The sequence below is a fragment of the Solanum verrucosum genome, unplaced genomic scaffold (genome assembly GCF_900185275.1).
Source record: "Solanum verrucosum unplaced genomic scaffold, falcon-dt-bn FXZP01000137.1, whole genome shotgun sequence".
NCBI lineage: Eukaryota > Viridiplantae > Streptophyta > Magnoliopsida > Solanales > Solanaceae > Solanum > Solanum verrucosum.
Genome location: NW_026020405.1, coordinates 824,031 through 1,110,513, shown reverse-complemented (window position 1 = coordinate 1,110,513; position 286,483 = coordinate 824,031). Strand labels below are relative to the sequence as shown.

Here is a 286,483-nt window from a genome sequence, read left to right as displayed (position 1 = left end):
ACTACTAATTTTGAAGTTAAGGAAATACATCAGATTAACAATATTGTGTACACGACATTTGCTACAAAATTTTGAAAAGATTACAGTGCTAAAATTCTGTTGAAAAGTGAGGAAAGTTGCTATACAAGTAGGTCATAATGGTTCCTCCCACTATAAAGGAGCCTCACAGCCTTCCTGGCCTTTCTGTTTTTCGAACCTTTACGGAACTCAGCTCCATATTCTGCAATTGGAATGAAACCAGAGCCCCTTCCTCCATGCTGCAGTTTCATCGCCAAAATTCATAAGAAAACATTCAATCAAACATTATTGACGAACAAACAAGAGAGAGGTTTAGAAGTACTTTTTAAGAGCTTAGATAGTACTTACCAGCTAAGAAAACAAAGGTTTGATAACTTTCAACCATTATGCAATTGTAGTCTTACGGTCTAGGCCTTGATCGATCAACTAGGTAGCATGTCTTCAAGGTGAAAATGACATTTTCAACCTCTTTTCCACATTATGTCAGGACTTACTGCAAACGCAGTACCTATATATATGATTTTACAAGTCGGAAGCAAACACCATAGATAAAATGTAACCAATCCCTACCAACAACAGCACATGAGTGCAAACTAGAGATGAACCTAGATCCTGGACCACTAACTCATGACTGGATAAAGTGGCAATGTACACACCAAAATGAACTGAAGATATCTCATATCTTCAGTCACTTTTTTCTATTCAAACTAAAAAGAACTTTTACTTTGTTTGTGTTTCTTTCAAGCATTCGTCATCCATTAAATGTTATTCAAGATGATATCTTCCACTTTGTTTCTCTCTGCTTCATGCTGTTCAAGAGTTAATAATTTCTCTTTTAAAGGAGCGGAAGCTAAGGGTAGTTCGGCTTATTAGCCTGGGAAGATCGAATGCCTTCATATTCAATCTTAATAAATGTATACTGACATATCTCACTCACTTATTGCCAACAGAAGCTTCCAAAGTTGAATTGGTAAAATTTCATTGGCTTTTGCTGCCTTGTTAATTTCTTTCAGAGAATTAGTAGATTAATTGAAGGAGAAACTGCAATGCTAGTCTAGTGTGCAAAAGAAGATGATGGGGCGGATGGGTAACCGTTAGCTTGTTTTGAGAGTCCTAATGCAATAATTCAGTATACTGAGCGGAATGAGATTTCGCAGAGCCTACTTTAGTTGATGGCAAGGAGAAGAGGTATAATTGGACAACAATACCCAAAATACTTTAGCCGATGTTGTTAATGTGTTCATTGATAGGCTAGATAAGCTTTGATTTCCGAGTAAGAAGTCCTTGTTATGACTACTTCAGAAGTAAATCTTTTGAAGCAAAGGGAAGTACCTCCTGTTCTGGTATGTATACCATAATTGGCTGGCAACACAACTTCGATAATACCTGATGAAGAAAGAAAGATGATCTATCAGCATAAGTGAGGAAATGTAGCTAAATGTAAGTGTCCCACTTGTGATGTGTGACACAGAGTATTATCGATGCACTTCCTATAGAAATACTACCAGAAACCATCTTTTCTCCCTCATTAACTAGAAAGAAATTAGTTTGGACATGCCAAGCAGTATACAATTGAAGAAATGAAAAGAATGAGTAGACCAAAACAACTAATAGTCCTGAAAGAATGATTGAGAATCTCATAAAACTTCCCTATGTAACAACTAAACATGGATTACTGATGGTTACATGGCAATAGAGGATAAAGATAAAAAACAATTGAATATTCAAGATTAGAAGAATTAAGGTTTAAAATTTGCTTACCAATAGCTCTGACTCTCCTCCCCAGAAATCAGACCGTCCGATACGTTGGCAATATCTAATAAAATGAATCAAAGTACTGAGAAAGTATTCATATCTGACTAGTAATATTATCATAAAGTACCTAAAATTGAGAGACGAAGTTTCAAGTTCTTCAATGCTTATAAAGCCTCACCGTCTCAAAGACTCCTCAACTGTAATGGCAACCAAGGCCTCCTCATATTTAAGACGTTCTTTCTCATCATCACAAATAGCCTCCTTTACAGCCATCCTTAATTCATCTTTTACACAAGGGAAAGCAGATTTTTCATCAACTTCAGGGAAATAATCACACAAAATGAGACAAAAGAGCACTGATAACTTGCCCCAGTGTATCAGGAGAATTTTTTTTGAGATCACATAATATGTGGAAGCCATAGTTTCCTAGTGAAAAAGAAATCATAAATGAAATGGAAGTTCATAAATTTGACTAGTTAGAGAAATACTATGAGGTTTAACCTTGTTGGTATAATTAATGAGTAGTACAGAAATGATCGATGAAAACCTTGTGGACAATATTACCTGCATCATCTCTTTCATCTCGAGGGTGAAGTTTCACGCCTTTGTTGAAAGCCATCCCTTTTACCTGATTTAAAAATAACACCAATTCCTCAGAGAAACAAATTATTGCTTCAAAGTTCCAATGCACTAAAACATTTTAGGTACAAATAGCATGAAGTACAAAATGGAAATAGAGCACACATTTATCCAATTTTTTCTTCATGGTGCTTCTAGTTACAGTTTTTTACCATAAGTGAAAAGAATTTAGAGCACGTTCCATAATCTGATGATAAAGAGATAAATAGATTCTCAGAGTTCCCTCATGATTGATGTGATTCTTAATTTTCAAGTCATCCTATAAAGTGATATTGAGTTCAGATATTTATGGTTTTCATATGGAAATCTTCTATTCTTTATGAGTTAAGCTGACAACACAAGTCCTTATCTCTCTCACTTTCAGGAACAAAGACCCCATGGAAGGTTAAGATTGCATAGGTTTTTATTTTAAAAGTATGAACGCGGATGACATACTGTACCAAAAAAGATTATACCTCTTGACTACTACAAAGTAAATAGCGAGAACCAATAATATATGTAACATATTACTTTAAAAAAAAGTGAGCCATATCTGTATGCTTTAGCATTTTTATTGGTCAATGGCACTCTGGCGGAAGCTGTTCAGGGTCATTGACAACTCCTTATTCCTGCATGCCAGCACCGCTGAAGAAATCAAATCAGGTTTTCTGGGGGTTTTGCTAGAAGAATGAAGCCAAGAATTTGTGGCATTCTTCCTGATTAGCACTATTATGAATATTGTTCCAAAAACCAGGAAAAAGATGGTTAGTTTGCTTCTTTATGGTCTACGAAAAATGGTCCTTTAAGGTGTGGCACACAAAAACCTTCTGCAGAGTAAGAAGGCACTGTCAGTAAAATGTGTTGTTAGTTTGCTTCAGTTAGTTTTATATTCTTACTCTTGTTAGTGTTTCATCTTTCCTCGAATTTGCATCCCTCTCCCTTTCAATCAATAAAGTAAAGTGTTCTCTCTAAGACCATTGCAATTAGGCTAAAAAGACATCATAAACTTAAAGCAATAAAGTTATGCAGTCAACAGTACATGAAACTAGTTTTCGGACAGGGAAGAAAATGCTTCATACCATAGCACGAAACATGCAGCGCCCATCACCTGTTATTTTCTGTACTGAATAACGTTCTACTTTCTTTAAGGCTGGCGAAGCTCCACCTCTACAATAAAAAATTAGAGAAGTAACATAAACAATTGTGAGATCAAACTAAGCACTTAATTCTAACAAATTTAGAATTTAATTGGCACTGAATTTAGGTAATCTTCAAGCCCTTCAACTGTTTATTGTTAAAGGTTAAGATACATAGATCTTTCATTTGCTCTGAGTACCCGTGCCTAACAAGTGGGACATGAGTCCGGATACTTGATGGGGATTCTTCAAGATACACTAAAAGTTAGCAAAAACTGCAGATACCCATACTGGATACTTATACAGACACCTATTTAATAAAGTGTATTGGTATGACAGTCCATGTAACATAGGTTGAAGCCATTTATGTCACAAGGTATAGGCCACAACCAATTATATACAGCATGATTAAGCTTTAATCTTATTGATAATCCTAGTGTTCAAGCCAACTTGAATGAACCTCAACTAATTTCATGAGGTATATGCTACCCCCCCGCAAGGCTTGTGGCACACAAAACCGAAGCTAAGATTTCAACTTTATGGGTTATGAATTATACAATGACGATTTCAAGTGATGATAATTGGATTGTAAATTCAATATTTGTATATATTTAATAAATTTATTAACACAAATACACTGTTTGAGCAAAATCCATCGGGTTTCACTAGCTCTGCTCCTGGAACACTTGCTACCTCCTGGCTAACAGATGATAAAGAAATAACCTAATGTTTTTGCCTCCATTGAAATTTAAACCTAAGACGATTCTCAACTCACTTCACTAACCACTTAGCCACACAAGTGCAGTTAAAGATTGAGCTTTCTAAACAATACAAAACAAAAAAAATACCAACAAAATTCAAGCTAGCAAATAACAAAAAAAAAGAGGAGTAATTTACAGTGAAGGTCCTATTCTGGCAAAAAATTGATGACCGGTGGCGCCAGCAGAAAGGGCAAATGGTTTTCCTCTTTGATAAGGTCTATAACTGGAAGCAGAAACTGAAGCAACTAGAGAAGTAACCAGCTCAAACTGGGCGAATCCATGTCTCAGCTCATCAAGCACCATTTCTATACCAAAAAAGTTGAAAAAAAAATCATTATCAATCAATCAAATTACACCTCAATTTCAAATTAATGGTTTACTTTAGGCCCAATTTTGTAAGTGTAGTAGCTCAGTACCATTAGAGAGCATGGCCGCCATGAAAGCAGTTCAGTGCTTACTCCAAAAACGGCCGTCTAACTTCTAGGCTAATGATTTATCCTCTCTCTGTAATTAAATTTAAAAAAAAAAAAGGAAAAGGAAAAGTAAAATAAGTGTTTGGTCAAATTTTATAAAATCAGTTTATTTGTTTATTCTAAAAAGGTACTTAAAAAATAACCTCAAATATGTAATCAAAACTTTGAAAAAAAGTTTATTTATGTTATCCGTAAAAAAATGGCTAATCTATGTCATTTTTGTTTGAGAAAATGTTCATCCATGTTATTATTTGTAAACTAAAAATATTTTTGATTTTGTAAAACCATTTTGTACTCGTGATCAATTATGATTCAACCACGTCATTAATTAAATTATATTTTAAAATGGAAAAAGTTCAAATATGTCATCGAACTTTGAGAAAAGACTCATTTATGCTATCTAGTTACAATTTTAACTCATCTATGTCATTTTAGTTAACAAATAATGACATGAATGAGTCTTTTCTCAAACGAAAATAACATAAATGAACAAACTTTTAACATATGACATAAATAAATATTTTCTCAAAGTTTAATGGTATATTTGAGCCCCTCGAAAGAAAACATGTCTCCATCATTCATTAAAAAGATGTTTAATTGCTTTAATCATAAAATATTTGTCTAAATTATATTTTTTATTCCTCTCTTAATGTCTCCGTCAATTACCACTTCATTATTGGAGCAGGGTAAATTTGGAGAAAAGTAATTGATAATTTTATTTTTAAAATGTCAAATATTTCAGAAAAAAATTTAATTTGTGTAATATCAAATATGAATGATCAGAAATGATAACTTCAATTAAAAGATTATGGGTGTGTTGAGACTCATAAGAGTATTGAATTTTTAATTTTTTTAATATTTGGTTGGTTAATCCACTCAATATCTTCTATCCTCATTTTTGGACTACCCCACCCTCCCGAGTCCAACCTACTCTCACATCTCACTTTCCACCTTTATAGTATTTTGTTAAATTATGTATAAATTTTCCTGCTTACTTTTCGATTACTAAAAATAAATAAATAATTTACTCATTTTCTAATTTTTTTTAATGGCTTCATGCCGGAGATATCTATAAGTTCATGCTTCTTTATTTCATAAAATTTTGTATGCCTTTCAAACAGTATATACAAATAAAGAAACAATAAAACCTACCCAACAGGGACCTAAACTTAACAAACATATTTGACTACTAGCAAATTAAAATTGTCATTAAAGGTATGTTAATTTGATCATTTTCAAATTCTTTTTATAATTTGTTGCTATTTTTTACTTCCACTTTCATATTACATGTCATAAGTGTTTTGCAAAAGAGCATTAATTAAGTAGGGTGAAAAAGTTAGAAAATAGAAAAAATTTCATCGTCCCTATAACTAAAGAGTTTATTTATACAAATTGCAACAACAAAAAAATAAATATATGACAATTGTCTCAATTATGATAAACCATCGATGATTAAAAATTACTTGACAAAATGTTCGCATTAATGGTTAAAGTACTTCTTAATTAACTTGTTTAAAAGATTGTTGCATAATTATATCAATATGCAAGCTTGTTTAAATTGTTACTCAAAAGGTTGCACATATCTAAATTGATCAAATACATGTGATTCTCAATATTATAAGCTTTAATTATCTCGGGGGAGTAAAGTATTAAAAAATCAATCAGTTCAATTCAAATAGGAGAAAAATTAGGGATAAATATAATTTGTTGTTAGTACGTGTATATGAATTTGACACCTTTATCATGGCATAAATATATGATTAAAACGTTTAAAAGAATATATAACTTACTATATTGTTTGCACTTTACTGCCATCATGAAGTAATTATTCCTCCCTCGATCTCAATTTATGTGACACATTTCAGATTTTGAAATTCAAACAAGTATATCTTTGATAGTAAATTTTTCATATATCTTCTAAATATTTTGGATTATCAATTATTGTGACTTATAATACTTTTTACGTAGTTTACAAATATATAAATTTCATTTAAACAAATTTGAAGATTTCATGCGCGAATTCTTGGTCAAACTTAAACTGTTTGACTCTAAAAAAACAAAACGTGTCACATAAATTGGGACAAAGAGAATACTTAATTAGTGTAATTATATTTCTGACTTGTTGACTAAACATATTAATTCTGAGTGTGTTTGGTAGGAGGGAAAATGTTTTTTAAGAAAATAAGTTGGTTTCTTGTTGAGAATCTTAGTAGCTTACTTAGTTCATCACCTGAACTTTCATATTTATTTGTTGGTGAATGTTTGATGTCCCACCTTGTTATTTCCGTCGTACCTCCTATGTAATATTTATATAAAAAAAAAGAGTTTCTTACTTATTTTTTTTATGTTGACATGCAAGCAAAAAATATTATCTCAAAAGCAACAAACAACAACACATACTCACTATGATTTCACAAGTAGGATATGAGGAGGTATGATGTACGCAAATCTATCCCTACCTTTCGGAAAGATAGATTGATACCAATAGACCCTCAACTTAAAATAATTTTTTTAAAGCAGGTTTGCAAAAAAAACATGACGGCAAGAGACGAAGCAAGACAACAACATATAATAATTATATACATCAAAGAATATAAGAGAATACACGACTATTATTACTGAGAAGCTAAGTGAGGAGGCTATCCCTCTCCCACATAAGATGCAATAATACTCGACTATCTACTTCTAACCTTTTTATCCTAATTCCCAATCTTTATATTTTAAGGGGTCGTTTGATGTGAGTGATAAAAATAAATAGTCATGGGATAACAAAATAGTGATGAAATATCTTGTTTGGTAGCCATGTTTGGGATAACTTATCCCATCATTTATATCATAGTAATGAGTTAAGTTATTTCATATACATGGTGTGATAAGTTATCCCAAGATAACTAATCTTTACATAACTTATTCTCAACCAAACGATCCCTACTTATCTATAGTCATGTCCTCAGTAACCAATATTTTATTTTTTTGAATGAATTTTTTTTTGGATATTATACAAGTGCATAAAAATACAAACCTTTATGACACAACAGAGAAGCCTTTGAGTTCAACACATTTAACGGCCAAACCGAGTAAAGCTGTCATACAAGCACACTGGTAGGTTTTTATTTATTTATTCTCCACTCTACCCATTTTACCCTTTCCCTTTTTCTTTTTTCTCATTTTTAGTCCTCCCGCATAAGAAGTATCGAAAGCTCAAAATCAAAACACTCATAATAAACAGCTTCTTTTACATAGCTTTTATCTATTCTCATTTTTTTGTTGAATAAACCCAAGGCCTCTTTTCGATCTTCTCGATGCTCTTTTCTCCTTAAAAAATACTACTAAATCTTCTCTTCTCATCGATTCCTCAGATCTCTTCTGCTTGAATCTGGAGCTCTCATTCTCGGTTTGTTTTTTTTTTTTCTCGGATTTGATCGTTAATTTTTGGTTTAATTTGATTGATTTTCAGCTCTAAACCCGTGATTTCGTTTAATTAATTTACTAATTTTGTTAGCGTTGTGTTTTATTTCGTAATGTTCATGCAATTAATTGTTATTTTTTGGTTTGTTTGTGTTTGTGAATCTTATGTGAGCTTAGCGTAGTCGGTTTCAGTGTAAAATTAGACTAATTGTGATGAATCGTTGTGTTAATGGATATAAATAGTATTGGATGGAATGTGTGTGAATGGAGTAAGGATGGAGGTAGAGGATTTGTGAAGTGGATCCTTGATTAGTTTTAGATTGAGGTATAGTTGATTGATTTTAGCTGAAGACTTGTGATTTTATGTAATTAATTCGCTAATCTTGTTAGTGCGTCTACTTCGGAATGTTCATGCATTGAAATTTCCTTAATTTCCTTTATCACTCACGCGAGCTTAGGGTAGCTGGTGCTCCGGTGTAAAAAAAGGTGAAATTATGGTTATTTCTTATATTCAATTAATATCATGTTGTTATTTTGACAGTATTGGATGAGATGTGTTTGAATAGAGCAGGATGAATATAGAGGATTCATTAAGTGGATCCTCGACTAGTTTTAGATTGAGGTATAGTTGATTGATCGGTTGACTGTTTGATTGATTGGTTGGTTGATTCTTGTGTTGATGTTAGTGAACTTTCTGTTATGGAACTGTACTGGTTACCTTGAAAATGCTAATCCTTGATGTATCTGTTAATTTGGTGTTTATTTGTGTTTGTTAATAATTAGTTTTTTTTTTCCTGCAATCTCTTAGCTTCTATGGGGTAACAATTTGTGATTGATTTAATAACTGTATAGAGTTTACTGTTGAAGGGTGCATAAAAATTAAATCTTTGATTAGTCTCTAGACTATGTGCTCGGACTCTTCAAAAATATCGATGGGTGTGTCTCAGATCCTTCAAAATTAGTGCATTTTTGGAGAATCCAAGCATCATAGTCTCTGAATATGCTTCTCTTCATAGCTAGGTGATAGGTCTAACTATGTTAAATGAAGCTTTTGTTTGCTAGTTTCGTGTATGCTTTATAGTATCTAATTGAAATGTGGACATTGATTTGAAGCTAGTTGATTTCACCATGTCATTGATGGATTTAAAAATCTGTGAATTTTCCCCTCTTTAAATGAGATTGATTAGGTTAACCTATTTGCAGTAACTGGAGAATGGCTTCAACTTCACATCCTCCCGTGCCATTCAGTGGAAGTTTGGCTTCTAAAACTTCAGCTTCAGACCTTCTTCGTAGCACAAGAAATGGTGTTTGTGGTGTGCCATTGAAAGCCTTAGGGAGAGCACGATTGGGTTCTAAGAAGAGAGATTTTACAATCTCTGCAAAGGTTAGAAAGGTAAAGAAGCACGAGTACCCCTGGCCAGAGGATCCTGACCTTAATGTCAAGGGTGGAGTCCTCAGTCACTTATCACCTTTCAAGCCATTGAAAGAAAGACAAAAGCCGGTGACACTGGATTTTGAGAAACCTCTTATGGATCTGCAGAAAAAAATCATTGATGTAGGTTTTGTGACCTAATGCCATGATTCTTGTCTTGAGATTATTTCGTATATCAAAATAGAAAATGAGCATTTTTGTCAATTGTTACTGTTTCTCGAATGCAGGTTCAAAAGATGGCAAATGAAACTGGGTTGGATTTCAGTGATCAAATTATCTCACTTGAGAACAAATACCAACAGGTTTGGATGACTATAATGACCTTCCACTTATTAAAGAACAAATAATTGGTTTTTGGTTGCTTAGTGTACTTCTTTAATTAAGAAAATATTACTAGTGTTAAGTGTGTTCTAGGGGTTTCTGCAATCTTCTTGTTGGACTTCTTTTTCAGATTCTTTTGAATTTCAGTATTGATACCACAAGAAAGTATTAGTAATCTCATTCTCACATTAAGAAAATTTGGGCCTGTGCTATTTTGTGAAAAATATTACACATGAATAAAAGTATTTTAATAAATCATTATCACAGAAAAAGAAATAGCAACATTTGGACAGCCCCTTGCTCCTTTTTTTTAAATGAGAAATTTTTGTTGCATTACTGCTCAGAAAAGTGTCTTAATCCATGTACATATTACCATTTATGGAGAAACTAATGTTGATCCTTTAATGAATTCCTTTCCAAGTGCATCATCATAATATAATGCTTTGTAAAGGACGCATATTTTTCTAACGCATGCTAGGGGGACTTAAGAAGAAAACAAGAGCAATCTGGGAAGGTCACAGGGAAATAATAAGATCCGATCTCTAATAAAGAATTTTAATTTCAAGTTTTTGTGATAAAACTGCCTACTGTTTGATTTTGTTGTTGGAAGCTGGGATAAAGGGTAGAAAATATTCCTGTTTGGGGCTCTTGCCTTTTTGTTCTTTTTGATCTTTGTACAAAGCTATGAATTTGGACCGTTTTATAGCAGTAATCTCGAAGGTCAAATTATCTTAGCTAACAATATTAATGTTGCTGATAATGATGACATTTTACTGTCCTTTTCAGGCTCTAAAAGATCTATACACACATCTGACTCCTATACAAAGAGTGAATATTGCAAGGCATCCTAACAGGCCAACTTTCCTTGATCATATCTTTAATATTACTGAGAAGGTCAAGTAAATTCATTGTCTTTATTTCTTACCAATAAACATAAAAACTGCACTCTCTGTCTGTTCTCCTTTCCATAGGTAATATACTGTTGGAAATTTCTAACAATTTAAAATCGTAATTCCCAAACTTGCAGTTTGTGGAGCTTCATGGTGACCGAGCTGGGTATGACGATCCTGCCATTGTCACTGGACTTGGCACAATAAATGGTAGAAGCTATATGTTCATGGGTCATCAAAAAGGACGAAACACAAAGGAGAACATACAACGTAACTTTGGGATGCCTACTCCCCATGGGTATGTGTGGTTCCATTATGTTTAAGCTTGGAATATTTTTGTATGGAGTTAGATCCACCCCGTTTAAGTATGTGAGCCTACAATAGTAAGAAAAAAATACTTGTTAAACAGTTATAGGAAGGCTCTGCGGATGATGTACTATGCTGATCATCACGGATTCCCGATCATCACTTTCATTGACACACCAGGGGCATATGCTGATCTCAAATCAGAGGAACTAGGCCAAGTATGTACACAACTGTGCTGTAGCATGCTTTTTCCTCATCGATTAGTGCTAACTGAATAGTTTATATTGCTTGCATGCAGGGAGAAGCCATAGCTCATAACTTGAGGACTATGTTTGGTTTGAAAGTACCAATTATTTCTATTGTTATGGGAGAAGGGGGTTCTGGTGGAGCTCTGGCTATTGGTTGTGCTAATAAATTGTTGATGCTTGAAAATGCCGTCTTCTATGTTGCCAGGTGCCTCTAAAACTGTTGATTTTTACTAGGAACAAATTAGTGTTATATGATGTGTATACTGCTTGTAGACTAAATACGTGGTGAATGGCCATCATCCTGTCCTTTATAATCATAAACTCTCAAGAAACTATCCTATCAGTTTTATAGTTTCAGCTTCTCAGCTGCCCAAGCCCTGGTGGACAATATTACCCAGTATCTGTGTTGGTGTGAGGTAGGTGGGAAGTAGCAGGTACCCAGAGGAATAGTCGAGGTGTGCACAAGTTGGCTCAGACACCATCGTTGTGAAGCTAGTATCTATAAAACACCAGATAACCAATACTTAAAAGTTAAAAAACATAATCTCTGTTGGTTTCTGGTAATGCTGAACCATTGAATCTGTATTCCTCATGTTCTTAATTTTGGTGGACGACACAACCCTATTTCAAATCAATAAGCTCCGTGGAAAAACTAACCTGGGAGGGCAATCTTCTTTCTGGCAATATGACTATTAAAAAGGCAATATAGTTGGTGAATATCTTGTTGTCTATGTTGCTCAGACTCTTTAAAAATGTCAAGGGGTGTGTGTCGGATTCACTAAAAGTAGTGTATTTTTGGAGAATCCGACACGGGTGCGGCATCGAAAGTGAAGAGTCCGCGCAACTTAGCTTGTTGTAATCCACCCTTGATTCTTAAATCAGATTGTTTTGGTACTTTAAATTTGTTATTTTTGATTTACCTGGTCAGATCCACTTTTCTGTATACAGTTCTTGACTGTCATAGTAAATAGTAATGTATGCTTACCAATTTCAAATCTCACTTCACAGCCCAGAAGCATGTGCAGCAATTTTATGGAAGACCGCAAAAGCTTCTCCCAAGGTTGCTATAGTTAAACATTAGAAGTGTTAATCAAGAAAAGCTGTGAAAAATATTGCTGACTATATGCTTCATTTCATTTCAGGCAGCTGAGAAACTCAAGATAACTGCTCAAGAGCTGTCCAGACTTCAAATTGCCGATGGTTCCATCCCTGTAATATTACTTCATTGCTGTATCTGCCTATTTGATCATTCTCATTCTTCTTCATTATTTATGTATTTTTCCATTTAATTATCAAATTTAAAAGTCAAAGAGAAAAAGTCATCTGCGAGTTGCTTTCAATTTCTAACCCTTGCAATCTCCTGGGAAAGTCATAATCCTTTTTTTTTCTTTTGAATTACCATATTGCTTATTATTTACCTTGGAATCCCATTCCCTGACAGTAGGTAATTTTGGGCAAATATGTGTCATCTGGGACAGAGAGTGATTCACTTTTGTCTATGGTAAATAATGCTTTATCTCGTGTTGCAGGAGCCTCTTGGTGGTGCACATGCTGATCCGTATTGGACTTCACAGCAGATAAAAATTGCAATTGAAGAATCAATGGATGTAAGTATATCAAAATCTCTATTTCCTGAACTTGTACTTCAGCTAAGTTGCTAAAAACACAATCCATCCTTGTAGGAACTTACGAAAATGGACACCCAAGAGTTGTTAAGGCACAGGATGCTTAAGTTCCGAAAACTTGGTGGCTTCCAGGAGGGAGTTCCCATTGACCCAAAAAGGAAGGTCAACATGAAAAAGAAAGAAGAACCTCTTCTTCCACCTGGAATTCCGGATGTGGAGTTAATGGATGAGGTTGAAAAATTGAAGCAAGAGATCCAGAAAGCAAAGGAATCAACTGGGAAGATTCCAGACACAGGCCTGAATGAGATGATAGAAAAATTAAGAAGAGAAATTGATTTTGAATTTTCTGAGGCTGCTAAAGCTTTAGGTTTGGAGGAAAAACTTGTCATGGCACGAGAAGAATTTGCAAAAACAAGGAACTCAAACGACCAGTCAATGCATCCTGTTCTGAAGGAAAAGCTTGACCAGATTAAGGACGAATTCAACAGAAACATTTCTGCTGCTCCAAATCATGCTAGCCTAACGAATAAGCTTGAGATGTTGCAAGAAATGTCTAAAGCCCAGAAACTCTCAGAGAAAAATAGCAAGGTAAACAAATTGAAGGAGGAGATCAATAAGAGGTTAAAAGAAGTCATGAACCGCCCAGATTTGAAGGAGAAGATGGACGCATTGAAGGCTGAAATCAAGAGTACTGGTGTATCGAGAGTTATGGATCTAGACCAGGGGATAAAAGAGAAACTTGTGCAACTGAAGGATGAAATGGATATGGAATTTTCTGGTGTTTTCGAATCTCTAGGCTTGAACGTCAACCCAGCATCATTGCCTGATGCCAAGAGAAGAATTGATGAATTTAACAATGAAATTACAACGGTTATGGAAGACCTCGTGAACTCCACCGATTTGAAAAACAAGATTGAGTTGTTAAAGATGGAGGCAGCGAAGGCTGGAAAGACAGCAGATGCTGAGTCAAAGGCAAAAATTCAGGCCTTAGAACAGCAAATAAAGCAAAGTCTTGCACAGGCTATGAGTTTTCCAGAGTTAAAGGAGAAACACGAGAAGCTGAAGGAAGAGGTTGTGGAAATCGTTGAATCCCTTGAAGGATCCAATGGAAGTTTGCTAGCAGATAACGGTGGTGCCAATTCAGGAGTAGGAGTTAATGTAGATGCAAACCGTAGCTTTGCCTGATGTGAGTTAGTACAATTTCTCCTCATTTCTTGATTTGTTTCAGTATTTCTACATGATTGGATAACCCTTAAGACTCTTTGCAGTTCAACCATGATGCAGGTTAGCTACTAGCTTTTGCAAATGATAAATCTGTGAAACTACTCCAGCATGCAGACGATGGAGCCTTTTTCTTCGCGGTGCACTCAATTTGCAATTCCTTTCTCAGACTAGGCTCTGCTACAATTTTTCTGGGTTTTGTTTTGTGTTTCTTTAGAATAATTAACATTTGTTTTAAGAGTTTTAAGTTAGAGTGAACTGTTACTTTAATGAACATTGTTTAGCAGCGAAATACTGTATAAATTATGTGTCTGAAGAGAAGGTTTAGAACATGCTGCAACATACCTACTGCTTGAGTTCTCATAAATGTTATCTTTGATACACTACATTTCTTTTTTCCAAATATTTTAACATATCAAAGGAGAAAAACATTGACTATGTGCAAAATACTATCCTGGAGTTCAAAATATGTACATGTTAAACTCCTATAACAATGTTTTTTCTATGGTTCATCTACTTCAGTGTACTTTTCGTAGTACACAAAATGCAAAAGTTTGTATGAATTTTATAAGGTTTACTTAGGCGTCGATTAATATCGAATGAATGTGAAGAGATTAGTCTTTTTCCTAAACATTGGTTATGTTTAATGTGTGGGAAACTAAAACCCACTAGTATAATTTGTCCCATTATTCATCTGTTAATTTTTTTATTTTTTTTTAAGTAGAGCCAAAATCACCAATTGTTCAATTCATCACATCCATGCTTGAAGCAATGAAGTATCTGGGAAATAAGCTCAAGGAAGTGGTTTTCCCTTTACTACAAAGTACGGGTCACGGGGATAGAAGAACCACTCATGATCGAAGCAACATAGGAGTGCACATGTTCGCAACTAGATTCTTCTCTTACTAAAAAGAGAAGCGCCTAAGATTCTGAAGCAAAGGCGGTGGTCCTGAGCCTCTATATGACTATATAACCTCAGTGTGGTTGCATGTCACGTTGGTGTAGGCACATCATAGCATCATGATAGCGTTAGCTATGCTAGACTCAAAGTAGCATAGCTCTAGTACCAAGCCCCTATACTCAAAGTAGCATAGCTCTAGTAGCAAGCCCCTATACTCAAAGTAGTATAGCTCTAGTAGCAAGCCCCTATACTCAAAGTAGCAAGCCCCTATACAATAGCTATACTCAAGTGAGACTCAAATCGACTTTCTACATCAAGCTAACTTTGTGCAAGCAGCCGCACTAATACCGAGGGTTTAGAATGCAAGCGTTATCCGAAATAATTAGACTTAACAAAGATTTAGAACTCTAACTCTAATTAAAGGGAAATCACATATAGTCCATAAATAATAAGTAACCACCATTAATAGAAACCATTACATTGCATAATCAAAATCAAAACTCAATACAAAAATGGTATAACAGCTTTTCTTTTCCTAGGATAATCTTCTCCAAATTTCTGCAAATACCATTCATGATTAAACCTAGCTCTAGGAGCTAAATTAGCAAAAGTATACAGAAAAAACCCAAACCCGGCCCAAGACCCAGTCATCAAAGCCCAGCCCAACCACTCCACTATCTCCCCCAAATAATTTGGACAGCTCACATATTCAAAAAGCCCACCTTTCGGTATCTTATATCCACCTCCTTCACTCTTCAGGCCCACTAACACCTCATCGGCCCAAACATTCACCGCCATCCCACCGGCAAAAACCACCATCCCGCCGGCAAATCGGACCCAAAACCACTCATCAGAATCATACTCAGCATAGTGAGAAACCCATCTAGCTTGTACATAAGCATTCAACAGATTAAACACAAAAGCCAAAAACGCAATACTCACGGGAAAACCACTCGCCGGCGACCCACCCTTTGAGTTGAAGTAGAGTTTTAAAGGGTAAAATATTGTCCGATTTGTGTAGTGGAAAAGGTAAGGAGAAATGAGGATATATGATAATGGATTGTTGTGATTTTTGCCGAAGGGGAAGAGGATAAGTGTGAGCCATAAAGTAGGGCTTTCCATTAGAAACCAAGCTAAAGGTGGTGAAATGGTGGGTCCCCAACCGGAGCGGCGGTGTTTTCCATAAGGGGCGGTGAGGAATTGACAGGCGAGGAAGGTGGGTGGTCCGATGAGGAAGAGAGAGAGGAGGCTGTAGTGATACAGATCTTGATCTGAGAACATTGTGAATGTCATCTGCGAATTTCGAATTTGGATTTATTTGTCATTTCTTAGTTCAAAATAGTGCTTTATAGAGATGGTAACTAAGGTTTTGTATTCATCCGTTTTAATTTGTTTGTCCATAATTTAAGAAAATAATGAATATTTACCTGAAATTGTAAAAAGTAATGAATTTTTGAATCTTTATGATATTAAATTAAAGACATGAGATATGCCAAATATTTTTACCAAATTAGACATGTAATTTTTTGATATAGGTAACTACTTGTTCAATTTTTTCATAAATTAAGTGTATAATTATACAGATCCAAAGTTAGAAGGCAAAGATATGATTGAGACCAAATTAAATGGTACATTTATGTATTATGCCTTTGTTTTATAACCAAAACAGAAATTTAATAATTCATATTTCACTTACAAAGTTTACTCAACTAATTTGAACATTTTTTTATTATTAGTCCCACTAATAGTATGTTTTAGAGCAACACTAACCGCGGCTAATATCTATGTTTTAGTGACAACTCTAGTCGCTGCGAATACATATAATAGTCGCCACTAATAGAATGTTTTAGTGCCAACAAAAGTCGCCGCCAATACTAATAAAAGTCGCCACTAATAGTATGCTTAGTGGCAACACTAGCCGCCTCCAATACCTATAATAGTTGCCACTAGTATGTTTTAGGGCAACAAAAGTCGCCGCGAATACATATAATATACGCCACTAATAGTTGTTTTAGTGGCAACAAAAGTCATCGCCAATAAATAATATAGTCGCCACTAATAATATCTTTTAGTGCAAAAGTCGCCGCCAATACCTAAAGTAGTCGCCACTAATAGTATCTTTTAGTGACAACAATAGTCGCCGCGAATACATATAATATTCGTCACTAATAGTATGTTTTAGTGGCAACAAAGTCGCCGCGAATACATATAACAGTCGCCACTAATAGTTAGTTTTAGTGGCAACAAAAGTCGCCGCCAATACATAATATAGTCGCCACTAATAATATCTTTTAGTGGCAACAAAAGTCGCCGCCAATACCTAAAGTAGTCGCCACTAATAGTATCTTTTTGTGACAACTCTAGTCGCCGCGAATACATATAATATTTGCCACTAATAGTTGTTTTAGTGGCAACAGAAGTCGCCGCCAATACCTATAATAGTCGCCACTAATAGTATGTTTTAGTAGCAACAAAAGTCGCCGCGAATACATATAACAGTCGCCACTAATAATATCTTATAGTGACAACACTAGTCGCCGCCAATACCTAAAAGTCGCCACTAATAATATATTTTAGTGACATCTCTACTCGCCGCCAATATCTATAAATGTCGCCACTAATAATATGTTTTAGTGACATCTCTAGTCGCCGCGAATACATATAATAGTCGCCACTTATAGTATATTTTAGTGACAACACTAGTCGCCGCCAATATATATAGAAGTCGCCACTAATTGTGTGTTTTTAGTGGCAACCTTAGTTGCCGCCAATACCTATAATAGTTGCCACTAATAATATGTTTTAGTGGCAACACTAGTTGCCGCGAATACCTATAATAGTTGCCACTTATTAGTACGTTTTAATGGCAACATTAGTCGCCATTAAATGTTGAATCAATCAATAATACGATATTTATTTTAATTATTTTATTGAACCTTTCAATTACCACTTAGGAGTGGATGTTGTCCTAGCAATTTTAAAATACATTTTCTTATTGGGAATGACATACTTTAGGTATTTTGAGAAGTCTAATGTAAATAATCTCTCAATCTCACAAAGATAACAATAAAATCTACGTACATTCTACTTTATATCCTATTCGTTACCTTACACTGAATATGTTGTTTGCATACTTTTGGTAGCATCCAACATGCTTGTTTAGGAATCATGTTCCATAGAACTATCTATCTATAATGTATTATGTTTTCCATACATAACAAGTACTCCACAGTGGAAAACAACAACTCAAACAGAAACATTAGTCTATAAGCAAAAAATCATACTAAAAAGTAAAAAGGCTATCTTTATATGATACAAAATTTCCTATGTTCTTCATGTTGATGCTAACTTTCTTCATCACCCTCGTGTTCATGTCATACACATATAAATTCGAGTTCTTGTGCTTAAGAATCAACACTTCACCATTTCTAACTCCAGCAACTGGAACAAGTTTCCCAATATCTGGCATTGATATCTCGTATTTACTTGACGATTTCACATTCTTTGGACATAATCCATCAACTAGAACAAGTCTCCCAATATCTGGCATTGATGTCTCGTATTTACTCGATGATTTCACATTATTTGGAGATATATACTTTATCGACTTTGCCATGATACTATGTTTCTTGTACCAACATTCCTCTTCCAAATTCCAGACATCCATTCTTGTATCGGAATCATAATAGACAATAGAAAGAAATCCACCCAACTCCACCAATTCATATCTGGCCCTTTGAATCAATTCTTCAGGTAAATTAGTTCTACTGAGTTTCGCCTCGTTTACTTGCATTGAAATGATATACTCACTTGAATCAACATACCAATGCAGAATACGCCCGTTGATTGACACTGGATTCTTCCAACGAAAATTGAGTGGATTAAATGGCCTCTCAGATACATCATCTGCATCTGCCCACGGACCAGGAATTCGTTTCCAATGTGATTCATCATTAGCACCATTCAAATTGAATATTTCGAAACCATAGGAATCTGTAACAACGTGCACCACTTTAAACTGCTTCGTCCACGAGTCAAATCCAATTGTGGAACTACAACCATAATCTTTATGATGGCAACCTGAAGGGCATTTTGGAATAGTAATGCAAATCTTTGTCGTTGGATTTATTACTTGTAGCTCCTTATCGTCCCCGGGGTTGTTTATCAGTAGAAATCCATCACAACTAGATCGAACCTGACCTAATTGATTGATTCCAAGATCACACGATTCACATTCAAGATCTTTTCCAATCTCTAACAGCTTTGTTTTCATATGCCTTGCTGATGATGCTGCCTGTATCAGTAGAAACTCTGTTTTTGATTCCGCGAAATTTAGCTCAGCGAAGGATCTCTGTGAGAACATTTCTTTCCATGATTTGCAAACAGGCATGAAATTCTTGTAAATGTATCGCGCTGGAATCCTTATTAGGAATTGAAATACAATACTTTCTGGAAAAATTGACATATTACTACATGTTTGATTGTTCTTTACTTGTTTCATTCCTCTGCTTTTCTCTTCGACTTTCTTGTTATCTCTCTTTAATCTCAGCATATGTCGCGCGAATTCAATGTCATCAATTTCATCCCCCATTGTAGCTCACGTACAACATCGAGCTCTTTATATGTTTCTGAAGAAAAATCAAACATTGTAATCATCAAAACCATACAACAACAACAACAACAAGTGAAATACCCCTACCTCGTGGAGGTAAGAAGATTGTTTCTTGAGGAAACTTGACTCGAGTATAACATAAAGGAAAAACAACAACTGAGAAACACAACATCTAATAAGGAAACAGCAACAACCACAAAATAATGTGATAATCTAAACACAATCAATAACAAGTGATGGTGGAATCAAAACTATGACACTAAAAGAAAATGGCTAAACCCTCGAACCCATGTCTACTAACCTTCAACCTTATTACTGATAGTACCCTCCTATCTAAGGTCATGTCTTCAATAATCTGGATGTGCCACATATCCGATCTAATCACCTCTCCCCAATATGATACACATTATGAAACTATGTGTAAATTAAACAACTATCCAAACAAGATGTCATAATAATGTAACGTTTCATAAAATATCAAGCTATACCTCTTACAATTTCTTATTTATTATTATAGGGATCGAAATAACATATCACAATATTTTATTCTATCCCTTCCACCTTCCAGAATGGGATGAATATTATACTGTTGAATTATTATATCAAAAAATCACTTTTGTAAAATAATAATAATTAAGAAGTAGGGTTTCTGAGATAATAACTATAAGGGAAATCAACCGGATGGATTACCAGGTTATTTAATTTATGCATCAACGCTATAACTATAAGACTTAAACATTGATAAAAATTAGATCATAAAAGTTTTAATCGCACAGAAAACAAAACTCTTACTAATACATAAATAATTACTTAGCAAATAATAAAAAGGTGCATAAAATTGTAATATAAGAAAACGTACAATTTGATGTGGTCTGGTGTTGTTGTTAAAGAAAGAAAACCTGAGAACTTTAATTTTTTCGAGAATAATGTGATAAACCTATTTGATTTGGTATTTATAGAAAGTTTTTTTCTCTGAAAATAAAAAGACCTTCCTTGACCTTGTGTGATTAAGTAGTCCACTAACATATTTAAATTTGGTATATAATTAGATATTGTTTTAATTTAAATATAACATATTTTAATGTTATTAGGTAATTTTATATTTTTATATCATTAAATACCTCATAGTAACATTAAAGGATCATATGATATTTTTAACAATTTTGCAACCATTTAACATACGAACATATATACCAACTATGTAACCATAACCATTTTTCTCTCTTTCTCTCTTCAATTCCGTCCTTTTTTCATTCTCTTATTTTTTTGGAAAAAAGATTTCTCTCTCTCTTCAATTCCGTCCTTTTCTCTCTCTCTTATTTTTTGAAAAAATATTTCTCTCCTCCTCTCTTTCTCTTTAATTCCGTTTCAATTCTTTTGGACAAATCTCTTTTTACTTTTCTCTTCGACTTGATATATTTTAGTTAAAAAAAATTTAATATTGGTGTCTATTTTTTTTAATCATAACGAATAACTTACCCCAAAATGTAATCAAATTTCATACATATTTTAAACTATTACACTTAAAACATTGTTTTATCGTTTTATATTTAAAAGTTGAGTATATTAAGTGGTGTCCAATGTGGGTTAAGTTTGCTGTACAATTGTTTAATTTTTAACCACAATGAATAACTTACCCTAAAAAAATAATCAAATTTCACACCAATTAAAAATCACACGTTGTAAAATTGATTTTGTTATATGTTCCAACTATAAACTATCTTACACCATAATTCCATCAACTATCTACCAATTATTATCATCAAATTAATGAAAAACCAGACCAATATATATGAAAAGATCATTAATGTTGATAAAAATTTCATTCGTAAAAAAATTAAATTACAAAGTATTGTATCTATGGCGTTGTTTTACAAAGCAACACCAACATATCAAAAAATTATACCAAAATACATACAAATTAAAAAAGATACCAAACAAAAGTTTTAACAGTCATATCCGAAATAAATAGTTAAGCCTTTTTATATCACCAAAAGAAAATTCATATACAAAATGGTGCATATTATGGTTAAACTATGGTGTCAAGTTCAATATGATTAATAAAATAAGGTCATCAAGATATACATCATAACCTTACCAAAAAAACACCAAATATCTTATATTATCAATTTTACTAGATGACGGTATACATTATGATTAAACTTTGGTGTAAAGTGCACTATGATACAAAATACATAATTTAAACCAAGATATACACCATAGTTTAATCAAGAATTTACCAATAATTTTGTACAACCAAATTAATTAAAATTTGTGTACATTATTATTTAGCATTGATTTTCAGATCAATATTATCCATAAATGGTGGTAAATATATAAAATTTGATTTGTAATGGATTGTAACATTTGTTTTGATTATATATCAAAACCTACAATTAAAATACCATAATATATAAAGGATACTAAATGCTCCGTTTTAACAACTTCAGCAATAAAAAAATAAATCTACAATTCAAATCCGTACAAGAAAGATCAAATAATTTACAATTAAATATCGTAGGAACAACAATATCATAGAAATTATCAGTACTTCTGATCATATCCTCGCAAATTTTTGTTGGGCCCGTGGCCATTTTATTAATTGATAAGCAAAATAGGTCAGGCCAAACGGCCCCAATAAGAAATAAAAGGCAAGAAAATATCTAATCCAGCCCAGAAAGTAAACCTATAAACTTCCGCCTCATTCTCACTTTCCTTTTATCCTTGTCGTCCATATGCTCCCGTCCGGCGGTCGTTAGATCCTCCAACTTCGCCGTCTTCTCCTATGGGTTTGGTTCCTTCTTGCTCCACCCTTCCTCCACTTTCTGCAGCTAACACAAGAGCATTCACTACTAAAAGGTAACTCTTCTTCCTTCATTTCTTTTGCCTTATTTTCCATTTATTGATATTTAATCTGTGGTTGCTTTTGTTTGTGAAGTACTGTGAAGTCCATCAGTGTGTGGAAATCTTGGAGGTAGCTATCCGGAGTGTGCAATATGAACACAGGTTCCTCCTCTTCTTCTTTAGAATTGCACTTTCCCCCCTTTAGATCTGACCCTGCTTTCTTTTCTTTCCCTCCTTTGAACTGTTCGAGTTGAATTTGTGCTTCAAGCACACTTTTACTTTGGTTTTGAGCTGACCTCCATGCTTTCTTGTTAGAGATGATGTTTTACCCCTGCCTGTTTGGTGAAAGTTTTTGCGTGCTAATGTAGATTAGTAAGAGTTTGTTAATGTAGCTGTAATGACCCCCCCCCCCCCCCCCCCCCCCCCCCATGTGGGTGTTCTCTGTTGCACCCCTTCCCTTCCAGATTAAGAACCTGATTCTGATTTGTCATGTGGTTTTATCTATTTTGTTTTTATCCTAATGGATGGCATCTTTGCTTTGTCAATATCAATGATGCGCTTTCCTACTGTTGGTAATTCCATAAACTCTCTAAATTCCTTTTTGTATGTGCTAATGATAGCTAGATTAGCTAAATAATCCGTCATTTGATTGCCCTCCTTGAAAATATATTGAATTGTAACATATTGTTGTTGTACTTATCTGATTATTTATCCATGATTTCTGTAATTTCCCATGGTGCTCTCCGTGTCTGTTGTATAATGTTCTTTAGAGTGAGTGAATCAGTTTTAATAACCATGTTTTGTAAACTATTCATTGCACTAAACCTTAAGGCCTCTTGTATTGCTCTTGCCTCCGCTTCTATATTCGTAGCAATACCAATTCCGTCTGCTTGTGCATAAATGAGGACTCCAGTTTTGTTTCTTATGCATAAACCATACGCACTCTCCCCTGGATTTCCTTTACTCGCACCATCTGTATTACACTTCAATTGATCTTCCTCCGGTAGCTTCCATTGTACAATCTGGTAGTAAATCCCTGGCTTATAAGCTCCTATTATTTTCACCATTTCAGGCCAAGATTTCCCAGTTGTTTTGAACTCTAAATTGTTAACCATCACCATTAATTGAATGCTCTTTCCACTTGTTGTACCAACTCTTCAAATGTGGATTGGCTTCCATGCTTGATATGGTTCCTTTTCATCAACAAATTCCACATAATAAGAGTTGGCATAGCTCTAAAAATATGTTTGAGTTTTGTAGGAGCTTCCACATCTAAAGATTTGCATCAAATTTCTGCCTTTTGTGTCCAAACCTGCTCATGAAGAAAAATACTTCCAAAGCTTTCGGGAAATGTTAGATGTTAGAAAAAGATTTGACATTGTTTCCATTTGTTGTGTCTCATAACACCAACACTGGAGACAATGTTCATTCTCATTCTCCTTAAATTGTCATCTGTGGCAATCCTCCCTTTCCACGCCCTTCATAAAAAAAAAGGAATCTTAAAAGGCAAGCTTTTCATCCAAATCATATCATATGTTTCCTCCTTATCCTTTTTCTTTCTCATTAAATCCCAAGCTGATTTAACTGAAAAAGAACCCTTTGAGTTTCCCATCCACCAAGGTTTATCCTGATCTCTTGTATTCATTATCAGAGAGATAGAACTCACAATGTGATCAGTCATTTCTTCTGAAATATACTGTTGGAGTTTCCTCCTATCCCACTGATCTTCTATAATTAGATTTTTCACCTCCAACTCCTCATCCCCCCTTTTATTTTCTTCCACATAGTACCAAGCCCCTTGTTTTTGTCCAATCATCTTTCTCTATACATGAGATGCCCCATATCTTTGAGACATTATTGGATGCCATTTTTTTACAATATTTGTTCCACATAAATTCACTCCACAAAGAATTAGTGGATGTTTTTAATATCCATCATAATTTATCAAATAGAGCATCTGATATGTCATGCATCGATCTAAAACCCTCTAATTTTGGTAAGCACATTATTTCCCAGGCAATCTAGTGTTTCCCTTTTACTCCTATGTGACCCAAAAAAAACTTTGCCATAATCTTATGAATCTGATTTATTACTCCCTTAGGAGGATTCATAGTAGACATAAGATAAATAAGCATTGATTGTAAAATATGAGCTATTAAAACATACATTCCCCCATAAGTCAAAAGTCGATTATTCAATCCCATCACTCTTTTGGCAACTTTCTTTATTAGGTCTTCAAAATATGACTTCTTTTTCCTCCCATAAAAATTGGGCATCCAAGATACGTAAAAAGAAAGACACCTTGTGAGACTCCAGTAGTTCTTTTAATCCTCTGACAAATAGAAGAAGAAACCTTTTCATGCAGATATACATAGCTTTTGTTCAGGTTTATGAACTGCCCTGGCACATATTCAAATCTCCGTAGAATTTTCATCATTTTTTTCATTGACCTCTTATGCCATGAACAAAAAAGGATTGTATCATCCGCATAAGACAAATGATTAATCTCTCTACTCCATTTAGGCATCCAAATCTCTTGAATTCTGAATCCTCATTTAGCCTGTTGAGACTTCTGGCTAATACATACCTCTGCCGCTATGGTGAATAAAGTGGGGGAGAGGGGATTACCTTGCTTCAATCCCAAGAAGATTGATAAAACCAAAAGACTGGCCATTAATTAACACAGAGTACCAGTTATTAGATATTAATCTCCACACCATATAAATAATCCTCTCATCAAACCAAAATCTTCTCATAACTTGAATAAAAAATATCCCTGACACCCTATCACACGCTTCAATCATGTCCAACTTCACCACAACATTATGGTATTCATTCCTCTTGTTTATGTCTCTAATTATCTCTTGCCCTTGTAAAACAATTTCAACAATACTTCTTCCTTCCATAAACCCCGACTGATTTAGGCAGAACGCGGATTATTCTTTCATGCAGTACCTTTGACAAATCTTATTAGCAAAGGAGTTTAAGCTGATAGGTCATAAATCTGAAAATTTACTGACTTTCTCCGGAATTAGAACTACATTCGTGTGAGAAATATATTGGTATTTCACCACCACAGAAAATAACCATCTCCATCAGCCATATATCTTTCTTTATAATCTCCCAACATGTTTGAATTTTTTTTTCCTGAAAATCCATTACGCCCACAGGTGTTCACTTTATTCAAGCTGAACACTGCTTTCTTAACTCCTTCCTCTGTAGGCGCTCTTGTCATTTTGATATTCTATTTTGTGGTTATACTTCTTTCGAGCATTGCTTGATCTTTATATCATTGACCCTCTTTAAATTGTTCTATAACATTAACTGCTTTCTCTCCTATGTTTTGAGTGGAACGTATTGTATCTCCCGCTCTGTCTGAATTTTGTTAATCATCGGTTTCCTCATGCCTTTCACATACGAATGAAAAAACTTCGTATTTCTATCTCCTTCTTTGAATCAACTTTAGTTAAATCCTCTTTATTTGCCATTGAAGGGTTCATTAGCAATATCCTCCAAAATGGCTATCTTCACAAAAATATTCCCATATATTTCTTTACTCCACTGCATCTCTCATACACTGTTGTTATGATAATATCAAACTTCAAGAAGTCTTTTGCTCCAACTTTCATCTTTTTTCATCATTTTTTATCAATACTTGATTGCTTGACTTCTTTAGCTCCAAGTTCTGAAATTCACCAATTTAAGTTAGTTTAGGTTATTAAATTATACTAAAGACACTTAAAACTCAAGAAAAAAGGTAATTGATATGTTGGTAATTTGTCAACTTACCACTTATACGAGGCTTATGACGTTGAGGAAAAAAAAAAAAGGCTCTCGCATCAAGTTTCTCTAGAAGCTCCTCATTAGAAGATGGGGGGTTGTTCAAGCAGCTCTTTTCTAACTTCAAGAAGTCTTTTGTTGCATTCCTCCTCAAAACAGAAGCACGAGCCAGGGAAACCATTTTCATTTTTCATAGCACACAAAGAATAAGAAGAGCACTACAATTTTGAAACCAGGTTTTAAGTCTCAAAAACCCAAAAGAAATCACCAGAGAGTAAAGGGAAAAATGGAAGTGCAGAAAGACCTAAAAAGTAACGTCAGATACTAGTTTCTAAAGATAAAGTAAGAGAGAAAGAGAAAAAGATGGGTTAAATGAAAAATGAATTGTATACATCACATGCAACACATATCTGTCAATGAGTGAGTAAGACTATTTGACAGATGTGCGCTGCCTATGGTGTATGTGCTCCATTTTTCATATAACCCCTTCTTTTCTCTCCATCTCTCTTGTTCTTTGTAAACTACTATCTGGTGTTACCTTTTAGGTCTTTTTACATTTCCATTTTTTCCTTTGCTTTCTAATGATTTCTTTTGGGTTTTTGAGACTTAAAACCTAGTTTCAAAATTGCGGTGCTCTTCTTGTTCTTTGTTTGCTGTGAAAAAAGGAAATGGTTTACCTGACACATGCTTCTATTTCTGGGTAGGAATGCAACAAACGACTTCTTGAAGTTGGCAAATAGCTGCTTCAGCATCCCCCATCTTCTAAAGAGGAGCTTTTGGAGAAACTTGATGTGAGAGCCTTTTCTTTTTCTTTCCTCAATGTCATAAGCTTTGTATAAGACGTAAGTTGACAAACTTTCCAACATATGAATTACCTTTTTTATTGAGTTTTAAGTGTATTTGAGTATAATTTATTAACCTAAACTAACTTAAATTGGTGAATTTCAGGACTTGGAGCTAAAGAAGTCAAGCAATCAAGTATTTGATCAAGAATGATGAAAAAAAGATGGAAGTTGGAGCAAAAGAATAATAAAAGTAAAAATTGAGAAGTCATAAAAATCGTGCCCAAGTTTCGTTTTTGTGGAGTTGTTTATGAGGGTAGAAGAGCTTTAATTTGGCTGTCTGAAAAGGGAACAAGTCTGTCTCACTCCACGAATGAAAATGGGGAGACGAAAATTGGAATGTCTCCACGAAATTGGCAACGGAAGGTCATCTTTGTCCAGATTTTGAGAGTTCTATAAATATGAATTAGGTCATTTTTCTTGGGGAGCTGTTGATTTGAGTAGTCTAGGAGGAGTATCTTTAGTTAACTTTGCAAGGATTAAGAGATTTCCACCATATAGTTTGCATCTTCTTATTTGTTTAATCTTGAACTATGTTTATTATTATATTTCATTTTGTATTTTCTTCTTCTATTATGAGTAGCTAAACCTATTAGTTGGGGTTGTAGACTTTTATGATATTTATGTGATTGAATACTAGGTTATCTTGCTTATTATTATTTGGGTTGTGATTATCTACTTGTTTACAGTCTTATTTGTGAGGTTGCAAACACTAGATTTAGGCTTTTAGCCCTATATATTCATTTCTTGCTCGGAAGGGTGAAACTTGAATTGGATCTAGCATTGATTTTCAAATCAATAATATCCATAAATGGTGGTTAATATATACAATTTGATTTATAATGGATTGTACGTTTGTTTTGATTATATATGAAACCTATAATTAAAATATCATAATCTATAAAGGATACCTACCATAATTTATAATGGTGGTAAATATTTCGTTTTAACAACTTCAGCAATAAAAAAATGAATCTACAATTCAAATCCGTACAAGAAAGATCAAATAATTTACAATTAACTATCGTAGGAACAACAATATCGTAGCAATTATCAATACTTCTGATCATATTCTTGCAATTTTTTTTAATCAAATTTTTGTTGGCCTCGTGGCCATTTTATTTTTTGACAAGCAAAATAGGTCTGGCCAAACGGACCAAATAAGAAATTAAAGGCAAGAAAATATCTAATACATCTTATAAAGTAACCCTATAAACTTCCGCCTCATTCTCTCACTTTCCTTGTTTGTCCTTGTCGTCCATATGCTCCCTTCCGGCAGTGTCAAAACCTCTAGATTCGTCGTCTTCTCCTATGGGTTTGGTTCCTTCTTGCTCCACTCTTCCTCCACTTTCTGCAGCTCACACAAGTGCCTTCACTACTGAAATGTAACTCTTCTTCCTTCCTTTCTTTTGCCTTATTTTCCATTTATTTATATTTGATCTGTGGTAGCCTTTGTTTGTGAAGTACTGTGAAGTCCACCGGTGTGTGGAAATCTTGGGGGTAGCTATCTGGGGTGTGAAATATGAACATAGGTTCCTCCTCTCCTTCTTTAGGATTGCACTTTCCCCCCTTTAGATCTGACCCTGCTTTATTTTCTTTCCCTCATTTGAATTGTTCCAGTTGAAGTTGTGCTTCAAACGCTTTTCTACTTTGGTTCGAGCTGAACTCCATGCTTTCTTGTTAGAGATGATGTTGTACCCCTGCCTGTTTGGTGAAACTTTTTGCGTGCTAATGCAGATTAGCAAATGCTTTGATAATGCAGCTGTAATGACCCCATATGTAGGCATTCTCTTATGTAATTATTTTTGGTGCACCCCTTCCCTTCCATATTAAGAACCTGATTCTGACTTGTCATGTGGTTTTATCTTTTTTGTTTTTATCCTGATGGATGGCATATGTGCTTTGTCAATATTAATGATGCACTTTCCTGTTGTTGGTAACTCCGCAAACTTTCTGAATTCCTTTTTCTGTGCTAATGATCGCTATATTAGCTAAATAATCCGCCATTTGATTGCCATCCCTGAATATATATTGAACTGTAACATTTTGTTGTTGTACTTCTCTGATTATTTCATCCATGATTTTTGCAATTTCCCATGGTACTCTCCATATTTGTTGAATAATGTTCTTTAGAGTGAGTGAATCAGTTTTAATAACCATGTTGTGTAAACTATTCATTACACTAAACCTTAAGGCATCTTGTATTGCTCTTGTCTCCGCTTCTATATTCATAGCAATACCAATTCCGTCTGCTTGAGCATAGATGAGGTCTCCAGTTTTATTTCTTATGCAGAAACCATACACACTCTCCCCTAGATTTTCTTTACTCACACTATTTGTATTACACTTCAATTGATCTTTCTTCGGTAGCTTCCATTTTACAATCTGGTAGTAAATCCTTGGCTTATAAGCTCCTATTATTTTCACCATTTCAGGCCAAGATTTCCCAGTTATTTTGAACTTTGAATTGTTAACTATCACCAACAATTAAATGCTCTTTTCCACTTGTTGTACCAACTCTTCAAAGATGGACTGACCTCCATGCTTGATATGGTTCCTTTTCTTCAACAAATTCCACATAATGAGAGATGGCATAACTCTAAAAGAATGTTTGAGTTTTGTAGGAGCTTCCACATACCACTAGCTCTTGATCATCTGCATCAAATTTCTGCCTTCGACACCTGCTCATGAAGCAAAATATTTCCAAAGCTTTTGGGCAATGTTAGATGTTAGAAAAAGATTTGACATTGTTTCCATTTGTTGTGTCTCATAACGCCAACACTGGAGACAATGTTCATTCTCATTCTCCTTAAATTGTCATTTGTGGCAATACTCCCTTTCCACGCCTCCATAAAAAGAAAGTAATCTTAAAAGGCAAGCTTTTCATCCAAATCATATCATATGTTTCCTCCTTCTCCTTTTTCTTTCTCATTAAATCCCAAGTTGATTTAACTGAAAAAGAACCCTTTGAGTTTTCCATTCCACCAAGGTTTATCCTGATCTGATGTATTCATTACCGGAGAGAAAGAACTCACAATGTGATCAGTCATTTCTTCACAGAAATATATTGTAGGAGTTTCCTCCTATCCTGCTGATCTTCTATAATAAGATTTTTCACCTCCAGCTCCTTCTCCCCCTTTTATTTTCTTCCACATAGTACTAAGCCCCTTGTTTCGTCCAATCATCTTTCTCCATACATGAGATGCCCCATGTTTTTGTGCTATTATTGGATGCCATTTTTTTACAATATTTGTTCCACATAAATTCACTTCATAAAAAAATTAGTGGATGTTTTTAATATCCATCATAATTTAGCAAATAGAGCATCTGATATGTCATGCATCGATCTAAAACCCGCTCCTCCCTCTGATTTTGGTAAGCATATTGTTTCGAGGCAATCTAGTTTTTCCCTTTTAGTACTCCTCCTATGTGACCCCAAAAAAACTTTGCCATAATCTTATGAATCTGATTTATTACTCCCTTAGGAGGATTCATAACAGACATAAGATAAATAGGCATTGATTGTAAAACATGAGCTATTAAAATATACATTCCCTCATAAGTCAAAAGTCGATTTTGCCATCCCATCACTCTTTTGGCAATACTAGTTTTTCAAAATATGACTTCTTTTTCCTTCCGTAAAAGTTGGGAATCTAGTAGTTCTTTTAAAATACGTAAAAAGAAAGACATCTTGTGAGACTCCAGTAGTTCTTTTAATCCTCTGACAAACAGAATAAGGAACCTTTTCATGCAGATATACATAACTTTTGTTCAGGTTTCTGAGCTCCCCTGACACATTCAAATCTCCGCAGAATCTTCATCATTTTTTTCATTGATCTCTTATGCCATGAACACCTCATAAGACAAATGATTAATCGCTCTACTCCATTTAGACATCCCAAATCTCTTGAATTCTGAATCCTCATTTACCCTGTTGAGACTTCTGGATAATACATACCTCCGTTGCTATGATAAACAAAGTGAGGGAGTGGGGATCACCTTGCTCCAGTCCCAAGAAGATTGAAAAAACCAAAAGACTGGCCATTAATTAACACAGAGTAACTGTTATTAGATATTAATCTCCACACCATATAAATAATCCTCAAACCAAAATCTTCTCATAACTTGAATAAAAAATATCCCGACACCTTATCATACGCTTTAGTCATGTCTAACTTCACCACAACATTATGGTATTCATTCCTCTTGTTTATGTCTCTAATTATCTCTTGCCCTTGTAAAACATTTTCAACAATACTTCTTCCTTTCATAAACCCCGACTGATTCTTAGAGATAATATCAGGCAGAACCCTAATTATTATTTCATGCAGTACCTTTGACAAATCTTATTAGCAAAAGAACTCAAGCTGATAGGTCATAAATTTGAAAATTTACTGACCTTCTCCGGAATTAGAACTACATTCGTGTGAGAAATATATTGATATTTCACCACCGCAGAAAATAGCCATCACCATCAGCCATATATCTTTCTTTATAATCTCCCAACATGTTTGAAAAAATTCTTCTGAAAATCCATTAGGCCCACATGCATTCTCTTTATTCACGATGAACACTGCTTCCTTAACTTCTTCCTCTGTATGCTCTCTTGTCATTTCGATATTCTATTTTGTAGTTATACTTTTTTCGAGCATTGCTTGATCCTCATATCATTGACCCTCTTTAAATTGTTCACTAACATTAACTGCTTCTTCACCTATGTTTTGAGTGGTACGTATCGTATCCCCCGCTCTGTCTGAATTTCGTTAATCATCGGTTTCCTTATGCCTTTCACATACGAATGAAAAAACTTTGTATTTCTATCTCCTTCTTTGAATCATTGCATCCTATTCTTTTGTTTCTTGTAATCCTTTTCTAGTTGATGATAATGTCTTAGAGAATCTTCAGCTTTAGCTAAATCCTCTTTATTTGCCAATCGAAGGGTTCATTAGCATTATCCTCCAAAGTGGCTATCTTCACAAAAATATTCTCATATATTTCTTTACTCCACTGCATCTCGCATACACTGTTGTTTGCTCCAAGTTCCATCTTTTTTCATTATTCTTGATCAAATACTTGATTGCTTGACTTCTTTATCTCCAAGTCCTAAAATTCACCAATTTAAGTTAGTTTAGGTTATTAAATTATACTAAAGACACTTAAAAGTCAAGAAAAAAGGTAATTCATATGTTGCTAATTTGTCAACTTACCACTTATATGAGGCTTATGACATTGAGGAAAGAAAAAGAAAAGGCTCTCACATCAATTTTCTTTAGAAGCTCCTCGTTAGACGATGGGGTTGTTCAAGCAGCTCTTTCCCAAATTCGAGAAGTCTTTTGTTGCATTCCTCCTCAAAACAGAAGCACGAGCCAGGGAACCCACTTTCTTTTTTCATAGCGCACAAAGAACAAGAAGAGCACGACAATTTTGAAACAAGGTTTTAAGTCTCAAAAACCCACAAGAAATCTCCAGAGAGTAAAGGGAAAAATGGAAGTGCAGAAAGACCTAAAAGGTAACGTCAGATACTAGTTTCTAAAGAAAAAGTATGAGAGAAAGAGAAAAAGATGGGTTAGATGAAAAATGAAGTGTATACATCACAGGTAACACATATCTGTCAATGAGTGAGTAGGGCTATTTGACAGATGCGCAGTGTCTATGGTGTATGCGCTCCATTTTTCATATAGCCCCTCCTTTTCTCTTTGTCTCTCTTACTTGTTCTTTGTAAATTACTATCTGGCGTTACCTTTTAGGTCTTTACACTTCCATTTTTTCCTTTGCTCTCTAGTGATTTCTTTTGGGTTTTTGAGACTTAAAACCTGGTTTCAAAATTGTGGTGCTCTTCTTGTTCTTTGTCTGCTGTGAAAAAAGGAAATAGTTTCCCTGACACGTGCTTCTGTTTTTGAGTAGAAATGAAACAAAAGACTTCTTGAAGTTGGCTAATAGGTGCTTCATCATCCCCCATCTTCTAAAGAGGAGTTTCTGGAGAAACTTGATGTGAGAGCCTTTTCCTTTTCTTTCCTCAATGTCATAAGCCTTGTATAAGACGTAAGTTGACAAAATTACCAACATATGAATTACCTTTTTTTCTTGAGTTTTAAGTGTCTTTGAGTATAATTTAATAAACTAACTTAAATTGGTGAGTTTCAGAACTTGGAGCTAAAGAAGTCAAGCAATCAAGTATTTGATCAAGAATAATGAAAAAAAGATGGAAGTTTGTAGCAAAAGAATAATAAATGTAAAGATTGAGAAGTCACAAAAATCGTGCCCAAGTTTAGATTTCGTGGAGCCTTTTATGAAGGTAGAAGAGCTTGCATTTGGTTAAGTTTGAAAAAGGAACAAGTTTGTCTCACTCCACGAAATGAAAATGGGGAGACGAAAATTGGAATGTCTCCACGAAATTGGCAGCGGAAGGTCTTCTTTGTCCAGATTTTGAGAGTTATATAAATATGAATTAGGTCATTTTTCTTGGGGAGCTGTTGATTTGAGAAGTCTAGGCGGAGTATTTCTAGTTAACTTTGCAAGGATTTAGAGATTTTCACCGTAGAGTTTGCATCTTCTTATTTGTTTAATCTTGAACTATGTTTATTATTATATTTCATATTGTATTTTCTACTTCTAGTATGAGTAGCTAAACCTATTAGTTGGGGTTGTAGACTCTTATGACTTTTATGTGATTGAATACTAGGTTATCTTGTTTATTATTATTTGGGTTGTGATTATCTACTTGTTTACAGTCTTATTTGTGAGGTTGCAAACACTAGATTTAGGCATTTAGCCCTATATATTCATTTCTTGCTCTGAAGGGTGAAACTTGAATTGGATTTAACATTGATTTTCAAAATCAATATTATCCATAAATGGTGGTAAATATATACAATTTGATTTATAATGGATTGTAACGTTTGTTTTGATTATATATGAAACCTACAATTAAAATACCATAATATATAAATGATACCATAATTTATAATGGTGATAAATATTTCGTTTTAACAACTTCAGCCATAGAAAAATAAATCTACAATTCAAATCCGTACAAGAATGATCAAATAATTTACAATTAACTATCGTAGAAACAACAATATCATAGCAATTATCAATACTTCTAATCATATTCTCGCAATTTTTTTTAATCAAATTTTTGTTGGCCTCGTGGCCATTTTATTTTTTGACAAGCAAAATAGGTCTGGCCAAACGTCCCAAATAAGAAATTAAAGGCAAGAAAATATCTAATCCAACCCTATAAACTTCCACCTCATTCTCTCACTTTCCTTTTTTGTCCTTGTCGTCCATATGCTCCCTTGCGGCAGTCGTCGAAACCTCTAGCTTCGTCATCTTTTCCTATGGGTTTGGTTCCTTTTTGCTCCACCCTTCCTCCACTTTCTACAGCTCACACGAGAGCATTTACTACTGAAAGGTAACTCTTCTTCCTTCCTTTCTTTCGCCTTATTTTCCATTTCTTGATATTTTATCTGTGGTAGCCTTTGTTTGTGAAGTACTGTGAAGTCCACCGATGTGTGGATATCTTTGAGGTAGCTATCTGGGGTGTGAAATATGAACATATGTTCCTCCTCTCCTTTTTTAGGATTGCACTTTCCCCCCTTTAGATCTGACCCTGCTTTTTTTTCTTTCCCTCATTTGAACTGTTCCAATTGAATTTGTGCTTCAAGCGTTCTTCTACTTTGGTTCGAGCTGAACTCCATGCTTTCTTATTAGAGATGATGTTGTACCCCTACCTGTTTGGTGAAACTTTTTGCGTGCTAATGTAGATTAGCAAAAGCTTTGTTAATGCAGTTGTAATGACCCCCTATGTAGGCATTCTCTTATGTAATTATTTCTGTTGCACCCCTTCCCATCCAGATTAAGAACCTGATTCTGACTTGTCATGTGGTTTTATCTTTTTTGTTTTTATCTTGATGGACTTGTCAATATTAATGATGCTCTTTCCTGTTGTTGGTAATTCCGCAAACTCTCTGAATTCCTATATTAGCTAAATAATCCGCCATTTGATTGCCCTCCCTGAAAATATATTGAACTGTAACATTTTGTTATTGTACTTCTCTGATTATTCATCCATGATTTCTATAATTTCCCATGGTACTATCCATGTCTGTTGAATAATGTTCTTTAGAGTGAGTGAATTAGTTTTAATAACCATGTTGTGTAAACTATTTATTGCACTAAACCTTAAGGCCTCTTGTATTGCTCTTGCTTCCGCTTCTATATTCGTAGCAATACCAATTCCTTCTGCTTGTGCATGGATGAGGTCTTCAGTTTTGTTTTTTATGCAGAAACCATACGCACTCTCCCTTGGATTTTCTTTACTCGCACCATCTATATTACACTTCAATTGATCTTCCTCCGGTAGCTTCCATTGTACAATCTGGTAGTAAATCCTTGGCTTATAAGCTCCTTCACCATTTCAGGCCAAAGATTTCCTAGTTGTTTTGAACTCTAAATTGTTAACCATCACCATCAATTGAATGCTCATTTCCACTTGTTGTACCAACTCTTCAAATGTGGACTGGCCTCCATGATTGATATGGTTCCTTTTCATCAACAAATTCCACATAATAAGAGCTGGCATAGCTCTAAAAATATGTTTGAGTTTTGTAGGAGCTTTCACATACCACTAGCTCTTGATCATTTACATCAAATTTCTGCCTTTTGTGTCCAAACCTGCTCATGAAGCAAAATACTTACAAAGCTTTTGGGCAATGTTAGTAGTTAGAAAAATATGTGACATTGTTTCCATTTGTTGTGTCTCACAACACCAACATCTGGACACAATCTTAATTCTCATTCTCCTTAAATTGTCTATGTGGCAATCATCCCTTTCCACGCCCTCCATAAAAAGAAATTAATCTTAAAAGACAAGCTTTTCATTCAAATCATATCATATGTTTCCTCCTTGTCCTTTTTATTTCTCATTAAATCTCAAGCCGATTTAACTGAAAAAGAACCCTTTGAGTTGCCCATCCACCAAGGCTTATCCTGATCTCCTGTATTCATTACTAGAGAGATAGAGCTCACAATGTGATCAGTCATTTCTTCAGAAGTATATTGTAGGAGTTTCTTTACATCAAGTTTCTCTAGAAGCTCCTCGTTATAAGATGGGGGGCTGCTGAAGCAGCTATTTCCTAACTTCAAGAAGTCTTTTGTTGCATTCCTCCTCAAAACAGAAGCACGAGCCAGGGAAACCATTTTCTTTTTTCACAACACACAAAGAACAAGAAGAGCACCACAATTTTGAAACTAGGTTTTAAGTCTCAAAAACCCAAAAGAAATCACCAGAGAGTAAAGGGGCAAAGGGAAATGCAGAAAAACCTAAAAGGTAACGTCAGTTACTAGTTTCTAAAGAGCAAGTAAGAGAGACAGAGAAAAGGACGGGTAAGATGAAAAATGGAGCGCATACATCACAGGCAGCGCATATCTGTCAATGAGTGAGTAGGACTTTTTGTTCCCAAGTATTTAATTCACGCAATTAAGACAACCTCGGTGGTACTCACACATTGAAATTGTTCTTTAACAACACAAAAGTCCTATTCACTCATTGACAGATGTGCGCTGCTTGTGGTGTATGCGCTTCATTTTTCATATAACCCCTGTTTTTCTCTCTGTCTATCTTACTTGTTCTTTGTAAACTACTATCTGGTATTACCTTTTAGGTATTTCTACACTTCTATTTTTTTCCTTTGCTCTCTGGTGTATTCTTTTGGGGTTTTGAGACTTAAAACCTAGTTTCACAATTATTGTGCTCTTCTTGTTCTTTGTCTACTATGAAAAAAGGAAATGGTTTCCTTGTCACGTGCTTCTGCATAGGAATGCAACAAAAGACTTCTTGAAGTTGGGAAATAGCTGCTTCAGCAGCCCCCATCTTCTAAAGAGGAGTTTCTGGAGAAACTTGATGTGAGAGCCTTTTCATTTTCTTTCGTCAATGTCATAAGCCTTGTATAAGTGGTAAGTTGACAAATTAGCAACATATGAATTACCTTTTTTCTTGAGTTTTAGGTGTCTTTGAGTATAATTTAATAACCTAAACTAACTTAAATTGGTGAATTTCAGGACTTGGAGCTAAAGAAGTCAAGCAATCAAGTATTTGATGAAGAATGATGAAAAAAATATGGAAGTTGGAGAAAAAGAATAAGAAAAGTAAAGATTGAGAAGTCACAAAAATTGTGCCTAAGTTTAATTTTTGTGGAGCTATTTATGAGGGTAGAAGAGCTTGAATTTGGCTAAGTCTGAAAAAGGAACAAGTTTGTCTCACTCCACGAAATGAAAATGGGGAGATGAAAATTGGAATGTCTCCACGATTTTGCTCCACGAAATTGGCAGTGGAAGGGCATCTTTGTCCAGATTTTGAGAGTTATATAAATAGGAATTAGGTCATTTTTCTTGGGGAGCTATTGATTTGAGAAGTCTAAGCAGAGTGGAGTATCTCTAGTTAACTTTTCATGGATTAAGAGATTTTCACCATAGATTTTGCATCTTCTTATTTGTTTAATCTTGAACTATGTTTATTATTATATTTCATATTGTATTTTCTTCTTCTAGTATGAGTAGCTAAACCTATTAGTTGGGGTTGTAGACTCTTAGGGGCCGTTTGGTAGGAAGTATTAGAAGAAATATCCAAGTATTATGTGTGGTATTATTTAGTACTATGCTTGGTAGAAATTTTGGGTTTGTATAATCAATCCATGGATTAGTTATACACCCTACATCGTATTATAGGGTGTATAACTAATACCTTCCATTTGGTGGTATTAGTTCTAATACCATGGGACTAATCTAGGTAAAGACAAAAATACCCCCTCAAATCCTTTTAATCATTTTGTTTATTTTCTTGATTTTATGTTTTATATTTATACTAATAAATTTATTTAAATAAATTAGCTTACAAATTTTATTATTTAGATATAATTTTTTGTTTCTAAAATATGAGTTATTTAATCTATTTATTATTAATATAAAATATTATAATCCGACTAATATGCTAATGTTGATGTATGAATTTAAGAACAATTCATAAGTCAAATATTGCCTCTTAACGGAAGTCCATTAAACACAAGTAGTCTAAAACAAGAGCATATATACATATATATATATATATATATATAAACATCTTGAGTATAAAAATAGTTTAATTTATTTTGCTATATTTTTTTTAAAAAAAATTATTTTATGATAAAGAGTTTTTTTTAAAAAAAAATTATTGATAGAAAACAAAGTTCAATAAATTTTCTCTATAAATTATTATAGTTGTGTAACCTTTTGAGATATTAACTCCAATTTATTAAGATAACAATTATTTACTCCCAAATAATTTAAGTGAGAAAATAGTGAACATGACAATAAGATTTTTATTCTCCTAGCTAGTTAAAATGCTATAAAAAAATAATATTGTCCGTCAATTATCTACCGTGACCCAATTACATGGAATAGAAAATCCCATAATAACTCAAGGGTATAATTTTTTTTTGTAGAGTTTTAAACCACACACAAAACTAGGTAAGAAACAATGAACCAAACACTTGATAAAAATAATCCCTGCATTACTAATCCATACATTACCAATCTCTGCATTATTGATCTTTGTATCAAACGACCCCTTATGGCTTTTTTGTGATTGAATACCAGTTTATCTTGCTTATTATTACTTGGGTTGTGACTATCTACTTGGTTACATTCTTATTTGTGAGGTTGCAAACACTAGATTTATATATTCATTTCTTGCTCGAAAGGGTGAAAATTGGATTGGGTTTTTAACAAGTAGCAAGAAATCAAGTATATTAAGGAATTAATTGTGCTGGTTAACAAAGTTGAAGTAGGAATAGGGAGATTTCTACTTGGGTCTATCAATTGGGTCTTAATATTTTCCTTTGAGTTTGGAAGAACTTTTGGGTTTAGCTTGGTAGAGTTGGAAAATTCTTGTAAGTAATTATCACTTGGATCGTTTTCATTAATCCTATGCATTTGAGCAAGATACTTGTGTTCATGAACTAGTTATGCCATATTGAGGCTACAACCCCGGTCACTCTCTTAATTGAAAAAAAGCAAAATATTGGTATTGCACTCTTGTTGTTGATTAAATCCTAGCTTAGAAAACAATGTAGTTTTATATTTAATTATTCAATCACTCTTTTATTTGAAGATAAGCTTAGGAAAGTTATAAATTCTCACACTCTTGACATCTTGACATGCGCGTACTCCTTGTGGGATCGACTCCAACCTTTGTTGGGTTTATAATTGATAATTGAAATAAACCAACACAGTGCAATTCATGTATTAAGTCACATTCCATAACTCTTTCATGTGTAGGAAGTAAATGTAAAAATCCTTAAACATGTAAGTTGTCAATGGGGATTTTAGCCCCTTCTCTGGAGCCGTATGAGGCAGAAGTGTCACGTACAAGAGAAAGAAGTGACTACTTACTTACTAGAACTTCGACCAAGCATCACCGATCAATTCCACTTTGAGGCGACCCTAGAAAATGTTGTTACAAAGCAAACTAATCAAAACATCCATCTAGCAATACTCATGTTTCAAACAGATCTAAATAGACTACTTCTGCTTTAGGTGATGCCCGCAAAAAATGTGATACCTCGTTTAATATCTTTAATCTTGTGTCAAGAGATCCATGTTCTAGAAACCATCGATCAATTAGCATTCTCACCAATACAGGAGACTTGGCTAATAGAAGCTTGATAAGTTGCATCTCAGACATTGTTCCTCCAAAGCATTTTACCTTAACTTCCCTTAGGTGATTAAATGTCACGTCTGAAAAACGTTGAAGTTCAAGACATTCCAAAATACGATCATCCTCTTCATCTTCAGAGTACAACTAAGAAAGATAAGAAGAAGTCAACTCTCATATTATTGAGGGTTAAAAAATTATGGAAAGAGTCAAAACACTAAGAACCTGAATTTCGAGATACTCCAAGTATGGGAAGCTTTTTATCAAGCAAAAGGCGTATGAAAGCTTATATGATTCAATCAACATAATATAAGGCAGATTAAATCGCTTGACACTGTTAAGATCAAAAGGAAGTCTTGTTGGTACTTCATATCCTTCTTCAGCATAGAACTACGAAAAAATTACCAAAATTCAAGTTTAAGTCACCATAAAAGAAATTCCATCTGCTGAATTGCATAATAATGAAGTCATGGAACAACATTTACCGAAGAATGATGTATTGAGCAATTATGAAGACTTAGATGCCTCAACTGCGAACATGTGAAAACTGAAGAAGGTAATTTGTATGGGTTATCGAATGAAAGGTGAAGAACAAGATGTTGAATGTCATTTCAAGAGAGGAAATATATGAAGTTGTCAATCTCAGGAGAATTTTCCAAATTAACAATGTCGAGGGTAAACTTAGTAATGGGTCCTTCACGAAGAGTCAAAAATTGGCAAATAATCTTTTTAAATTTAACGGTAGGGTATAGTAAATCATTCTTTGTTATCCAATGAGATTTATCAAGCGTCAACTCTGTACGTCTACACCAGTTATACCTCCATTTCTTCGATAAGATGCTTGTCCTAACAGCATCTTTACAAGGCAAACGCATCAGAATGACATCAATTACGTGATCCGGAAGGTTGCTGAGGACGTCTGGGAGTAAACTTCGATAACACTTACTTTCATTAGGAGACATCATATACCAATAATCACCAAGAACCTGTAGAAATATACAATAATACGATGTAAGAAATCTCCAAATTATCATATTAACATAATAATGAAAGGAACACATACAATCATAATTACCAAGAACCTATTGTAAAAATAAATAATACTAATATACAATAACAACATATTTAGTATAATTCGACAACGTGGGGTTTGGGATGTACGCAGTCCGCAGAGATCTTATCTCTACCTTGGAGATAAAGAAATTATTTTTGATAAACCCTCAGCTCAAGAAAGAAAAAAATAGTCCAAAATAGTATAGGGAAAGAAATAACGAAAATAAAAAAGTACTATAGACAAACTGACGAATCATCTTATCTTAAATATAAATCGTTAGTCGTAAGCATATAAGAAATCACAAAATTATTTGGACAAAGCAGCTATTGACATGGTCAGATCAACATAAGAAAACTCTCTAGACAACAGTTTGGGTATTTCGTGCAGATTCTTCAAAATAAACAAAATATTAGAAGAAGAAAAAACTCATACTTGATCAAATTTGCTCTATAATATTCATTACTTGCATTCTTATAGTCTCAATAGAAACCAGAAATCGCACAAATTAGGTGTCTTTGGTTGATCAAAATATTTTCTTTTGAAAACAAGTTTGTTAAAAATAAAGAAAATAATCTTTCTAACAGATTAGGAAACAAGTTTCATAAGTAGCATTTCAAGCTCATTGTTTTTGCAACACCTTTAAATTCTCCTAAGCCCTACACCCCAAGCCCTTATTCCCTACTCCATGCCACCCATATAATGCTCTACATATAATTTCTTTTGTTTACTTATCAAACACTAGAAAATAAGTAAAACACAATACTTATGACCTTCGGGTGATGGTGCTGTAGAGGATCGTTCTCAATTTCGATCATGGTGACAGGCTCTTCAAACTTTTTAAGGGGTTGGGCCATGAAAATTGTGAATATTTAAAAGAAATATTATATTTATCAAAGTGAAAAATTGATATTTTAAAACTAAAATTGTATTTGATGATGCTTACAAATTGGAGGAGTTGTTTTAATTTTTTTTGAGTAATTTAAAATGAACAAGTGAAAATAATTTTTCAAATTTCAAAAATTCAACTTACTCTAGAATTTTACGACAAAGTGTTTTCCAAAGTTCAACTCCGAAAAATATTAGAAAATTTCATGTCTAGCTAAAAACACCCCTAAAAATAAGTAAAAATGCCATTTACATATTTTCCCCAATGAATTCTGTAATTTTAACTCATAAAAATAAGCTTAAGAAGCTTTTTCACCATACTTTGAACATCAAATTAAAAAGAGAGATAGTTTTGAAGCTTACCAAGTATGTTGTCCCAAAATATTTGAACTCTTTTGGAGAGAAAAGAGAGAAGTGAAGAACATCCTAGAGTATAGTTACTAATTAAGTAAACAAAATATGGATATTTTATTTAAATATTTGTTATTTAATTTAGGTAAAAAATTCACATTATTAAAATTTATTTAATTTAACTATAAAATGTGACCAATAGAAGTGAACGGTTATACTATGGCGTGAAGAAAGCGACAGGAAGTATTTCACATATTTTAATGATAACTTGACGGAGCAGGCGATAACTTTTCCACCTTATTTTAATTATAATTATATATAATTAGTCTAGACAATACCAATCCTTCTTTAAAATCATTATTTATAGAATTAGTACATTTTTTTTTTATAATTATGGTGTTTGTGTTATTTTGTGTTATGCACACTTGACTAATCTTACGAATTCTATTATTTTTAGAAACAATAAGTACTAGATAACTTTGTCGCATTTGATATTGTGTTACTTTTCAATAAGTATAATAGAGTATCAAATATTCTCTATTCATCAAGATTAGGATAGATAGAAAGAAATTACCTAATCTCTTTTTTTTTGTCTTTGCTCCCACTTTTGTTTAGATGGTTATTAGGTATTGTTTCATAATATATCATATTGTACCATAATATATTATTTTAATAAATACAAAATTCAGATAAGATAAAACAATTTGAATGATAAATCAACAAGAAAAATAGGGTACAAGTAAGATAATATAAAAAAAAGTAGGATCAGTAATGACGGATTACACCAAATCGGTCGATAACATTTAACATTTAAATAACGATAAAAACAGACATTCAACAACCATCCAATCAAGGTGTAAAGCAGAAAATCTAAAACAGCAAATCAAAGTTACTCAAATGTAATATGCATAAGTGTAAACAAGGTACCAACTACAAACACTAAAAAATAAAGATAAATATAACAACTACGCCTTAATCCCAACCAAACTAGAATTGGCTATCCATGTCGTTCCTTTTAAGCTCATCGATCTCCAAATTAAATCGCAACACTAGGAGACTCTCTTCATCGAAAAGAGGCTTTCCTTGTGCGTTACAAAAGATTCTGAGTTCCTCATGTTATAAACGTTGAACATCTTCATCACCCTACTCTTTGTGTCATATAAATATTGCTTTGAGTTCTTCTGATGTTTAAGAATCAACACTTCACCGTTCCTCACGCCACCAACAGCAACAAGTTTACCAATTTCTGGCATTGATCTCTCATTTGGTCGCGCTGATTTAGATGGACATACATAATGTGTCAATTCTGCCACGATCGTATGTTTCTTGGACCAAATTTGTCCGTGGAAATCTTCCAAAACCCAAACATCCATTGTTGTCTCGGAATCACAGGTGATATAAGAAAGAAATCAATCCAATTGGATCAACGCGTAATTGTTAGTTTTATAAACTAAATCATCGCGTTCTGGAAGATATGTAATGCTGAATTTCCCCTCTTTTACATCCATTGAAACGAAATACTCACTTGAATTAACATACCAATGCAGAATCCTTCCGTTTATCGATACTAGATTCTTCCAGCAAAATTTAACATCAAATGGCTGATTATTTACACCTTCCCACAGATCAGAATCAACTCGTTCCCATTTCCAATTTTCTTCATCATTGCTAAGATTGAATATTTCGAAACCAAAGTAGTACTTAACAATGTGCACTACTTTATACTGCTCTGTCGAAGAGTCAAATACAAGTGCTGCACTACAAGTTCCATGTTGGCAACGCGAAGGGCATCCAGGGATAGTGATGCAGAACTTTGTCGCGGGATTTATGACTCGTAGCTTCCCAAAGTAGAAATCATCGGGCTCACTCATCAATACAAATCCATCACAGCTAGAATGAATCTTGCGTATTTTATTTAGTCCAAGATCACGCGATTCACATTCAAGATCTTTTCCAATCTCAATCAATTTCGTTTTCATATGCCTTACATATCCTGACTGTATCAGTAACTCTGATTTCGATTCATTGAAATTTTGCTCGATGAAAGAAGTTCTGGAGAAGATTTCTCTCCATGTTTTGCAAACAGGCATGGCATTCTTATGAATGTATCGTGGCAGGATCTTCACTAGGATGTTAAATATGATCTTTTCTTCAAAATTAGAAAGAGGAATAATGTTATGATTCTTCTCAACTACTTGTTTTTGCTTCATTCCTCTGTTTCTGTTTTCTTCATACTTGTTTACCTGTAAGCTCAGCATCTGTCGTGCGAATTCAATGTCATCAATTCCCTCCCCCATTCTTATAGCGCGTACACAAATGCAGTACTGCTAAAACTGCAGATAAACAAGGGATTAGAAAACTGCTATAGCAATTCGCGAGACTGAATGTAAGAGTTAATGATCAAAAATACGTCTAAACTATTGTTTTTTTTTTTCGAATCTCACACCTCAACTATTCTTTCTTCTCTTTACAAGCCTAAACTATTAACTCTCTTTGTATTAAAAGAGACCTCAATGCTCAGTTGGCCAAATATTTATTACTGTAAACCAACTCAGCATCAGTGTGTTCTTTAATACAAAGAGAGTGCTAGTTGAAGTATAAAACTTGCGAAAAAAATGATAATTTTAAGAATGTAATTCGATACGGAAGTTTAGTTTGCTATATGCGATACGAAGCATTTCTAATGAAAAATCTCTATGAAACTGAAAGTATTGTATAACTAGCAAAGTATATCCAGTGACGGAGCTAACAATTTTACGAAAATATGAAACAAGTAGATACAGGTAGAATAAGGGGTGTCAACATTATATAACTAAAATTTTGACCTAACTAAATTTAAATAGTATAATTTTCTAATCCACATCATCATAGAAAAAACCAGCAACTAACACAAGAAAGTCAAATTGTATGACCTAGAGATAATGGCTGTAATTAAAAAAATCACAACTACTAACTCTAACTAAAACATTAAGCATATTAATAAATATTGGAATTGAGAACATACATTTTTTTTTATTTGCTTTTTGGCCTGTGGGAGACTTAAGAGCAATTTGATTCCGTCGAGAAAAGAGTTGTGATGAAGAATGGAGATTTTATGAGTCTGTTATAAAAAAAATTCTAGCGCTAAACCTAAGTTCCCAAGGCGTTTGGCCTATAGCTAGAGTTTGACCAAGTTTTCAAATATTTTTGGCAAATAATATTTGGGCCAAGTTTTTGGTGAAATTACACCATGTATTTAGGCCCAAGTTTTTCCAATAATATTTGACTATTTTAAAAAATATGATTTATATCTATAAGTTTTAAAACTATTAAAAATACCCATAAATTTGTATTATCTATTTATAGTGAATATGTTCAGTTAAAAAATAACCTTATAACATAATTGATAACAATCAACAACCACAAAATAATAATATATGCAAGAGCAATACATTAATTGCATATTCAAATATATCATTGATTCAGTTATAATTATAATCAATTAGAACAAATTCTTCTTTTTTTCTCAATTTTATCACTCAAATTAGAACTCAAACTTTCCAGAGGAGGCAGTAACAAATATCAGTTGGACTTAATAAATAATGGGTATTTTTTATAAAATATAAAAGTTTGGGGTAATTTTTAAATTTTTTTAAATTTCCAAGTATTAGAACTTGGCTCAAATACTAGTTTTTTCTAGTATTTGGGAATTTGGGATACTTGGCAAATATATTTGTCAAGTTATATGACCAAACACCACTTCCCAAGTTTTTCCCAAGTATTCTTGGAGCCAAACGGGTTAGTATTTCTTTTCTTGAAAAATAAAGATTTCTTCACCTATAAATAGAACTTAATTGAACACACATAGAATTCAATAATTTTTCTTGAAAAATAATGATACCAATATATAGTATAAAACTCCTAATTAGTGGTTATATATGTAATTATTTAAAAGTATAAGTAGCTATAATTAGTATATATGATAGTGATGTATGTCTAATAAAATAATTTTTCCTTATCATTTAGATTCATTCCATTAAGTTTTACAAATTTGTAATATAGTCTTAACATTCATGCTCATCAAACTAATCCGTGTTATTCCACAAAACTTTTCATGCCTTTGAGCTTCTAATTTTCAAATATTATTTTTTCACTTTGAAAATAAGAACCTACTTTTTTAAAATTTTAAAATGAAACATGGTCATACGTCCCTAATTAAGTGCAAACAAACGAGGCAAAATATGCTCTTTTTTAAGGTTCACTTGAAAAAGAGAGTTGAAATACTCCTTTTAAAACCAAATGCAAGAGAGAACTTCTCAACAATCCTCAATGGCAGATGAAACATGCTCAACTGTGGTAAGAGAAGATCAAACAGCAAGAATCAAATAAGCCACTCAAATGTAATATATGCATAAATGTAGACACTCTAGACAAGTTACCAACTACTAACATAAAAAATAATATTAACAACTACGCCTTAATCCCAAGCAAGACAGAATCATTCCTTTTAACCACATCTCCATATTAAATCATGACACTAACTACGCGATCCTCTTCATGATACGAAAGAGGCCATCTTTGTGTGGTACAAAAGATTCTAATTTCCTCATGTTACTGCTAAAAGGCTTCATCACCTTACTCTTCGTGTCATATATAAATACACTAGAGTTCTTCTTATGCTCTAGAATCAATACTTCACCATTCCTTGCACCAGCAACAGCAACAAGGTTCCAAAATCTTGGCATTCTTCGCTCATCCTGTCTTGATGATTTGTATGGACATATATAATTTGTCAACTCTGCCACAATTGTATGTTTCTTGAACCAAACTTTCCTTCGAAAATCTTCCAAAATCCAAACATTCATTGTTTTCTCCGAATCACAGTTGATAAAAGAAAGAAATCCATCCAACTCCACCAATGCATAATTGTTCGTTTTATTAATCTCTTTAACACGTTCTGGAAGATAAGTTCGACTGAATTTTTCCTCTTTTACTTGCATTGTAATGAAATACTCAGCTGAATCAACATACCAATGCAGAATCCTTCCATTAATCGACACTGGATTCTTCCAGTGAAACTTAACTGGATTAAATGGTCGATCATTTAAATCTTCCCACGGACTAGAAACTCGTTCCCATTGCAGTTCATCATCAGCACTGCTCACATTAAATATTTCAAATCCATAAGAATCTGTAACAACATGCACTACTTTGTACTGTTTTGTCGAAGAGTCAAATGCAAGTGCTGCACTACAAGCTTTATGTTTACAATGTGAAGGGCATCGCGGGATAGTGAGGCAGAACTTTGTTGCTGGATTTATGATTTGTAGCATCCCATTGTTCCCTGGTTCACGCATCAACAGAAATCCATCACAGCTAGAATGAATCTTGCATAATTTACTTAGTCCAACTTCACGCGATTCACATTCAAATTCTTCTCCAATCTCTATCAACTTTGTTTTCATACGCCATCCTAATCCTGACTGTATCACTAATTCTGTTTTCGATTCCATGAAATTTTGCTCAATGAAGAAACTCTCTGAGACAATTTCTTTCCATGATTTGCAGACGCGCATGACATACTTATGAATGTCTTTTGGCGGAATCTTCACCAGGATGTTAAATAAGATACCATCTGGAATATTTGAAAGAGTACTAATCTTATGACTCTTGTTAACTACTTGTTTCATTCCTCGGCTTTTATTTTCTTCATACTTGTTTTCTTTTACTCTCAACATCTGTCGAGCAAATTCAATGTCATCAATTTCAATATCCCCCATTCTTGCAGCACGCGTACGTACACCAGAAAAAGAGTGATCTCTATATAGGTTTCAGAAGGAAATCAAACTTTAAAAAGTTAGAAACAAGGGATCAGAAAACTCAGTTTCATGACTCTTGCAAATAATTTGATATGGTGAGTTTAACGAGAGGTAGAGGTAGGCCGAACAAGTATTGGGGAGAGGTGATTTAGATAGAACATGACACATCTTCAGCTTACCGAACACATGATCCTAGATAGGAGGATATGGAATTTCTGTACATTCAGTGTACTCTACGGACAGAGGAATACATAGAATTGAACATTATACAATAAGAAATTGAAAGATTCGTTAAAATTGTTAAAAGAACCGCGGTATCCAGGTAAAAAAAACTGTCAAAAGATTACATAGTGAGACATAGAACAAGCTCTTCCAGAGAAACTAAAGCTTTATTAGTGAATGAACATCTTACACTCTTAGATATCGTTTGATACGAGGGATAAAGAATAACTAGTCCAGGATTAATTTTAGAATAAGTTTATCTCATGTTTGATTGGAATAAAATCGCACCATAACTTACCCCATGATTTTAGTGCTATTTTTCTAGATAACTAATCCTGGATAATTGATTTTCGATAACTTGTTCCCAATCAAACGAGTCAACTAGCAGGTATATCCATAAAACATGATTCAACTATCACATTGAATGATCATGAGTTCATGACGACCAACATAACAATAATAAACTTTAGGAATCACACATACTTTAGAATTATGTCAATTCAACCAAGGTTATAACCTCCTAATTCCTAATCATTATTTTCAAATCACTATAATTAGCTGCGAACTAGCTAACGAAAATTTGTCATTAATTTGTTGCTAAGTAAAATTAGCCACAAATTTTGCTGGTTAGCTACAAAATTTATCCGTAGCTATATCCATTTTTTTGGTATTGAATATCAACAACATTCAAATTAAACATCATGATATGACCTAAGATTAATTCAATGGCTATAATTAAAAAAATCAAAGCTACTAACTTTTACTAAAACATAAATTAGAACTTAAATAAATATTGGAATTTAGAGAACATACAATTTGATTTGCTTTATGTCCTGTGGAGACTTTTTAGGGCAATTTGGTTCGTTATTAATTTTGCCTTTGCGGCCGACTATCTATTTATAGCATGGCATATATTTTTATCACTTAATCATATACAATTATTAATTAATGTATATTTTCAATTTATTAAATTGTTTAACCTTGATTCCTACATTAAATTGGTTTAGTGTGATCAAACTCCTCTATAAACTAACAATAATTAAACTTCCCATTTTATCTTTTGGATTATCCATTTTACCCCTATTATATCTAATACCTCTTTATATTATATAGAATTTATTTTTTAACTTAGGTATTAATAACTTTTTCTTTAATTCATTAACATTATAAGTAGAATAATATTTTTATAAATTGTCACAAAATTTAATATTATTTTTAGGGGAAAAGGTCAAAAATGCCCTTAAACAATGTGAAAGGAACAAAAATGTCCTCCATTTATAGTTTGGCTCAAAAATGATTTTGCCGTTAATACTTTGGTTCAAAAATGTCCTTGCAGTCAATACTTTGATCCATTAATGCCCATATAGTTACTAAATGGGTCAAAAATGTCCTTTTCTGAATAAATATATTATTTTTTTCTTTTTAAACACATCTTAAGTTTTTTTAGGGTCTTGAAGAGGTATATTGTTTTGACTTAGATAAATTATGGAAAAAATATAGTAGGGATAAGGGTAAAAAATGAAATTTTTTTTTATCGTTTCTTGATATGTTAAAAGTGACAAGTAAATGTGAAAATCTATTTTTTGGATAGTGAACAAGTTCACATAGTCACCCATCATTAATTTTCATTTAAATAACGATAAAAAAAATTACTAAATAAAATAAGAAAAATCCGTGTTTCTTAATTTTTTTCAAATTGAAGTAAGAAAGGCATTTATTAATAAAATAAAAAATAATTGAATTCACAATCGAATAATTTTAAATATTCAATAAATTTCATACTACATACTCCCATAACGTGAACTCATATGTTTACAGCTCGATCCAACACAAATGAAATTAAATTCATGCCACTTGCTGACATTATTATTTTTCAGTACCTTTCAAAGAGGGTCATCAATATTTTGTAGTACTATATTTATTGAGTGGTTGGCATCAGATACACCTATCATTAATTATAATATTTTGAAATTCAAATGCATTTATTATTATTTATTATATTAGGAAATATCTTTAATGTGTATACTCCATATCTAATTTATTAAATGTATTTTACTACATTTGCTAAAACAATTGAAACTAATGACATGTGAAGAAAAAGTCTGTAGTTGAAAATATAGACCTTTCCTCTCATGTAGTCCAATTATATTGAACCAACTTGGTAATTATCGATTAACTGAAAATTAACTTGTGAATTTAGTTATTCAATCAGTATGTTTATATATTGATAATAGGGAATAGGGAAAAAATCTTAAATATACCATCAAATTTTGAGAAAAGGCTTATCAAAGTCATTGGTTAAAAGTTCGGCTCATATATGTCATTTCCGTTTGAGAAAAAAATTCATTCATGTCATTATTTGTTAGCTGAAAACAAGTTCGGTTTTGCAGAATCATTTTTACATGTGGTCAATTATGATTCATACGAAATAAACGAGCCAAACTTTTAACGAATGAAATATATGAGTCTTTTCTCAAAGTTTGATGACATATTTGAGTTTTTTTTCTTTTTAAAAAAATATGACATGACATGACCGAATCATAATTGGTCACATGTAAAAATGGTTTTGCAAAATCAAAATTATAACCCGTTAACAAATAATGACATGAATAAATCTTTTCTTTAACAGAAATGATACGGATGATCCAAACTTTTAACAGATGACATAAATACACTTTTTCTCAAAATTAATGGCATATTTGAATTTTTTCCCTAGATAATATATAAACTCGAATCTAATAAACCGACAATCCACCCTAATTGAAAATAGACATTTCCTCTCATATAGTCCAAGTATGTTGAACCAACTTGGTAATTATCGATTAACTAATTAATCGAACACCAATGATTATTATCTCATCATATTTACAAATCGATAATAGATAATATATAAGGATCAACTCAAACCAAAATATTGACCTTTCCACTCATGTAGTCCAAATAATGGGACCACTTGGTAAGTAAATTTTTTTGGATTACTTGAGAAGACTTGCCATATAGTATTATTTTTAGATAGATACTAAAGAAGAGTTGGACATACCTTCCTACATTTATTAATTTTCTCATTTTGTGGCTCTCAACAATAGAACAAATTAGCATATTTTCTCTCGATCAAGAAAATATTACCAATGTTGTTAAATTTTGTCATACTAGTGTCTCTCTTCTTTGCACCAACTTCTTGTGAAGTTGATGGATTCATTTACAATGGATTCAAATCAAGTAATCTTAGCTTAGATGGCATTGCTAATATTACATCCAATGGTCTTTTGTCGTTAACAGATTCCAAAACACAAGATCAAGGCCATGCTTTCTATCCAAATCCAATTTATTTCAAGAATTCACCTAATGGTAATGCATTTTCATTCTCTACAACATTTGTGTTCGCGATAAGGTCTGATTATAGACCATTGGATGGTCATGGACTAGTTTTTGTTATCGCGCCACAGAGAGGAATTCAGAAGGCTTTGGCAAACCACTATCTTGGCCTTTTTAACTCAAGTAATAATGGGGATAAATCAAACCATGTTGTTGGAGTTGAGTTTGATACGATATATAGCGCGGATTTTGGTGATATGAATGACAATCATGTTGGAATTGATATAAATGGATTGAGGTCTGTAGCAAATCACACAGCAGGTTATTTTGATGATACTGGTTTGTTTAACAACTTTACTCTGGTTAGTGGCAAGGCAATGCAAGTTTGGGTGGATTATGATGGCAGAACTAAGCTAATCAATGTGACAGTAGCTCCATTACATATGGAAAAACCAGTTAGTCCACTTTTGGCTTTGAAATATGATCTTTCGCCGATTCTTAATCAGATTATGTATGTTGGTTTTTCATCATCAACTGGTTCAGTCCCAACACATCATTATATCTTGGGATGGAGCTTTAAGGCAAATGGGAAAGCTCAAGAACTTTCTCAACTTCCTAGTCTTCCTCGTGTTGGGAGCAAAGGGACTTCAAGATTTGTAACGATTGGTTTACCGGTGATCTCTTTGGTGTCAATTGTTGTAGCAACCTTAGTGGTGGTTTACTATGTAAGAAGGAAGAAGTATGAAGAAGTTCTTGAAGATTGGGAACGTGAGTATAGACCTCAAAGGTTCAATTATAAAGATTTGTACACTGCTACTAAAGGATTCAGAGAAAAGGAGCTGTTGGGAGCTGGAGGATTTGGTAAAGTTTATAAAGGAGTGATGCCTGTAACCAAACTTGAGATAGCTGTAAAGAAGATATCTCATGAATCAAGACAAGGGATGAAGGAATTTGTTTCGGAGATTGTAAGTATAGGCCGTATACAACATAGGAATGTAGTACCACTTTTGGGCTATTGTAGGCGAAAAGGGGAATTACTTTTGGTTTATGAATTCATGTCTAATGGAAGTCTAGACAAGTATTTATACGACCAACCAAGACTCACCCTCGATTGGAACCAAAGATTCAGAGTTATTCGAGGTGTAGCATCAGGACTATTTTTCCTACATGAAGAATGTGACCATGTAGTGGTTCATAGGGATATTAAGGCTAGTAATGTCTTGTTGGATGGTGAACTAAATGGCAGGCTAGGAGACTTTGGACTCGCGAGGCTATATGGTCATGGGACTGATCCTCAATCAACTCGTGTCGTTGGTACTCTTGGTTATCTTGCACCAGAGCATACTAGAACTGGCAGGGCAACACCTAGTAGTGATGTATTTTCCTTTGGGGCTTTTTTACTTGAAGTTGCCTGTGGTAGGAGGCCGATAGAGCCAAGACAAGCCGGCGATGATCTGATTTTAGTCGATTGGGTGTTTTCGTGCTGGAATAGAAGTAATATTCTCGAGGCTGTTGATCCAAACTTAGGCAATGATTTTGTTCCAGGGCAAGTGGAGTTGGTCTTAAGTCTAGGCTTGTTCTGCTCTCATTCAGAGCCCTCATTTAGGCCAACAATGCGACAAAACGTGTTGTTCTTGGATGGTGTTGTGGCCTTGCCAGAGTTATCAGCCCTCGGTGTTTCATCTGCTGGTCTAACATTTGACCATCGCGGAGGTTTTGATGATTTTATCAAGTCGTATCCAGCTTCTTCTGTTAATGCACATTCCCCTGCTTCATCTGTAGCAGAATCACTCCTTTCTGATCCCCGATGATTCATGATGAGTTGGACATATCTTCTTTGGTGGAATATTGATATACTGATCCTGGTAAATATAACATGATTTTAGTGATTATGTACTTTTGATAAATTATCGTTAATTCATACACCTGAAATATATTGTGACATGTCTTTAAGATATCTGCTCTGGTATCCTGATCTTATTGTTTACTTCCAATGCTAAATAAATACTAATCTGAGATTCAGCAATGGCTGTTCAGTGTGCTGCTGAATTAGTCTACACACGAAGCACGATTGAGCAGTTTCATGAACATTGAACAGTGAAGTAGTTCAGGCATGATACTACAGTGTAGAATGTAACCCTATACAGAGAAGATAATACTCTCTTTTCTCTTCATTGTCAAATTCTACACTAAATATGCATTGAGGACACGACAAGTCTATGCAATTGGTATCAAATGTATCGTCTCACCGACCTACTAAACTTCTATTCCAGAAAATGATTGCTAACTCTCGTTTATAGTTTTGCTTCAAATAAAAAAAAAACATGACTAATGGAAGCAAAATTAGTAAGCACTATTGAATGAAAGTTAAAAACAGTTCACTTAACAGTAGAACAAAGAGACTTGATTTACATTTAGGTAACAACTAGGAATTGAGGCATTGCCATGACTAATAATAACTTTTAACGGGTCAACGATTAAATCGATAAGGAAAATAAGTAAATGATAACAACTATACTCACTAAAAATGAAAGTCAAGAAGTTCAACAAGGCCTCTAAAAAAAACTAAAGATAGAAAAATAAAGATTTATTAATTAAAAAAAGAGTGTTGAAAGATGAAAGGAACCTCAAGACATTTAATTAATAAATATTCAAAAGTTTGACATAAATGTATTGGAAGATCATAAAACAACTTCACATTGAATAGACTCCGATTCCAATAAATGTTGGTAGATGCATGTACTCAAGCAAATTTTCTTTTATTTAGCTCATGATTCAATTACTACATTTTAAGTAATATTTATAGTGAATTTTCTACAAATTATCTCAAATTATTTTTTGTGTCCATTTTTACTTGTCATTATTCTAAAAATAAAAGACAGTGAAAATGCTCTGAAATCAAACAAAAATGTCCCCGGTTACTACTTTGATTTAAAAATGTCCCCACTATTACTTTTGAGCTAGAAATGTCTTATTCCTAATAAATTATGTTGTTTATTTTCTTTCTAAACACATTTTTTTCTAATAAAAATATTATAATCCATCATTAATTTTCATAATATAAGATCACAGTAATACATCATTAATTTTCATTTAAATAATGATAAAAAATTCTAATAAAATAGAAAATACTTTTCTAATTGAAGAGGCATAAGCATTTGCCTATATAATCTTTGATTTTAAAGTTAAATATAACTACAATAATATCATAAAATACAAAAAAATATTACATAAATTGCTTCAAATCACTTAAAATAAATTTCTTCAAATAATTATTTAGTCATTTGTGACTCTCTTTTTTTTTTTTATTACATTATGTGCCGCAAATTTTGAAAAAGTAAAAAGCGTAGGCTTCCGGGCATGTTAACATTTTGTTGTAACGTATGCAACTCATTAGTGAAAAGTAGTTAAAATAAACTGATTTTTATAAAATATAAGAATGTTATGTCTTTGTGGAATTACACCTATAATCAGAGGTTTCGAGTTCGAACTCTGGGTATGATCGAATGGGACATTGGGTGGGAAACCAAAAGAAATTTCACTGTGGAATTCAACTTGATTACGACCCAAGAACCACCATTTCAATAGTGCACTAAGGACCATTTTATTTAATAATTAAAAAGAAGGAATTACGACCATTTTACTGTACTTATCAAGGTCCAATCTATTTACGAAGTCAACTATTCAAATACACCCACCATTCTAATTTAGGCTGGAACCTTTCACGACTAATCTTTGAAGTTAAATTTGATTAGATGAACCTAATGTTTAAAATTTAAAATTTAGATACTCAAAAATTACATGAAAAGTACCATAAGTTGTAATATGATGGACAAGAGAGAGTTGATCGGATGGTAAGCACTCCTCACTTCCAATTTTAAGGTTGTTAGTTCGAGTCCCCAAGAAAGCATAATGTGAGAGCTCTTGAGGAGGGGTTAAAACAAATAGAGATGAGAGATAATAGGAAAATTAACCTTTTAAAAAAAAAAGTTGTAATATGATGAAAAAATCTATTATAAAATGTCATTCAAAGTTTTGAATCTCGAAAAAAGGAAAAGTGTATCATGGGGATAGAAGGAGTATTGCTTTAATTGTACTCTAGATTAGGGGTTGATCCAGAATTTAAAGTTTATGCATTTCTACAACGATCTTAAGTTAATACAATTAGATTTACTATCAAATATTTATGAATTTTTTAATACATATACAAAATTTGAGCAAATATTACTAAATTCTCGTGACTTCATATATCACAGGGTATATTTGCCACGGAGCAAGGTGGGGTGGCCACTACAGCCTACGTACATCTAATCCTCTCTTCAGAGCTCATTTGTGAAATGACACTGAGTATGTTATTGAAATTCAACTATGTAAATCTTATTCAACCAAACATGAGAACACTACTGCAATTGAAATTAAATTCTAGCCACTTGCCATTTGAATAAAAAGTCTGCAGTTGAAAATATAGACCTTTCTTCTTATGTAATCAAAATTTGAGTACAAGTGTGAGATGGACCAACTTGGTATATGGATGACTTTTTTTGTATTCCTTGAGACGACTTGGAAAATATTAAGCAACATTTTTGGACTGCTACAGAAAAAATGGATAAAAAAGATCATTTTTTTGTCATATCAAGAAATGTATAAACAGTTGAACAAATTAGCTTTATTTGGTCACAAATCACAATATTATCTCTCAATCAAGAAAATATTGGCAATGTTGTTCAATCTTGTCATACTAGTGTCTCTTTTCTTAGTTGGTATTGCACCAGCTTCTTGTGAAGTTGATGCATTCATTTACAATGGATTCCAATCAAAGAATCTTAGCTTGGATGGCATAGCAGAGTTTACGCCCAATGGCCTTTTGCTGTTAACAGATTCTGAAACTCAGGATCAGGGCCATGCTTTCTATCCGAATCCAATTCATTTCAAGAATTCAACTAATGGTACTGTAGTATCATTCTCCACAACATTTGTGTTTGCCATAAGGTCTGATTATGGAATTTTGAGTGGTCATGGACTGGTTTTTGTTATCGCGCCACAGAGAAGAATTCAAGGAGCTTTGGCATACCACTATCTTGGCCTTTTTAACTCAACTAATAATGGGGATAGATCAAACCATGTTGTTGGAGTTGAGCTCGATACAATCTACAGCGAAGAATTTGGTGATATCAATGCCAATCATGTTGGAATTGATATAAATGGATTAAGGTCTGTAGCAGTTGAAACAGCAGGTTATTTTGATAATACTGGCTTGTTTCATAATTTGACTTTGATAAGTGGTCAGCCAATGCAAGTTTGGGTGGATTATGATGGCAGCACTATGCAAATTAATGTAACAGTAGCTCCATTACATGTGGAAAAACCAGTTAATCCACTTTTGTCTTTGAAAACTGATCTTTCGCCGATTCTTGATCAGACCATGTATGTTGGTTTTTCATCATCAATTGGTTCAGTCCCAACACATCATTATATCTTGGGATGGAGCTTCAAGATAAATGGGAAAGCTCAAGAACTCTCTCAACTTCCTAATCTTCCTCGTCTTGGACGCAAAGGGACATCAAGATTTGTAAAGATTGGTTTGCCATTAATCTCTTTGGTTTTACTTGTTGTAGCAACCTCAATGGTGGTTTATTATGTACGAAGGAAGAAGTATGAAGAACTTCTTGAAGATTGGGAACGCGAGTACAGACCACAGAGGTTCATGTACAAAGATTTGTACACTGCCACTAAAGGATTCAGAGAAAAGGAGCTGTTGGGAGGGGGAGGATTCGGAAAAGTTTACAAAGGAGTGATGCCTATCACCAATCTTGAGATAGCTGTAAAGAAGATATCTCATGAATCAAGACAAGGGATGAAGGAATTTGTTTCGGAGATTGTGATCATAGGTCGTCTACAACACCGGAATGTAGTACCACTTTTGGGTTATTGTAGGCGGAAAGGAGAGTTACTTTTGGTTTATGAATACATGTCTGGTGGAAGTCTAGACAAGTATTTATACAACAAACCAAGATTCACCCTTGATTGGAGCCAAAGATTCAGAGTTATTAGAGGTGTAGCATCAGGACTATTTTTCCTACACGAAGAATGTGACCATGTAGTGGTTCATAGGGACATTAAGGCCAGTAATGTGTTGTTGGATGGTGAACTAAATGGTAGGCTAGGAGACTTTGGACTTGCGAGGCTATATAGTCATGGTACCGATCCTCAGTCTACTCGTGTCGTTGGTACTCTTGGTTACCTTGCACCAGAGCATACTAGAACTGGCAGGGCAACGCCTAGTAGTGATGTATTTTCTTTTGGTGCTTTTCTGCTTGAAGTTGCCTGTGGTAGGAGGCCAATAGAGCCAAGACAAGACGATGATGATCTGATTTTAGTCGATTGGGTGTTCTCTTGCTGGAATAGGGGTAATATTCTTGAGGCTGTTGATCCAAACATAGGGATTGATTTTGTTCCAGGGAAAGTGGAGTTGGTCTTAAAGCTAGGCTTGATCTGCTCTCATTCAGAGCCCTCGTATAGGCCAACCATGCGACAAATCTTGTTGTTCTTAGATGGTGTTGTGGCCTTACCAGAGTTATCATCACTCGGTATTTCATCAGCTGGCCTAACGTTTGACCATCATGGAGGTTTTGATGATTTTGTCACGTCCTATTCATCTTCAATTAATGCACATTCCCGCTCTCCATCTGTAACAGACTCCTTTCTCTCTGGTGGCCGATGATTCTTACATTAAATATGTTAGTAACTTTAACTTGTAAGTTGTAATCATGATTAGCACCTTATCTTAGTTTTAATTGAATCTCTATACTACTGCACCTCAAATAAGATGGAAATGCACTTTCTTTTTAATTCAAGCTTAGTTTTCTTATCAAATTTTGACTTCAACTTAGTAGCATACATGTAGTCAACTAATAATTGACATGCACTCACACAAGAATTTGCTTGTATGTTACTTCCATTGCTTCCAGTAGAGCTACCATTTGATTTATCAGTTACCTTGCTTGGAAGTTTAGGCAACTCGACGACAAGGATTGTCTAGTAATTTGCTTATCACAATTCCAGATTCATGAATTGACATGATCTGCTAATTGAAGTCCACAAAGTTGGCTTGTTTAATGATCCTAGAAATTGACTCAGGAGTTTTATTCAATTTCTCCTTGAGATCTATGTTTTCAGTGTTTACTAAACAAATTAAAGCCTCTCCCCAAACTCTATTTGAGTGGTTCAAACAACTTTTTCATTTTCGAAAAAGTTAGGTACTGAAAGTAAAGAATAGAGATGTTTACGTGGAAACCTCCTTGCTCAAGGGAGGAAAACCATGACCTGTCACACAAGATTTCTCAAAGCTCCACTAACTTCAAGCAACTCGTAAATACAGACTCGACTACTTACGATGAATTAAACTCTTAATCCTACACACCTTGTAACCCTCTAGTACAAGACACAAAGCAACAACTCTATTGCCCACTTTATCAACTAACTCTAGCTAATATAGACTTAAATAGTACATCCCGGCTAACTCTAGCCACAAATTCAAATCACAATAATAAAAGGAGACGCGATCTACAAACCTTTATGTCGTAGGAGTAGATCTACAATATGACAGCCCACAACACTGAACTCAAAGAACAACTGAAGAAACTACAACACTTGAACAGGTCCCTTTGCTGTGTATGAGAAAAGTTCTTCAAAACCTAGGAGTGTGCCATTGGTTAAGGACGTCTCCCACTGCAGCGCCTCTGCTGCAGTGCCCACCAACCACTGCAGGAACTGCAGCTTTACAGGTGTACATAGTTGACTTGTCCTGTGGGACGAAAAATCTTTGGACCAGGTCCCTTGTATGATAGTTTGTTAAATCATCAAAACTCAAAATACAACATAGCGTCAGGACTATTTTTCCTACACGAAGAATGTGACCATGTAGTGATTCATAGGGACATTAATGTCACGGACTTAGAGTCTGTGGCGGGACGTGACATTAAGGCCAGTAATGTCTTGTTGGATGGTGAACTAAACGGTAGGCTAGGAGACTTTGGACTCGCGAGGCTATATGGTCATGGGATCGATCCTGACCGTGAATTGGACAACCATATGTTGGCATTGACATCAATGGACGCCTAAAATCTGCAATACCAAAGCCAGCAATGGGAAATCCTTCAATAAGTTAGCTACTTGTGCACATTCGAAACTGAAGACATAAATGTTGGTTGAGAGTTGAGACCAAGTTAAATAAAATATTTATATATTATGCTAATTTTAAAAAATGTTTAACTATTAGTTGCAGCAAGTAATATGAAATTGAATGTTAAGATAATTGAACTAAAAAATGCCTCTCTATTAAATACCTTGTTCTTTTTAGCTCTTATTTTCTATTTTTCTTCATGTTTGTTGGTTAGTAAAGGTTAGTTACCTTATTAGAATTGATAATGTGAGTATAGCCCCCTTGCTTGTACTTATCTATATCTAGGGATGGCAATGGGGAGGGGCGGATGCGGGGCGGGGTGGGTTTAAGCCTATGTGGGGCGTGGCGGGTTTAAGGTTGCGTGGGGCGGGTTGAAGTGGGTTTTTAAAAATTGATGTGGGGCTGAGCGGGTTGCGGGTATATGTGATTTTATATGGGTTCAAACTTAATTTTAACTTTTTACATGTTATAAGAGTAATAGATCATTATTTATAAAGATAATTTCATTAAAGCTACTAAAATATTCAAGATAATAAATGAAAATGGTTCAATAAAAATAATACAATTTCTTACATGTTTCCCAATTGACCTCTAAAAAAAATAATTTTAAGTCACTATCCTATTAAATTAATACAACTTAATGAAAAAATGAATTTATTTTTATGAATTTTATTTTTAGTATCAAACACAACTAGAAAAAGAAAATATTAAAACAATTATGTGAGGCGGGGTGGGGCGGGTTGAAAATGATAAGACTTGTTATGCGGGGCGGATTAAAAATTTTGCGGGTTAAGCTCAACATGTACTGCCCCCGCCCTACACCGCCCCATTGCCATCCCTATCTATATCCATATCTTTTTATTTTTAATAAAAGACCGCTAAACAGAGCGACACCCTATCTAGTGGTAAATTTGCTAAAAAAAAACTCTCTATTCATATATTCTTTGCTACGTGGTCATTGACTTGACTTACTATTACCACCACCAGACTAAAATCTAACTTAAATGTCTTCATTGGTGTGAAAATAGTCACATATTCTTTCCACACAACTAACGAAAAAAAATGTTCCCTTGCCATTTAGTGTGGAAATGGAGAAAAATACATGCCCACAAAATTTGACTTCTTCAATTTTGTCACTTATCACAACCAAGAAATTTAAGTTTAGGACCATAGTGAAGAAAAAAAAATATGAATTTGTCTTTAAGGGTATTCATAATTATTCCAATTGTCACATCTTCTTATGAATTCTTGAAAAAAAATTAGCCATGTTTTTCAAGATTGTGTCCTTGATTGTGTCTTCTCTTTTTGTTGTTACAAATTCTGAAAACTTTGGATTCATTTACAATGGGTTCAATAGAGCAAATTTGAGTCTTGATGGCATTGCACAATTGACATCAAATGGCTTATTAGAGTTAACAAATACTTCTAGGCTACAAAAGGGGCATGCTTTTTATTCTACACCAATTAATTTCAAGAACTTGCAAAATGGTTCAAATTTCTCTTTTTCTACCACTTTTGTCTTTGCTATTGTGCCTTCTGTTTTGCCTGGTCATGGTATGGCTTTTGTAATTGCACCTGTTGGTGGTCTAGTAGATGCACTTCCAAGCCCATTTTTAGGCCTGTTCAATGATAACACTACTGGGAGAGTCAGTAACCATGTTTTCGCGGTCGAGTTTGATACTTTACAGAACAGAGAATTCAATGATATTGATGGTAACCATGTTGGAATTGATATCAATGGATTGAAATCCGTTGAATCGAAGACAGCAGGTTATTATTATGGTGTTAAATTCAATAACATGACTCTTGCTAGTGGTCAGCCAATGCAGGGTTGGGTGGACTATAATGGTATGGCTAAGCAAATAAATGTAACTCTGGCTCCAATGAATGTAGCAAAACCAAATGCACCACTTTTGTCATTGTTGTATGATCTTTCACCAATCTTGAATGAAACCATGTATATCGGCTTCTCTGGATCGACTGGCTCGGTTGTTTCAACACAATATGTTCTAGGATGGAGCTTTGAAATGAATGGAATAGCTCAAGGTCTTGATCTTGCTAGACTTCCTAAGCTTCCTCGAGTTGGACCGAAGAAACAATCTAAACTTTTGCTGATTGCTTTGCCAATGATATCGGCAGTTGTTGTAGTAATAGCCTTTTCTGTGTTGATTTACTATGTCGGAAGGAAGAGGAGGTTTGCGGAATTGCTTGAAGATTGGGAGCTTGAATATGGACCTCATCGGTTCAAGTACAAAGATCTTTATATCGCGACAAAGGGATTTGCTAACAAAGAGTTGTTAGGTTGTGGCGGTTTTGGCAGAGTTTACAAAGGAGTATTACCAACTTCTTCAATTGAGGTAGCAGTCAAGAAGGTGTCTCATGACTCAAAACAAGGATTGAGGGAATTTGTAGCAGAAATTGTTAGTATTGGTTGTCTACGCCACAGGAATTTAGTGCCACTTTTGGGTTATTGCAGGCGTAAAGGAGAGTTGCTTTTGGTTTACGAATACATGCCTAATGGAAGTCTTGATAAGTTCCTATATGACAAACCAATATGTGCTCTCAGTTGGAACCAAAGATTTCGAGTCATCAAAGGCGTAGCATCAGCACTAGTCTATCTACATGAAGAATGGGAACAAGTTGTAATACACAGAGATGTGAAGGCTAGTAATGTGTTGTTAGACAGTGAATTGAACGCAAAGTTGGGAGATTTTGGACTAGCAAGATTGTATGATCACGGGAGCGATCCTCTCACTACACATGTAGTTGGAACTGTAGGTTACCTTGCCCCTGAGCAAACAAGAACAGGCAAAGCCACAACCATTAGTGATGTATATGCTTTTGGTGCATTTTTGCTTGAAGTGGCTTGTGGGAGAAGGCCAATAGATCCACGAGTATCGGATGAGGACATTGTGTTGGTTGATTACGTGTTTTCTTGTTGGAGTAGAGGTGATATTCTTCAATCCATTGATCAAAATTTGGGGAATGAATATGTTAAAGAGGAAGTTGAATTGGTACTAAAACTCGGACTTGTTTGCTCTCAGACAGAACCAACAACGAGGCCAAGTATGAGGCAAGTTTTAATTTACTTGGAAGATATCGTGCCTCCACCATTGCCAGAGTTGTCATTGTTACAAAGTTCTGCCCATTATTTTTCATTTCCAGGTTTTGATCATCACTTGTCTATGTCTTCATCATTTTCTCCAGAGAAAGTACTTTCATATCCCTCCACCGATTCGAACTCTCTTCCATTCACTGGTCCATGATTAGAACTCTTTCTGTATTGCCTTGATGAATTGTGATTCCAATCCCAACAGCAACAACAACTGTACTTCAATTCCAAACAAGTTCATGTTAGCTATGTGAATTCTTACTGTCTATATCGTTTCAATTAAGCATGTAATATTTGTTACGATACAAATAATGGACTAATGTACACTTAGAATGATCCGATTTCTTTTGATCTATAATGCTGTCGACATGTATTGCTACTCCCTCTGTTTCAGTTTATGTTGCTTGATTCGGAATATAAAGGTCAAACTAACTAATGTTTGGTGTGAATTCAGACACTGATTCTTCATCTTTTTTTAAAAAAAATTACTCCTATTTAGAAACCACATAAAAAGTATATTGTTACAATGCAAATAATGAACTAATGTACACTTAGAATGATAGTTCTTTGATCTATAATATTGTTATCTTTTTTCCCTTCATTTTTTTTCTTAAAAGAAAATTTTCAGTTAACTATAAGACGTGGAGTAAGATGGGATATTTTTTTTTACCAACAACGGTTATGGTGTAGTGGTAAGTATTCCTTCATCCTTAACCAACATGTCTCGGGTTCGAGTCCCCTGCGTTTTACCCCTAACGTGAGACTTCTCAGAGTTTCGGAGTCCCAAGTCATGGATGGGAAGTGAGTTATTCTAACTTCTTCATTAAGCCCAACAATGACTTTTTGGGATATCATTTTCTTCACTGGCATCATATGATGTTATTATCAATTAAGTGGACCACAATTATAGGTAAGAGAAGTTAAATGCAGAGGACAGACTTCAATATACATCTTCTGACTTCTGGTATGGTATAACATAATACTTCCTTCGTTTCAAAAAGAATGACCTACTTTCTTTTTTAGTCGATTTGAAAAAGAACTTTTTTTTCTTGGACCGACCTAAATGCGTAGGTCCTGGACTGAATCTTTCCTCTGTAGCGATCAGGTAGACCGTGATCATGAATGAGGAATCGTAGATATAAATATCAAATTTCGCAAACCATCTTGTTATTTCATCAGTTTTTGTGTAATGTATCTTTACACTTCTAGAGCAAGCCTAGTACCATCAACAAAATTTGAAAGAATGAAGGTTACTCTAATAAAAATCAATAAAATGGAAAAAAAAAATTAACAAAATAAAGTTTCTGCATTAGCAAAAAAGATAAAAGATGTTAAGAGAGTATAATTTGAAAGATCAACATTTAGGAAGATCAGCTGGTGGAGGAGGTAACTTCTGCTTAGGACCTTTTCCATCATTTACCATCCAGACCATTTTCAAGCCCCAACTTGTGTGTACTTCAAGATGACAATGCATGAACCATACTCCTAAAAAATTCAAAAATATTATGTCAACAAGCTACCAACAAAAAGAAAATAGATATTTCAATTCAAACATTAACTTAATTAATGAGTTTATGTTTTGTACGCTGACAATGAAACTTTTTTTTGGCATAATACATAACAAACACTCAAACTTGGCCTCAGTTTATATATAAGTAATACAACGTAACTTTGTGAGTGCACATCTAGATACCTCAACTAAATACTCCAACTCGTCCTCACTGTGTCTTGTGGACTGATGTAGTAGCACATAAATTTTGGAGGTGTCTAGATGATGATTTTGTAAACGTTGGAGTATTCAACTAACACATTGGAGACGAGTTGAGGTGTCTAGATGTGCATGTTCAAAGTTTGAGTGTTTGCTCTTTATTTTTACATGTAACTTCGTATGAAGCCTCATATAGTACTAATAATCGCGTAAAATTGCTTGATACTATCAATGTATATAACTTAAAATCTAATGTAATACCTGGATTGTCTGCAAGGAAGCGAATGGCGACCCAACCTCCAGACGGAACACCAACAGTGTTTCTTTCAGCAGGATCAACAAAGTTGAAATTAGCAGGATCCTTGCTAGAATTATAATTTCCAAATCCTTGTCCAACCACAAAGAAATTGAAACCATGAAGGTGAAGTGGATGACTTTCGGCGCTTATAATACTTGTATCTTGCATAACTAATTCCACACTAGTATTAAAAGGCAACACCACAACTTTTGTACCTGAGGTAACAAAAGTATTGTTTGGTGGATTTCCTGTGTAATTGAATTTAAACGGCGGATTGACTGGAAAATCTGTTGTATAAACTCCTTTAGATTGGTTAAAATAGTGTGATTGAAGTAGAGCTACATTTGGCTGAACAAACGATACATTGTTAACAGAAGCTGCCAATTTAGTGTTATTTGGTCCTTGACATGTTTGATTCTTAGGACACGGATTCAATCCTAATCCAACAGTGAAGAAAAACTGTTTATCAACTTTTTTAGGTACATTGGCTGGAAACTTCGCATTGGCTAAGCTTCTGATTTTCTTGACAAAACTTGTAGCAAAAGTTGTGTCATTGAATATAGGGAGTTTTGGTTTCAACAGAGGAAATTTGTTGCTCTTTTTAGTATTGTTAGAGTGTTGATGATATTCTAATATTCCAGTGGTGGTGGAATTGTCAAAGGAAGCAGGACCAGTCGCGTAAGGCCGAGCTGACATGAGGAAGGTGGCATTAGGATGAAAATGTTTGGTTTTCAAGAGGATATTTGTGGTTTGTCCTGGTGTTATAAGAATTATGTTTGTGTTGAATGGTTTCACATAAACAGCATCAACTTCTACAACAGTAAGGTTATGATTTGCTATACTGAAAAAAAGTTCATCATTTAGTGCAGCATTGACTACTCTTAGTAGATATGTTTTCCCTGGTTTCACCTTCAATTTGAATGTATCTGCAACACATATGAAAGTAATTAAGTTGCTATTTTTACATAAAAATATGTGACAAGGCCTTGTTTTGTTGAATTTTGCAAGAGTGTTGACGATGTTAAAGATATTTATACAATCAGATCATTTATAAGGTAATCACAAGCAAGTCTCTATGATATGCACAAGAACTCATCCCTCAATATAAAGAAGTTTAGAAGGCAAGAATCATAAGCATTTAGGCACTCTAATGCAAAAAATACTTGTGGTAAGTAGACAAAGACTTAGTTGATACAAACCTATGAATAGGGAAACGTTAATCGATATAATAAGATAAAATTAATTAGACTATCAGTATATAAAACTTAAATTATTTTTGAAATATTTACCTTTAGCAGAACAATTGTAGAGAAGTCCAGGTAGACCATTGATGGTATAAGCATCAGAAATATTTGGAGGTCCTCCTGTTTGAAGGGCTTGATTAATTATTTTCTCTGTATCTGCCTTCCACCATTCACCTAAAATCCAAATACATTATGAGAATCACGAAAAAAAATTGACTTTCTGAGATAATAACTATTAATTAAATGACCATCTGAGAAATCAGTGTTGCGATGAGTGTCATATACCAAAAAGAATTGGGACTTCCTTGAAGGGTTGTGGAAAAGGATAAGCAACACCTTTCTTTGGAAGAATAACAATAGGTCCATAGAGTGTTACTCTTAGCCATGAAATGTGAGCATGCCAAAATAAAGTTCCTCTTTGACCAGTAATAGTGAAATTGTACACATAACTTTGCCCTCTCTGAATTGGGCATTGTGTAATATAAGCTGGTCCATCTGCCCATCCACTTCTTAGTTGTCTCACTCCATGCCTAGAGACATGTAATACACAAATATTTAGCTTTTGATAAATGAGTTTAACTTTTATGAATTGACAGTGCGATAGAAATATTTAGACTAGGCACATTAGAGTCGTACACAAGCTATACATACTATTTGGTGTTGAGTTTAACTTCTACACGTCGATAATGTAAAGGAATTTTATATTTCATATCACTTAAATGATAAGTACAATAATCAAAACCTTGTAATGAGATAAGTAAACATTCTTTGCATTGTTAGTGGAGTTGATTTCTCATATTGTCACATCATAGCAAAAGAAACATTTAGTGGTAAGAAAAAAAATATTTAGTGGCAATATTTATTATTGCAAAAATATATAGTGGCAATTGAATTAATGTTATTGCAATTCAGCATTTACACTACCTCAAAATGATTTTTAACGGTAATAGACTAATTACCGTTAAATATGTATTTTTGACAGTGATTTAGCACTCTTTGTAAAATCCCCACCTGGTTATAGTGTCACTCAACTAATAATTATTATCTTAGAAATCATTTTCTTTCATTGAAAAAACTGGAATCAAGAAGAAAGGTGATTTAATAGAGTCAGCAAGATCCGGGTGACCAGAGTGATCAACTTAAGGGAAGTTTCGCAGGTTTGTGAAGAAATGAGTTATTGTCTCTCGGCTCGGGTATTCCGTACGTTCACTTTTTCAGAAAGGCATAATTCTTTCCCAGCCGGCTGGAAAGTTATGACATTTATAAAGAAAGTGATTTGGAATAACAACAGCCAAAACGACTTCCTTTTGAAACAATAACTATATATCAATTAGTTTAGTGTATACAATCCTTTGATAATTGCTTAGTAAACTCATTTTGTAGAAATGAAAATAGTATTAAGAAATGAATTAGCTTCCAAATTGTAAAACAAAATGTTACATACCAATGAATGGTGACATTGTGTTGAACATTGTTAACAACCTTAATAACAAGTCTGTCTCCTTCTCTTGCAATAATTCTTGGCCCTGGAAACTTCCCATTCACTGTCACAATGTTCTTTGTTTGACACAATCTTGTCACATTTTGCATTTGAATCTGCATTAATCAAATTGAAAAAAAATAAAATTAAAATGAAACAAAATTGCTAATGCACTATGAAATAATTAAATATGACATATATACATTAAACTTGTAGTGCCTTGTAATCCCTTCATGCTTTGCAAGTGTTAGTGTATCAACTAAAACCAAGAAAAATACAGCCAACAAAAAGAGATTATTATAAGTCTTTAGAAAAGAAAATCCCATGTGTGTTAAATTGTTTTTTTTTTGTTGGTTTGTTTTTTGTTGAGAGATATTGGTGGGAAATTAATTGAAATCTTAGTTGTTTTTGGATGGTAATTAATGAATAAAATGGAAGATTTATATATATTGTGAGTGTTTGGTCAAATAGGTGGTAAAAATTAAAATAGGGGATTATTGACCAGCTATAGGGTGTTGGCTCAACCATACTTTTGAGTGATGTTAAAGTCTGATGATTATTTTGCTATATTATTTTATTCATACCACATAAAGTTTTTTTTAAATGAAATCTCCAAATAACTATATGCATGTATTTATGCTTAATTCCTTTTTTATTGTGTTTTTTATCCTCACTTTTTTGTGATAGTTATTCGTAAATATTTATTCATATCGAGTGTTTATATCAATTCAAGATATTTTATAGCAGGGTTCTCCCCTCCTTTTGTTAAGAAGAAATATGTTATCGCAATTCCAAATAATTTGATACGATTATATGAATATTCATTTCATTGTGAAAGAAATATGTATTAGATTTTTTATAAAGAAAGATGAAGAATATGGTAGATCCCAATGTACGTATAATTTTACATATAGTAGATATATCTTTAGAAGCACAAAAAGAAGAAGAAAAGGAAAGGAATAGAGACGGAATCGGAATTTGAAAAAAAAAATTAATCAAAAGGATCAATGGTATTTCCATTTATCATTCAAGTGTAACTCGAACCCTCAACTAACCTAATCATTCGAGCAAGCCTCACTAGTTGGATTTGAATTTATATGATCATGCTCGAACTCTTTTTTTTACCACAATTCATTAAATATATTGGGTACAACATCAGTTACTTATACTTATTTATTGAATTTTTTTATAGAGTTCAAAAGTCAAAATTTTTGAGTTCAGATGAACCTGTAACTAAGCGCATACACCCGTCCGGTGGAGTCACGTGCACTTAAAGAGGATTCGATTGAACCACTTTTTATTCATAGAAAAGTTATATTGCATTAAATAGGGTAAAATAATTATTTTATACATACATAAACAAATTAATCTTCCTAATTAACATAAGAAAAATATAGATTCAAAATCTTAGGTGTAACGTCTTCTAAAATATAGATTCAAAATACATATAAAAAAAATTGGTTAGCAAATTCTCAGTGGCGGAATCACATATACTTAAGGGGTGTCAACCGACATTCCTTCCTTGGAAAATTACACTGTGTAGCTAGATAAAATTATTGTTATATATATATATATATATATATATTAGCACTTCTTAATTTCTACGCGATTTTACTTCTTTATATTTTAACACTTTTTAATCAAAATTTTAGCTCCGCCTCTATATAAACTCATGGCAACATAAAGTGAAGAAAATAAATTGTTTTGTGAACCAGAAAATTGGCAAATTATAAGTTGCTAATAAGTTGCACTCATTCTCCAACCGTTAATAAACATAGGGTACTTTAACATCATATTCTGTTAGTTGCGGTCGGTTGTTCATTTTTTTTCAATTGTTGTGTACCTAATAACAACATTGATGTTTATTGATATGTTATTAATTACTATTACTTTGTTTTTAATTATATACAAAATTAAAATTAGATTAGAATTAACACATTAATGTGGCAATAACTTCCCTATATTGATATTATTTTAACTCAAAGTTTTATGCAATTAACTACTCAATGAGAAAATTATATTCGAAAATTTTCAACTAACGATGTCACGATCCAAAATCAAGGTATGTAGCTAGAACGGGAGAGAAACTAATTCCGGAGCAAGAAGGGGGAGGTAAATTGTAAGTTTTTTGTTATTTTAGTCGACTAACAATGAGGTGGTCTAAATGGATGGCTAAGTTAGTTTGGAGGGTGGTCATCTACACAGATGACTCGAGATCGATCCCCCTTCAATGCCTTTTGAGTCGAGCCTATCTCATAAGGCTTAATTACCTATTGTGCTTTAATTCCCTTATGTGGTTGTAGGCTATTACACTCAGGAAGAGCAAAAACTTGCAATGTAGAGATACAAAGGAAAGTGAGATTTAGTAATATACATGGAGTGTTTTAAGTATTAAAAAATGGATGAATTTTGCGATTTTGCTATAAAATAGTCATTGTGCTACACTTGGTAATATCGCTATATCAAAAATGATTTTTAGTGACAATTAATTAACAACAATAGCTTAATTATCACTAAATATATTTTTTAGATGCACTTACTAGTGACAGCTACATTTTTCATATTGTTTGTAAATGTCGGTAAATAACACCTATATCTACATTGGATCTAATGAACTTTTAGCATGGATAACACACGACATAAAAGTTTGCATATTTATTGTATGTTGTTTGTATATGTCTTGTAAATCTTATGTATGTTATGCATATTTCAACTGTATATATTAACATATAGTAGTATATATATACAATAATATAGAAAAAAGATAATATTGGAAGATGAAAAGATAAGAAGAAAGAGAAAAGGTAAAATCAATGGTTCAAAATTACAAATAAATTCTACCATCCTAAGTTCATAATCTATTTTCATGTGCTTTAAAGGAAATAAATGCCAATTACTTTGTATGAAATTCTTTTAAAATGATTCAAAAGGAAGGTAATAATTCTCATTATTGATTCCAAATTTCTCAGTATTTAGAATTACAAATATATTCTCTCTCTCATGTAATCAAATAATAAAAATAAAATGAAGAAACATTAAAGGTCAAGGAAAAAAAATGAGGTACAAAAATTGCATGAAATTAAATTCTCAACACTTGGGGAGGTCCATTGGTGGAGGAGGCAACTTTTGATTTGGAAGTTTTCCATCTTGAACCAACCATGCCATTTTCAATCCCCAACTTGTGTGAACTTCCAAGTGACAATGCATAAACCATACTCCTATTAACAAACAACATCATACATTATTAGCATATATATTCTACACTTTCTCCATTCTAATTTATGTGATGATGTTTGACTAAGTACAAAATTTAAGTCATAGATATGTATGCTATTATAAATCACTTTCATTAAGGGTATAGGTATCTCAAAGTTATATTGTTACCAAATATAAAAAATATGTCATTCTTTTCAGAACTGATTAAAATGACTTGATAATACTAGACTTTTCGAAAGCAAATTCTTAGATTGTTACCTGGATTATCTGCTAGAAATCGAATAGCAACCCAACCACCAGAAGGGACACCCACAGTGTTCCTCTCAATAGGATCAACAAGGTTGAAATTTGATGGATCCTTATTAGGGTCATAATTCCCAAACCCTTGTCCAACAACAAAGAAGTTGAATCCATGAAGATGAAGAGGATGACTTTCAAGACCAAGAATACTTGTATCTTGCATTACTAGCTCCACACTTGTGTTAAATGGTAAAACCATAAGTTTTGTGTCATTATTAACAAGAGTGTTATTTGGAGGGTTTCCTGTGTAATTAAACCAATGTAAAGGACTATAAGGAAAATCAGGTTTATATACACCTTTAGATTGTCCAAAAAAATGAGATTGGAGAAGTGCATTTGTAGTAGGTAATATGAATGACACATTGTTGATTGAAGCTGAGAATTTTGTACCATTAGGCCCTTGACATGTTTTATTTTGATCACAAGGACTTGTTCCAAGACCTATTGTGAAAAACAAATGTTTATCGACGTTTAGAGGTACATTAGCAGGAAATTGAGGAGTCGCGAGACTCCTCAATTTACTTGTAAAATTGGTGACAAAAATCGTATCGTTGAGAGATGGTAATGATGGTTTAAAGATTGGTAGATTTTTCAAATGGTGTTTTGATTTTGATTCATATTCTAAAATTCCAGCAACAGTAGAGTTGTCAAATGTGCCAGAACCTGTTACATATGGCCTAGCTAACATGTAAAATTTGGCATTAGGAAAATGAGGTTTAGTTTTGAGAAGAACATTATGTGTTTGTCCTGGTGTAATAATAATTGTATTTGTCTCAAAGGGTTTAACATAAACACCATCAGCATCGATAACTTGGAGAGTATGATTCGCGATACTGAAGAAAAGCTCATCGTTAAGTGCAGCATTGATCAATCGAAGAAGGTAAGTTTTTCCAGGCTTCACCTTCAATTTAAAAGTATCTGTAAAAAAAAAATGTATAATTATTATTTCAAAAGTCGAACAATCTATAGTAAATTGAAATAAATTGAGCCATCATTATACACGTGTACTCTATTTTGTGTCATTCATTTTAGAACAGACGAAAAAATATTACCTTTTGTCGAGCAATTATACAAAGGGCCAGGAAGTCCATTAATAGTATAAGCATCAGAAACATTAGGACCTCCACCTGTTTGTAAAGCTTGAGAAATTATCGCCTCAGTGTCACCATTGAACCATTCCCCTATATGACATTAGTATTAATAAATTTTGATAACATTAGACAAATTAATTAATAATAATTATAATATTATGACTTAAAATTAATTATAATTACCAAAGATGATGGGAACTTCTTTGTAAGGTTTGGTAAATGGATAAGGATTATTTTTCTTAGGAAGAATAATAATAGGACCATAGAGAGTTGATCTCAACCATGAAATATGTGCATGCCACCAAAAAGTTCCTCTTTGACCAATTATAGTGAAATTATACACATATGTTTGGCCAAATTGAATTGGACATTGTGTTACATATGCTGGTCCATCTGCCCATCCACTACGAATTTGTTGAATTCCATGCCTATTATAAGAACAAAAATATCGTTCTTATAGAATTTTATCGATTACTCGTTGAATCGTGTGAGAAAATAATTAAATTTTTTTATGTATACATACCAGTGGATAGAGATGTTATTTTGAACATTATTGATCACTTCGATTTCAAGACGATCACCTTCCCTTGCAACGATACGTGGTCCTGGGAATTTTCCATTTACTGTAACCATACTTTTGGTGTGGCATAGTCTTGTCACATTTTGCAATTTGATCTGATTAAATCCAAAATATGAAATAATTAACTTATGTACACTAACAATGTAAATTAAAAGAATTCTTACACAATGACAAGAAATAGTACTTTACATAATAAATTAATTAATGAGATTCGTAACCTAGAAAATAAGGATATTGGTATAACTTAATTACTAGTAACAACATGTTAAAATATACAAATAGTGTAACTTTTGTAGTAATGTCATTATGTATAAGTTAAATCCCATTATATAAAAATGAATGAAACTATAATAATTAATAATATGCTTACTTCAAACTTGTAATGCCTGGTTGCAGCTGAAACATTATGGAGGAGACATAATGCAATTATAGAGACAAGAAATAATATTCCAATAGCACCCATTTTGCACCCCAAAAAAAATGAAATCTTTTTCTTTAGAAATTTAATCTTCTTGTTGTTTTTGTACTAGAGCATGGAGGTTTCATATGTATATATATTGTTTGATAGGATGTTTGGTTGATTTGGTGAAATTAAAAAATAAATAAAGGATAATGTTGAAGAGAAAAGTGAATAGCTTGATTGTAAGGTATCTTTGGTTAGACCAAATGTTGTTGTAGAACAAACTTTAGAGTGGTGTCAAAGAATACACATTATTTGTATATTTGCATAGTATTAATTGTAGTATATTTGGCATATACTCTCAAAGTTGTGATAGACCTGTAAGTACTCATTCATCCTTAATTAGAGATATTAAATTTGAACCCTGCATATCAAGTCAGTTTTAGTAGGATATGCTTTATCCTACGCAAATTCCATATAATCGGATCCCAAAACAAATATTGGACACTGAGTGAAAAACTTTAAAAATACTCCCTTTGTCTCAATTTATGTGACATATTTCATTTTTCGATAATTAAATAGCTTAAGTTTGATCAAGAATTTGCTTATGAAATCTTCAAATTTTTAAAATGAAATTTAAATATTTGTAAACTATGTAAAAAGTACTATAAGTTATAATTGACAATTCAAAATATTTAAAAGATATATGAATAATTTACGATAAAGATAAATTTATTTAAATCTCAAAATTCAAAATATGTCACAAAAATTGAGACAGAGGAGTACAGTATATTTGACATGCAAAATATTTCACTATCTCTATAGAGCTTTTCCTTCTTAATGACTCATGAAGTTAGATTAATTAAGGCTTCATAGACAGCTAACTAATTAGATATAGAAAATATTTTGACACTCTTCCCTACAAGAATGATGATAGTCTTGAGGAAGTTTTTTTATCATTATCAACCCTTGAAACTTAGTTAATAGAAGCGGAATCAGAATTCAAAGCTTATAAGTTTGAAATTCATATTTTATTTAAATTATTTATTGGATTCTAAACTAAATATTTTAGATATATTTAATAAATTTCATAAGACTAATTTATTAAATATGATGCTTGTTAAGTGCTCATAAGCATTAAACTGTAATTAACTTAATGGTGAACTTGTTGATTAGACTAATATAATTTCTTCTTTGAGAGGGGAGATATTAGTATGTTTGACATAATATTTTTATTTTTATTATTTTATTTTCACTTTCTAATGGATTTTTAGTTAAGGCTAGCTTACACAGCTAGGGATGATTTTGACCTTACACCATCCATAATGTATTTTCGTTATTGATACATTTCTTCACTTGAATGTATGGAAAATTGCAGTAATAACAAACTTTTACATTGTTAACGTAAAATTTTTTTACACTATCAGATCATTTTTATTTATTATAGTAAATAAAACATATTTATTATGTCTCAACTTATATACGATATAGTTCGAATTTTGAGTGTTAAACAAAAAAAAATTTACTGTGATTTATTCATATGCCTTTTAATTATTTAAAATTGTTAATCTTTGTGACTTATAATATTTGTTATGTAGTTCTAGATATGTAGATTATATTTCAAAATCCTTAAAGATTGTGTGTCTGAATGCACGATCATAATAACTTGATTGTGTTAAAAAAATATTTATAATGCATAAACTAAAGTATAAAGTACAGAAATCACATATATGTGGCGGCTAATTGCATCCAATCTCGGAAGTTTCCTCAATTCTAAAATCCCAAATTTTTCATTATATTGCTCTCGGATATATTCCTTGGTTGTCCAATAAATTGCAAATGATACATTACTTAATGGGAGGGATGTATCCGAGAGGGGATGGACATATCCAAGAGGGGGTGGACGTATCTGAGAGGGGATAGAGATGTATCCGAAAGGAAATTTTTGTGATTTTTTTAAATAATAGAAAATTTTAGAGATTATAATTTCTTAAATTGTGTATTTATGTAATTTTTCCTAAATTTAAACTCATCCTATTTTATACAACTCTTATAACAGAAAATATAACATAGGAGATCTTTGTATAGAATACTCATTTTCTTTCAATCAAATTATAACTAGTCATATAAAATCATTTTCTAGAAATAATTATAAGATAAAGAATTCACGAGTGAATATCCACAAAGCCAAATCTCCCTTTATTAGTACGTTGCTATATTTTATTTGTAACAACGTTTAACTATACTAATATTGAAAAATAATAATTAACACCATATGATTTTAGGGAGTACAATACGAGATAATAAATACAATTAATTCCTTTCAACCATTAAACTGCGGGACCAGATGGTTTAACCGAGGGTCGTTTTGGTTGGGAATAAGTTATTCCGAAATAATTAATGTTGGAATAAGTTATTTCGGAATAAGTTATTTCGCCATGTATATTGAATATAACTTATTCCATCGTTATGCCAAAAATGATGGAATAAATAATCCAAGAACTACCTAATACCTCCAACCAAACGTGAGATAAAATAATCTTTACATTTTATCTTGAAATTATTACACCTTATTATATATATGTATATATATATGAATTTTGTTTTTTTAACTGATATAATCAATTTTTTTTGTTATTTATGCAAATGCAGAAATTCACATGATGATCTCTTCGATACCAAACAATCCCTTATTTATTCTTATTATAGAGTTATTGGACTCTTTGAACACATTTTTAAATTTTTAAAAAATATGAGTTACATTTATAACAAATTAAAGTTACTTAAAAAATATATGACAACAATTAGTGGATTAAGAAGCTTCTTTTTAAGGGACAATTTCATAATAAATAACAATATTAGTGATACTTGTTACAAATTGTAGCGATGTTATTAACTTTATAAAACATAACAACACTAATTTTGTAATACCTATAAAATCCTACTTTGTATTTTTATTGTAGGTTATATGTATGTCATGTATACACTTGAAATATACCTGATATACACACAAACTTGCAGTTATATGCACAATTGAGAAGTGGGAGCTAGAGATTGTGTGAAATAAAGTGACAAAAATAGTGCCTAAAATTTGAGTATATGTGCATATTGAATATTTGCTATAAACTAAAAAAAATTGTCTAATCAAGTAGAGACATATTTTGACCTTTTTATTGTTCAAATGCATACTTAAAATTATTGAACGGGTATATATGAATCAATTTTAATTGTTTATGAATGAAATTGAATCTTTTGTTTGTTTTTGTGACTTTGTTGTGGTCTTGTGGAAAATGTATTAGAAATTAGTTAAAATTGAAATTAATATACTTCACGACTTAGAAAATTTTAGATCGTAACACTGACTAGCCAAATTTATAATTCTAATAAGTAAAAAGGAAAAGGGCAAATTATATTAAGCATTTATAATATATATATATATATATATATATATATATATATATATATATATATATATATATATAGAGAGAGAGAGAGAGAGAGAGAGAGAGAGAGAGAGAGAGTATGTTGGTATAAAAAAAAAAATCTCCAATTTTCTCATATTTGATTAGTCAAGAGTGTAACATCCCAGGCCCCATCCTTTGAAATGTCTAAATTAATCATACCTTCGTGGCAAGATGAAAATTGATTAATAAATTAAAAATAATGTGAATTAATGTGTCTAAATTAATCAGTAATGGAACTAAAGGACAAGTAAACTTAAAACTAACATTGGCTTTTTTTTCACTTTTTTTTTTTTGGTTGTTGTTTATGCATGCATTGACAACATGATCATGGTGTCTTTTATGTCTTTAGAGAGTTACTTAATTGCTTTTGTTACGTAACTATTGTTGACCAATACCCACACTAGCTTGTAAAAGCATTTTTCACTAACATCCAATGTTTTTGCTTTGTTGATAAGGTTGATGAGATGTGTTTTTGGATTCCTTATAAGTAATCGTAAAATTTCCTTGTTTACATCGACAGTATAATATGGTAATGTAATTAGTCTTAAATATTAGTTAAATGGATTCTCAATGAATGAAACATGACAATTAATATGAGACAGAGAGAGTGCTTTGTTAGATTTAGAGCATGTATGATTAAAAGTAGTTGATAAGGACATTTAGATGTTGAAATTGATTCTATAATACATGTAATCTGTATTTGGATAAAAGTTGTTGAAACTCATAATAAATGCTTAGTGAGTTAGTGTTTTTGGTTCAAAAAAATGTTGATAAGCATTATATCTCTTCCTCTAAAATGTTGAGATGTTTTTAAAGTTAAAAAATAAATAAAGTTAAAATAATCTTATATTAAAAAAGGATGAATGACGGAAATAAAATATAAAAATAATTAAAAGCTATGCTTGACGAAGATTACAAAAGATATTAGGGATAAAATTATAAAAAGTTTGATTAAATCAAAAGTGCTTATAAAACTTTAAGGGAAAATTACGCGGTAAAACAAACTTATACTACTTAATTACTCATCATAGCTATAGTTTGCTATAATTACCACTCACGACTAACATTATACATTAATTACGCGGGCTGACGTCGAGTTTGTATAATTAGTCATGTTTGTATATGTATAATTCTCCAGAATATACAAATACATATGTATAATATACAATTATCTAACCTATATACATATCAAATTCACCTCTCTCCTCTCTCTCCCAATCTCGCTCGCCTCTCTCCTCCCTCTCCCAATCTCGCTCGCCTCTCTCCTCCCTCTCCCAATCTCGCTCGCCTCTCTCCTCCCTCTCCCAATCTCGCTTGCTATATATACAATTGCATATGTATAATATACAATTATCTAACATATATACATATACAATTCACCTCTCTCCCACTCTCTGCCCTCTCTTTCTCGCCTCTCTCCTCCCTCTCACAATCTCGCTCGCCTCTCTCCTCCCTCTCCTATTCTCTCTTGCCATGTATACAAATATATATGTATAATATACAATTATCTAACCTATATACATATACAATTCATCTTTCTCCACTCTTTGCCCCCTCTCTCTCGCCTCTCTCCTCTCTCTCCCAGTCTTGCTCGCTTCTCTCCTCCATATAACATGTAGCTACGAATTGTAATTATCAAACTATAGCTATGGAGAGTAATTAGACTATTTTTGAGAGTCTATATGTGAAAGTTCAAAGGAGAATTTTCTCAAATAGTCATTATAATTAAACTTAATTAGGCTACTTAGTTATAGTTTGCATATTTACGGGTTGTAGCTATAGATTAAGATGCTATGAGTGACCTCGTTTGTATAATCCCCGTGTACGTTTATATAATTTGCCTACAATTGTATAATTCATGTGTATTTGTATAACTGAGCTTTTTTCATTCGTATTTTGTATAGACTGGTTAGTATCAATTGATTTTTTTTTGTATAAACTCGAAACAACGAATTTATACAAACACAAACATCTAAACTTTAAACAATTATACAAATTGCATCATACAAAAGTTCGTTCGTACTTGTATAAACTAGTTAGTATCATTGATTTGTATTTATTTTTGTATTAACTCAAAATAACGATTTTATATAAACACAAACTTCTGAACTTTAAGCAGTTATACAAATTATATTATACAAATTACATTATACAAAAGTTATAAAAATTATATTATACAAATTTCGAAAACTACACATTTACAAACCTATACACATATACATACATTTACATATACACGCCACACTCTCCTCTCTCTTCTCCTTTCCCAACCCTCACACCCGCTCCTCTCCCCTTTCTTATTCCCAAAACGCAAAAGTCAAGACCAAGAACCCTTGGCTCTTCATCTAAACGACACCATTCCTATCACCCATGTCAGTCCATCTCTCCATATTTGAAAGATTACATTGAATTTAGACTTTTGGGATATGTTTTCCTCTTACTTCTCCTCCATTTTTTTCTAATCAATCTCTCAACTCCCGCTCAAACAGCTAAATTAGAATTCAAATCTTTATTTTCAGCTATAAATGCATGATATTGATAGTCATTTAGAGGCAGAGAATTGAAATTTGAAGGTTGGAGAATATGTTGCCTATATGTATATTAAATGTTGCAATAGTGAAATATTTTGTCATTCTAAGCTTGTTCAAAGCCTTGCTCATAATTTGGGTTGATTAAAAGAGTAAGTTTGTGAGACCATATCTGGATAAGTGATAAATCAATGTATTAGATTAAATTTTCATTTTCTTCTGCTTCATGTGAACTTATGTGAGATTATTTGTGATTATTTATTGTTTGTTTTTTATTAACTTTAATTTTAGAATGGTTAATTAATTTAGTCGAGTTTTCTAAAAGATAAAACTATTTTCTTCGTATTATTTTGTTTTAATGAATTCCATTTTATCAACTCTTGTATTCTTTTTTTACTTAATCAAATATCTTTAGTTAAAATTTCCACTTATCTTTAATTAATTTAAAACAATATTTTGCTTTATTGATTAAATTGGTTTAAGTTATGATCTTTAAAATGATTTAAATAAATTATTACATAGTATGTTTTTAAAGTTTTAATCTTAATCTATTTTTTAAAAGTTTTAATCTTAATCTTTTCTTTTTAAATTTTTTAATCACTTTCAATTTATTTCAAATGTTTAAGCTACGTTTCTTTTTTTTTTCTTCTAAAAACTCAAAAACTAATCTTTACTAAATTATTTTTAAAAAAATTAGTCAAATATTTTAATTCAAATCGTCGAATAATGGCATGTTAACGATTACTTTGAGTGCTAATATCTTCTTAAATTACAAATAAGAATCTTCAACCCATTTTCTCTAGATTTTTAAAGGTTTATGTGTTCAGACCTTTGCAACATAACGTCAAGTATGATTCAAAAAATCAAAATTCTTTAGATATAGCTATAAACTCATACACATAATAATTTAAATACGATTCAAAAAATCAAAATACTTTAAATACGTTTTTGACCTCCGACCCCATCACCTTTATACAAAGCTCCCTAAATAGCCATTACCTAGAAAGCCCATCCCACCCCACCCCTATAGCTAAAATCCCTTATATATATAATAATAACTAGAAAATAGAAAAAGAAAGAAAAGAAGATCAATTTACGTACACTTTTTTTTTTCTCGCTCTCTGAGAGAGCTTTCAATTGTTCGCAATCGGTAAATCCTTTGTCTTCGTCATGGGTTGAACCATGAATCAATCTCTCTGATCTCTCTCTAACAGCATCGCCACTTCCTTCTCTCTCTAGGATTTTGAGGTTTGATTTCATAAAATTTCTAGTTAGTTAATTGTAGGGGTTTTTCCAGTTTTCTGTACGGTGAAGCGTGAAGTTTTCTTCTGGTTTTCAAGTTGAGTTCCTCTAATTCGTTGGCTTCTGCAATTGCTTTTCCATTAGGTATGAATTCTTCTTCTTCTTCTTCTTCTTATTAAAAGTTTTAATTTTTATTTTGATATGCAATTCGAATTCATTTTTCTTCTTCTTCATTTTGGATGACATTAGTTTAAAAGGATTAATTTAGAGTTTTGGAGCTAGTAATTATAGTTTTTAGGGTTTAATTGTTATGTCCCTTGATGCTGGATGCATAGAATTAGTGGGAAATTGATTTTGACTTTTTTTTTTTCCTTTCGGAAGTCATAGTTTTTTGAAGTGACTGTGACTGATGCTTGGTGATGGTGTTTCTTTTTACAATTTTAGTTTTTGCACTCATTGAGACTGAGCTTTGTGATGATATATTGTTTTTTTTTTTGCTTCATTGGTATGATTTCTTTGGGGAGAATGTCCTGTTTGTCGTTTGCGGTTCAAGTGTCTTAATTGTCGGGGTTCAAATTGGGCTTTTATGTGGGTTTCGAAATGGAATTGGTTTGTTACACTTGTTGGTTTCCATTGATGTCAGTGTACAGGAGTGTTCTTTGACAACCTAATGTCATAGTTCACATGTCATTTATTACTTGAAGTATGGTGTTTTATGTTTGGTGGTCAGTTTTGTTGTTGGCAGCTTTCTCCTTGGGGAGTTGGTACTATAAGCGAAATGTGCATAGTTAAGCTGGAATTGTTAAACATGGAGAATCCGTTAAGAAACTATGTTCTTGTCTCAATTTTGTTTGGCAGTATCTGGCTGGGTACAGATTTTGGCTAAAAGTGCCTTCCATACCAAAATCTTTGTTTTTCTTATCTAGCGGGACCTACAACACGTCATGTCCTTGGTGAAATAGGAATGTAAAAATTAATTAGATGCTAAATATGTTAGATGCCATCTTCTTGAGATAGAGACTATAAGAGGAGTTCCAATCAAAATTGTGACAGAGGGAGTATTAAATATTGGTGTGCAGATTTAAATATTTAACCAATTAGATTTAATTTGTGGTGATTTGGTCGTTGTTCTTTGATAATTTTCATGCTATAGGAGGTTATTCCTTCTATGCCATAATGCAACTGTCCTTGCAGTAACATGGTTATCATACCTCATACCGTTGATCCTTTGAATGTAATGTGATACTCTTCCCTGTCGTTCGTTCCTGAGCACATGGGAGTTAGCTCTACACATTAGGAGTCGTTTGGTAGTTGGTTAAAGTTATGTTGGTATTAAGTTACCTTTTCAAAAAAAAAAAAGAAGAAGTTATGTTGGTATTAGTAATACATGGACTAATTATGAGGGAATCTATGTATCATTTTATGCAAAGATTAGTTATGCAGGGCTTATTTATTCATGTATTGCTTATTCCATCTTCTATCCTGCATAAAACAATACACAGATTCCCTCATAACTTATACATGTATTAGTTATATGAATCTCTAAATTGCAAACCTAAAACTGGATTAATTTTATACATGAATAGCTTACCTCCTAGGCAAGTACTAGACGTGGTATTACCTATGCAGAATTTAATACCTATATAATTCATTTCCAAATCAGCTACCAAGTACCAAACTGACCCCTAAGGTTGTCCACTGGCACTTATGTAGGATGTTCAACTAACCTAGGTTGTCAACAACTGTTTCCACATGCTTTGCCATTGATACAGTCTGAATTTGCCTGTAATCGTACTCTTTTTCCACATTGTTCAACTCCTTTGCCCTAGGGTCCAAACTCCAAAGAATCCTTTGGCCCAACAGGTTCTTTGATGCCCTGCATGACCTGTGACGTCTTTTCAAATCTTGCTTTCTGCTCGACCAATATCAGAAAAAATGATACTTGTACCCATCTCTTTCTATGGATACTTCACTCGGACAATTCCAACCATCTCCCCCAATTTTGATTCTCGCTCACTTGAGATGGTTGTTGGGTTCAGTTTCTTCCTCAGTAGCTACTTATCCACCTCATATATTTCCAATTTCAATGAAAACCTTTTGCGACCAGAAGTGTAATGGGATCCTGCTGCTCGCATCAATCTTCTGGGAAGCTGGTAGACAACCTGTCGTGGGGCTCCACCAGAGCAGGCTAATATTTCTTGTCCTCCATCTCTACTCCTTCCACAGAATTTGTTATGCCATGTACCTGTTTGGGAACTCAAACAAGAACATATTCCCGTCCTTATCATAAATGTTGGCCCCAAAGGCAGTTGTCCAAGAGATGGAAGTTCATTTCTTTATTCCGATGATGTGATTTTCTGACTCCTCGTGAAATTTTCTGATGCCACACTTGTTAAGTAAGCCCTTTTTTCCTTTCCTCTTTGTATGCCTATGCAATACAGATACAACAACATACCCGGTGTCATGTAATCCCACAACCGGTCTGAGGAACCTATCTAATACAGATGTCTCCACTATTTGTAGAGACTAGACTCCCTGAGAGTGTTTGATTCATTTACTCTCGCACGAAGCTTTAGCAAAAGGGTAACCTTTGATGCTGTGTGGCTCTGTAATATTCAGTTGGTTGTGGCATTTAATGAACCTTTCAATCTTAAAAGGCTATTTCATTCCACCCCCATTTAATATGATCTCAGGAATTATTATTACAGACTTACCTTTCCCCTGAAGCGGAAGGATGCTCATGTACCTACCATATACATTAAACTTCCTAGTGCAGAGAAATTCTGATAGTTTGTGCTTGGTTTTCCATCTTATGATTGAATTTGTCTTCTCTTTCGACGCCTCTTTGAGAATGTTGCAGATCCAAGACACGTGCTAAGAGTCGATTGTCTCATCATGTTACTCCTTCTTTCTACCGATTCATACTAGTTCTCCTTGCTATCTGACCACCTGGTAATATCAAAGGATTTGAATCCGGCATTGAAGTATATCCTATTGTCTTCCATACTGGAATAACTCTGGGCCGAAAAGAAAGAAAGAAAGAAAGAGAGAAAGAAAAAGGAGATTTTGTCAGAGATGACAGGTTGTGACATCTGAAAGAAGAAGAAAGAGAAAGAAGATTTTGACAGCAATCACGGTAAACTGAGCTACCGAGCTGTTCAAATTCCGGAAAGAGGCTGTTCTACAATCCTGGGAAGTAGGATAGAGAATACCTCAGTAGACGTGCCTGGGAGCATTTTTTTTCCCATGCAAGTCTGCACTATTCTGCCTATTTTGTGACTGTTCTCCAGTCTCCACTTAGTGCCTGTAGGGTTGATTCATCCGGTCCAGTTTTTCCAATGAACTTATATTTAGGATCACAAGTTCGCTTTGCCTATGAACTTCTATATTTTGGATCATAAGTGAACAAAAATTCTTTTAGAAGTACTTCCTCAATCACTCACTTTTTTTTTCTTTTGATTGGTAGAAGACTTTAGTGTCTTCACTTATCCTATTTTGTTCCCTTAGGTTCAGTTGACCCCTTTCTTCAAATGCCAAACTTTTCTTTTGTGGAACAGTCATAAATTTGCAGTCCTTCATATAATTGTATCTTGTCATTCAACAAACTCTTCATTCTTTCCCTTTGATCATATGATCAATATACTTTCTAGTTCAGATGACAAATATATTCAGCTTTCTAGTATTTCAGGTTCCCTTTTTCCTTCTTTTTTTTTTACGTGCCTATGCATCAATGTCTAAAGCAAACAAAGTTAGCTTGTAATTGTGAACTCTAGACGGGAGCATAAAAGTAAACCCATAATCATGTATAATGTACATAATGTCTCAAAGGGTTAAATTCATGTACCCTTCCCGCATGTTCGAGGTTCGCTCATTTCCTCAACTTCTAAAATTACACTTACACTAACTCTGTCTTGGATGGTTTCTGCTAAAGTAGAGATAGTTACCCGTTATTTGCCTTGTTGCTTCATGACTATGGTCATTCATAAACAATTATTCTCTCTCTCCTTCAAAATTGACGATTTTGTGTATTGGTGACGCCAAATGTAACTCAAATGATGACACTCTGGAGAGCACTATGAGTGTTTTGGGTTGATATGTTTCTTTGCTCTCTAGTAATTGGCCCTAAAAAGGGTTGTAATCTATCATTCGAGGTAACTATTGTTCTGTTTCATATCATCTAATCTCCTGCGTTGTTTCCTCTTGTGTTAGGTTTTAGATTTCTTTAATATCCAAATTTATGATGTTTGTTTGGCTCATTAAGTTTTAACATTTGGATGATGCATTGAGATTTGAATAAATTCAGACTTTTCAGTTCTCATAAAAGATTATTCGCTTATTTTTTATCTGAACAATTCGATATCCCCTCTTGTTTGTTGCATGAGCAGAACTATAAATTGCTTACAGGCACCTTGACATATGCTTTGTGTTGAGACTTGAATCACCAGCATGGATCTGAATGCCTTGCCACAGCCAGAGGATGACGACGAGATTTTTGGACAACAATTAGAAGATGATGAACCACAAGAACCTATTTTACATAGTGATGAGCGTGCAGATTATGTCACGAGTGCTGTAGAGATTTCACGTCGCGTATGTTTCTGCTTATACTGCTCGCTGTATCAACTATTGAACTGTACTACTACTTGAACTTGCTCCTTTATTGGATATTTCTTTTTGGCTCCTTGTTTGATACATGTCTCTTTTATCTTGGTTGTTTCTTTGCTGCTTGTCTTCGGCAGAGCAATAACCAATAGAAAGCTTTGTAAATAAAATAAAATTTCATTAAATCAAAATCCAGAGGATGTAATTGATTTTAAAAAAAAAAAAGTATCCTGAGAGTTATTAAGCAAAACGGTTTCTCCAAGAACACAGATGAACTTATTTTACTTTCCTCCTGTAATTGCTCCCCCCCCTCCCCCTTTTTTTTCTTTTTTTTTGTTTCTCCCCGTTTTAGCCCGCAGGCAGTTTGGGCTCATCAAATGGAAGGGGAAGAGTGGTTGTTGAACAGTGGGAAATTCAGCATTGTTGTTGGTAATCTGGTTATCTCCAAATTTGAACTATCTTTACTATCTTTGGTTCCACACTTTGTACCTCCTTTTACCAATCTCGTCTCGGTCAAATGGGGGAGAAAGTAAAGAAATAGAACTTGCTTCTTTGTTCTTTCTTTGATAGTGGAAAGGGATAGGAACATGGGAGTAAGTGCCCATAGATAGGGTTATGTTCTTGTGAATCTTATTATTGTGGAGACTTCATTTTCTTTTTTAAATTTATATTTTTCTAGTTTTCTATCTCTTACCTGTCAAAAAATTATTTTCTAGTTTGCATGCCCTCTTTCTAAATGCTGTTTGTTTTAGGAGCGGGAGGAAAGGATTCAAAAACTTAAAAGACAACATCCAGATGATAGACCAGCATATCCATCTCAACCACGAATGCGGGATGAGATCTTTCAGACAAAGAGACAGAAACCTAGCAGCAGACTTCCTCCAGGTTTTTTTTTTTTGTGTACACACACACTCACTCTCTCTCTCTCTATTGTGTGTCACTTATCCCTTTGCCGTGCGCGCGTGTGTGTGTATGATTTGTTGAAGTAGCAATAGGTTCCTGCTTCCCTCCATGTAGTCCATCTTTCTTTTTGCTCTTGTCTTCTAAGTCCATCTTTCTTTTTGCTCTTGTCATCTAAGTGTAACTCTAGGTTGCACATAATTTTACTGTGCCTTCTTTGACTATTATCTTATCACAGGTTCTTAATTCTCCCCTTTACCCCCCTTCCTTGCTGCTCATGGTTCCATGACATCATTTATCTTTTGGATTGCATATGCAGGTTGGTTGGATTGTCCTGCATTTGGACAGGAGATAGGTTGTCTTATTCCTTCAAAGGTTCCATTGGATGAAACTTTCAACGATTGTGTTCTTCCTGGCAAAAGATACTCGTTTAGGCAAGTCCTCCACCAACAGAGAGTTTTAGGAAGAAAAGTGAGTGTGTTAACCTGAATTTGGGTCCTTATTCATTCCCTTAACGTGGATTTTATCTTCAAAATATTTGATTCCTTACAGCAATGATGATCTGCTCCCTCTGTATATACCTTTACAACACTTTCTTGTTAATTTTGTCCTCTTAATTCATTTGGGTTACTTTCACAATCATTAGATGCCTTGTTTATTCTGACCTCTTAATTCATTTGGGTTGCCTTGACAACACAGGATCTTCTAAACTACAACTGACTCATTGCATGTTAATTTCAGCTTGGTATGGTGATTGATCTCACCAATACAAGTCGATACTATTCATTGTCAGATTGGAGGAAAGAAGGCATCAAGCATGTAAAGGTTGGTACATGGTAATAAAGTCATGGAGGAGAATAGGTGATGGGGCCGTATTTTTTCTCTTTGAGTTATTGTTGTTGTCCTGATTTTTACTCTTTCATCTGTATCAGATTCAATGCAGAGGCCGCGGTTCTGCACCTGATAATGAGTCTGTAAATTTATTTGTCTCTGAGGTAATTTTATATATGTTGGTTGCATGTTTAGTTGAATTCTGTACCTGAGAATGAGCTTGCATTACTTACCATGTAAAAGTACTACAAGTTTGTTTTCTTACCTTTATACATACATGATTAGAGCTTCGCTGTTACAGATTTATTATCATATATGTTACACTTGGTGCAATTATTAATGTGTGTTGTTTGCCAATCAAGTGGAAAACAAAATTGATCACTAATTTGTTTGTAATCTTCTAGGAATAAAAAGGAGAAAAAGCTATTTTGAGAATGATAGGGTAGATGTTTTGTAAATATTTATATTATATTATGAATATGCTCTATTCTTATCAAAAGAAAGAATGTAATCCATTCCTTCAAGTGAAGCCTTGGTGTAACAGTAAAAGCTGTCATCGTGTTGTTAGATTGTCATATGTTCAAGCTGTGAAAATAGTTTTTTGTGGAAATGCAATATAATGTTGTGTACCGTAGATCGAATATGGTCTCCTTGTTGGGTTTTTGTTATCTTTTTAGCTGATATCTCCTCCTATTTTGTAACTATGCATCTCCTTGATGCCTTTGTGATTTATAAAACACTTCATCAAAAAAATATGGTCCCCTCTCTGGACCTTGGGCAGTGGAAACTTATGCACTAGGGCTCTACACTCTTATTAACAGGAAAAGGGAACATTGTTGGATCCTGCATTTCCTTTTTGAATTGTCCCAATTGACACAACAGTAAAAGTTGTGGTCCGTCCTTCCCTGGACCCCATACATTATGGGAGCTTAGTGCACTAGGACTATCCTATCTTATTAATAGGAATAGGAACATCATTGTATCCTGCATCTCCTCCTTGGGTCATCCCAATTCACATAAATATCACGTATCCAACCCCCACCCCAAATCAACCCCGTAGAGAAGATGTTTCAATTGGACCAAGAATCACCTGATTTTTTGAAAGGAAAACAAAGCATTATGAACTTGAAAATCCATTTTAATGTTTTTCTTTTTCCCATGAGAAAAGTTGCTGGGAATACTGTATTTGCAATGGAAACTGTATTTTGTCAGAATTTGTCTCAGATTAAAAAGTACTGTACTTCCTCAGAGTATTCGAAAGGTGTTCTGTTAACTTCTAGTTAGGTTTTCTTAGAGATAGGACTCAGCATTGATGAGAAGCGTGTTGTCATATGAGTTTTATTCTGTTCAAGTCTTTAAGCAAATAAAGGCTAACTTTATCACATCCTCGCTGAATGTTATATCCTATTGAAAGGAACTTGATACTAATATTTATGGCTTCTATGAGGTTTCACAATTTCTTGCCCGTCAGAAACATGCAAAGAAGTATATTCTTGTCCATTGCACACATGGGCATAATCGCACTGGGTTTATGATTATTCATTATCTTATGCGTACGCTGCCAATATCTGTCAGTCAGGTCAGTAATTTTGTGATGCTACATCCTTCTTGCTTCAAACTTAACCACATATCCCTGAGTATGAATAATGAGAGTACTTTTATGCAGGCAATTAAAATTTTTTCTGATGCTCGTCCTCCTGGGATCTATAAGCCAGACTATATCGATGCCCTATATGCCTTCTATCATGAGAAAAAACCTGAAATGGTTGTCTGTCCACCAACACCTGAGTGGAAAAAATCTTCTGAGCTTGATTTGAATGGTGATGCTATGCCAGATGACGATGACGATGGAGGTCCTGCAGCTCCTTTGACTGTATGTATTTGTGCAAGAGAACTTTCCTCTTTGATATTGTTGAACTTTATTAGTGGTTGAAGTGTTTGGTTTTTCCTTCTCTGATGAAAGTGTAAGCCTTCAGTTGTTTTTCCTTCTCTGATCGAAATGCAAGCCCTCAGTTTCCACTTGTGCGGTGTTGAATTTGCTTGAATGTGAACACTAAGCCATTCTAGTGGCTCTCGACATTAGAATGAGAAACCAATCACTTTCTGTCTTTCTGATACTTCTATGGTGAGAATTAGTGGAACTTGATTTTGAGTGCAACATTAAGCTTGATTATGGAAATTACCTATATATGACATTCCCAAGTCATTTTTCCAATGGAGATTGTAAATGAGGAACTCTTGAGTAACGACCTTGCAATACTTGGGATGCAAGGATTGCCACAGGTTTTTAAAGGCATGATTCCTAATCAGAGATTACTTGAATTAGGAAGGGCTGGTCATTAATGCCTCATGCCTGTCTAGGCTAGATATATTGAACCAACTTACGCGAGTCTCCTTTCGTCAGCCATGAGACGTTTCCATGTATGGTCTTAATATTCACTTTCGTTTTGGTTCGATGAAATTTGTACCATAAAATGTTGATAGTTTATTCTCAGAGTGAGGGCTTCTTTTCCTTAGACTCCGCCTTAACTATGCTTCAATCCCAAACTAGTTTCAGTCAGGATATGAATCCTCTATATAATTTGCTTTATTATACTCGATTTTATTTCAATTCTGGAATGATAATTAAGAAAATGATCTCTCGTTCTCCTTTATCTGTCCATTCCCACCCAGCAGCCCGTTATGGAGTTAGCGGATTAAGGGTGAAATAAGTAGACAAAATTTAATGCTGAAGAATTTTGGGTCATATCTTCCATTTTTTTAATGTCCGGCCTGGGTGGCTTAATGTGATGATAAAGGTTTCCTAGGATTGTTCTTTCTTGATTGAAAGAATTTCTCCTATAAATGCTGGGAACTCTGTACTTTGCATATTTCTTTCTTATTTGCATTTGAGTGTTTTTACCTCCATCGACAGCCTATTTTATTGCCTCTGGTCCCCCACCAATTTAGACACACCCAAGAAGAATCTAGTTTTTCTTAAAAGCTTGACAAAGGTCGCTAAGCAGTGGTAGAAGAGATCTAACTTTTGCTTAGACTTAGAGCAAGCATAATATGTTCTAACTTGAAAAAGAGTCTGGCATGAAATTTTTTAAAAATACACATGCTAATGGTGTCATATTCGCTGACCTTCTAGAAAGATCAACAAGGTTCACTCCACCAATTAAAGAAAGACACACCCAAGAAAAAATCTAGTTTTTTCTTAAAAGTTCGACAGAAGTGGCTAAACAGTGCTAGAAGAGATCTAACTTTTCTTTAGACTTAGAGCAAGCATAATATAGAAAGATAAACGAAGTTCGTCCTCCTTTTTCTCTAATATTTTGCTGGGGAAAAGCATTTTGGTGTTTTTTTATATTCTATCATCACTCCTTCACTGCTTTTCAAGGTTTTGATGATTGGGCTTTTTATCAAAATGGTTATTGAATAATTAATTTGTAGGACTGTATCTACATAGGAAAGTGAGTGTATGCAGACATTCAACTATACATTTTTGATGTTCGATTTCCTTTTACTATTTGAAAGTTTATATTCCAGAAAAACAAACTTAACTGAGAGAGCCAGAGGGTTGAGTGAGAAAGGTGGGCATGGTGGTGTAGAGAGGCAAGAAGGGCAGTGAATCCGTGGAGAGGGTGTGTGTGTAAAACAAAGACGGGAGGCAATGCAGATGGAGGGAGAGGGAATGTGGGTTCGTGAGGATTGTACTGAAGTGAAAGGAGGGGTAGTGTTTGTGAAATCATGTTATTCTTTAAGAAGAATGACTAGTTATTGCTTGATGTGGCTAATCTACTACTCCATGCCAGTATACCTGTTGTTTCTTTCCATTTGCCATTTGGTCTGTAATATGATCCTTCGTTAAATGAGAAGTCTCTGTTCCCATCATTCAAACTAATAAAAACTTATATTACTTCAAATTTTTTTGACATCTTACCAACCAACTGTTCCACTTTTCACATTTCTAACAATTGTCTAGAACACTGTCCTAGAAACTCAATTTAGTAATCTATTCAAATGGTGCAGGTTCTACTGTACAAATTCAGCATGATAACATAATTAAGGTGACAGATGCTTGTGATTACATCTTTATACCAACATGTTATGGTTTTGGTCTCTATACTTTTGCAGTGTACTAAGTTTTCTCAAACTTTTTGACATCTTCCCAACCAACTGTTCCACTTTTCACATTCCTAACAATTGTCTAGAACACTGTCCTAGAAAACTCAATTTAGTAATCTATTCAAATGGTGCAGGTTCTACTGTGTAAATTCAGCATGATAACATAATCAAGGTTACAGATGCCTATGATTACATCTTTATACCAACATGTTATGGTTTTGGTCTCTATACTTTTGCAGTGTACTAAGGTTTATTTATTCGACAGAGCTTTTATAATTTCCTCATAACTCATTTTCTCCCTTTTCAGGACAATCTTGAAGCACAAGTAGTAACCTCAAATGATGACATTTTGGGAGATGCAATCCCACAAGATCAGCAAAATTATTTACGACAGTTCTGTTATCAAGCACTGAAAATGACCCAAGGGGTAGGAATTTTGCAGTTGGTTCTGTTGGTGTCTTTATAATTGTTGCATTAAATGGAAATTTCTTGTATTGTTTGTGTGCGTTACTTTTTATTCTCTGATCTTGCTGTGGACTCACTTTCTATTGTGCAGTTGTGGATTATGTAGACTACTTACTGCAAAATATAGATGTGTCTGCTGTTTGAATTCTAACTCATAATACCTTTTGGTGTATTTGCCTTTCAGGGTAGAGGCCCACAATTTCCTGGCTCACATCCAGTCTCTCTTGACAGGTTTGGTTCCAGTCCTTCTTCGGAGAACTTTAACTTCATTATATTTTTTTGGTCTAGTCAGGTGTAACCTTAGGTCTAGCTTTTCACGCTTAACCATGCATACAAGAGGCCTCTTTTCACCTAAATTAACTTTAAAAGAGGGAAACATGTTGATTTTTTTCCAAATCAACATGTTTCCTGCAAAAATACTTTATTATATTTTTTCGGTCTTACCTAAATCAGATTAGAAACTGTGTAAAGTTAATTATCAGAAAGGGGAAAAGGTTCCGCATAAGCTGATACATGACATTTATCTCCATTTCCTTGATATGTGGAGATGACAGTAGAAACTGTTGCTGTGTGACAGTAGAACTGGGATACTGTGTAGATTTGTGAGACTTGTAAATATGGCTCCTGCACAGCCTTTGTGCTGAAATTTATGTACTGCTACCATTTTCAAAAGGCTGGTGCTGTGTGATGTAATGTGTTAATTGTCCTTAACACACGGATGATGGTTGTTATGTTTCGAACTTCTTTCATCATGTGGATGTGATGCAGTAGTGATACATTTCTGTCCAGTGTGTGATTTCAAACTTTACATCTGTTTGAACAGACATTTCGTTTAGGTGTCCCTAATTAGTTGAGGACTTCCAGTTGGCTTATCAATCTGAGAACTGCATATCTGAGTGTGAATTCCGATATTTGCTTTGTGTGATATTGCTGTTAAATATAAGTGTGAAGACATCAAAGCCTGGAATATCTATGTGGCTGAAAAATGAGTTATCCTCGACACCAGTGAGTTGGATTAATTAAAAGCAGGAAACATGTTGATTTGGAAAAAAAATTAATCTTGTTTGACTTGTTTGAATTGTGTTACTTATTTATTTAAAATGCTAAAATATATATCAAATACAACAAACAACAAAATAGTCCACTACCATGATTCAATAAATTAACAATAATATGCTTAATGGATGAATTGAAGCTTGTTAGTGAATATGGGTCCAGTCACTCCAGTGATCTTTTTTCTTAGAGATGGTGAAGTTTGTTACAGTGGCATGGAACATGTTAAATCACTTGTAAAGTGATTATCATGATTATTTCTTTATCCTCTTCAGGTGTCTAGTTCCTGCTTTCTTCAGTTTAAGCCTTGAGGTGTTGAATGTGATTAACAAATAACAGCCTACTTGGTATAGAATAAAATTTGGTGGCGATTTTTGTTTTATTTGCATAAAGTGCTTCTTTCGATAGTATTCTTTTCTTGCTATGAGACAAATAGTTGAGTGTTGTTCAGTTTCAAAATAAATAAATAAAAATCCAGTTTCGAAAAATAGTTGAGTGTTGTTTCAGTACTTATTAAGTGCCTAAATAGGCTATTATAGTTGGATTTTGGCTGGTTTATCTGAGTGATTTTTGCTTATGATGGAAAATGGACTCTGCCATTTCCCAGGATTTTTGCTGATCATGGATGCATTTCTGTTGTTCTAATTGCAGTTGGATTCATCATATTTTTCATAGAATTTTGGATGACAGGTTCAGCGCTAATTATACTTTTTCATAGGGAGATGTAGTCTTCTTCATGCTTGAACTCTTACAATATTATTTGGTGCTGAGGATGAAATCCCTTATTTTGCTTTCTCCTCCTCCTGGGAACTGCTCAAACGTTTCTTTTCTACCTCTTGATTTCTTACTGTTGCCATTTATTCTGCTTCTTATAATCAGCCATTAGGAGTCTTTGCCTAAACTCCATTAGTGTGTTTGTCTCCCAACCATGAATGTCCCTAGGCCATCATTTGTTACTGCAGAAGTCATGCACTTCCTCCCAATTTTTTTTACTTGTATTTCTGCAAATGTTGCAACTAAGGTTTTCTTTGAAGTCTCCTCACAATAGCTTATATTCTCTGAACCCACATTTAACAGTTGTGTTTTAGTTAGATCTGATCCTGTAAATAAAGTAACTACTTATCAGAAGAGGAGTTTTGGTGGTTCATGAACTTCCAAGTCTTTGGGATGTTCAAACTTCAAATGATCAGACTGAAATACTTTTTGATTCTTGTGACCTGCCAAATAGGCAGAAAGGCACATCTTTTTATTCTTGTGGATGTTTGTGGCTCATCGAAGGGCCTCCCTCCACAGGGACCGGAGAGAGGGGGGGGGGGGGTTGAGTGCTTGTGTGTGTTTATATGTGCCTTAGCTAGTCGACCTTCACGGAAGGTTCTGAATCTTCAGAGACCATTTTCTTCTATCTTTTCAGTTCACATTCTTTACATGGTGACCAACACTGAACCGAACTAGTTCCTGAAGCCTCTGGGCAACTTGTGTTGTGCAGCAGTGTGCCTATTTTGTCTTGTGCAGCAAACATGGTTAGAACTTTGAAGGTTACACATTGCAGAATGAGTATTTTTCTAGCTATATTATGCTTGCAGTGCATGAAATAAGTTTGTTTTGTTTTTTTTGTTCTGCTAATATTGTTTTATTCTGCACGATAACTTGTCCATCAACTGTTCTGAGTAGTTAATGTATTTTTTTAGATATCTTGTACAAATTTAACTCATGGATGATAACCTTATTGTATCTTCATACTTGAACCTCATATGGACTCGGACATGGATATTAATATATTCTCTGACAAACCAATTGTTTATTTATTAAACTGGCTAGTTGCCTTACAAACCATGGTAGGATCCCAGACAAAGCATGGAAGGTGAAAACCCATAAATTAAGATTCATCCAAGGTAATTGTTGTCATGATGCGCAGGGAAAACTTGCAGTTATTAAGGCAGCGTTACTACTATGCCACTTGGAAGGCTGATGGGACACGGTATATGATGCTGATCATGATGGATGGTTGTTTCTTAATTGATAGACATTTCAACTTCCGGAGGGTTCAGATGAGATTTCCTTGCAGACACACTAATGAAGTATGCTAATATCCAGTTTGCTATTAGGATGTTCTGATCTTTTCTTTTCCCTTTTATGTCTCACTGTTGGAAATTATCTGTACATATGATTTATCATATGAAATTCTCATATCTTCTCCCAGGGTTTAGCCGAAAAGACCCACCACTTCACTTTACTTGATGGAGAGATGGTAATTGATACTTTGCCTGACACACAGAAGCAGGAAAGGAGATACCTAATTTATGATATGATGGCTTTGAACCAGGTGTCTGTCATTGAGGTTGGATTCTTCGATACGAAACCACTTCACTTTTCTTCTTGAAAAATTTATGTTAGTTATACGCTTGGGGGTCTTTTGGTTCTCTTCGAATATTATCTGTACATTGTTGTTGCTCATTCTTTGTTCTATAATTTCAGCGACCCTTTTATGAACGGTGGAGAATGATCGACAAAGAAGTGATTGGTCCAAGGAATCATGAACGTCAACATATATACCAGAGTAGAAACCCTTACTATAGATATGAGTTGGAGCCTTTCAGGGTATGTTTCGTCAAAATGGAATATATTGTCATAAGATAACTTATAGTTAATTTCTAGTATTATTTGTTCTACCTAAAGTGGCTGCTGATCTCTCAATGTTTATCAGGTGAGGAGGAAGGATTTTTTTCTGCTCTCTACTGTCACAAAACTTCTCAAAGAATTTATCCCAAAGCTTTCACATGAAGCTGATGGTCTTATTTTTCAGGTGCTAAAGAGTACCTATACTGAATTGCTTCTTGTTCTAGTGTTGTATTGGACTTTCTCCTGAGGAGTTAATTTCTTACATCACTTAAGATGTTTCCAAATTATATGGCATGTATGTTTTGATTGCTATGTTGGAAAACTCACTGTGGAAGTGGTTTCGAACCTTTATCTATGTTTACTGTTATGTTGCAGAGAAGTAGAGTTAGTAGCTCATCCTCTTGCATGTTATTGCAAATGACATGTTTATGGCTAACAGTGACGGAGATGCATAATCATACAGATGAATTTAGGTTCTGGATACTGAGCCACTGTTTTCTTTCTGTGTTAGGGTTGGGATGATCCTTATGTTCCTCGCACGCATGAGGGTCTCTTGAAGTGGAAATACCCTGAAATGAACTCGGTCGACTTTCTGTTTGAGGTTGTATTCTGCTCTCCTAGTGAATAGAGTTGTTGCTGTTTCCTCCTTATACTTTTGGTTTCTTGTTGTTTTTATGCTCCTGCACCTTACCTGTCAATATCATTTATTTCCATGCTATAAGTGTGTTGAGATAGTTAAGTTAATAAAATGAACCGCTTTAGTTTTTAGGCGAAATGATCACACACTTAACATAATATTAAATCAGGTAGTGGTCCTTAGTTCTAGTCTCGCTGTCACCCATTATCAAAAAGAGTTTCCACATGCTTGGTTCATGAAAAAGAATCAGACCCGCACATTAGGGGATGTATTGAGACAATTTAAGTTATCAAAAGTGTTGTTTTCTCTAATAGCTTAAGGTTTTAGATTGATGCTCTCATCCTTCAACAAGGCAGAATAGCCTTGTGAAGTGGATCATGTTTCATGCTCTCCTATTGGAATTAAGTGTGATTTTCTCTGATCATATGGCAGGTGGTCGATGATCGTGAATTTCTTTATCTACATGAACGAGGGAAGAAGAAACTAATGGAGGGGAGTAGAGTTGTTTTCCCAGGTCAGAAATTCGAATTGGATGCAGTGTTATTATTTGATGGAGTTATTAAACTTCACTCGAGAATGATCTAAAAAGTTAAGGATGCTATTTCACACTCCTCTTGAAACTGTCAAGATTCCTTTCCGGGTGTTTGTGAGGTGCTAAGTAGTAGTCCCTCCGTTCCTTTTTACTTGGCCCATGTTGACTTAGCACCTTGGGGTCTATTTTACTAAATTAACATTTTTAATTATGCTTTGAAAATCTAAGTGTGACTAGTAGTACTTTACGTAGTTACTTAATGATAAGGGTAGTCTTTGAAGAAAAATAATAAATCTCTTGATTTGCGACAAGTAAAAAGGAAAATCTATTTTTACCAGGGACAAGTAAAAAGGAACTGACTACTGAGGGAGTAGTAAGAGTATGGATAAAAATTCTAGAGGTACTTCTTGCTGTGACTAAAAACTTAAGGCAGTGTTGCTATTTCACAACTGATACTCTCTTGTAAGTTCAAGATGCATATTCTTCTTTGCCAAAAAAGAAAAAAAAAAGGATACATATTCTTGCTTTTATTTTTTGCTCTGTTAACGCTTAGTAAATTGAATTTGGATTTTCCACAACTTGAAATTGGATCAGTTGCTAAGGTTAAAAAAAGGTCAGACGTGTAAGTTTGGATTATTTGGATTGTCACAATGTGAATTGGTCTTTCCTTCTGAATACTCTCAGACAAATGGGATTTGGTAGCAAATGGATGAAGTGGATTGAGGTATGTATAAAAACAGACAAGTTTTCTGTCCTTGTGATGGGGAACCCACGGGCTTTTTTGAATCAGCAGGAGGGCTGCGACAGGGTGATTCTCTCTCCCCTTTCTTATTCATTTTGGCAATGGAAGGCTTTGATTGTATGATGAGGATTGCAACCCAAAACAGATGGATTAGAGGCTTTCAGGTCGGAGATAGAGTTGGGGAGAAAAAGAAGTGTCTTATGCTCTATGTGGTTAAGTGACATACAGCCACATGTCTAATCTGTTGTCCTATAGTGTTGCATATCTAAGCAGTTCTCTTGTGCTTTATTTGTGTCCCGTGAACTTTTGTGTTCTTTTGTTTTTTCCCCTGATTCTCTTGGTATTTGGCCTTTGGTGCATTTCCTGAAATGTTGGGTCCTTTCATGTTTCAGATGGTTCTGATCCATCAGCTTACTCCGGTAAAATAATAGAGTGCTCTTTTGACACTGATAACCAAAAATGGATATGGATGAGGACCAGAGTCGACAAAGGAACTCCGAATGATTACAACACGTACAGAAAGGTGTTTCTATAATGACACATACTAAACTAATGCAGTTGCTTTGTTGATTTGTAGACTTGTGGTTTATTAGAACCTTTTCCATATTTTCTCATCTTTTAGTTAGATTATGGTCCCTATTAGACTCTAATTATGGTTCATGTACAAAAATTCAGGTGATGAGAAGTATTACCGACAACATCACTGAAGAAGTGGTGTTGAATGAGATTTATGAGATCATTCGACTGCCAATGTATGCGGATAGGATACAGAGTGATAGCAAAGCTCATGTACGACGCAGATGAATGAATTGGTGCTTAGCTGTGTTCATGACATGTAGATCAATAGAAGAATATTTACGAGCAGCCTTAGTCCCTAGGCATGTTTTGTGTACTATACTGGGTTTGTTGTATGAATCCAGTTGGCACACTGTAAACTTAGTGGTCCATGACTTTGTGTTTTTTCGTCATTAGCGACAAGGTTGTCTTGTATATTAGTTGTTTTAGTTCACTTCTTTTTTCCTGGTTACTGGTAAGTTGTCTGAGGTAGGTTTTACTCCAGTAGTAGTTTAAAACTTCAAGCTCTATGTTATCTATTCCCTTGTGAATATAAGTTTGATCTACTAGTAATTTCTAGTTTATCGTTTGCCTTTGTTCTTTCAGTATATTCATTTAGCCTTCTTGTAATATAGGCGGTAGAATTTACTAGCATTGTGGATGCTATTGTGTTGTTGTATGCGAATAATACAATAGAGTTCTCATATATTTTTGCTGATCAATCTCCTTTGAAGATTGTCATATAGCTTAGATAATGTTTGTAATGAATTAATAATCGATTTTCCATGTAAAACTTTTAACAATTTCAAATAAATGTATAACTTTTAACATTCTACATGAACTATTTAAGATCAAATATATTTTAGTATACTGTGTTTATTTTTAATTTAAGATCACAAAATTCAAAAATAGTTTTTAAAATTTTAAACTCGTACTGTAGTCAACTAAAAAAACTGAAAACTGATTGGTGGTGAATTAAGAAGAACATAGTATTCCTTTAGTGGTGAGAGGAGAAATCTAATCAATCTCTTCAGATATTTATACATTCCAATCAAAATATATCATCGTTCTCCTATACCCCATCGATGGTAACCTTGTAGAAGTCGAAATTTAAAATTTATGGGTTTGGAATTCTATTTCTTTTAAGTTATTAAGTTTTAAATTAATATAGTTTGTATATATTAATGAGTTTCTTTCTACAAATTTAGAGTTTTGAGTCAAAGTAGCCGAGTTCCACCCTTGATAGTCGAATAGAGAGTTAATTAGGCCTTTTCAATTTTTTATTTAATCATGTAGTATTCGAAGCTCAACGTTGATCCTATTAACTTGAATTCGTGCCGAGTTGATCCACTAATTTGAATTGGTTTTTACCAAAACTATGAACACCCCTAGTGGTGCATATGAGTCAGCTAAAACAATAAAAATACATAAAAGTCCCAGTCAACTAAAATGCAAGAAATCATGGCCTTGATAAACTTTTTCCACATTGAATAAATATATTTGGTGAAAAACTTCTAAGTCTTCCACTGAATGAACCAAAAAAGACTAACATTAAACATTGGTAAATATTTTCTTTTCCTTTTATAAGTTCTTCCTAACTTCATACTACTTGAGTCTATCACCTTAACAAAAGTTGCATAAATGAAAATGAGAACTCTACACTTTCTGTCTTTTCTTGATTCTTTTGTTTCAAATCTTATCACGAAATGAGATTTTCTTTGTTTCCTCTAGATGTCTTGATGATCAAAAGTCATTGTTGCTGCAATTGAAAGGCAGCCTCCAATATGATTCTAGTTTTTCAACCAAGTTGACGCGTTGGAACGACAACACAAGTGAATGTTGTGATTGGGATGGGGTGAAATGTGATCTCTATGGTCATGTGATTGCCTTGGAACTAGATAATGAGTTGATTTCTAGTGGAGTTGAGAATTCAAGTGCTCTTTTAAGTTTTGAGTATCTTGAGAAGCTAAATTTGGCTTACAACAGGTTCGACGTTGGTATATACAATTTAGTCAACTTGAAGTACCTGAATTTATCAAATGCTGGTTTTTTGGGGCAAATTCCTATGACGTTATCAAGATTAACCAGGCTAGTTACTCTTGATCTCTCAACTCTTCTCCAGCCACTTAAATTTGAGAGTCTTGATTTTATTGAGAACTTGACAGAACTTAGAGAGCTTTACCTTGATGGTGTTGGCCTTTCAGCTCAGAGGAACGAGTTGACGGCCTTGAGCTTGCGTGGTTGTCGAGTTTCAGGCCCTATTGATGATTCACTTTCCAACCTTCGATTTCTTTCAGTCATCTATCTAGACCAGAAATGTGTGATTTTAATCTCTAATTTGATGACTCTTTAATTTCAATATCTCATATAACACTCTAAATCACCATAAAACTAGAAAATATTTTGATAAATTAAAAAAGAAATTTTAATTTAAAATTATTTACCCTCAACTCCAGGAACATTTCAAAGGTATTTTAGTAACATCAATAATTTACATTAAAATGATAACAGAAGGGTTTTTGTGAGAGAATTTAGCAAGAGAGGATGGAAGAAAGTTGAGAAATACTAATGGGTTCCTGGCAAGCCTTTGAATCATCTGAGGGTTTCAATGTGGATATCGAACACTAGGTGGAACCAAAAAAAAAGAAAAAACCAAGTAAGCAATCACATTCTCTTCCTCAGGTTTGGCTCAATTTGCCTTATTTGGGTCTTACATGGTGGAAATTAAAAAACCACCATTCTTCCTTGGGTATTGTTTTATGGATGGAAATCAGTAGGAAAACATTGAAAGGTATTTTTTTTTGGCTTTTCACCTAGTGTTTGAAGTCCACGTTGGTGCCCCGATTAAATCTGGATCGTCCACTGCAACGGTTCATTCGGGCGCTCCCAACAGAATTTTCTCCATATCCAGCTCCCGAGACCTATGTTAAGGGTGAAGCAGAATTTTGAAAGGTATTAATTGGTTTCCACTTATGTTTGGACTATTATGGTTATTTATTTAGTTATATATTTTGATACTAAATTTATTGACTTCCTTGATCTGGGTCTAATGAAAACAACACCATAGAGATAAGATTTGTGTACACGTAACCCTCCCCGTACTCCACTTTGTGGGATTACATTGGATATGTTGTTGTTGAACAAAATTTATAAACTTAATTACATTAGTTCTACTTCTTTATTTTGGTAATCTCATGCATCACCTGATAACTCCATTATTTTAACTTGTGTAAAATTGTCTGGGAATTCAGTTGTATTCTCATTGTCGCTTAATGTTTTGTGTATTAAAATTGTTGACACTTGAAGAGTGTTTGCTTTTAATTATGCTCTTGATGTTTCAACAATGTAGGCATAAACCTTATTAAGATGTCACTATAGTCCTTGATTAGATAAGTCTTTCTTGTTTTCTTTTGTCTTGGTAGTGGGTTGGGGATAGAGCGTGAGGGGGTTCGACCTTAAAGTTTGGGTACCACCATGTTGATCAAACATGATCCGTTGAACATTAAAGATTGGATTGTGATTTATTAATGCCTATGAGTCGGATTATGTATGTAAAAAGAAATAGTCAAGGATTTTTCAATTTGGACCTTATTTGAAGTTTGTTTTTAGTTAGTGTAAATAAATGGATCTTGGGCCTAACTCGACCACAAAAGCTAGATTATAGGGTGATGAATGTCCAAGTCTAGATAAGGAGACCAAATCTCCCATCCCTAGTTGATGTGGGACACTCAACATCCCCTACATGCTCAGGGCTGGACATTTGGTGTATGAACAATTTAATATGGGGACCCAACATGGGTTAACCATGAATTGGGATGGGTCTTGTTCTTATACCAGGTAAAAAATGGATCTTGGACCTAACTCAACCCGAAAAGTTAGTTTATAAGGTGATAAGTGTCCAACTCCTTATAAGGAGATCAAATCTCCCATCTCTATACTTAGCTGATGTGCGACACTCAAGAGTTAGGAAAACTAGTTGTAGTAGGAATACAAATTGGTTTCATTTATTACTTTTACCCTATGTAATCTAGTAATTGGATTGCCCTCTAAAACCCCTCTAAAGACTAAACATTAGTAATCATTCAACATGGCTCTCTTAACCCAAGATAAGACGTTAAGAGGCATAGTCTCTTGTTGAAAAACACACAACAAAAATGGGAAAGAACATAAGTTACACTTGGTTGGTTATCTAAATGGCCTATCTAACCCAAGAAGTGCTACAGAGGAAGAGAATACAATTGGTTCCTAGGTGTTTTCTGTTTATGGTGACCGAGGAGACAAACAAGCACCTTTTTTTGCATTGCAAGTACACTGCTCAGTTGTGGAATTTGTTTCTCAACATTACTGGCTATAGCTGGGCCATGCCTGAGCATACAACAGACCTTCTTAGTTGTTGGATTAGAAGAGGGGGAAGTAAGAGCCAAAAGAGATGGTGGAGATTGATTCCCTCATGTATATGGTGCTCAGTATGGAGGGAGAGAAATGCCAGATGTTTCGAAGATAGGTCCAATTCCATTCATAAAGTCTAATGGAATTGTATTGTATCTCTACTTTTTTTGGTGTAAACAGCTATGTATAGAAGATACTGAACAGATTATAGATCTGATAGGGAGTCTGTAGTTTAACTTTTTGGTGGTGGCCAGCATATCCTTAATGCTGAAGAATACAAACTTACCAGTTCCAAAAAAAAAGAAAAAGAGGAAGCATGGTACACTTATAGTCTAAAAAAAATAAGTTATGTAAGGCCATCAGTGTGCATCGGTGCTTGACCTTGAGGCACCTTCTCTATCAAGAAGTTATATAAGGCCTCAACAGCCTAGAAAGATGAAATCCGGTGTCAATGGTACTGACAATTCAATTTTTATTCAGTTGTATATATGTTTATTTTGATTTTTTTTTCCTGAGATTTGTTTCACATGAGTCATGTGTCTTCAAAATCTTTAATTTTATAGAACTTGTGTCAGCTTTTAGTTTTTGCTTTTTGATTATAAGAAGATTGGAAATAGAAAAACCATAATTCTTCATCATGTACTTTGTTTTTTTAAAAAAAAGAAATTAAATAATTTGGACTGAAATTAGTACTTCTTCAGATAAATTGAAAAGCTTTCTCCCTTTTTTTTGGCAGAATGAAACAACGATATTTTGGGTACTGTTCAGTTGTTGTTGAGATGCGTATGAAAATCAAGGTGAGTTCTACAATTAGGGGAAAATATTGAAAGGTATTAACTGGTTCCAACTTATGTTTGAACTGTTATGGCTATTTATTTACTTATTTACATATTTTGATACAGAATCTCTAGACAAAATTACATTAGTTCTATTATTGAATTTTGGTTATTTTTGCATCCCGTGTTAACTTCATTGCTTTATCAAATTTGACTGTATCTGAGAATTGAAATGTGTTCTCATTGTCATCTAATGTCTTATGTATTAAAATTGTTGACACTTGCCGAAGAGTGCCTGCCTTTTGAGGTGCTCTTAATGTTTGGCATAAACCTTAAAAAGATGTCTCTATATCCTTGATTAGATGCTTCTTATTTGTTTTCTTTTGTCTTGGTAGCGGGTTGGGGATAGAGGGTGAGGAGAGTCGACCTTTGAATTTGAGTACTAACATGTTGATCAAACATGATTCGTTGAAGCCCCCAAGGCATAGCTCAAGTGGCAAAAGGTGGAGGATTTGTGGCTTAGGTCGCAGGTTCAAGCCCACACCATGCAAAGTGAAGCCCGATATTTAAGTGGAGAAGGGTAGAAGGGCGGGCCCATTATCCACCGAGTTTAGAAGGTTGTGATTGGTCCAAAGGGCAGGTCACAAACGGATTTCTCGGTTATCGAAAAAAAAAAAATGATTCGTTGAATCCTAAAGTTTGGATTGCACTTAGTAAATGCCTATGAGTAGGATTATGTCTATAAAAAGTAGTCAAAGTTTTTCCAATTTGGGGATTATTTGAATTATGTGCTTAATTAGGAAAATCAATAATAAGCTGCATTAGTAAAACCCCTCTAAAGACTACAGATTTTCTAGTATCACCTGAAAACAGAAGAACTCTTGTTGAAAGAAAGCAACAAAAATGAAAAAAAAGAGAGGAAATGATTCTTCTGCTAATGATTTTATATGGGTTCTTGGCCTCAGGGCACCACCTCGTAAAAAGATGATGCCTGTCAATGGTACCGGCTCTCGAATTTTTATTTAGTTATATATCTGTTGAGTTTGATCTTTTTTCTGAAATTAAACATTCTTATTACAGTTGTTCTTGCAGAAAAGAAGCCTGAAGAAACACATCGGGATTTCCTGACTATTGATCAAGGACAGGTCTCATTTTTGTACTTCTCCTGTGTTCATGTTCTTTTGGACATGAAAATCATTCTTGTTCTGTGTGCTATCTTCTTCTCTAGCATTTGTATTTATCTAGTAATGCTTTTTGTTGATTTGTACTGGTGCCTCCATAATCTTCTGAGTTCTGATTGTCCTTTTTTCATGTGGTGTATTTCCGCAAGTCTGCTTCCGTCTCCTTGATTTAGTTTGCTTTGTGAATGGAGACTTCGTATTTTTGGGTGGTAAATTGGAACAAGGAGCTGAATTATGACAATTGTTAGCGGATAATGGATGAAGACTAAGGCCATAAGCTTTATGCTCATCATCTTCTATGGAGATGCCTTTTGATTTTCATTTGTTCAAAACATTCTTTGCTGCTGATGGTTTTCTGTCACCACCAAAACTTAAGCCATACTTTCCAGGAAGTTCTTATTCTGTTCTTTAAACCTTCAATTCTTGGCCAAAACACAAAAACAACACTTTTCATTGCACTGTAAACATTTTGGGGGATCAAACTTTTTGACGGAAAGACTCTTGGTCTGGTGTCTATTCTAGAAGCTTGAGCTTAAACTACATGTATATTTTTCATATAACTCCTCATGTTGCCGACAACATTTTCAAGCAGGTTGAAGTACATTGCAGTCCTTGAGAGCAATTTCTTTAAAATGTAACATTGGTATCTGGGCTAACGTACGTGTTCCATAACTGTTTCCACCAAGTACTTGCATCCTCCCGCCAATATAGGTACCCCATAACTTTTCCCAGGGCTCAGGTAGATGTAAACATTGGCACTTAGCTTTTTTGCCTATGTTGGGATTAAAACTCCCATCTCCTATGGTCGTCATTCCAGTACCCTTGATTGCTCTCAGAAACACAATTTCACTGCTGATATCTTCACCGCTTACCTATTGTATACCTTCACAGTAGCAAGTCTAACTATTTCTCCTATGGTCATGACAGAGTTGTCACTTGTCAAAATTTTCTGTAGAAATTTAGTACAAATCCATACTCACCATTAGGAATTCTCATATTATGTGGCCGTAGTAAGACCTATAGTGCTTTTTGGATCTTCTTATCTCAGAAGGGAACTTGCTAAAGATGTTGACCACCTCTTTTTGCATTGTTGAGTTACTACCCAGATGTGGAGCATGTTTTTGTCAATCTTACGCATGTCCTGGTCCGTGCCAAAATCCACTAGGGAGCTATTGCTATGTTGGAACAAAGAAAGAATGTGCGAGAAATCACAGAATACTTAGAATACCATCCCTCAAACCATTTAGTGTGCTGTTTGTATTGAAAGAACTGATAGAATTTTTGAAAGCCATAGAAGAATTTACATAGCCTAAAACAAAGATGTCTATTTTGCTTGTTTTGTTGGTGCAACTTGGTTATTGTGCATGGTGTTGATGCAATTTTAGATACAATCATAGATCTGCACAATTTGTAGTTATGTTTTATCGCACTGTCTTAGTGCAAGCATTTATAAAATCTTTGATTACTTATCAAATAAAGAGAACTTGCTAAATAATCAATTTTTCCAGAGTTAGTATTTCCCTATTTGTTGAAAAATCATTCTCTGCTTTGGTGTTGAGTATTAATTTCAGAGACTCGCTGGAAGGAATATAAGAAGTAAACAAATATAAAATTTACAACAATTACTAAACTACCTAAAATTAGTAAATCTTGCCAAAACCCTATATCATCTATATCTGCGACATATTATTATTGCAATTCTAACTTCTTACTCTCCACTGTCAATAGTGGCACACTACATGTTATTTATGTTAGTAATTTGCAATACTCAATTTAATAATGTTAACGGAAGTATTGATTAAGTTCTCATTCGTTAACAAAATGAATCCTTTGGTGTTTGAACATTACATTAACTTATCAAAAATAAAGAGAAGGTTTTTGAAGATCACATTACTGGCTTGACATTATTTATTGTTGCATCTTTTAGGCAGTTTGGAAAGCCTCTTTTGGTATACTAGCTTAATGTTACCTAATATATGTATCTATCTGATGTGGTTGGAAATGAAAATTAGAAATCATTATGTAACTTAAGTGTAGGTAATATTAGGTAGTTGCGTATATACAATCAATCAAGTATGCCTCAAGCTTAAACATGTTTGGGTTGAAATATATCATACATGTCCATTCTGCTCTATAGTGGCCCATTTCATTCCAATGTTATATCATTTTTCTTTTGAGGTAAATTGGGTGTTATTTAATTCTCACATCATTCCGATTGAAATATATATATCCCGAATCTTTAAATAGACTCTTGGCAAATATTGAACTTAATGTAAGTATAGCGACAACTACTAGCCTTAGTCCCAATTACATTGCATCACCTACATGAATGATGGATCCTTTGCTTCAATTGTATTACATTCTTAGCTAAGTCCTTGTAGGGATGTGTGTGTTAAAAAGGATATTAGAATTTTAAACTGTGAACTAAAATGGCAATCTATTGAATTAGGAGCTTTACTTAGAAAATACTTCTTGTGACATAATTCCTATTATACAATAAATTATCAAATAAAAGCATATTTTCCCCATGAAATTCCAAAAGTGTTTGTAGTAAACAGAGAAAAGGATAAATTTTCAAATCATAGGTTCTCATGTGTTGGAATTACCGTGAACTCACAGTTAGTGAGATTAAGTGTACCACTGTAATTGTGATCCGCTATCTTATAGAAAAATCTCAAACCATGCAATTTATTACCAAGGGGAGTGTGCCTTGCATCGTTCCAAGTTTGCGAATTTGAGTTTGGCTTTGTGTGTCTATCTATTTTCAAATATATGGTGTTTTAACTCGATTACTTAAAAGTGATGGTCGGTGTAAGCAGGTGATCTTGAAAATTAGGTCATATGGAACAAAATTTGCTATTCATGAAGCATATCTCTAGGCCTTGAATATGCTTGCGGAAAACTCAATTACTTTTTTCCCTGACAAATAAGACTGAAGTGGTCATCGTGATGTTTTTCTCCTCCCTCCATTTGTTAGACATACTAAAAAGCTAGTCATCCCTTTGAATGCTAGTAAAAGACTAACGTGGTTTGATGTATTTTGTCTTGTTTAATAATTTTTTCTAGCGGTTCTTCTTGTATTTTGCTCTTAGATTGCGGACCTCTGTTGATCTTCCCAATGGCTGTCATGTTCATTAGTTGCCTACCGCCTGAGATTTGTTTGATAGTATTTGGAATTGTACTTCTTGCATGCTCTCCATTTTCCTTTTACTAAGTAATGAGTTATTTTCTTTTTTTACAAAAGTAGGCAAGTTGTACGTATTGGGTGATAAAAGTGCACTCAAAGAACTCCATTTACCTTTCAGGATATTAGAGAAGAAGTTCTGACTTATTTTCAGAACAGTACCAACAATTCTGAAAATTCTTATGGTCACAGACGGATGGGCTCGATCTTGTCAGCTACTGGTTCAGTTTTGCACCCGAATTCAAATGAGGTACCTGATTATCTTATTCACATTGTTTCTGGTTGCATCTCACGAGTTTAGTCCAGCACAATCATTACAATGAACAACAACAATGTTGCACATAGTTATCTCCACTTTTCGAGATATAGCGAAGGAGATTTCTGATGTTATGCTTGGATAAGCTAATAAATATATAAATCTAATATGCTGCAAACTAGTTAGGATGACATAGCTAATGAAGTGTTAAGTATTCAGTTCCATAATATAGATATACTAAAATATTGTGGTAACTCATAAAAAAGATTCTCAAAATAGATAAATCATATATATAGTACTCCGTCCTGTTCACTATACTAAAACTAAATTTGTACGACAATGTTTTTCTTCATGTTTTACACGTACCATTAACTACTCATTCCAAATCACTCCTCAAGTCCATTAAGACTATACATCATGGAAAATATGTATTTTATTTATTATTTCTTAAAGGATGTGTAGAAGTATTCAGTTCCATAAAAGTCGCATTTATCATTTACAAATGTGATAATATGTAAGTTGTTTTTTTGTATGTATCAACTTTAAGGAGTAAAGGGTGATCTGCTCTTGGAAACTTCTTAAGCATGGATTGTAGTTTCCTCCCTAATTTGTGTGAGAGACTTTCATTTTGGAAGTGTTGAATTGTGTGAACCGCCTCATCTAAAGGTTTAAACACTCTTTCTCCTGTGCAGACCTGTCTCTTCAAGGCCAGACACGTGAAAATGATCTTGACCGTGTTTATGAAGTTTCTGAACGCAAACTAGCTGAAAATTTTAAGTGCCCTTCTATACTTCTCTGAATTTTTTGTTGAAGACACTCTTATGTTATTCTGCTTATCGAGTTTTGTCGTTGGTTATAAACATGAGATTCTAGAATTTAGGTATCGTGAATCTTAAGATACTTATCTTATGATTATACATGTCGTTCTGCAGGGTTCATATAAAATAAATTATCTTTTGGGAAGATTTATTATATTTGAAGATGGTCAAGTGCAGCAACATGAATCATGGACAATATCCTGTTTTGGTTCATCTTCTCTTGTTATTACAGATGAAGTTAATGGTCGTTTGATTGCAGCAGAGCCAGTCCAGGTTCTTACTGTTTACTTCTTTAATTCCAAAATTACCATTTTTTTTGTTTTCTAAGAAAATCTTTTGTTGCCAACTATAATTGAAGTATTAGATTCTATCTCACCTAAATAAGTACTATTAACTGAAGCATTAATGGAGGCATCATTTATATCCTGCATGTTTAAATAGAATAACCATTATCTTGTGTATTTTATTTTGGTTCTAATCTTTTCTAGGTTAATGTAGACTAAAAGGTTCATCCGAGTAATTTGAATAATTCTTTTGCCGAGTTTTATGTAATCATTATCATCATGAAGTTATGAATGATGAGTAATTTGGTGTCCTTGCAGGTTATAGTTGGTACTTTTCCTATAAATTCAAGTACATGAAGTGAAAAATCGAAGAGTTGGAAGCACATCTAGTTTACTACTAATGTTTCTCCATCAGCATTTGTGCTTCATTTCTATCAAAAAATGGATAACATGTAGCCTATAATTTATGGAAAACGTTAAAACTTGTTTTGAATGATCTGTTATAGCTGAGTTCCTCTTTGTTGGCGTGTGTGATTTGGCCATGTAGTAATATGAGTTGCAGACTTCACATTCCACAGTGTGCATTATTAATACTGGGGACTCTTGAAAAATTATAAGATATGTTCTTTTTTCAATTTAGATCTGTTGCCTCTTTGTGCTAAATTGTATTACCTTAATATATATATATATATATATTCTTTTTTCATCTGTTCTTTTGATCTATTCTCAAACTGAGACTCAGACCTATATATGGATCACCAAATAAAGTTGCACTTAAAAATCTTTCTTTGGTTAATTTTAGATATATAAGGAAAGGACCAAATGTATCACCTTTTTTACAATCGGTTTTGTTCACACCACCTTTTCACTAAAAAAAACACCAAAATGGTGTTGAAGACAGGATTGACCTGAAGAACTTCTTGGTAAAGAGTACCTACGGACTACCAAGCATGAATCTGAATTAGTCTGGCCAATTCTAAAGCCACCCAACAAGAAAAAAATGAACCTCAACCAGAAGCATAAACAGCTCAAGTTCAATCTTCATTCTTTATGATTGGAGTCAATTCCATAAATCAGTAATAGATCCCATGGCAACCAAAAGGAAGGAAAAACATTTTCCAGTCTAAGAATAGTAAGAGTAAGGGTCCCCTTTAAAGGAGAAAACTAAACACTTCTAAGCTTGGTTTCTCATAGTTTCTATGGGTTCCCCAATGGGAATTATTAACGAAAAAAAGGGGAATATTGAAAAATATCTTTGTTGATTCCATCTTCTAATGATTGCTGAGCCAATCCATGTTTAATGTAAATTAGTAATCCTCTGCTTGATGATTCATTCCTCTTTGACATCAAGGTGATTCTAAACTTTTAACGAACTTCTTCGCCTGCCAAAAAATAAGAAACAAAGGGTAAGCCAGCCAGCTATTCATTAGGAATTTGTCAAAGCCTAATGGAACAAAGTGTTGCCAAGTCAACAGTTGAAACTGGAAGCAACTGGAAATTGAGAAAGCTTCTCATTGAAGCAAAACATGTGCTAGTCTGGAATAGTAATCTGGCATAAAGTTTTATAAACAATTGTGAAATGGAAAAGAATTTGTGTAGCTAAGAATATGGCTCCACTCTTTACCTGCTCCAATGTTAGAAACATAATGACATTCCACGATCCCAAGCGTCCAAAATTTGGGATAAAGCCTTTATAGAAAGCCAAAGGTCCCTGCAAACATAAAGGCCACAAGAGAAGTGTCATTTTTTTACGTCATTACAAATCAAGGTTGCGGTTGGCAAGGAACTGAAAACTACATAAACAAAAAAGTAATAGCAGTAGGGAAAATTTGTAATAATAGGGATCTGGTTTTAGTAAAAAAAATTAAACTATCTTGGGAGAAATGAGAGGTTATGTTGTTTTAGGTAGAGTTCTGCATCTTGTAAGAAGCCAAGATAAGTTATTTAAACAAAAAGACTAAGAGGAAAATTTATGTCTGAAAAACGGCTGGATTCTTCAATAACCAATAGAAAGGACAGATCATGAACTCACATCATTCTTCAATGTTTTGACAAAACAATCAAGAGTATTTTTGTATGCGGAATCTCCCATCATTCTCGACTTTACCTGCATCCACAGTTTACCATGTCAGTGCTTCATGGCTATACAAGAATAATCAATAAAATTAATCTAATAAATTTTTACAATGTCTATTGATAATGCAACTTTAAAGGGATGAAATTTGAAGACAGATTAAAAATGGTGATCTAAAAGATTATAGTGTTGAATAAAAATCACCTAACCAAAATATAAGAAGCATTTTGGAGTTTGGAGAACTTCTTAAGTACGCGAATTTGAAAAAATCAGTATTACCATCATACACAACCAAGTAACAAGATATCAGTACTGTTGATCCCAGCTCTACTATGTTTGATTCCAGGAAGGCGAAGGAAAAAGTTGAGAAAAGAAAAAGTAACTTGTTAAGTGAATTATCTATATTTGTTTATGATTCTTTGTATGGTTTTAATATTTGTAAAATAGACATGCTTCCGCCCAATTTAGGACAGATTATCTCTCTTTATTTATTTTTTTATTGATCCTCTTTTAATTACAAGACATCCCCTTACACTCCCAATGTTACTTTTAATCCTTTAATCCCTCCTCCGTTTACCCCAGCCAAACTAGAGTTTTATTATTAGGCACGCACTGCACAATAATAAAGAAAATTCATGAGCAGAGGACTTCAAATTCACAAGATGAAGGCATGTGTCTAACAGGCCAGATATTGATTTTGATAATCTTTTTCATGAAAAGTAAGACTATGCATAACTTTTCCCCCTATATAGCCAAGAAGATCCTCTATTTGGGTAAGAAGATCTAAAATACTAATAAATATTACTGAATCGTGGGCTGCCGTCAGAAAGGACTAAAAGGAAAGCAATTTCAAATAATAAGGAACATAGAAGATACCACATCAACAGGGGACCCTATGCAAACTGCAAAAAAACCAGCTCCAAGCCCCGCAATCAAATGAGTAATAACATTGTCTGTGAACCCAGGAATCCTAAGAACAGCCTGCACAGAAATTTTTAAAGAACAAACAGTGAAAAGAATGACAATGTAAACATCCAAATTCAAGAAAACACCACATTAGACGGTCCGGAAAATGAGGTGGGAATAAGAAATTTATGGTTTCTCTACCTCCTTCACTTGATCATAACTTGCTAATTCAGCTGCATTGATGATGGCATTCCGCCCAATATTGGGTCCAAGACCAGTCCACAGAGCTCGAACTCCTTCCTAAAATCAAGATATGGTAGAAACAAAATGCAAAGAGGTTAACATACAAGTTAAAATAGGAGTCTTATTTTGTGGGGAAAACTATGACTCAACAATAAGTTGCCTCAAATTTTCACATGTGAAACCTGTTCTATTTACATTATATTGCAAATGCTCCAGTAAGCTGCCAGACCTGGGGATTTGATTAATTTAAATGAAATAGAACTTTTCATAATTTCCCAACATTTCCAGGAGAATGGAAACCACACGGAGAAGAGAAGTACTACCCTTTTTCTCCGAGAATGATAAACGAATACACTAAAGTTAGATGGAGAATGAGAAAGTCGAACAAAGAATCAGTTATCAAAGAATAGTTCAACGAAAGAATCTTTAAGAAATGTCATGTATCCAATTCTAGGGACATAATAGTAGTTAAATGTTACATACTAAAGGCACATATTTTTGCAGGTTGTATGTCCGCATGATTGGTAGACATTGTGGGAGTTTGAATAGCAACACATATATAATTGTTTAGGTAATATTGAATTTCAATTCAAGGGGTAACTAACTTTCAAGTTATGATTCAAAGTAGGTGTACACAATTTTGCAGCCCCGCGTGCCGTTAGTTATCATGATTTAGTAAACAACTGAGCTAGACAAGACATATAACCTGTTTCACTATTGTTGAGTAGGCATTTAGAGCTCCAGAATAACGCCTCGGCACACCTGCTGGCAATTTTCCTTCAGCTTGAAGGCGTACTTTAACTAGATCTGTAGGATTTGCAATTGTAATGCCCAACGCACCTATTTGATAAAGAATCACCAAATTACTTTAAAAATTATTGAAAGACCAGACAGTATAAAAGAACAATACAAGGAAAAACAGAAGTATGTTATTGATAATCTTAACATTGAACTTCAATAGCCTATGTCCAGATGTTTTCTAAATGGATATAAAAGCTTCGCTGTCTATTTACTCTCAAGCAAAGTGACAATAAACGCAAAACATCTAAAAGGCACTCACCAGTTGTAAGTGCAGCAAGTATTTTCTTTGATAAGGGCACATCCCCAACATGATCTTTGCCAACATATAAGTTTTTAACCTGGTCGCCAAGCAAACAGTCCGTAAAAGGCCAAAAACCACAAAATAAACTTGTAACTGTTGTACGCTAGAAATGATAACTTACAGGTTCATACATCCCAATCCGTAGACCTCCGTATATACATTGACGATGTAACCCAGGTACGATACCCTTCCATAGTGAAGCTATTCCTTCTTCTTTTGCAATGGTGCCAACAGTACCTAATAATCCCCTATATTTAGGTAAAGCTAGCCCATCCCCTTCAACTGCCTTCTTTTGAAGCTGAAGTCTAACTTTAGCAGTATCCAATGGTAAAGTACACGCCTGGAGAACAGAATTTTGTATGAAGCAAACAAGATTTACAGGCAGCGAAGGAATCATTAACACCAACAATAGCACGGCATGCACACTTCAAAACAATCTACTACATGTAGACACCATACATGCCGGATGACCCAAAAGACGGCATCAAAACTTAACAAACCTCATTTACTACAACCATAAGCAATACACTGTTCTTTGAAAAACCACGTTCGTGATCAAGGCCTAGTTTCATGAAAAGCAAAAGAAAGAAAACTGATTCCTCCAAATTTAAGCAAGAAATGGTTTTTCATAAAAGTATTCACACAATCAAGTCCACCAAATTTCTACAAGTAATTATTTTTAAGGAAGCATGAGTACAAATTTCTTTTGTACCATCATCACCCTGTTTAAAGGTCATCTGATGTCCCCTTTTCCCTTCCTAACAGATTCTATAGTAAGGTGATTAATCTCTTAACTAAAGACAGAACAAACCAAGCCTCACTTTCTTCTAGGAGGATCAATTGTGTCCCTACTTACCCTCCAGTGTGACTCGAACCCTCAACCAAGCCTCACTTATCCCCGAAACAGATTCCCCACCCCCTTAAAAGGAGGATCAATAGTGTTCCTACATACCCTCCAGTGTGAGTCGCACCTCCAACGAAGCCTCACTTATTTGCTGAAACAGATTCCCCACCCCCTAAAAGGAGGATTAATAGTGTCCCTACTTACCCTCCAGTGTAACTCGAACCTCCAACCAAGCCTCACTTATCTGCCGAAACAGATCCCCCCGCCCCCCAAAAGGAGGATCAATAGTATTCTTACTAACCCCCTTGCATGACTCAAACACTCAACCAAGAGACTCATTTATCTGCCAAAACAGATTGCACCTTAATACAAACATACAACATTAGGAGATTAAAACAAAACTTAAATTGACCAGCAAAGCAACCCAGTAAAGGATTTAACAGAGGATTATAAGCTCATAAACACTTAACAGCTCAATGGGGATCAACAATTCCCCACAATCCAGAAACAAAAAAATAAGGAAAAGGAAACAACCCCATTTCTCCTATTCGAATCATCAAAAATCTTAGCAACAGATATAAGACTGAATCAACAAAGCAAGTTTCAAGACAGGATTGCAAAAAAGGGATTAGATTGATGGAAGAATTACCTCAGCGAAACAAGCAGCAAAGGCACTACTTGCGAATATTCCGGCGAATGAGATATCCGATTTGCCGCCGTGATCTCCTCCTCCCATGACTAAATTGACCAAAAAACACACAAAGAGAAACTAAAAGGGTTCTAGGAGATGGCTACTCCTAGAAGAAAGGATGATCACAGAGCAAGCGTAAGAAATGGGTATGTAAAAAATGGGGTTTTAGGGGCTGTTATGTAGTAAGGAAGGCAAAAGATTTTGCAGAGAGATCTTGGGAAAAGCGAAAACGGGGCTGCTGCTGTGCTTGTCCTACGCAACTGCCATTGCTGTCATTTACTACTAATATTTCAATTGGGCTTTTGCTTGCTCAGTCAGCACTACTCTGTTTTCCTTTGCTATTCAATTATTTTTTTTTTTGTTTCTCAGAGCCCACATTAAAGCTCCGATTAAATTCGAATCGAGCTCTGCAGGGCTCATTCGAGAGTGTTGCTCCCAACAGGATTTTTTTCTGTTATTCAATTGTTACTCCCCTTAATTAAAGGTTTTAAATTCGAATAGTGTGATTGGGGTTTTATATCATGTGAATCAAAATTAATTGAATTTTAATGCAAATATCAAATACGAGAAATTAAATAGAACCTAATAAAATAATAATAATGAAGCTAGAGATGAATAAAGGCAATAATATATTTACAAGTTGATCAAACTCATCCACTCAACCATGTGCTTTTGACCTAATTATTTTATTAATTGTTGAATTTTAGAACAATGAATAAAGCACATTTTATTAGATAATCATGATTGGTTGGAGCTTTGCACATATGCTGATTAGATCCTCATTCACCATCTAACATTTTATTAGGGATGCGTAAACGTTACTCTTTTCTATCGAATATACGGCTTGTCATACATTCAAGGGCCATGGTGAAGTCCACCTATTTCACATGGAAGATTTGTTAATTGTGACAGAAATAATGAAACGACGGGCTACAATACCTTATTCTGTTAAGAATGTTCAAAATATGTTATTTAATCACTTTGTATATCATTTTACTTATATATGATATTAGTTTTGGACGAAGGATATTCAACTAAACACTCTGACTATAACATAGCTACGCCCTACTGCTTAGGCTAAAAGTGGGATAAATAATCAAATTAATCAATGTCGAATAATATAAATATGGGATGTGTTTAGTTGGAAGAAAACATTTAATTGAGACGTCATGATCTAGTTAGAAATCACGATGATTATCATGATAAGGCAAGTATTGGTGTAATATACCACAAATACAAAATATTACAGTTGAAAAAAAAGAGACAAAAATGAATAAACAAATTTTTAAGCTGAGGCGCGGATATCTCACTCTCTTTAAGGAGATTCAAGTCAACCACAACATAATCTACACATATCCAGCAATATCACTCTTGACTTGTTCTCTCCAGGATATAACAGTCCAATAAAGTTGTACAACTCAAATAACTCTTAGATTAGTTGAAGAGTCCAAAGCTCCACCTAAGAACACATTCGTTCAACATATGAATATTTTCCTTTGTATAGTGAATATAGTTAATGACTTTGAATATTTTCTTTGTCTCAACTCTCTCGTTCACTACACTTACTCAAATATACACAATATAATATTTCTCATCTTTTCTTCTACTCTTTCTCTTGTGTATTTCTTGTTGTTTCTACTTCTACCCAACACAAGGAAGACCACATTATTTATATGTGATGAATTCTTCCTTGCAATGAATAGAGAGATAATGGGTAGTAAATTTGCCAAATGAATGATTTTACCTACAATTTCAAATAACTATGTATTTTATCATTAATTAAGAATTTTCTATCATATATTGAGAAATATACACCTAGATACATGTATTTTTGCTGCTAAATACACTAAAATAGAGAAAGGCTAGCGAGATAATCATGTATTTCAGATACATGCAAATCACACTATATACACATTAGATACATATATATGTACGTATCTAAGATATATACCAAATACAAAGGAGAGTGGCAAGCGAGTTTTATCCATGTATCTCATATACATATAAATCCACTTTTATACAATATATGTAGAACAAATCACACCTAATTTTGATATCATGTATACACACCAAAATATGATTAAATTCATAATACTGCAAATTAAAGTACTCATATTTTAGTCACAAACTCCTAAACTAGTGAAATTTGTATAAATTTCCTAAAACTTAACTAGTGACACCCAAAAATGCTACTTGTGCAAATGACTCTAAAGTTAGCGGGAAATAAGATCATTTGAGCGGGAAACCATTGGCCATTAGTATTAAGATTAGGAAGAAACCCTAAAAAAAGATTAGCTTTCTAACAAGAACAAATCCACTCTCCATTAAAAGGTATTTTTCCTTCTCCTCCAATCGTCAGTGAAAATTTTTACCCCTTAAAATTATAATCTTATGTTATTCACGTATAATGTGATATAACTTGTTGTCCCTATAATGACTGTATGGAATTTTTGGGTCGAATTATTGTTTGTTTTTGCCCTATTTGCGCTCTGCAGTTTTTTCGGCAAATGCGATTCAATAAAATAAATGGACTTTAATATAGTTTGGATTGGCATGTATGATATTGGCGTGAAATGAGTTTAAATAGAGTAAAATAGTCCATAAGGATTCATATAGCCGATCCTAACTAGTTGGGGATTAGGGATAAAATTATTACCTGTTAAAAATGGGGCACATGAGTTCGTGGTCTCTCTCTGAAACTAGGTATTTTATGTATATATTTTAACTACTGATATCTACAGTATAAAGATATTGAGTTACTTGCGTAAATTTCCACTTCATGTATTTTCGCCTTCTTTTTTCAATGGTGCACCCATGTTCTAAAATTTTTAGATTTGCCCCTAGTTGGAGAGCTATTAAGGGATGTGTGTTTATGGTGGTATTAGGCATAATCACTACAACAAAAATAACTTTTAGAGACAATAAATGTACACATTAACAAAGAGTGATAAAGTATTTATCAGTATTAGTTAATTGCGATTGGATCCAATGTAACTATAGGTTTTAGGGACATTTACAAGCTGTGCTAATTGCCGCTAAAACAATGTGCAGAAACGTGTGTCATGTTTCTTAATTGCTTACTTCTTTTTAACTTCAACTGAAAGCCATGAAATCATTTTACTCTCGTTATCTTGGTTATCGACTAATTACTGATAACTTGGATCAGCAAGGAGCTTGCTACATCAGCTAACTGTTTTAAAATGGAAGACAAGGAAGAATCTAAAGTTGTTGAAGCTATTGGTGGATGAATAGAAGGATCAAGTTGTTGCAGCTGAAGCCAAAGTAGATTTTATGGACATATTCGTTAGCCTTCTTACCTTACCATTGGGAACAATAATACTACTCATTAAAGCAGAGGCTGGAGTTGTTGGTTGTATGAACAACTTGTACCAAAGTGTTGAAAACCTCGCTGTGGAAGATCTGTTCAGAGAGCATTGCAAAACCATGCTGCTAAATCCAAGAAATCCCTATCCAAAGTATTGTATGAGGTTGAAAGTGAAGATAGATGATTCAGGCTCCGAGAAGTACTATGGGTGTTCAGGTTGGACAATGCGAAAGTATTGCTCAAAGCGAAGCTATTTCATGAATGTTGAGTGCCCATGTAATGGGAAATTTGATAAAGAGACTATTTTAAGTGAGTCTTGTCGTGATAAGTATGTATTTCTCATAGGAGGGATATCATATCTAATCAGTGACGACTTGCAATTCAAGCGTGCTTCTTCAAGCACTCTTTTCCAGATGCTTTCTAATGTTGGCCTGAGTGATATGAATCAGATTAAGGAGATGAATGTAGAAGTTGGCAGGGACGAGGTATTGTCCTTAAACATCCGATTAATTAAAAGAATTAGTGATTACCACATTCTTAATAAGAGAATTATGCTTTCTGATGATACGTTTGCTTTTACATGTTTTGCTGTGATTTTCATAAATTGGCATTTGCAGCTAGTAACATGATCTTTTTCTGGACCATTTAGGTGATTCATCTACTTGCTCGTTCATTTATCTCAAAGACTCCCTTGTCTGATGTGTTTCTGCCCAAGCAAAAACAAAAAAGGGCACAAGTAGACACTATAACAATGTCCGAGTCTGGAAAGTTGTCATCCATATCTGAAAATGGAACGAGTAATAACACCAAGAAGTTGGAGCTGAAGCTAACAGTAAGAAAGTCTACAAACAAGGTCTTGTGTGCAGAAGCAGGCAATGATTTCATTGATTTTCTCTTCAACTTCTTGACGATTCCTATAGGATCAATTGAAGATGTTCTAAAAGGGAGTTCTGGCTTGAGATGTATCGATAACTTCTATAAAAGTGTGGAGGCTTTAGATGTGAAATGGTTCAATATGCGTCCAAAGCAGAATAGTTACCAGAGTGAGGATAAATTTAATGACAACCTTAAGACAATATTACTCAAGCCCAATGTTGCCACACATTATAATTCTGAGTATCAGCTGGTACAGATTTCTGAAGGAGAATCAGAATTTTACGATTTGTATGATCCAAGGCAACATATAAGGGGTAGTCATGTTCCCAAATTTCATAAGTTTGCAAAGGAACCCTCCGCTTTCTACGTTATGGACAATTTGGAAGTAAGACCTTTGTCTTCTACATCAACTATTTGCATACTTCAAGAACTAAATGTGCCCATGAATGATATTGAAGAGCAAATGATCAGTGTTGGTGAGTCAGAAGCATTGAACTTGCTGAAGGCCTCTTTGACATTATCATCATCAGCTTTGACAGAGGGCTTAAATCACAAGTTGAAGATGCAGATAGACAAAGATGTGAAGTGTAACGCGAAGAAACTTTGTTAGCAAACACATGGATAACTTTCTTGTGTTTTAGCCTCAAAACTTGGTCCCCTGTGGCCTGTACATCAAAGCCTTGATGAAGGGTCAAGTATTTTTTGATTGACCTCTATAGATGATTAGTCCATGAAGTGTTAATTTTGTCCTAAGTTGATAAGAGGGTAAATCTAATTACATGTCATAGCTGCAAGCTACTCTAAAAGTAACAATTCTTTACTAGTACTAGTAGATTTGCACCACTTTTTTGTCATATGCTGTTGTTTAGCATCTGGTGCCAATGCAATATTCTCTATGTTCTATTTCTTGGATTGAAATTCTGTTTCTGGATTGTTTGCTTATTCTCACTGTTTCAAGATAATTGGTTTGCCTATAAGGAACATGAGATTTGAGATTTTCTTTGAAATTGTGAGACAAAGTATTATATTATTGTTCTTGATAATATCATTCAGTATTTGGTTTTAGTGTTACTTCCAATATTTTCCTTTGTATGAGATTTTTATTAAAGAAAAAAACCATTTGATTTGAATTCATGCTGAACCTTATTAAGATTTTTTACTTGTTTTAGTGATTACTATCGAGATGAAACTTTTAATTAAAGATGGAAATAGGGGTGTGCATAGATTGGTTTAATCAATTAATCGAACCAGAAAAAAATGCTATTGGCTTTGGGTTATTGAATTAATGAATTTTAAATGTCAAGAAGATGATACAACTGCAAGAAAATAGACATAAAGGAAAAAAGAAGAGATTGTCCCACTTAGTAATACCCAATGAAATCTCACAAGTGAGGTATGGGGAGAGTAGAATGTACGATGTCGTAGGCCTCTTACTACTACCTCGTGGAGGTATAGAGACTATTTCCGAAAGATGTAAAAATAAATATATTTTCAGTAATAAGAAATTAGGTGGAATTTATAAAGATTCATCATGAGGGAGGAAAAAAAAGAGGCCAGAAGTTACATTTAGAGTGGCTTACAGCTATGATAACATTAACTTCATGGACCAAATCATCTATTGAGGAAACCTCCCAAACAGATGAATAATAGAACTACAAAATGATTGATTCAATCTGAAAACACTTGCCTCTCCAATAAGGCTTTGATGTACAGGGGATCAAAAGAGTTATCTATGTGTTTGCTAACGAGCACGACAAAGTTTCTTCACGTTACACTGCACATCTTCGTCTATCTGCTTCTTCAACTTGTGATTTAGGCCCTCTGTCAAAGCTGATGATGATGATGTCAAAGAGGCCTTCAGCAAGTTCAATGCTTCCGACTCACCAATACTGATCATTTGCTCCTCAATATCATTCAGGGGCACATTTAGTTCACGCAGTAAGCAAATAGTTGACGTAGAAGACAAAGATCTCACTTGCAAATTGTCCATAACGTAGAAAAGGAAGGGTTCCTTGGCAAACCTTTGACATTTGGCAACAAAAGCACCCCTTACAAACTGCCTTATATCGTGCAAGTCATAAATTTCTGATTTTCCTTCAGAAATTTGCAGCAGCTGATACTCAGAATTATGGTGAGGGGCAACACCGGGATTGAGTAATGGTTCAATGCGCGTTCAAATACCAATAAATCAATAGTGTGATTGAATTATATTACGTTTCGATTTTGAACAACCCTAGTTCCAGTACTCCTCTACATATTCCAACTTAAATACTAAAAACTGGCATAATATAAAAAAGGAAGAAGAAGAGAAAATTACCAGGTTGATTTCTTCTTCAATGAACACTGATGAAATCTACTCTGATATTCTGTAACTTAGGGTTTTTTACTCTCTTTTTCCCGCTCAAATGGTCTTATTTCCCAGCTAATTGGTGATTTCCCACGAAAGACTACTCTCTCCATTTTAATTTATTTGACAGCTTCTGCACACAAGACCATGTTTGTAGACTTTCTTACTGTTAGCTTCAGCTCCAATTTCTTGGTGTTATTCCTGGTTCCATTTTCAGAAATGGACGATCCAGACTCGGACATTGTGATAGTGTCTACTCTTGCCCTTTTTTGTTTTTGCTTGGGCAGAAACACATCAGACAAGGGAGTCTTTGAGATCAATGAACTCACAAGTAGATGAATCACCTAAATGGTCGAGAAAAGGATAGTGTTACAAGCTGCAAATGACAATATACGAAGAATCACATCAAAGCACGTAGAACATACAAGCAACCACATAAAGATACAATTTTTGTATCAAGAATTCAAATGGTAGAGGATCATATTACCTCATTTTTGCCAATTTCTACATGCATCTCCTCGATTTGATTCATATCACTCAGGCCAACATTTGAAAGCATCTGAACAAGCGAGCTTGGAGAAGCAACCTTGACTTGTAAACCGTCAGAGATTAGAAATGATATCCCTCCTTTAAGAAAGACATACTCATCGCAACAAGTATTTTCAACTGAATCTTTCAGAAACGTCTCTTTGTTATACTTCCCATTACATTTGCACTCAACATTCATGTATTAGCTGTTGTATCGACAATCTGAACACTTATAATACTTAGACCCTGAATCATCTAAGTTCACTTTTAACTTCATGCAATATTTTGGATATGGATTTATCAGATTCAGTAACAAGATTTTGCAATGCTCTATGTACAGATCTTCCTCATCGAGGTTTTCAACACTTTGGTACAAGTTATTGATACAACCAACAGTTCCAGCCTCTGCTTTAATGAGTCGTATTATTGTTCCCATGGGTAAAGTCAGAAGGCTAACAAGTATGTCCATAAAATCTACTCCGGATTCAGCTGCAACAACTTGATCCTTCTTTCTATCCACCAAAAGTTTCAAAAGAATCTTAGATTCTTTCTTCTTAACCATTTTGAGGTAGCAAATGCCTAGCTGATCCAGGTTAGAACGACGATAAAAGGAAGTAAGCAATGTTCAAATGACACGAACATGGAAGCAGAACACGACACAAGTTTTAGCACACTATTGTATTTGCAAATATGTTTATGCATTCTATTAAAAACAACAAGCAATTATCCAAGGGATGATTATAATTACATAAACATGCATTCCAGATTCCATAAATACTACAATAACATCCCAATACCATCATTTATCAAATGACAACACCAAATTTAAGTACAAGTCCAAAACTACCACTTATTCCCTTCCAATTTATGTGTATTAGCTTAAATAGACTCAATCACTCAAAGGTTAATACAAAAAGAAGACTATTGAATCTTATGATCTTAAACTAAAGATTGTAGAATATATCAAAATGCCTTTTGAATCTTGTAATCTTAAATATGTCATGAGATGTTACAATTAAACAATCACTCCTTGCGTTTCAAAAACAATGATCTATTTTCTTTTTTAGTCTATTTAAAAAAAAAATGACTCAGCTTTACACATGATGTGTTTAAAACCACCAGATTAAAGGGATATTTTGATACATTTGACATAACTTTAAACTCTATGTCAAATCAAACTAGATCATTCTTTGTAAAACGGAAAAAATACTAGATTGGCATTCCATTTTAAACAAACTAAAAAGAGAGCTAGGAAAATAAATTTAAACATATATAAGACACTACTTCTTCCGTTAAAAGTAGGTAAAAAACAAATTCCATAAATAACATTTCATAATGATTATTTCGTTTTTATCCTTCAACACACTTTATCTTCATCTCCACCTCATAGCCCCATAATCTCTACCCCGTGCATTCATCTCTCGCAGTATTTGTCTAGATTATACACAATTTAAGCATAATATTTTTTAGTGTTTTTAGCAGCATGGTTTTGCAGTACTCTGTCTACAGATTTGCTTCTCCGAGGTTTTCAACACTTTAGTACAAGTTGTTCATACAACCAACAACTCTGTCATCTTCTTTAACGAGTCGTATTATCGTTCCCAGTGGTAGAGTGGGAAGGCTATAGATTTTTACCAAATAGAAAGAGTTGAAAAAAAAAAAGCATAAAACGCATTCATGGAATGCGATTTATATATAAGTTTCAATCACTTTCTATTTATTTTTCAAATTACTTTATTACCCTTTCTGTTTAATTTTATTAGTTCAATATTTTTAAAATATATTTATTACTTTTATCATATCAAGAAAAGTTAATTATTTTTTACATTTTATACTCAACATTAATTGCTTGTTTTTTTTAAGAATCTTCGTATCTCAATTGATTAACTATCTAAAATTTAACTTTATCAGTAAATGTTCGATTCTCCAGATTTTAATCCCCTCCCCTATTTTTCTTTTCTCAACCCACAATTTTATTTTTTGTCTTTTAAAAAAAGGTTTTGGCGTTGAAAACTTGAAAACCCCTTCTTAGATGCCTAAGTAGAAATAGCTGAGAAAGAAAGGCATAAAACGTATTTGGCGGATGCGATTTATGTATAAATTTTTGTCTCTTCTTATTTATTGTTGAAGTTACTTTATTACCCCTTCCGTTTAATTTGATTTGTCCACTATTTTTAAAATATATTTATTTATTTATTTTATTTATTACTTTTATTATATCAAGAAAATATAATTATTTTTTCCATTTTATACTCAACATTAATTGCTTCTTTTTTTTTTGAGAATCTTCATATTTCAGTTGATTAGCTATCTAGTGTTTAATTTTATCGGTGAATGTTCGATTCTCCAGATTGTTCATCCCTCCCTTATTTTAGTTACTTTCATAACGAGGATATATCAGTTGTAAATAACAAAGTTGAGAGGTATATCAGACCCTTTTCCCTTGAAAATTCAATTTACTTAGCCGAATAACACAAAGATCAAAATTGAAATAAGATATTAACTCATAGATCAAAACAACTATTTCCCCTTTTCTTTGTTAAAAATGAACATAGCCTTTTCATATTTATGACTAAAGATAAGGATAAAAATAAAATATTAATTATATTTTACTTTTTTCAAAAAAAAAAATAGATTATTTATTTTTAGTAAGAAGGATTAGTAAAATGAATATGTCCCTACAGTTGTAATTGAAAACAGTGTAGTTAATAAGACATATAGTGACATTAAAGTAAGGCATTTCTTAATGAAGAAGGAGAGGTTAAGAATAAAATTAAAGGGCCAAAAGACAAAAGAGAAAGGTAAAGTATTTTCCTAAACACCTTTATTTACTTTAATGTCCACCCAAAGTAATTATTATTGGAAGTGTTAATTCTCCTTTTTGAGTTTGAAACTATAGAAGAAAATGACAAATAATATGTGATCGTTTTAGATTCAAACCACATGTCATGATCTGATTCGTCCTTTTCGCCAATGATTTTTCCCCATACCCCAACAGTTTTTGTTCCAAAGTCATAATCTTTAGGTTGTTACTTGTTAGAAAGAAAACTCATTCCTACTTCATCAAATATAATATTTGCATCACAATAAATAACTTTATAAGATCACTCAAGTTGCTAGCTTTACTAGCTAATTTCACCTCATTTAACTAAAAAATCTGAATGAACTAGCAGGGCAATAAAAACATGTCCAGAAGGCAATACAAACGGAATTTATCATAAATTGACTAGTTTTATACGCGCTGTTAGCTTATAACCACAGCCATTTTACATGATCAGGACTCACAACCAGCAATATAAAAACAAATATTATAACATAGTATTTGGTATAGCCACAAGCCAAAGTTGCTTTTGTAGTTTGTAGTATTTTAGTCTCTCTCTTCTTTCTGTGTATTCACGAAAAAGCTCAAGGCTTCTGTTAAAGCAGATGATGATCTGGTTAAAGCCGCCTGCAGCAAGCACAGATCCTGTCATAGAAATCATGGTGTTATTTTTTTCGTTACAATTTAAAGCAATGCAATTAGTTTTTAGATTGAGTCAAGAAATTACCTCTGCCTTACCAATGGAGATCACTTTCTCTTCAATGTCAAAAAAAGTTACATTTTGGTCTTTGAGAATGCCAAAACTTGATGTAGAACACATAGGTTTGACTTCTAAATTGTTCGAAACGATAAACAAAGAAGGTGACATTGTGAATCTGCCAAATTCACTGCTGCCACCACTTACATCCCTTGGATCTATGAGTTTATGATCTGGAAGTTCCACTAAAATTGGAAGCAACTCATTCTGGCATTTATGTTTTGGTGCAACACCAGGGTTGAGTAATCTGTTTTGGTATGAAGAAAAAGAAAACCATTGTGACTCCAAATCCGCTACACTTCTATACAAGTTGTCTATGCATCCTAGTCCAGAAATCCCGTTTAGAGCTTTGATCACTGATCCAATAGGAAAAGTGAGGAAACTGAACAGAAAATCGACAAATGAATCCTTTGCTTCAGCATACAGTATCTTGTGTCTAGACGTGCTTAATACTAGCTTCAGGTTTATTTTACTGGAGTCTACGGTATGCAAATCAGCAAACACTTGAGAAATTTTTGGCTCAATACTCATGATGTTCATGTTCTCAACTATAGCTTGCTTGTTCATAAACACCTCAGTTAAAGGAGATTTTGAGATCAATGAACAAGTGAGCAGTCTTAATATCTGGACAAAGAAAACGAGGAAAATGCACGTGAGATAACATCAAATAGAGGAAAAGAAAATTCCCAATAGCCATTAGATGTTGCAATTTATTCTTCCCCTTTCTATAACATCAAACTGTTTTCTCATACCTTCTTATTCAAAGATTACCCTTCATCTGAAGGTGCTTTCACCATCATTTGATTCGGATATCTTTTAAATCAAAATTTTGCAATATGCATGCCTGTTTTTTTCAAATCGGTGGTACATATAATAATACAGAAAACACTCATTCTTAAACTGACATACCATGTTTACACATTCTGCTGATCTAACTTTTCCAATTTTATCATTTGCGGCTAGTTGGCTATGTGAATCTTTATTGACTATGTTTCTCCATTAAACTTCATTTTAGTCCACTAACATATAATCTCTGATATAACTATACATACGACTACTAGAATTCATATAAATCCTTTGCTTTCATTGCATCCTATTTTTCTCTAGGTATACATGAATTCAGAGTTGATTTCTATAACTCAACTTAAAAGGAAGGTAAGACGGACAAATCAAAACGGAAGGTATTGTTACTCAGTATTAGTTTAGTGACCATATGAGAAATCAACATCATGGATTCATTACTCTAGATTGCTTATTGAAAATATAGCAATTAATAATAGCAAAAAGCAAGATCCTTACCTCCTCCTTGCCAACTTCCACAAACATCTCCTTTATCTGGTTCATGTGATTGTAGCCAAGATCAGAAAACAATTGCACAAGAGAAATTGGAGAACCAGGTAATACTCTTAAGTCATCACTTATTATAAACTCTATTCCTCCCTTTATAAAAACACCAAAATAATCATTTGTTGGATTTCTAACATCTGAAAATATCTCTTTAGATGTCTTCCCTTCACAACTACATTTAACATTAACTAGCCAGCTCATGTTTGAGCAATTGTCATTAGAGCATTTGAAGTACTTGTTGGAAACAGAATCATCTATCTTCACTTTCAACTTTAAACAATCTTCAATACATGGATTTCTTGGATTTAAAAGTATTGACTTGCAATTTTCTGTGCAAAGATGGTTAACACTAAGATTTTCAACACTTTTGTATAAATTGTTCATACAAGTAGAAATCTTTGGCATTGGCTGGTTGTTGGTTAGTCTGATTATTGTTCCAATTGGAAAAGTGAGGAAACTGAATAATATATCCACAAAATCCTTGTTGGCTTCAGCAGCAATAACTCTTTTGTTCTTTTCATCTATCAAAAGCTTTAGGGGAACTCTGCATTCTTGATCATTAGCAGCCATTTGAATAGTTTGGTTAGTCTTTCTTTCTTTTTGATTGAACAAAATGTTTTAATTTATGAATGGGAGTGAAAGGTTTGTAGGAATATAAAAAGGTGTGTTTCTTATGATACAAGGAAAGAGTTTGATGCTAATTCAGGTTTACTTGGCTTTTCATTTTCATTTAAGAATATTAACTAAAGGTTAATTTGAGTTAATTAAGACTGATGGTGACATCAAAGTAAGGCATTTCTAAAGAAGAAGGAGAGGTTAAGGATAAAAGTTAAAAGAGACAAAAGAGAAAAGAGAAAAGAATCCACTGACTAATTTATTTACTTCAAAGATTAGATATGTCCATTAAAGGTAAAGTATTTATATACTTTAATGTCCACCCAAAGGAATCATTCAAAGTGCCAATTTCTCCCTTCTTTGGTTTGACGTGACTCAATCAACAGTCAACTCTGCGTTACAGTTTTGATGTACGGGGGAAGTGAGGGCAAGTTTTGAGGTTCAACACAAGAAGCTAGGCAAGTGAGTGTAAATACAATAAAAATACTGGCAAAAGTAATACTAGTGTTTGCTAACCAGCCTGAGAAAATCTTAAGTTAGACTTCACGTCTCCGTCTATATGCTTCTTCAACATGTGATTTAGGACCACTGTCAAAGCTGATAATGATGACATTAAAGAGACCTTCAGCAAGCTTAATGCTTCTGACTCGCCAACACTGATCACTTGTTCTTCAACATCATAGAAAAGGGATGGTGCCTTAGAAAATTTCCTGAACTTCTGAGGGTGTTTACTCTTTAGAGGTACAGGTTCCATTGGGTCAAAGAAGTGAACTTCTGCATTTTCAGATTTATGGTAAAGCACAATATGATTCTCAACACTTGCATTACCGTTGCTAGTTGGATACGTATTGAACCATTTTGAATCTAAAGCCTCCACACTTTTGTACAAGTTATCTATGGATCCCAAACCACAACCCCCTTTAGAGCATCTTCAAGAAGTTGAAGAGAAAATCAATGAATTCACTGCCGGCCTCTGCACACAAGACCATGTTTGTAGACTTTCTTACTGTTAGCTTCGCCTCTAATTTCTCTGTGTTAAGACTTGTTCCATTTTCGGGAATGGATGACAAATTTCCAAACTCAGTCATTGGGATGGTGTCAAATCTTGTTTTTTTATTTTATTTTATTCCGCTAGTGTTAGAGTGGGTAAAAATCTCACTTTGGTTGGGGAATGGACTGGTGGTCTCCTTATGGACTTGGGCAAACCTCTTCTCAAGAGAGCTTTTGGGGTTGAGTTAGACCCAGATGCCATATATTTACATGGTATCAGAGTCAGAGTCAGGTCCATCCGTGTTTGGGCTCCCGGTCCACGCTCCAATTGGGTGTTAAGAATAGAACCAGGGGACAAGGGTGTTTATCATTTTGATTAACAGTAAAAATTTGTAAAGAGGGGTTAAAGAAAGGTTGGTTAAGGTAGATCAAACTCATTTCTTTTCGCCTAATAAGAGGACATTATTTGTTCCTCTAGTGTAGTACCAAAGTCATAATCTTTAGGTTGTTATTTGTTAAAAAGAAGGCTCATTCCTACTTCATCAAATATATTTGTAGCATCACAAAAACTTTATAAGATCACTCAAGTTGCCAGCTTTACAGGCTAATTTTACCTCATTTAATTAGGAGATCTGAATAAACTTGCAGTGCAATAAAAAATTGTCCAGAAGGCAATACAAACTGAATTTATAATAAATTGACTAGTTTTATACGGGCTGTTAGCTTACCACAGCTATTTTCCTTTATCCTAGACTCACAACCAGCAATATAAAAACAAATATTAGAACATACTTGGTATAGCCACCAAGCCAAGTTGCTTTTGTAGTTTGTAGCATTTTAGTCTACCTCTTCTCTCTGTGTTTTCAAGAATGAGCTCAAGGCAAGTGTTAAAGCAGATGATGATCCGATTAAAGCCGCCTGTAGCAAGCACTGCGCCTGTCATAGAAATCATGGTGTTATTTTTTTTTTTCGTTACAATTTAAAGTAATGCAATTAGTTTTTAGGTTGAGTCAAGAAATTACCTCTGCCTTACCAAAAGAGATCACTTTCTCTTCAATGTCAAACAAGGGTACATTTAGTTCTTTGAGTAAACCAAAACTTGATGTTGAACACATAGGTTTGACTTCCAAATCATCCGAAACGATAAACAAGGAAGGTGACTTTGTGAATCTGCCAAATTCACTTATGCCACCACTTATGTCCCTTGGATCTATAAGTTTATTATGATCTGGAAGTTCGACAAAAATTGGAAGCAACACATTCTGGCATTTATGTTTTGGTGCAACACCAGGGTTGAGTAATCTGTTTTGGTAAGAAGAAAAAGAAAACCATTGTGACTCCAAATCCGTTACACTTTTATACAAGTTGTCTATGCATCCTAGTCCAGAAATCCCTTTTAGAGTTGTGATTACTGATCCAATAGGAAAAGTGAGGAAACTGAACAGAAAATCGACAAATGAATCCTCTGCTTCAGCATACAGTATCTTGTTTCTAGACTTGCTTAATATTAGCTTCAGGTTTATTTCTATGGAGAATACGTTTCGCGGCTCAGCAAACACTTGAGAAATTCTTGGCTCAGTCATGATGTTATTGTCAACTATAGCTTGCTTGTTTATAAACACCTCAGTTAAGGGAGATTTTGAGATCAATGAACAAATGAGCAGTCTTAATATCTGGACAAAGAAAAACGACGAAAATGAATGTAAGATAACATCAAAAAGTAGAAGAGTGACTTCTCAACACATAACCTGACTTGCAATTTATTTCCTGAATCGAACTCCTCTATAGTTTTTCCCCTTTCTATAACATGAAACTGATTTCTCATACCTTCGTATTCAAAGATTGTCCAAGTACATATAAGCATACCACCAGTTTCACCAATCAATGTGGAACTTTAACCCACTCTAACAAAAACAAAATGAGTACTTACTAGCTCTAGTCGAATGAGCATATGAGAAATCAACACCATGAATTCATTACTCAAGACTACTTATTGAAATAAAGCAATAACAGAAAAAAAAAAAAAAAAAGATCCTTACCTCCTCCTTGCCAACTTCCACAAACATCTCCCTTATGTGATTCATGTGATTGTAGCCAAGATCAGAAAACAACTGCACAAGAGAAATTGGAGAACCAGGCAATACTCTTAAGTCATCACTTATTATAAACTCTATTCCTCCCTTTATAAAAACACCTAAATAATCATTTGTTGGATTTCTAACATCTGAAAATATCTCTTTAGATGTCTTCCCTTCACAACTACATTTAACATTAACTAACCAGCTCTTGTTTGAGCAATTGTCATTAGAGCATTTGAAGTACTTGTTGGAAACAGAATCATCTATCTTCACTTTCAACTTTAAACAATCTTCAATGCATGGATTTCTTGGATTTAAAAGTATTGACTTGCAATTTTCTGTGTAAAGACGGTTAACACTAAGATTTTCAACACTTTTGTATAAATTGTTCATACAAGTAGGAATCTTTGGCATTGACTGGTTGTTGTTGGTTAGTCTGATTATTGTTCCAATTGGAAAAGTGAGGAAACTGAATAATATATCCACAAAATCCTTGTTGGCTTCAGCAGCAATAACTCTTTTGTTCTTGTCATCTATCAAAAGCTTTAGGGGAACTTTAGATTCTTGATCATTAGCAGCCATCTTGAATTTTGGGAGCTAAAAAGTCTTTTTGATTGAACAAAATGTTTTAACTTAGGAATGGAAGTGAAAGGTTTGTAGGAATATAAGAAGGTGTGTTTCTTATGATATAAGGAAAGAGTTTTATGCTTTTCCTTTTCATTTTCATTTATTCGGCCGATTCATTTTACTTGTCATATTTTATTTTGCTCACCCTTAAAAAGAAATATTAAGACAGATGGTGACATCAAAGTAAGGCATTTCTTAAGGAAGAAGGAGAGGTTTAAGGATAAAAGTTAGAGAGACAAAAGAGTAAAGAATTCAATGTCTAATTAGACCATAGAAATATTAGGGAAAAGAGTAGATATATCCATTAAAGGTAAAGTATTTATTTGAGCATGTTATGAGACCATGTTTTATTCTAAGTAAAAGTCTTAATCCGTGATATTTTAAGGCATAAATCATGACTATTGAGAGGCATATCCATTACATATTCACGAAATTCATTGTCTCAAAAGTAATAGTCATTGGAGCAAAGTATCAGGACTTTGTCACAACAATAGTGGAACTTGATTCACTAATTGTGTTCTAATCAATATATTGCGTGTGTAAACACGGTTATACAATATATATTTTTCTTCTCTTCTTTTTCTTTTTCTTATTTTTTGTGATATATATTATTATACAAGTTTATACAAAGTTATACATCATTAGTATACATGTACTACACATGTGAAGTTTTTAAACTATTTTTAGGTGCTTTTCTTGAACAATTTATATGTAAATCGCGGTGAAGAAGATCACAAATTCCTAATTAATGACAAAAAAAAAAAAATTCTCTTATTAGAAATGGACTATTGTGTTTAGGCTAAAAATCTACAATGTAAATTTTGAGTTGTAATTTTACAATATAGATCAAGTCTAAATTGACATTTACAAAGTCTTCTACATATGAAATTGGCTGAATCCCCACAGCCTTGTGCCAGCAATGCTCTAGACCCCACCACCCACAGCAAATGGCGTGTGAGAGGATAAATCTCCTACATATCTTACAGTATGACTATTTACTTTCTTCATCATTAAGGCACAAATTGGTTATATATCATGTGGATAGTGGGGTTATGTTAAAATCCACTGTTTGAACTGTGATCTGTCTTAAATTTGTTAGGAGCAATGGACCAGCCAATGTTGATAAGTTAGTCATTTTTTCCAATCATTATTAAAGCTTGAATCTTTTATGTCAGTTTTTATACCCTTTTCTTGATTTAACAATTTTCCAATTTTATGAAGCTAAATTGCTTAAAGATTGAATCTTTACTGTTGATTTGTATACCCTTTTGTTGCTTTTACCATTATGCATAGCCTAGTTGCTTAAAGCTTGAACCTTTTCTGTCAATTTTTATGCCCCTTTTCTTGGTCTGCCCTTTTTACATATGTTGTATTCTGAAGCTTGAATCTTTTTATGAATTTTTTATACCCTTTAATTGCATTTCCCATTTTTGCACAGAATCATTTGCTTAAAGCTTGAATCTTTCTCTAAATATCTTAATACTTTTTTATTACTAGTCCAATTTTGTATAAATGGTTCGAGATGTAGAAATAGCATCTTGTGTAGAAATATAGGGTACGGCTGCATATAGAGCCTTGTAGTCTGGCCTTTCCTGGATCCTGCACATCGTGGGAGCTTTAGTGCATCGTGCTGCCTTTTTTCATTGCTTGAAACTTGAATCTTTTCTGTGAGTTCTTTAACCCTCTTCTTGTTTTTCCCTTTATCTTTTCTCTAAAAACCATGTACCCTTTTATTACTAGTTCAATTTTGCCCAAATGGTTCAAGCCGTAGAAATAGCCTCTTGCAGAACTAATACTGTGTATAGACCCTTGTGCTCTGGCTCTTTCTGGAACCCACATGCTTTAGTGCACAGGGCTGCCTTTTTTCATTGCTTAAAGATTGAACTTTTCTGTTTAACCCACTTCTTGCTTTGCCCTTTTTGCATACCTTAATTGCTTTTAGTGGGAATCTTTTTTTCAATTCTTTCTAGCTTTTTACCTTTTTGCATAGCTTAATTTTGTGTTCATGTGACTTCCAAAAAGCAGGGGAAGTAGCTAGTGAAACAGGTCAAAGAGGGAGTGAGAAATGGGGTTCTTATGAGTATGTGGGAAGGGCCGGCTCTGTGATACCCACGACTTCCTTAGCTGGATCAGAAGTCAGCGTTGATGAGATTCGGTCTGCTGCTTCTATGTCAGTTCCTTACTCTCCTTCTCTCCATGCCCCCTTGATCAGCTCTCCTCAATCCCAATCCCAGCCACAGTTTTATGGTAAGTTCCCAACTAACTCATCAATTCATACCGGCTTATTCTATGTTGAGTTCTATATACTACATCCATTTTATATCATATGGTAGTGTTTGACTGTACACAATTTTTTTAATAAAGAAAGAGAACTTTTGACATATGGAAAGTACTCTTAGGGCTAGTAGTAGAGCAGTATGCCATTAAGGTTGAAAGAAGAAGTTTAAAATTAAAGAATTTCCATATATAGAAAGGTGTTGTTCTTTTTGGAACACAATTAGATGGAATACGTAACATATAAAATGAAATAGATGGAGTAACTCTTTTATTTTGCTGAGCAAAAACGGTCCTTAGCCGTTGCTTTTAGCTTGGCGCTATTACAATTTTACTTGATTTATCATAATGTACAACACTCTTAAATTGTTTTCTAGCTTAGGGACTTTTCGATTGATTAAACATACCCAACTTATTTGGGATTGAGGCATAGTTGTTGTTGTTTGTACAAACCCATACCCATATGGTGCTTCCTTATTCATGGTTGCCTGTTGGTTAGTAGTTAATACCAGAAATGTCTGGCCTTGTGATTTGCATTAAGTTTCACCGCCATGGTTCTTGTGAATTTTCTGCATACACTAAAGCTATCTGTTTAAATTTTTATCTGATTTTGGCTGATGATAGGATGTTGATACCTTTTACTTGCCTTTTATTTTTCATTGGTAAAGCTCATAACTGTGATTAGATCACTTGCATGGCGCAAGTGGTTTCTTTGCTCTAGAGTATGCATATGACTCCCCTGCAGTATTGTCACTATGTCTTATTTGTAACATCGTGTTTTAGAAAATAAATGATATTATCTTTTGTTGCAGAGCAAGGGATTGTTTATCAGGGTGGGTACTACGGAGATGCAAGTGGAACTACTGGTGATCTACGGAGGTAATTGCACCGCATTCTTCTTAGCACTGGTCTTTCTTGGGTTACATAGGCTATATTGAGCTTTTGAACTTATTACCCATTAATGGCTGCACTAATTTCCTCTTCTGCTGACGTCAGGACATCAATTGATGTTCTTAAACAAGTAACGAGAAATACAAGGAATTATAATATTTGAGTTAAAATATAAAGATGATTTCCAATATGTTTCTTGATAGTTACTGGAGTTTTATGCATGTGTGTTCATATTTTATTCTTTTTTGTCTCCTTGATTTTTCTTTATGGTTTTTGCAACAGCATCTTGATTAACTGAATTTTTCGGCAGGCAAGTGCTAGACGAGGTAGAAGTACGAGAGTTGCTTATAGATCATGTTGGCCATCGCTGCTGTTGGGGAAGTCGTCCAGCGCAGACCTGGAAGATTCATGCAATTGAAGACTGCAATGTCTATGTGGGAACTCTGGAAACTTTCACGGAAGAGAGAGATACAGTTGTAGAGAAGGAGCTGTACTCTGGTGGCAGCATTGAAGGAAAGGACAAGGGGCCTGAAACAGGAATATGGGAGCTGGATTTAAGGTCTGAGTTTCCTGTATTATTTGTACCTTACAAGGAATCGAGACTGAGAATTCCTCATTCAGAAACTATTGAGAAATGTTCAGGTAATAGACATGGTTCGTGGGATAGTCATTTTGCATTTGTTAATAGAATAACAAAATAATCACTTAAAAGAAGTATATAATAAAATGTACTTGATTCTTTCAGGTCACCCTCTATTTCTTGTGTTTCTATTGTACTGTCTATCTAATCTTTAACATTTTTCCTTCCGTGATTTTTGCTTATGTTATTTGCTTCACAGGTTGTGATGGTCGAGGCAATACAGTTTGTCCTACTTGCAATGCAGATCAAGATTCAGGGTTCTACAAGGAGGGTCAAATGACTCAGTGTACGACTTGCTATGGAAGGGGTCTGATTGCTCATAAGGATGGATCTGATACAATGTGAGCTTTTGACTGAGAGTTAACTGTTGCACAAGTTTTTGGCGTTTTATGATCTAGTTTATTCTTTTTGGCTTGATTAAATATAGATGAAACTCTTATACTATTTCACATCTAAAATTTCCTTCTCTTTCATGGTTTCTGTTGGTAGCATTTCTGGTAACAAATGCAAATCCTTGTGGTGTCCGACTGTTGTAAGCGATTTACTGAAAGCATCTTTTTTTTTCCTCTTTTGCAGATGCCTGAATTGTAAAGGTAATGGAAAACTTCCTTGTGCGACTTGTGAATCTCGTGGCCTCATCAAATGTCAAACATGCCAAGGTGGTGGTTCTCTTTTGACACGGAAAGTAGCTGTTGTTAGATGGTAATTCATCTTTACTTTTGACTTATATTACTCAAATCTTAACTGAAAATTAAAATCAAGGAAATCATGATGCTGTCAACTGACGTCTTACTCGTACAAATTACCTAGTCTTTTGATATTAACAAATCCTGTGTAAATAAGCTAATTTGGCTGTCTTAGGCAGAAATACACCAATCAATCAGTGCAAACTACTGAAACATTTAAGAGAAGTTTCGTGGTTTTGGGTCGTGATTAATTAGGAATTCTGTATTTCTTGTGTTGGCCTCGTTCATACCCTACTTCTTGTCTAGAGAAAATAAAAACAATTGCCGGGCACAATACCCACATGAACTGATACCCATTGCAATTAGAATACAGACCCCAAATGTAATCCTTTTGTGGTATCATAATAGACCAGTCCAGAACTGCTATCTGTAAACTACTTGTCTAGTTTGACGTAACTGTATGCCATGAAACATGAATGACAGACTTCGGTCATCCTTATAACAAACAGTATCTCATCCATATGATTTGAGGTATCGTGTAGTATTTTTGGTGTTTATGCAGAGCGATGGATTATATAAGACGTAAATGTACTCTTTGTCCATCTAGTTTTTACCAACATGGCCGAAGTATACACTACCTATACACTTTGGTTAAAGTATACACTATCTTTACACTCTGGGCATATTTTGTAAACTAGATGACCCCAAGGAATTGGGCTATAATTTCCCCTTAGTATAATGTGCAAATTGACTTATTTTCTTAGGAGGACACGTTCAACCCGGAAAGTAAATGCTACAAGCGGAGCAGCTTCTGTTCCAGACGATGTGTTTCACAGAGCAAAGGGAGTTCAGTTGTGCAATAACCAAGCTTACCAGTGCACACCAGCCTACTTTGCTGATTCATATTTCCTTAACAAGTTTTCTTCTGAAGTAATTGCAGAGAGACCTTCTATACCTACTACTGCAAGGATGATATGCGAGCGCCACACTATCTCAGTTGTCCCGGTGACTCGCGTGACCATGACTGATCGTAACCGCTCCTTCAGCTTCTATATTATTGGAAATGACAGAGAGGTTTATATGAAAGACTACTATCCTTCTAGGTTTTGTTGGGGCCTTTGCCCTTGCCTGGAATGGTTGAAGTTATAATTCAAAAACTGGATTTGTTGTTGTCATCATTGGTCTGAGTTTGTCCCAAGTGTTCAAGGGGAGAACATGTTGGTTTTTGTGTAGAATAATATGCTCTATGCTTTGCACTATTCCCAAAAAAGTTGTTTTCCTATTAATAAGGAAATCTTAGTAGCTCATTTCGTTTGGTTGGCTATTAGCTTTCATCCCGTTGGTGATCATTGGTCAATTGACTACTTGAACTTTCATCTCATTGCTTAAGGTCCAATATTTCACCTTGTAATCCTCTTTCCTATTACCCTTTGTAGCTATCCTATTTTATTTTATCTTTTATAATGTCATAATTCTTTTCAATTTTTCTTAATGGAGCAAGTATTGAACCCCATGTGCTGGAAGCGTCTACAAATATTATATCTTTACAATAATCAACATTTGTTTTATTATATAATCAACATGTTGATAACGAGCTTATAGCTAATACAACTAACTAATAAGATCTGTAAAGCCACGTTGTTGTTGAACTTTTATGGAATTAGTTGTTAGTTATTTGATTTATAAAAAAAATCTTGACAGGTTTATTTGTATTAATAAATTAATTTAATATGTACAAATATATATATTCAAATTCAACTATTATAACTTAAAATCATTATTATAATATTCAGAATTCAAATAATTGATAATTTAACTTCCTCTCTCTGTTATAAGATCATATTCACTATTTTAGTTAGACGTTGGACCAACTGATTCTATCAACTGCAATTTCATTTCATCGGATTCAAAGAACCTTTTAGAAGTTAAATCCTTTTATACGAGGATTGTGATGGAGTGACAAGTGTTATTTTATTCTTAACGAGAGGTCTCGGGTTCTAGACCTCCTGGATATGTAGTCACCTTTGTTAGGGAGCACTTTACTCCCCAATGTGAGACTTTGCGGCACAAATTCAAAATTAGTAGGGCTTCAATGTGGGTACATATTACCGGATGAAAAATAAAAATAAATCTCTTCAAAAAAGAATTTCCTCCCAAAGGAGAAAAAATTACGACAATAGTATATTATGTGTAATTTTTATAAGTGAGGTCTGGGAAGGTGGTGTGTACGCAACCTTATTCCTATCTTTTGAAGGTAAATATGTTATCTTCGATAGACCTTTACAGAAAAAGAGTGGAAAGGAAACTTAGTAGTGAAGCAGTTATAGTAAAACAAAATTGAGAAGAGAACAATAACAACAACACCAAATATTATGATAACTAAAGCAAAGAAAATAACATATTATTAAAAATGAAGAATAAGACAATAGAAGATTAATAAAAGAGAAACTAGACAAAACACAACTACCTACTAACCTTCTGCTCTAATCTTCAACCTCCATATCCATCTATCTAAAGTCACGTCCTCGACAAACTACAAATATATCATGTCCTATTGATCACTTTTTTTTCAATATTTCTTCAGTCTACCTCACCTCCGAAAAAAGAATTACATTACCTACACATGTTATCAAATCACAAAGCTACCAAACTTGGTCACAACTCACATGTTACTTAATAAAAACATGAAATGGTGCACTAATTATACAAGCCACACATAAATTAAATATGTGACTATTCATAGGTTTTGGAACTTGCTAGGAATATCACACGAAAGTCACTTGCAAATAATAAAATTAAGCAGCCCTCCAACTTCACGTGTTAATAATACTTCCTCCGTCTAATATGAAACAGGCATCTTACTAAAAAAATATATGTTCATATTATTTGATTTACTAAATCAAAAATTAATATATATTTTTCATTTTATCCCTATAATTAATATGGCCTTTAAAAGTTAAAACAAATTTTGAAGATCCGAAATTTCTTTTTTCAAGAGGCTACTTAATATGAACAAAGAACAATATAGTAAAGCTGATCGATTTATTGATAAATTTTTAATTATCATATAAAATTAAAAAAATGATCATCTAATATAAGACGAAGTAACTAATATTCTTTTTGCTACACCTAAACTTACAAAGCAAACAAAATCATTGAAACTCTACAGCCTTAGGTTGACTGTTGACCGAGATTTGCAAAGTCAAGAAAGTCATCATCAAAATAAATATATAATTCAATTCAAGACAAATTATCTTACAAATACCTTGAACATAGTTCCAATATTTATTCTTTTAAATATAAATATTCACTTTTGTTGAATAGTTATTACTTACATTCACTATTTTTTTATTTAGTTTGTTTTATCACCTTTCTCTCCACCTTATGTAAGCAATTAACAAATATCCCTATATATACCCTTAAGCTATTCATCTTACTTCTTGCATTACACCAATTTTCTCTCTTTCTTTCTTTGTGTCTTAGTCTAAAATTATTTCTTTTATTCTCTCTTATTTAGGAAAAAAATAAGAGAAAGAAAAATAAATTTCACATCAAACCATGTTTTCCCTTTCATCTATACAATCTAACAATATTCAATCTCAATCATCTTCATCGCTACTCTTCAATCATCATCACCAGCACCATAACCATGGTTTTCATCATTCAACTATTTCAACTCGATCGTCACCTCGATTTCACCACCGCCTACTCTTCCCTCTTCGTGCCCAAAATAGCGACTTAACTACGTTCACCGACAATAACAACTATATCTCAGTTCCAGGTCTTGATGACAATTTAACCAGACTTGACAAATTTTCAAAATCATTGAGTCTTTCGAATATCGAAGAAAATACATCATTAAATCCCCTCTTATGTTCCAATGACAAACTCAAAATAGCTATCATAGGCTTTGGAAACTTTGGACAATTTATTGCCAAATCCTTCATTAAACAAGGCCATATTGTATTAGCTCATTCACGTACTGATTATTCCATCATAGCACAATCCCTTGATGTCCACTTCTTTCAAGATCCTAATGACTTATGTGAACAACATCCTGACATTATATTATTTTGCACATCCATTAATTCACTAGAAAAAGTCATTCATTCCCTTCCCATCCAAAAGCTTAAACGTAACACACTTTTCGTAGACGTATTATCAGTCAAAGAATTCCCAAGAAACATTTTCCTTCAATCACTACCTCAAGAATTTGACATTTTGTGTACTCATCCTATGTTTGGTCCAACAAGTGGTAAAGACAATTGGAAAGGACTACCATTTATGTATGACAAAGTTAGAATTGGTCAAGAAGAGTCAAGAATTAAAAGAGTCAACAATTTTATCAACATTTTTGTAAAAGAAGGTTGTAAAATGGTTGAAATGAGTTGTAGTGAACATGACAAGCATGCTGCTGGCTCACAATTTATTACACATACTATAGGAAGAATGTTACAAAAACTTGGGACACAAACAACTCCTATAAACACAAAAGGATATGAAAGTTTGTTGAATTTGATGGAAAATACAACAAGTGATAGTTTTGATTTATATTGTGGTTTGTTTATGTATAACAATAATTCAATGGAGGTGTTAGAGAGATTAGATGCAGCATTGGATAGTTTGAAAAGGGAATTATTTGGACAAGTACTTGAAAAGTTGGAGAAAAGAGTGGAAAAGGGAAGTAGGTTAGCTTTACCTACTCCTAATTTTAGTAAGAAAATTGAAAAATTGCAAGTTGAGAGGAAGGAACTAGAGGCACTTTCTTGATACTAGTTGTTGATTTGTGTAATAATTTATTTTTTTCCAAAAAAACAACAAAGATTTGTAATTTTGTATAATAAGAGTTTACATTCTGTTCAAATGACATAATTTCTTTTTCAGTCTGTTCTGCAAAAGAATTTTATCTCTCTATAATTAGAAATAATTTGATTTTTTAAAAAAAATTACCATTTATAAAATGATTTATAGCAATATATAAACACCTAAAATTTCTTCTAGATCATTTTTTTTTTTAAAACATCGATCTTCGGAGTTTTTTTTTATATTTAATTTTTAATTACTTAATTGTAAATGCAATATCCAGAGGTTGGTATCTTTTTGGCAAAAACTTGCCCCGGGAGGAAACTAAATTTCTTGAAAAATGAGAAAAATGATTTCGCTTATGAAAGTATAGAAAATAAATTGCATAAGTGACATTTCAAGCTTATTGTCTCCTCTCCATCCACCCAATCCCTCCAACCCGCACCTCACCCACCCCTTGCCACCTCTAAACCTCTGCTCTGCATCTCATTCCATCAAGGCCGACTCAACAACATTGGAGGCCTAAAGCAAAACTCGCCCTAATATTTTTTATTTTTTTCATCATATATACTTTTATTTAAAATCTACTTTTCTAGCTATTTTAGATGCGAAGTCATTAGGTACTGTTTTAGAATCAATTTGTTTTAATAATTTCTTTTCAAATGATAATATAGCTAATTCATTCGATCTCTCTTAAGACATTGTTGATCTTAAAGAAGATTTAATCAATTTTAATTTCGAAATAACTTCTTTCTGTTAACATTATTCTATAAGCAATATGTGTATTTGGAAAAGAATCAAGTCTTTTTATTTGATTGAGTATTTTCATTGGATCATTATTTTCTACTTGTATTATTTCTCTTAACACTTTTAATTCAAAAAATAAATCTAAACCATCAATATCAGAATAACTATTACATGTTAAAGAAAGTTCAAGATTAAGACAATATTTTTTAAATTCTCATCATCTAATGATCGCAATATTTTTCCACTAAATAAGAAATCAAAAATATTTTCATATGCTTCAATTGGTTCAAATCTATGAAGTGAAAAAATAGTTTGATCTACTCTACATATATAAGGCAATCAACTCTAAAAGATTCTTCAAGGAACTTTGTGATTTCGCTATCTATATTTTCATCAAATTATTTCTTACGAAATTCAAGTCTATTTTCATCTCATATGCAATTTCCTTAGTAGAAATCATAACACTCATAGTACATATAAAAAAAAATTAAAATAACATATATAAGTAATTGTTTTTTTTAAATGGGTCCCCAAAATATATCGGGCCACAAACAATGGCTTTAGTGGCCTAGCTAGGATTAAGAGTGCCCTGCATTCCAACTCTATAATATTCATCTAGATAATATATAAATACTCTTGAAATAATATTTTCTTACTTCCTTATCGCACATTAAAAAATAAGTGACTAAGAAAATACTTTCTATATGAAAAATATTTCTCATACCAATCATGAAATAAAAGAAGAGAAAAGAGAATTGAAGTGGATAAATATACTATCTACCAAACTTGGTCACATATGTTACTTAAATGTGAAATTAAAAATTCATAAGTTTTGGAACTTGCTAGGAATATCACATGACAGCCACTTGTAAATAAAAATAACTCAGCAGCCCTGGAATTTGACATAACATCACGTGTTAATAAGCCTTTCTCTATTTTAATATGTTTATTTAATTTTAACTTAATATAAAAATTGAACTTTTGTTCTTAAATTAACTTAAACATAAAATATATCAAAATATTCTTTAATTTTATAATCTTAAACATAAAAAGTTAAAATTTAAAAATTACTAACAGAAAAGATATTTCTTTTTGAATAACTTTTAAAAAAATACAAATTAATTTAGGAAGGAGTAATATTTTTATTTTTTTTGACATACATAAAAGTTTCAAAGCAAACAAAATACATTGTGAACCACCAACCTTAAGTTGAACAAGACTTTGAAGTAAACAAATTGTCTTCATTCAAATAAAGATATAATTTAATTCAAGACAAATATCTTACGAATGCTTTGAATAAACTCAATCGTCTTTGTTACTACTCTTCAACTACCACCTACAAAGGTTTATAATTCAACTATTTCAAATCGATCATCACCTCGACTTTATCATTATCTACTCTTTTATTCACGTGTCAAAGTATGACGATTAAACTACCACCAACAACAGTAATTTTGTTTCAATTTACTTAAAACTTTGATGACAGTCTAATTAGACTTCACAAAGTTTCACACTCAAAAATCGAAGAAAACACATCATTCATCTCCTCTCAAATTCCAACAAGCGCAAAATAGCTATTAACAGCAAGGGCTAATCTAGAATTTTGAAATGTATTTGTCACACCCCAAATCCGGATGTGATGGCACGTGACCATTTCCCACCAGACACGTCAGCCTAACCCAACCACAACGATAGAGAAGTAGAAATACGAGAATAAAAGATAATAAATAAGCGGAAGACTTTAATTAAAATTCAACACTACCCAGAATTTGATTGTCACATGTACAAACCTCTAAATACAGAATTCGAATAAAAATATACAAGTCTCAGAGTATAGTTCTCGAATAGAACAAAACTGAAAGTAAAGATAACTCAAGGGCACGTCTGGAATGAACCACTACCTCTCGAGTATGTCCCGAAGCTCAATCTGCTAAAGAAAATACTAACCCGAATCTGAGAGAGCTGTCAACCTACACAATTGTGTAGAAGCAAGGGTGAGTACCGAAAACCACAGGTACTCGCAAGTAACTCTAAACTAAACAAAACTAGCAACTACAAACAACTCCTTTCAATCCCAACCGAACCACCGAAACTTCAATCTAGCAGCAAACCAACCAACCTATACTAAACAAATTCAATAGCCAGAACCAACAGTATATCCTCATCAACCTCAGATCAACAAATAAGAGCAAGTAGATCAAATTCCACATAAGAAGGGTAAAACGATACAATCCACACATCACAGACAAAGATAAGGCAAATGCGATGTAAAATGCAATAATGATGTCATGTAGTCGTGATGCATGTCTGTCCTACGATACACATCTGTTGACGTAATCAGTCCTCGCTGAATACTCAAATCAGAACCCATGGGGGCCACACATGGACCATGTATCACCGCCGGAACCAGATCCCATCGGCATCCAAATCGCTAGCCGGAGCTAGTCTCAACTGTGTCTCATATCCATCCATCTTCATATCAGTGTCTCAGAATTCATGCAACAGATAGTTCACACATGGGATGAATAATGAATATGCACATGTCATCAATCACAATCATATCACGATCACATCATAGTATTACACATCATCTGTCTCAATCACAACCATATCACGACCACATCATAGTATTACATATCATCTGTCTCAATCACAACCATATCATGGCCACATCATAGTATTACACATCACCTGTCTCAATCACAACCATATCACGACCACATCATAGTATTACACATGATCTGTCTCAACATCAATGTCTATATCAATCATAGCCTACTCATGCTCTTCTATCCCCTCAATATCAGATATCACATGACTTATTCAACAAATTCAAGTCACATATAACACATTTAGCTCGTTTATTCCCCATCTTTCATTTACAACAATTTGAATCAACAAATAAAACTCATCCTCAATCCCCATTACTCCCCAACACAATTAGGAAAGTAGTCATACGTAGTCTAAGAGTTTACAAAGTTTGGAAGCCACTTGCCTTAAAACGAACTCCAAAAGTTACTTGACTTGAGCCTTTCCTTTCCGAGTATAATCCAGATCACGATAATCTATTCAAACAATTATTCACAATCACAATTCGAGTCCAATGACACCAAAATCAAGAAATTTAGGGAAAAAGGGCAAAACGGTCTAAAAGTCTCATATCGGAAAACGATACCCAAATCTGGAAATTTTTTATGTAAAATGATCCTTAAAGTATTTGGAAGCTAATGGTGAAAACCAATTTGAAAACGGAGTTGAAATCAATTCACAAACTCAATTTGAAGGAAAATCCACGTTCTTGAAGAAGCCTAAAATATTCGGATCTGAAACCCCGACTCGAAAATGAAATATCTCTTGAAAAACATCTTACCCATGCTTAGATAAGTTCAAATATGAAATTTCATCAAAAACGGAGTTAAGAACGACCTTGAAATTCTCAATTTATAAAAATTTAACTTTACCGGAAAAGTTCAAATTGTACGCGATTAATATGATGAAAATAATCGATGAATCAATAATTTTATGTTAAAATTAGTTTACCCATAACATAAGGATCGTAAATATACCTTTTTCATCAAAAAGGGAGTCCAAATCGATAAAACCCCAATTTCTCCCAAGAGATTTACGGATAGGGAAAAAAATCAGATAAAGAAATTATGAGAAAATGTCGAATTGAAGATTGAATACTAACCCTCATATTAATTCAAGAAGAAACCCGTAAGAATCACTCCATTCCGATCTCTAGAACTCCCGATATGCTCAAAATATCAAATGAACACAGTCTGAGATTTTTATAACAGTACATGGCTGTTATGCACCAGAAAAACAGCAGTTAATCTTTCACTAAAAAGGCCGTAATTTCCTCATACGATAGTGAAATGACCCGATTCTTTTTTGTAAATGTCTTAAATAATGATACGGACCTGCTCGTTCAATCGGAGCTCAATTTCATGCTCGTTTGCCCAGTCAAATATCATTTCTACTCAGTAAACAATTATTTCTTATTTGCGATAAAAGTCCAATCTCGGGTTAGCGAAAATGCACCAAAATTTGCAGATAAGCCCTATAATTCATGCTCAAAATTTCAGAACCTTCGGAATAATTTTTCGACCTTTAAAACTAATAATGAACCATTTAGTTGCTACAATTTGCTGAAATAGTGTCAAAGCATCCAAGAAGCTTAAAAGCTCACCCAAAACTCATTTGGCACTTCCCGAACACAAACCAAATATGCTACTAGCTTGAAAATGACATTTCGGACTCAATGAAATCGTCGGAATTTGAATTCGAGGTCTCCTTGACCCGGTATCCGATAAGGCGTCAAGAAACTAACTTTAGGCTCAAAAACTCTAAACGCACTCGGGGCCTCTAAAAATTCAACCAAGACTCATTCTAGACTTAGAATCACCCCCTGAATCCAACAGTGCCCTCAGAATTCCATTTCGAGCACTGGAACCTCGTTTGTTGACCAAAGTCAACTCTTGATCAAAATTTCACAATTTTAGCAACTTAGGACCTCAAATCTTCGTTTTAACTCCAAATTCGACTCCGTAAATTCTCATAGACCCGTTTTGACATTCTAAAACCGCTGGAATCGACGGAAATCCTATTTGAGTCTCGAAACTCCAAATGACTCGAAATAGCACTTTTAACCAAACTTTAACTCTTAAAAAATCAACTTTCCAAAAACTCAACTTTTCATCAATTTTCCTTCAAACCAACTTCGAAAATACAACAATTAGGACTCGGGGCAACAATGGGGAGGGGTAAAATGGTCATTTTATGAAAATTTCCAAAAATGACCTTTAGGGTCATTACAGTATTCGTCCAATCTATTATAACATATAGCTCGGATACATTATAAAATAAACTGAATACATAATATGTAGCTCGGATACATTAAATACTGGTCCGGATACATTAATATGTAGCTCGAATACATTAAAGAAATAAGGGATTTTAGAGGTTTTTAGAAATAGAGAAGTATATTGGAAATAAGGGAAACATAAGTTGGTATTTCAGTAATTTTTCCATAAAAATTGACGGTGGCCAACTCAAATTTTCTAAAAAGCTAGAAATCAACATAATATAGTCCAAATCACTCTCGAGCACCTAGGAATCTATACAAAACACCCAACTATATCATAAATCACCCTCCGTACCTTGTAAAATCTTCAATAAACATCGACTTTGTTAACCAAAATGTTGGCTTTGGTCTAACTTTCCAAATCTGAAATGGTCCAACTATTTGGGCCTAATTCTGGCAAAACAAGTTAGTTCTAAAGAGGGATTTGTACCAAGCAAGGCCCGCTATAAAAATATTTAAAAGGTCTGTCCCAAACAAATTTGGGCCACCAGCTAACCCTTTTTAAAAGAGTAAGTTTTAGGTTTAGCAAACATAAAAATCATATTTGTATCATTGTATGTTATAGGTATAGTTTGTATAATTGCGTTCCATAACAAATTTTATGTTTGTTATGGCTATTAATATGTATATTTCGGTATACATATACGAATATGGCTATGAATATGTATATTTCGGTATACATATACGAATGGCTATTAATATTTATATTTCGGTATACATATACAAATATGGCTATTAATATGTATATTTCAGTATACATCTACGAATCAATTGTATAAGTTGTGTTTGTATATATAATTTTCTCTTGCTTTATACAAACACAAACGCAATTTATACATTTGTGTTTGTATAAAAAGTGAGAGTAGCGAGCGAAATCTGGGAGAGTGGCAAGTGAGATTCTCTGGGAGAGAGGCGAACGAAAAGATATGTATAGATACAGTTTTCTCTCGTTTTATACAAACACAAACACAAACACATTTTATACATTTGTGTTTGTATAAAGTGAGAGAGTCGAGGGAGAGACTGCTGAGCGATATCAGGAGAGTGGCAAGCGAGAAATTCATGGAGAGAGGCGAATGACAACTGTTTGCTACGGGTTACAATTAAATCAAACTGTGGTTATACCATTTAATTTGAATTAATAGTTTGTTATTTTATACAATGTTCCCTTTTTAAAAAGGGGGAAATTTCGCAAATAGCCACTAAAAATAACTTAAGTAGGTTTCATAGCTATAGTTTGATGATTACGATTTGTAGTAGCTACATGCTAGAGGGACGAGAGAGGTGAGAGAGATTAGGAAAGGAAATAATAATAAATTAGTAGGATCAGAAAAATTGTTTTAATACTAGGAAAAATACTCCTAAATATGATAACTCCTTCATTGGATTTTACATAAAGGTGTTCGAAGTGTCAATATTATGTTAGGTGTGCAAACTAATTTTTACATCGGATATTAATAAGAAAAAAGAACCTATATATAAAGGTGTATGATTCTCTTAATAATGTGCGGCTTTTTTTAAAAAAAGTTGTACATATTAATTTTGAAGCTATTTTGACCCCAACACATTATATCGTGAGTTGTGACATATTTTTCAATGATTAGAGTATATTTTTTATTAGAGTAATGTGATAATTATTAGAACTGTTGTTTCATTGAGCACTTTCACTATTGGTTGAGGGTTGAGTCATGCTAGATGATATCTTCTTGATTCTCCTCAGTCCTCATGGGGTAGATGGAAGAAATATATTTTATCCTTTTCAATTTATATGAAACTTTTTTTACTTAGAGATATATACTTCATAATTTGATTCCATAGTATTAATTACAAATTGTTTAAGAAAATTTTTCTTTAAAAAAGGAAAATCTTAAATTATTGAAACATTTAAAATTTCAAATTTATAAGACACTTAAGATCGTTTTATAATCATTGCTATCATGTATAAATTGAATTGTGTTCTCTTTTTTTTCTTTATTCTCTGCATTTATATATTCTCAGTATTCTCACAAACAATTTTAATATTTTTTCCCTTTTGTACTTTGGGAATCTTTTCCAACTACACCATGGTCTTTATTTTTTTCATAATTTCAGCTTAAAAGATTCACAATTGAGTCATCTTTGTTAGGGATCGCTTTATTTTTAATGTGGGACTTTCTGCGCAAATTTAAATTTAATCGAACTCAAATATAAATACTGAATATCGGATGGAAAAAAATTTGATGTTCTCTACTTTGTCTTATATATACCTAACTAATAATATTCCTTGTACACAAAAATATAAATAAAAATACTTTGCAGATTTTATGGCTTTACACCAATTTTTTCCCTGGCAAAGAAGCTTTTTTTTGCTGTTTTCTCTCATAGCCAATGAAAAAAAAAAGTTGCCTATAATACTAGTGGAGAATCAAAATGTTTTTTTACAATTAAAATAAACAAAGATGAAAAAAAAATGGTTATATTTAAGATAATTTGTTTAAATAGTCAGTTGCATTTGTTACTGCTAAAGTTTTATGTTACAATTTTTTTAATTCAAATACAAGAAAGATGAATATTACTAGCGGAGATAGTATTGTTTATCAATTATCATGGGTCTCAAATCAATAATTCCAAGGGTTAATAAGAGAACATAATGTAATTATTGATTTATAAAAATGCTCAATTTGTTATAGTAGTTATAATATTTCATTTATTAAAATACTCAATTTGTTAATTACATATATATATATATAGTAAGAGTTTAATAGTTTAGTTATAGCATGAGTCTATTGTTTTGTTTATGTGGCTATTTAATACCCTATGATTAATGAAATTTCAGAGATAAAAAAAATTTCAATTATATTTCAAACTTTCCGTAGTTTGCATTTTTTAATTCAAACTTGGTTGAGTTCCAAAAATTTTTTGATAGGAGTGTTCTTCCTTAAACAAGACGTGATATAAATTTAAATTAATCAATTCAGTAAATTTTGAAAAACATATGCTTAATATATGGAGTAACACTTCATCAAATATCAAGAAAGTATATATCATACAGATCCTCTTGCCTAGGTTCAGCAGACAAATAAAAATCCCAACAAATACTAATTGAGATACCCTATCATAAAATATAATAACAAAATCAATATTTAATTCTTCATAATTGTTCTACTTAGTTTTATTTGTGGAGTCCCATTACACTTGAGAAAATGGTCTTCATTCACATCACTTGGGAATTATTCATGGTCCTACAATAAATTAGGAGAACAAAAATACTATACTACCTATGTGATTATGCTAGGATTTGGACATGTGTCCTTCAAATAATTGTAAAGTACCAAGTTCTATTCCTACCATATAGAATATAGAATAAAGAGATCCTTAACAATTAAAACTTAGATAACAATTCATTGAAAAAGAAATGAATTAAGGGTGTTCACTATTTGAGCAAAAATAGATCCAAATCAAAAAATCGAATTAAATTTGAATACCAAACATTCGATTCAAAACACTATAATATTCTATTTAAATTTAATCGAAGCTTCAATCTGAATCCTAAAACATCAAATATAAAATCAAAACAAAATTAGGTACCGACGCGAAAAATAGAAATGCAAATAATGAGTAAGACGCGTGGGCCAAGAACAATTGAAGAAAAATTTCATTAGTTCCATCACCGTCGCACATGTTGACTAATCTACGTATGACACGTGGACACAATTTAAAGAAAAAAATAAAAGATAGGTCAACAAATTATAATATTTTTTCATTCCCAACTTATAAATATAATTTAATTAATATTAAAATTATCCTTAAGAAACATATATTCTTATAAATTTTCTGTCGAATAAGTGTGAATCAGCATAAGAAAAATGTTAACAATGTCATTAAATATTTATCAATAATTTTTTTTTCTTCAATTAATTAGAAGAAAACTGTATCGACGAAGTATATATATAAAACATTTGAACTGCAAGATGTCACACGGTTTCATGAATTATCACACCCTCCAAAATGTTCTTTTAGCCGACATTCCACCAAAATTTATATTTTTATAATATACTTTTCTATGTCTTCTCGAAATTTCTTCCAATCTTTTCTTATGGTCAATTTTTTAAATATTATTTTTGAGTAGCAGCAAAATAATTGAAAGAACTTTTGAAAATATATTTGATTTTTTTTTCTTGTTAGTAGTACATGATATTATTAGAGGATTTCAAATATTAGTATAAATATATTCGAAAAGTTGACTTGTCAGAAATATTTATGATGACTCTTTTATTGAAAATTGTTAAGAACGAGCCAATTTTCAATTGGAACATCCTATAAAAAAAAATTAAAATAAAAGAGTAAAAATAACGATTTGAAAATTAAATTTATAATAGTGATCGGTTGTGTTTAGGATAGTAATTATCCCATGTTATACCGTTTTGGTTTATTATAAGTCAGGTCAAACAAGTAAAAATAGTCTAACCGTTGTATTAATTGATTAATTAGCAGCTTTTGATGTTAATGATAAGCTTAATTATTATTACAACGATTATAAAATTCCTTTATGGAGTTTACTATATAGTATACGGTGCATTTGTTGCCGTAGGTAATGATTAATTATAATTAAATAGTGACCTATACCATAGTGCTGATCACAAGTCATCATGATTATTAATTAATAAAATATTAGTAAATGGTGTTTTTAATGTCGTAGGTAGAATTAAAGTAAAATAAAATAGTGGCACTATATCATAGTGCTCGAAATTCAACACAAATACTAAAATATTTTTACCCATTAATTGTAACAACTTCATCAGGTTAACGTTAGATATTAAACGTATATAATTGATCTTCGTTTATAGTAAATATAAATTAAAACAAATGGTAATTAAACCATATATAATTGTTCTTAATTATTCAATTTTTCAACCTCTTCTTTCAACTTTAAAAGTAATCATATGTAGTGTATTGTATATGTAGTGTATTGTATCGTATAGTACTGTTTTGATAAATATAATATTTGAATATATTGTATTATTCTATGTCGTTATGTACATATGTAATGTCACACATCAGTAATAACAATTTGAATGATAAACCTATAAAAAAAGTAAAGTACGTATTAGAGCTACTATAAAACGTAAGGTAAAGAATAAGTAAGATTATTAAATAATAAGTAGAAGAAAATATTAAGATAACGGTGCGATCACACTAAATCAATCGTTACACCTGAGACTTTTTTTCATTACATAACAATGAATTTAAAAGATATGATACAATACAATAAAAATTAAGTAACAATTAAAACAAACGTGATATTTAAACTAACAATACAATACAATAAAACAAATAGCAACCATTCAAACAAGGTGTTAAACAATTGTGATTAATTAGTTATAACTTGCTAAGGATAACATATTATTAGTGGAATGTTTATAAGTAACTGTATTAATTTTAACCAAAGAAAGCAACAAAAAAACGTCTTAACGATATCACTAATTCTATTTAGAGTGACCAAAAAGAAATGCGTTGGTGATGTTTTTGTACGTTTGGAGTGGTAATGTTTAATAATCCAAATTTGATTTTCTTTACCAAAAATGTTTTTAGATTTTATCTCCAAATGTTATTTTTTCCCAATAATTATTAGTGTAATGCAACATTCGAAGAGTCTTTTTTCCATATTATTATAAATAGATGTTTACCCGTTTTATCTTTGATTAATTTGTATTTCGTAAGCGTAAAATAGGGAATTACTAGAATATATTTTACCATTTAAAGGTTATAATTACTAAAAAGTATACGTAAGTGAGAAGAATTATTGCCTCAATATTACCCCCCTCTCTCTCTCTCTATATATATAGTAAGGGAAATTGATTGTAATCATAAATAAAATATGAGGAAATAGAGAGTTTATGATGAATATTTGTGAGAACAAATTTATTTATCTCTTGATTTTTATTATATAAATATTTTTCGTAATTCGAAGATAATTAGCAGTGTATTTTTCTTAAATATAATATGATACTTGATGAAAAGGCATATTTCGAAAGAGGATAGTGTGCTATTATGAAAAAATGAATGCTATTAAGTCATATTTGAAGAGTCGTTTCCAAAATTATCCTAATTTTCAAGTCTACTATTCAGACACAAATTCTTACTTTACAAACATTTTGAAAGACATTTTTCAAAGTAAATAGATTTTTTAAAATTTGATCAAATATACTATAAATAATTGGATTAATTTATGAGTGCAAAACTAAAGTTCATTAGTCAAACATGTATTATTGGTCATTATTTATGTGTGAAATCAAACAAGTGTTCACTTTTCGTGTAACCAACAATGTGTCATAAGTTCTCTATTTCTTTTTGTAGTCATAAATTGCTCCATAATTTAATAACCAAAAAATGCAACTCACTCATTCATTTTCCATAATTTGGAGATCAGATGAGTAATATTATTCATGTGAGTTTCCACAATACGTTAACTAAATTTAAAATTTTGGTTGTTGTTAAAGTAATCTATTTTCTTAGCTTCCCTGTAAAATATTTTAGTGCAATCTCACAAGTGGAGTTGGAGAGAAGCATGTATATTTATTCTTACTCTTATTTAATGAAGATAGAAAGTTAATTTTGGTAGACTCTTATTTAGGTAAATCGAAAAACAAAAAGAAAAGAGGCACTACTAAAAGGTCATTATTTTCCTTTTCAATGGCTATTTTCATAAAAAAAAAAATTATTAAATCTAAGGGAAAAGAAAAATTGTACGAAAATTTTCCCACTTTTTTAGAGAGATTTTGTTTTCCACCATCCATATTTTCATTGAGCTAGTTCGATGAAATATAAATAGAAAAATTATATTCTATGGCATAAATTTATCTCTGATCACGATAAAAAATAAATTTTGCTTTTAATAGTGAAAACAAATTTGAAGGTGATTTGTACGTAACCTTGCAAATTTCTTCTCGCAACTCCAGAAAAAAAGAAAAGAATAAACTACAATAACAACAATGATATATTTAGCATACTCTTATGTACCAATTTACTACTCCCTCCATAAAACGTTTAAAAACTATAATCATATATATATATATATATATATATATATATATATATTTATTATTATTATTATTTTTTATTTTTTTTCTCTACTAACTGAACAATACAAATAAGTTTAGAGGAAAAAAAGGTAATACTAATAAATATCTTTTTATTTTTTTAAAACGTTATATAGTCTTAGGGGCGGCTCAACGTAATTGGGGGCCTTAAACGAAATTTTAATTTGAGGTCTAAAATATAAACAAACTTTGTATACATATTTATTCAAAATTTATTTTTCTTACACTATTCAGATGAAAATTATTAGTATTTAATATTGTTTTTTCAGTTATTGATTTTAGGTAAGATTTTATCAACTCAACATTGAAAAACGTCATTTCAGTGAAGCAATTATTATATGAATTGTTAACATAATTTTATAAGTAATAAGTTGACAAATATTAAATAAAGATAAGAGTTAGAACCATAAAATCTGATTCAAGAAGTTGATGATTTGATATACACCATTTTAATATGCTTGTTGTAATGTTTGAAACTAAAATTTTAAAAGAAATAAAAAATAATTTATAATTTACTTTGTTCAACACTTTTCACTATTAATTACTATTATTTTTAACAAAGTATAAAAAATGTTAAAGTGGATAAAATACTATACTTTTTATCATAATTAATTAATTTTTTCTATAAAAATTTAACACATTATTTATTCTTGATAATAATTTGGGGCTCCCAAAATTTGAAGGCCCAAGGCATCAGCCTTATTTTACAAATATTTACCTGTACTTGATAAATATTTTCTTGGAGGAAATTTTTTAACTTATATATATAAAAAAAAGTCACATCACTTTTCAAAATAGACCAATTTCAGAAATACCTTTTTGTGAGGATTTTAGCTTTTGATTAAAGTCTGTTAACAATTGAAGACAAACCGTACTAGAAATAATCTTCACTCTAATTTATAGTTGACTGATATATTTAAATAGTATAATGATAATTTTACTATTTCTGGTGAATTATTATAAGTTATTTAAATACTGAAAAATCACTATTTTTCACTAAAAAAATATATTTAGTAGCCATTGTATTGTATTGTTAGTTTAAATACAATATTTATTTTTATTATTATTAAAATTTATTGTATTGCATCGTATCGTATCGTTAGACGTTAAGTGGCGACAAAAAGTCTTATTCTATATAACGATCAATTTGGTGTGATTGCATTGCTAACATAACTTTTTCTTCTTATTTTGTCTTTGCTTATTATTTAATAATCATATCTTACCCTTTATCACCTTTTTTTTTGGGAGTTTTCCATCCGGTGTCCGGAGCCCACATTGGAGCCCCGACTAAATCTATTATTACTTAATAATCATGTCTTACCCTTTACCATCTTTTTATTCTTTTGGGTTTCCCATCCGGTGTTGGGAGCTAATATTGGAGCCCCGACTAAATTTGGATCGCGCACTGTAGGGCCTATTCGGGGGTGGTGCTCCCAACAAGATTTTCTCCATACCCAAGGCTCGAACCCGAGACCTCTGCTTAAGGGTGAAACACTCCCACCAGTGCACCACATCCTTTTTATAATAATTCTACTTCAGTTTTCTTATAGGTTTATCCTTCAAACGGTTGATTTGTGACATTATATATTAACAAAGAATGATAAAATCTCTAAATATTGTATTCATTAAAACAAGTTAATACGATACAATACATTATGAAATAATACATAATAACTATTCAAGCAGTGTCATGAATTGTTCTAAACCACAAATTTCAAAAACATATCAAATCAAACAGTGTCATATAAATTGAGGCAAATATAATATCCAAAGTTATACTTTTAAAACTCTATATATTCCTAATGAATTAAGGAAAAAATACTATATAGTAAAAGTCTCAATTCCAAAAGGAACCAACCCATAATCTTCCAATTCCAATATATATATAACAATACAAACCAACGGTTCACAAATTAGAATTTCTTCTCCTTTATTCTCTCTTTCATAATTTTCTCACAAAAAATTAATTAATTTTTTTTTACTTTCTTTCAATTCTCTGTGATTACAAGTCATACAATTTCTCCGTGAAATGTCAACCGGTGGCACCACCGCCGCCGCCAACTCCGACAGTGTTATCCCCATACCCACCACCACCCACCACCGTCGTCGTGTCGCTGACTCCGCCACCATGACGACGACCGACTCTGAGAAATTATCAAACTCCGATTACAATTTCTCCTCCGACGAGGATAATAGCAATAACCCAGAAATTAGCAATTGTGATCTTCATCATTATCACCATCATCATCACCCGTTAATTAAATACTTATTGGTACGGAAAAGGGTACCGGAAAGTATTGTTTTTAGAGTAGAAGAATGGGTTTTAAGCGTTTCTACAATTATTCACTTTTTGAGATTAAAGAAGAATATGGGTCGTACAGTTTTTGGGTTTCTGATGATTTTATTGATGGTTTCTGTCTTCCTCAAGTTTTCATTCATGATGATGAATGCCAATGTTGAAGATTTAAATGGGAATTTTTTGAAAAGAGAAAATGGTATTTTTGTTCTTCGTAATTTCAAGTATGATTCGGGTGATGCCCAAAGGATCATTTCTGAAACAGAGTCTTCGTCTTCGGGTTCGGTTTCGGCTTCTGGAGATTTTATGAGAAAACGTCAGATGAAGGAGATACCAGTAAGTGTGGATTTCCATTTTTTACCTTTTTAAAACTACTTTAGAATTGTTGTAAATTGATGTGGAAAAAAAAGTTTAAAAGGTTGAATTTTTAATTACCAAAATTTTTAGTTTGCTGTTTATGGGTTGAAGAATGAAAAGATGGTAACTTTGTTATGGAATTTTATGAAAAGATAGAATTTTGGGAATTTACTTTTTACTTTTTAAGTTTATCCGTTTATTTTTACTTGTCACGTTATCGTTATCGTTCGTTAAGAGAACTTTGTAGGTAAATTTGAGAGGATGGTGGAATCTCTGTTCATTGTTTGACTTGGTAAAAACCAAAGTAGTGGACGGCAACCGAAAACAGTGTTGAATATTGTGAACCATTTGCCAGTTGGCTATTGGCAAATGTTGACTATGATGGTGGCTTTCCAATTTTTAGTTTTTTTTCCATCCGGTGTCTAGTAGCCACATAGGAGCCCAATTAAATTCGGGTTGGCACCAGAAAATGCCAAATTAGGGGTAAAGTGCAGCCTAATAAAGGAGATTCCACTCCCGAGATCTCTGGTTAAGGCTTTCCAATTATTAGTTGTGACTGTTATGGAGCCTTCTATATTCTTTTTCCTTTTTTTCTTGAAAAACATAACGGTGGTGTTCGAGTTAATTTGTTTGAATTTTCACACACGTTTGTCACTTAATCGTAACTTTCAAGTGTCTGTTAAAGTTAAATTGGTCAATTCGACGTATAACTCTGCTCATATACATCTATAGTTTATTGTGCATCATATGTTGTTCTCTAAATTTACCTAAATACAGACTTATTGCAGTTATTGTTGTGTATTTGTTGACTATGCTAGGCATATGAACAAAATGAAATGAAAATAGAAGTATCTAACTTGTATATATGGATTGCTTTGACAGGTACCAGAAATATGGATGAAACCAAGTAGTGATAATCATTATCAATGCATTTCTCGGCCTAGGAATCGTATAAGTATGTCGAGATTTCAGATTTCTGAATTTATATGGTGTTTATTCGGAAGGTCATTTGTAATGTGTTCTGATATCTGGAGTTTTTTTTCCTTCCAGGAACTGGTTCATCGACGAATGGCTATATCTTAGTTCATGCGAATGGAGGATTAAACCAAATGAGAACAGGGGTGAGTAAAAACTCGTGTATGCCACACTCGTTAAGCTATTGTATGGATGTGTTTTAGTGAATGGCGAAGATGTTATGTTGTTGCTAATTATGTTTAGTGGATTATTGCAGATATGTGATATGGTTGCTATTGCTAAAATAATGAATGCCACTCTGGTGCTTCCTTCTCTTGACCATGAATCGTTTTGGACCGATACTAGGTACTGTTCTTTAGTTCTTGTGATCAGTCGACTATGACCCCATCTTAGCGCCTCTTCATTTCCGTTCTAATAATGTGTCGCTTCTTGCAGTGATTTTAAAGATCTTTTCGAGTGGAGACACTTCATTGAAGTTCTAAAGGATGATATTGAGATTGTTGAGTCGTTGCCACCGAAATATGCAGCTGTGATACCCCTTCAAAAGGCACCTGTGTCATGGTCAAAGGTTTGTAAACAAAACTACTATGTGCTATAGCTCTAGTTTTTAGTTTTCGTGGCGGAAACTAAAGTATGATGCTTAATTGCAGGCTAGTTACTATAGAGGAGAGATACTTCCTTTACTAAAGAAGCACAAGGTGATACAATTTACCCATACAGATTCAAGGCTTGCTAACAATGGCCTAGCATCGTCCATTCAAAGGCTTCGCTGTAGAGCTAATTATCAGGCTCTGCGTTATACGAATGAGATAGAGGAGTTTGGAAAGAAGTTGGTTGATAGACTTAGAGATAATGGTGAACCATTTATCGCTCTCCATTTAAGGTAATCTATCTAAACAGTTTGTGTTTCTTTGTCTATTCTTTAACCATTGATCTATGAGTAACTTGGTATATTGCTCAATCGTGCAGATACGAGAAAGACATGCTAGCGTTTACTGGCTGCAGCAACAATTTGACTATTGAAGAGGCTGAAGAACTTCGTACGATGAGGTATGAAGTGAAACATTGGAAGGAGAAAGAGATAGACAGCGAGGAAAAGCGACTCCAAGGAGGCTGCCCCATGTCCCCTAGAGAGGCTGCTTTATTTCTCAAAGCGATGGGATATCCGTCCACGACCAGAATATACATTGTTGCAGGGGAAATTTATGGCAATAACAGCATGGATGAATTCCGTTCTCATTACCCGAATGTGTACTCTCACTCAACCCTTGCAACAAATGAAGAACTCGAGGCATTCAAAAATTATCAAAACCGTCTTGCTGCAGTAGACTACATGGTAGCCCTTGAAAGTGATGTTTTTGCTTACACTTACGATGGCAATATGGCGAAGGCCGTGCAAGGTCATAGACGGTTTGAAGGATTTCGAAAGACCATTAGCCCGGACAGGTATGTTTATCATCCTCAATGCTATACATCTTCCCTTTTTCATCACTTAAATCAAACTAACACTAATATTAATACATTTTCTTCATTTCAGGTTCAATTTTGTAAGATTAATCGACTCGTTAGATAAAAGTGAAATCTCTTGGGAAGAGTTTGCTTCAAAAGTTAAGGCCTTACAATCCAACAGATTAGGAGCACCTTACCTAAGACAAGCCGGTGAATCACCACGATTAGAGGAGAACTTTTACGCGAATCCTTTACCAGGTTGCTTATGTAATAGATCACATGAAGAAGCCAGTAAACAACAACTCAACAAGAGACCAAGATTGAGGGTTGCTTCACAAAGATAGGTACTTCCAATGATCATAATTTGGTAGATTAGTCCAATATCATTACTTGTTCTACAAATGCCCTATAAGGGGTTGCTAGAAGTCGGGTTTTTCATCGCCCTTCACACTGCGCGGCGAGCAAAAACAAAGAGAGATTGTTGTAACAAGAAAAGCAGTACTTGGAAGCAGAGATGATGGTTTATAAGATGGACAAAAGAAAAGCATATACACAAAGCAGAGAGATATACTCAAAAATCATTCTTTAGGGTGGAATATAAAAAATTTCATTCATTTATTTATTTTTATTTTTGTTCTGAGTTAGTTTTGTGATTTAGGTTCAACACGGATTGATCATATATGTATATTACCAATTCATGAAAATGATATACAGATCTTTACACAGATGCAGATTTGCTCTTCCTAGACAAATGTTTGTGTTAGCCTTTCATTTTTAGCTTAAAAAACTACGTAATGTGTGTATTAGATGCATGTCAGGTGTTCAAATCCTGGTATTTGAGTAGAGAAGGGTAATACAATGAGTCTATTATCCACTGAGTTTTGGATGTGAGTAACTGATCCAAGAGATTTCTCGATTATAAAAAAAAAAAGTACTATATGGATCATTCTACCCTTGGGAAGATTGTGGTTTGAACTGCTCCCTTGATAAATTGATTCAAATATATAGTCTAATATACTCTTTAATTTTGTAATTTGAAGCTAATATATTTCTTGTTACAAAAATGATTCACATATATCCTTTTCGTCTAACGAAAGTGAAAATAAATTTATTTTTTTATTTTTTTGAAAAATCATATAGGAATACATATAATCCCTCTTAAAAAAACTGTCTTGCAATACCTAGTAACTGCTCCACTAGACCACTACCATTAGCATTCACAGAGAGGTCGCAACTTCTAAGACTCATTTTATTAAAGAGTTTAAGTAATATTTGTTGTCGTATAAATAATTTTTACATTATCAAGTTACTTGTTATAGCATTTAAACTCTTTATTAAATAGGTGGTTATTCTTTATTTTATCTTTTTGCAAATATAAGTATATGTTTGTATTCCTCATGTCAAAGCTCCAGCTAGAAGCATGAATTGTGGTCCTACCTATTTTTGCAAGTATAAGCTAAGCACCTTGACATTAAAGTTGTTGCCACTTTATTCAATTCCAAGCTGTCCAGGACAAAATATTTAATAGGATTCACAATGGACATGGAAAATTAGGAGGAATTATACTTTCTTGGCTATTTATAAGAGAGGAAAATAATTTTTTCAGCTCTGTTACGTGTGAAAATGAATTTCTTATAAGAAAAATGTGAAATTAAAAAAAATTGTAATTGATACAAAATTAATTCTCCATTAGCCTATGGCATGTTGTGAAAGAAGCTAGCACATTAGATGTATGCGCTTCGGTCGTGTCTTTGAACAGTTAGATGATATTATGAACACAAGGTGCGAGATATATACTAAGTTGAGGAATTCAGGTAATCATTTTCCTATGTAGAAAGTAGAAACTAGTAGCTAAGGATATTAATGAGACGATTTTGTCGATTATTTACTAAAATTTATATCATCTTTAATTTTTTGGTTATTTATTTTGTATGATTTAAATTAGATTTATTCAAATCGTCCCATCATCTTAGTTTCCCTTCGATATTATTTGTAATGTCATGTCAAACCATGTTAGACTTTAACAAAAACTCTCTAGATAATTTTAAGATTTGAATGAATTAGAGAACATGAATAGAAATTCGATTCATTCCTTAATCCCTACTGTAAAAATTAAGCAAAGATGAAAACTTAAATCAGTGGAAATAAATTAATCAAGATGAAATTGAAGAATTAAGTCAATTAAGATTAAGTATTCAATAATTGAAATTAAAATTATACGAGAAGAAAGATATCTAATACCTTGTAGCTTGCTACTAAAGATCATCGGAATACTAAGCTTACAACAAGATACCAGAAATAATTTAATTTCAATAGGAGTAGTATAATAGGTTTCGGAGTTGAGACTTTAAAGTTTAATCTAATAGTCATTTTCGCACTAGATTCAAGACGAAAAATCTAATATTTTATTATTTATAAACTCAGTGTAAATAAAATATTTTTACACATTTATTTATAAGGTACGATTCGAATTTTTTTCTCAATTTATTTTTATAAAATTCAATACCTATCTAATAACTTGGTACAATTATAAGTTTATATAAAAAAAAATCTCCGGTTTTAATTTAGAAAACCTAATAATCGATTTGGTTCGATACAATTTGATAACTTAAATTGGTTGTTAAAAAATCATTAACACCTTTAACTGGCATATAGCCCAACTTAGTTGAAGAGGCCTAACCTAAAATCATAAGTGATAATTTGAGACGGATTTAAAATTTTAAGTCGATCAATTATACATCATAAGTAGTATTGTCACCATAATTTCCATGTGACAATCATTGACAACTGAATTAGTGAAGAATCTTTAATACGTACTAAATAAGAAGAGCAAAAAAATTGAAATGTCACATGAAAATTGCTTCAAAAAGTTGTACTGCTCCTCTCTGGAAAAAAAAAACATATTTTTTATAGAATAAAATTAGTTTGATCATTGATGGAAAATATACCAGAAAAGCATGAACATACATGGAAAGGCTAGATCTCGAGTTTGAGCCCTGGGTATTGAGAAAATCATGTTAGGACCGTCATCTCTGAATGGACACTACAGTGCGAGATCCGAATTTAGTCGGGGCTCCCATGTAAGCTTCGGACACTAGTGGTGGAGATGCGGAGTTAGGATTTTTAATAAAGGGGTTCAAAATCTGAAGAAGTGAACACGCGAACTAATTGAATATACATAAAAAAATAATTTTAACCATATATAAATAGTAATATATTCCACCGATGAGGTTCGTTTTAGTAACATGGGCCATGTGAGATAATTTAATGCTGAGAGAATGATATCACGCCACAATGAAATGTAATTAGGCAAAGATCTGTCCATATGCCACCATATTTCCACTTTTGTGCTATGATCACCGGTTACGAATTCAAGATTTTCATTAAAGAGGTTCGAAAAATAAAAATATAGTGCTTGTTCAGATTAGAACTATGAGAATTAGGCAAGCAAGAACCTTTAACAGTAAGTGTGAGTGTTTTTTCCTTCTTGAAAAGTCCTCATAAAACAACAACCTGGAATAGCCCCTTTCCGACGATTAGGGCTGATGTAACAATCAACAACATACCAAGTGTAATCCCACAAGTGGGATTTGAAAGGGCAAAGTGTACGCAGACCTTACTCCTATCTCTTAGAAAGATAGAGAGGTTGTTTCTGATGGATCTTTGGCTTAAATAAAACAGTTCGATGTACACAACATACAAAAGAAAGAACAACAATGAAATGCACAATCAAATGTACCTCCCAGCTGATCTGAGTTACAAATGGAACTGGTTTTCAAAGATCATGCACTTACAAAAACATTATGGATCTTTCCTCAAGAACCTATTATTTGTGAAGTGTCGGATTAATTACAACAAAATCTACGTTTAAGTAGTAACTTCTGCAGAAAACAATGTCCTGAGAATTGGCATTATGGCACTACTACCACATTGATGGTACATAAACCTGCTCTTTGAGATTCTGTGTGGCGCTTTCAGTAGGAAAACCCCTAACAGCACCAATTGTCCACTGGGATATTATGCCCGCTGCAATTGCAAAGCGAAGCTGTCTCTCTAGGACATCTTGATCGTGGTACATCTCTGGTTGTGTTGTCAACTTTCTCATTATTCCAGCGACAACAGCATCACCAGAACCAGTTCTATCACAAGTAAACGGTGTTATGAGCACATCTTCTGTACCAACAACCACCCCATCAAAAGAAGGGGAGTAGTAATGAATCCTAAGTGTCCCATCTGTAACAAACAAAAGTTTCAGTCCGTCGTGCCACAAGGGAGCAATTTCCTCAGGAGTATAGTGATAATAATTTCTTCTTTGTTTGGTTTGTTCATAATTCTCTGCAAAGTATTGAGGTCTGTAATTCCTTTTCCTCTCGTAATGCTCTTCGTCAAGTAGAAATTCAAGCTCTTGCCTTGAAACCTCAATGATGTTAGCTTGCTGCCAGGCTTTCTTGATCAAATCCCTTGTTTCATCACGTGATCTCCACAGGGGCAATGGCAGATTTAAGTCAAAAAATATAAGACCACCAAACTTCTTTGACAATGTAATTGCTTTAAAAAGAGTAGAACGCATAGATGAAGATGTCAAGACTTCAGAATTAAAGTGGAACATCCTAGCCTGCAAAAGAGAAAGCAAAAGCCCCACGAAATTTGTTAATAATAGTTTCCCAACATCACCCTGACACAATTTGTTGAAGCATGTAAGTTCCGGAAAGGATAAAACTGATAGAAGACATATTCTTCTCCATAGTGGAGGTTCAAGCACTGTATTAAAAATATCCATCATGAATTCAACATCTTACTTCTGGTTCATAACAATCGAAAAAAACAATTTCCCTACCGAACAAGAGAATGAAAACTGATAATATATTGAATCACTTTTCAGCTTTCACTATTGAAGGATCAGCCAGTCTGAAGCTAAAAGACTTATGGTTTCAGGAAGACGAGTAACTAGTCAAGCATGAAACAACAAAGCAATATTACTACTCCAAAATATAACTAGTTGTCAGGACACTAGATTTTTTTAATGATAGGTAACTACACTTTCACTACCTCGCAACTAAAAGGAGTATATACGATTAGCACAAGTCAAACTCAAATAAATAAATTGACGAGAATTATGCATCTTTAGTCAATTGGTTCTACAAAACAAATGTGTCATTGCAAAGAAATGTCATCAGAGTGAAGAGATCAAGCAAACTTCAGAACTGGAGAGAGCAATAAAACTGTTAACGACTGCACAATAGTGTCTACTGATAAATAGTGAGCTTCTCCAGCAGTCTGACTTCAATATACCTACTAATAATCATTTATGGGAAATTTTAGTGTTACTCTCTACATTCCTATGTGTGATGATGGAGATAGAGTACTTGGAATCAGCAGAATTCCAAAACTAACAACTACGAAACGAACTGGTTTCACACTGGGAGAACAAGACCAAGAGCAACGACTCCAACGGTTCAAAGGATATCTTAAGAAAAGCAGCCATGGGGTTCTTTCATAAGCCATTTTGCACAACATAGTTTAATACCAATACGGTTCGTTCACGTAGCAAATTAGATTCATGCATCCTCTATTAACATTTAAAGCAAAACACCACTACACAAATAGAAACAACAACATGCTTAATCTATCCATAAAAAAAAAATCTATCTTTACTTTTAATAACAACTTGTCTTTCACTTCCACATACCTCTTTCAGAACATCAAGATTCAATTCGGAGCTAAGCAGTGAATCCTCAGCAGAGTCTTTAACTTTCTCCACCCTCATTTTCCCATCTTTAAACTTAATTTTCATATAACTACATCCAGTCCTCATACTATCACTAAATTTGACAGACCTTGTTTGCACATTTTCTTTATTCATTAACAAAACCATTTCTTGTCCAAACTCATCATTCCCAACTTTCCCCATAAATGCAGCTCTACCACCAAGCCTAACATGAGATATAGCAACATTAGATGGAGGTCCACCAGGAGCTCTAACAAACTCAGGTGGATTCCACTGCAACATTTTCCACTCTGAATACTTATCTTTATCCATTTGCTCAGGTGATACTCTCACTGATGGCACAAACTCCTTCTGTGCTGCACCAAAACAGCAGACCAAAGGTGGGTTTGGGTATGGAAAATCAACCCCATCATCATAATCATCAATTTCTTCCATTTGGGTGTTGGATTCTGCAATATTGATATCAAAGTTTGAATCTTTTGGGGTTCTTGATTTTCTTGAAGTTGTGGGGGTGGATGATTTTTTACGGCCACGGCGAGAGGGGGTAGGGGGTTCTTGGGTGGTGGTGGGGTGGTCATTGGTGGTGGACTTGGGTGGATTTGTTCTACAGGGAAATTTGGAGGAGGAGAAGAAAATGGTGGGGTATAGTGAATTGTGAGAATGATGATGAGGAAGAGATTGTGGAAGAAAATGGATTGTTGCCATGGTGTTCTTGGTATGTGTTAGGGTTTATCCCTATCTTCTCCATGCCATTGTTCAAAGAGAATTTGAGGTTTTGACTTCCATTCGGGTTTGGATAATTTGACCCGATTGTTTTGACGGGTAGTGACAGTCGGGTCGGGTTCATAAATTTTATTTTGGGCCTAGTTAAAGCAATTGATTTTGGAAAAAATATAGAAATCTCTATTCTCGGATACATCACTTTACGTAATGTAACGGACGGATACATCACTATATGTGATGTATCAGGACGTAATACATCACTTTACGCTATGTATCGGTCGGATACATCATTTTACGCGATGAATCGATCAGACATATCACTATACACAATGTATCAGGACGTAATACATCACTTTATGCGATATACATCACTCTACGCAATGTACCGGAACATACGCGAGGAATCGGGATGACTTATGTTTGAAAAAGAAAGGACAAAAGGGTCAAAAACAAATTTGGTTTATTAGTTGACTATGCCCTTACTGCTAAAATGAAGTTATTCTTCCCCCTATCGTTTACAAACCTGTCACCCGTACCCCTCAATTGGATGAAAAATCTCAAATTAACAAAAATAACCTAATTTTACTTAAATTACTCAATTTAAACCCGACCCGACCCAGGTTAAAATTAGGTAATTTAAGTAAAATTAGATTATTTTTGTTGATTTGGAGTTTTCTATCCAATTGAGGGGTACATGTAATAAGTTTGTAGACGGCCTGTGTAATAATAACTTCATTTTAATGATAAGAGCATAGTCAACTAATAAAACAAAATTGAGTAATATTTTTAAACCTTTGTTAATCAACAATTTAAATTGAACAAATATTTTTTTCTAGTCATCTGGTAAAATAGGTTTCAATAAATAAGTAATTAGTTTTCAATGACATACAATGTCACCAACATTAACTAACTGCAACAATTTTTACTATACTAACTACAATATTCCTTTCAATTTACAATATAGTATTTAGTCAAATTACTTCATATAAATTGGAACAAAATGTATGAAATAGTTTTAATTAATTAAATTTTGTAACACTCTTAGAATTTAAGAACTAATATTGTGATATAAATTTTGATTTATCTCAAATAAAGATATTTGAGAAAAATCATGATATATTTAATCTAACAACCAATTTAACAGTCAAAGTCAATTAATTTCGTATTCTTAGAATTTAAGAAATAATATTGTGATGTAAATTTTGATTTATCTCAAATAAAGATATTTGAGAAAAATCTTGATATATTTAATCTAACAATCAGTTTAACAGTCAAGATCAATTAATTTCGTATTAGGATCAAGATAATATCAAAATCATGACACCACAATAAATTATTACAATCTAATATAATAATTTCTCCACTATAATTAATTCTATATGTACAATATTTACTTAACAAGACCCCTCAAATTTATAGTTTTTTAATTTATTCAATCAATTTTCAAATTTATAATTTATGACATGTTAAATTTTTTCTTATATAAAGGTTTGTGATTTGCCTCTATGTATCTCACCTCATTCTTTCACATTTTTTCTACACTTCTAATCTATAAGATTTTGTTTGTTTATTTTGATTTTAATCAAACTCGTAAACTCTTAATTCACCATGTCTGATTCTTCTTCACCTCCAATGCTTATATATAATAATTGTTTTTCAATTGATAACTTGAATTCTTCTAAGCTTGGAGGATGTTACCAACAATAACGTCAGGTCAATCACCAAGAGGACACCTTTTTCACCTAGGTATACAACTTAAATTTTATTTTTTTGTTATTTTAACATATATATAATATATATATCGTGAAAATCAAATCACTCTTTCTCCAATATTACAATTTGTATTGCTCTCTTTGTTTTTATATTCAACTAACTCTAAAATTTTCACTCTCTAATATATTTCGTGGATTCTAGCGCTGAGAAGAAATCAAAGGGTTGGAAAGAATCTTTCGAAAAAGGATGGGATAGATGAAAAGAAAAGAAGGCCAAGAAAAATATCGAAGTCTATAAGATTATGAACGATTATTTCTTAAGAACCGACTCAAAAATTGTCTAGACATGGTTGAAATCTCAAGTTTTTTGTAAGAAAAAGAAGATCATGAATTATTTAACGAAGGATGCAGATGAAAAATCTAATTATTTTGGATCAATTTTACTGTTTTTCATTAGTAATAGAAGTTTTCATTATGTATTGTATGAAATGGATATATAATATGGTATGTTCACCTTTTTGAATATTTAACTATTTGTAGTATGAAACTGAGGCATACAAAATGGTCTTTTTTTTTTATGTGTTTACAAACTGATATACATAGCCTTTTTGTACCAGTTATATACAAACTGGTGTACATGTTTCAAAGAAATAGATCTTGATTTAATCCTATTTCAAAAGTTAGTTCAAGAAGTAAGAATTACTTAAGTGATATACAGAGATCACTCCGCCCTCGATGTAAGGCTCTTTGGAAGTTACAAACTTTATCAGGCTCATTTCACTTATAAATATCCTTTAAATGATCGGATAGTGTAAATACGAATGAATAGATGGAGTTTTTTTGTAATGGGGAGGGGGTTGCTATCGCTAAACTTTGAATTTAGACTCAAAGTCATTTCTTCACTTGAAATCGTAGTAATCCAACATGTTTATAATATTGATGCAATTTTGATCCACCCTACTAAACATAGCGACGCTTAACATTCCATGCACTAAATTGTGGATAAACCCGATGTTAAAAAAAATACAAAGATACTAGAAAGAAAAAAAATACATAGAAATTTGGTAACATCAAAATCAATAGACAATTTATGAACTACCAACACTTGTGTCTACCAATCTGAAGCTGTATTTTAATGACCATACCATTGAGCAATTAGTTAGCAGAATTACACTTTGGATAGTAAATCATTAAATTACAGCTACACAACATAACAAGAACAAAAAGCACAAAACTTAACAAAGATGATTTACATAACCAACAAAACTAAATTCCCACTTCAATCAAGTTTACCTAATTCTTAACCTTACCATCTTCCATAGCTTTATCTACAACTACTATGAACTTTTTGTACTCGTCGAATTCCTTGTTATGAAGTTCCATTACTGCAGGATGATCCTCTGGTGCCACTGGCCTTCTACTCCCTAACACAGTCCACACAATCACAACAAGTAATGCCCCTAATGCTCCACATCCCGTACCGAAAAGCAATGCACCAAGAATCCTCAAAGCACAATCACTTCTGCTGTGAACTTTCATCTCTTCTTTTTTCTCAACAAATGCTTGTGGATCTAATGGTTCAGAGTGCATCCAATGAGGTGCAGTCCTTGTGTTAAAGCTCAATGAATAGATGTTGCATTTCTGAGTAGAATTCCCACTTGAAGAACTTAACCCCACAAACAATTCATCCTCTTTCCACATTTGTGACATGTCAATAGGGCAAGAAAGCAATGTATCAACTGGCTTAATGTCAGCTAATTTGCTCAACCTGATTTCCAATCTCTTTGAACTTGCTTCATAATCAATCCAAGATTGCATCTTTTCACCACTATTCATTAGCCCCAATTTAACAGAACTAACATTACTCACTTTCACAGATATAAAGCTGCTTAAATCAACACCAACATGGTTTTCATTCACATCACCATATTTCTCATCCATAAATGTATCAAATTCTACAGCAAGAAACTTCATTTTTCTATCACCCAATAGCCCAAATGAGCCACCATCAAACACATCAAAAGGATATCCAATAGGTACCATCACAAAAGCAAATCCATCCCCATTTTCTCTTGACAATGAAAACACAAAATGTAATGAAAAAGACACCATTTTTCTTGGATTTCCTTCAATTAACTTAAAGGGTTTCTTTTTCAAGATTCTTCCAGCACTAAAACCCACTGAACCACTCATTTGTATACCACCATTAACAACCTTAGCATCACCATAAAGTGCAATCTGAGACTCAAAGTTTGAATCTTTACCAAAATCCACAAAACCAAATGACATTTTTTCCTCAGATTGGATAGTTCTGAAGTAAAAACAGAAGATAAATAACACCATAAGATACCTGGAAGCTGACAAAGTACCCATTCTTGATCTTGGCTTAACTTGAGCTAGAAAAGCTGTTAACTTTGTATTCTTTTTTCAGCTGAGACTTACCAAGATTTCTTCTTAAATGAACCCATGTAGAGATTTTCTAGAAAGATGAAATTTTTATATGATTTTGAGGTATTTATCTTAAAGAATTTCTAGGGTTTGAGATGAGTATTGAGAAAGGAGGAGAGGGGAATTGCTTGGGAAAATGGGTAAAGAGAGGTTGGTGAGTGATGGGGGGGTGGTGGATTTGGCTTTGAAGATTGTGAAAATTGAATAAGTTTTTACTCTTTTCTGCAACTATACTGATACACTTTCCTTCAATTGATTGCTTATTTGAGGGAATATAAAATGATATTCTTTATGATAATTGTCCTCCTTTCTTCTCATATTGTCATATCTAGTCCTCCTATGTTGTAAGATTTTACTTTGTTAATCACAAAACAATACAATAACAAAATATGCTCGGTATGATCTCAGAAGTATATCGAGTTAATTTATCGGTAATCTCTAGTTAATTTGTTGCTAAAATGCTTTTAGTTAAATAATTCTTCTTATAATCTATCGTTAATTCGTAGCTAAATAAAATTAGTATGAGGATTTTGTTGTTTAGCTATGAAATTTCTTCCTACGCTAATTTCTCATTTCCTAGTAATTATATATGCAAACCTATCCTTATTTATTTTCGATAAATCCAAACAATTCTTTTATATAATAATGTGCAAGTTTTCCCCTTATGTAATAGAAGAATTGAGCTTACTAATGAACTAGTTATTCAAGCGTTAGTAATTGTTTGTTTGAATTTCATCTTGCAATTGGAAGAAGATTGATTTAGAGCAGTTTGTCTTATAACATTTGATCAGTAAATTACGTAGAACTTCACATAAATTTTGACTTTAGTGGCCAAAATAAGTGGATAAAAACAATCTGAGACTTGAGTTTAAAAGTCAAGTGAGATGTTAAAAAGAAAACATATATTTTGACCTTTTTTTTCTGCATAGAAAAATTTAGAGTGTAATTATGTAATTTAAGAGAATTAGATGACCCACATAAACACTAATTGGATTTAAGTAAATCAATTTACAATTATTAGTTTTTGACACAAGCATCTATTTTGTCCATAAACTTTTTCCTTCTAAGCATTATGTATTTTTTATAAAATATCATAAACACAATGATTGCATAAAGATATATGAAGGGCATGTTAAGTAGTGCAAACAAAAACACAGAAAAAGAGGTAGTAAAATTACAAAAGTACAAAGTACAAGGGTGATTTGAGTAAATATGGAGAAAATATGTAATTGCTAAAAAGACCCACATACTTTACAGCCATAGAATAAGAAACATAGCTGGCACTGAAATACCAAGAGGTCACAAGCTTTATGCTTCTACATTTTTTTTATTGTGTTTAAAAAAATTATTTAAGGTGTAATAAGAAATTTATTAATTTTTTTTACTTATAATTATCTTATTTTACTTCTACTCAATTTATCTGACACATTTTTTTTTAAAGTTAGTTTTAAGAAAATATCATACTTTTACATTTAGAAATAATTTAGTTTTACTCCTAATAAAATAACTTACATCAAACAAATGTCGAAATGTAAGAAAAATAAATCTTGTCTAACCGTTAAGATATGAGGATTGATAAATTAAGAAGGTATTTGATAAATATTTTTACATCCACTAATTTATATTTCTTCTGTTTCAAAGATGTTTTTAGTTTTTCATTTTTGTTTTAAAATAAGTGATATTTTACAAAATTAATAAAATATTTTTGTTCTTTCAATTTCACCCTAATTTTAATAAATAAAATTATACATAACTAAGAAATACTTTTTTCTCACGGCATTTGATTAAAAATAAGTTAGTAAAATTACTCTTTACTTTTTAAGGGTGAATAACTTTTTTAAAACAACAACCATAACATGCTAATGAAAGATAATAAAATGTATGCAGACTTTATCACTATCTTGTGAAGATATATTCAAACGAAAAATATCACTTATAATGAAATGGAGAGATCGGAACTTTGTCTTTCTTGGTTCTTTATTTTTTGTTTTTTTTTTTTACTTGAGAAGTTGTGTTAATTAATGAGTTGAAGCTTTTTAAGTAAATAATTTATTATTTGAGGGGGAAAAAAAAGGTTTTTGGGTGGCTAAAAAGCAAGAGATTCTTTTCGTTTTTATGTTGGCAAAAAGTGTTTTACTGTATTGTGGACTGTGCCAACTTTGTATAAACCTTTTTCTTTTCTGACCCAAAAAATAAATTCTATAGTATATGTGAGCATGCCTTATCTTCTCCTTCTTCTATAAACAACGGTCTATTTCTATACATATTTGGACTATATAGTATACTATATAATACCATGCAATATATTTATTATAAAAACTTATTTTTAGAACATCAAAATCAGATAACTATCATAGAATATATGTGCATTACTTGTTTAATATTATAAAGTTTAAATGCCTTTTATGCATACAGAAAATTGAAAGACATATATTTTAATTGAGATAAAGTCAAAATACATATTTATGTAGGGGTGTTCAAAATTGAACCGTAATCGATAAGTCAACCGTAAAATTGACTAATTGGCCTATTGATATTGGTTATCGAATAAACGGTTGGTGAATGGATTAGAATTTTATAATTAACGGCTTATTGGTGTGGAGGTAGATTATTTAATTTCTTTATCAGCTAAATCGTTAACCCGTTAAGAGTTACCATACTTACACTTTTAACTTAAGTATATTAACATCATTTAATATTTCCCCATAATATATAATTATATATTATTAGTCTGAAGGTCGTAAAGCCAAAAACTTGAAAACCTATACTTTAAATTAGGACAGAAGAAGTAACATATAATATTATTAAAAAATTATGCAAAAAATATTAGAAATGATTATTAGTAACAATTTTAAATACTTATAAATCATATTAAAATTTAATCAATTCTTAAAATTTTTAACCGTATTACATAAATTAAGATAAAAATTAACATATATTAAGCCCGTGGAAGCGGTGACGGTGAGAGTAGACAGCTAAGCAAAGTGGACCTCTGCCGTGAAAGAGACGATTGACTGTCGATATTTAACGAACTTCGCTTTGGCTTAAAATCATTTTTGTGGTTATCTTCCTGTCACAACTCCTTGTCATTATGGAATATACTTTTTTATATAATTTTTCTCATTATGAATTTTATTTTTTATTTTTCTCATATTTTTTACAAATGTTTTATTTATAAAATGTTAAAATAGAGTTTTTGTACATTTTCGTTAATCCATGAAAATGATTATTTAAAAAATAAGTGATTCTTACTTAATTCCAGATATTTCGTAAGTAATTAAGTATAAAGTATTGTCTCCAGAGCTAGCTTTATATATAATCCATGGACAAATATTATTTATTTTTTATTTACACCTTCACATAAGCTTTCGTCTTTTTTTTTCTTTCTTTCTTAATGACTCGAACCCATAATTTTTGAGTTGGAGGTGAGGAGTACTGATTACTATTCGAGCGACTCCATCTTGTCTAGGCACAAATACTATTAATGTGGGGTTGGATAGACTACAGAATGAGAAGAAGACTTGTTTTTCTAAAGAAAATATATATATTTTTCAAAACATATTAACCAATTGAATTATGAAAAAGTTATATAGATTATAAACTTACTGTTTACATTCTAAATTCTCTGAAAATTTTATGTATACATTTGTACGTACCATCATAAATTAGATTCTTTGTAATTATATATAGGAGTTACGTTGTTCATGTGACATTATTTATTGACAAACCATGAGAGACATTTATTTATTTTGATGTGATAACTCAACTACCCAATCGATTAACTCTATTGCAATGTAAATGCATCAAATTATACTATGCATTTAAGGTGCCTTACTTGTTACGATAGGTAAATCCTACAATCCCTTTGACTTGGGGCGGATGTACATGTATAGTATAAGTTTATAACGAAGTTTCAATTTAGATTTTGTATATCTATGTTATAACTATAGTAAATAGATACAAATAATATGTTTTCAATCGAAAAAAATTAAATGTGTTTTGAGTTTATAAACTTTTACTATCATAAATTTAAATCTTAAATATGACTATGTACGTTGCTGATAGTTACTCCATGTGGTCCATTTGTATGCGAGTTTTTTCTTAGCTTGAGCACACACCCTTAAGAAATTCATTTTATCTCCAAAACAAAAAGAGAAGGTAATAGGTCAAACAAATTGAAGCGGAAGAAGTACCTATTAATTAGTATGATTTTTTTATTACATAAAAAAATCAACTTATCTAAATAAAATATTTTTCAAATTTTTTGATGTTTTAAAAGGAAATAGAATAATTTGATCAAATGCTCATAGCTATTAATAATATCTAAACCTTTGATGACAAATATTTACTCCATATAGACCAAAAAAAAGTATTTTCAAATCGATAGCCTTAGATTAATCAATTATATATTAATTAATACGCAATCGATCGAATACTACTCTGAAACGGCTTATCAAGGTAGAATAAAGTCAGAAAATGTAAATATTAAACGACAATTATAATTATTTGCCTTCTTTTGGTTGCATGTAATAACACGTTAGTTATTATACAGAGAAAGGGTCACAAAATTGTTAATGGGACAATAAGTGGAGGTCTCTTTGGGTCCCTCTACCACTGGTCTAATTTAGAAATAACACAAAGCCTGTGATTGTGGGTCAACTCCGAAGGGCGGAGCCAACTTAGTCGAAGGGTGGTTAGCTATATATATTTTATCAAAAAATTATATAATATATTAAGGTTACATATTAGGTATTATGAATGTAAATTTAATTCCGAAATTTTATAGTCAAACGCCCACTCAGACACTCAGTAGACAGTACTAGTTGTATTTACTTTCACTTTAGCAATATTTATCTTTAAAAAAATTCTCTTTTTACAGAAAGCATCCAAAAATAAATTCCTTTTGTTGTCCTAATAACTTCACATTGGCATTACATGAAAACATTATTTTAGGTTCACATGATCCACTAAGTAATGTCACTTTCTTTATTTATGTCTACTGTTGTTACCATTGCCCATCTTATAAGTTATAAATAATTATTATTGGGAAAAAAACAACTTGGGTCATAGTTTTTTTTAACCCATATAATTTTTACTTAGATATTGTTTTTTTGACTTCTCCAATATGGCCAATTCTTAATCATTTGTATATCATTGTGAATCAAATGTTAAAAAGGGAAAAAAAGTTTTTCAAATGAGACAATTCACGCAATTCACCATAGTAAAGCAGACAAAGGTTCAGAATTTGAGTGTTTTGCCACCACTTATTAACAGTGGAGGTATTAGGAGATTCAGTTAAAATATTGTGTTGTTCAACTCTTTGAGGTTCTTGTTTACCAAGATTAGAGATTATATGAACACACTCATATAATTTTAAAAAATGTATGTCGTGTTTTACGATCATGTGATGTGACTATCGGACGTGGCTGAATTTTATCCATCTTATAATTGTATTGGAGCTTTCTACAAAAGGAACAAAAACCTATTGATTCCGAATTTTAAAGGTAAAAATTTATTTGTACTCGATGTTTATACCGTTTTACATCCAGCACGGGTTGAACCCTTGACTTCACCTATTGATCTTAATCGTTTTTTTTCTAAAAAGCTATTTCTAATAAATAATAATGTATACTCCTTTTTAAGATTTTAGTTCCATCCATTTTGCACTTGTCAAACACAAATTTGGATTCAGGATTGAAGTTTATGATTTCCTATAACAACCTCGCAAGCTAACAATTAGGTTCACCATCAAATATTTATAAAAGTGAAACAAAAACTATTGAGTTCACGCGAACCATCATACCTGAGCAAAAATATACAACTATAGTTTGGCATAAATGATGTCATAGCATAGAAAACTAGTACTTTGTACTTGTATTAATTTACCAAAACAAAGTAAACAAAAGTGGGGATGGAAAAAGAAGAATAAATTGTATGTATCAAATGGGATAACCTACATTTTAGGTTAGCACTAGTTAAGTTGTCTCTTTCTCTTGCTACTCTTATGAAAATGATAAAAACCAACCACTCCTATCCTATATACACTATTAAATACATGGAATTACCAACTAAATTTGTTAGTAATTCCCAGCTAATCCGTCGTTAAATAGATCTCAACCAATTGTATTTTCTTATAATACATCGCTATTTGTAGCTAAATGGATTAACATGAGATTTTTGTTGTTTAGTAGTTTCTCTATTATATATTATATAAGAGCGGCACATAATATTCTCTTGATATATAAGTTTCTCACAAGACAGACATTTCTAGAGAACATTAAACCTAAAATATTATGCTAAATAAGACTAAATCTTAACCTCAACTAGTTAGTATTTCTAGAAACTTTGTCCATCTAGGGCTAGCGTTTGTACCTTTTTTCATAAAGTTATTCGATATTCATTTTAAGACCTGATTAAATTTTCTTACACCAAAAAATCTCACTTTGAAGGGTAAAATGTATCCTATCGTAAAGCGATTTCGTATTCAAAGTAACTTGTTATTTCATCAGAAAGTTTGATAGTTAAGTTCTCTCATTAGACTTGATAATCCATTTTAACTCTTATTTCATTACTAGTGTAACAAAAGGATTGGCTAGATTTTTAGTGGATGAAAAATTAAAAAAGAATATTGAAAAGCAAAAACTTTTCTGTGAACTTTCAAATTTCATGATATGGACAAATCATAGGTGGCCTATTAATTGTTTTTTAAACAGGTGGAGAGTGGACCAGCAGTAGCCCTTTTTGGTTATACTTCAAAATAGGAAAAATTATCTAAATAAATAATTTATTTATATTTTTTAAAATTTTTCTATTATTTGAAAAAATTACAAAAATTTCTACTCTCTCATATTCTCGGATACATTACTTTACGCAATGTATCGATCAAATACATCACTTTATGCGATGTATCTAAACGTTAAGTGATGTATTTAGATTCAAGACGCAATGTATCAAGTAATTGAGGCATGTATTTGAAACCGGGATGCAATGTATCAAAACGTTTTGAAATGTACATACGGATTTTTGTAATTTTCAAAAAATTAGGAATAAAATATAATAAGCTCTAAACACGGTAAAATTCTCAAATAAAATACTACTGTGCCCTAAAATTATAAAGTGGTGCCACTTCTTATCCTTTCTTTTGCTTTCCCCCATTCTTTTGGTCAATCACAAAACTCCACTAACAAGGCAATGACACCACCTTTGAGATGAAAAAATGAATTACTTTTTACATACTTCAATCAAGCTTTACGATAACAATAACATACTCAATATAATCTCATAGGTAAAATCTTAAGAGGGTAGTGTATACACAACTTTACCACTACCTTATGAAGGTAAATATATTGCTTTCTATAGATTCTTAACTCAAGTAAAACATATCAAAATCAGTAAGAAAAACAAACGATATTTAATAAACCAACTCAATAAATATAGTTAAACATAGTTAATTGATTCTTATTCTAACTTCAGTTTCATTGCTAACCATGGTAAAGTAAGATATTCCAATATAAACATCAAGTGCGGATAAGTTTTTCTGATTCAAAGTAAGTCAAATATTAGTTTTACCCTTCTTGACTTATTTTTGTACATAAAATATGAAGTTTGATATTGTTCCTTTGTTCTTTATTGGAACTTAGTTAAACCAGAATTGACTGTAATATACCTTGAACATAAATTAAATGAGATGATTAAATCAACTTTTCCAGATTTATTGAATCTTGGAACACAATTACAATTGTGTCACACTTGAGATCAAAACATACCTTGCTATATACCCTGCATTAAATTCCATAATTCCAATTTGAGATCAGCACATACCTTGCAATAAGGATCATAACAATCCACAACACTACACAACCGTAGACGTTCTGATACCAATTGATATGAACTGAAGGATATATTGAGGTACGAGGGAAAAAGCTATATAAACACGGTTCAAGTAGTCCCATACTTAGGATGATGGACTAAACTCCGATAACTTGCAACTAATTTCATAACAGATTGACAGGCTTCAAATACAGCCTACAGAGATCTTGGAAAAAACACGAGTTTGTTCATCCACAAGGAAAATATAATACAAGACAGCTTCCATTTATGAAAGCTGCAAAGAAGATTTTTCATCCTCTTTTATTTGACACATTCATGCATAACTTCAAGTAGCTTCACACAGACATTTGATCTGCAAACGAATGTTCATTCTTCAGCAACAGTACACTCATCAAAATTGCAGCAGTTTGATACCCAAGTTAACTCTGGAATCCCTTAGGCAAATCAGCTTAATCCATGGCTTAGCTTTAATCACTTGCAGACCTTTGCTCTAATATCACGCTGCCTACTGTTGACTCATCATAAAATTTTGCTTGTCCCTGAAGTCAAATTCAATTGTAGTAATGCAATAGAAATCATCATGAAGCAACAAATCATTTATGATGGAAGATAGGTAAATATACTGCACTAAAGAATATATGCCCTTTGTATATGTTGTATGGCAAGATGGAGAAATCTTCAAAAGTTAGAGAGCTCTAAAGCAACATCGGAGGACTATTACAGTCTTATAAGTAGTTTTTTGGTAGGTCTACTATTTATTTTACCATTTGGAAGTTCAACCAGCTTGTATGTGTCATTTTTCTATAGAGATTCATCTCTTTTTCTAAGAAAAACTGGTAGGTTGTATTTCTCAACATACAGACCTCAAAAAAGTTATCAACAGAGAGCTATGAACCAAGGGCTACTTATAGAGAGCCTAGAAGATGGCATCCTCTACAATTGCTTCTTTACACCAAAGATGAAAATTTACAATACAATTCCACTTAATTTTCTGCAAAGTATTAAATCTATCCTCAAAACACCTCCCATTTCTTTCCTTCCTTACTAAGAGAAATACTTGATTTGGATGGCACAAGACATTTACAAAGCTTTGTCCATGGACCTGTTCTGTCTCCTGGTTGCCCCAAAACTTCCAATTTATACACTGTTAAATAGAGAACCTCCCATCATTGTTATGTTTCTACTTGATTGCATTTGGGGCTGGGAAGTGCCTCTTAACTTATCAACTTCCTTCAAAAGATCAACCACCCTATCAGTTTTCCAGTCATTAAGGTTCCTTTTGAAGCATATATTCGACCCTCAAGGAGTCCAAGAGTCTGCCACAGCAGCGAAGCGCTTCAGGGTTGCTGCATATGGAAAATAAATCAGGGAAAAAAGTCATCAAAGGTACTTGCTCATTCCAGGATTCCTTCCCCAACATAGTCTTTGTGCCATCACCCATCTTATAGACAACATGTTTGTTAAGACTAGACCATAAATTCCTGATAGTCCTCCAAACTGATACATTATAAGTGTTGACCACTTCATCAGTGCACCATTGGCTTGTCTGTCCATATTTGTTCAGGATCACCTCCTTCCATAACCACTTCACCAATAGACAACTATTGAGTAATTTCAGATTTCTGATACCAAGACCCCCTGATTCTTATCAAGTTGAAATCATCCCATTTCACAAAATGAAAACCCCCATCCTCCTTATTTCCATTCCATAGAAAGTCCCTTCTGAGCTTGTCAAGTTTATCTAGCAGCCCAACTGGAATAGGAAACATAGACATCACACAAGCATGTAAGGAATCTAATACAGCATTTATCAAAAACAATCTAATTCCTATTTCCACTTTGAAAGTTCCATGTCTGTCTTCTCTATAATCTCATCCTAGATAATTAACTCCTACTGTTTGTTGCCCAGAGGCATGCCTAAGTAGGTTGTGGGAAGCTATTCAATCTTGCACCCCAAAATCCCAGCCAGCTCCTTCATTTGGACCACTTCTTTAATAGGGAAAATATTGATCCTCCTCCAATTGACACTTAACTCCAAAATAACCTAAAAAATGAGTAAGATCATCCTTATAAAGCTGACTTGTCCTGCTTCTGGATCACATAAAATCAGTGTTATCAGAGGTGTGCTTAAGCCCTGAAGCGAGGCTCAAAACATGTTGAGCGTTTCACCTCGTTTAATGTGCGCTTCAGTGTCGTCATAAAGGTTAATACATACTTTTCCTTGCCAATGAACCTCTTCTGAATAGACGACACTAAACAATTGATATTTCACTTTATCGTAATTATTTTTCTATATTTCTTTGTTCATATATTTGTCATCCATGTTAATAAATTATTAGTCTTGGACTAAACATATAATCTCCATCACACATTGCATTCTTTGGCCAAAGAAAGAATGCCAGTCAATCTTTTTGGCACATGGCCATTTTATCACATGAGGAAGGACGCCACGAATATGAAATATTAAAGCAGACAGTGTAAAATATATCAGCATGGGGCCAAAAGAATATTTGGAGAAGAATTAGAAAAGAAGAAATCACGCGAACACTAGGATAACAACTACTTATTTCAAACTAGCCTGGTATTCCCTAGGTACACCATTATCCTGGTAAGACATCACATCTTTTTTCAGTAAGCAGATGCATCTTCTACATACATACAATGTGAACCTTGAGTGAGGACACCAATATTTTTTTAAATAGTGATCACTCAGAGCAAGACTTACCATCTCAGACAAAAAGGTATCCACAGCCTAAACAGGTCAGCCAACCTCTGCTACAATATCTTTGACATCTATATCAGCTAGAGTCTCCTTGCCAAACAGAGAAAATCCAACAGTTGCCTGCAAGAAAATTCCACATTCAATGTCAAGAACAAACTTTGCTTTTTCGGTTGGCTTGGGTGAAGTAACAGAAGAACAGTCTCATATAGAAAATGGAAGATACAGTGTAGCGAGAGCAATTAGCACCAATAAGCTTTCAAACTGTACAGGAGAATGGAAGAGGCCCAAGAGGGCGGGGGAGCTTGATGTTAGGAACAATTGAAGACATAAGCTGTTATTAACTCAAATTTTCTCCTTTTTTGACTGAACTCCAGGATTTTTATAACTATGCTTTCCCTTGCCCACTATCCCCTACCCCGAAATAACACAAGGATAGTGTTCTAGGCATACCAATCCTGCCTTGCTATCAACCTTCTTGAGAATCCCTGAAAATCCTGCAAAGGCTCCGGACACAACTTCAATAGTTGACCCTGGTATTAAAGATTTATCATCCGATCCTCTCAACACATCAACTGCAAGCAGGTCTAAAGCTTTTTTAGATTGCCTTCCTCGTGTTTTGGGCACAACTTTGTCATCAAGGGGAGCTATACTAGAGTTTTTTGTCAGCTGGGAATCTAAACCTCCTTCTCCTTGTTCCTCTTCTTCAAAAGCTTGATCAGCTTTCTCTTGCTCTTCCTTCGCTTGTTTGAATATGGCCTCCAGGTCATCCTCATCAACAGGTCTGGGTTTATTGATCGTCCGTTTTCTGCAAATGTTCTACACTTTAAGTAACTGAGAAAAATAAAAAATGACCTCGGGTATGTTGTAAGTTAGCCCTTTAAATAATAAAATGGGTATGTAGACACAAGTAACATAAAAGTCATATCAAGGGAGACCAAATGGTAGATATCAACTAAAGGCAGTTAGTAAATAGATATCCTTGCAAAATTCACTTGACCTATTGGCATAAAATTTGGTAAGTATTCTGAAATTTTGTCAAGCAGAAATAGCATTCATCACTAATCTCACAGAAAGACCTTATAGTAGCTGACTGAATAAACACATTTACAAGCTACACAAAATTAGATTGGGAGTGATTTTTAAGTAAAAATTTCTGAACTTAGGCCAACACATTTTATAAGCTACACACAATTAGAGTGTAGGTGATTTTTAAATAAAAAATTCCAATCTTAGGCCAAGTTAGCTTAGGATATTTTTCCACTCATCTTATGTTAATATTTTAATTGACATATGTTCCATTGGGTCAGACACATACACCATGGGTCTTTGTTCGTATAAAAGACAGAGTTCCCAGAGGTCAAAGAAAATCGCATTGACATATCAAACAAATCAAAGACCTCCTCTTTCTTGACTGAGTAGAAATTGTAATCTTTCTTTATAACCATGTTATCCAGGACAACTTACACACACCTCGACTATTTCCAGGGGTACCTGCTACCTCTCACCAACACATGTATTGGGTAACGCTGTCCAACACAGATGATAAGAAGTAATACTTGTAAACTTGTGATTTGTGATAGGGGCAACAATGAATGCTTACGTATTTCCAACCTTGGATCCAACAAAGCCTCCAATTCCAGTACATTCTCGAATGAAATCATGTATTTCCTTGTTCAGTACGCATCTCAGAAACACACATCCTGGGAAAAGGGGTTTAGGCTTAATTGAAAGTGTTCCATTTTTTAATTTCCTTTTGATTTGTACAGATGGATTGTATACCTGCAGAAACTTTTACAGTCAGTCAAAACTCAAAAGATATTGAAAAACCAATTCCTACATTAGTTAAATACACTTAATACCCTTGCAGTTCGAGGTAATCCAACCTCCAACTGTCCTAAAATTAACTTATAGGAAAGACCTCATTGGTTGGAGCAGAATCAACCACCACACACACACACGCACACAAACAAACCAAAGACTATGATTTCAAGCAAAGAAAATCAACAGTGAAAACTGAGACGAGTATTGGGGCAAAAATTTTCTCTAAAGAAAATTTCTACAGCAATAGAAAAACTGATAGACGCCTGTTTATAATTTATAATATGGTTATCGTCAGGTCCATGGCTTCCATTCCGATACAACAGAAAAGATCTAGAAGTTCCATGGAAACTGGAAATTACGCAAGCTCTGCAACTATATAGTATATATATACTGCTATAAAGGCTTCACAAACTTCTCTTAAGCTCTCTTCTACTGATAAAAATGAATACTGTAATAGGGGAAAAAAAGGTAGGTGACACCGGTATCTGTGTTGGTTGGAAGTTATAGGTAATGGTGGATGGATTAACTGAGGTGCTCACAAGCTGGCTCGAGCACCACAATAATCCAAATAAAAAATGAATACTGCTACAAAGGCCAATAGTTCACTTGCCTTGCTAGTTCCTACTCTCTTACCCCAAACTATATTTTTCCACAACTGTCCTCTAAACGCATCGTATGATGAAGGCATGAGTTAGAGCTTAAATGGAGAAACATACTCAGTGAGGATTCATATAGCGAACTCCAACTTGTATGGAACAGAGACGTAGTTGTTGAATCCTCTAAACGCCTTCTTGCTGGAAACCTATAACATCCCTATTTTCATGAACATCCATAACTCATAATGCTTGAACATTTTACATTCTTCGTATTCATGTTAATGGAATGAATGCTTTTCATGATTGAACTAAGCCAGTTTGCTTGTTGGAGCTAAATTATGTGCAAACTAAACTCTAATGGTCCCTGTTAAATGGTGGAAACTAAATAGACGGCTTGACCTTTTCGATATTGACATCAAATTCGAATGCAGTCAGGAGTTGATTTTCTAATTTCAGGAGTAATGTACAAAAGTAATTACCAAAACCACCAAATTAAGAACTTCACCATCAAACCAAACAATAAAGCACAAATCTTTATTACCTGAAAATCAATATCAGGAAAGTTCCTAGCAAGAGCACGAGCCATACGTTCAGCAGTTTCATGACCATTAACTCTAGAAACTCTAACAACCCACCATTGAGGACCCAATTTAGCAAGGTTATCAAGATTAAGCTCTTCAGTCCAAGACTTATATTGCTTTTTAGGTTTCTTAATAAGCTTTTCCTCTACTTCTTCTCTCCAATTGTAACCTGTTTTACTCTCTCTTCTCTCATTTCTCATTTGCCTTCTCTCTTTAGCAGTAAGCATATTCTCTTCAGGTGATTCCACGGTTGCATAAACCCTTAAAAGGGTTTTCGGTAAAATGGAGGTTGGTGATAATTTGGGAAGAAATGGAGGAGAATGACTCCATGAAAATATAGCTTGCTTCATCTTCTTCAAGAAAAAGTATGAAAATTTCTTGTGGTGGTTACATGGTAACATATCCAGTTTTAATTCATGGGCCGGGTTAATGGGCTATGGGGTTTACAGCCCAATTCCCACTATTGATTCCTAAAATTTGGGAGATTTGCACAAAGAGGATTATACAAATTTGATGTTTACTATTTGTCCTAGTTTTTTGGGGTAGGATAATGTTTTGAAACATAGCTTATTTAAAATTCATGTTAGGAGGAAGAATGAAAATTTATGTTGTCATAAGTTATATAGGTCGGATCATAACTTTGGTTTAAATTATTCACATGATTATGCGTAAAATTTATTAAAAAAAAATTACTATAAGTTATAATGTGAAATATGAGGAAAGTTGATATTTTTATTAACGGATGGTAATGCAAGGTTAAAAAATTATCAAAGGTCATTTTACATTGAGTAAATTTTAGGTTTAACAAACATAAAAATTATATTTGTATGTTATAGTTATAGTTTTTATAATTGCACATCAAATTTGTATAAATTGCTGGCAGTCTCCTATTTGTATAAATCGCTGACAACCTCTCATTTGTATAAATCATTGGCAGCCTCTTGTTTGTATAAATCGATGGTAACCTCTCAATTCAATTTTATGTGTTTGTATATCTGTATAAAATTTGAATTTGTATACAATGGAATTGAAATAAAACATTTGTATATCAAATCTCTCTCACTCACTTTATAAAACACAAATTATACATTGTAATGTGTATAATTTGTGTTTGTATAAAGCGAAAAAGGCAAAAGAGAACTGGCAGGGGAAGAATATTATTTGTATAATTATAAGTGTATAAGACGAAAATATACGTATTTGTATATACAGTTTTCTCTCGCTTTATACAAACACAAACGCAATTTATACATTTGTGTTTGTATAAAAGTGAGAGAGACGAGTGAGAGTGGCGAGCGAGATTTCTAGGGAGAGAGGCGAATGACAAGTGTTTGCTACGGATTATAATTAAATGAAACTATGGTTATAACATTTAATTTGAATTAATAATTTGCTATTTTATACAATTTTCCCTAAATTATTCACACGGTTATGTCAAATGCGTAAAATTTATATATATTTTTTTGTAAGTTATGACATCTGAAATACGAGGAAAGATGATATTTTAATTAATGGATGGTAATGCAAGGTTAAAAAATTATCAAAGGTCATTTTACAATACTATCAAGGCGAATCAATTTGAAAAAGTAGGACACTCAAATTAATACAAAATAAAACACCTTTTATATATCTATAATACAATATTAACATATTATATATAATATTATATATCGAGTTACATTGCATAATATTTTATGTTGGGCGGTATATTTTCGATTTTCTTTTTGTTTCCTCCTAAAATTTTCGAATACTCCCGCGCATTTTCTCATTTTACACATTCTTCATTATTTTTTTAACCTTTCCCTCCATATTTCTCAGTTCTTACAAATATGCTTATCTTCCCTCCAAAATCTTCTTGCATTTTTCCCTCTGTTTTCTTCTTTCAGATGCAGAAACTGAAAATGAGGAGACAAAGCAAATCGCGAAAAACCGAAAACATCGGTAAAGGAAAGGTTACTCCGGTGCAGATTGCGTTCATCGTCGATCGATACCTCTCCGACAACAGTTTCACTGAAGCTCGAACAACTTTTCGATCCGAAGCTTCGCATCTTCTCGCTAAGTCTCCTGTTAATGAGGTATATATAGGTTAGAATTTTGTTGATTTGTTTTAGTTTAGGATTTCAATTTGTGTATATTAATGTTGTGATGAATTAGGAGTGAGTTAGTATGATGTATGGGTAATGAATTGATGTTATGTTAATTACGGAGATGGATTTAGGATTTGAAATTAGTAGGTGTGAATGTTTTAAATATGTTCGTATTTTTAATTTATTTATTTTTGATAAATTATGAGTGTTTGTAGTGTTTCTAATCAATTCGAGTTAGAATCTAGGGTTTATGTTTATTGAGTGCATCATATAATATGTATGTATATATTAAAGAAAATTAATAAATTTAAAGGGGGCGTTTTGCCATGAAATTTTGTTACTTTCTTTCGGAGTAGAATTTAGGAAGACATGTTTGACTATGAAATTCTTGAAAATTTTGGAATTCAATTGCTTTCACGTTTTTTTTACTTCAAATTACTTTAAAAAATTCAAAAAATAAAATCTGTAATTGGTATTCATTGCCAAACCTGACTTAATCTTTGAATACCATTTTTCACTTTATAAAAAAAAGCTACTTTTTTTGAATACTTGCAATTTTCATGGCCAAATGCCCCCTTAATTCCTTGTTTCTTGAATTAATCCTTGTTTTTTTGTGTGTGTGATAATGAATAGGCGCCAAGGAGTTTATTGAGTTTAGGAGATATGTTGGATGAGTACATAAGTTTGAAAGAGCAGAAAGTGTTTATGGATCAAGAGAAGTGTAGATTGGATCATGAAAAAACACGGGTTCAGAACTTACTAAATGGGATGCAACATGTTATGAATGCTTACAATGCTAGCACGAATCTGACCCTGCCTTCCTCAATTGGTGCTTCTTCTTCAATACCCAAAACAGGTGCTTTGCCAAGTATTGTTAACGGGTCTTCCCCGGTAACCTCAGGTATGCATTCTACCTTTTGTTTAGTTTTTTTTTTTTCTGAATTATTTTCTTAGTTTATATCAATGCTTTTCAGTTTAAGTAGCTTTAAGTTGCTAAATATGTTGGTGTATGTGAAACTATCTTGTTTGGTACATGTCAACCCTGCTTGTATGTTTAAATGAGTTAGATGTATTACTTCAAGTTTATTGTCAACTCCGCTTGTATTTTCTCCTGGATGAAATGATAATCTGTTTTTATATTCTTTGTCCTTGCATGATACACTGGAGTAGCTGCTATCTGAAGGACAGTCTTTCTATCACTTTAAGGAGCAATAGCCAGTTCAATAGCAGATCCCATACTCTTTGAATAAACCAATAAGCTATATTAGCTCAGACACCACTGAAACTATGCTCATGTATTTTGCTCTGCTGAGCTCTTTGACACTGTATTATGTTTCTTGCACTTCCATGAAATGAGTGAGACTTCATGATTCACAACAAATCCTGTCACTGTTATCTTTGTCAATATACATTCTACTTATTCATCTTCCCAATGAGATTGTTTTGGCTCATGTAACAGGATTGACATCCAACTGAAACAACTTCCTATCAAACTTCTTAATACTAATTTGCAGAGGTTGATTTAGGATTTTATAATAGCTGGTCTGGAGTGCTATTACACTCATTACTATATATGATATAGGTTCTGAGTGATATTTCAAAAAAAAAAGAAAATAAGAAGATATATAGAAGTGCATATAACTCCCTAGGAATTTCAATTGCGCTCATATTCATTACTGTAGGAATGTATCTGCAGAAGCTACATTCCTAGATACTAGAGTGAGATTTGATCCTTGCACATTCTCTAATATGTGGAAGCAACAGAGGATCTTGGATCTTAATTCTCTTTCAATAAACCATAATAGGCAAAGAACTTAATATTTTTACATATTCCTCCTGAATTATTCTTGCATTTGTGTGACCACCATTACTTGCATGCAATGGGATGTACAATGTCTATTTTTCTAGACTGCATTTAGCTCCTAACTGAAGACATGCAGCATATAGTTTTGGCCTTAAAGCAACACTATCTTCATCCCTAAAAGGAAAAGCCTCCAAAAGAAAGATTGGATCGTAGAGCTGTCACTGATTGCTCATGATCACATTCAAGAAACAGTACATCATTTGTTCATAGAAAGATAGTGCTGTGTTATGTGTTGGATGTCCTTGTTAACTAGTCTATTGATTTGTGCCAGATTTTGGTTAACTACTTTACTATTTACTTGAAGATTTATACTATACTACTTTTATCAGGTTATTATTCTGCATACACAAGCGGAGCTCTGATGTCAGCATCAATGCCTTCAAACACTGTTCTAGATACCATGAAATTTTCTAGTCCAAATTCTATTCCATCAACCTCAAAAAGAAAAGGCTTCAAAGATGTTTCTGCAGCTCCCATAACTGCCAAGAGATCTCGTAAACACTTGATCACTAACCAGTTGCCACTTAAAGGTAAATCCATTTGAAGTTGGTCTTTTGTCACTTCATGTCAAATGTCCTTATTATTTGACATCATATGATCGTACTTTCCTGCAGATCCTAGTACAGATTCACAACCAATCAGCTGTGTCAAACAAAACAACATTGTGAATAATTCTGCAGTTCAATTATCAGATCCTGCTACTGCATCTAATAAGACACATGTTCAAGGATCTAATGTTGCCAAGTCTTTGTTCAGCCAGCACATTCAGTCCCCTCCAACTAATTCTTCTGGCCCTAAAACACCGCCAAGAGCATCTTCATCCCAAACTGACAAATCTATCTCTCCAGTGGAAGTTTGTTCAACTGCTACTTCCAGCAAAAATATTACACCGTCTCTTGTAACAGCCACGAATCGCACAATCATCTCGTCAGAAACAATTCGAGTGAGCCCTTCCAAACAAATATTTTACTCCATAGAAACAAATCATTGCATTTCAACAACTTCACCAGTAAAGACCAACATGAAGAGGTCTATTAGGCGAGATCAAGTGAAAAGTAGGCTGGATTTTGGTGCCTCAGATAACATCCCATGTAATTCAGAAATGGCAGTTGGCCCAGACATGACTTCGACGTCTGAATCTGAGAAAGAAGGCGATATTTTTGACATAGATTTGCCTAGTTTAGATGCTTTAGGGGTGGGTTTTAATCTTTCTGAACTACTATATGATTTTGACCTTGATGGAGAGGGGATTGATCATTCTTGCCAGCCAACATTTCATTCTTCCCCAGATTCTTTTTCAGGGTACAGTTGCCTGCCTCGTCCAGATTTATTTTTAGTTTCCTTAATCTAATGCAAGTTTAGGCATGGTTTCTGAGTCCCCATTTGATGTTTAATGCACAGGTCACCTGATGAATCAGGAAATGTCGATACTGATGCAAACCAGATGACTTCTCATATTTCTTCGACAGTTACTGAAGTCTTTTCAGAGCAAGGTATGAATTTACTAGGTAAAAGGAGATTCTTGACTATGAATTAGACTGGATTGGTTTCATTGAAATCATTGAAAGAGTTTTGAATTTTTCACTTTGATCATTCAGTTTCAGATTCTCTGACCACTACAAAATCAGTTACCAAATGCATCCAAATTGTAAGCCCAGGTAATTTTTCAACTGTCTATTTTCTCCTTTTCAATTTGCAAAAAGCACAAACTGAAGATACGATTCCACGCCTTCATTTTTGCAGTTAAAAATATCAGAAGCTTGAAGGATTAGAAGAGCTTTGTGCAAGAAATTGATGAATACTTACACAGATGACTACAGTTGACTGGATTTATGCAAATGCAACTGAATTTATCAAATTAGTTTTACATATTAACTGTCCATTCATTAGCAAAAAAGTGTAAGTGCACTGGATTAGGATTTGTTTCCATAGAATTAACAGCTGCAGGCCTAGCCAGAATATTGATTATATATAGCTTATGTCTAAGCATATTAGGAATTTGTATAAATATATTTGACATGACCGCAAATTTGATTATGAGAAATATCTGATTATTGTTATGGTCTGCTATTGAATCATTATTTGACATCCACCTTTGAGTACTTTCTAAGTTGAAGGATGGATTATTTGAACTTGAATGGAACATGGCATGATAACAAAAAATTCAACAGAGAGGATAATTGTTAGTAGTATGATGAATTTTGTCATGGTTTTACTTGTTAAAATGGGCTTCAATATGACAGTTATGCAAAAAAAGAAAAAGTTCGGCATGCTTAGTTACTGCAGCTTCTTGGTCTAAGCTCCTCAGGATTCACCCCTTCTTTTGTAAGTTTTCTAAGTTATACTGTTTTATAGTATGAAGTTAGTACCCTACATGAGTTTCTGGTACTCTGTGTCGGTCTATGTATCCTTTTTATACCTAAACAGAAATAACAAAAAGTGAACAAACACTTAAAGAAAGAGGATGACATATTTTAGATATGGAAAAACCTTTACATTGTTTTATGAATTGAATCACTGCAAAGCTTTGAACCGATAATGACTTTAGCAATTGGTTCCTAGACTTATGAAAATAATTTCTTTCGAGTATTACAAATTCACAGTCTTGTCTTGCTTACAAATTCACAGTCTTGTCTTGATTTCGGAATTAAGACAAGTACTTCTCCAATTTTTCAACTTCTTCTGTGCTTCCAATGTACAATGGAACTCGTTGATGTATCTGAAAAGTAAGAAACACCAAATTAAATGACTGATATATTTGCTTATTGCTTACAGATTTAGCTTAGCTTTGGTTTCTTACCTCAGTTGGTTGGATATCGAGAACTCTTTGGTGACCATCGGATCCTTTACCACCAGCTTGTTCCACAATGAAGCTCATGGGAGCACACTCGTACAAAAGCCTCAACTTTCCATTCTTGCTCTTTTGGTCTCTAGGATAACCATAAATGCCACCATATAGAAGAGTTCTATGGAAGTCACCAACCAAACTACCAATGTACCTTGCAGAGTAAGGCTTGCCACTAGGGCCAGGGTCCTTCAAGTCATCGATATATTTCTTCAACTTGTCATCCCAGAGCTGGTAGTTTCCTTCATTGAATGAATAGATCTTTCCAGACTTTGGTATTTGGACATTTTCTTGAGTCAGAACAAATTCTCCGTACATCGGATCCAAGTTAAAGGAAAAAACGCCATTTCCCAAGGTCAGCACAAATATCACAGAGCTTGAGTACATGCAGTATCCTGCTGTAAGAAGGTTTGTCCCTGGTTGACATACATTCACAATGCACTTCTGCTCTATATTGTCAAGCTGCAATATTGGACAGACATTTGTTGAATCGGTGGTTAAACTATTTATGTATAATGAATGATTTTGGCTTATGCCAAAGCTCACAACCACACCGGAAAAGTTCATGCAGCAGAGGTCCAATTGACTATTGAAAGCATCAAACAGATATAAGAAGCATTGAAGTAAATGATCCTACTTCTCTGTGCATTATGTATCAAAGATGCCACATTGTCACAAGTCAGAACACTACATTAGCTATTTAGAGTTCTATTTTGGAGGCAAAAGGAAGGTAATCTTGTTTGGTAATTACCGTGGAATCATCTCCATGATCAGCGAGGCACTCATCATTTGGGCTGTATATTCCAAAGATAGAACCGGTAGACACAGCAGCATCAATGTTTGATGATCCATCAAGAGGATCAAACACCACAATGTAGTTGCCTGAGTAACTCTCTTCCACTGCCACAGGTACATCCTCTTCTTCTGATGCTATAATCCCAGTCCTTCCACTTGATCTTAGACAATTCGAGAAAACCTGTTCAATCCATCAAACATCAACCTTCAGAAACCAAGATCATTAGTGTATTAATGTTCTACGAATGTCTACGTTATGCACATTAACAATCCATAGATATTTTACACAAGCAGGTTAAACTAACTCTTTACAGTAAGCCTGATATGGTAACCTTAAAAAAAGAAATGAATAAGGACCTTCCATTACCGGTAGTGTAAAAATTCTTCACACCATCAACGTATATAACTTAAATCCAATAGGAGGTAACTTATATACATTGACAGTGAACACAATTCGTACACTATGGGGTCATTTGATAGGTTGTATTAGAGAAAATAACACATGTATTATCTGTAGTATCACTTAATCCTTTGTTTGGTAGGATTTTCAACTTATGTATGATTAACCTATTCAGTATTATAGGGTGTATAACTAATATATAGTAAACCACGATATTAGCGATACAAGAGCTATTAATACATGGATAAGCATGGCTCTAGACAAAACTACCCTTAATACACCAAACCAAACAGTCGATAAGAAATAATGAAAGCATAACTAATACACCTTATTCAGTACTATTCTTATTACATTCTACCAAACGACCCATATGAGTATATTTTCGGATTACTAAGTCCACTTCTTATACACCAATAGTTATATTTAAGTGCTCGGATCGTTAGTATATAGAAGTTAAACTCATCTAAATAACTTCACATGATAAGGGACAGAGTACTACTGTTTCTATTGAGCTATTATAAGAAGAATTGTAACAAACAAACCTCATTAGAGACAACATCAAGTTTCTTCTGATCTTCTCCTTGAATATTGACAGCACCTTGAACTCCAGTAAGGTTAGAAATTCCAGCTCTTTGGACTAAGGAAGCAATCTGTTTACAAGCCATTGAAATACTTGAAATAACTATGGTAAGTTCAGCATCAATCACTCCAGCTTGTTCTTGTCTTAATAGCCAACTTGTTAAAGTTTGCAGCTCATAGCCACTCCTTTTCTTGGTTGCTGTAAAACCTGAAGTTGTCTCTATTGCCATGCACTTTACTCCTCCATTAAATGACCTTCTCTTTGTGCTGTTTTTTGGGCATAAAAATGGAGTCTTTTTGTCTAAGGCAAATAAAAATGGAGTCTTTTTGTCTAGAGCACTTAAATATGAAGTTGTTGCTGTTGCTGTGGCTGCTGATGCTGCCATTGTGATTTTCTTGGAATTCTTGAAATCACTAAAATTTCTCAGTTAGAAGTTCATTGTGTTATATTTATTCCAAAGATTTGTTTTTTGAGGCTCATTGGTAGTTTTCTTGGGGGTAGAGGTGGGGGGGTGGGGTGGGGGTGAGTGGGTGGTCTTTAGAAAGTGTAAGGCTGGTAGAAGATTTGTGTTAAGTGGGTCCCACTTATCCTTCTCCATGGAAATCTTTTCCTTTCATTTGTGGTTATGCTTTGAAAATCTACAAATGACATCATCATGGCTCTCAGGATTTTGAGTATATTCTTATAGAGGAAGTTTCAACAACTTGGAGGTGTTGGTCCATTAAAAGGATTATTGTGACACATTAGTTTGGGCTTTGGAACTTTTATCTTATTATTTGCACACATATACTTGATTTTGGTGTCATTATTTAAGTTATGTCATAAATTTGTATTTTTTTAGCTATAGTATAGGTATTTACTGTTCATAACAAGAGAGAAACACGATCAAGATTGGGAGAGAGAGAAGAGATGCGATCGAGATTTGGAAGAGAGATGTTAAATACAGATTGTATTCGACGAATATAAATTGTACTAACGATTAAAGTTTGATACTAAAAATTGTATCACTTGCATTCATTCACTCTTTTATCACTTGTATTCATTCGCAATACAGAAATACAACATGATACATATTGTATCACTTGTATTCATTCGCGATACAAAAGTATAGAAATACATGATGTACTCAATAAATACATGCTCTCTTATATTACTTTTATTCATTCACAATGCATAAATACAAAAATACAGGCTAATACAGACGATATTCAATACAACAGACTAATATATACATGTTGATACATACTGTATTTACTTGTATTAATTCACTCTTGTATTATTTGTATTACCCGCAATATATAAATACATGTTGTATTTGATACATACCAATTTATACAAATGTTGATACAATCTTTAAAGTGATACAAATATTTTAGTTCATTCTATTTATGATGTTAAATATGCTTTAAAAAGTATTTAATTTGTCAAAAGTCAAAATGCGAGTTCAAAATTTGTTATAAAAGTTGGAAAAAAACCATCAAATATTTAAAATAATCCCCACCAAAGAAATTAAAAAGAAAGTGAACTAATTGAGCTGATGACCAAACATTTGTGTGATTTCTATGTCATAATACATCTTAAATTATGCCTCTCTCTTCCTAAACTCCCTATATATAAACTCAAGAAAATTCTTTATTCAAACTCACCTCACAAACCCAAGAAAACATTTCTTTCTCCATTTTTTTCCAACACAAAAAAAATTTAAAAAAATCAAAATCACAACAAAATAAAAGAGAAAACAACAAGAAGAAATGGCCTCATCAATGAAATCATCTTTGATCCTTTTCTTTACATGTTCCCTTTTCCTCCAGGTCACTTATGCTGTGTATAAAAGTAAGTTATTAATTTGTTTCTTAATTAATCTTTCTGAAAATAATATGTTCAGTTGAATCTCGTCTTAGTTCATGCACATTAATCTTAATGTGCATAAACAAAGAATTCAAAAATTATTGATTTCTTAATTAATCATTATAAACATAGCGTGTTCAGTTAAATTTCATCTTTGTTCATTCACATTTAATATGCATGAACATAGAATTCAGAATTATTGATTTCTTAATAATAATTGTGAAAATATTAAGCTCAATTGAACCGCTCTTGATCAATCCACATTATGCTTATATTCCGCTCTTGATCAATCTCTTTTCATGTACAATTCATATGACATACTTACCTTTTTAGTCCGTCTTAAAAATCTGTCATATTTTTATAATTAAAAATGATTTATCTTTAACATTTCATTTTTAACCTTCCTGAAATGGTTTATAGTCACACAGATTCCAAGACTTCTTTTTTTTTTTCCTCAAAATTTTATGTGTTCAGTTTAACTGTAGTACCGTACATAAACTGAAACAGAACGAGTATCTAATTATTCTCTTTCTTTTTGTAGCTGAGGTGAAATGTGAGAGTTTACCAAATGGTGATTGTGCATTTGCAATTTCATCAACAGGAAAAAGGTGTGTATTAGAAAAAGCAACAACACCAAAAGATGACTTAATAAGTAGTGAGTATGAATGCAAGACATCAGAAGTGATAGTTGAAAACATGAAGGAACACATTGAAACAGATGAATGTATTGAATCTTGTGGTCTTAATAGAAATTTCTTTGGAATTTCTTCTGATGATTTGCTTGAGCCTCAATTTGTCTCCAAATTATGTGCCCCTGCTTGTTATCAAGAATGTCCCAATATTGTTGACCTTTACTTCAACTTGGCTGCTGGTGAAGGTAAATCAAACACATTATTAACTTTGCGATTAAGTGTAGATATATTACTCGTTAAAAAACATGATGCATATGCACTTTTGTTGTCTAATAAATGATGCATATTACAAAACTATGCACAATTTGTTAGACTATGAATATATATCATTTTTTTTATCAAGGTGTCCGTCTTATTTCGAGGTTTTAAATTTATTAATGTGGTGAAATGTGTAGGAGCATACTTGCCAGACCTATGCAACAAGAACAATAAGTTGAAGAGTAGTGGTGCTGCTGAAGATGGTGTTGATGCTCCTGCTCCATCTCCTTCTTCATTCTAAATATTTTTGCACTTTTAAAAATAAAATAAAAATATATATATAAATAATTGTTTTTTTACAAACAATTTTATTGTTGTTTATGAAGATATTGCACTCAATGTTTAATTCTTTGGGTTTGCTGAAATTTTTCTTTGTACCAATTCTTTTGTCACTGAGAATTTAATAAAGATTCTTCTTCTTTTACATGGAATTTGTTGTTTAATTATTCTTGTTTGATTTTTTATTTTTTTTATCAAATGACAATTTCTATGAGAAAATTAAATGGGTGAATATAGATTTTATGGAAATAATATAATTGACTTAACAAGTTTCAAATTAAATCTTAACATTATTACACAACCAAAAAAATGCCATAAGTAATTATGTACATGGCTAGACTTCTCACAACAATATGAAAGATAGAAAGAATAACAAATTAACAATTAATTATGATGATTGAGAGAACCACAATACACATTGTGCATCACATGAAGTTTCTTTTAACAGATAAGGCATAATAGTTTTCTCATTTATGTTGAAATTGTCAGTTACACATTTAAATTATGCGTGAGTTTTATTACTCAATATAACTTATTTTTTCTATATAATTTACACCTCAAAACTATGTGAGGCTCTTATTACCTCCCCCCTCCAAATTATATTTTTTATTATTTAAATACCTGAATTATTTTGATCCAAATTTTGGTGTGGTTTTTTCTGGAGTTTTGATCCAATTTTGATTCAATAACATAATAAAAATAACAACTTACAAGTTTTATACACCAAATAAATGAAAATATCAACTTAACAAGTATGACAACTTCATAAATGTAGAAAATCTGTGCAAAATATCAAGAATAATTTTATAGATATCTCAAAACTAGTGATGTGTCTTCACAGATAGAAAATCAGTGCAAGAGTGCACTTAACTATGCAATACATCATCCTAATAGAGACAACATGTTAGGCACGAAAATCAGTGCAATCTTAATAATTAAGTTTAGGGGGTGATAAAATTCTCGATAGTTCAAGAAGGCAATGTGACTCTTGCATAGTTTAGGGGTGTTAATAATAAAAGAACATTAAGTTCAAGAGGTAATACGATTTTCGTATCATTTAAGTGTGTAACTGACAAATTTGTTATAGTTAGGAAGTTCTTATTCTTATTCCTTCTTTTTTATCACTTTTCACTAATTGAATTTATGAACTACTCCTTCCCGTCTTTATGGGGAAGCGAATGGTGAAAGAATTGAGCCATAATTTTTTTTGGGTAATGATTTAAAAATTCTAGTCTAGGCCAATCTCAGACGGAATCTGAGTGACGTGAGGTCTAGGGCAATCCGGGAATGAAACGAAGGGAGTATGTCCATAGATCAATCAACATGCAATACAACTCACATTACGTATCAACGACTAAGCAAAATCTAACTCAATGTAAATTGTGCCCATATTAATAAGATTTTAGTACTTGTTTTCTATTTGTCACATGTCTCTTAGAGAATAAACACACTCTTTGTACCACCTAAGTACCAACTACCAAGTGATATTTTTATTATATTTTAAAATATTTTAGGACGTTGAGATTTCGCCTATAGTTCAAGTTCACATTCAGAATTAAACTATTAAGCTCCTAATGATTTTTTTTTCTTCAGAAAAAGAGATACTTTTCCATTGGCAAAGAATATAAATTGAATTAAATTAAAGAGAAAAATAATTTCAGTTCATTTTATTTATTTACGATGTAAATGATGCTAAAAAATAATCTATCAAAATTTAGAATGTGAGTTAAAACTTTGACCTTGTAAAAAAATCATCAAATATATTTAAAATAGTCCTCACCAAAGAAAACTTAAAACCGAAAAGTAACTAATTAAGCTAGTGATCAAACATTTGTATGATTTCTATTGGTCATTATACACAAAACAACTCCCTATATAAACATAAGAAATCCCTTCATTCAAACTCATCTCACAAACCTAAAAAAAATAAAAAAAATTCTTTCTCCATTTCTTCTTTCCAACAACAAGAAAAAAATACAAAAAAATAATCAAAATCCCAACTAAACAAAAGAGAAAAAACAAGAAAAATAAATGGGTTCATCAATGAAATCATCTTTGATCCTTTTTTTTACATGTTCCCTTTTCCTCCAAGTCGCTTATGCCGTATATAAAAGTGAGTTATTGATTTCTTAATTAATCGTGAAAATAATATATTCAGTTGTATCTCGTCTTAAATAATTATTGATTTCTTAATCAATATTGTGAAAAAACAGTTTGTTGAATTGAATCTCGTCTTTGTTCATGCACATTCAACGTACTGTGCATGGACATATAATTTAGAATTATTGATTTCTTAATAATAATTCTGAAAATTCTAAACTCAGTTGAATCGCTCTCGATCAATCTCTGGTAATTCACATTATTCTTGTACCCCACTCTCAAAATCTTCCTTCATGCATAATTCATATGACACTTTTTTTTAGTCCGTCTAAAAAAATATCACATTTCTTTAATCAGAAATAACTTAACTTTAGAATTTTAATTTATTATGTTTATTGAAATGATTCATAGCCACATATATTCTAAGATTTGTTTTAGACAACAATTTTTTTTATTTTTTCTTTAACTTGATATGTTCAGTTAATCTTAAACTGTGTCATATAAATTGAAACAACACGATTATCTAATCATTCTCTTTCTTTTTGTAGCTGAGGTGAAATGTGAGAGTTTACCAAATGGTGATTGTGCATTTGCAATTTCATCAACAGGAAAAAGGTGTGTATTAGAAAAAGCAACAACACCAAAAGATGACTTAATAAGTAGTGAGTATGAATGCAAGACATCAGAAGTGATAGTTGAAAACATGAAGGAACACATTGAAACAGATGAATGTATTGAATCTTGTGGTCTTAATAGAAATTTCTTTGGAATTTCTTCTGATGATTTGCTTGAGCCTCAATTTGTCTCCAAATTATGTGCCCCTGCTTGTTATCAAGAATGTCCCAATATTGTTGACCTTTACTTCAACTTGGCTGCTGGTGAAGGTAAATCTAACAACATTACTAACTTTGCGATTCAGTGCAGATATATCACTCGTTAAAAAACATGATGCATATATACTTATGTTGTCTAATAAATAATGCATATTACAAAACTATATTAAATATGCACAATTTGTTAAGACTATGAAAATATATACGCATCATTTTTTTTTTATCGAGGTGTATATAACCGTCTTATTTCGATCTTTTAAATTTGTGGGAGCATACTTGCCAGACTTATGCAACAAGAACAAGAAGTTGCAAAGCAGTGGTGCTGCTGAAGATGGTGTTGATGCTCCTGCTCCATCTCCTTCTATTTTCTAAATTATTTTTGCACCTTATTATAAAAAAAAATTTATGAATAATTTCTTTTTACAAGAAGATATTAATGTTTAATTCTTTGGGTTTGCTGAAATTTTTTTCCTGTGACATTTTTATTTTTTGTACCAATTATTTTTTTAAGTGAAAATTTAATAAAGATTCTCCTTTTTTTTACATGAGATTTATTGTTTAATTATATATCTATGTTTGCTAGTTGAGAAACAAGAATTCAAAGAATTGTCTGTGAACTTTGCAAAATAAAAATAAAGAAAAATCATACTATCAAGATTTTAATGAGACAATAATATAACAATAATAATTATGCGTTATTATCAAATAAATTAAAATCGGTTATACGAATTCTCGTTAGATTATAGGTAAATTTAAGCTTAGCTAATAAAATACTATAATTAATGGGTGGAACGTAACTTACAATTTTTTTGAGAGTATAACGTATTATGTTTTTGTACCATCTCCTTTAGTAATAATTTAAACCAAGTTTAGGGTGAAATTACTTTTAAAAAAAATTGTTTTTCATATTGAGGTATTATTATATATGCATACTGATATTTGATAGTAGATTATAAAGCTTTAATTATTTTTTTTCAAATAAATACATGTTCTAATATAACTTTAATTTAAAATTTACAAATTTAAAAATATTCGAATTTCAAAATTTTAACTCCAAATTTTATGATAAAATGGAAACTTTACATCATTTTTGTAGATCCACTATAATGACGGATATAACTTGATAAATAAAGATACGTGGAAGACTCTAAAAAGAATATCAAAATTAGATAAAATGGTCCACACGACCAATTTTTTTATAAATAGGCTACAATTCCAATACAAGATTCATCAATTAAAATAGCACAAAAACATAAAATGTCAATTTTACCCCTTTGAACAATAAGCACACATATTAACGAAGCGCTGCTTCTTATTCGTTTTTATTAGATAGTAAAAATGAAAAATGCTCGAGATATCAAGCATTTTTCCATATTAATAAAAATAATTTGAGTAGTTTGAAGTAAATAATAAAAATTAAAATTTTGCAATTGAATCGAAGTAAAAAAAGATATTTCCTTTAGTTTTTCATTCGATATTCAGAGTCTAGATTGGAGCTCCGACTAAATTTGAATATCGTATGGCATGATCGATTTGGGGGTGACGTTCCCAACATGATTTTCTCTATACCAAAACTCAAACATGAGACCGTTAATTAAGGATGAAACAATAAACTTTTAGGAATGTGTTGTATGTTTCAAACATAGTTCTTTTTGAAAAATACGGACAATATTTTTGAAGAGTTCGAGCAACGTAGGTGACGAGGGTAAAAATGGTAAAGCAAACAAATTTCGAAGTAAGGAGCTGTCTTCACTCTCTCTATATACCTACCTTCATCTATTTTGCAGTTGCACTTAGGCGGGTACCCAAAACTACACAAAATCAAAATTTTAAAACCAAAAAAAATGGAAAACGATACACCGGAAGTTCAAGAAGTGAGCGTCGCCGTTGATGGTTTTCACGGCGGAGTAATTGGGGATGCCTCCGTCGGCGGCGGTGGTGGTGGTGTTGATGGCGGTGATGAAGAGGAAGTGTTGATGCTAGAGGATGGAAGTGGAAGCAGTGACCAAGTGAGAAAGAAAACGGCAGACCGTGTTAAAGGACCATGGTCACCTGAAGAAGACGCTATACTTAGTCGTTTGGTAAGCAATTTTGGGGCGAGGAATTGGAGTTTGATCGCCCGTGGAATTCCCGGTAGATCGGGGAAATCGTGCCGGTTGCGGTGGTGTAATCAGCTTGACCCTGCCGTTAAACGCAAACCCTTTACCGGTAACTTTCGAAAACCATGTGTGTTTTTTTTGTGCGGCCATTTGGTGAAAAGGGGTTTTATTGAAATTTAGTTTCTATTTGTGATTTGATCCTGCATTGATGTTTACTTTTGAGTAAAGTTTGGATTTTGAATTTGGGGTTGATAAGATCTCGATAGTAAAGTATTGAGTATTGACCATTGTTGAATATCTGTTGAAAATATAGTTTCTACTTGTGATTTTGTAGTTTGTATTGTTTAGCTCAGGTAAAGTTTGGATTTTGAACTTGGTGTCAAGAAAATCTTTGCAGTTAAGGTATTGACCAAAGTTGAATATTTCTGGTGAAATGTAGTTTCTACTTGTGAGTTTGAAGTGTATTTGGATTTTGAACCTGAGGTCAAGAAAATCTTGGCAGTAAGGTATTGACCAAAGTTGAATACTCCCGGTGAAATGTAGTTTCTACTTGTGAATTTGTAGTGCGCGGATGTTTAACTTAAGCAAAGTTTGGATTACCTGTGGTCAAGATTAAAGTCTGGATTTTACCAATCAAATAATGATTAATGTCTGGATTTTCAACCAAAGCAGAAGGTATTTGATCATAGTAAATATTTAGGTGAAATGTAGTTTCCGCTTGTGATATTGAAGTGTATTGATGTTTAGATCCAGCAAAGTCTGGATTTTTAAACTGTCAAAATTTGATTTTGAATTTTCAACTTAAGGTCAACAGAATTCTGAACCGAAGCTATTGACCACACTTGAGAGTTCTGATGATCTTAAGGTTTGGGGAATTACACGGTGATAAAGATTGGATCAGGGCTTGCTAAAGGGCATAGATATACAAATGCATTCAGGTTTAAGTCATGGATCATTCAAGTGAATAGGTGATCTCACGTGTGCCACATACATTTATGACATGTAAAAGAGACCGTTACTTCCATTCTTTTGGACTTGCACTTGTATTTTCATTTGAGCTGAAAATACATCCAGGGGTTTTAGCAGATCTGACCATGCTCGAGCTGTGTTGCTCATACTCTTCCAAAAAGCCTAAAGCCACTGGGTGCGTGTCAGATCCATCAAAGTAGTGCATTTTTGGAGGATACGACACGGGTGCGGCTGCATTTTTGGAGAGTCCTAGCAACATAGCATTCAAGTCCAAATCTTTACCACTGTTCACTGGCCAAGCGACCATGTCACCCCCATTCTCGAGAAGTAGGCAACGGATCGTCAAGAGTAGCTCACCTTTAGGTTGCTTATTGTACCATGAGAGGAAGAGTTTAAATTTGTACTAGTATATAATAGTAGGTCTCTAAATAAGTCTTGAAACTCAAAGTTAGTGAATGATGGAACGGTCTAGGTCTTATAAAAGTTGAAGTATAATACATGACAGTATGGTATAACTCTTGAGTAGAGACAAAAAAGAACGTGGCCATGAATTAAGCCAGTGGTTTTAAAAGTGAAAATTCCAACTGCAAGAAGAAGGCTCCGTACACAGTAGAAGGGAAAGAAGAGTAAGTTTTCTGAAAAAGAGAAACAATACTAGAGAGGCCAATCAAGAAAAGAAAGGAATAGTAGAAGAAGAAGAAGTCAATGAAGAGAAGACTAAAGTATATCTGAAGAGAAATCCTAGTACTGAGATTGCAGAAGGCCCTTGTTTTCAATTAAACCTACCGTTTCTTTTTGTATCGATTTGCGCTTTACTTTATGAAGTGTACACTACTTCGAAGTTGCTTTGCTTCATCCATGAAAGCAAGGACCCCCTCACTTCACATCTCTTTATCGGTCTAAGTGTCCAAACCACACATGTAATATTACAGACTAAAACTGACTACAGATAGGTTGCTGCAAATTAATGAACTAGGTTATGCATAGTAGTGTTGTGCCTTTGATGGCTCTTCTCAGCCTCTTATTACGCTTGACAGCATTCCTTGTTGATACTAATATTCTGTGCAAATTTAACAAATTCTAGATTCTAATTTAACCGAGCTATTCAAATTTTAACTTTTTGTGACTATGGTTTTCAGCAAACTAACTTATCAACAATAATTTTAATGTTTTCTACCTCCGTCCCAGCAAAATGGGACGAAAGAAGTATTTTTGTTTCTTTTGACTCTTTAACTTTAAAGCATAATCTGTGAAACACCAGATTATTTTACAGTTTAGAAGATTATATGTGGGGTTAACTAAAAGCTAATAATACCCACCAAGTACCAACCGAGATACTGGTTATTGACCACTTCTCCTAGGCTAAGTTGGGTTGGGAAGTAAAAAGGGAGTGCACAGGCTACTTTCCTATTTGTTTGAGAATTAAAGGAGGGGAAGCGAAAGTGTTGAGGTTGTATCTTCTCAACAGTGGGGACTTAGGCCCTACCCCTTGATTAACAATTAAACCTCTTTGCATCTAAAAAGGATGGTACCTCTGGTTGGCAGCTAAAGATTCAGCAATTTGAATGATTGAGAGATAGAAGAATTTTGTCAGTTGCTTAAACAATTGAGATCAATTTAATTTGATCTAGGAAGAGATGGATACCATGATTTGGCTGGCAAGTAAAGACAAGAAATTTTCAGTTAAGAATTTGAGGTACTTCTGATAAAGCAGTTAGGTCAGTGGGATACTTCTTGGCATTGGAGGGTGATATGGAAGACGCATGTGTTGGGGGGGGGGGGATGGCAACATGGGGGGTTTACTTAACTCAAAATAACTTGCAGAGGAAAAGGTTTTGACCTATGTAGTAGATGTTACTTGTGTCAAGAAGATCAGGAAACAGTTGAGTACCTATTTCTCTGTTGCAGATTTTCTAGAGAATGTTGGGAGTCATTCCTAGTATATGCCTCAGAAAGTGAAAGGTTGGAAGCAGTAGGTGATACCAAAAGAGATAAAGCATATGTGGAGAACTATTCTATTGTGCATCTTATGGACAATATGGCTGGAGAGGAACAAGGCTTGCTTTGATGGGCAGGGAACTCACTTTTCTAGAATTAGGAATAGATGTTTACAAACTCTGTACTTATGGTGTAAAAGTGGCTCACTAGATAGTTTGAACCAGTAAATTGATTTATTGGGCATGTTAGGAAGAAGAGTATAGTAGGCTTCTTTCTGTTTTTTTTATCTTGTACCATCTTAGTACCATTCAATAAAACCTATACCTTATCACCAAAAGATAAAATAAAGCATCTACTATACATGCAGTGAAATGTGTTTTTCTGCATACATATTTGAAGATTTGGTGCTGTGCCCAGTTTCAAAAAAAGATCTGGTGCTGTGCTACGTCAAACTAGATATATTTCTTAGTTTCCAGCGGAGTCACCCATAGGTCCTGATATTAGGAAACAATTATTGCTATTCATGCTTATATTAACGCCCCACTTTGTGGGATTTCACGGGTATGTTGTTGTATGCTTATATAAGTAGCTGTTGAATGAAAATAATAATTCCACCACTCTTGACAGATGAAGAAGATCAGATTATCCTTCAGGCCCATGCTATTCATGGGAACAAATGGGCATCAATTGCAAGGCTTTTGCCAGGTAGAACAGATAATGCCATTAAAAATCATTGGAATTCAACCTTGAGGCGCCGTTGTGCCGAACATGGTAAGTTAAGAAGTGACTCCAGCAATATCCTGGAGGATGTTAGTGCTGGAAAATCAAAAGCATCATCTGAGGAAACCCAATCATGTGGTGATGTGAATTCTTTGAAAGCTATTGAAGGAAAAGACGTTAGCTCTCAAGAAAACCAAGAGGCTAATCACTATGAGGATAGGAGTCAAGAAGAAGTTCAACGGAGTGATGTAGCAAATGATCCTCGTACTCTCTTCCGTCCTGTGGCTCGGATAAGTGCTTTTAGCGTATATGGTTCTTTGAATGTCCCAGAATCCCAACTGCAAACTCCAAGGCTAATTCCTATCCAAGTACCTGATCTTGGGATAAGCAAATTGCTTGAAGGAGCTTTCACGGACAGATTAGTGCCTCACCAATGTGGCCATGGCTGTTGTGGCAATGTCAATCAAGAAATTAACGGAAGCTCACTATTGGGGCCCGAGTTTGTTGACTACGCTGAGCCTCCTTCCTTCTCAAGCCATGAGTTGGCCGCATTAGCCACAGAGATAAGTAACGTTGCTTGGTACAAAAGTGGGTTGGAAAACAGCAGCATTGAGGTTAACTTCAATCCAACAACCAGGGCAGCCTGTGGTACCTCTCATTTGCCAAGCAGACAATTCTAATCTTTCAAATTAGTAACTTGGAAATGATGATGGATGCAGTGTCAACCTCAACTACCATGATATAAAAGATTTTGAGGCTGAGTTGATTTACCCAACTTATTTGGAATACAGAGTACAGGATAAAGAGAAGGTGGATACCTGATTTAGTGTCCAAACTGGTTGAAAAGATTGTAAATGCATTATTTTCCTAGGTCTTCATTCATTCATGATGAGGAATTTTAGAAATTTTCTTTATTTAGATGAGTCCAGTAAAATGGTAGTATGATCTGAAGCTTCATATGTTGTAATTCAACAAGATGATGGAATTTTTTATTCAAAGAGTGCTTCCTCCTTGCTCAGTTGGGATGATGCAAGGAAAAAGAAAGATGGTAAATTCTTGTAATTCAGCAGTTCCAGGTAAAATTGTAACATGCCTTCTGCATGGTTTATTTTGTAGAGTGACTTTAAATGAACCTCAAATCATCATATTCATATATTATTCATTCATATTCATATTTTGTAGAGCGACTTTGAATGAACCTCAAATCATCATATTCATATTTTGTAGAGTGACTTTGAATAAGGAAGGCATATATTGATCGAATTTATGTACAACTTTTACAAAATACTACTCTCCTTCAACAACTTCTTAATGTGTATGCAATTGTAAGAAGGTGGAGATTGTTGTTTCTTAAAAAGATTGTAAAATCTTTAAGACATGAAATATTTTACAACCATGACGCCAACATTTAAATATGTGTTGTGACATATTAAATAAAAATGTTAATAAGTTGAATACTCGTTGTATATTATAAGAATTGCATATTTAAAGTCGTTAGAACAATTTACTTTTGAAATTCAGTTGATAGCAATATATATGATGTACCTTGGAATTAATAATTTAGATTGAATAGACTCATCATTCATTAATTTGAGTCTGAATTTATTCCTCAAATTCATCACATATATTATTAAAAGTAGGAAGCTTTAAAATGCAATTCTTATAATTAGATTACGCTTAGAAAATCAAAATTTAACTGAATCATACCGAAATTGAAGACTACTAGAACAATTTTGAAATGTCTGATTTCTGTTATACATCATAGAGGAACCTAAAAACTTATATGATAAAATCTTTCAGAAATAACCAACCAAACCAAATCATTAACATCTTAGTTATAAATATCTTGTAAAATTAATCAAGTTACGCACAAATTGACTCCATAAAAGACTTAAATGCATTGGAAGAATCTGGGTGTACTGGCTCCTGTTTAACCATCAGAAAGATCCAGTGGTACCATGAAATGATGAAAACAAAAGAAATCAGTGCTCTATTATTCTTTCTTTAAATCCCAAACTTTTGGTGTCTTTTTGACTCATATTTAGATATGTGAAAGTGATGGAAAACAGACATGTGCTAAGTACCGTGCTAAGTTTTCAGTCTTTTCAGAATAAGTAATACATTATTTTTGACTTTGTGGACCATACTATATAGATGAAAATTAAAATAAAACAACATATAAGTTTATAGCAATGTAGTAGTACTAGTTAAACAAGTAGGGCTTGAGTAAATGTTGGTAGCAATAACATATAATTTTCTTGGTTGAGAGTGCTCCCTCTCGAATGGGGTCATATCCAATACGAATTTAAAATTAATCGAACTCTAATATAAATATCAAATATCGAGAATCGGAGGAGAACCAAACAAGGGGAGAGGAGGAATGGGTTTGAACTTTTCCTACTTGTCACGCAAAGTGGCCCTTACACATACAAACAAACGTCACTGGACCCTATGGTCCACTGCTACTCTCTTATTTCACTGTAAAGTTCTGTGCTGCTAGGGACGGAGAAAGAGTGTCGGTTAGGGTCTCGGAGTAGATTTTATCATTAACTCATGAAGATAGAAAGATTTATGTCCATATTATAATCCGCTATCTATATATCTTCTTATTTAAGGTCATATTTTTGCCTTTCGATAAGTTAAAGTTGTGTCATGCATGTGTTGTTTACTCACCTTTCTAATTTAGTACCTTTTCGTTTATCTCTACTTTTCCTTATACCTATTACATTTAACCTCTTGCACCTCTTCATTGGAGCATTTGCAGATCTCCACTTCACATGTCCAAACCATCTTAGTCTCACTTTGCTAAAATTATCTACAATGGAGGCCACATCTTTGCTAATTTTTGTCTTGAATTTCTAAGGTGACACTTATTTTAGGACACTTTGTTTTTGCTAAAGTTGCACTTATTTAGGACAGAGAAAATAGTAAATTTAGTTTAAATTTAATATTTTATTTTAAAAATTAATTAAATATATATAATATATTAAATTTAAATTAAATAGCTTTAAAAAATTATAATTTATATTGAGTAAAATCATATCGAAGCCAAGGATTATATATATATATATATATATAATTACACAATATAATTTTTCGATAAAAGATATGCCCCTCAAATATATGTGGCTCCGCCATAGTAGGAATAGAAGGACAATATTATTTTTTATTAGTATGCATATATGGTTTAGTTACAATAGCATAAACTTGTTGTATTAGTTGGAAAATCAGTCAAAATGTCATATTTCTCTTCCTTCTTTAGACCAAACTTTGACGTAAATTTTGGTTTGGGAGTTATTTGATTTTAGAGTACTTTACAAGTCTAAAATAATTTATGAATGATTATAATTTATTTTATTAAAGATAAAATAAATATTTTAAAGTTAACTTAATTTTAAATATAAAATATTTTTTTTCATGAAAACCGGCAAAAAAAAATATATCACGTAAAATAAGAAAGAAAAATACTAATAAATTAAGAGTTGTTTAGTTTTCTTCTATTATATAGTAAAAATGACAAGCCAATAATACATACATGCTAAGCGTAATAATAATAATAAATTATAGAATAGTACAAAAATATCGATCCATATAATACCCTACTGTCAGAATGAAGAACATGGAGATTAGTCTAAATTATTTATTTATTTATTTTAACCTTTTTTGTAAAGAATATGAAATCAAGGTTGCAAAGAAGACAATACAACACCTGAAAAAGGTAAACCAAGATATATTCAATAGAAATTGTAAAAAGGAAAGAAAGATATACTCAAACTTGCTAATGAACTTTTTTGGATAAAATTATATAAATGTATAGAGGGACCCTTGATTTTTCATAATAATAATAATAATTAATAATAATATATCTCATATAATTTTATAAATAGCGTCTCGAGAATGACACACATAAATTCTATTTTTGATACAAGTAAAGATTCAAAAAACTCCCAACTCAAGTAAAACATAACAAAAATGTAAGGAATTTAAGTAAAGATGTCTATAACTTATCTTCCAAATAATACATATTCGATCAACTTATGCAACAAAATCTTCTATGATTATCAGATCGGTATATATAGTTAAGATCTAGAGTTAATCGATTTCAAAGTGATTTTAATTTGTTTGAATTTTTTCATATGCATCTATGGTTTTTGTCTTATATATAGTCAAATTTCGACTTGTTTGAAATTTACATGAGCGTTATTGTATACATATATACATGGATTTAAGCAAATAATTATTATTATAAGTTAAATCCGCAAAATTTGATTTTAATTTCATTTTCTTGTTAGTATTAACTACTAATTAGTTGCTTTATTTTGAATTCATTTATAGATATAGCGCGATTTGCTATTGACAACGAAATTGAATACCATATCTATTTTTTATAACAAAACAATGCTACGTTCAAATAAGATGCTCTTTAATTTTTGTCTATATTGTTCTTTTAATAAAGATTTATGAGCCAAAATATTCTTAGTTAGCTTGAAGACATTAAGAATTAAATTATTCGATATAAGTTGTATAGTATTTAATACGCTCGGCATAAATTTAAAAAACTTTTGCCTTATAAATTATGAATTGAACATATGCCTCTTACAACATAAGTATTGTAGAAATAAACAACATAACTTATTATGCTTTATAAGACTGCGATTTATCATAAATCACGTACAACTAATGTAAACTAACATAATGAACTTCATGTAATGTCGCCCCTTATTGAAGTAATATATTGAATCTATACTTACACTAACTCTTGTATCGATACTAATAAAATAATTCATAACTTGTATTCACCAACTCCAAAGAGATGGGAAAAAAAAATATTTTTTTAAAAAGTGGGAGGAACCACTACTCGAATGCTTATTATTATCTTACACTAAAAACGATCATAATTTACACCAACCACAATCATTTTCACCACGAACACAAAATATATTGAAACTAGAAAAAACTAAAAAAAAAGATATTGTAAAAAGAAACAAAGAATTCATCATAGATTGTTATTTCACTTTTTACATTTTCTGCCAAATAAAAAATATGCAGAAATCTTGAATTGACAGTACAGATCATTTGATGGAAGTACTGTTTGAAACTGCAAGATACTGTTGATTTAATTTATTTATTTGATTTTAACTTGATAAAAATAATTTTTTAAAATTTCGATTTCTTAAATTAAAAACAGGTAAAATATATCTTAATCTAATGTTCTTAAACATATCACGTGAAAAATTAAGAAATAGATGACTTTTTTTAAAATACAAAGTTACTTGTTACTTCTTCTATTACATTTTATTTGTGATGCTTTGACTTAAAACAAAATTTTAAAAAATAAAATAAATAAATAATTTATAATTTTAAATTAAAGATATATAACACGTATCAAAATGACATTTAATCTTGTGGTGTTAATCGAACAAACAAATTAAAACAAATAGGCAATTATTGTAGTATATTTATGTAAGATTTCTTTCCTTTTTCATCTGATTTTAAAAGGTAATACTCTTATTTTTCTTTTAGTCATAAAAATTTCATGACTTGATTTAAATATAATTAGAAAAATTATTTTAAAAAAATAAATAAAAATCACATAGATTGCCTCACCAACTACAGTAGAATGATTATGATATCTTTCCACCATTTCTTCCTAAAGACTGTCACACAGCTACTCTAACAGAACCATGAGCTCTCTCCCTTTACATTCTTGTATTTTTCCTCCTTAAGCCCTCTCATCACTTTCTATAAACACTTGGAAACAATACATTTTTACTCTCTCTCTTCTTGCTTTTGCTTTTCTGCTAAATTTTAGAAAATGGGGTGTTAATGGTTTACCTAATCCATCACCTCACTAATAGACCAAGAAATGAGGTAATGGGGACTTAAATCATGCAGCACTATAAAGGGTAACAAAAAAAATTGAATCTTGGGAGTTGTAATACTTCAAAGTTTTGATTTTTATGGTTTTAATGCATTTCTTGGTTGTGGGGTTGTTGAGAATTGAATCTTGGAAGTTGAAATCTTTCAAAGTTTTGATTTTTGGGGTTGTTGAAAATGGCAAGTGTAGATGTGTCTAATGTGGATTTAGAATCTGGCGCCGGAGCCGGTGGACATAGTCGCCGGTGCTCAGGTAGTGGTAGTAGTGTCTGTTTCTCTGATGCTGATGAGGGTTCTTGTTATTCTCAGTTTTATTCAACTGCTGATGGGTCAAATTATGATGATTATAGTTTTGCTTGTGCTACTGAGTCTGAAATAGGGGAAGTTATGGAGGTGTCAAGGAGAGTTTCATCTGTGGCTGAGTCTGATAGATCAGTGGATATGGAAAATGGAATTGGTGAAACAAAGTTGCATGTTGGGAAAATTGAAAGAGATTGTAGGATTTGTCATCTGAGTTTGGTGAGTTCTGGTCCTGAATCTGGTTTTGCTATTGAATTAGGATGTTCTTGTAAAAATGATTTGGCTGTTGCACATAGGCATTGTGCTGAGGCATGGTTCAAAATCAAAGGAAATAAGTAAGTATAGCAAAGCCTTAGTTTATGTTTCAAATTTCTGACTTTGATTTTAGTTTGTGGTTTCTGAATTTTGATATATTAGATTTGTTTATGTGATCAATCTAGATGCTTAAGTGGTAATGTTACCATCTGCAAACAAATTGTTGTTTAGTTTTATTGTCTAATTGTGGTGCCCGGGCAAGCTTATGCATACTTTGACTAATTTCATGGGGTACGTGTCCCTACCAAGCAATAGTTACCAGATAACTCTGTCCTAAGCTGGCCCTTGACTAATTCCACAGGTTGCGTGCAGCTGCCATCTCCCACCAGGCCACCACAACAAGTATCAGGTCCACCAAAGCTAGCACAGATAGGAAGAACTCACCTAGTGTTTTCTGTCTCCGCTGTGATTTGAACTAGGATCTCAACGATTAAGTGTATTTTGCACTTGATAGTGGGTTGCAATGACAATGATTTGTTGAATCTTCTGTTGGAAGTGTTTGATTTTTTTATTCATATTGGCAGTACATGATCTGTCAGAATAACCCTTTTTTTTGTAGGGTAACGTAAAAGTTTGGTCTGTGATGTCTGTTCTCTTGGGAAAGAGATGACATGATGTATTTTATGGGAAAAAAAGGAAAAGTCTTAATGGAATAAAATAAAAAGAAAAGTGAGGGACTAAAGCAATGGTAACTTGAAAAGTATCATTAGGAATTTTAATGACTTTTTGGAAAGAATTAGGTTGTATTCTAATTACACCGACAATTCTTCGTACTATGCCCTTAAATGTTCTGTAGTTTCTAAACTCTTCCTGATATTTGATATGCACTTTTCTTTAATCAAAGTGAAGATTTGACCTTTGTGGATTAAGTAATAGTACCTTTTATTTTCCCCTCACTATGAAGTAATCTTTTGCTGGCCTCCACTCTGCATATTCTATTACTTAGATACTGTAGATCTTTACTTTGATTATCAATTCTGTGACAATGACCTCTGATGTGTGCACAGTCAAGATTCTAGTGTCATTTTCTGATAGAAACTTTCATCAATGAGTCTTTTGATCTTTTAAGAAGTGCATGACCAAGTAATTGAAATGATCAAATGGAATTAAAAAGCACACAATCTTGTAAATGTGCTACATTGTTTTGGACATCTTGGATATATCATTGTGGTAAAGAAGATTGAAATTTAATTGTTGGAATCTACAAAACTGAATTTTGATTTGTTAGACTTACTGTAGAATCAAACATATGTTATCTATAACAGAAAATAGTAAGGTGGTATTAACAGTTAGAATCTCTGTGTGTGCGCCCGCATGTGTGCACTTGGTGTTGCAACCTCGCTGGGGGAGGTGGAGGATCGGAACAACTGAATTGTGCATAATGAACTACTTGTTTTCTTTTCCCTATAAAGATGCTTCTTTTGAAGATAAGGATAATGATCAAATTCTCCTTCATTCCTAGTTTAATGGCAAAGGAGGAAAGAGTAAAGGATCTCACTATGATCTGTTCTGTTTCTTTAGATGTTCGTCTTGAAATTGTTTTACGTTTGTGGGTATTATTCAACTGTGAAGCCTATGAACCAAATGTTTGCTATTCCAACACACCAAGGTAGTAAAAGCAATCACCAAAACCAAAGTGTAAAATTTATCTTACATTCAATAGTCTGTAACAGTTTAGTCACCTCATTCCATGGTTTTCCGTCACTGTTGTTTCATTATTTTCCCATCCATAAAGTTGATCAAGTACTGAGAGATTTGTGTAAGCGTGATTTTACCAAAATATGATACTTTTGAAGTGTCCTTAAGTGCATAGTCGTCATCCTTTATCAATATCTGCCTACACACTCACATGATGAGTATTCCCTCTTCTTGACTGTTATGCTTTACTTTGTAACTTCCTCCTTCCACTAAAATCTCCGGAGGTCTGTCCAATTCCACATGCCAGAACTATTTCCATCTCTTATGACCCGATACTCATTGACATCATAAGGGTTTGTTTGTTATATTCTACTAGTGTTGTTCCTTGTCATTCCTCCTCATATTGTTGTAAATTAATAATTAGATTCTGACATCAAACTCTTTGTTGTAGTTTTTCTTTCTGGTGGAAAAACTGAACTGTCTGATAAATGCATTTCGGTGATCTTTCTAATCAACTTTGTGACTAGTTCTTTGTGGTACCACAAATTCCTATCTTTCAGTAATCAGATCACCTTGTTAGACAAGGACCTTGATAGGATATGAACATACGTCTAGTAGAATTCGTGAAAGTATTAAAGACTACAAACTTAGATAGGACACCATTATCTTATCGCGGTCCTAAATTTTCGAAGTTAGTTCTTACATGTTGCAAGGAATAAGTTTTTTCTGACAAAAAGCTCAATCTTTTATAAAATTGTAATACTGCTAGTTATTTTGTGACCCTTTTTAACAATTGAAGTTCTTTTTCCAGGACTTGTGAAATATGCAATTCTCTCGCACGCAATGTCATTGGTCCAAATGATGTTGAATCAGCACAGCAAACAAATGAATCAAGCGCAGTGGCTACAAGTGCAGCATCTGCACCAGTATCAGCAGCTTCAGAAGCTCGAACTTGTTTGAATGGCCATCGGTTCTTGAATTTCCTCTTAGCTTGTATGGTATTCGCGTTTGTCATCTCTTGGCTCTTCCACTTTAACATCCCATCATAGGGTAGTGTTGGAAAGAGTTCATGTGCCATGAAATTCGAAGGTAACACATATTTACGACTAGCTTTGGGAATATATCTACCTACAGAGCAATGTTTCATCTGTCTACTACACCTAGATTTAGAGATCAATTTGTAAGTTGTGTATGGTCTATTTATAAACTAATATTGCCCTTTGATCTCACGAAAATGCCAGCAGTTGTTTTAGTTTGTTATGTTACAGTAACACATATCTCTTGTTCTGTTTTTTCAAGTAAACATTTTGATATGGTGTGCTTCAAATATAGTCTTTAAACAAATTGAGAGGTCAATATATTGCGATGCGTATAATTTAAATTCATACTATACAATATTAAGATATGGGGACAACAAATAGTCATAAATATAATTACCTTCAATAGATATCATCGCAAAGACATGAATTACATATCATCATTGAAACAAAACAACAAATAACAAAATTGATATTTGTTGTTTTGTTTCAATGATGATGTGTAATTTATGTACTTTAATGATATGATCAATGCATTTGATATAAGAGAAAAGATTGTCAGTGAAGAAATATGTTTGTCAGACCAAATGAATGAGGCTAGAGATATGGATTGGTGGGAGTCCATAGACCGATTCAGTATAGATGATACAATGAGGTTTGAAGCTTGGTTAACTTTCGGTGAATTCACCGGAAGTTAACCAAGCTTCAAACCTCATTGTATCATTTATACTGAATCGGTCTATGGACTCCCACCAACACTCATTTATTTGGTCTGACAAGCGTATTTTTTTATTGGCAATCTTTTCTCTCATATCAAATTCATTAAATAAATCATTATATTGACCGACTTTGTTACGTGCTTCTGCAACAAGTTATTCACCTGCACTTAATTCTATTATAGAATTTATAAAATGCTCGATGACTGCATTAATGGTCTGAGGAATAAAGGAATATGATATACCTGTCGGTGAAGATAACAATTTCAAGATCGACATCACATTCTCTAACAAGTTCACTAGCATTTTAATATAAGCCAGAATTTCGTTTAGAGAATGAAGAGTATCAAGTATCTTCATTATCTATTTTCGCCAATGAATTTTTTTGTAGTTCTGCTGATTTCTTCTGCTCCATGCTAGAATATAATAAAATATTATTGATCAATTATTTTCAAAAATATGTGTAAAATGAATGAAATATCATGAGTATTTATATACATAAATTTCAGCCTGGTCATTAAATTACTAGCCAAATATCGCAATAAAAGCAATCTTTTCTTCATATTGAAAGTTATAATAGGAAAATTATATTTAATTTTATATTCAAAATCTAATTTTATGGTAACATAAATAAATTTAAAATTTAAGTTAAAATAGGTAAGTTGACTAATATACTAGATGAAATTTATCAGTTACGAGTAATTAATTATTGTGAATTGTCACTAGAGTTGTCAAAATGGGCTGACCCAACCCAACTCAATCTAACGGGCTAGAAAGTTAAATGGGTTAGGAGTTAGGACGGATTGATCCTTTTAATTAAAGGACCTATAAAATAACAGTTAAACCCAGCCCAAAGCGCGACATGAGTTTGGACGAGTCAACCCTTCAATAAAAAAATGAATAACATTGGTGTCTTAGAAAGAGTATCTAACAGTATGGAACTTTGATGTTTGATGAACACGACACGATTACATACAAAAATTCATTTATGATTACACACTTCAGTGAATACTTACAAAAATACATAATAGCCAACATAACAGCCAAGATACAACATCATAAGATTCATTCAAGCAAAAAATATTACATGATCACTTTTTTCATAAACAAGACAACAAAAGGGAAATGAAAAATTAGACATAAAAACAAACTTGATTTTAGTGGGCTAATAGCCCTAAAATGTAAAAGATTTGCAAATGAGTTAGACTTGATTTTATATTTTTTAAATATTTATTGACAAACTCTTTACAAATAAAACACTACTGAATATATATAATAAATATTTTTAACATTCATAGCCCACGGGTTGGACTCTAAGGCAGGGCCTACGAGGCTAGCTAGCCAAAAGAGGTTGGGCTAAAAAGCCTCATTCCCAAATGAGCCAAAAAAATTAGGCCCAACACCACTTAATTTAAGGGTTGGATTGGGCCGACTTAACGAGCTAAGCCCATTTTGATAGCTCTAATTGTCACGCTTCGAGACTACTCCCTAAACGCAACACGATATTTAGAGCTATAGGTGAGCCCAAGCTAACTTCATGACATGACACTGATTAACATAAATCAATAGAGAATTTGGAATATAAACGCAAAAGCTAAATCTGAAATATGAGTGTAAATTCCATAATAATAAGATAGACTAATATCTGGAAGAAATAACATTAGTGAAATCTATATCTAACTATCTAAAAGCCTTTACTAATATGAGTTGCTAGGACAAACCCCGAGCTAACTCCAATTATCTGAAAATTGAAAAAAACGACTGAAAAGAAAGATAAGGGTTGTCCTCAAACTGATGAGGACTCACTAATATTGTTGCTCACTGATCAAAAGTAATACTAACTGTGAACTGGATACTCATCGTCAAAATCTACATTATCAAACAATATAGCAAAAAGTATGTTGTTAGTACTTTAAATGAACTAAGTATGTAAGATAATACATGACAAATGTAACTTAACGCGATGAATCTATAAAACGTGTTGATGCATGACCACATAAAATAAGTTTATACTGAACTGAAATACATAAGTACAAGATAATGCAATAACTGAAAGTCTGATTATAGGAGATACTAACACCGACATAATCTATGTGCGCTACTACATGAAGAATGTGCTTTCCCATACCAAAAGGAGGGTGTCCAATACTTCCCAAGATAAGGGACCTGAGCTGAGCTAATGTGGATTCACTAAGCTAAAATCTATAAAGACTAATTCTATGATGACATGTAATTTTTGAATTTAGGAATTATTATTAAAGGTCCACAGATGTCGATCAAAATCTTTCATCCCTAAAGCCGCTCGGTGCTAAGTATAACTCTCATGGAAACATGCATATAAACTAGAAACAGTGATAATCTAAGTATTTTCTCTATTTTAATTTATTTATCTTACTTTTTCTTTTAGTTCATTTAAACAATAATGTCTCTTTCTTTGAAAAAAATCTTTAATTTCAAGTTTCTATTCTCTTTGTACCATATTAATTGTCCACATTATAAAAAATAATTGTCTCAAATTACTTATCAATTTACAAAATCAAAATATTAACACATTAATTACATTTTTTCCCATTTACATCTTATTATTAATTCTTTTTAAAAGTGTATTCAAGTTTCTAAAGTTCTCAAAATAAATTATTAAGGTGTAAACTAGTAAAACTATATTTCTTATTATAATTTATTACTTATTTAAAATCATAATATAATAAAATATTTTGATATATTCTATATATAAAAATAAAAATCAAAGAAATAAATTGAAAGTGAAGAAATATTTATTATTATTTGGAGAGACAACTCAGACAAGTACACATTAGTTTAACCTCAAAACTCAAAACCCTCAGAGTCCTCTTTCTCTTCTTTGCGCCTCTCATTCTTGGATTCACTTTCTGGGGTTTTACCTAATTTCCATTCTTGAAAGGGTATGTAAAGTTCAAATCTTTTTTGGGTTTTCAGTTTATATATGTATGTATCTAATCTCTCTTTACTCTTACAGTTATAATGGCTGGTGTTCCTTCTGACCTTGAAAAAGAACAGGTTTTTTTTATTAACTATATGCTATTTATTGCTTCTGTCTTAATGGGGGTTTGTTTTTTATCTATTAGTGTTCTTTTGAAACTAAAGTCTTGATTTTTATTTGGGTGAGAGCAGATATTCTCTATGGCAGAGAAAGAGATGGAGTATAGAGTGGAGATGTTTAACAAGTAGGTATCTTTTATCTTTCTTGAATGTTTGGAAGTATACTCATTTGCTTGATTTTGCTGAAACTAGCTAATTGTGTAAAGGATGATTAGTCCATGTGTGGTATTGGTACATTGAAATAAGTAATAACAACAACATACCTGGTGTAATCTCACAAGTTTGGTCTAGGAAGGTTGGTGTGTACGCAGCCTTACCCGTCCTTGAGAAGGTAGAGAGGTTGTTTTCGATAAACCTTAGCTCAAGTAATACATATAAAAAATCAAGAATGTAATACAAATACTGTTGTGAAGTGAAGAATCCATGCTTAAAACAATGAGAAGGCAATGGTAGCAACAACAAATAATATGATAACCGAAGCCAAATGAGATAATAAAATCAAAGAAAAAGATAGGAGAGTAATAAAAAAAATACTACCCCATAAGGAAACTGGAAACTAGACAATGCTCTATTACTTACTAACCGTCTATCATAATACTCTACCTCCAAATCTTCCTAATCTAGGGCTGAGTCGTCAGTAAGCTATAGGTGTGCCATGTCTTGTCTAATCATTTCACCACACTACTTAAATAAGTACCTGACAATGATATGCTAATTCTTTGGTGTACATAACTTTTTACTACTAACATGTGTGTTGGGAACTAGGATTTATGGTGCCTGTCCTTTTGAACATCAAATGTTCCAGATATAAAGTTAGTGAGGAAGACCTGCTGTGAATTATGTAAACCTTCTTAAACTAGTCAGAGAGGGGACAGTTTTGCTTATTAATTTGTAAGTATTAGATACAGTTTTCACATGTGGCCTAAATCTTTTTCTTGGGACAAGCACACAAAATACTTTGTTGACGGATGGTGCAAGCTATGCTGTTTCCACAGCACCTTTTAAGGGACTTGATTGGGGAATGTTTATACATCTAAAGGCCTAAATTAAACAAAGAAAAGTGCATTCATGAGGTGGTTTACATAATTTGACATTGTAATCAAGTCCCTCAAAAGGTGCCGTATGAACATTAAAAATGCTAGTTTATAATATATACTACAAAACTCTTAATGTGATGTTTGGAAGTAATTTTTGTCTCCGCATAAAGGTAGTGTTATCTGTTTTCTAGTTATTGTCTTCACTTGCTGGGCTTTAGTTCGTATTTATCATCCTGTCTACTTCTCTAATTCTTACCTGCTCTTTTTTCCTTTTAAAACGATAATTCAGGCTTACACATACATGCTTCAAAAAATGCGTCGAGAACAAGTATGTTACTCATTCTTCTTATGCTTCTGGCCTAATATGAGTTTTGTGCATCATTTTCTCAAGATTTAGATTTTTGGCTGACAATGCATTTGTAAATTGCTTTACAGGTACAAGGACTCGGAGTTGAACATGGGTGAAAATAGTTGTATTGACCGATGCGTTTCAAAGTACTGGCAGGTAAACTATGGCTGTGCATTCTCACTTCACTAAATCTTGGAGTTAACCTGGTACATGTAACAAATACACATATATTTACTTTCAAGTGGTAAAATTGTGTTGGTTGCATTAGCCATATCATCTTACTGTGTCTAATGGAAATGGGTTTGCCTTTTCTGAACAGATTGAGTAGTTATACTAACTTTTAATAGATGAGTAATCTTTCCTACTGACAAAATCCTGTGACCTTTGGTAGTTCTATGGTTTAATCATAATAGTTTTTTTCCCTTTTCTTCATTTCACATATTAGGTTGATGCGTGAAAGATATATTTTAACCAAATTACTTTAATAGAATAGATGGCCCACTGCTTAAAGTGGATTAATAGCCTGGGTGGCCAAGTATTTGGGACTTGGGAGACCAGAAGTGCTTGTTTTTAGTTAGTGAAGTGTTTGGCAAGCTTTTGAGAAAATAAGTGCTTTTGAGGAGTAGCATTAGCTGTTTTTCAGAAGATAGACAATTTGGGAACCTAGTACATGTAGGTGAAGTGCGGGATTTCAATGCTTATATAACTGATACTACCATGGCTGAATGGAAAGTAGTTGGCAGGTGGTACACTTGGTCAAATGGCCTGGATTTATAGTAGGATTGACAGGGACCTGTGTATCCAAGTTGACTCGTAACTTTTGCCCAAAATGAAGTAATGGTGATGGATCCAGAGTCCTCTGACCACACCACTAATAATCACCTTTGACGATGATAAAACATGACCCTAAACCATTTAGGTTTTACAATTGCTTAGCTAACCTCAAAGACTTCCTCCTACTGCCAAAGATGCTTGTGATACTCCAACCAGGTTTGATTATAAGGGGGCTGGCTATATGGTAGAAATTGAAGCTGGTGAAACAAGGTCTAAAACACCTTGATTGGAAGGAATTCAATAATGTGGATATCAGAGTCAACAATGCATACAAAGATTAGCTGATACCAAGCACAAACGAGGGATCATAACCATTTATCTGAACTGTTTAATGAAGAAAATTCACAAAATTGAGTTGGAGAAGTGTAGTGTAGTGGAGGAAAGCATATTAAAACAGAAGTCTGGGACTAAATGGCTGCAACTTGGTGATGATAACACTGCATATTTCTTTGCCACCTTTAAATGCGGACAAGTCCAGAATAGAATTATATGCCTTGTATATAGCCAAAGTCAGATCCTGCAACATCCAAATGAATGTGAAGGTGAGACAATGAGAATCTACAAAGATCCAAACATCATGTAAAATGGAAGTTGCAAATCTTGAGAGCAACAATCGGATTTGATTGCCCCTGTCCCAAGGTGTGTAAGGCCCTGATGAGTATTTATCATCAGAAGGCCTCTGGTTGTGATGGTTTTAGTGCCCACTTCTTCAAAAGAGCATGATCCATCATTAGGGAGGGAGGTAAATCGGGCAGTAATAAGTTTCTTTGATCATGGTGACATGCAAAGACCTATACTGCATTATTTTTTCAAAAAATTAAGAAACAGAGATTTAGACAGATTCATGACCCAATATATGCCAAAAAGTGTTCTGCTACTCTTGCTACCAGTCAAGTCTACAGTAGATGCATAATATTTCTTTGCCGTGTGAAAATTTTCTAGTACGCCAGCACCTGTTAAAGCCGTGACGTGAGTGATTATTTATGGCTATTGTCAGAAAATGCATGCAATGGGGCATTGCTATCGGCGAAGCAAGTTCTTCATAAAATCAGAAAATTAACATGCAATCCAAAACACCCTTATTCTTTAACCATCAGCCAGTTGGTCCATGAGATCACCAAAGTAATATGACTCTTAATCCAAAATATTGAAGCAGATATCAAAAATCCTTTCCATTTTTCATGTGTAAGAAACTTTTTGAAGGTATTTGCAAGCAAAAGTACTTCCTAGGTTAACCATTTACCCAGTATCAGCATTTTCATCCTCTTCCACAATAGAATCATTGCCTGACCCGTTCATCAGTTGGCTCACTTCGCTTCGCACCATAGCTGCCACCATCTAAGCTTCCTTCATATCAGCCCCTCCTCTCCCTTATCGATCCGACATCACTCCCTCCTCATCCCACCCAGCCAGCGCCAAGCCTCCCTCTTCTGTCCCAACTTGCCACCACCTTCACCCTCTCCCGTTCTCTATTCAAACAGCCACCCCTTCACAGCTAGTCACTCCCATATCCCACCCCACCAACCCTTCCCTAGAGCCCCAACATACCCCCCTTCCACTTCATCCAGGCTCCAGCACCCATTCATTCTCCATCTCACTCCCCTGTATTCTGCCTCCTCTACTTGGTCCCCCTCTTTCCTGTTGCCAATCCTCCCTCCCCACCCTAAAAGTTTGTACTGTTACCATCCTTCCTTCTTCCTCTTTTCCCTTTTTTTCTTTTTTTTGAGGGTGGGGGAGGATTGATTTCTTTTCTTCTCCTTTAGATTAATTTTTTTTTTTTGACAAGGTAAATAGTTTTATCAGTAATCGAGGGAAACCCTATATACAAGTCATATACCAAAAGGATACTTTAGGTTTCTCTGAATTATTTGTGGATCCAATCCACATTTTTCTTAACTATCGTATTGAAAGACTTGTCGAGTTAGCTTCAAAAATTGACTCCCTCAACTTCTGTAATCAAAGAGGCAGAGGTCTTAGGCATTTCTCTAACAAGAAGAAAGATACATTTTGTTCAATAAACAAGGTCCAAGTAACTGTCCCAAAAAACCCACTTGTTCTGATATTTTTGTGCCTAAGCAAGTTTGGGCCCCAAGAAGTTTTGAAGCTTATATTTGAGGTTGAAATTAATGTGAAAAACAAATCCACTCCGAGCCCCGAGTCAGCATAACGAGAAAATATCTAGAGAATCAGATTGAAATCCAAAAAATTATCCTCTCATCCTCTCCCTATTTTTGCACATTGATGGCTTTTTTTAAACATCCAGCTATCATGTCGATATTAATTTCTAGTTAACTTCTGAGTAAGCATAGTAATGTGCTCTGACAACTTCCCTTATATATACGGCTGTTTTAAGTGTCCCCCTCCCTGCTTCACCAAAATTCACTCAAGATTTTAGTGAAAATGAGGTGGTGATAATTTTCTCAAGCCGAGGGTCTAGCGGAAACCACCTCTCTACCCACAAAGGTGGGGTAAGCTCTATGTACACCCTACCTCTCCAGACCCCACTTATGGGATTGTACTGGGTATGTTAGTGTTGTTGAGGTGGTGATAATCTTGATATTTATTAAATTTCGCCCATCTTATTACTGCCAGACAAATTTAGGTAGTCACCAAAGTGTGGTAGTTGCATCAATACTTAATACTGGTTGGTATCTATGCTCCTGGAACTTCAAGCTATTTAGTTGAGGTTGTTATACTTCTTTTTTCTTCAAGATCCAACAATAACTAAGCACACCATTTGAATATTTTCTGCAGGTGACTAACCTAGTGGGGACACTTCTTGGGAACACTCGACCCATGTAACATTTTCCCATTGTCTACTTCGTGGTGTTGGAATAATCTATCAGGGAGAACAGCAAGGAAGAAATTGATAATCCTTTTCTTTATATCTCGAAGATGTTGCCTCTTTGAACAAATTTTACTATATTTAGAAGTATATTTCAATTTTACTCCTTGACAGTAAAGATGATCTGAACCAATGTGTAATGGCTATTGATGATTTTTTGTGATACAATAGGAAAATTTCAGCTTCTGGCCAAAATGTTAGATTTTGATGTTGCAAGAATGAATTTCACAGTTTTTGGTCATTACTTTTACTTGATGCAGAAAATCAGTGTCCATGGTTTAGTATGTTGCTATGTTTTCGTTCTAGTGTCATATTTGTTGTTCTCAATACGTAGTATACATGTCTTTGACAACTGTTTGTGGTGGTAAATTTCAAATTTGATGAAGGACTTGGTGAGAGTTGTGAGCATGTCTCTATAATAAGCTATGTACCCAAATCAAATCATATTTGGTCTTTGTGCAAGGTAAATCCACAACAAAGTTCATATTTATCATCTCTCACTTCCATTGTGGAATTTCAAGCCTAACTACTCAGTCGATGATGTTCTGTTTGAGCTTCTTGTATGGATGGATACATTTGCCTTTTTGTTAATTGTTTTTGCGCTGTATCCATTATACCCATTTGGTCATGGATCAAGAGGTGCATATAGCATTTGACTATGAATGGCTATTCAGTTGTACATATTGTAGATGATCATCAGTAGAATTCTATTAAGTTATTCAACCAAAACCAAAAAGGAACTTTTTTTCTAGATTTGGTGTTCACCCAAAGAAAGAGCTTACTATCTACTACACATTTACCAAAACCATCTCATCAACTCCACTTCTTATTAAGTAGTAACAGAACTTGCATATAGTATTCAAGCCTTCACTCTTTCCTCACATCTACTCAATTCTTGATTTGTTTCTTCTCCTAAGAATAAAAATGACTAAACTTTACCAACTCACCTTTAAGACAATGCAAGCCACCTTCTCTGCATTTGGCTGCTAGCTTTCACATTTAGCTCTGCCTACTCAGCAAGAATCCTTGATGAGGTAACCTCATTGTCTGACACATCAGAAACGGATGAGCCTGATGTGGCTCCAGTGGTGGCTCCGATTGCCAAGTTGCCAATTACCAGCTACCGTCACTGCTCCTGATTCGGACATGGTGCCTGTTGCTAATCCTTCCATTCCTGCTGCAATAGTAACTCCTCCAGCTGATATACCGACTGAACCTGAACCAGATTCGGCCCCTGCTGCCTCAGTAACCCCTCCTGCTGACATAACAAATACTGGGCAGCCCCCGTCAATGATGCAGCGCCAGTAGCTACACCAGCAGGGGCCACTGCAACATCAGGTGGAGTTGCAGCAGTTGCTAACTCTGGTGCCACAGAGGCTAATCCTGTTGCAGGCCACTCCATGTTCTCCTTCTTCATGCATGACATTCTTGGTGGTTTGTGCCCTTCAGGAAGAGTGGTCACCGGGATTATAGCCAATTCTGATGCCAACAATTTGCCTTTCTCCAAGCCCAATAATCAAATTTTCCCAATCAGTGGAGTCCCTGTGAACAATATTATCAACGTCGTCAACAACAACTTTCCATACCTTGTAGGTCTCAATGGTCAACAAGCTAGCTATCTAACACACTCCTCCAAAACAGTGGCAATAACAACATACTAAATAGTGGAACAACCAACCTTTTGTAACAGCAGGGCAAATTCCTTCTGGCCTATCCCTTCAGAAGCTCATGTTTGGCTCCATTACTGTAAGTTGACAATGAAATATTCGAGGGGTATGAACTGGGATCGGCTATTCTTGGTAGGGCACAGGATTTTACTTGACAAGCTCTTTGGTTGGCACCAGCCATACTTTAGCCTTGACAGCACTTTTTCATAAATTTCACGATGACCTTGATTTCTAATGGTTTGTGCACAAAAAATTATTTATACTGTACAACAGCAGAAGAATAGTAGTTAAAAAGACTCAAAACAGGAACTCCTACTCAGTGATAACTTGTTCTCTACTCTCTGCTCTCTGCCTTTGATATGAATTCTTGCCATAATCACATTGATATTCAATGATGAAAGCTGAATTCCATTAATTTCAAATGAACAATAAAGAATAGAATGTTCAACTGAGGATAAGAGATGATCTTTCACCAAATGTCAAAAACTACTTCCAAAATGGGAAGAACAAAACTTGAATATTAACATTCAACAACCAATTGTGTTCATAAACCCTTTAGGTGTTGCTTTTGTAGATAAATACAAGAAACTCAATACAATAAAAATCGAAGAAATGCAAATCTATACAGTTTCAGTTTTTGTTCCTTTTCGCTTCCAACTTTGTAGCTTCTTTAAGAGCTTCTTGAGCATCATTCTCAATCCCAAGCACAAAGAGTCCAGCAGCCTGTAGGTAAAGGCAGTTGGCCATTCGGGGAAAACCACCTGAGCTTGCATTGCATCCCCCAGAGCTTCTTGTGGCAAGTCGCTCATCAGATAACACAAGCAACGCCTGGCATATACGGTTGGTGATACCATGGTCCCTCCATCAATGAACTATATATTAAACAGAAATAGCATGTAAGTCTGCCTTGTCTTGTTCAAATAGCTGAATACTTAAAGAGACATATTTCATTTTGAGCTTTTACTGAACATCAAGAGGAATTTAATGAGGTCTTCCTGTAACTGTTTTATGACTATGATAAAAGCATCCGTTTTTTAGCCATTAAGATAAACAAACATATTTTCGATGGTCAAACCTGTGTGTAGCAGTCAATAGCAGTAATGAAATCCTTGGCTCGGAAAGCAGCATCACCATGCTTCTTAGAATTTAAGGTTTCCTGCATCTGATTTGTCCACATTTGGAATGAAAGCTGCAATGGAATCTCACAATTGCAAAATCAAGATCAAGTCATACCAATAAAAAATAGACATGATTTATTTGTGGGGCAATTGAGATATGAAGATGAAAACACATATAACAAACAAACAGTATAATACTGAACTTGTAAATTATCACAATATGTTAAGATATCTTATATTGGCATATTATAATCCTTTTGTTTGACAATCAACAGACAGAAGATCTAAAACTTTTACTATCATATCTAAAAGGATACCACATGGGCTTAGATGATGACACCAGGTAGGCCCTTTGCTATTTGATGGAAAAAGAAACAGAATAAGTAAATTTAAAAGGCAAAACATAGTGGACTCTCTTTTTGGTAATTATTAGAGGAACAAAAGCATGATACTAAAGTTGGATCATTAGCCTCTTACTTACCTCTCTCAATGAGGCATTATTCTCTTAGATCTTCTTTTGGGCAGGAGGGAGGAGAAGGTAGATTTTCTGCATCTAAAATTAACCTTTTAAAACTGGTTCCTTATCAAGATTACCATGATAAGAAACTATTACGGAAATATCCCCCCCGTTTCAATTTGTTTGACAGGTTTTGACTTGGCACGGAGTTTAAGAGAATTAAGAAGACTTTTGAATCTTGTAGTCTTAAACTAAAGATGTGTAGAATGTACCAAAATGTCCTTTAATCTTGCAGACTTAAACATATCACATGGTAAGTTGAAATTAAAGATTTCCCAGAAAAGGAAAAAAATCATTCTTTTCTTAAACGGACTAAAAAGGAGAGGGAGTAGAAAGATGTCATTCATCCAAGGTGCTAAAGAGGGGTTAATTGTATTAGGTTGTGAGAAGAATATCTAAGCCAGAAGACATCTTTTTTTATATTTTTGAGAAACAAAGATAATCAATACTGCTAATGAATAGTAAAATTGAGTAAAGAAAAGGAAGACCTCATTGGCAATTCCTTCATCATCCTTGTATCCACTCTTTTCCAATATTTCATGAAGGGCAGTAAGATCCTTTCTCAAGCATGCTTCACCCATTGGTGTCAATAATAATGGCTGAGGTGGGGTTGCAGTTCCATGTGGAATTCCCAACAAAACATGTGACAGCACCTGGATTATATCAATGGCAAACATGGGCTCCAAGCATTATATGAAACAAAATTAAGGAGAAACCAAGGTGATTCATCTGAGGAATACATAGCAATTGAAATATAATATGTTTCCTTCTTGTAAGTCAAATAATTCCACCAGGGTTTCGTTTCCATTGTTAACTAAATAGAAAATATGAGATAGCAAAAGACATAGGATATATCCACACTATAGTAACAGAATCAACCTTACTATAGTGTGTTCCTAGACAACGAAATAACAAAATGCAAAAAGGAGGTATTCATCTGTAAGGTATTGATCAATTTTTTATCTCACAAATGAAAGAAGGTAAGTAGTAGTTCTTTAAATGTTTCCGTGATCTGTAAGCAAGTCAAGGGGCACAGTCATACCTCTGTTTCTTTCTGAAGAGACATAAGTGAAGTGACGAGAGATTTTGCATTTGGCCTCTCACGTGCCTCATACTGTAAACAGCGAGTGGCTAGCCGAACAAGCTCACTTCCATCATCATTTGAAAAATGACCCTCCAAACAAGAATCCATAAGCATCAAAAAATTCTTCCCCCGAATTAGATCAAGTGCCTACAAGAAGGTAAAGAAACAGTGCTCTTCAAGTTTAGGAATTCAAGTAATAGAGTCGATAAACAAAGTTCAATTTATACAGGATTTCATATAGTGCACATCCTTAGGTCCAGAGAATCTTTAGCAACTTACATGGCTTGGAGGAATATGCTTTCCACTCAAAAGATCTAGCAACATTGTTCCAAAGCTGTAAACTACACTTTCAGGGGTCACTCTTCCTGGCAATCATAAACACGTTTCAACTTTCACTTTAGCTGAATTAAGGGAAAGACAGTAGCATAATACTAAAAGAAATGCCTGAACTTATTTGTAAATTATTTGCGGTAAACAACAAAATTCCATCTCACAACACTTTGGATTGAGAAAATAATCATATTTGACCTGTTTTCAAGTACTCGGGCGGAGTGAAAGCCAAGTTTGTACTATAACTCTTCCCGTCTCTACTGTTCTTCATCAAGCCAAAGCAAGAGAGTCTAGGATTACCATCCTGTGAAAACACTAACCAATGTAAGACGCACTACACCTAACACAACCTAGTTATAACAAAAACTGCAGTAGAATCAATATTTACCTGATCAAATAAGACTCTATAAGCATTAAGATCGTGATACAATGCCCGACCTTTGCTACTGCAGTAGTCCAAAGCTTGCGCTAGATAAAAAGCAACCCTCAACCTCATCGCCCATTTCATAGGTTGATTCTCCCCTAGTTCCATTTCAAATATCAGCATGGACCACAGACTCAAGTAAATTCCATTGGAGTTGGTAAAAGCAAACACAATTGACACAAAATAACAGTCAATCTGCCTTCAACAACAAATAAGTTATGCTTATATCACTTCTCTCAGACTTCTAAATCATGGACTTAACTATGATCTAGATCACAACAAATCCCATCACAACATGAAGTTCCTATAATTCTCATTTCTGAATTACAAAATTCTGGCAATGGGGATTGGACTCACAGTGAAACAAATGCTTAGCAAGGGTCTCATTAGGCATGAACTCAGCCACCAGCAATTTTTCCTCCCCTTCACAGCAACATCCTATTAGATTCGCCAATCGTTCGCTCCTCAGATTCCCCACAGCTCTAGCCTCATCCTTTACAACACATAAACATTGTCCAAAGTATATACAAAACCAATTCATTCATACACAAGAAAAGGTTACAAATTGGGACAATTGAGCAACAGAGTTATATCAAAACTAACCAAGAATTGACGAGAATCAGGCCAAGCAGACCTATTAAAGCGTTTAACAGCAACCCAACGACCATTTTCAAGCAACCCTTTATAAACTACATTTGGAGCTTTCTCTCCATGCTCAGACACAATGTTTTCAGAAGAAAATCCATTGGTAGCCATCTTCAGCTCATCAAGACTAAACTCAGTAAACACTGGAAAGGCATTTTTCTCATTTTTACCTCCATTCTCTGCCAACACAAAACAAAGTAAAAAATCTCATCTTAACATTCAAAGAACTACATAAAACACACACACACACACACAAAGTCAATAGAAATATGACAAGCAAGAAAATAAATACCCAGATCAGATGAATCAAGAAGGGATGGTTTGAGATGAGAATGCCACCAACAAAAAGAGAATTTTGAACAACGAGCACCCATCTGACAGTGAAAATGAAAACAGCAAAAAACACAAGATTTCTTGAAAAAGGAGGAACCTTTATGACTTTACTGTTTTTTTCAAGAAACAAACAGAGACCCAATTTATAGTGATTCAAAGAAAAGATGTTTCTTTTCTTATTAAGCTTTTGCACTTCTCTTTTGGTGAGCAAGCAAACATGACAGAAGAGAAAAAGAAAGGCAAATGGGAAGAATGAAAAAGGAGAGACTTTTATAGCTACTGGTTTTTTTTTCTCTTGAGGGAACAAACAGTGACCCCAATTGTTGTTGGAATCCAAAGAAAGGATCTTTTTGCAGAAATTTACAGTACCCTTTTGATGATTCTGTTAGTGTTGTAATTTGAAGCCTTTTTAAGAGCATGCAGAAAGGAAGAAAAAGAAGACGGTATGTATATTAGGATTAGGCCAAACTCGTCCTCTAAAGTTGACACCAAGTTTCACGTAGTCACCTCAATTAGGCGATATTCATTTTAGACACATCGCTTAGTTGAGGTGTTTAAGTGAAATTTGTTGTAACTTTAGGGGGTCACCGATGAATTTGACCTTAGTATTATAGCTAGTAGTATGTAGCAACGTGATTTGTGGTGCATTGGTGAAAGTGTCTCACCCTTAATCAGATGTCTCGAGTTCGAGCCCTGGGTATGGAGAACATCCTATTGGGAACGACACTCCCAAACGAGCCCTACAATGCGTGATTCAAATTTAATTGAAGCTCTAATGTGGGCTTCAAACACCGAGTAAAAAACAAAAAAGCTAGTAGTATGTGGTTTATTGGATGAAAATAAATTATAAGAGAAGAGCAACAGCCAAGCCAACACACAGTGTGTAGCTTTTTTTTCACTTTCATGTGTCTCTCTTTTGAGAGGAAGCCATGTGTGGTTGCTGACTTGCTGCTAAAGAGAATTGACCTTTTTTTCTTTTATAAATACTTCCTTCCTCTCGATTTGTTTGTTTGATTTTACCTTAATATAAATTTTTTTAAATATAATTTTTAATATTATAATTTTAAATTAAAAATATATTAAATATATTAAAATATTATTTAATTTTATAATTTTATAAATACTATATGAAAAGTTAAAATGAAAAAATTACTAAACAAAAAAAGGAAGATTATTTAAATAGAAAGGAAACTAGAACAATTCCTTTCCTTTTTAATGATGATTTTCTTTTTAATACTATTTAATTCCTACCTTTTAACAGGAGAGGTTTAACATTACAAGATTAGAAAACATATTGATATATTTAATATATATATTTTTATTTATTTATTTCATACTAAATTTTATTTGCACTGTTTTCTTGTTTCACATGAACCGAGAGACTTTTAGAAATAGTCTCTTTACATCTACGAGATAGTGATAAAATTTGTGTATATTCTAGTCTCTTCAAATATCACTTGTGAATATATTATTGTTGTTGTTATTACTAAATTAAAATTAGATAAATAAATTAATATGAAGAGTATATAAATCTTCTCTCTTTCTTTTGTTTTTGTAATTATTTTTCTGGTTTAAAGTTTGAATTTACTCATCATTCCTCTTTTGTGAATCCCACTGTCACTACTCATGGCCCCCCACGACTTCCCTTTTTCCACATAAATAGAGAAGATCTATGTACTACTCCTCCACCGTCCCATATTTTGCATGGCCCCTTTAGATATGTAATATAAAATTATAAATTAAAATATAAAATTAAAGTTTTATTTAGATATATCATTTAAATTTTATAAGTTTGTAATTTTTTTTAGAAATTATGAAAATTTTCAAAATTTTATACAATCTTATCAAGTGAGTAAATTATGATTCATAAATACGATATTAGAATATCATAAGGTGTATGTATATTTGCAATTATAAACTTTTAAATATACATAATTTTATAAGAATTCACTAGCCAACAATAGTAATAACTAGCTATTCTATAATATAATTTTTTCATATAGTACGAACAATTAATGATACTAAGTCTTCGCTCAAAATATTAATGATTAAGACCTACTTAGATCAAATAGCAACATACCATTGTAATTTCACTTGAGTTGGGTCTACGAATGATAGAGTATGTACAGACCTTACCCCTGTCTTGAAAGGTAGATATATTATTTTCAATAAAGTTTTGATTCATGAAAAAACAATTCAAAGCAGATTAAATAGGGGATGACAAAGTGGAGAAGCCATGAAAAGTGCTATAGAGAGCATGACAAAGCAGTCTGGAAAATAAGTAGTAACTACAACATAATATTACGATAATCGAACTACAAGAAACAAAAGATAGTAACAGAAATTGAAGGATAAGAAACTACAAGAGTAATACTACGACTAACAATATATAATATAAGGAAAAATAAGACAGCGCTCAACTATTTACTAATATTCTATCATAATTTGTTTCCTTCATAATCTCCTATCTAAGGTCATATTCTCGGTAAGTTGAAATTAAGTCATGCCCGGTCTAATAACCTTTCCTCAATACTTATTAGCCCGCATCTAGCCCTCCTGAAGCCATCTATATTCATCCTCTCACACCTTCTCACTAGGACATTCGCTCCTCTCATCTTCACATATCTGAACCATTTCACGCTTTCTTTTCGTATCTTATACTCCACTAGAGACACTCCCATCTTGTCCCAAATATCTTCACTTCTGATATTATATTTTCTAGTATATCCACACATTCATCTCATAATCCTTATTTCTGCAATTTTCATCTTTAGGATGTGAGAGTTCTTGACTAATCAACACTTCGCCTTATACAATATAGTTGGCGTAACCACTACTCTGTAAAACTTACCTTTAAGTTTTGGTGACACCTTCTTATCACATAAGACTCCTGAAGTGGGCCTTCATTTTATTCACCATGCATCAATTTGATGAGTGACATCATCGTCAATCTCGCCATTTTATTGGATAATAGACCCAAGATGCTTGAAACTTCCACTCTTTTGGATGGCTTGTATATCATGCCTTACTTCGACACCAACCTCATGTTGTACATTATTGTACTTACACTCCAAGTATTATGTCTTAGCCCTTCTCAACTTAAACCCTTTAAACTTCAGAGTTTCTCTCTAAACCTCTACCTTAACATTAACTCAGCCGCTGCGAGCCTTGTCAATCAGAACTATGTCATCAACAAATAATGCACACCATGACACCTCATCTTGAAGTTGTCTCGTCAATTAATCCATCACTAAAGCAAAAAAAAAAAAAAAGGGCTAAGAATTGACCCATAGTGTAGAGTCCTCTCTCGTTGTCATTACCCTGATTTTGATCATCATACATGTCCTTGATCGCCCTGTTATACGCCATATGTACACCTCTAGGCTCTAGCTTCATATCATCTCCATTAAGTCTCCTTTGAAACTTTACCGTATATATTTTCTAGGTTCGATGAATACTATGTGTAAATCTCTCTTCCTCCCCCTATACGGCTTCACCAATCTCCTAAATTTAGATTAAATAAGTTCTTAAATTTCAATACCAATAGATATACTAATAACCTAAGATCTAAACCGTTCAAATTCAGACTTGCATTAAGTATAAAAAATGAGACCTAAAAATACTTATTATTTTATAAAATTAAAATAAAATTAATTAATTTTATCTCATGTTACCCTTTTAATATTATATATTCTTGCAAGTTATAACCTATAGTATTCATTATATAGCTTAGATATTAAATTTGAAAAAATCAAACAAGCAATAATTAATTAATATCATAATTGTTCAAATATTAATAAAATTAGTTTTTCCTTGCTCTTAAATAGACTTGCTTATATTAAAGAGGGATAAGCAATTAGTCATGTTTGCTTAAAAGTACTTGAAATGTGCCTAACTATATCCAATTAGTCATTTAATGTCCTACTTCTGTTGACAATTTAAAGTGGAAATTGGCCTAAATCAAACCTTGCTGACTTTCTCTTTTAATTTTTATAAAAAAATATTATAACTTTTTTAACAGGATGGCCCAAGGCCAACTACACGGCAAAACAAGAATAAACCAATTTAAATATGGGGAATGAAATTCCCTTTCAAAGGTCAAAGTCAAGAAAAGAAAAAAGAATATTTTTTTTGATTTGACACAAAATTATCTAATTCATCAAGTTTAGGTGTAGTTTCATTATTTGAAGACCATAATTACTGTTAATTTGATTTAGAATCCTGTCTAGTCATTTTCACTCTATTCTATCTAGACCTAGTACTACTCCCTCAGTCCCTTTTTAGTTGTCCACTTTAGAAATGATACACAGATTAAGACAACAATGATTAGCACAGTGAAGTTACAATTTTACCCTTATGACAACTTTTCACTTCAAAATTACAACCACTTCTTTGAATTCAAGTGAAATAAATTGGAGGGAAACAACATACACTTTTACAATTTTCAAGAAGTGTAAATAAGGGTATAATAGGAAAAAAATTGTTGTCCTTTCTTGATTTGTCAAAATGGACAACTAAATAGGGACAACTAAAAAAGGAAATATGGACGGAGGAAATAGTATTTATCACAATATATTTTGATTAAATAGGACTTCATGGAGTGGCATCATCTTCTTGTGCAATTACTAAATTTCATCTTGAGTTGTGTGCTTATGACGTATAAGTCACGGATTTGAACTGTGGAAACAATCTCTAATACTTATATTAAAGTAGATTGGCAACATCACACCATTTGGGGTGCGACCTTCCCTGAACTCTGATAATGCAAAATGCTTTGTACACTAAATTGTCTTTCAATTGCATCCCCCCCCCCCCCCCCCCAACGTCTTCCTCCTCGATTAATTTATTCATCTTTCTATTCAGTAATTATTATTTTTGTAAAATGAATTATAGTACAAAGTTTCATATATTGGATCCACAAGGTCAAACACCCAACGTCTTCCTCCTCGATTAATTTATTCATCTTTCTATTCAGTAATTATTATTTTTGTAAAATGAATTATAGTACAAAGTTTCATATATTGGATCCACAAGGTCAAACAGAATCAACAAAATCTAACGAAGCCATTAAACCAGAGCTATGTAGATTAATTGATAACTTGAGTTTCATATTTTGTGTAAGCATAAACAATTAGACATGGAACACTTAACAATATTTCACAAGATTTGTGAATAATAGCACAAACACGTGTAAGAATTTTCGTCTGACAAGATTTGAGAATAATTTAACAAGATAAGCAAAATAAAGATGATATCAAGTTGTAGTCACCCAACGAATCTTGTAAATAATTGAACAATACAAGCAAGATTTGCCCATTTGGTAAAACTTCTAAACAATTTAACAAAATAGATAAAATGAAGATAATGTCAATATATGGCCTTCATGCATAACTTATGAATAATTGAACAACACATGCAATGTTCCCATATGGTAGAATGCCATATATATAACATAATAAATTATTAATTTTACACTTTTCATTTTATAATTAAATAAAAGTTTTTATAATTGTACAAATATTATGACATGATTTAAATCACAAATTTTAAAAAAAAAAATCATTTCTTTCTTAAATTTAAGAAGTAACACAATATATATACGTGTGTGTGTGAAAATGAAATTTTGGAAAAGTAGTCAATGATCAATGACAACGTTCTTGAGTTTTTCTTTCCATTAGAAGTTTTGTTGATAAACAATATTGATCCTTATTTTCTTCATAAAATTATGATAAACCATTATTTTCGTCACAAATTTGTATCTAAATTGTGGTGAATCGCTGATATAGATTGTGATACAGTGATGAAATTATTTCACCTTTAATCAGAGTTCTTGAATTCAAACCTACGGAGAGAGTCATGTTGAAAAAAGGGCAGGTAGTCACTAAACTTTGGAGGAAAAACATGGGCAAATGAATGATGGTCATGACCACGTTAATAAGTAGGCCAATTATGTATGTGATTTGTAATAATGTGTAGCACCACAAAGGTGTCAAAGAAGACCCCAAAATGAGCATGCAAAAAAGTAAATAAAAGTAGTTTTTATACTCACAAACACTAATGATGAAAATGAACATAATTATTTACTCATATCAGACACCACCATGTCTAGTTGTCTATACACTAAGATTTTAGGTTCTTTGTTTTCTTTGTAGGCTGACTTTTACAGCTAAAATTGAGCAAACATGGGAGCTTTTTTCTATATTTTATTTTATTTATTTTATATAGTCATATTTTCTTATAATAATATTATTTATTTTAATACATTTTATTAGTATAGTAAAATATTTTAAATTGCGCCTACATGGGAGCTTTCTTCTATCATTCCATTTTATTTTATGTCTTGGTCCATATTTAATGCCTTTTTACAGTTTTTCATTTGGTGTCTTGTATTCGTATTTGAGTTTCAATTAATTCAGATTCATGCATGTAGTAGTGTAATACCCATTTAAGGGAGAAACACTCTTTATTGGGATATTTTCATATCAAATGTTCAAATTCGAGATATCTGATTAAAGATATATGAAGGTCATTCTATGTATCCAACCCTCCACAATCTTTGTTGTTGGTCCAGATTTTATGATGATATATACATCATGAATTGTATACTAATTAAAATCTAAAAGTGGAAAGCTTTGAAACATAATATTAAGAAATCAAAATACCATTTTAAATTAGTTGATGGATATTTATGTCCTTTCAAAAATAAGTTATGCCTCAATATTAATTTTAAATGTATAACTCACAAAATTCATATTGAAATATTTTGTTAAAATATAACAAGCTCTAGTTGGCTCTTTACTATTTAGTCATGCGTAAGTTATATGCTATTAGAAATAATTAAAATCACTAAATTCTACCATATTTACTAATTCTCTATATAATTTGAAATAACTATATATTATCTCACTAATTAGTAATGTCATATCAGATTTCAAATCAGAAACACCTAAATATATATTTTTTTGCTACTAGATACGCTGAAATAGGGAAATAGGCGAGCGAGAACGGGAGGAAGGCAAGTGAGATTTATCTACATATCTCATATACATACAAATCACACTAGATACATGTATCTAAGATACCAGATACGTGAGCGAGATAGAGAGAGGCGAACGAGATTTGTTTATTTATCCCTGATACATGTGAATCCACAATGTATCTAGAACAAATTACACCTAATTTGATCCCATGTCTCTAGACGCGCCATATTACATGGATCAGAAGTCCAAAATCTAATAAGATTTATACAATTACAAACTAGCGTGTATCTAAATAATTCGCTCCTAAAATAGTGAAATTTACGTAAATTACCAAAAAAAAACCACTATTATAAAGTAAAATACCTCTATTATCCAAATAAGAGTATTATGAAATGATTAAAAAAAAAGGGGATCAAGTGGGCTGTTAAGTGTGTCAACAAAGATTACACCACACGACGACGACGAAGAAGAAGACTTTCACTAATATAACCAACCAAAACTAATTGTGAAGAGGCTATTGTTTGCAAGAGAGAGAGAGAGAGAGAGAGAGAGATGATTGCCAAACAAGCTACAGAATACTATAGATATCGTACAAATCATGCTGACATAACTTTTGTTTTAGAACTCCCGAGAGTTTGTGTCCGTCCAACGCTTAGGTGACTGAGTTGGTGCAACAAGTGGTATTTCACGAGGAGCTACCATAGATCATTTTTCCTACTCCCTTGTCAACGTTCGTCACACCGAGACGAACTTGCATGTGTACAATTTACATCTTCTATGTGGTTTGCGCTCTATTGCGAAAAACAATTTTACCCATAAATGTATGATCAAAAGTATTGAGTTCAATTGAACCTGATATAAATACTCTGCATATGATTCTAAGTTCAAATCAAGGTCATGACACTAATATATATACGTGAGAATAAAAGCTATTGAGTTTACATGATCGTTATCTGATTCTAAGTTCAAATCCTTGTCATGACACTAATATCTATACACATTGTGAGAATAAAAGCTATTGAGTTTACGTGATTGTTATGTGGTTTTGTAGATATGATATAAGTGTATAAAGCATAAATAAATTTGGAAGCAAGAGCCATTATAACGTGCCAACAACCAAATTATTGTTGGAAAGATAGTGTGGCTTATTGTTGTCATTATAAAAGACAACTAGGCAACGTTTGTTGTGTCCCTTAGGAAAGGGAGGCAACGTGCTGTGCTGCACTTTCCTTTGAAATAAATGTTACCAAACAGGTAATGGGCAAAGGGAATGTGTGGACATAAAAGTATTGAGTTGGATCCATCTACACACCAGCTCATGCCCATGCTACTTGCAACATAAAGGAACAACACATTTCAGAAAAATAATTTGCATTAACCAAAAAATAAAATGAATTTCTTGATACATTTGATCAACATTAAAGTTAACCACAAAGGGGGGGCGTGGAGACGACACATACATAGCATCGCAGCAATCAACCTTCATTTCGTATCCTACACTAAAACCAAAACTATTCAACTTGGAAGAACACAACTTGTAATGATCGCATTGTTACCAGTCTATGTACCGGGGGGCCTCAGTTAGTGGCATTCCATGAAGTTTTATAGTCTAAACACCATTAATCACTGTTTCATGTACTGTTTTGCCATCTTCCACAATCTTCCCATTGATTTGGGTTCGGGGCCTCTACAGAAAATGCAGAAAAGAGTGTCAAAGCTAATCTCAATAGTGACGAAAAAGCTATAATCCCTAAGATGAAAAATGCATAAATCTCTATACCCATTCTGCAGGATCTCCCGAATTTCCATTCAGCAGTTTGTGATTCTCTTCTTTAGATTTGCTATCCTTGGTGACCGGAAGCAACAAGGCACTAGTGCGATCAGGCAGTTCTGCAAGAAAGACCTCACTGTTTCAGTTATTTAACATTCCTCTTGTGTGATAACCAAATTTGGGAGGAGAGAGTGGAGGACAAAAACTAGATAAAATGATTCCTCTGAAGATAAATTTAGGATTGATAACTAACCTGGTAATGTTTTATCAATGAAGAAGACTACAAGGTTGACAGTGTACCTGTACCAAATTAACATGGCTCAATCAAGTGTTCACAATAACAAGAATGTGCTGAGGAGTGCATCAAGCAAAAAAACATCACTCACCATGCTACAACGACGTCAACAGTGTAATGCTTGCGGGATGCAATAATCAAAAAGCTTTGTGCAATAACAGCTAACCAAGCACACTGTTTTATAAACCTGCAGAATAAAATCAAGCAATCAGTGACAAATACAAGCTGTGTCAAGACACTTGAGAAAATATAGATATGCAACCTAAGCGAAGGAAGCAGAAAGTTCTAGTAACTCAGCTGACACATAAGACATCTGTACCCCACAAAGCAGCTTTTTGTTGTTGTACCATGAAATTATGAAAAAGTTCAAAAGAAACCCTTCCCGACGAGAACTCACAGAACCCAAGGCAGGCATATCTTCCAGGTAAATGATTGAAAGAAAAGGAGAAAATGAAGCAAAAGGAAGGAGGAAAGTGTTGGTGTGCCATCCTGCTTAATTAGGCTAAGTACTTTCAGTACAATTCACACTGAACTCCCCTCCCCACCAAGTAATGCATGATTTGCATAGTGCCATTACCATCAGAGCTGAGATTCAAATGATTATGAGATATCAAAAGTCATTCAGATCATTATTACTGTAGGTACCTTCGTGTTCCATATTTCTGGTATGTCCGGACAAAGACTAGGGAGAATATCATGTGAGATGAAAATATTAGATCACCACAACCATAAAGCATACCACGAGGAACTGCAGAGTCATAAAACTCACATAAGTGTCTAAATTGAAGAATGTGATGCTTTAGATGCCAGGAGGAGCAATCAGTAAAGGAAAATGCAACTTACCAATCAACAGTGCTTGTAAAATGTTGTCAGGAGGAGGAAGAGTGGCAAGCTTTGAACCCTGGTAATTTGCAGGGGAAAAAAGTTAGTTCAGGTTTTGCCAAAAAAGATAATTAAGTAAGCTTAGGCACAGCTAACAGACAGCAGAACAAAAAAGTTAAAAAACCATTAAATGAAAATAGCTTTTACCTCACGACAGTGATAGTTTGGACCAGGAAGCTGTGTAGAATAGAACGTTATGATCCGAAGGAATTGACAACCCTGTTACAAACATTTATTTAACCAACTTAGAAAATATAACAGATATCAAGATCTCCATTATTGGTAGCCTTGTAGACAAGAACAAATAGTCAGGGAAGGAGTACAAGAGAGTAATTTTGGCAAAGAAAAGGGACTTACAACTAAGAATGCCAGGACCCTGCACCATATCAGAACTGTATAGATCTTTTTGGTCTTGAAAATAAAAGGATGGAACGTCCACTGCAGAAAAGCATGAGAAAAGCATTAGAATAGAAGACACAAAATTAACTCCGCAAAAAAGTAAAGATTAAGACTAACACATCCGCAAAATCCATTCGAGGATGAAGGAAAATCTGGTTGACCACCATATAAACATAATTTAAACTAATATTCAGGGTTTCCCAGTTTCTAAAGCCTGAAGCAGCTTGGCATCATGGTTTGCCTAAATCAAATGCAAGTGTGCTTTTTATAAACTTAAAATTCAAAGGCATAAAGCAGTAATGACAAACAGAATCCAATTTCACTTATAATCTTGCCAAGAAAAAGATGAGATATTATAGAGAAACAACTCACCATGATGAAAGATAGAAAGATGGTGGTGAATACAGTTTCACTTATGTAAGCTCTATCTTGTCCAAGCTCCTGGAATTTTAACCCATAAGAAAAGTTCATTGTGCAACTCCATAACAGTGGGGGAGAAACAAAAACAAAAACAAGTAAACCAACCGGAAGAAGATAGAAGCCGACATCCTGAAGAATTGGTCCAGGCCGGTGAAAGTAATGCACTCCTCTAGCAGCAAGTCCATGGATGTACTGAAGAAAGAAATATAGAAGTTTCACAACTCAGGAATCCAAAATGCAATAAGATCAGGAATAAAAATGACTATAAAGCAGAGAAACATAAAATCATCACATTATTTGCCAAAAATAATATTCAACAACCATACAAAATGTGCACAAGTTCTATGATTCGGTAAGAGATCAGCAAGAAAATATCCGACAGCTTCCAACCTCCCGTCACTCCGACAAACTCTGCCCTGCCTAGACCGTGGAAAAAAAAAATATTGCTAAAGGAAACATTGAACAAATCAAAAGCAGTTGTCTACAAATGGAGGATTTTGTAGCAACACACTGTAGATTGTAGAATCAAAATCAGTTGGATTTCAACCTAGCTTATAGTACTTGCTACTCCATGCAAGTCCAAAGAAGAAAAAACTATACTTTCTGCAAGAAATGAAGGACAATAAAAATCTACCTGTCCAAATTTTAACAACTAATTGACTACACTGTTGAATCATAGAGACCCCCTTCCTTCCCAGGTCTCCCCCACTACAAAAAAATCTTCTTTTAATCAATTATCAACTGATGAAGTATGAATTGACTACACCTGTACACCATTAAAATTCAAAACTTCTAGAGCTCTCAGCAAAGTAAAACTACAATCATTTATAGCAAAAATGTTATGCTTGTAGATGGCATCACTGAAACCTGATAGAACATTTTAAAATCCTAATCACATAAAGTACCAAAAGTCCATATAATCAAGCAACCCCAAATAACCACAAAACCAAAAGGAAAAAAACAATTGATCAAAAGAAAGAAACATATAGATAGACAGATACCTGAAAAATCAAACCACCAAGAAGATATTTCCAATTATCAGCAAGAAGATTGATCTCTGTTGTTACCTCCGCACAAAATCTCTTCCATAACTGCTCTCCATAACAACAAACCATCACAATCAGGAAAAACGGATCTCCAGAAAAACAAAATTAAACAAATTCCACAAGCAAAAGTTTTAAAAAACAAACCTTTGAAGCCTCGCGACCAATGTAAAACGACATATCTTTATCTGTACCAACCAAAGCCATATTACATCACAAACCAACCATGGCGGTCAATATCGTTCAACCTAAACCCTCCTTTCACTTCAAAACAAATTTCAATCCCTCTTTTTTCCCCTTTTTTTCCCTCTTATCACCAAATTCAATTCAAACAATCAAAAAAATTAAAACTTGAACCCGATCGATAAACTGAATCGGAACCCCCCAAAAAACCTTAACTCTGACCGATCTCAAAAACCTAAAATTACCAAATCGCGATGGAAACAAAAATCAATTGACAATGAGTGTACAAATAATGGAAAACTTCAGTGGAAAAAAATAATTTATACAGTCGCCGGAAAATCGAATAATCCGGTATACTTTTTTTCTCTCTCTCTCTAGAAACTGCCTGCTGGTGTGGTGTTTGATTTTCTCTCTCTAGAAACTACTTTCTCTCTCTCTTTTTATACTTCTGCTTTGTCTGCTAAAAACGCGAGTTGAACACGGAGAACAGTTGAGAAGAAAGAAGAAGAGATTTGAGAGAAATATATACAAAAAAAAATTTGCTCCTTTTTGGAAAATAAAATTAAAAAAGTGAATTTAATGATATTCCATGTTGAAAAATATTCCAAAATTTATTTGTTCCGATTTCAATTTATTTGTATTATTTTTTTATTTTTTTTAAATATATACTAATTAACTATAATTTAGGAATACGAGTATAGATTAAGATATGTCTTATATGTTTGTTCGATTAGCGTAAACATCGAATCTACGTAAAAAAAAGTTTACCATGTGGTATTACTTTTAATAAGCTTTTAGTATTTAATTATAATTTAATAATTTATATTTTCACTTTATTAAATTATTTAACTACGGTAAAATTAACTATTTTGATGTAAATATTTGTGTTTTTTTTTTCATTTTATTATCTCGTAATTATTTATTTGATTATGTTGAGTTTTTAGAAATTCATTATTATGGACTCATATTTGAGACTTGTAATAATATAATCAAACTTTAAAATAAAATGCACAAAAGGCTAAAGTCCAAGATTAAAAAGATTTGAATCCACATTAAACATAAAGATTAATTAGTAATCAGTGAACTTACCACGAGTTAATGGTGATGCATTTAGTTTTTTTAGTGCTAGTTAACTAAGTATTAAATTAAATTAAATTAATTTAAGTACAAGCATGCTCTCCTCAAAAGTCAAATCATAAACTTCATGTGAGCAAAGTAGTTTTTTATTTATTTATATTATGGCGAGAGAAAAAATCGTGTTGCTTAACCTTATTCTCTTTACCAATAATTTTAGTGTTAGATCTATGGGAATTAGACGATTTTATTTGTTCAAATACTTAGCGATTAATTTTTATGTACCTTTCATTAGGATATTTTTAAACAAGTTCATGAATAACAAGTCTAAAAGTTTTCTTCTTAATGAGATGAAAAGGGGGGATATTAATAATATTAGCAATTTTGATTATGACTGGAGTTTAGATTATTAATGATTAACTTACCACAAGTTAATAGTGATGCATTTAGTTCTTTACATGCTAGTTAATTATTAAATTAAATTAATTTTAGTACCAACATGATCTCCTCAAATCTTTGTAAAACTAAAAACAATAAAATAGAACCTCTTTATAATCTTTGAACGTTGCACATGGAATTGATGAAGTTATGAGTATGAAAAAAATTTGTATGGAACGACTTTTTAAATGAGTTGTATATGATGCAAATTCAAATTAGTCTAACTTAAATATAAATATCAAACACCATCAAACAAAAACACATAAAAAAATCGATAATTGACTAACTTGTTTGTTTTTCTTCAAATAATATAAAAATAGAACGTTATATTCGAGGAAATGAAAATTGATTAAAGTAGGAAAGTTTTTCCTAAGCATAAACAAAAATAATACTCATAATAATACTCTCTCGGTCCCCTTTTAGTTGTTATGTTGCGCTTTTCAAAAGTCAATTTGACTAATTTTCAAAGTTAAATTAGATTACATTAATTTAATATATTTTTTTAAACTAAAAACCTAGTTATTCAAAAACTATATGAAAAGTAATATAAATTAATTTTTTTTGTACTTCAATATGATGAAAAAATACATCATAAAATATTAATAAAAATTTTTATCGTTAGAGTTTAAAAAAGAAAAATCATGACAACTAAAAAGACACGGAGAAAGTAATAAATTGTTTGAAATGTTTTTGGCGGAATCCGAAGTCACGAGGCTCACGGCTCGACGACCAAGAAGAAAGACTCAAAATTTGTCGTCGTTTCCTCTCTTTAATTTTTTCTATTTTTCTATGATATTAAGTTGGAAATTATAATATTTGGGATACTATAATTATTATATACACCCAATTTTTAATGTAAATCTTAAATTTCACCATAAATTTACACAATCAAAAATATTTTTTCGTTAAAAGTTTTATCTAACTGTAAATAATAAGAACATCATATGTGTTCCAAAAAATAAGAAGTATTATAATTTGTTTCGTGAACACAAGTGTAGCGCTCTAATATAAGCAAATAATATTTTCTCAAACTGATTAGCCAAATACAAAATTCAATATCATTTTTGTATATCTATTAGTATGAATTAACTAAGGTGCAAAAGAAGTGTTTTTTAAAAAAATATATATTTATAAACTACATAAAAAGTACTTTAAGTCACAATAATTAATAATTTAAAATATTTAAAGAGTATATAAAAAATTGACGATTAAAAATAGATTTATTGAATCTCAAAATTTAAAAAATGTCACCTAAATTTAGACGGACGAGTAGCGGGGGAACAAACAGGCTAGAAGCCAGGTAGGATACAACTAAGAAATGCCGGGTCCATGTGGGCATCATTAACTTTAATTAACCGTTTTTAACCGATGTGATTTAAAGCCTTAATTATAGGGCCCATTATGCCCATAATCTTTTCACTTTTTGGCATGTTTGTCTCTGCATTTTATCCTACTATATTTTTTTACTATATACTTTTTTGGCCACAATTGATAAAAACGTTGTGTCCCACTTCATAAAATTCCAAAAGTTCGTTTTATACTTTGTACCATTATAATTAATGTGAATAAATTAATAATTTGGTATTTCAAAAATGAAATCCAGTACTCTATCTGCCAGAGCCAGCCAATGTGGAGGATTTTTTAAAAATTTAAATTCAAATAAAACCGGCCAACACAATGATACTATTTTAAATTATTTTTTGAATCGTGAAAACAAGATAAAATGTCGTGTACTATGCTTCAGTTATCACATTAGTTGGTTTAGTCGTTGCCCCTCTTTGATATATATTATGTTATGTTTTCTTTATTATTTTGTATGTCCTTTGTAATTTTGTATTGTTTTGTTAGTTGATCTGATGTTTGTTACTCGTCGAATTGAGAGTCTTTTGAAATTAATTTTTCTGTTTCTACGAGATAGTGATAAGTTTTCTGTACACTTTAACATTCTCCAGACTCCGCTTCTGAGACTATATTTATTATTGTTGTTGATAAGGTAAAATGTTTGTATTACACTTCTTTGGATGCAATTCTTGTTCAGATTCTGTGTGAACGCGAGATAATTTGTGCATCAAGTTTCAAATGAAAAAAATAAATAGATAGGATAAGGATTTTCATGACATTTTGAATTATTGTTAGGTATTAAATTTATTAAAGTATGGCACAATCAATTTGGTATGTTGGTAAGTTGGATATATATTACTAATTTAGTAGGTATACAAACCAAATAATAACAGAAATTTGGAATCAAAAGCACAAAGGTTTGAAAATATGCATTCTCCATTTTTGTTTTTGTGGTTTTCCACCAACTCGCAAAAAAGAAGAAGCAATATTGATAGGTTTATCCGAAAAATAATTTTTCAAATTTCTTATTTTAAAAATAAATAATTGAAAAGGAAAAATCTTTTGTAAAAAGAATATAATATTAAAAACAAAATTTATAAGTGGCCTACAAAATTAATTATCTCGAAAATTACCAACACCATAATAACCATATCCAAAAATTGTCATAAATGTTTTGAGCTTGAAAGCAATCGAGTGACAAATCATAATTTTAGAGAGATTTTATTTTGTAACTCTTTACAAATTTATTTTTAATTTGAAAAGTTTTATGTCCTTTTTACCATAGATCTTAATTTTTACATATATTTTTTAAATTTATTTTTATACATAAAAGCTATGATAAAATTATTTTATTCTATTTTAACTAGTTCTTTCAACTTAAATTTCAATTATTATTTCTTCAAATTACACCTAGAGGGTAGCTAATAAACATATCTTTCATAAAAGAAGAAGAATTTCAAGTAGAATTAAAGCAGTGGACTATATTTTGCTAACCAACTAAACTCAATGAATCTGACTTTAATTTTATTTTTTGGTGTAATAGGTCACTTAAGAATTGTGATAATGGGATAATTATTGAGTTTTTTCAACTTTCATCAACTATAATAAAACAGGAAAAAATAATAAAAAATGTCTGCGCGCTAAAATTCTTTGAATTGAAGTGAAATAGTGGGGTTGAAATTTTGAGGTCTAAATTGGGTTCCAATGGGTCAAAACTAGTGGTGGCGTCAACTCATACTTTTTGTTATATTTATTTATCACAACAAATCAATGATTTTTCTTATTTTTTTTCTTAGTCTTCTAGATTTTGGTGTTAACAATAAAAAATTCAAAAGTTTTAAGGTAAGAAATCAACATATAAATCCTCACACTTGGTCCTCAATATCTACATTAAAGTCTTAACTAAATTTAGATCTATATCGAAAATTCTCATGTTGAGAATTTATTAGATTTATTTATCTCTTTATAAACCTCATAATTGTAGGTCGGGTGGGTTCAAAACATAACAGACGTCAACTGTTTTTTTTAAATATCACGTAAGCACCACGTAGGAAAATTAAGAGGGGGACATAGCTATATAACGGCTTAGGGGTAAATATGGCTCCAAAGTTAGATATTAAAAGCAAATATGATCATTTTTTGATATATCTATAAAAACTAAAAAATGACTTATCCATACAATATAATTTTTCGATAAAGGATGTCGCTTCACACCCAACAACGGTGCAGAGCTCCACCCTTGAATTATCATATTACCAAAAGGAAAAAGACAGTTGTTATAATAGGAAGATGACTTTATAAAGAGCATATTGTTATAAAGACGACTACTATTGTTATAAGTAAAAAAAAATTAAAAAAATGAGAAAAAATTTAACTACTATAATAAGATATTATTATAAAGAGGTTTGACGCGTTATTTAAATAGAAAGTAATAAATGTGATCTCATTTTAATTTTTGAAAAGAAAAGAAAAAAATCTAATTCAACGGTGAGGGATTTGCCCAGGGGAATAGTTTCATTTTCATGGGGTCAGTTTTTAAAAAAAGGAAAAATCCTATTATGTCTTTACTTTTTTTTATTAGTATTATTTTGTCTATATCTAATTTTTCTCCCTCTTGAAATTTCTTCAATCCAGTAAAACGTCAATTTCATATTCTAGATGGAGATTTGAAAACAAATGTATCCAAATGGCAACAAGATTCTAGCCAACTAAGGAAGCTTCCATTTTATACTTCAATTAATGAACAAGACATTTTACATGTGAAATCAAAATTTATTCGTAATTCATACGTAAACCATGACTAAAGAAACAATAATAGTATCGGTAAGTATAGCTGAGTTGATGTAGTAGGTGAGTCGAAATTTGTTGCATCAGATTTATATTATTATGAAATAATATATATAGGAGAGTTAATGCGACGTGTATTTGAAGAATAGTGATTAGTGATCGTGAATTTACGTTGAAAATGTTAATAAGGTGATTTCTTTGGACGGACCATAGACGTGTTTGTTTTTGTTTAAATTTCCGTCATTAGGCAATTGGATGACTCGATAAAGCTAATTGACACCTTCGATAATATTCCCTTTAACTTTTTGTAATCAATTATTTGATAGATGCTGTACTAATTATTTCCTTTAATTTAGTAAAAATATATTAACGGATTATAACACATCCCAACAAAATTGACGTTGTTTAATTCAACTTTAAAAATTATTTCAAATGTGTGATTTAAAGAAAAAGATTACATTCTGTTAGTTCATTTTTACTTGTCACTTTTGACATATCTAGAAAATATAATAATTTTCTTCATGTTTTACCCTCAACATTATATACTTATTTTCTAAATCATTTTCTACGACATCATTTAATAGGAGATATTTTGGTAAAATACATATATCATTAATTATTTTCTTAATGAGTCTATCAAATCAAACTGTGACAAGTAAAAGTGAACGGAGGGAGTATATAAGTAAATATATACGGCAGCCAAGGGTGGATCAAACCTTTATCATAGCAAATTCATTTGCATTTAATACTTTTAATGCGGGACATAAATTTTTGTGTAAGAATTAATTAGAATTACAACAAATAATAGATACAAATCCACAATTTTTAAAATATATATTAGGTTCAAGGTAAAAATTTCAATTAAAATTAAGAGATATTAAATCGGTCTCTAATCGTAACAACTCCATCCATCTACCAATATGAAACGCTTTAACACCTCTGCGAGTTCTGAATTGAACACCAACGTGGATTGTGATGCAGTGGTGGAACTATTTCATCCTTAATCAGAGGTTTCGGATTCGAGTCTTGGATATGGAGAAAATCTTGTTGGAGGCGCCTCCCGAATTGGCTATACAGAGTGCGATCCAAATTTAATCGGAGCTCTAATATGAACTCCAAACACCAGGTGGGAAACAAAAAAAAAAGTTCTGAATTGAACATAGAAGCATGCACGTACACGATGTGCAATATATGTGCACCTAAATATATTAGATAAATCAAGAAATTAAAGATGATGAAAACTTTCATATCATGTGAAGAAAAAAATAATCCTTACATCAAAGCTTCAAAAGGACAATAAATTTAATACTAAAAGTCTTTAAAATTAAATTCATAAAACTTAAAATCTGAATTCACTTTTGTTCATAAGAGAGAATTGCTCAAGATTATTGAAAATTGAATTTGTGATGCTAAATAGTATATTTTTCCGATCGACGTAAAATATTCTAACATCTCATGAGATTATAATAATTATAACTATAGGCTCGTATTGATTTGTCTTTTAGAGTTGTTTTTTTTCTTTTTTGGTAAAAATAAATAAATAGTTGAGGGATTTTTCAATAGTGATATTATAGAGACACTACATGGCTGACGTTTTGTATGAACAAAAATCTTAGACCTCAAAATTAAAAAATATATATATATACACACAATGATCATGCAACAGGATGGCATGTTACACTAAGGCCACAACATTAAATTATATACACAATTTCGATGACTATAAACAATTATCTCCTCTCCAGAGTCCAGTCCCCCCACCCCCACCCCACCCCAAAAAAAAATACTTTTACCGGTTCGTTTTAGTTGTCATGTTACATTTTTTGAGAGTTAATTCAAAAATTATATGAAAAGTACTATAAAATGTAATTTTTCATATCAATATAATGAAAAACCACATCTTAAAATATTAGTCAAAATTTACATCGTTAGATTCTTAAAAAGAAAATTATAACAACTAAAAAAGAAACGAAGGGAGTAGTATAAAATATTGGATTTAAAAGGGCAGTCGAGTTGAAGGAGTCAATGGTCAAAATGGGACGTTAACTCCACAAGCCGATCGAGTTGAAAAGTAGGACAGAAAATGAAAATAAATAAATAATAATAATAATAATAATAATAAAAGAATTCGTTCATTTTTTTCATCCATTTTAATTTATTAAAACAAAAATAATTAACTCATTACAAAAAGAAAAAAAGTCAATCAAATAATATATATTATACACCAATTAACATAAATATTATGATAACATATGTACTTTATTTTTTATCATAATTGATAGATAAGTAAAAGTGAATCAAAACTATATTAAAAAAATTAGTGTGAAAATCGAGTAAAATTGGGATTTTAGAATGTGGTGAGACTGGTCTTGGCCGCCTAGTGCGGCTTATTCAACGTGACCACGACCTTTTTTTTTTTTTGAGATTAATTATATTATTTTTCCTCATAAGAACATTTAAGAACAAAGTGTTGAATAATTGTAATTGTAAAATTGTACGGTGAGATGAATGAGATCATTATATCTTTGAGCAGTAATTTCAAATTTGAGTTCGAGTATTAGAATTAAAAATGAAAATAAATGACAAAATTAATTCGTGGAAATGATGGTCATATATCCTCATATATATGCTTACACATGTTTTCTTCTTAGAGATTAGAACTAATTAAACAAAAATGTGTTAATCAATATCAGCGTACATTAAAAAAGAAAAGAAAAAGAATAGATTGGTGTCATATATGATATGGACCAAAATCATAATTGTTTGTGAATTGTGATGAAAAAATTAATAAAATTGCAGATTATGAAATCTATGAATGGGTCCTATATGTACATAATGTTTTGGAGACTAAAGTCCTAGATAACGAATTTAGATTTTTCATGGGTCCAATAAATTACTTCCCGTCTCAATTTATATGTCACAAACGATAAGGAAAAAAGTTAAAATTTATAGTTTAAAATAAATTATAGATATTTATGTAATTATAAATATTTTTATTAAAGATAAGTGAGAAATTATAAAGTTTAGGATTTTGGAGTAGTTGAAAAGTCCCAATCCAAGTACGTAAGATTTACTTTAGTGCTGCTTCTTCTATACATCATAATGCTACTTTTTGATCTATTTGTAAAGAGAGAATTAACTATGGTTAACATTTTTAAATTCGGTGTAAAGTATTAGTTTTATTTCGAAATATTGACAATCTTAAATTATTAATTTATTTGATTAATTGAACAAAATATAATTTTAAAGAAAATAGTACTAGATGAATTCATTGGCAAATCTATAGTACAATTTACGCGTTTGTTATATTTTATGATTTCTAGTTCAAACTCTATATGTGTTGGTGAAAAAAACAAGTAATAAATAGCCTTAATAATCTTTGACATTTAAATTATGAATTTGACACAAAAATATTAAAGATAATACAAGTACTATGACTGTGAGGTTTATTTATTTTATTTTAATTTAATTTAGAAAAAAGTCAAGTTAAACTTTGTTGAAGATCGTTAGGCATGCTCTTAACTTTGAATTAGCTAGCTGATGCGTTTATTCTCTTCTACTCTTCTTTGTTACTCTATAAATTTAATTTAGTTGACTAATGTATTTAATAGTTAATAATGAAGTTTTTTTTTATATATCTATATATATATATATGGATAGAAGGAAAAGAACAATAAGTCGTACATTTCTATTTATTATATGTGCAAGAGTATATTATTTCCCAAATATATATATAAAGTTAGAAATTCACATAAATCCCACTAGTTTTGGAGCTAATTATTTAGATACACTCTAGTTTGCAATATTATATATCTTATCAGATTTTGATGCATTCATATATGGTCAGATACATGTATCTCGAGATACACATGGTCAAAGTTAGGTGAAATTTGAGAAGTACCTTTTTTAGTGTTGAACTACAAAATAAAATAAAATTACTAGTATTAATTTTTGTAGTGGAATTGTTTTGTTAATACTAAGAAAAAAATACAAGTAAAAGGAATGATGTTTTATCTTATTAATCCTTATGAAAGTAGTGTGACTTTTTATTATTTTTTGCAACTATTTTCTTTCCTATTCTTTTCTGTTACTGGCAGTATGCACCATTTTCATAAGCAATGATCTAATTAAAGGGGAAAAAAATAAATTAGGACGTTGAAAATAAAGCTTGGAATGGGTGGCCATCGAGAAGAAACCATTCTTTTACTTTTTCAAAGTCTTTATATAAAGAGTAAATATTGTTAAAGAGCTAGCTCATGAGGGGAGGTTTGTCCAAATTCATATAAGGAGATCAAATTTCATCCCTCTACTGATGTGAGACATCTTAACAAATATACGAATTAGCCAAATGAGGTTCAACATTTACATAAAAATAGTTATATACAATATAATTTGCCGCCGAAGAGTGTTTGGATGAATCCCTAGGTCCAAACTGGCTCCGGCCCTATCCCTAATTTAAGTGTGTTCGGTATGATTTTTAGAAAAAATATATTCTTGTGTTTAGTACGTAAACAAAAAAATATTATTCTAAGAACTTCATAATAAATCAAATCAAACTTCAAATTCAAGAATCTTGATCATTCTTTTATCACATAAGAATGTAAAATGTTGTTACAATAAGAAGATACTCTTATTTGCAAGTGTTATGAAGGGTTTGTTGTCAACAAACTTTGTGCTTGTCTAATCTAAAAAGAAACTTGGACCTATATGTGGATCTTGCCACATCAAACTATAGTTTATACTGTAAACACCCAAATAAAGCTACAGGAATACCAGCAAAAACAATAATGAGCTTTGGCTCCCAAATGGTATGATTCCTATAGACCAGAAAAAAGGTTGCGGCAAACGCCACGAGCATGCTAATTATGGAGAGAAACAGTGCGGTAAGTCCAAAAAACAATTTGGCAGGTAATGAGACAAGAAAATCGTCTTCACCATAGCGAGATATGAGAATGGACAAGAGCATAATGATGGAAACGATTGAGCTGAATAGTGCCACTGCATCTGATATGACAAACACCATAAATCCTTTCGAGTTTAGCAATACTGGAATACCGTTACTACTGTTATTACCGCCTGGCACAGTGAAGCCAACAGCAAACACCACCGTAGCAATCAAACTTGCAACAAGCATACAAGAATTTGCTGTGTCTTTCATCCATTTCTCCCCATCTTTCAGTAATTGCTTGTGCTCTTCCGTGAATAATTCTCTAGGGGTTTTTTCATCATAGTTTTTTTACCTTGAGTAAAAAAGGTGGTACAAGTTTCTCCACTTCCTAACCAATATAATTACATAGGAGTAATTATTAAGTAGTATAATGCTAAAAGTTGTATGTATATCTTTAAATTTGTAGAATGACAGATAATTGAAATATTTCTCACCTTGAACCATAGTATTTCTCTTTGCATTTGTAGTGCCGCTCCAGAAACCTTGAGAAATGATGGCGGCATAATTTTCTCCTGTACGTAGAAAAGCTCATCATTGTTGACAATAATCGATTATTAATCATGTTAAAAAGAGAGAGGATATCAAATTATACCGTATTATCAAATGTATTATTTGACAGTCCTAACCTCCCAACCAAATGTAGAATGTTGTTTCCATTAGCATCAATTTTTTGAATGAGTAAGTTTTTCATTCCTCCAATTTGATGTATAAGATTGAATACTTTTTCCTCTCGATATAAAACGGCAACATGTATAATAGACCAACCTCGATCAAGTTTCCATATCAAATCAGGATGATTATTAATAGCCACAACTAAAAACTCTACATTTCCTGTTTTTGCAGCAAAATGAAGCAATTTATCTTTTTCCAGGTACTTCAATAGTCTTTTCTCTGCATTTTTCTTACACTCCGTTTATATTTATTTGTCGATTATATTGAAATATTATTTTTGCTTTTACTTTTCACTTTTAACAAATAAAGGATTTTTATTTTTTTAAAAGTACTCATAATATGAATATTGCATAGAATATGAATATGAAAATATTTTACCCTCAACATTAATTACTTATTTCAAATTATATATTATTTATATGAATATTGTGATAAAATACTCATATTAATCATATTTTAAGAGCCCCGCAAAATTTAAAATAGACAAATAAAAATAAAAGAATGAAAAAGTAATATTAAGGGAGTTTAAAATATGAAAAAAATAAATACATGAACTAGCTGAGTAATGTTTAGCATCTACTCGTTATACATAAAAGATAAATGTATCAATAGTATAATTTTCTGTTAAATGGGTTTCAGATGAATACCTAGGCCAAAACTGGCTCCGCCCCTATCCCTAATTCAGATGTGTTTGTTATGAATTTCTAGAAAAATAAGTACATTTCTTACATATTTTTTTGTGTGTAGTATATAAACAAAAAGTATTACACTAAAAACATTGATATATATTTTAGATAAATACTATTGGAGGTGGAATAAGGGATATGGGTGGGGGTGGTGAGAATTGTGGGCTATGAAAGTTCGTCACTTGTGAAACTTGATTTTTCTAATTTCACTAAAAAAAAATCATTTTTCTAAAAAAATATTTTTTAAATAATTTAATCAAACGAATATGAAGTTCTTTGAACGAAAATGTCCTACAAGATGAATGGTTCTTGAATCTTGACGAGAGTCTATTTTTACAAACATGTAAAATTATTCCTTTAGTTGATCATCATGTATGATGTTGCTAATTATTTTATCGTCAATCAAATTTTACTGGCTCTTATTAATTCAGAGAATTCTGTAAAGGTATAATAAAATTGATTTTTCACAAAAATATAAAGGAAATTGGTTAAATTCTAAATAATTTTCGTTAGTGATAAATAGTAGAGGTAAACATCATAGAGCCTAGAGGAACCACATGGCAAGTTATACGATGCCAAATTTAGAGGAAGATTTTGAAATCATCCTTAGTTGCATACTCTATCGAAAACGACTTTATCACTTAAATTTCAAAGTCTTTAGTTATGAATCAATAGGTATTTATCACAATTGGTGATCGTGATTTTATCTTTTAAATATACTTATTTTTCTCAAACGTCTTAGGACTGCTTATTGAATCGATCGGAGGAATAATTATGCTTAACAATTTGACTTATCAAATATCAGATTTTAAATATACTAATCCGCTAGTCAACCAATAAGCTATCGATTGGTTCGGTGTCGGATTAGGAATTAGCGGACGGTTATCGGGCGGTGTATTGGTTCCAACATTCTATGCTCCCCTCTTTCACTTTCACACACAATTAGATTGATCTCCCATCAAACAAAACATTTTTTCTAGCCCTACTTAAGCTGATAAATCAGTAATTGTAAATCACAGTGTGACACATATGAAGTCTAAATTTTGAGGGTACAAGCACATTAGTATTTACTTAATAAATATACTTACGGTAAAACTATAACTACAATAATTCTTAACGGGTTAATGGTTAAACCCAATAAGAAAATTGAGTAATCTGCCCCGCGCCGATAAATCGTTAACTATTAAAATTTAATCAGTTGACGAACCGTTAATATGATAATCTAATACAGATAAGCCAATTTTGCAATTGACTTATCGGTTATGGTTCGATTTTGAACAACCCTAAAACACATGTTATAACCTACTTGATAATCAATTTTGTCTTACATTTAAAATAATATTTGGAGATTATTTTAAATAAATATTAGTTCATTAAATTGACCACTTATTTCAATTTTAAACTTTAAATTTGAAAGTTTGAAAAACAAGTTTTAGGATTTTTTTTCTTTTATATATTTTCACTCATAAGATTTTAGTTGTATTTCATATCTAAATCCAATTTCAACTTCAAACTTTTTTATATTTTATTTTTCAAATTTCAAACAATTTATCCAAAGAGAGAACTACACAAATAGGACCTATTAGACAAAATAGTTATCTAAATTGGACTCAATCCAATATATTTATCTTGATTGAACTCACTGCCCAAACTATTCACCCAAGTGTCCCATTGTTCTATTCACTAAATCACTGCTTCTTCATCCTTAATATCATCCGAGTATGTACGTTTATATATATATATATTCTGATTGTATCTACATATTATTATATATTATGATGATATATCAAGAAATAATTGAGCAGTTTTTTTACTAAAATATTGTCTCTTCCTCCTTGATCCCATTATATATATGTATATATATATATACATTCTAATGGTATCAAGGTGTAACTGAATAGTGTTTTTCACTGAAGCATTTCCTATTCCTCTTTATATAATCTGATGGTATTAACCACTGAACGTGAATTAGTAGTTAAAAAAACGGGGTATGAAAGTAAGGGGCGGCCCTTTCTATATATATATTTTTTTTTTTTGGATAAAAGTGTTTTTTTTCCCATATACAAATGCCTGTGGGTCAGAGCCCAAATATGAAGAAAACCCAGTTATTGGAAGCCCAATTACCATTTCCACCAACCAAGCACATGAGTTTCCTGTCTATGGCTACTTCCATTTCCATTGACCCATTTTCTCTTCGCCTTCAATATTCGTAAGCTTTCGAACTTTTGCTCCTTTCTATTTCTCTGAGATTTGGTTTTTCTTTAAAATTGATGAGTTCTTTGACCTTTCTGTACAGATATTACTGAAGCAGTTGATGACTTGGAACTGTATTTACAATGTGGTCAGCGTCAAATTTGCAGGCTATGTCATTCAGACCTCGAATCATTCAACCTCAATTCTGCAATGACGTGAGTTTTTTTGTTTTATTTTTTTAGTCTTTCAATTTTTGTTTTTATGTGTTAGTGAATTTGGGGATACTAAAGGGAAATAGTTGCATTTGATGGCAACATCTATCTTTTTTAACTACAATCCAAGTATCTATGTTCCCCATGTAGACCTGTTTCATTGTAATTTGTTACTGAACGAGGGAGGAAAAGGGATCACCTTATAGTTAATATGCGTTTTAATATGTAGATGGTGATAGTTCGAAAAAAGCGAACAATTGATAGGTGGGGTATGAAAATATGGCCGACCACCGGTAATTGTGGGAGTAAAGTTTAGTTCATTGAATAAAGGTCCTTCACTCATCCTACAATATTTGGTTTCTATAGGTAATGATTTAGCTTTTCTAGGATTTCTATAACCAACAATTGGTATTGACTTGTTTTTTATTTTTCTGCATATCGTCAGTGTTAAATTTGTATGTAATTTTAGTAGTTGGTAATATCTTATTTTATGCAATATTAAAGGAAAATGTTGATATCTCATTTTCATAATCTTATTGTAGTGTGTGAAACATGTTTTTAGATTTATAGTTAGAACTTAGTCCATCCATGATTGTGTGACCCTTAACTTACTTCATTTATGAAGGTAAGTTGTAACTCCATCACATAACTCCCTATAGTAAAAGAAGAAGAGTTGAAACTCTTGAATTAAAGTGGGAGTTAAGGGAAGAGAGTTATGAGTGAAATGGAGTAATAAGTCACTAAGTTAACCTATAAATTGGAGTGATTTGAGTCATTCTCAACATACTGAGATTTGAGAGTTAAATTTTTAGATTAAAGACTGTAGTTGTTGTGGAGAAACGACAAGACTCCACAAGTGATCTTGTAGGAAATCACTTAGATAATTGGTGGCGGTAACATACATCGACCCTAGTAGAAGGTATGCCTAATTTTGCATAAATCTCCAAGTAATTAATTTCTTCATTGGTATCAAAGCACGATATAGATGTGTATATATTTCACCACTGTATGATTAAAATTTGATGGACAACTGTATTTCATTTGAAAAATGTTGCCTGACAAAAGATTTCTGAAAAACATGGTTAACACTCATAGTGCCTTGTTCATGCTGCAAACGTCAATAAAGTGCTTAATTGACTAATAGTAATGTGTAGGTTACAAACTTTGACATTATTCGATTGAAAGAAGTTGGCAAAAATGCTGACTTTTCACTAATGTCAGTTGTGTGAGACACATAATAAAGTTATTCCGAGTCAATACATAGTTTAGTGGTTTGTAAGGACAAAGCAAATCCCTTTTCACGAACTCTAGTAGGACATGCATTTAAATTTTCTGATAAAATGAAAGAAAGAAAGTAAAAGGAAAGAAAACTGGAAGTGTTTACAGTTGTGTCGAATTCTGTAACCTAAGAGGTCTCGATCTATTTATTACTATTGTTCTGCTCCTATTTAATTTATCCTATGAAGAAAATGTGTTACGTATAACTTGCATCATGTGTACACTTTCTAGCTGCATTTCACCTTTATTCTCCGACTTCAAATGCAGGGATGCACTAAGTTCAGACAACACATGTTTTTAGCTTGGTCCAGTATCAACCGAATCGAGATCAACCACTGCCTTACGTCACATCTCCATATGCAATGTTGTGCAGTTTTAGCTGACACAACTAAGATAGTTTCTGACAATTTTCCTGGAAACTGTGCGTTTGATTCAAAAGCTAGAACTTTCGGTAAGTTCTTCTTGCTTGGTTTGAAGATATCTTTAGAACTATTCCCTCTGTCCCAATATATGTGACACATTTCGCTTTTCGAGAGTCAAACAGTTTAAGTTTGACCGAAAATTTGCGCATGAAATCTTCAATTTTTTTGAAATGAAATTTATATATTTGTAAACTACGTAAAAAGTACTATAAGTCACAATAATTGACAATCCATAATATTTAAAACATCTATGAAAAGTTTTATTGTCAAAGATAGACCTGTTTGAATATCGAAATCCGAAATATGTGTAATCTGGTAGATGTTTTGTCATAGATTGAAATGCTGTAACTCATTTTTTGGAGGTCTCCAACATGTTTTTAATGCTGATGAATACAATTTTACCCTTACCAAAAAAAAAAATTGGGACGGAGGGAGTATTGTTTATCTCTTTTTAGGATGTAGAAATATAGTTAAATAACGTAGGATTGTTGAGTTCATCAGATATGCCTTATCTTATATATACCATCATTTGCTATCCTGCTAACTTGGAAGAGAGGAATATATATTGAATATTTATGTAACTGATGACTCCAACTAGCTTGGGGTTGCAAGTTGCAACATAGCTGATGTTGTTAATATTCTTGGGACTACTAGAATGGTACTACTAGCTGATGTGTTGGCATTTTCTTTTAATTGGATATCATATGAGATCGAGGATGGCATTATGGGAAAGAAAAAAGCAACGTCTAGCACTCCAACTACTTCTGTTCCTTTGACCTTCATAGCATCTTACAGTTATAAAATCTTCCTTATATCAGTAAGTAACCTATGCTTTGAGAAAGCATTTTATTTAGACTCCTAGTCACAGATCCCTAAATTCTTGTCATTTCCAAGTGCCTGCTTTTGTCCTCCATATTTAGCGGTTGCCGGTCGGTGCTGTCGAGAAGTCTTGAAATATGTACTGTATGTAGCATGTCAGGGTTAACAGTTTGTGTCTTTCCTCTTTAATCTCTATTCTTCTATTTGAGTTACATTAGATTTCTTCTCTTAAGCTATAAAATGGTCTAACTGCGTATTTATCCAGAACAGAACCTTTCAGACAAGCATCCCATTCGCTATTGCTGGGACGATGCCAAGTCAGGAGTGAAGATTCAGAAGGAACCTTGAGTGGCGAAAGCATCTTGCAAAATGAAGAAACACTGGCTCGAGATTTAAGGACTGCTATTAAAGAGGAGAACTATGCCCAAGCAGCAAAAATCAGGGATAGCCTCCGGCTTCTCCAGGAGAATAGTAATGCATCTGTACTAGCAGCAAATGCTCGATTTTACAATGCTTTCAAGACTGGAGATTTAGCTGCTATGCAAGCCCTCTGGTCGAGGGGTGAGAATACATGCATCGTGCACCCGGGGGTGAGTGGCATATCAGGCTATGATCTTATAATGGGAAGCTGGGAGTTCGTGTGGGCAGAATATGATTTCCCACTTGAAATAGAGATCAGAGATGTCCAGGTTCATGTTAGAGGTGATCTCGGGTACGTTACGTGCGTTGAAATGGTCAAGACAAAGGGTAGCAGCTGGGGAAAACAGTTTGCTACTAATGTGTTTGAGAAGGTTGATGGACAATGGTTCATATGTATTCACCATGCCTCTTATATTGACCTGTAAATTGTGAACGAGAGAGCTGTTTAGTGGGAGTGAGAAATCTTATATTATCATAGGTTTTGTAACCTATTATTATTCAGTCATACGACAAGCATATTTTGTTTGATCAAGCTATCGAAATCAGCTTATTAGAGAACATTTGAGTAACAAAAGTGCTTTTACATGTCAAATTATGGAAGCTTAGCCAAACTGCTTGAAAGCTTTAGCCATGATAAAGCTGGGATGGGACAAGCAAAGAGTGAAGGATCTTTTTCCATTTTAAATTTAGAATATACATCTGATTTTTCTTCTTCTGTTCAAATGTACAATTTATTCTTTCAAAAATACTTGAGCATTTAATTGTGCATAAAGATCCTGGAAAATAAAAAGATAAAATTGGAGTGTCAAATATGTATTGGATTGACCCACAACATCAAGATTATGGAAACCTGAATAACAGTAGAACCATCAACATTACCTTAGATAAAAATAAAGGAAACGAAATCCAGCCACTGTATATTCAAGAGTACTACTTTCTCTAAAACCTTTTCTACTGAGTTCATTTCTATACCTTGCGGCATGACAGTATTTCCTTACTATAAGAGAATTTACAGCTGATCAAAGACGTACAAAATGAGAGGTCGAAGATTAGACTTATTTGAACCACAGATTTTCAGTTTGCAAGATGCAATTAGGAACATGTGATGCTAAAACAGTCTCTCAGAATTCTTGCTTCATCAGCAGTTCCCTAGATCCTTCCAACAGGGGAGGGGGGTGGAGATGACACATATCTTTGAGGGACTTGTCCTTGGACTGCGGTTGAAGCCTTTGTCCCCCTCGTGGCATCTGAAGAAGCTTTCTTCTGTCCTAGCGATCCAATATCAAAGATGTCAGCTAGTTTCTGACTAGTCAGGGCAGAGACACATATGGAGAATGCTTCTAACAAAGGAACTGATGAATCAAATTCGACTGAGTAAAGTCCATTCTTGAGTGGTGCCATACTGAAGATAGGCTTGCTCCTCCGATCTCCTCCCTGTGAAGAAGCATTGGTAACCAAATATTATTCAAGAATTATCAAGCGAAGCAGCAAACAAAGTGAAATTAAGTTTGACACAAACAAGTACCTGAATCAAAAGGTTTAGAAAATCTTGGCTCCTGCAATTCTTATCCTGTTCAAGTATCTTTAGCTTGCAACCAACATCCCACCCTCCACAATCACATAATCCACCAGATCTCCATCGTTCGAGTAATGAGGAAGGAGTTCCATCATTTGGCAGGTTATGTGTACCACCAGGAAGAATGACTACAACGTCACTGTATGTTTCACAGGTCTCTCCGGGTAATTGCTGCATACCTTCTTGTTTATATTGACTTGAGTTCATAACGACAATGGCAGCAAGCTCTCTCTTTTGACAAGAATCAGGGACTTGCTTTTCCACCTGTCCACAATCAATGCTATACAAGATAGATTCCCTTTGCACAGATATACTTTTCTGCTCATGTACACTTGAGTTTTGAACTTCAGAACAAGAAATCTCCATCTGGCCAATAACTTTATAACCAAAGCCAGCACTTTTCTCTTTTGGTCCATGGCTCATCCAACCCCCACTCCTCCTTTTAATTTCATGGACTGCATAGAAAGCATAAACCAAGCTACTTCCACCCTTCCCGGACGTTGGTAACTTCTTGCCAGCTGCAACAAGAATGCCACCATCATCATCAACCACAAGTTTAAAAAATGGAACTCCATCCTTAAGTGAAAGCTGTAGAAGAGCCTGAAAAGTTGAGGGGAGATGCTTTTTCACATGAACATGTTTGCTATGGTTTTTAGTGGGCAAAGTATTGCCATTTGTGTTTCCATTAGAAAGTGGAAATGTCTCAGCTGAATGAACGCCCTTAGGCTTCAGCAATGGATCTAGGAGTCTTCTCAAAGGACTAGATCTTCCTCTGATATTAGCATTTGGCTTCTCCCGATTACTGAGATCCGCACTGGAAGAAGCTCCTGCTGGGCCAGACTTGGGGATGTTATTTGTACTATTCAATGGTGGAGCAGCCGAGGACTCCTTAAAACTGAAACTTCTGCTCATTCGACTAAGACTAAAGCTAAACCTCTTATTAGGGGATGGATGTCTTCCCTTCACCACTGCCTGCTCTGCAGTGTCCAAATCTGCTCTCTGCAAAGTCTCAGCTGGAACTCTCAATTCTACATCAGATTTATTGTGTTTCAGACATTTGGCATCAAATGAAGAGCGACTAGTTATCCTCTCATTTTGACATGGAGATGAGCATAAATCTGTTATGTCCCGAGAAATGGACAACTGGCGTTGCTTCACATGAGACTCTGTATTTGTTGCAGAGCTTGCAGGCAGAGGACATGAATGTGGAACAGCAAGCAGTTCACTAGAGAAGGAATCCAGAGAAGAACAATCAGAAAATCCTGTCCTCATCGCATCAGCTGGTTGTTCATCAAAAGATGTTCTCGATTCTGAGAATTGAGAGGCCTCCGTACTTGTTTTTGAACGATGTTTTGGAACCAAGAGAACAATATTCTTAGGTTCAGCAGCATAATTTTGGGAACTAAGGTTGTCTTCATTGTCAAATTTGATCTCGCTTTTACAATCTTGAAGACTATTTGTATGACTACAAGGAACACTGACATTCTTAATCGGTACCCAGAACAAATCTTCTTCATCTGGTTTCAGATTTTGAACAGAATCACGGTCCATGTATTTGCCAATATTTAGTTCAGAATTGCGCCTGGGCGGTGGTACCTCCTTCCTAAGACGTTGTTTCTGCTTACCATGCTTTGTGGGGCACCGTGTAATTTGCATATCCTGGATCTGAATAAACTCTGATTGGGATTGCCGCACGGATTCTGCAGGCTTTAGTTCACAAGATGGAACGCTCGGTAATGGCATTTGCTTTCTCTGAGAAGAGATGCCATAAGCTTTGGGAGGCTTAACAGCAACAAATGAAGAACTACCTGATAACGTTTTACGATGACAGCTTGCAGGAATACGTTCATTATACTTCCATTTCTCCAGACGCTCCCAATCAAGGACTCCGAAATTCAAAGCCTTTCCTTGAATATTTTTTCCCTTTTCCGCGTGCTGCAGATAACCTGGCAAATTGGACATGTACTTGACAAGCTCGTCATCTTTATTTTCCTTACTCCCTAACCAGTGGTTTTGGTGATCTCCAGAGGAGGTCAATTGTGAAACATTCTGATTGACCGTCTTGCTTAAGCCATGATGCCTGCTAATGTATGGTTTATCTTCTGTGCTTTCAACTTTATACTTATCTTTGAGCTTTGAACTTTGATTTGCTAGGGATGATTTAATCTCTTTTGCAGCACTGGAGGTTTCATGATGACGTCTAGTTTCTAGTCGGTGCCCCATTTTCAAACTTCAATTACATTCTTTTTTACTGCAAAGGGAAAACAAGGTCTTAGTATATTAGAAAGACATAAAATAAAAATCACTACAGAGACATGCTACAACATCCATTACTCAATGTTCACTAGGAAGGAATTTGAACGATCTGCCCTAGCACAAGGACTTCAATAGAAGACAAGTGCAGAAAAGAGTTGGAAGGACTTAACAGACTAGTAACACAAGAACTCCTAGACAAAATATTCATCGTAATTCTTGAACCAATATGAAATCATTCAGACCTAAAAGAACAACAGACTCCTAGTGAGTCGGATATTTGACAGAAAACGGTAGCTTTATCTAGAGCAAAGGAACTGTGCCAAGTATGCAGAGTAATGACCTGAACTGAATGTAGACCCTGATAAAAATGAAAGTGTTAGCAGACCAATAAACTAAAATACTTCAAATCAGTGGTCGATATCTTTATCTAGCAGTAAGCAATCAATAATTCAGCTTCTTTAAAATAGGCAATTTGCCAACTGTACAAGTATACCGGCAACTCATCGTAAGCAGATTGACAAAGACTAGAAGGGGAAGTAAAAGGGAAGCTCAATGCATTATGCTTCCACTATGCACGAGGACCGGAAAAGGGCCAGACCACAAGGGTCTATTATACGCCGCCATACCTTAACCAGTTATGCCAATTCCATGTTCACAAGCAATGAATAGAACCTAAAGCAAACAGGACAACTGATAGAGTTGCAGACGTACTGAGAGAATTCGAGCAAGTGCAAATGCTGAAATCTCATCATTTCTAGTAAATGCTGCAATCAGCTTTCTATGAAGTTGACACAAGAACTATAACTAAATGAAGCTGTAGAATCACGTTTCGATTCTTACATACTATACTTTCAAAGAAGATCTGTATATAGATAGATAAATAATAAGAATAAAAACATAGAAATAGAAATATGGAACTACTAAAACCAGCCAAAAGCATTTGCTTGGCAACCCAATAAGACATATTTTCTTCACAATGAAAAAGCATGACCTGACAAAAGTGAGAAAATCAAATCCTAACTGGAGTACTGGACCAAAAGTATCAAAACACCATCTTTTTCTGAGTCTTCAACCATAAGATTCTGTGTATCTGTAACATAAAGCAACACAATCCCCACAACTTTAACTTACAGATTGAACATTTCCCACCCAGCTGGACCCAAAGTGTCATGAATCTAATTCATTGTTCAACATTTCAATCCACCCACTAAAAAACAACAGTTCAACTGGAATGGCATTTTTACATGAAAGTTGTCAATTGAAAAAAAAAGCCTAATTTCTGAAACAAGATCTGAGAGTCAATAATCACAAGTGTTAATACAGTTGAATAAAATTCAAACCACCTTACAGATCCAGTAAAATGGAGCTCACAAACAATATCTAAGGCTCACACTCACATAAAAAGGAATGTTATACCACGTACCACAAAAAAATATCAAGAAATGTAGACCCATAATGCAACATTTTTAGTGGTAACAAAGAAAAGACAAAAAAAGAAGATAAAATCAAGAAAATACAGACCCATAAAACCACAACATTCAAGATTTTGAGTGGGTATAAAAGCAAAGACCCCCAAAAATAAAGAATCACCAAAAATGAAGACCCATCACACAATATTCATGGAAACCCCATTTCAAGATTTAGTGTGATAAAAAGGAAAAAGACAAAAAAATCAAGAAAATGCAGACCCTTAACACCACAACATTCACTTGAAAAAAAAAAAAAACCCCATTTCAAGATTTTGAGTGGGTAAAAAGCAAAGAGGAAAAAAAATGCAGACATGTAGCAACAATATTCATGTAAACCCCATTTCAAGGAGATTTGCAGAAATGAATGTACTTACAGTAAAGGCAAAGAAAGGAATAGCAGAACAAAACAGAGCAGAGAGAGTTCCAACTTCCAAAGCTAAGGAAAATCTACTTGGAATGGCATGAAACGTTTTCTTGAAAAGGAGAGAGAAACTGAGTATATACTCCAAAGTTGATATATACATATACGTATAGAGAGAGAAAACCCCGCGAAAATCTAGAGAGAGAGAAACAGAGGCGTTTCGTTTTCAATCGAACGGTGCAAAGTGGAGTGGGCCAGGGTAGGAGTGTCCGTGTGGGCCCTTCTGTTATTGGGCCCCATTTATTTGACATGATTTCAACTTCACGAATCCCTAGGCCCAGATTTCTGATATCAGTGGGCCCTTCTCACGGTAGGAACGCCCTGTGCCAATAATCACATCATATTTCGAAAGTTTTTCAATTACTATAAAATATTTAAATTTATTTTCGAATACATTCATTGATTGTTCGATACATTATTTAATGAGAGATGCATTTGAGAAGGAATAAGGTATATGGATGTATCTAAATGAGGAGGGATGTATCCGAGAGAAAATTTTTATAATAATTGAGAATTTTAGAGATTATGACATTTTAAATTGTGTATTTATGTGATTTTTCTATAAAAAAAAAAAGAAGATGAAGAAGCTATTTTCATATTAGTAGTTTCTTATTCTTCGATTATTATTGTTATTTATACTGTACAATCGACATGGAGTAATATACAAATGGATTTGTTAATTTGACTTTAGAAAAGTATGTAACACAGCATAAACTATATCAATGCATTTTTTTCGTTTCGAATTATTAAAAGTGGTTCAAAATTTTATTACACTTTTAATTTGAATAGCATCAAACTACAATGAAAATGATATGAAGGTATACTAAACAAGTTGGTGATTTACAAGGAAAAAAAAAGTTGGGTAGAGAATAAACTAAGTTACAAGTTATATCTTCCTTAACATACACAAAACAACTTCATAATTCATGACTCATGACTCATGACTTGGTGGAAAAATAAGAATAATTTAAGCAACCATAGGAATTATTATTTTATTTTTATTTTTTTTTTAAAAAAAACAAGTGAAATCCTGCAATATATGACTTTCTTACAGACATATTATTTTATTCTCTTCCCTGGAGGAAAGGGTACCTTATTTGTCCCACACATAAAAACTTTGAACTAGTTTGACAGAAAGCTTTTTGGACATATATATAGTGTGGATGAAAGAAAAATAATTTAACCAATGAGATCATGCAAATTATGGATAATATGCATGGACAATATTAAATATTTTTCCACTATCAAGTCAATTTAACAATTTCTAGTAGATTATTGCTTGTCGTGTAATGATAATATCTTGCTTATATATGCATAAGAGTAAAAATAATTTTTAACGATAATAGATCGCTGTCAGAAAGGAGATCTTCTTGGTCAATTGAAGTAGTTTATGGACATAGGGTGGATAAATCGTTGAAATAAGAGGCCTACACTGTTTTATTCATTTGTCTATTTCCATTATTTGTATGTAGATACGACAATTTAAGGCATGGTGAATTTGAAGCTGGCTCTTTTGGACTTTTTTGGTGCTAGAAGTTGAAAAATGTTCCTAGGCAATCTTTTATTTTTATTTTTATTTTTGTGTAACAATTATATAATCCATTTGCACGTTATTTTATTGGGATCAAGTATTCGTAATGAAATTATCAATTACACATTTAAACTGTACGTTTTTTAATTTATTTATTTCATATTATTTACACCTAAACTATGTGGAGATCATATTACCTCCCTGCAATGAAATGTAGTGTAAAATAATGTGTAGACATAACTTTGTATTCAATTTTATTCTCTTGGTTTAATATTTATAACAGTTGATAATCTAATGAGTTTTTTTTTTCTTCTTAAAGAAGGTATCCAAACTATGGCATTTATTATGATTAAATATATTAATTATTATATGTATATGTAAAGAAATATCTGACTTATTTGGTCTCTTTCTTGAATTGTCTGAAAAATATGTGCAGTAGCTGATTTTAGGGGAAAGTGATTACTGATTAGGAAATAGCCACATAAAAATTGCGAAAAAAAATTCCTTTTTCCATTGTTTTTTTTCATTTGGCGTTCGATACCTATATTGAAGTCCTACTAAATTCGCATTCACGTTGGAAAGTTTCATATTAGAGGGTAAAAAACTCCATAACAAAGATGATTCCGTATCTAGGAGACTCGAACTGAGACCTATGATTAAAAATGAAGGCGTACTTACCGCTCCGCCATTTCTTTACTAATCCGGGAAGAAACGTTATTGTCCATAAAAATATACTCCCTTTATTTTATTGGTTTGATTTTGATTCGAAATTTCATAAAGTAATTTTTTTTAAAAATTATAATTTGAAATATTTAAAAATAAAATATTATTAAAAAACAAAATACTCTTTTAACAATAATAATTAAATAAATAAATAAATAAAAACGGTAGTATATTTGGTCCTAATTTGGCGCCAGTGGGAGGCTAAATGGTCAAAAAGGAATTATAATAGTAGTACAAGTAATTATTTTTTTAAACAAAAAAAAAGTGAATGACGTTTTTTGCGGCACATGTTTCCAGAAAAGCCACGTCAAATAAATTGATGTTGAAAAGACCTAATAGGCTAATAATAATAATAATAATAATATATTATACTCCCTTCGTCTTTTTTTATATGTTATCCTTATTATAAATAGTTAGTTTATACTAATACTTATCATTTCATAAAATCAATGCATAAATTACAATATTATTTCTATTTTTATTCTCGTGAGTTATTAGCCTTGAAAATATATATTTGACTAACATAGAAAAACTAATATAATTCATGTTTATTAGTCAAATTAATAAACCAAAATAAATTAATTCATATTACTTGATTGAAATTTGATTTTAAAAAAAATAAAGAAAGATAAAATAATAAATTTATTTAATTTCTTAATAGACGTGAAATAAAGAATGTTGACAAATAAATATGAACTTGATGTTGTAACAGAGGTTGGTTCAATGTCTATAATTTACTTTTTTTCTAACAATACTCTATTTAATTATGATTATGAATAGGACTTTGAATAGATATCATAATGTAGTGTTCTTAAATTTCATCATAAATGAAAATGAATAATGCACCAAAGCTTAATTTTCACTGATCAAAAGTCGCTTTCTCTGTTATTTGAAATGAATACAATAATTAATTATATCTTTCTTGATTCTATGTCCTAAATTTGCGCGGGAAAAGAGTTGAAATTATTATATTAGTTTTTATTTGTTCATGATTAATTTTGCAAAAGAAATAATAAATAAAGTGTATATTTTTTTTTATGATATTCATATTTGTTGTATATAGTCTTAATGAACTTACGAGATGCAAATTTGGAATGAGTATTATAAATTATAGTAAATAAACGTGTCAACTATTATATCCTATTGACTTTTCACATCTAAAGTTGGACACTAAATTAAAAAAAATTAACGCCACTAGTGATCATAATGTAAAGTAAACCAAAGTTGGCTAATTAATTAAGCTTCACATAAGTGGTTGATAAAAAGATTAAAGAAATGATTAGAAATGAATGTGGCACGCCTAGTGTGAAATAATCCATCATTACTTTTTTATATTATCTATTCATTACTTTTGCCTTTTCTTGTTTTTAAATGATGCCAATCTTGTAATGCATTCGTGTTCCATAGTCAATGTGTAAATATTTTGATGGAGTGGTATGTAATCCTAAAAGAGATTTTGGTTATGTTTGATCGAGTCATAATTGTGGATTTATTAGCAGTAAGAGTCATGATAAACATGACAAAGGGATAAGTACTTATTCATTCTTAATTAGGAGTCTTAGGATCACTTACCAAATATGTAACCATATTTGTTAGGGAACGCTTAATTAAGTACCCCTCAATAAGGGACTTTTCGACAAGAATTCAGATTCAGTCATATAATGCGACAATAGACACCCCGTGGATCCCCAAACATTTTTTTTATTGGTTTGGAAAGATGAAATTGGAATGAGCAGTTTTGAGTCTTTTATGAGAATTCATTCATATACAATTGGTGTTATTCCTTTTATATTGCAAATGAATGGTTGAATATAGTTTTCTTGAAGGTGAAGCATATGTGTAATCATGAAATGCAGATACTTAGCTTTTTTACTTGCATAGAATTTGCTAAAAATCCTCTAGGTACCTTTTGAGAATAATTTATGGTGAAGCTTAATCCTCATGATTTGTGAAATTTATATAGAATCAATTTATAAATAAAATACTAACAAAGACGTAGCATAGGTTTATAGCTGCATGGAGTAATTAATGCACATTGAGTTTTGTCTATTAGAAAATAATAGCAACAAAAGTGGGTGAGCATTATTTAGTGTGAATAGACTCGGACCGTAAGAATCTATTGTATGCAATGTTATTTATGGTTTAACGATTTTTCTTTAAGTAAAATTCCTTTCTTTAAATCTTTTTAGTTGGGACAAAAAAATCAGGACCACCTCTTATTAAGGTCATTCTCGTAAAATCATCTGATCAATTTATGATAGCCAACATTCATATTTTAATTAATTAAATTACTCATTTTGTACCAAAAAAGTTTGTACAAAAAAAAAAATAGTTCAAAACATTTATTACTCTCTCTTTTAACTGGTTTCTTCAATTTCTCTCCAACTTTATTTCTCATTATACTTGTCTGATAAACACTCTTTTTGGTATTTTCATTATTTTTTCGAGTTCGTCGAACAAAACACCATGTTGTTTGTGATTTATTTTGGTTAGGTGGTATTAATTTTTGTTGAAACATGTTGTTGAGTTTCAATATCAATTTTAAATCGAGACGATTTAAAGAAGATTGGAGTTGATTTTAGATTTAAAATTCAAGATCGAAAACGATTTCATCCGTGTATATTCCACTATAGATATGTATATATGTGAATATCTCATTGTATCTCCTGTATCATATATGTATATGTGAATACCCATAAAAATTTGTGTGTGATAGTTGTGGACATGATACGGTAAAACATTTATCATCATGTAAGAAACAATAACTATATAAATACCTTACCCTTTAACTTTTGAAAATTCATATTACTATATGATATTCCATTTGGATGAAATGGCATAATTAAAGTTGTGAGATAGATAGATAGATTGAACAGACGATTTAAATTATTCTTGATTTCTTGTACTATTAGGGATCATTTGGTTGGAACTGTTAAAGAATGTCAAAAGTTTACATTGGTGGTTAATGAGATGAATTGACTTCTTATAAGGCTCGGGCAAATCCTCCTCTCTATGAGGCATGAGCTATCTTTTGGGTGTGAGTTAGGCCTAAGAACTAATATAATTACAAGTTATCACATAATAAGTTATTTCATCATGTATATGAGATAACTTATCCCATCACCAAAGCATAAATGATGAAATAAATAATGTATATGGGATAATTTATCCCGTCATTAAGACATAATACATGAATACCTATTAATACTTCTAATCAAATGTAGAATAAAATAGTCATGCATTTTATCATGGAATTATTAATGTTGATAACATCGAATCTTTGAATCCTGTTTTCCACGTTATCTCCATCACATCCTTAAAGGAATTCAATTCTCTTTTAATTTTAGCCGTAAAATAATTCCACATTACACACCATCTCCTTTAACTTTAAAAATTCCATTTCTTAAAATTTGTAACTCTTTACCCTGTATAAATACCTTACCCTAACCCTAGTATTCATGATAATTCTACTAACTCCACAAATCACATTCAATTTATTTAGATATCTTATAACTAGAATTCCTTTTTTTTCGATCAGCGATGCGATCCTCAATTCAAAGAGAAACGATATCAAGAAGTGGTGAACAACAAGTTCATGATCCTTATTTCAATCACTATGCACCGTTTTATTCAAACAATGTGTACGACCTTTTTGGTCGTGATAAAGGTTGGAATTATAATTTCCACGAATTTTATGACGAAAATACTTCAAAATTACCGTCCAATCAGCTACCTGCAAAGCTGATGAAAATACAGCATAAAGAAGCAATAGAGGCACATTTCTTCAGGTGTCAATTGTATGGCTACAATGAAAGACATGTCAAAATACAGGTAATCAATTCTTTAATTTCGAGTTAAAAACACATCTAAACTATATTTTTTTAAATATTTTTTCCAGTTTCATATCTAAATTATTGAAGGTGCATTCGTTAATTAGTTTGAAAAAACACACCTAAGCTAATATGTGTTGATGTGTGTATTGAACGGACAAAACATTTCATCTTGACAAAAATTAAATAAACTATTAGTATTAATTAAAAATTAAAGATTAAAATATTACGTCCGAAAAAAATAAATTAATTTTTTTAAAATTTAAAATTTAAAACATTTTTCTTACCCCTTTCCCTTCCATCAAAAAAAATTAGAGATTAGAAAAATATTCTACCCACTCTCTAAAAAGAAGTTTATATATTGATAATTTCTTTTACAGAAAAAGTTCAAAAATGCGTGAAATGAACAAAAAGGCCTTTATGTTTATATATAGTTTGGTTGAAAATATCTTTATCGTTAATACTTTAATTTAAAAAATATCTTTGTCATTGAGAATTTAATTCAGTGCTCCTATTGTTATTAAATGGATAAAAAATGTCATTCTTTTTTGGGAAAAAGGACAAATATACTTCCGAATTATTGTAAATGGTATGCAAATACCCTCCGTCATATTTTTGGGATATTGTTGCCCTTGCCGTCCAAAAACTAGAGCATATATACCCTTTATACTAACGAACATACATGTGTCATAATCTTTTCCACTGATCTGACATTTATTTAATATTAGATCGACGGATAAGATTACGCTTCCGTTAGAGTGAAGGGCATATATGCTCTAGTTTTTGGACAGCAGGGACACTAATATCCTAAAAGTATGAAGGAGCGTATCTGGATACCGTTTACGATAGTTCGGGATATATTTATCTTTTTTCCCTTCTTCTTTTTATGTGACTATAAGGATATAATTATCTCTCTTTCGTTTCTGTAATGTAAAGTTAATTCAATTGAACCCATTGATTTGTATGTTATATCCGCAGGTGGATGACAAAGTATTGACGATTAGTGGGAGAAAAAGGTATAAGAAATTCTCCACATCCTTTCAACTACCTGAGAATTCTATGCCTAATTCTTTTCAGAAATCAATGAACAGAATGGGAGTGGTCACTATAACTGTTCCTAAGATGGAAATTAGGAGGAACAACCAAAGTCCTCTATTAATTAATATAAATTAATAAATTTAAAAGGTTGATATAATATTATCTCAATTATAATTTATAGTATAGTATATAGTATAATATTGTGGAATGAGAAGTAAAAATAACGAGAAATTAAAAAGAAGTGAGTTTGGGTTATGTTTGTGTATTATTATTAGTAATTACTACATAAATAAAATGGTATTTCTATTTCTTATTCTTTCATATATTTTTTTATTTCCATTCTTCGCCAATTAATTCATTGTTTCGAATTTCGATCGTCATTATTATTATTATTAATGTTAAAGACATAGTTAAGTGATTAAAATTAAAGTATGTTTTTTTTTTTTAAAATAAAATACTTTTGACATTCAAATGAGATTATACAAGTTAATAATATACCATAGCTTTGACAGGAATAATAACAAAATTAAAATAGATTAATAATAAAATTCATCTGTATCCTTAATAATCTAATAAAAAAGATAAATATTAATTGAGAAAGTTACAGTCTAGTATATATGTTTTTCTATATTTTAGCAAACACCTACAATTAGTATCGATCAACGGTCCAAAAATGAAAAAAAGTTCAATATTAATTGAGATCAAAAAATAAATTAAGATAATTTACTTTTAAAAGTTCGATAAAAACTTCTTTTTCAAGAAAATAATATGAATTTTCAATTCCGATTATTCTATTTTTATAGGAATTGATAAGAAATGAGAAATACTTTGACGCTATTCAGTTTCATACTAATATATAGTTATATATTATATAGAAATTATATAATTATTCCGATTTCAATGAACTTATAAATTAGAATATAGGAAAATAATAGTGAATATCATGTATATTTATCAAATATAATATTATATTTGATGATATACACACATGATATATACTTTCATAGGGGAGAAAACTTTACAATTTTTGATTCAATAATCTGCAAATTTTCACTTGGCTAGAAGAGTTGTTGTAACTTGTAAGTTCTTCGATGAATGAATATTTATTCACAATCAATAATAGGTGAATGTAAGTCAACTCGACATTAAGATATACTTTAATACAAATGAAGTAATAGTTTAGGTGGGTCATCGGAGGGTTGCTAACTCACGGTGGATAAAACTTGACTTCTTTAGAAAAATCAATGTTGATTTGCCCAATATGTTGGCTCCTTTATTGTGGGTGTATGACTAACATATAAAAGAACATATATTTTATCGTCATCAATTTTTACTTCATGGAGTTGATATATCAACAAGTCAATTAACTTTAAATTGAACAGAACTACGAGAGTATAAAAGTCATTATCCAACTCTATTTGTTTCTAACAAGGCCATTTTCAAATTTTGAGAGCCTTGCCATATGCATGATATTGGCGTAAACCAACATAAATGTTAATGATGGGCCTCACATCGGTGTAAAATAATGAAATCGGTAAAGAAAAAAATTGTCTCAAGACACCCTAAGATTCTTCCTTCCAAGTTACAATGCCTAAAAATAATAGGAAAATTACTTTGAAATCCCAAGTCGTGAATATTTTACAAACAAACAACTTTTGTTATTGCTTAAAAAAAGCTTACAACATTACAAAATACTCATATATATCTCAAATTAAAACCCCAATCAAGAAAACAAGAAAATGCCACTCAAAGCTCATGCTCAATTGTTATGTAATTAACAAAAGACAAAAGACAACATTAATTATGTAATTAATTAGTCACTAATTAATCTCAATGGTGTTAGCCTCAGATTTCTTAATCTCTTGTTTAGGAATTGTAACAGTAAGAACACCATTCTCCATACTAGCTTTCACTTCATCAATCTTAGCATTTTCAGGTAGCCAAAACTATCTATAGAACTTGCCACGTGGCCTCTCGACGTGCCTCCACGTCTCATTTTCATTCTTTTGATCTTCTTTATTATAATCAACATCCTTAATCTCACCACTAATTTGGAAGACCCTTTCATCCTCAACTTCAACTTTGACTTTCTCTTTGTTTAATTTGTTTAATCTATGAAGATCAACTTTGAAGATATGAGTCAATTAGGCTAAGGGGTTGGAAAATGGTGTTTAGCAATTGAGGAATTAGTGCCATTTTTGAAAATTTGATGGTAGCTGGTGAAATGATCGAGAGATTTTAACTCTTTTTCCTTTTTAGTTCGTTCAAAAAAGAATGTTATTTCCTATAATTAGAAACAATTTAATTTTAAAATTTTTCTCTTTTACTCTTAAAGAAATGATTTATAACTACACAAATATCTGAAAATTGTTTTAGATTTGAAATTTCAAAAGTCTTCCATTTTTCTAAACAACAATTGAAATAAGTGAGCCAAACCATTTTAACCAAAAAAATAAATAAAATAATTGAGAATGTTACGAAAATCAAACATAAGAGAGAGTATAGGAGTACTTAATTTTCTTATGTACACTTTAATAAATTATTATTTGTAATAGAACACACTTTAGTTACTTAAAACTAAAGAACATGAAATACCCACAAAATTGAATATACGGGCTTTAAATTTATTGCAACCACGCAGTTTAGTTTAATTTGTATATGACTTTTGAATGCATGAAAATATACTTGAAATGAGTGTTTTATTGAAGATTTTGAAAATAGATATATGAAGTAATTTGAAATTTTTTTTGAAGTCTTTCGATTCATAAAAACTGAAATCGACACAGAATGATCCAGATAAGGATTCTGGTGATACTCTCAAAAGAAGATTTTAACCACTTAATATTATCCACAAACATTTGGCTTATCGATAAATAATTTATTTGGCTTATTTTGAAAACTTAAAGATACTGGCCTATTTTGGAAAATAATAATTAAAAAAAGCGTTGAATTGATTAATTAAGAAATGAGAACTTTGAGTTCATATTTCAGCGAAATTTAAAAATATTCAATTACGTGAGTTGACAAACATTCTTAAGTAATTACTCCCTATATCCTTAATTACTTGTTCATTTTGACAAATTAAGAAAGTATAATTATTTTACCTATTATACCCTCAATTAAATGACTAATTATTTTGAAAAATGTATTACTTTTCATCCACTTTATAATTAATAGGGATAAAATGGTAAACTCACTATGTCATTAATTATTTTCTTAATAGGTGTGTCAATTCAAAAGTAAACAAGTAATTAGGGACAGAGGAAGTAGTTAAAAAGGGTATAGTTTAATTTATTTACTATCAGTTAATATAGTTTTAGTTTTTTTCCCATAATTAATGGGACCCACCACCTCTTTGTATACCGAACCAACAAAGTCCTTCATAATTCATATGCTTTTCTATATAATTTTATACAAAATCCAATGTATCTCTCATATCCCCCATTTCATATCTTTATCCTAAAATCACTCTTCTACTTCTAATTTGAATTTCGAATTCCACCGTCTCCCTCCAATCGTTCTTTCACTTTTCACAGGTAACTATCAAAATCGTGGGTGAATACATTTTTTTTCTTTTTTCCTTCTTCAACAATTGTATATTATTATGCTTGTTAGTTTTTTCATATTTTTTTTTAAAAATTATTTCTTACTTATCATATTAGAAGTTTTTCAAAATCAGAATGGATGATTCATCTCCATCTATGAGGTTTACGAGAGGTATGTCATGAATGTTGTTGACAATCCACCTTTGTTTTCAATGGGTTAAAAAATAAAATATTGTATAAATTTTTAATCAAAAAAACGTTATATACAAAATAAATGCTTAATAGCAAACTAAACTATACCCTTGGAATGTAATTATATAAATTATAGCCATAGAGAGTTATTTTGAAAAATATATTTGCCATATATGAAATTTTCCCTTCAATAATTGAAAACAAAGTAATGAGACTTCAAATAAAAATATAACGACTTAAAAAAAAAATCAGTTATAACTAATTGAATATAACAAGTAATTACAATTAATTAAATAAATACAATGGGGATAACTAACCAAATTACAATTGAAATAAAATTAAATATAACTAGTACAAAAGAGGTATTTTGGAATAAGTTTTTATTGGCCAACTTGAGTCTTTGACCCATTATACACACCCGTAAAAAGAAGAATTTCTTGAAAAACCCAAAATTTCCACAAGTTATGAGTTGCTCCTTGTTTTTGGCTCTCTAAATTTGTTGAAATCAGTAAAAAGGGAGGAGTATATATATGTTAGTATATATAGGGTCGAACATGATGTGAATTTTTGGGACAAATTCGATGTGGTTCCGGGTATGAATTCAATTTTTTTAATGAATAAGGTGATGATCGGAAGATACACAAAATAGTACCAATTTGAAACAAATTTGATGAATGGAAATTGATAAACTGAAAAGATGAGGCCATGTGGATCAAAATTGGGGGTCAATAATATGCAAATGTTAGGAATATTTTAAATGAACATGTTTCAATGATGTTGCTCCTCAAGTTCTAGAGGTTTTTTTTTGTTAAATATTTCTAGTTAATAAGATATTAGTCATTTTTTTACGATATATTACATTGGATGTTATTATAAAAAGTTTATTTATTAGTAGAAAAAATTGAGTTATTTAATTTAAAGTTCTAAAATGTTTCCGTATAAAGTAGATAATTTTTTCTTTATTTCTATTTTTATATAATTTTTATACTATTTTTTTTACAATTTTCTCTACTGTCTTAAATGAAATTAAAATCATAAAATTCGTAACTAAAAATTTTTGGGGCCTCAAAATTTCGAAAACCTAAATCAAATGTTTTACTAGCCTGTCCCCGTGCCACTCTTTGAACTAAAATGTGTCTTCTCTAATCTAAAATATTAGTTTGTCGTTTGTTTTTGGAAGCAACGCTCACATTCTTTTGCTTTACTTTTTTTCTCATTAGCATTGTCTTATCGCTTCCATAAACAATTAAGAAAATATTTTATACTATGGATGGGCATTGCAAAGTCATCGAACATTATTCTATCAAGTTTATTTCTTTTCCTTTCTTTTTCATCATTAATTCTTGTAATATTCATGATTTTGTTTTTCCTATTTAAATTATGAGTAGCTAAACTCCTTAGTTCTAAGGTTAGAATAGCTACATTAATGTTGATGTATGAGTTGAAATTGTCGTCGTTTATGTGATTTATATTATGAGTTTATTCACTTAACTATGATTTTAGTTCGTAATAACACTTGAATCTTAATTCACTATATTACTTGTACTATAGGATCTTGTAATGTAACAATGTCTAAACTCCATAAAATCCATATTAAATAATATTCCGTATGGATGGGATCGCATAATTAAAGTTGTGAACACAAATAAATGATCCCATCGAATAAAGTATAGATGTGAACGGAATTAGAATTGACACGTTCAAACTATATTTTTAACATACATAAAAAGATAGTGATTATTCTTGATTTCTTGTACCATAAGTTGTGATTAGCTAGGTAACCATATATCTCGAAATACAATTTTAATTGATCAACGTGTAAAAAAATGCATAACAAGGTACATATTGTAAATGGTAGAGTAGCTTTATTATAACGATCCACTGAAATTCAACCCTTTGTCGTGAAACATGGAAATTCCCATCCAATTGTTAGTGGATTTTTCACTGTTTTTTGTTCTATTGTTGATAAAGATAGAATCTTTCAATTCTGTTTTCCACATTATTATGGAATTTCATTCTCTTTCATTTCAACCGTAAAATATTTCCATATTACACCATCTCATCAACTTTACATCCCCTTTCACACAAATTCCATTTCTTGAAATTTCTAAATGTTTATTTACCCTATATAAATACATTACCCTATTACTCATAATAATTCCACCAAGAAATCAACTCAACTCCACATAACAAATTCATTTTCACCTTTACTTTCTTTTGCCAAAAAAAAAAAAATGTCTCTCATGCCTGTATTTGGTGGTCGGAGAAATCATGCACATCAGGTGCATGATCCTTATTCCGACCACCAGACACACCAGGTGCATGATCCTTATTCCGACCACCAGACACACAAGGTGCATAATCCTTATTCTCGTCCTTCACACCCGGTGTATGATCCTTATTCTCAACACGCACACCAAGTGCATGATCCTTTTGCTCATCATGAAGTATGGGATCCTTTCCATGAATTTTATCTCGAAAATCCTCGATCCCTCATAGCTCCAGCACCATCGTTCCACCACGTACCTGCAACGATGGCTCAAATAGAGTATAAGGAAACACCAGAGGCACATATCTTTAGGTGTAACTTGCATGGCTACAAGAAAGAAGACGTCAAAGTACAGGTAGTGAATCCCTTATTATCTCTTATTCATTATATGGTTATATTTTGACTGAACACGAAGTTTAAAATCGATAGAAACATGACTTTTAGAACACACGATTTAAGAAAGTAAGAGTCACTTTTGAATGTTGTGGTTTTAAATTAAAGATGTGTATAATATACTAAAATGACTTCTAAAACGTGTGGTTTTCAACATGTCATGTTATAAGATGTTGGAATAAATTAAACACGTTACTCCATTTGTCTCACTTTATGTGGTACATTCCTTTTGCAGAGCCAATTTGACTAAGATCAACTCAATATTTAAAAAAATTAAGATATTTATTATATTTAAAAAAATTAAGATATTTAATAACTATACGAAAAGTATTACTCCCTCAATTTAAAAAAGGATGGTCTAGTTTGACTTGGAACGGAGTTTAAGAAAAGAAAGAACACTTTTTAATCTTGTGGTTCTAAATTAAAGTTATGTCAAATGAACCAATATGCCCTTTAATCTTGTGGTCTTAAACATGTCACGTGGAAAGTTGAAGTTAAAGTGTTGCCAAAAAAGGAAAGGGGTCATTCTTTTTTAAACTGACTAAAAAGGAAAGGAGTCATTCTTTTTTAAACAGACTGAAAAGGAAAGTAGGTCATTCTTTTTTAACATTGTTACATAGTTTAAATCTCGAAAAGTGAAAAATGTTACATAAATTAAGAAGAGAGAGTACTAAAGTGACATTTCATTTACATGACTATAAGGATATACTATAGTATAGTTAATTCAGTTGAACCCGTTGATTATATGTTATAAACGCGTTTTTTCGCAGGTGGAGGATGAAAAAATACTGAAAATTACTGGGGAAACAAGAGTGATGAAGAAAGAAGATAATTGGCACCATTATGAAAGAAGCAGTGGAAAATTCTTAACATCTTTTTCACTGCCTCTGAATTGTAGGGCTGATTATGTTAAGTCATCAATGGAAAATGGAGTGCTCACTATAACTGTTCCTAAGAAGGAAATTAGAAGGAATCAACACCATCTAAGATCTGTTCAAATTAATTAATTAATTAAAAGGTTGAATCTTATGGTATAATGAATATGTCTTGTTAATTTGGTACTACTCCACATATTATGTAAAATATTGTGGACATGAAGTCAAAATAAAGAGAGAATAGTAAAAAGTTTTAGTGGTACTATATATAATGTGGAGAGAAAAGAATCAAAAGTGAGTTTGACATATATATCCTTGTGTAATATTTGTAGTAACTAGTACTAAATAAATAAAATGGTATTTTTATTTCTTATTCTTTAAGTTCTTTTTTGTTTTCCATTCTGAGCTAATATTAGTGTGAATGCAGATCCTACCTCTATAAAGTAGACGGGTTGCTTTTGATCAATAACCCTCCGTTCAAGTAAAAACATAATAAAACAATTTGAAAAGGAAACCACGAGAATGAAGAAGTCAAGACATAATGCTAAAGAAAGCATGAAAATGCATACTAAAAATGAAACAGTTACTATCACAAAATAACACGATAATCAAAGTGCTCGACACAATAAATAATAGTAGAAATGGAATAGCAAAAAGCTCCTAGAGTAAAACTACGACTACTGATATGAACTGATATGAACGACGAAGCTACATAACCCTCAATTACCTAACCCTCTATCTTAATCCGCATCCTTCGTAAGCTTCTATTTAAGATCATTCTATCGATAAGATGAAAATATGTCATTTTCTAAAAATAATTTCAGTATTACACATGAGAAATTATGTTGTATATTTTTCTAGATATTATACTAACTAAATTTGGGCTTTGGAAAATCAATTTTGTTCTATGTACAATTTCCTAATATGAATTATCATCAATAGAATTGTAATGACCCTAAAGGTCATTTTTGGAAAATTTCATAAAATCACCGTTTTACCCCTCCCGATAATTGCCCCGAGTCCTAATTGTTTATTTTCGAAGTTGGTTTGAAGGAAAATTGATGAAAAGTTGAGTTTTTGGAAAGTTGAGTTTTTAAGAGTTAAAATTTGGTTAAAAGTGCTACTTCGAGTCATTTGGAGTTTCGAGACACGAATCGAATTTCCGTCGATTCTAGTAGTTTTAGAATGTCGAAACGGGTCTATGAGAATTTACGGAGTCGAATTTGGAGTTAAACCGAAGATTTGAGGTCCTAAGTTGCTAAAATTGTGAAATTTTGATCAAGAGTTGACTTTGGTCAACAAACGAGGTTTCGGTGCTCAAAATGGAATTCCGAGGGCACCGTTGCATTCAGGGGGTGATTCTAAGTCTAGAATGAGTCTTGGTTGAATTTTTAGAGTCCCCGAGTGCGTTTCGAGTTTTTGAGCCTAGAGTTAGTTTCTTGACGCCTTATTGAATACCGGGTCAAGGAGACCTCGAATTCAAATTCCGACGATTTCATTGAGTCCGAAATGTCATTTTCAAGCTAGTAGCATATTTGGTTTGTGTTCGGGAAGTGCCAAATGAGTTTTGGGTGAGCTTTTAAGCTTCTTGGATGCTTTGACACTATTTCAGCAAATTGTGGCAACTAAAGGATTCATTATTAGTTTTAAAGGTCGAAAAGTTATTCTGAAGGTTCTGAAATTTTGAGCATGAATTATAGGACTTATCTGCAAATTTTGGTGCATTTTCGCTAACCCGAGATTGGACTTTTATCGCAAATAAGAAATAATTGTTTACCGAGTAGAAATGATATTTGACTGGGCAAACGAGCATGAAATTGAGCTCCGATTGAACTAGCAGGTCCGTATCATTATTTAAAACATTTACAAAAAGAATCGGGTCATTTCACTATCGTATGAGGAAATTACGGCCTTTATAGTGAAAGATTAACTGTTGTTTTTCTGGTGCATAACAGCCATGTACTGTTATAAAAATCTCAGACTGTGTTCATTTGGTATTTTGAGCATATCGGGAGATCTAGAGATCAGAATGGAGTGATTCTTATAGGTTTGTTCTTGAATTAATATGAGGGTTAGTATTCAATCTTCAATTCGTCATTTTTCTCATAATTTCTTTATCTGGTTTTTTTTTCCTTATCCATAAATCTCTTGGGAAAAATTGGGGTTTTATCGATTTGGACTCCCTTTTTGATGAAAAAGGTATATTTACGATCCTTATGTTATGGGTAAACTGATTTTAACATAAAATTATTGATTCATCGGTTATTTTCATCATATTAACTGCGTACAATTTGGACTTTCCCGGTAAAGTTAAAGTTTGATAAATCAAGAATTTCAAGGTCGATCTTAACTCCGTTTTTGATGAAATTTCATATTTGAACTTATCTAAGCATGGGTAAGATGTTTTTTCAAGAGATATGTCATTTTCGAGTCGGGGTTTTGGATCCGAATATTTTAGGCTTATTCAAGAACGTGGATTTTCCTTCAAATTGAGTTTGTGAATTGATTTCAACTCCGTTTTCAAATTGGTTTTCACCATTAGCTTCCAAATACTTTAAGGATCATTTTACATCAAAAATTTCCAGATTTGGGTATCGTTTTCCGGTATGAGACTTTTGGACCGTTTTGCCCTTTTTCCCTAAATTTCTTGATTTTGGTGTCATTGGACTCGAATTGTGATTGTGATTAATTGTTTGAATAGATTATCGTGATCCGGATTATACTCAGAAAGGAAAGGCTCAAGTCAAGTAACTTTTGGAGTTCGTTTTAAGGCAAGTGGCTTCTAAACTTTGTAAAACTCTTAGACTACGCATGACTACTTTCCTAATTGTGTTGGGGAGTAATGGGATTGAGGATGAGTTTTGTTTGTTGATTGAAATTGTTGTAAATGAAAGATGGGGAATAAAACGAGCTAAATGTGTTATATGTGACTTGAATTTGTTGAATAAGTCATGTTATAACTGATATTGAGGGGAAAGAAGAGCATTAGTAGGCTATGATTGATACAGACATTGTGATTGAGACAGGTGATGTGTAATGCTATGATGTGGTCGTGATATGGTTGTGAATGAGACATGTGATGTGTAGTACTATGATGTGGTCGTGATATGGTTGTGATTGAGATAGGTGATGTGTAATACTATGATGTGGTCGTGATATGGTTGTGATTGAGACAGATGATGTGTAATACTATGATGTGAACGTGATATGATTGTGATTGATGACATGTGCATATTTATTATTCATCCCGTGTGTGAACTATACGTTGCATGAGTTCTGAGAAATTGATATTAGGATGAATGGATATGAGACACAGTTGAGACTAGTTCCGGCTAGAGATATATGAGATGGACTAGCTCCGGCTAGCGATTTGGATGCCGATGGGATCCAGTTCCGTCGGTGATATATGGTCCATGTGTGGCCCCCATGGATTCTGATTTGAGTATTCAGCGCGGACTGATTACGTCAACAAATATGTATCGTAGGACAGACATGCATCACGACTACATGACATCATTATTGCATTTTGCATCGCATTTGCCTTATTTTTGTCTGAGATGTGTGGATTGTATCGGTTTACCCTTATTATGTGGAATTTGATCTACTTGCTCTTATTTGTTGACCTTAGGTTGATGAGAATATATTGTTGGTTCTGGCTGTTGAATATGATCTGTTTAATATATGTTGGTTGGTTTGCTGCTAGATTGAAGTTTCGGTGGTTCGGTTGGGTTTGAAAGGAGTTGTTTGTAGCTGCTAGTTTTGCTTAGTTTAGAGTTACTTGTGAGTACTTGTGGTTTTTGATACTCACCCTTGCTTCTACACAGTTGTGTAGGTTGACAACTCTCTCATATTCGGCTTAGTATTTTCTTTAGCAGATTGAGCTTCGGGACATACTCGAGAGGTAGCGGTTCATTCCAGACGTGCCCTTGAGTTATCTTTACTTTCAGTTTTGTTCTATTCGAGAACTATACTCTGAGACTTGTATATTTTAATTTGAATTATGTATTTAGAGGTTTGTACATGTGACAACCAAATTCTGGGTAGTGTTGAGTCTTAATTAAAGTCTTCCGCTTATTTATTATCTTTTATTCTCGTATTTCTACTTCTCTATCGTTGTGGTTAGGTTAGGCTGACGTGTCCGGTGAGAAATGGACACGTGCCATCATTTCCTAAAAATAATTTCAGTATTACACATGAGAAATTATGTTGTATATTTTTCTAGATATTATACTAACTAAATTTGGGCTCTGGAAAATCAATTTTGTTCTATGTACAATTTCCTAATATGAATTATCATCAATAGAATGTACATATTCTTGGGCCAGTGGTGCTAACAATACTTTTAGGCAATAAAAGACAATGAAAGTTAAATCCTAGAAGTTCAATGGTTACATTTTTTTGCTTCTTCAGAGGTAATTTGATTAATCTTAATTGCTAAATTGAATTAGTTTGATTTGATTTATTTTTTTTGAAAAAACAAGAATATAGATGGTTAAAAATAAAAAGTAGTAGATAAGACAAGACATCTCAAAATTCATATAGTTTGATTCTAGAAAAACGAAACAAAACAAATATTTTGGCACAAGAGAATACTTTAATTGGATGTTGTTGTCTTTCTTTTAACCCATTCAAATTATGCAGATTCTTCTCCACAATAAACATTTCAACAACGAAAGATAACGGACGTTGTTATCTTTAGGCTGGCTCCAGCAAATATATATTATATTCTCCCTTGCCCATTCCAAATAAACAAACAACAAATTAATAAAATAATATTAGTCATTTTCATCCTTGTTTTTTTCCCCAATCAATTGAGCTAACAATGATCGAGAGACAGATTCAGAGTTTAAATTTTATAAGTTTAATCAACCATTATTAATGAACTTTACCACATAATTTAATGATGTACGTTGAAAGTACTAAATTCATTTTTTTACTCTTTCTAGGAGCTCCAACCTCTTTTTCGCTGATGACTCGAACTTATAACCATAAGATTAGAGTGTGGAGGGTGCTTACCATCTGAGGAACCATTGACAATGACTCTCACAAATTTATTTAAGCACACTCACAATTCATATATATCTATCATTTGTGTCTCATCTACATAGTAATAATAAATCCATTTTTTTTCTAATTCCTCAAAATATCTCACACACACGACCATCAAGGAAACATGGACATGCCTCATGATCAAAATATGCCTATGATTATGAACATGGTGATGCAAATGAATTTCCATTGGGGTAAAGATGTGACAATATTATTCAAAGGATGGCCAAACAATAACCTAGGCATGTACATATTGTCTTTGTTTTTTGTTTTCTTTATGGCATTTGGTGTTGAAATTATGTCAATGGGTCCAATAATGATCAACAAAAGGCCCATTGGGATTATTCAATCTGGGATTTATTATACTCTTCGAATGGTTCTTGTTTATTTTGTTATGCTTGCTGTTATGTCCTTCAACATTGGGATTTTCATTGTTGCTATTTTAGGCCATGGTTTGGGCTATGTCGCTGTTAAATTCCGTGAACTTGTCACGGCTCAGACGACCACGGATTCAAATGGTACGGATCCTAAAGTTTAAAGGCTATCTAAAACATAGTATACGTCTAGAACTGGTGATGCAGAGATAACAAATCAAAAGGATGTACCACAAGGGTAATTTTAATCTTTACTTCTTTTTTTAGTTGAATATATTACCTAGCTAGATGGTAATATTAATCTTTTATATATATTAGTTTCATCTTTTTCATGTGTGTAATTTTGTGGGATGATATGAAAAAAAAATCGAATTTATTTGGCTTTCGTTTTTGTGCAATAACATTCCAATGGAATGATTTATGGGAAAAACTTGTTATATTTAGTGCTTCTATAGATTGTTGCCATAGGAAAAAGGGGTTCAAATGAATCGTCTTCATTAAAATTTGGTATTTTCGCAAAAATAAGGCAAATTAAAATAAAGAAAAAATTTAATTGTATATTTATAATTTTTAATTCCCTTATAGTGTAACTGGTAACAGTAGTTAAAACTTGTTTTAAATTACAAGTTCGATTTTAAAAATAATTTTTCTTGTTGCGACAATGCTTCTATGTAATTTTGATGTATGGATCAGCATAAGTTATGTAATCTATGTGAAGAAGAATACTTAACAGCATGAACGGAGTCATCTAGGGTGATTTGGTGCATAATCTTCGCTGCAAAATTATATAGTGTACAAAAGTTAAATATAGCTATTGTAAGTGTATATTTAATTTTGTCAACTTTTAATATAATTGACAAAATAAATACACCTTATGGCTATATATACAACATTAGATAATGAAAATATTCATTTAACATCCCTATTTCCTATGGATATAATCTAGGACAAATTACTTAACTACACTCCTTTACTTACCTTAATATCCATTTATCCCTACTTATTTAAAAAATTTCAAAAATCCCTTATTTACCTATGTATCCCGTGCACAACGCTATGTATCCCGCTATGTGGAATGTATCAAACGCTATGTATCTCATGCACAACGCTATATATCCCGCATGTATCCCGTGCACAACGTTATAGATCCCACTAAGTAGAATGTATCAAACCTAATGTATCCCATGCACAACGCTATGTATCCCGCTATGTGGAATGTATCAAACCTAATGTATCCCGTGCACAACGCTATGTATCCCGCAAACATCATTTTTAAGGGATTTTTGGTAAATAGAAAATTAGAAGGGATAGGATGTTATTTAGTACTTATAATATGTGGTTCCTATAATTTATACTATAATCTAACCAAAATGTACATATAATTTAGCTTGGGCCTATTGATAAAGTTCTAACCCAATTCAAATTCCGGTCCGTTGTACATATTTTTTAGTAAAAATTAGGCAAATGACATAGTATAAGAAAGAAATTACTTCCTTTCCCTATTCTTTCATTAATTACCAAAAATCCCTTTTTTTAGTGTTTTTCGGATCCATAATATAGCAGTGTGGATACTTAATATAGCAGCGCGGATACTTTAATTAATAACGGGCGGATAATTAAATTATTAAGTTGTTAGCAACACGGATACTTAATTAACGGACGGATGCATAATATAGCAGCGCGGATACTTTAATTAATAATGGGCGGATACTTTAATTATTAAGTTGTTAACAGCACGGATACTTAATTAACGGGCGGATGCATAATATAGCAGCGTGGATACTTTAATTAATAACGGGCGGATACTTAAACTAATAAAGTATCCGGTTAAGTTGAATTGGGGGAAAATAAGGGATTTTTGTATTTTAGTAAAAGAGTAGGGAAATATTGAGAATATGTAAAGAAGTGTTGTGTATTTAAGTAATTTTTCCTATTTTTTAAGCCCATAAGTTAAAAATTGGCTTTAGTATCTAGGCCTTTTTACATAAATGTACCTCCCAACATAATAGTTTTCACGGCATATAGATAATTTATTTGAGATCGAGCTTTACGTAAGATAGAAAAATTTACAATTCTTATGGATCGATCAATTGTGAATCTTATCGTATCTTAACATACCAAAAATTAAGAAGTACGTATACCATCGAAGTCTAAATCATAACATACCCAAAATAATAGGTAAACATTTCAAAAAGTTAGTATTACATCAAAAATAAAATGGACAACTAATAATAAACCAACCAATAAATTTTACTTACAACAAACAAATATTCTATTTTTATCTTAATGACCATATTAAGTAAAATTGATAACGTGTTTACTTGTTCAAGTGGTTCATCAACCAGTCGTGTATCATTTTATAATATTTTCTCTAATCTATAACTTAGTTTAAAACCTACAAGTAAACCATAATTTATTGGACATCGAGTGAATACCTACATGTTATGTTATTTTATTTTATTGAGTGTTTGTAGCACTAATGATCCTTGAGTTATTAAATTGTGCAATTTCTATTCAATTGTTTGAAAAAAATTATCAGAACTATAAATAATTAAGGTAAAAATTATTCTATTATAAACGTATTATGATTATTGATTATGGAAATATTTATGTGTTATGTTAAGTTTATATTGTTACTTCATATCTGACACACTAAAGTTCTATAACAATTAAATACAACATAGACTCTGCATAAAAGGACCAAAAAACATATATTTTGATTGATTAAAAATTAAATATATGAAATTATATATCATACGAACTCAAAAATATAATTTAGTAATAACTTAAGTATCAAAAAGACTATCATCCCTTTTGTTTTAACCACTCGATATATATATCAAGATGCATGAAATTCTTTCAAATTTTATTCATAACAAAAATTTCATATTCAAATTACATATGTGAATTACTAAATTTATGCTCCTAAATTCTGAAATCGGAGAAATTACTTACGTAGATTTTTTTTGCACATCACAATGTAAAATAAGTCAAACCAGTAAATTCCAAATATCATATACTATTAGTTAAATTTTATAAATAATAACTTTTCTAGTAGGCAAACAACCTTAAAGAAGAGGTTAGTTAGTTGGTGAGCAACTATTGAAATTGAACACATAAAACAAAAACACATCCCACTATTATTGAGAAATTAAATCTTATGATATAATTTCCTTAAAAAACACAAGCAAAGCCACTCTTTTAATGACAAATGGATAGTCCTAATCAGCATAAGATATAATAAGATAGAGACTTTCTTTATCTTCTTTTGATTTATGTAAGTGATATAGTTAAGTAAAGCAGAATTTAGTATTCATCTAATCACAAAGCATACAATAAAAAAAAAAAAACTTAATGAGCAAGTTAACTATATGTTTAGTATTTTCATCCTACTCATGTGTAACTAAGCACACTAATAAGTGTTGTTATAATTCATTGCACGTTTATTAGGAAAATTAATAAATGTAAGATATAATTTACTAATTAAGTTATCCTATTTAGTAGATTACTTTCTCTATTTCAAAATAGTTGTCACGTTTTGTATTTTGAAAGTCATTATACTATTTTTAAAACTAAATTAGATTAGATTAATTTGATATTTTAAAATTGAAATTTTTAAATCTTCAAGATGGCCACTCTTTTTATGACTAATGTTCTGTCCATGTTGGCAATTGCATCATAAGATAAAAGTATTATCTTTATATTCTTTTGATATATATAGTGTGTGTGTGTGTGTGTGTGTAAGTGCTATATTTAAGTAAATTAAAATTATGCATTCAATATCTACTCACAAAGCATACAATTTGACTATATTTTTGTTTTCATCAGCAACCTTTTCTTATTCAGTGCTACAATAATATCCTACCTATATGTTGAAAAAAATCATACTAAACAAATACTTCCGCTATTTTAGAATAAGTGTTATTTTAACTGATTTCATGTTTATTAAAAAAAAAGTATAAGCTATAATTTATTGAGTTATTCATATTTAGTAGATGTTTTTTTAAGAATTGAGCAATATTAACTAGGACTGTTTTTTAATACGAGGGTATAATTGGTAACAATTTCCTGTAGTCTATATTAATTGAATTATTGAGAATTTTTTTTATAGTTCAAAATATATAAATTTTTCAAAGTTTGAGAAATTGTTCAACCTTTTTCATATTTACCCTTTCTTTTAATAAAAGTCTTAATTATTTAATTGATTTAGACATCAATAATCAATAAATCGCTAAATTGATTAAGATATTATCATTATTTAATTTTTAAAAATGTGGTGTGAAAAATATTAAACTTGCAGTCCATTGTTTAAAAAATTGACTCACTGTTCAAAATAAATAAATTTTTCAAAGTTTGAGAAAGTGTTCAACTTTTTTCATATTTACCCTTTCTTTTAATAAAAGTCTTAATTATTTAATTGATTTAGACATCAATAATCAATAAATCGCTAATTGATTGAGATATCATCATTATTTAATTTTTAAAAATGTGGTGTGAAAAATATTAAACTTGCAGTCCATTGTTTAAAAAATTGACTCACTGTTTGTATTTGTCTGAATTAGGACAGCCGACCAAATGAACCTTTGCGAAAGAACAAACGCAGAAAGAGTAAAAATTACGCGAATACATATCTTATTTTATCATAATTTTTAAAATTCTCTATTATTTTAAAAAAATTACAAAATTTTCTGTCAAATACATCCTTATCCAGTTATCCTCTCTTTGATACATCTTTATCCCTCTCGTATACATCTCTATTCCCTATCGAATACATCCCTCTCATTAAGTAATATATCTTTCGCAATCCGTGAGCTATGTGTCTGTAGATTTCTGATGCATCCGAGATCATATAATTTTAAGGAATTTTGTAATTTGAGAAAAAAAAAAGAATGTAATTAGCTTTTACCACTATATAATTTGTGTAATTTTTTCAAATAAGAAATACATAGTACTGCTCTGTCTCATATTAATTGTTAATACTACTAAAACTATTTATTCTAAATATATTTATCCATTTATAAAATTATGATAGAATTAATTAACTTATTTTTAAATATAATAATTTTTAAGAATAAACAATATTGATTATATTAAAAACAAATTAATATAATTATTTTTTATTTAGAATTTCTTAAATAATGTTTTGAAAGAAAAATATGATAATTAGTATAAGAGGAAGGAAATGTGTTTTAATTATGATTCATAATATCTTTATTTTCCACCAATTGTTGCTAACATAGTGGGAAAACGGCAGAAAAAAGTGTACAAAAGTATCAACACATTTTTGCAAAATAGTGAATTATTAAAGTTGTAGCATAATTTAGTCCAACTTTAATTGTAAACCCACTTACAAGACGGCAGTTGACTCATATTGAGATTGACATCTCTAAACTCTTGCCCACATGATTAGAAGTAAATTAATATAAGAATAATATATTTGGTATAATTACATATCATAGGATATTTCAAAAAAATAGAATGCATGCAAATTTGGGGAATTACAGTAGCTCGGTTGATTAGTTAAGTTTTTATTTAAATAACAATAA

The 286,483-nt window shown here is 32.8% G+C and overlaps 36 protein-coding genes and 5 pseudogenes across 41 annotated transcripts in view; 22 read left to right on the top strand and 19 right to left on the bottom strand.

The window, feature by feature from the left end:
* LOC125840363 (OVARIAN TUMOR DOMAIN-containing deubiquitinating enzyme 3) overlaps positions 1-4,791 on the bottom strand; it is a 4,812-nt gene extending 21 nt beyond the window's left edge. The window contains exons 1-9 of one of the 3 annotated variants that reach the window (XR_007443730.1): positions 4,705-4,791; positions 4,425-4,593; positions 3,471-3,558; positions 2,338-2,401; positions 1,952-2,057; positions 1,780-1,834; positions 1,351-1,404; positions 367-526; positions 1-257 (exon numbers count right to left, since the gene is read on the bottom strand). The exon at positions 1-257 is cut by the window's left edge and continues 21 nt beyond it. Coding sequence is in view for 1 of the 3 variants with exons in the window: in XM_049519329.1 (XP_049375286.1) it covers positions 120-257; positions 1,351-1,404; positions 1,780-1,834; positions 1,952-2,057; positions 2,338-2,401; positions 3,471-3,558; positions 4,425-4,593; positions 4,705-4,726 (696 nt within the window). In the remaining 2 variants the exon portion in view is untranslated. The remainder of the gene's footprint in view (positions 258-366; positions 527-1,350; positions 1,405-1,779; positions 1,835-1,951; positions 2,058-2,337; positions 2,402-3,470; positions 3,559-4,424; positions 4,594-4,704) is intronic. The other 2 variants (XR_007443731.1, XM_049519329.1) reach the window with 2 other exon arrangements.
* LOC125840350 (AT-rich interactive domain-containing protein 2-like) overlaps positions 1-64,837 on the top strand; it is a 165,851-nt gene extending 101,014 nt beyond the window's left edge. Inside the window, exon 4 of the transcript XR_007443729.1 lies at positions 64,828-64,837. The gene's annotated coding sequence lies outside the window, so the exon portion shown is untranslated. The remainder of the gene's footprint in view (positions 1-64,827) is intronic.
* Positions 7,971-14,534, top strand: LOC125840334 (acetyl-coenzyme A carboxylase carboxyl transferase subunit alpha, chloroplastic). Of its 2 annotated transcripts, none has more exons than XM_049519295.1 (12): positions 7,971-8,155; positions 9,373-9,724; positions 9,829-9,903; positions 10,709-10,816; positions 10,950-11,110; positions 11,222-11,336; positions 11,417-11,571; positions 12,375-12,426; positions 12,509-12,577; positions 12,896-12,973; positions 13,049-14,177; positions 14,276-14,534. In XM_049519295.1, the coding sequence occupies exons 2-11, from the start codon at positions 9,383-9,385 to the stop codon at positions 14,174-14,176; spliced, it is 2,283 nt and encodes a 760-aa protein (XP_049375252.1). In that variant the 5' UTR covers positions 7,971-8,155; positions 9,373-9,382; the 3' UTR covers position 14,177; positions 14,276-14,534. The 2 variants fall into 2 exon arrangements, with proteins under 2 accessions (XP_049375252.1, XP_049375251.1); XM_049519294.1 differs by having other exon boundaries at positions 14,260-14,534.
* On the bottom strand, positions 15,586-16,438 carry LOC125840360 (steroid 5-alpha-reductase DET2). Its single transcript, XM_049519325.1, has one exon. It carries the CDS (start codon positions 16,404-16,406, stop codon positions 15,615-15,617), a length of 792 nt encoding a protein of 263 aa, XP_049375282.1. The 5' UTR covers positions 16,407-16,438; the 3' UTR covers positions 15,586-15,614.
* On the bottom strand, positions 39,724-43,545 carry LOC125840316 (uncharacterized; annotated as a pseudogene).
* LOC125840315 (F-box protein At3g07870-like) lies at positions 46,693-47,931 on the bottom strand. Its single transcript, XM_049519275.1, has one exon. The coding sequence runs from the start codon at positions 47,929-47,931 to the stop codon at positions 46,693-46,695; it is 1,239 nt and encodes a 412-aa protein (XP_049375232.1).
* LOC125840337 (L-type lectin-domain containing receptor kinase IV.1-like) lies at positions 51,255-53,422 on the top strand. The gene has a single exon (XM_049519299.1). It carries the CDS (start codon positions 51,321-51,323, stop codon positions 53,316-53,318), a length of 1,998 nt encoding a protein of 665 aa, XP_049375256.1. The 5' UTR covers positions 51,255-51,320; the 3' UTR covers positions 53,319-53,422.
* LOC125840336 (L-type lectin-domain containing receptor kinase IV.1-like) lies at positions 56,225-58,228 on the top strand. Its single transcript, XM_049519298.1, has one exon. The coding sequence runs from the start codon at positions 56,225-56,227 to the stop codon at positions 58,226-58,228; it is 2,004 nt and encodes a 667-aa protein (XP_049375255.1).
* LOC125840312 (L-type lectin-domain containing receptor kinase IV.1-like) lies at positions 60,955-62,955 on the top strand. The gene has a single exon (XM_049519274.1). It carries the CDS (start codon positions 60,955-60,957, stop codon positions 62,953-62,955), a length of 2,001 nt encoding a protein of 666 aa, XP_049375231.1.
* On the bottom strand, positions 64,156-67,641 carry LOC125840376 (laccase-17-like). The gene is made up of 5 exons (XM_049519342.1): positions 67,496-67,641; positions 66,337-66,581; positions 66,097-66,225; positions 64,771-65,733; positions 64,156-64,286 (listed from the first exon to the last, which is right to left on the bottom strand). The coding sequence occupies exons 1-5, from the start codon at positions 67,639-67,641 to the stop codon at positions 64,156-64,158; spliced, it is 1,614 nt and encodes a 537-aa protein (XP_049375299.1).
* Positions 67,642-70,577: 2,936 nt separating this feature from the next.
* On the bottom strand, positions 70,578-73,222 carry LOC125840323 (laccase-17-like). The gene is made up of 6 exons (XM_049519282.1): positions 73,089-73,222; positions 72,662-72,813; positions 72,322-72,566; positions 72,100-72,228; positions 71,006-71,965; positions 70,578-70,749 (listed from the first exon to the last, which is right to left on the bottom strand). Exons 1-6 carry the CDS (start codon positions 73,179-73,181, stop codon positions 70,619-70,621), a joined length of 1,710 nt encoding a protein of 569 aa, XP_049375239.1. The 5' UTR covers positions 73,182-73,222; the 3' UTR covers positions 70,578-70,618.
* An 11,504-nt stretch (positions 73,223-84,726) lies between these two features.
* LOC125840287 (uncharacterized) lies at positions 84,727-97,993 on the top strand. 2 transcript variants are annotated; one of them, XM_049519252.1, is made up of 17 exons: positions 84,727-84,942; positions 85,707-85,839; positions 86,174-86,325; positions 86,596-86,679; positions 86,787-86,849; positions 88,157-88,264; positions 88,352-88,558; positions 91,103-91,222; positions 91,445-91,491; positions 94,229-94,391; positions 94,514-94,651; positions 94,789-94,911; positions 95,018-95,116; positions 95,444-95,533; positions 96,002-96,083; positions 97,236-97,366; positions 97,519-97,993. In XM_049519252.1, the coding sequence occupies exons 1-17, from the start codon at positions 84,799-84,801 to the stop codon at positions 97,645-97,647; spliced, it is 2,013 nt and encodes a 670-aa protein (XP_049375209.1). In that variant the 5' UTR covers positions 84,727-84,798; the 3' UTR covers positions 97,648-97,993. The 2 variants fall into 2 exon arrangements, with proteins under 2 accessions (XP_049375209.1, XP_049375208.1); XM_049519251.1 differs by having other exon boundaries at positions 88,133-88,264.
* A 524-nt stretch (positions 97,994-98,517) lies between these two features.
* LOC125840311 (receptor-like protein 50) lies at positions 98,518-99,751 on the top strand. Its single transcript, XM_049519273.1, has 2 exons — positions 98,518-98,521; positions 99,051-99,751. The coding sequence occupies exons 1-2, from the start codon at positions 98,518-98,520 to the stop codon at positions 99,749-99,751; spliced, it is 705 nt and encodes a 234-aa protein (XP_049375230.1).
* Positions 99,752-109,309: 9,558 nt separating this feature from the next.
* On the bottom strand, positions 109,310-114,395 carry LOC125840289 (mitochondrial uncoupling protein 1). Its single transcript, XM_049519254.1, has 9 exons — positions 114,105-114,395; positions 112,733-112,951; positions 112,570-112,648; positions 112,216-112,349; positions 111,468-111,566; positions 111,237-111,341; positions 110,319-110,393; positions 109,911-109,997; positions 109,310-109,668 (listed from the first exon to the last, which is right to left on the bottom strand). Exons 1-9 carry the CDS (start codon positions 114,189-114,191, stop codon positions 109,633-109,635), a joined length of 921 nt encoding a protein of 306 aa, XP_049375211.1. The 5' UTR covers positions 114,192-114,395; the 3' UTR covers positions 109,310-109,632.
* A 2,951-nt stretch (positions 114,396-117,346) lies between these two features.
* LOC125840325 (uncharacterized) lies at positions 117,347-118,957 on the top strand (annotated as a pseudogene).
* Positions 118,958-120,088: 1,131 nt separating this feature from the next.
* Positions 120,089-121,801, bottom strand: LOC125840310 (uncharacterized). The gene is made up of 3 exons (XM_049519272.1): positions 121,182-121,801; positions 120,823-121,038; positions 120,089-120,460 (listed from the first exon to the last, which is right to left on the bottom strand). The coding sequence occupies exons 1-3, from the start codon at positions 121,419-121,421 to the stop codon at positions 120,089-120,091; spliced, it is 828 nt and encodes a 275-aa protein (XP_049375229.1). The 5' UTR covers positions 121,422-121,801.
* Positions 121,425-121,784, bottom strand: LOC125840309 (uncharacterized). Its single transcript, XM_049519271.1, has one exon. The coding sequence runs from the start codon at positions 121,782-121,784 to the stop codon at positions 121,425-121,427; it is 360 nt and encodes a 119-aa protein (XP_049375228.1).
* Positions 121,802-124,589: 2,788 nt separating the features above from the next.
* On the bottom strand, positions 124,590-126,717 carry LOC125840308 (uncharacterized). Its single transcript, XM_049519270.1, has 3 exons — positions 126,100-126,717; positions 124,771-125,424; positions 124,590-124,670 (listed from the first exon to the last, which is right to left on the bottom strand). The coding sequence occupies exons 1-3, from the start codon at positions 126,715-126,717 to the stop codon at positions 124,590-124,592; spliced, it is 1,353 nt and encodes a 450-aa protein (XP_049375227.1).
* A 1,692-nt stretch (positions 126,718-128,409) lies between these two features.
* LOC125840307 (uncharacterized) lies at positions 128,410-130,412 on the bottom strand. Its single transcript, XM_049519269.1, has 3 exons — positions 129,792-130,412; positions 128,775-129,425; positions 128,410-128,688 (listed from the first exon to the last, which is right to left on the bottom strand). The coding sequence occupies exons 1-3, from the start codon at positions 130,410-130,412 to the stop codon at positions 128,590-128,592; spliced, it is 1,371 nt and encodes a 456-aa protein (XP_049375226.1). The 3' UTR covers positions 128,410-128,589.
* A 927-nt stretch (positions 130,413-131,339) lies between these two features.
* LOC125840306 (uncharacterized) lies at positions 131,340-136,221 on the top strand. The gene is made up of 7 exons (XM_049519268.1): positions 131,340-131,411; positions 132,428-132,704; positions 133,544-133,610; positions 133,933-134,264; positions 134,462-134,603; positions 134,839-134,964; positions 135,713-136,221. The coding sequence occupies exons 1-7, from the start codon at positions 131,340-131,342 to the stop codon at positions 136,095-136,097; spliced, it is 1,401 nt and encodes a 466-aa protein (XP_049375225.1). The 3' UTR covers positions 136,098-136,221.
* A 2,267-nt stretch (positions 136,222-138,488) lies between these two features.
* Positions 138,489-139,769, top strand: LOC125840405 (arogenate dehydrogenase 2, chloroplastic-like). The gene has a single exon (XM_049519384.1). It carries the CDS (start codon positions 138,507-138,509, stop codon positions 139,716-139,718), a length of 1,212 nt encoding a protein of 403 aa, XP_049375341.1. The 5' UTR covers positions 138,489-138,506; the 3' UTR covers positions 139,719-139,769.
* A 14,673-nt stretch (positions 139,770-154,442) lies between these two features.
* Positions 154,443-158,246, top strand: LOC125840389 (O-fucosyltransferase 19-like). Its single transcript, XM_049519362.1, has 8 exons — positions 154,443-155,076; positions 155,980-156,052; positions 156,148-156,218; positions 156,329-156,417; positions 156,508-156,640; positions 156,723-156,955; positions 157,042-157,518; positions 157,610-158,246. Exons 1-8 carry the CDS (start codon positions 154,474-154,476, stop codon positions 157,863-157,865), a joined length of 1,935 nt encoding a protein of 644 aa, XP_049375319.1. The 5' UTR covers positions 154,443-154,473; the 3' UTR covers positions 157,866-158,246.
* A 3,027-nt stretch (positions 158,247-161,273) lies between these two features.
* LOC125840397 (fructokinase-like 1, chloroplastic) lies at positions 161,274-163,997 on the bottom strand. The gene is made up of 2 exons (XM_049519375.1): positions 163,211-163,997; positions 161,274-162,136 (listed from the first exon to the last, which is right to left on the bottom strand). Exons 1-2 carry the CDS (start codon positions 163,952-163,954, stop codon positions 161,444-161,446), a joined length of 1,437 nt encoding a protein of 478 aa, XP_049375332.1. The 5' UTR covers positions 163,955-163,997; the 3' UTR covers positions 161,274-161,443.
* A 2,856-nt stretch (positions 163,998-166,853) lies between these two features.
* Positions 166,854-168,371, bottom strand: LOC125840413 (L-type lectin-domain containing receptor kinase VIII.2-like). Its single transcript, XM_049519391.1, has one exon. It carries the CDS (start codon positions 168,055-168,057, stop codon positions 166,978-166,980), a length of 1,080 nt encoding a protein of 359 aa, XP_049375348.1. The 5' UTR covers positions 168,058-168,371; the 3' UTR covers positions 166,854-166,977.
* A 7,731-nt stretch (positions 168,372-176,102) lies between these two features.
* LOC125840416 (uncharacterized) lies at positions 176,103-182,061 on the bottom strand. Of its 2 annotated transcripts, XM_049519395.1 has the most exons (5): positions 181,643-182,061; positions 180,285-180,463; positions 179,135-179,489; positions 178,688-178,804; positions 176,103-176,501 (listed from the first exon to the last, which is right to left on the bottom strand). In XM_049519395.1, the coding sequence occupies exons 1-4, from the start codon at positions 182,030-182,032 to the stop codon at positions 178,724-178,726; spliced, it is 1,005 nt and encodes a 334-aa protein (XP_049375352.1). In that variant the 5' UTR covers positions 182,033-182,061; the 3' UTR covers positions 176,103-176,501; positions 178,688-178,723. The 2 variants fall into 2 exon arrangements, with proteins under 2 accessions (XP_049375352.1, XP_049375353.1); XM_049519396.1 differs by lacking the exon at positions 176,103-176,501 and having other exon boundaries at positions 178,687-178,804.
* Positions 182,062-183,549: 1,488 nt separating this feature from the next.
* On the top strand, positions 183,550-187,450 carry LOC125840472 (uncharacterized). Its single transcript, XM_049519467.1, has 7 exons — positions 183,550-183,757; positions 184,403-184,670; positions 185,963-186,163; positions 186,248-186,935; positions 187,035-187,141; positions 187,232-187,291; positions 187,377-187,450. The coding sequence occupies exons 1-7, from the start codon at positions 183,569-183,571 to the stop codon at positions 187,403-187,405; spliced, it is 1,542 nt and encodes a 513-aa protein (XP_049375424.1). The 5' UTR covers positions 183,550-183,568; the 3' UTR covers positions 187,406-187,450.
* A 634-nt stretch (positions 187,451-188,084) lies between these two features.
* LOC125840404 (fructose-1,6-bisphosphatase 1, chloroplastic) lies at positions 188,085-190,720 on the bottom strand. The gene is made up of 4 exons (XM_049519383.1): positions 190,216-190,720; positions 189,230-189,454; positions 188,434-188,940; positions 188,085-188,352 (listed from the first exon to the last, which is right to left on the bottom strand). The coding sequence occupies exons 1-4, from the start codon at positions 190,636-190,638 to the stop codon at positions 188,281-188,283; spliced, it is 1,227 nt and encodes a 408-aa protein (XP_049375340.1). The 5' UTR covers positions 190,639-190,720; the 3' UTR covers positions 188,085-188,280.
* Positions 190,721-191,887: 1,167 nt separating this feature from the next.
* LOC125840457 (uncharacterized) lies at positions 191,888-193,475 on the top strand. The gene is made up of 3 exons (XM_049519451.1): positions 191,888-192,086; positions 192,643-192,978; positions 193,189-193,475. Exons 1-3 carry the CDS (start codon positions 192,005-192,007, stop codon positions 193,290-193,292), a joined length of 522 nt encoding a protein of 173 aa, XP_049375408.1. The 5' UTR covers positions 191,888-192,004; the 3' UTR covers positions 193,293-193,475.
* A 1,783-nt stretch (positions 193,476-195,258) lies between these two features.
* On the top strand, positions 195,259-196,639 carry LOC125840475 (uncharacterized). Its single transcript, XM_049519469.1, has 3 exons — positions 195,259-195,443; positions 195,979-196,314; positions 196,535-196,639. The coding sequence occupies exons 1-3, from the start codon at positions 195,362-195,364 to the stop codon at positions 196,633-196,635; spliced, it is 519 nt and encodes a 172-aa protein (XP_049375426.1). The 5' UTR covers positions 195,259-195,361; the 3' UTR covers positions 196,636-196,639.
* Positions 196,640-198,067: 1,428 nt separating this feature from the next.
* LOC125840409 (transcription factor MYB1) lies at positions 198,068-203,102 on the top strand. Its single transcript, XM_049519387.1, has 2 exons — positions 198,068-198,471; positions 201,897-203,102. Exons 1-2 carry the CDS (start codon positions 198,108-198,110, stop codon positions 202,667-202,669), a joined length of 1,137 nt encoding a protein of 378 aa, XP_049375344.1. The 5' UTR covers positions 198,068-198,107; the 3' UTR covers positions 202,670-203,102.
* Positions 203,103-207,760: 4,658 nt separating this feature from the next.
* LOC125840437 (uncharacterized) lies at positions 207,761-211,373 on the top strand. The gene is made up of 2 exons (XM_049519426.1): positions 207,761-208,501; positions 210,931-211,373. The coding sequence occupies exons 1-2, from the start codon at positions 208,044-208,046 to the stop codon at positions 211,166-211,168; spliced, it is 696 nt and encodes a 231-aa protein (XP_049375383.1). The 5' UTR covers positions 207,761-208,043; the 3' UTR covers positions 211,169-211,373.
* Positions 211,374-214,659: 3,286 nt separating this feature from the next.
* LOC125840470 (mitochondrial import inner membrane translocase subunit TIM10) lies at positions 214,660-220,253 on the top strand. The gene is made up of 6 exons (XM_049519465.1): positions 214,660-214,793; positions 214,868-214,908; positions 215,023-215,075; positions 216,277-216,315; positions 216,423-216,492; positions 219,925-220,253. Exons 2-6 carry the CDS (start codon positions 214,873-214,875, stop codon positions 219,970-219,972), a joined length of 246 nt encoding a protein of 81 aa, XP_049375422.1. The 5' UTR covers positions 214,660-214,793; positions 214,868-214,872; the 3' UTR covers positions 219,973-220,253.
* A 686-nt stretch (positions 220,254-220,939) lies between these two features.
* LOC125840305 (dirigent protein 24-like) lies at positions 220,940-221,917 on the top strand (annotated as a pseudogene).
* A 242-nt stretch (positions 221,918-222,159) lies between these two features.
* Positions 222,160-226,583, bottom strand: LOC125840396 (serine/threonine-protein kinase BSK5-like). Its single transcript, XM_049519374.1, is given in 11 exon segments — positions 222,160-222,416; positions 222,419-222,554; positions 222,758-222,871; positions 223,806-223,970; positions 224,360-224,548; positions 224,681-224,766; positions 224,930-225,035; positions 225,120-225,253; positions 225,513-225,648; positions 225,759-225,979; positions 226,093-226,583. Coding segments are annotated over 11 exon segments (1,473 nt in total). The 5' UTR covers positions 226,175-226,583; the 3' UTR covers positions 222,160-222,312.
* A 7,884-nt stretch (positions 226,584-234,467) lies between these two features.
* On the bottom strand, positions 234,468-238,615 carry LOC125840418 (phosphatidylinositol:ceramide inositolphosphotransferase 2-like). The gene is made up of 12 exons (XM_049519398.1): positions 238,071-238,615; positions 237,882-237,971; positions 236,986-237,072; positions 236,833-236,901; positions 236,419-236,499; positions 236,209-236,280; positions 236,023-236,080; positions 235,825-235,927; positions 235,271-235,366; positions 235,138-235,184; positions 234,894-235,003; positions 234,468-234,800 (listed from the first exon to the last, which is right to left on the bottom strand). Exons 1-12 carry the CDS (start codon positions 238,128-238,130, stop codon positions 234,723-234,725), a joined length of 951 nt encoding a protein of 316 aa, XP_049375355.1. The 5' UTR covers positions 238,131-238,615; the 3' UTR covers positions 234,468-234,722.
* Positions 238,616-248,406: 9,791 nt separating this feature from the next.
* LOC125840304 (ankyrin repeat-containing protein NPR4-like) lies at positions 248,407-251,724 on the bottom strand (annotated as a pseudogene).
* Positions 251,725-252,142: 418 nt separating this feature from the next.
* On the top strand, positions 252,143-255,922 carry LOC125840474 (uncharacterized; annotated as a pseudogene).
* A 271-nt stretch (positions 255,923-256,193) lies between these two features.
* On the bottom strand, positions 256,194-259,225 carry LOC125840380 (uncharacterized). The gene is made up of 2 exons (XM_049519349.1): positions 256,922-259,225; positions 256,194-256,830 (listed from the first exon to the last, which is right to left on the bottom strand). The coding sequence occupies exons 1-2, from the start codon at positions 259,193-259,195 to the stop codon at positions 256,546-256,548; spliced, it is 2,559 nt and encodes an 852-aa protein (XP_049375306.1). The 5' UTR covers positions 259,196-259,225; the 3' UTR covers positions 256,194-256,545.
* A 7,607-nt stretch (positions 259,226-266,832) lies between these two features.
* LOC125840462 (17.5 kDa class I heat shock protein-like) lies at positions 266,833-268,549 on the top strand. The gene is made up of 2 exons (XM_049519457.1): positions 266,833-267,203; positions 268,181-268,549. Exons 1-2 carry the CDS (start codon positions 266,913-266,915, stop codon positions 268,373-268,375), a joined length of 486 nt encoding a protein of 161 aa, XP_049375414.1. The 5' UTR covers positions 266,833-266,912; the 3' UTR covers positions 268,376-268,549.
* A 5,596-nt stretch (positions 268,550-274,145) lies between these two features.
* LOC125840456 (18.1 kDa class I heat shock protein-like) lies at positions 274,146-275,887 on the top strand. The gene is made up of 2 exons (XM_049519450.1): positions 274,146-274,601; positions 275,410-275,887. The coding sequence occupies exons 1-2, from the start codon at positions 274,212-274,214 to the stop codon at positions 275,644-275,646; spliced, it is 627 nt and encodes a 208-aa protein (XP_049375407.1). The 5' UTR covers positions 274,146-274,211; the 3' UTR covers positions 275,647-275,887.
* Positions 275,888-280,687: 4,800 nt separating this feature from the next.
* Positions 280,688-281,101, top strand: LOC125840303 (copper transporter 1-like). The gene has a single exon (XM_049519266.1). It carries the CDS (start codon positions 280,688-280,690, stop codon positions 281,099-281,101), a length of 414 nt encoding a protein of 137 aa, XP_049375223.1.
* The last annotated feature ends 5,382 nt before the right edge of the window (positions 281,102-286,483 follow it).

Bases quoted from the DNA above. Each gene is read 5' to 3' on its own strand.
- LOC125840416 (XM_049519395.1), bottom strand. From the start codon at position 182,032: ATGAAGCAAGCTATATTTTCATGGAGTCATTCTCCTCCATTTCTTCCC. The intron at 180,464-181,642 runs GTAATAAAGATT...AAGTTTCTGCAG, and splicing joins TTCCTGATATTGATTTTCAG to GTATACAATCCATCTGTACA. The intron at 179,490-180,284 runs GTAAGCATTCAT...GAACATTTGCAG, and splicing joins GGATCCAAGGTTGGAAATAC to AAAACGGACGATCAATAAAC.
- LOC125840405 (XM_049519384.1), top strand. From the start codon at position 138,507: ATGTTTTCCCTTTCATCTATACAATCTAACAATATTCAATCTCAATCA.
- LOC125840475 (XM_049519469.1), top strand. From the start codon at position 195,362: ATGGGTTCATCAATGAAATCATCTTTGATCCTTTTTTTTACATGTTCC. The intron at 195,444-195,978 runs GTGAGTTATTGA...TTCTTTTTGTAG, and splicing joins CGCTTATGCCGTATATAAAA to CTGAGGTGAAATGTGAGAGT. The intron at 196,315-196,534 runs GTAAATCTAACA...AATTTGTGGGAG, and splicing joins CAACTTGGCTGCTGGTGAAG to CATACTTGCCAGACTTATGC.
- LOC125840337 (XM_049519299.1), top strand. From the start codon at position 51,321: ATGTTGTTAAATTTTGTCATACTAGTGTCTCTCTTCTTTGCACCAACT.
- LOC125840376 (XM_049519342.1), bottom strand. From the start codon at position 67,641: ATGCAAAATGTGACAAGATTGTGTCAAACAAAGAACATTGTGACAGTG. The intron at 66,582-67,495 runs GTATGTAACATT...ACATGTCTCTAG, and splicing joins CACAATGTCACCATTCATTG to GCATGGAGTGAGACAACTAA. The intron at 66,226-66,336 runs GTATATGACACT...TTTGGATTTTAG, and splicing joins GGAAGTCCCAATTCTTTTTG to GTGAATGGTGGAAGGCAGAT.
- LOC125840456 (XM_049519450.1), top strand. From the start codon at position 274,212: ATGTCTCTCATGCCTGTATTTGGTGGTCGGAGAAATCATGCACATCAG. The intron at 274,602-275,409 runs GTAGTGAATCCC...GTTTTTTCGCAG, and splicing joins AAGAAGACGTCAAAGTACAG to GTGGAGGATGAAAAAATACT.
- LOC125840413 (XM_049519391.1), bottom strand. From the start codon at position 168,057: ATGGGTACTTTGTCAGCTTCCAGGTATCTTATGGTGTTATTTATCTTC.
- LOC125840389 (XM_049519362.1), top strand. From the start codon at position 154,474: ATGTCAACCGGTGGCACCACCGCCGCCGCCAACTCCGACAGTGTTATC. The intron at 156,219-156,328 runs GTGAGTAAAAAC...GGATTATTGCAG, and splicing joins TAAACCAAATGAGAACAGGG to ATATGTGATATGGTTGCTAT. The intron at 157,519-157,609 runs GTATGTTTATCA...TCTTCATTTCAG, and splicing joins AAGACCATTAGCCCGGACAG to GTTCAATTTTGTAAGATTAA.
- LOC125840418 (XM_049519398.1), bottom strand. From the start codon at position 238,130: ATGGCTTTGGTTGGTACAGATAAAGATATGTCGTTTTACATTGGTCGC. The intron at 236,081-236,208 runs GTAAAAGCTATT...GCAAATTACCAG, and splicing joins CAAACTATCACTGTCGTGAG to GGTTCAAAGCTTGCCACTCT. The intron at 235,185-235,270 runs GTGAGTGATGTT...AATTTGGTACAG, and splicing joins GTTGACGTCGTTGTAGCATG to GTACACTGTCAACCTTGTAG.
- LOC125840334 (XM_049519295.1), top strand. From the start codon at position 9,383: ATGGCTTCAACTTCACATCCTCCCGTGCCATTCAGTGGAAGTTTGGCT. The intron at 11,572-12,374 runs GTGCCTCTAAAA...CTCACTTCACAG, and splicing joins GCCGTCTTCTATGTTGCCAG to CCCAGAAGCATGTGCAGCAA. The intron at 12,578-12,895 runs GTAATATTACTT...CTCGTGTTGCAG, and splicing joins TTGCCGATGGTTCCATCCCT to GAGCCTCTTGGTGGTGCACA.
- LOC125840404 (XM_049519383.1), bottom strand. From the start codon at position 190,638: ATGGCAGCATCAGCAGCCACAGCAACAGCAACAACTTCATATTTAAGT. The intron at 188,941-189,229 runs GTAATTACCAAA...CCAATATTGCAG, and splicing joins ATCATGGAGATGATTCCACG to CTTGACAATATAGAGCAGAA. The intron at 188,353-188,433 runs GTAAGAAACCAA...CTTACTTTTCAG, and splicing joins TCGATATCCAACCAACTGAG to ATACATCAACGAGTTCCATT.
- LOC125840323 (XM_049519282.1), bottom strand. From the start codon at position 73,181: ATGGGTGCTATTGGAATATTATTTCTTGTCTCTATAATTGCATTATGT. The intron at 72,814-73,088 runs GTAAGCATATTA...GGATTTAATCAG, and splicing joins CCAGGCATTACAAGTTTGAA to ATCAAATTGCAAAATGTGAC. The intron at 72,229-72,321 runs GTAATTATAATT...AATGTCATATAG, and splicing joins AGAAGTTCCCATCATCTTTG to GGGAATGGTTCAATGGTGAC.
- LOC125840306 (XM_049519268.1), top strand. From the start codon at position 131,340: ATGAAATTGGCTGAATCCCCACAGCCTTGTGCCAGCAATGCTCTAGAC. The intron at 131,412-132,427 runs GTGAGAGGATAA...AATTCTTTCTAG, and splicing joins CCACCCACAGCAAATGGCGT to CTTTTTACCTTTTTGCATAG. The intron at 134,965-135,712 runs GTAATTCATCTT...TTATTTTCTTAG, and splicing joins AAAGTAGCTGTTGTTAGATG to GAGGACACGTTCAACCCGGA.
- LOC125840397 (XM_049519375.1), bottom strand. From the start codon at position 163,954: ATGGCAACAATCCATTTTCTTCCACAATCTCTTCCTCATCATCATTCT. The intron at 162,137-163,210 runs GTATGTGGAAGT...TCTCTTTTGCAG, and splicing joins ATCTTGATGTTCTGAAAGAG to GCTAGGATGTTCCACTTTAA.
- LOC125840303 (XM_049519266.1), top strand. From the start codon at position 280,688: ATGGACATGCCTCATGATCAAAATATGCCTATGATTATGAACATGGTG.
- LOC125840462 (XM_049519457.1), top strand. From the start codon at position 266,913: ATGCGATCCTCAATTCAAAGAGAAACGATATCAAGAAGTGGTGAACAA. The intron at 267,204-268,180 runs GTAATCAATTCT...TTATATCCGCAG, and splicing joins AAAGACATGTCAAAATACAG to GTGGATGACAAAGTATTGAC.
- LOC125840409 (XM_049519387.1), top strand. From the start codon at position 198,108: ATGGAAAACGATACACCGGAAGTTCAAGAAGTGAGCGTCGCCGTTGAT. The intron at 198,472-201,896 runs GTAACTTTCGAA...CACTCTTGACAG, and splicing joins TAAACGCAAACCCTTTACCG to ATGAAGAAGATCAGATTATC.
- LOC125840309 (XM_049519271.1), bottom strand. From the start codon at position 121,784: ATGGTTAAGAAGAAAGAATCTAAGATTCTTTTGAAACTTTTGGTGGAT.
- LOC125840472 (XM_049519467.1), top strand. From the start codon at position 183,569: ATGCAGAAACTGAAAATGAGGAGACAAAGCAAATCGCGAAAAACCGAA. The intron at 186,164-186,247 runs GTAAATCCATTT...ACTTTCCTGCAG, and splicing joins TAACCAGTTGCCACTTAAAG to ATCCTAGTACAGATTCACAA. The intron at 187,292-187,376 runs GTAATTTTTCAA...TCATTTTTGCAG, and splicing joins CATCCAAATTGTAAGCCCAG to TTAAAAATATCAGAAGCTTG.
- LOC125840336 (XM_049519298.1), top strand. From the start codon at position 56,225: ATGTTGTTCAATCTTGTCATACTAGTGTCTCTTTTCTTAGTTGGTATT.
- LOC125840287 (XM_049519251.1), top strand. From the start codon at position 84,799: ATGGATCTGAATGCCTTGCCACAGCCAGAGGATGACGACGAGATTTTT. The intron at 84,943-85,706 runs GTATGTTTCTGC...TGTTTGTTTTAG, and splicing joins CTGTAGAGATTTCACGTCGC to GAGCGGGAGGAAAGGATTCA. The intron at 88,559-91,102 runs GTATGTATTTGT...CTCCCTTTTCAG, and splicing joins GTCCTGCAGCTCCTTTGACT to GACAATCTTGAAGCACAAGT.
- LOC125840315 (XM_049519275.1), bottom strand. From the start codon at position 47,931: ATGGGGGATATTGAAATTGATGACATTGAATTTGCTCGACAGATGTTG.
- LOC125840308 (XM_049519270.1), bottom strand. From the start codon at position 126,717: ATGGCTGCTAATGATCAAGAATGCAGAGTTCCCCTAAAGCTTTTGATA. The intron at 125,425-126,099 runs GTAAGGATCTTG...TTCTTTGTCCAG, and splicing joins TGGAAGTTGGCAAGGAGGAG to ATATTAAGACTGCTCACTTG. The intron at 124,671-124,770 runs GTAATTTCTTGA...TGCTTGCTGCAG, and splicing joins TCTCCATTGGTAAGGCAGAG to GCGGCTTTAACCAGATCATC.
- LOC125840310 (XM_049519272.1), bottom strand. From the start codon at position 121,421: ATGAATGTTGAGTGCAAATGTAATGGGAAGTATAACAAAGAGACGTTT. The intron at 121,039-121,181 runs GTAATATGATCC...TCGACCATTTAG, and splicing joins TAGAAATTGGCAAAAATGAG to GTGATTCATCTACTTGTGAG. The intron at 120,461-120,822 runs GTCAAATAAATT...TCTGAGTATCAG, and splicing joins TGGTCTTGTGTGCAGAAGCT to CTGCTGCAAATTTCTGAAGG.
- LOC125840312 (XM_049519274.1), top strand. From the start codon at position 60,955: ATGTTTTTCAAGATTGTGTCCTTGATTGTGTCTTCTCTTTTTGTTGTT.
- LOC125840307 (XM_049519269.1), bottom strand. From the start codon at position 130,412: ATGGCTGCTAATGATCAAGAATCTAAAGTTCCCCTAAAGCTTTTGATA. The intron at 129,426-129,791 runs GTAAGGATCTTT...TTCTTTGTCCAG, and splicing joins TGGAAGTTGGCAAGGAGGAG to ATATTAAGACTGCTCATTTG. The intron at 128,689-128,774 runs GTAATTTCTTGA...TTTCTATGACAG, and splicing joins TCTCTTTTGGTAAGGCAGAG to GCGCAGTGCTTGCTACAGGC.
- LOC125840457 (XM_049519451.1), top strand. From the start codon at position 192,005: ATGGCCTCATCAATGAAATCATCTTTGATCCTTTTCTTTACATGTTCC. The intron at 192,087-192,642 runs GTAAGTTATTAA...TTCTTTTTGTAG, and splicing joins CACTTATGCTGTGTATAAAA to CTGAGGTGAAATGTGAGAGT. The intron at 192,979-193,188 runs GTAAATCAAACA...TGAAATGTGTAG, and splicing joins CAACTTGGCTGCTGGTGAAG to GAGCATACTTGCCAGACCTA.
- LOC125840470 (XM_049519465.1), top strand. From the start codon at position 214,873: ATGGCTGGTGTTCCTTCTGACCTTGAAAAAGAACAG. The intron at 215,076-216,276 runs GTAGGTATCTTT...ACGATAATTCAG, and splicing joins AGAGTGGAGATGTTTAACAA to GCTTACACATACATGCTTCA. The intron at 216,316-216,422 runs GTATGTTACTCA...ATTGCTTTACAG, and splicing joins AAAAAATGCGTCGAGAACAA to GTACAAGGACTCGGAGTTGA.
- LOC125840380 (XM_049519349.1), bottom strand. From the start codon at position 259,195: ATGGGGCACCGACTAGAAACTAGACGTCATCATGAAACCTCCAGTGCT. The intron at 256,831-256,921 runs GTACTTGTTTGT...GCTTCTTCACAG, and splicing joins TTCTAAACCTTTTGATTCAG to GGAGGAGATCGGAGGAGCAA.
- LOC125840437 (XM_049519426.1), top strand. From the start codon at position 208,044: ATGGCAAGTGTAGATGTGTCTAATGTGGATTTAGAATCTGGCGCCGGA. The intron at 208,502-210,930 runs GTAAGTATAGCA...TTCTTTTTCCAG, and splicing joins TTCAAAATCAAAGGAAATAA to GACTTGTGAAATATGCAATT.
- LOC125840360 (XM_049519325.1), bottom strand. From the start codon at position 16,406: ATGACATTCACAATGTTCTCAGATCAAGATCTGTATCACTACAGCCTC.
- LOC125840289 (XM_049519254.1), bottom strand. From the start codon at position 114,191: ATGGGAGGAGGAGATCACGGCGGCAAATCGGATATCTCATTCGCCGGA. The intron at 112,952-114,104 runs GTAATTCTTCCA...TCTGTTCTCCAG, and splicing joins TTGCTGCTTGTTTCGCTGAG to GCGTGTACTTTACCATTGGA. The intron at 110,394-111,236 runs GTATCTTCTATG...CTGTGGATGCAG, and splicing joins TAGGGTCCCCTGTTGATGTG to GTAAAGTCGAGAATGATGGG.